This window comes from Camelus dromedarius, chromosome 1 (genome assembly GCF_036321535.1).
Source record: "Camelus dromedarius isolate mCamDro1 chromosome 1, mCamDro1.pat, whole genome shotgun sequence".
Lineage (NCBI taxonomy): Eukaryota > Metazoa > Chordata > Mammalia > Artiodactyla > Camelidae > Camelus > Camelus dromedarius.
Genome location: NC_087436.1, coordinates 14,505,548 through 14,793,905, shown reverse-complemented (window position 1 = coordinate 14,793,905; position 288,358 = coordinate 14,505,548). Strand labels below are relative to the sequence as shown.

The following is a 288,358-nucleotide window of genomic DNA, read 5'->3' as shown; positions in this document are numbered from 1 at the left end:
TAGAGCTACAATAATAGTGCACAGTTTAAAGATTTTTTTAAAAAGCAGTCAACAATAATGTATGTTAGGGGGTGATCAGATTTAAATGTGCTAAAAATCTAAGAAAAAGAGTAAGAGATACTGTGTCACTTTAGGCTTTGTTGAGTTGACCCTTGAACGTTGAAGGGGTTAATATGCATATAATTTGTAGTCTTCTGTATCCGTGGTTCCTCTGCATCAGTGAATTCGACCAACCACAGACCATATAGTATTTACTACTGAAAAATATCCATATGTAGGTGGACCGATGTAGTTCAAACCCATTATTCAAAGGTCAGCTGTACAATTAAACTTTCAAGAGTAACCATGAAAATAATGAAAAGAGAGTTCATAATTTCCAAAAAGTAATAGAAAAATATTTTATTAAAAAATTCTCAATCAAAAAAGGAACAAAATAAAGAAAAAGGATATCCAAAAAAATTAAACAAATAGCCAGGATGGTTAAAAAAATTTTTTTAAATATAAACAATCACAATAAGTGTAAATGGGCTAAAGTTGCTAATTAAAGATAAAGATTGTCAGATTATATTTTTAATATTCAGCTGTATGCTGTCTATAAAAGATATATCTAAAATGAAAGGAATGGAAAGATTGAATTGAAAGTAGTCAATTACTTTGGAATATTATACAGGTATTAGCCAAAAGAAATCATATGTAGTTATATTAACAAAGATAAAATAGACTTTGAGCCTTTTAAATACTAGAGTGCCACTTCATAATGATGATTCACTAGGGAAGATAATAATGAACTAATCATACAGCATCAAATATTCAAATCATATTTGAGAGAATTATAAGGAATAATTAACCAACCCATAAACATGGTGGGAGTCTTTACCATACCTCTCTCTGAAACTGATACACCTAGCAGACCAAACAATTAATAAAAGTACAGAAGATTTGGCAACATAATTAGCAACTTGATTTAACACATATGTAGAGAGTCCTGGATTAAAAATCAGAAAACACATGAATGAAATTTATTTTAGAACATGTATTAAATGAGACACGTGTAAAACTGACCTCATAACAGAGCTCAATATATAAGTCTCAACGTACTTCAAAGAATCTGTTCTGTTTACAGACTGTATTTTAAAACTAAATGCAATTAGCTTAAAAGTGAATAATAAAAAGATAAACATTTAAAAACATTCATTTTAAAACTAAAAACTTACCTCTAGATTATTAGTGCGTCAAAAATGAAATAGTGATGACACTGTAAGAAAGTCATTATGAACTGTAACAATAACACTACGTGTTAAAGCTTACAGAATGCAGACAGGGGTACTTGGAGAGAACTTTGTAGCCTCGGGGTCTAGTGGAGCTTTCCTTCATTTCTCCCATTATGCAGTTCATTGATTTATGTGTTTGTTCAGTAAATGCTCAATCTGGCATGTGGACATATTCAGATGGAGGCTGCAGAGCTCACAGCCCCTAAGTGGAAATCCTGAGCCAGCCTGGTCTGTTCTCCAGTTGCTGATCTCCAAGGGCTGCCCGGAACTCAGCTTCTCTTGTGATCAGGGCATCACAGGATGTCCATTTCCCACGGCTATTCCACTGGCAGTGGAGGGACTGGTCTCTTGCTCAGAGGGACGAGAGACCCCGCAAGTCTTCAGACTAGAAGGTGATACAGCGCACCCCCAGGCTTTCCTCTGGGCTTGTGCTCTGGGCTTTCTATCTCATGCACTGTATTTCCCATTCTCTCTTTTAATGGGAAAGATCTTCTCCACATTCTCTCCAAAGTGAGATGTCTCATAGTGCTAAGGGATCGGTATTTCTTTTTGTCCAAGAGCTATTTCAATGACAGTGTGGGAGACAGAAGACAAAACCAGTAACATCTACGGTTTTCCCAGAAGCAAATTTCACATGGAAATGTCAGCCACCAGAGTTTCCTCAGAACTGCAGCGACGGAACAATAATGACAGTTAGCAACGGCAGTAAGGTTGACTCTAAAGAGCTAAACAAAATATATGTGTTCTTATTGTTGATGTATCATTATTTTTTAAAAAGCCATCATCAGATTCTACAATAGAATCAGGATGGGTTCAATCTCCAATCCATTTCTTTTTATCTTTCCAGGTTGTCCCTAGATTACCAGTTCTTGTCGAGTAAATTGTGCTCTCTGTTTCTCCACAGCAGTTGTCCAAATCCCATGTTGGAAAGCTTGGCCCTAATCTTGTTTTCTCCGCTGTCAAAAGCTGGAACTCATCTCTCAACTGCGGGACAAGTTTTGAGGCTTTCTAGCAGTAGCTGGGTTTTAAGGCGACCTAAATCCCTGCGCTTTTTTGTTCTGATACATAAAGCTTGCTGTGCTTTATGTATTAGATTTCCTCGTTATGCAGGGCATCTTAATTACAGTGCTATCACAGATTACACTAGATACAGCTCCTCTTTTTATAGTTAAAAACAGTGAGCACGATGCAGCCCACTTGATAGATGCTGTATCTGGGCGGATAACACGGAGTGTGTCACTGTAAATGCAAACCGCTGTAAATGCAGATAAATACCGCTGCTGATCATCCCAGCCTGCTGTGGGGCTATTACAGTTTGACTGTTCCAGCTAAAACAGTGGCTGAGTCAGACTCTTCCTCCCCCAGGCTTTAGAAAACTCGTGTCTTTAACCAAGGTGGGTTTACACGTGAGTTTGCACGGGATGAGTTTGCTCAAATGTGCCTGATCTGGAACCAAGTTCCAAGGCAGAGGATTCGAAAACAGGAGGATGGAGGCAAAAGCAGAGTCCACAGTTCTCCTCCTTGAAAACCTTCTCTTGCCAAAGCTTTTCTGCTGTTTATTGAAAGCTGAGATTCCGCAGATTGGTCTTTGTCCCTGGGCAAACTTGATAGACGACCAGCCTCGAGCAACACACAATTTATGGCTGTGGAAAACGCGTGCTCTGCCTCCGCTGGTTCTTTAGAGATGGGCTTTAGGGCAAGTGCGAGATGCCTGGGTAATGTACAAACCAGCATCAGTAAGTATCTGCAGAGGAAACACCTCCTACCTCTTCCTTCTGAGATTAAATTAAAAGCAGCTTTTAATGCCTACTTTGAAGACTATGACTGTACGCTTCCTAGGTTCCCTTTCGTTGTCTTTGTTGGCAGATGCCCTGAGCTAGTCTTTAATAGAAACTTCAGATACAAAACCCCAACCGGAAGCAACCAAAGGGACTAGTCTTCAAAATAATATTTTCTACTAGATACAAAACTAATAAGTGTTCACTATAGAATTCTTGCTAAAAACAGGAAAGCAGGCAGAGAAAATAAAAGTCACCCATGATCTTCCCACTGAGAAATTCTCAGTATATCCTTTCAGGCTTTTTTCCTAGGCCTGTATAATTTTATAAGTGTACATCATGTGTGTGTGTGTGTGTGTATACAGTATGAACTGGAGGTTTTCACTTAACATTATCATAACCATGTTCTCATGTTATTATCATTGTCTTGAAATATTTTTTGATAACTATAGAGTATTATATCATATGAATGTGTGATCATTTTCTAGAAAAGCCCCCTATTGTTTCATATGTAGATTGTTTTCAAGTATTCACTATTATAGATTCTAAAATCGTGAATTTTTTTGTACATGAGAACCATCTCTGCATTCCTGGCTCTGTGTATTAATTATTTAATATACTTTTAAATTACATTTTCCAGCACTGTATTTTATTCAGAAGTTTTGCATCTTCTCATGGACAGTTTCCAAAACTTGTGAAATGCATGCAGGCAACATCGCTGTGTTCCGTGTTTCAGAGAGCATTGTCTTGGGGAAGGGGGTCAAAATGGGTGGCAGCTGATGCTGTCTGGGAATCGTCCTGGTCCCACAGCTCTTGAACACTGTACTTGCTACAGGTCCTCTGAAGAATGCAAAGCCAAAGTGATTCCATTGGCATTGGAATTAGAGCAACTGTTCTATTATTGTGTGCAAACTCCTGCTATAAATAACCTGACAGTACCCATCTGCATGGGATGCAAAAAAACAAGAAACATGCAAAGTAAAGACCAAAATAGACCTGGGGTCCATCTGGTGCACCCTCTCCATGGGGCCCCAAACAGATGGTGCAAATTCCCAAGATATACCTGCCCAATGGCCTTGTCCTCTCTTGGGGAGGAGGGGTGATTCCTTTCAGCAAATGGCCCAGCCAAAAAGGAAAGGGAATTGAGCCGCTGAGATCCATCCTTTTATTCAATAAATAATTTTTTGAATATTTGACATGTTCCAGGCATTGTTCTCAGTCCTAGGAATACAACAATGAACCAGAGAGGCAAGTTCCCTGAGCTCTCGCTCTCTATTTTCCATCCCCATTTTGCCAGCTTTTCCTCCTCTCTCCCTACCTGACCTTCTTCTGTTCTCCGAGTTGGATGATGCAGGCTGGGGGTCCTCTTTCCACTGAGTTTTCTCTCGAGATCAATTTGCAACAGCTGGGAACAGTTCAGTACTTCGCCATTACTTCAGCTTGACTCCCCATCCTCTAGGCTTACTGGCCAGTCCTGGAGGTCAGAGGCTATGACCTGTTCATCTGTGAACCTCTGACCTAGCCACAGTGTTCAGCACCTACACAGTGCTCAGTAAGCAATGAACTTCAGAAGACTTCAGCTTTTCAAAAGAAGAGACCCACCATCTCTGAAGAAGTTCTCCAGAAACGGGCATCACCTTCTCTCCCTGATCTCTCCTCTGAGGACCAGAAAAGATAATAATCGTCTCCTGAGGAGACGTGGCAGAGGGTCCAAGGCTGGTCAGGTCAGGTCCACCCTGAGGCTTGGTTACTGTGCGTTAAACTGGGAGGGGCTCTTTCTTTCTGGGTCTCGCTGGCATTTGTCAACTCTGAGGGTGGAGATGGAGATATAGATAGAAACATACAGGTAGATATATATAGACAGACTGGTAGACAGATAGATGGATGATAGAGGAAGCGGAAACTGGCAGGGAACACCGTGTGTCACAGGCAGGAAAGAGATGAAAGGAGAAAAGTAAGACTGATTATAGCCCAAAGCACCAAAGCGCGGAGTGATCCACACAGAGGTGAGGCTCATCAGGACACGCAGGAATTAGCGCTTTCCAGAGACAGTGGCAGGGCTTTAAAGGTTTTTTAAAAAGCAAGGGCTCCTCACTTCTACTGCTTGTAGCCAGAGGGGAAAAAAGAAAAGAGGATTGTCTATGAACGCCTTCAGCAGAGGGAAATGAAGACACATACTGATATACACACGTATTGGAGTCATATGTCCTAAAAAGTAATGCAATGACTTCAGGGCACCCATTTCTGATGAAATCCAAATCCGGTCGTGTCTCAGGGTATGTTTCTCACAGCAAAGTTGCCTCAGTTCCTGAGGGAGAAAGAGAGAAGATTTGCAGTCCTTCGGAAGGCTGGGTCCTGGGGTTCTGCAAGGAAGGTTTGGAGAATGATGACTTTGCAAACAGGGGGCTCTGCCCTTATTTATTCACTGCCTGCACCCCACACGGCGTTTTCTCACAGTGCGGGGGTGCTACCAGTGGGGGGTGAAGCTACAACACGACCTCCAAAAGGTAAACTAATGAGAAAATGAGGGCAGACCCAACAGGACATATGCTTGGCCCAGTGTCTTTGAGCTTCCTGGCAAGTCATGACTCATGAGAAATCAAGCCAAGTAACTGAGAAAGAACTCAAGTCTGAATGTGGTCCTTAATCCAACCCAACCGTCAGTGCCAGGAGGGATAAAATCAAGTAGAAAATCTTTCCACCTGCCAGAAAAAAAAAGAGAAAAATCACACATTGCAAGAAATGTCCAGTTAGGTGTGCCCTCTAGTAAAACAGCTTGGTGTGGGCTGTCAGCTACGCTACTTCTGCTTCCCCAACCCCCTCTTATGAAGCCCACCTTCGAATATTCTGTGTTGCTTGTGGTGGGATTAAGAGTCAGGGGCATGTGGAATGGATTCCATTCCAAACACCCACCTGGTCCTCTTTATTGCTAGCAAACACTCTGACCAACCACTGGATCCATGGAAATCTCAAGCCAAAGTGAAAACCTCGCTTTGGAGGCTGAGTTTCCCCTAGATCTCCCCCATCTTTTCTCCCTGAGATTAATAGGAGCTGTGTCCTGATATCAAGAGAAGAATAAGCCATGAAACGAGCCCAGAGAGACAGGCATAAAATGCTTATTAAATGTGATCCATCATCACTGTGTACAGAAGACATCAGAACCATTTCCATCACCCTTCCATGAACACACCGTTTCAACAGCCTTATTGTGGGGAATCACCACAAGTGTCAGTCCTGCTAGTTCACCTCCAAAATTAACAAGGCTTTCTGGAGGCGGCCTCGCCTCACCTGTCAAAACCATAACTCTGCCGAGCGTGGAACCTGAAGGCATCGAGGAGGATGAGCCCTTCACAGGTGGGAAAGCGATGGTGTCAGACCCAAGCCCCTTCTCTCGGCAAATACTGGGACTTGCTGTCAGGTCTAAATATATCCTTTTAAGAAAATAGCTTAGTCCTTTCATTAGCAGGTAGATACTGGCCTATAATTGCAATCTGGGGGTGGGGGTAGATCCTCTTTATGCAGCTGTTTTCTGGCTGCAGGTTGAGGCTGCTGGCAGTGTGACTGTGTGTGTGCACAAGTGTGAACGCAGAATCCGCTAAGTCTGGTAGCCCGTTCCCCAGCGGTATTGGAGGGAGCTCTCACACGGGCAGCATGGCTGGGCTCCCATGGAATATGTGGTCCTAAACTAGGAATCTTTGACATTGACTTTGTGGGTTTCAATAAATTTCTCACCTACTCATAGAGAATGGGGAAAAGAGATACTGTCACTGGCCACAGGGTTAAACTAGGATGACTTTTCTGGAGGGGATGATAAATTGTGCTCTGTCCTACAAGATTCCTGAATGTGATTAAAGATTTATTGATCGAATGCTAGCTGCATTCATGTACAGCATCTCCTTTATTCCTCACACGTCAGCCCCAGGAGGTACGAATGACAAGTTCCATCTTTGTGGATGGGAGAGCTCAAGCTCAGAGAGGCTACATGCCTCGCTCAAAGTCACCCGGAGAGTAGATGGCAGAGCTGGGATTTAAACCCAGCATTCTAGGGCTCCTAGTCCCGTTCTTACCACTGCTGGTCATTGATTTATGCACGGCCCCCACCACGCAGTGTTCTGAGAACTTCAGTTGGGGAAAAGAAAGCAAGTTGAGGTCAGGCATGGGGCTAGCAATGGCTGGAGGAAACCGACTAGGGCAGCTGGCAAACCCCCTTTCCTTAGGGAGGAACCCACGGTCCCCTACGATGATGCAATTCAGGTACCCAACGTCCAAGGTAAACAGCCCAGAGCCCAGTGTGAGGACTTCCGGACAGAGTGGGACATGAACAATGGGATCCTGGGTCTGCAAGGTGGAGTCTATCCAAGCTGAACTCAAAGATAGATGTCAGAGCCAGCTCTGGGGAACGCAGTGCACAGGAGCAAGGAGAGAAGATGTGCTTCTAAGTCCATGGCTGGAGCTCACCCTGGTTCGGCTCCCCGAGGGAAGATGGAGGGAGACAAGGCTCCATGGAACTGAACCCTGGGGTCTTGTTTATTCCTTCCCAGGTGCACCCAAGCCCACCTGTGACTGGTGCCTGGAGGAGGAGCCGTACAGTAACACCAGATTCAGGCAACGCTCCTGACCGCTTCCCAGACGCACCCTGCCTGTTTCTCCTGGCATTTTCCTCCTCAGTTCCCCACCCCAGCAGCCTCCTTGGGGCCCTGTGCCTCAGAACCCACTAGACTCCCCTCTTCTGCCTCTTAGATCTTCGATCCCCGACCTGATTTCTTGCTCCCTGCAACTCCCAACTTCAGTCTCCTGTTGTAATCATCCATTCCGAGCTAAAGTCATTTAGAAGCAAAAATGGGAAAATGAAATCATTTTCCTGGCCTAGTGCACAAATATTACTAAAATTGCAGCCAGTGGGAATATTTGTGATCCCGTGCCCGGTGGGAAATTCACTGGAATTGTCTGATGGGACTTCATAATAATTACGAGAGTTCTTCCAGTGGGTTTAAATGTTTGAGAGGATAGAGTTAGATTTTATAACTTATGATGTAGGTTTCAATTTCAGAGACAAAGTAAAGTGACATGGTGAGTGTATTTTTATAAGGAGGTAAATCGAATTTGATTTGATGAGGTTTGAGGTGAGGGAGCATGGTATGAAACATTGCTTGACAGTTTGGTTCAAGAATGGAATAGTTAAATGCTTGATTGCCTAAGGCTTCACATTGTTCTTGTTGAGTCTTTGTGCTGAGAACCACAGCTAAGTCGGCTGAGCCAGACTATCAAAGGGAAACAGGATGTCCTGCTTCACAGTGATGTGGTCTTTATTTACAGACACTCCCGCAAGAAGCCTAGGAGAGCCGCAGCAGGCAGCAGGACCCTCCTGGAGACACCCCGGGAGCAAGGCACAGAGTCCCCCTCTTCCCGAGGGGTGCTGCTCCAGCTCGTTCTGTAAGGAGACAAGGATCAAGCCAACAATGAGCAGAGGCAGGACAATGGGGGACTGATACGGCCGGAGCAGCCTTTGGGGAGGAGTCTTTTCGGGGGAGGGACATGGCAGGGGACATAATTGCTTTACAGAACCTTGTGAGTTCCAGTGTCATCCTGTCCGGTCCCAGACTGTGAATGCCCACATCAGTGCCAAACTCCGGAGGTGCCTTCATGAATCTGCCCTGCCCTGTCTGCCCTGAGCACCCACTGCTTTCTGGGATGAAAGACCAGAGAGAGGTTCTGTTGCCCTGGGACTTGCCGTTTGGATTCTCCTGCTGTCTTGGAGGACCTGCCCCTTGACAGGGCCCAGGAGACGGGGGTGGGGGGGGTGGTTTCTGTGCTGTGCTGTGTATAAAAGACTACCTGACCATAAAGGGGAAAGGTATGGGAAGCTATACACAGGAAGCTCATCGTTTAGTTTTCTAGAACTTTCTTCTATGGTCATTTTCTTCCAGAATCATTTTATAATTATTCCCCAATAACTCTGTGAGGACTTTACCTGACATTACATTAAGTCTAAACATCATTCTGGGCAGAAGGGACAACTGCACGACACCTGCTTGTCCCTCCAAGAGCAACGTGACTGGCCACTCTCCCTCGAGTTTTCTTTGACCTTTTATAAAGTTTGTCATTTTCCTTCACACAGGGCACACACATTTCTCTAAAGAGAGCTGTTTCTAAGTAATGTTCTGTCTTGTTAATGTTTTTATTCTTTCAACAATATTGTGCAAGGCACTAGGAATTTAGCAGTAAGCAAGTCACCCTCTACTCTACCTTCAGGATTCGGTCTGGTGGAGAAGCTTGCAGCCTAGAAAGAAAGAGAGACGCTCAAGCAATAATTGGTAATTTCAACAGACAAGATAAGAACGGGGTTCTCAGAAAGCACACGACGTGGGGCGCCTGGCCAGTCTAAGGGATCTAAGGAACCCTTTCTGTGAGCTTAATGTCTACAGTTCCATCTGATTCACAGCCTGAAAAAGCCCCGCAGAGAGGAGAGGTAGTTCCGGCCACTTTGTTCTGTGTATTTTTCTGCTAGAACATTCCAAGTATACAGGAACATTATTGAATAGTATTGACTTGTGTATCCTCTGCTTTTACCTGACCTTTATACGAAATCATTTTATTAATTCTAATATCTTTTTAGTTAATTTCTTTGGGTGGTCCTGGTAAATAATCTCACTGTTTGCAAATTTAATCTTTTCAAAGGCTATTTATAATTTTAATTTTCCCACCTCTTGAAGCAAGAGGTGGCGAGTTGATTTTCTGGTAGACTGCATAGCATTTCCATCTATTTGTCCTAACATACAAATGGCAAGTGTTACCTCCTACCTGGTATCCCATAATATGATGAACAAGCCCACGGTCACCCCATTTCTACCTTCTGTGGGAAACAGTGCATTCACAGACTAAGAGCGAAAATGCATGGAGTGGAACAAACAGGTAACCACCCCCTCTTGTTGTTTCATCAGGAAAGTCCAAAAGAATATCCATCCTGGGGACCACAGAGAGGGCCATTTGATTGACAGTGTGAGGCTCTTGTGACGTCACACAATAGCAGATCCCAGAAAAAGCCAGGTGCTTCTCAGTACCATAATGGCAGGGGCTAATGTTATGGAAGGGGCAGGAACAAAGCTTTTCTATTAGGAACAATGCTATTTCCTTCATGTAAGTTAAGATCGTGTCCTCTCCAAGACAAGGCAAACCTTACCTAGGTGAGCTGTGCTTACCTCTTAGGGGAGCTGCTGGGGAAGCAGCCGCTGCAGACTGAGTTAGCATCAGCACACCCTCCATCACTCTCACTGCTGCTGCTGGAATCCATCGTCTCCCCAGGGTGAGTCGGCAAGACATGGGAAGGGATGGGGGTGGAACTTCTTGCTCCTGTGAGGAAGCCTGGGGCCTCCCAGGGAAGAGGACGAAGATGACGGACCAAGCGACTTGAAAAAGGAGACTTCATGGGCATGGGGCATCAGAGAGAGAGTTGGATGGGAAGGAGCATCCGTGGTGGATACCCTTCTCCCGTGACTCAGGTCTGGAAGGGCCTTTCCTTATGTTGAGCAAAGGTGCTGATTGCACTGAGGAAGTTTCCTACCTCTGGTCCGCCATACTGGTTACTAATCTGAGAACTTCCTGACAGATCAGGAGAGAACTTCTTTTATCTCCCTGGGGTTCCTGCCTGTCTGGTTCGGGGGATGAAGAGGTGGAGTGACTCCAAGAAGGCCTGGGCTTCCCCTGCCTCACTCTTCCTAAGGATCATAACGCTGACTCAACACGGGAGTCAAAGATGAGCAAAGTTCCATTGTTAGTGGAAGTCTGATTCCCTGGCCCTCTTGGGACTGAATGAGAAGCCAACCCATCCCTACCAACAAGCCTCTTCTGGAGAAGTTGGCCAACCCCACATCAGTTCTGTATCCTGCTAACACTCTGTCTATGACAGAAAGGCTTATATATTATTCATTTCTTTGAATCCTCACAACAGGATTATTAAGGTAGGTATTTGTGATCCCAGTTTTACAGACGAAGAAACAGAGTCAAAGAGGTTGTAGCAGATACCGTCAGTTGCTGACCCAACAGCTGCTCACCTCTCATCTCCCTTTCTGATAGAACCCTGGCTTTACTTAGGTACCCGTTCTTCCCCGCATGGCCAGGCACTTCAGAGGTCCCATTGCCGGCCTGGCAGGGAGGAGGAGGAGACTCTGATTTATCTGAGCCAATCATGATGAGTCCTTTCCTTCCCTTTGCCAGCAGTTGGTTTAGAGGTGGCATGAGACACACTTCTGGCCAATAGGATGTGATGCTGTATCTCCAGGAGAGCTTCCAGGAAATGTTTTCTTGCTGGTAAAAAAGATAAGCCCTCTGCTGCCATTGCACACTGTTGGGTATGAGTGGGATTCCTGGAAATGAGGCGGCCATCTGGCCATCACAGGGCTCTGCTAGGAGCCCAGGCCAGTCCCTGGAGGATGGCAGAGAAAAACGCTGGACAGAATCTGGGCTCTTCAGTTTCAGTGATGAGCTACTGAATCCAACATCCCTGCAGTTACCTTAAATCAGAACTTCTTATTAGAGGATATTAAACATTATTCAGTCATTCTGGGTTGGAATTTTTCTTATTTGCAGCCAAAAGCAGGTTGACAGATAGAGAAGGTGAGTGACTTGCCTGAGGTCACACAGCTTGTAAGCCCTCAAGCTTAGATAAAACTCCAGGTCCGTAGGATTTACCAAAACCATCCTCTTTCTACTTGGCTGGGGTGGACCACAAAGGAAAGAACAATTTTACAGGATCCACTAAGCTGTTTCTCTACACAGGAGTTCGCTGTTAGTCAGGCATCTGTTGACTAGTTGGACTAAAAAAAGACTCCGTGAAAATGATTTTTTTTTTAAATATGAAACAAATCTCCTTCTCTCTCCCCATTGTGCTTTTCTGCTGTGAAGCATCACAACTGCTTCTTCCTCTGCCCATCATGTCAAGATAACAGGATTTAATTACCAAATTTATACACCACCAGCATGGCATCAGTGCATTGGCCAGGGTGCAACTGAACGCAGCTATTAGGAAAAGAGATGCCACGTCCACACAGTGACAGCAGACGCAGAGACGACGGTTTTATTTACTTTATCACCTTGCAGGAAGCAGTTAAGCCATTGCAAAGTGATTATTGGGTTTTAATGATCCAGGACATTAAAAGATATTTCTCCCAGCGACATTGACATTGTACCTCAGGTAAAGGAGGCAATAAATTCAAGAAATAATGGCCTATTTTTGGTAACCCCTCCCCACTCATTCGTGATGGGCCCCAGGGTGGCTGTTCTCCTGTCAGCCTGGACCACTGGCTGCTCCCAGATCCCTCCAGATGGGATACGGACGGCCCCTGAATGGGCGATTTTTGAACTTCTAACTTCTCCACCAGCAACCTCGCTGGCTGGTAGCTACGGTCCAGGTAAATAAGAGTGTGAATAGTGCCCCCTCTTCCCAGGGGCGATCTCCTGGATTTACAGAGGACAACTCGGTCGGCCATTCACTGGAGCCTCCTGATATGGTCAGAATCAGCCCAGCCTCCTAATACTTCACCGGCCCCCGATGTTTGGGGTAAGAACTGTACTCTAGAGCTGTTTCCTTGGAGCTGTGAAGAAAATAACAACTTTGGTCACCATTTTCCGAATGATGCGTCCCCCTCCACCCCCAAACGTGTTGGTGCACAGCTGAGTTTTGCAGACATTTCGGGGCTTTTCTGCTGAGCTTGGTGAGAGTATCACATTTGGATGCCGTTATAATAAGGTCACAGTATCAGAGGTGATTTTATGACTTAAGTGAGGCCTTGGTTCTTTATCCTGGGGGAAAAAAACTCCTGGACAGCCTAGCCCAGAGTGCTCTCCGGAAATTGCATTTTTCTGGGAGGTCAGGGCCCCAACGTCTGGGCTGCTGGAAGGGGGCCTGGGGTGCAGCAGGTTTGAGTAGTTGTTATGATGCTGATGTGGGAGGAGGAGGAGAAATCTGGGTTGGAGCTTGTAAGAGGGAAGACGTTGGTGCCCTTGTCACAGAGGTGCTAAGACACCAGGGGGACAAAGGGTATTGAGGGTGTCCCTGAGGACAAGAGAGGCCAGCATGGCCATCCGATGGGTAAGGGCTCCCCAAGGTCAACTCAGGGCCTCAGAAATAAAGACCATTGCTTACTACACACCCTAGTAGTGCTTACAAACACAGATACGGAGACAGGCAGATTCTAGAAGGATTCATCTCCTAAGCCCTTCACATCTTCCAGAAGAAAAAGAAAAGAAAGCTCAGCTGTGAGAAAAATGCCTTTGGAGAAGTAGGCCAGCAGCAGGTCACAGCCAGGGGCTGGAGCCAGCCTGTCTAGGTTGTAGCCCGTCTCCCTGCATGAAAGCTGAGCCATTGGAGACAAATTCCTGTGCTTCTCTAAGCCTCAGTTCCCACAGCTGTGAAATGGGTGTAATATTAGCACTCACCTCTTAGAACAGCTATGAGGATCGAAAGAGCACGTATTTAAAACAGAGTGCCTGACACCCTTGACGATGGTCAGCCAGCCTTAGGCATTTCCCAGGGGGACTCTATGGACCCAGTCCAGTGCCGAAGGAGGAAACCCCAGAGAGTCGCATCAGGGGCTCACAGAGACCACTCTGGTGGCCCTACCATGTTCTGGTTGGTCTGAGTGGCTTGGGAAGAGAAGGCGCAGGAGGGGAGCACATCCAGAAATCTTTCCAGGCTCTCAGAGAGCAGGGAGCTTCAGGCTGCACCACCCCAGAGATCAGACTTGAGTCCGCCTGCAGGGAGACACTGGCAGCAGCCCAGGGAAGTCCTTTCCCCTGATGAGGGCCGAGCAAGGGCAGGTGCTGCCCGGAAAAGCTCTGAGCTCTCTTCTTTAAAGTGGTTTTCAAGTAAATAACCCTCAGGAGAACAGAAGGAGTGAACCTTTGCCTCAGGGAAGGTTGGAGCCGAAGTGGGAAGCAATGGTGCAGTGCCGGCATTGGATGCCCTGCACGGAGCCAGGCTGGAGCCAGGTGACCCACACCTGGAGCACAACGTCTGCAGCTCAACTGCGTGCAGCACAGCCTGAGTGCCAGGCAGGCCCAGGGCCGAGGACTCCACACACAGTCACTGGCTCTGTTCCCACTACACCGACAGGCACTCTGGAGAGGACACAGGCGCAAGGGTGGTAAGTCACTTGCCCAGAGTTGCAGTTACTAGAATACAGAGCCAGGATCCAAATCCAGCATGGTCAGCTTCAGAGCCTGTGAGCTGACCACCACTCCGCACGGCTCCAACCGAGGAGGGGCTGGCCATTCCCCATCTCCGTGCTACCTGTGGCCAGGGTTTCTGGTGACAGAGTGGACAGGAGCCAGCAGACCTGAGGAGCAGGCGGTGGCCGGGGTGGGCAGGTTGGCAGGTAGTTGAGGACCACATGTCCCTCCATCACAGCGAAAGAAGACCCTGCCGGGCCCAGGAGGGCTCTGGGAAGTTTCTCTAGCATCACTGGCTGGTTGTTGCTTTGTGTGCCTACTGCTTTCTGCAGGTGGTAGATACCTTATCCGCCACACCAGGTTGGGTGAACCTTCCCCCGCAGCCCTCCCCCAACTTGGCGGCTCCCTCCCCTCCCCCTACTTTACCACATGGAAGTCGGAGTCATTGACAGCAAGTGGGTGAGAAGAAACAGAGAAAGCAGAATCACGAAATGAAACCCTCAGGGCAGCAACAATTAATATTTAACTTGAAAATTGCCTGGGAACAGAAAGTGCAGGCTATTCATATGCAAATCATATGCAAATCATATGCAAACAGCCCCACACCTCCACACCCAGCCGCTGTAATTATTCTGTAAACCTGTCTGGCCAGCTCTAAGGGCAGCTGGAGCCCCCTTCTGGTCCTGCCCCCACTGCAGGAGGGCTCCCACGCCAGGACCAGGTGGCAGGCTCAGGTGACACCAGCTTGCCCCAGGACTCCTCAGGTCAAAGCCCCTTCTGAGTCTGAGCTCGTGCTCCTCCCACCAGGGAGAGTTCCTGGCTGTGCATCGCAGCGCCCATCACCCCGCCCCAGCAGTGTCTTCAAATGCGAGGCCTCTGCTCCACCCTCCCTGTCCAGGCAAGACCCAGCACAGCTGCAGGGTCAGGGCGAGCCCGCTCTGATGCGGGGGTGGGGCTCTCCTGAGCATGTGCCAGGGCCCCACCTGAGCTTCCCGTTGTACCATTCAGATCACCCAGGGCCAGCCTCCAGTGGGGGTAACCAGGAGCCTAGGGTTCTCCTGCAGGGTTGGACGACCTGGGCCTTCCAGGCCTGAGACCACAGACTTGGGGTGAGGGGCAAGAAGTGGCCCTTGAAGCCTGCGCTCACACTGCCCCCAGGGCCCACAGCCGAGAAGGGAGAGGAGGAGCATCTCAGACAAAGTCCCCAGGGGCAGTTCCCAGCCAGCCCGGTCCTGCAGTCGGCCCTTCAGTCCACCCACTAGCCTTCATCTCTGCCTGCATCCCTCACTCCCATGCTTCAAGGTCTAGGAAGACAGGGACCTGATATTATAGATTCTGTGCCTGAGCCTCCAGCATGGCAGGGCCTGCCTCATATGCTGGAGAGAAGTGCCTTTGAAGAGTTCAGCCCACGTTCAGTACCTAATCAGTAATAACTGCCCTTGACAGTAAATGTTGAAATGTTGTATCCTTCCTGGGTCCCCAGAGCCCGGAGCAGTGTGTTGGGAGGCAGAGGCCACTCTGGGCCATCCCCACCATCCCCGTGCCTAGAGACAGACAGGACAGGCTGATGGTGAGGGAGTGAGCAGGCCTGTGTGCCCTGCCAGACAGCCCAGACAAGTCCTGCTGCTGCCCCCAAAGACACCGATGGTCTAGCTGACAAGATACACCAGGACCGGCCTTGCCTGGTTTTGTGATACCGTGGCTGCAGGGTGAGGGCAATGAGGCAGCAGAGATATTTATGCATCGAAGAGTGGGTCTCTTTAAGAACGCCCCTGGAGGAGGGAGAGTGGAGTGGAGATTTACACGTTGGAGTGGGAGTTAAAGGAAGAGAGAAGAGAGAACAGCTCAGGGTTTGGAATGAGCTTGGGCTGAAACACCCATGTGGCCGGAGGCAGTGTGAGCTCAGGTCCGGAGGAGAATAAGCTGGGCTTGGAAGCTGTGTCCTGGGCAGCTCATCCCGTGACAATTATCCGATGTGATAATTCCTGATTCAGCAACAGCCGGGACAACCGGGTCACTCATTCCACCAAACAGTTACTGAGCATCTGTGCGTCCAGCTCGGTCCTGGCCCTAAAACAAAGCCTTTCTCCGGGGCAGCTTCCATACCCTTGGAAGAGAGTGGTCCCCAGATGAAGCCCTCACTGACCACCCACTTTGAGAGGAAAATTAAGACATTTACTGCACCAAACATACATAAGGAAGTAAAAAGTGAGGGAAAAGTGCATCCCATTTTCAGAAATATTAAATTTTGGGGGGAAATGTGCATCTGAGATCTGAAGAACTATAATATAATTTACAGTAATATATTATTACTATGTAATATAAATATATAATATAATATATAATATATACTATATATAATATATGTGATATACCACATATAATAATATATAATAGTATACATAATGATATGTAGTATATAACAACAATATATATTATATATTATATATAGTGTATAACATACAATAATATATAATATAAAGTAACAGAGATAGTAATATAATAATAAAGGGCACTTTATTTTTATTACAACCTCCTGGTTGCAAAGAAGAAAAACACGGTCACAGAGGCTCAAGGGCAAGGCCATGCAGCAGTTTTATGACAGTGAACGGCCAGATACACCTCTGGACCCTGTGGGAACTGTGCTGGGACTAGGGTGCCGTTGAGGGCGGCAGCATATCCCCCTCCCCAGGATCTGCCTTCTCAGCATCCTTCTCACTGCACTTGGCTCCACACTCCTCTCTTTAGTTTCCTCTTCTTCCCCGGGGTCTGCATTTGGGCTGGCCAGGGCTTGGACTGTGGCCATGACCTTTGGGCCCTCCCACAGCTAGTTCCCAAGGTCTCCATTCCAAATTCCTGGGAAAGAACGTTGGTGGGCTCCGGGCATTTGTTTGGCTATCAATTGGAAGACTTCAGCGAGGGGACCCCAAATAAGGGTTGGCTTAAAGAAGAGCGTTTGTTTCTCTCTTGGGAGATGGGAGAGTCTGTCTGCCGCAGCAGCTCTGCTCTGCAAAGTTGTCTGAGATCTAGGCTCCTCCCATCTTGCTGCTCTGTTGGCCAAGGGTGGCGACTTTGCCTAAATGGTCCAAGATCGCTCACCACCACTTCTGCACTGCAGGAGCCCTGAAATGGCACGCATCACCTCCACTCCCATGGCCAGAATTTATCCACGTAACTGAGCCTGGCTTCAAAGTTGCCCAGAAAATGTCTCTTTGCTAGGCAGTCAGTGGGAGGGAAGCAGCTGTCTTGGGTGCACGCAGGTCAGTCATGGTGATGGGAAGCAGGGAGAACCCAGAGGGCCTGCGTGGTGGAACATGGTGGCCTGGGCCCTCCCTGCAGCAGAGCCAGTGAGGAGACTGGGACCCAGTGCTCACCCAGTACAAGCCCACCCTCTGCTGAATCCACACTCGGCCCTGCACTATACACAGTACAGTTATGCAGCCGGACCTCCCACTTGCAAAAGCATGGAGGGTAAACATTTAGGGACCGGACCTGGGAGAGAGGACACCCCCCGGGGCCAGCGGCATGGGAGAGCCTTGGGAGTTTCATCTCAGAGAAAACACTTTATCTATTTGAGCCAAGGAGAGTGTATTAGGTTTCAGTTTGGGGGAAGGAGAAAAGAGAAAACAGGAGAGACAGACAAGGGGCAATTTACAGGGGTCACATTCAAATAAAAGGACTTTTCTATGAGTGTCAGTAAACTCTCTTACTCTCAGTTTCCTCCTCTAGATAAAAAGCGTTCATGAGAAAACTGGCTCCCGTTTGAGAAGCATCTCTGGGACCAGAATGTGCAGACCAGTTGGAGACATGGAAAGACTATTAATAGTGCGGCTGGGCAAAGCCAAGCTCAAGAAGTGTGAAATGCTTCTTCGGGGAGCTGACAGATCCTTTGAGAGCCCAGGGCCTCTCTGACTGGAACTGAGTCATCTTGGCCAACACCTCAGATGTGACCTCTGGGGCCCTGTGTAAGGTGGGGCACAGATGGCCCAAGTGCAGCCCTCCCTGACGTCCCTCCTTCTCCTGCACTGGACACAGGGCAGGTCCTTGGTTCTCTGTATATCATATTTATTGGATTTTTTTCCCGAGTACAGAAGAAATAGACAATTGTCATAAAAAGTGTTTTTTGAAGATAGAGAATGGCACAAAAGAAGACTGAAAGCCACCTGTAATCCTATCATCCTGAAATAACCATTAACATTTTACAGTAACACACTATTGGTTTTACCTATGCATGTATTTGCATATATTTGCATATATCAAATTCGGATTTTACCAAATCCTTACTCTGTAACCTGCTTGCTTCACTTAATGACACCTTATAATTTCCCACATCGTCAGAGGGCCTTTGATCATCTCATTTTTAATAGCTCAGCACATTTTCATGTAAGGATGCACAACAATTTAACTTGGACGTTTAGGTTAGTTCTATTTTTTGTTTATTTATTTTATTTTGCTACTATAAATATTGTTGCACTTCCATTATGATTACGGGAAGTTAAATTCTTAGGTCAAAGTTGTTGTTTTGTAAGTTTTAGACACACATCACCAGAGTGTGAATATTCAAGTAGTGCTCGAAGAAGGCAGATGAAGGCCAGAGATCCACACCAGGCATCAGGGGGTGGAGAAGGCGGTGTAGACTGAGGACACTGACTCAATTTCTGATACCACAAAGGGGCAGTTCCTCAAGCTTGGAATTAGGTGGACCCCATCTCCCTCAGCAACCCCTGCTCCAGATCCGAAGAGTCCCATAATGATCTATAGAAGATTTCTCTTTTGTGACTATACTGGACCCATCTTAGGGATTCTGGCAAATCTTGATCTGGCCTACAGCCATTATTTCTGAAAGCCAGACTTTTGACAGAAGTACATTAAACCTTGTTAAAAAAATAGCATTTTTAGTTCATGCTATCATCATCGTTACTTATTCACATGTGTTGACGGGGGAGTGGGCGGAAGGGTGATGTTGGTGTTGGCATGGCAACCGGCGACTCACTGAACTTCCTTCACAGTCCATGGTGGCTTCTCTGACTTACCAGGGCCAGAAATGGATGTTTTTCCCTATGTGTCGTTGGCTTAATGGTAGAGAACAGATTACCCACTCATGATCTAACCCTTTTCTATTCTGTTGATATTTTCAGTTTGTGCCGCCTTCGGGGACAGTGAGTTTTGCGAGTTTACTTCCCACCTGTGAAGTCAGCTTTCTTTTCATCTACAGTTACCTCTTTTAGACTGTACAACATGCTCCCTAATTATTAGAATAGCTAATACCATGGTACTATGGTACCAGGCACCCTACAAAGTGCTTTGTATATGTTACCTCTTTTAATCCTTAAAGACTGGATGTGGATACTGTCATTACCATCTTTTCTTAAACGGATGAGGAAACTGAAGCAGAGGTCAAGGGGCTTGCTGTAGCATACAGAGTTCACAAGATGAGGATGTGAGCTTGAGCGGTTGGACTCCTGGGGCTGAGGGACCACCCACTCCCGACCCTGGAGTCCAGGGCATACGGGGTCTTCCCCTTCTGTTGTGGGATCTGGATCTGGATCTGGGGTTGAATGGACCAGTCCATGGTCAAGCATGAGTTTCTGTCTCATGCTATAGTCCTTGAATCTATTCTTTCTCAGACATTCTAGGATGGAAGGTATGCACATATCCACCTGTCTTCATGTAAAGGTTTATTCCTTTACTTGCCTGGTTTAACAAATCCCGGAAATTTAAACAAAATTTTCCTCTCCTTTCTTTTAGTCACACAAATAGTACACGAACCTCATCAGCTCTCAGTTCCTTCACCTACAAAATGTAAGATCTAAAAGCTGGCTCATATGAGGACAGTGAAGATGGTATGGGAAGAGCCTGGCAGGACCCAGGACTTTTTACTAAGAATCTATTAAAATGGACAGTCTCCTTTCACTGGAATGGCTAAGCTGGTAAGTTATCAGCTTGGATCTTCCAGGGCCACCAGATAAAGAAAGTCTGGCTAAGAATGAAATCAACACCAAAAGACAGAGAAAGGAGCCCAAGCCTTGATGACACTGTATGATTATGAGTCCCTGGATCCAGCCACACCTGAAGCTCCTCTACTTTTAGACTGTCCAACTAAATGAGCTAAAGAAATCTAACCTTTGCTTTTCATTATTATTTAAACTGGTCTGAATTGGGTTTCCCAACATGTGTTCCTAAAGTCTTCAAGTCCTGATTTACCTTAATTCCCAACGCCAGACCAAAGGAGGGTGGAGTCCGTCTCCTCTTCCCAAGAGTTTAAATGAAAATAAGTACATAGGGAAGGACACACACACACGCACGCGCGCGCACACATGTGCGTATGTACGTATATGTTTTTCCCATCTATGTAAGTCCTGTTCAGAAACTGTCTACCTAAAAAAGTCAGACAACAAACCCAAGAAAATGGAATAAATACTCTTCTTGCCCTTTTCTTTGATTGAGTTTCCTCAAACCTAGGAGAGAATTTTCAGAACCAAAAAAAAGACTGTGTAGAGGGCCTCTTCATTGCTGGATGCTTATGATAAGAAGATTGATTTTACTGGGGAAATTTTGAGTCCAAGGACTAGGAAGGCTGTCGAGAAGGCTATATATAAAACAAACACTACTCTCCGAGTCTCGCAGTGTTACTTGGCCTCCCAGGGGTTTCCAAACCAGTCTAAGTGTTTACAGTGAGGCAGGTAAGTGCCACTGGGTGGACGCATTCTTGAAAGAAAACCACGTGTGTGAGAGAATCAATAAAATATGCAAACGAAGCCTCAGACTGGAGCACGTGGATGGGGGTATGTTAACTCCCCTTGATGAGGACAGTTACAGCTCTGAGAGTTTCTTTGGGGCTTTGGTTCTGAGTTGTTTGCAGAGAGTGTGAACTTGGGCAGCAATTAGCCAAGGAAGGGGAAGCATTAGCCCCCGCCCTTCCTCACTGTCCTAGGGGGCTGTAAATTACCAGAAGAACATATCAGCACCAGGCACCCCAAAAATGCACAGATCCTCCCACAAAGCTACTCCAGGGATGCGCGAAGTGAGGTCTAAATGATGAAATGACGTTTTGTTCTTCCGCCGGCTCCAGAGAGCTGCTGTTTGGCTACTACTGTGTCTTTGAAACTCACCGTAAGGAGCGTTGATGCCACTGGAAACTTAGTTGTGCCCTGTTTTAAAGACGTACCCTTTGGTGGGAGATTGCAGCTGGGTTTTCCAAGCCCCGTTTTTGGTAGTCTATCACTTCAGCAAGGTCTTCCTCCTCAGGTGAGCCGACGGAGCTGAGGCCGCGGGGCTGTATTAGCAGCCGTGTGGGGCCCGTGGACTGAGGATGCCTGTGGCCAGCTCAGCCCTGTCACTTACAGCTGTGATCATGGCACCTTGACGATCCTTTTTTGAGCCTTGGTTTTTCTTCTGTGTAAAATATACTGCTAATACCTACTTCATAGCTTTGTGGTCGAGATTAAAAGTAGGTAATAGATTCATGATCCCTTTGTAAACAGAAAAGCACCAAAGACACAAGAGATGTTATTTTGCGGACCCCTAAGGTTGTGTTTCAGAAGCCACATAGTAAATATTCACACACAAACACACCAAAAAACCAGCTATATGTGGGGAGAATGTGATTTTCTATTATGCAATAAGTTTATTAAAAATGTAGCAGGTAAACTTTTACACCCTAGGGCTTATCCATGGAAAAGAATCAGAAGGGACCCAGTTCTGAAGTAGATAAGGATGCAAAAGTTTTGAATCCCTCTAAATGCTGAAAAGGACCAGAGGAAGTTTTGGAACTTGCCCTTGTGTTCCTTGTGGTTGGACGGCTGTAGACTAGTTGTGAGCGCACAGGTTTTGGAACCAGAACAGCCAATGTTTGAATCCTTGCCAATTTGGTCTTCTGCATATTTCTTTCCTCCGAGCGGTTTCCTCATCTGTAACACTGAAATTCAAACACATACCAGGGAGCGTTAGTGTGAGGGTTCAACGAGAGGATGCAGGGAAAGCTGTTAGCCAAAAATAGCTATCTTTGGAGGAAACTTGAGCTTTCAGACTAGTTAAAGAAAAGTCATTTTTTTTAAGGCAATGGAGAAAACAGACACATAAAAACTATCTGAAATTTGTCAGTAGATTCGGCTCTCTCTGTCTTTTCTGCTTTCCAGCCACTGATGATTTTCTCTCTCCTCTCTCCTTATTGTCATCTCAACTGCGTGTTGCTCTGATTTCCTATAAACCCTGTGGAAATGAAACACTTAATGACATGTCCAACTTTTAGAAGGATTTCAGTAAGGGCAGCTCTGCTGTGGGTGCTGCTCCGCATTAATCCGCTGGATGAAGAATCTATCCCCCGCATCCAGACTGTTGGAGGAGAGGTTCGAACAGAGGGGCAGGCTAGCAGAACTGGACGGGTTCCCAGATCCAATCGCGTCAAATCCTTCCAGTTCTGCTTCATTGTGTTGTTTGAAATAAATTCCCAGAACATAAGATTTTGCCACATGAAAATAAAAAAGCCCCAAATCCCCATATAAATTTTATTTGGCTGATCAGCTTCTTGAAGACAGTCAAAGCTGTTTTCTTCGCCATCAGGGAGAAAAGAATCGAGTTGATGCTGGTAAAATGGGGAATAGCTTAGAAACACCAGAAACTGTATGTTTAGCATTCGATCATACCTCGTCTTAGGATGACCAGATACCACCTGCTTTCTTTCTCAGTCCAAGCATGAGTACAAATCACATTTATATAGTAAAATGACAAATCTCCCCACAGGTTTGACAGAGGAATGAGGACTGTGTCTTATTCCACACTACATGCATAGCCCAGCACAGTTGCTGGAACAGATAATAATCTATATAAGTGGATAAACATAAGATTTATCCAAAGAACAGTTTTGCCTTCAACAAAGTAACTAACTAGTTAGAAAGAGTTGTAGAGGGGAAAGCACTTCCATAACATGCATTGAAAGCCTTACAGCTGTGCTAAGTGCTAGGGATTCAAAAACAAGCATGGCAGGGTTCCTGCTTCACGAGGCTCAGTCCGGCAGGAATAAGGTCCAGGTTCTTGGTTGCAGACAATATGATCCACTGTAGCTAGTTTAAGCCGAAAGGGATTAATTGAGGTTTATAAATATCTCACAAAATCATGGGAAGAAACAAGCTTCAGGCTGGGCTTCCAAGACTCCACCAGGATAGCTTGCCAAAAGACAAGCTGTCGTTGCTACAGACAGGAACCTCTGAGTTAGGAAGCCATCGCCACCACGGCTGGCTGGCGCCGGAACCACATCACATCTGCCATTATCCGAGCCAGCAGAATGAATGGCCTACTTCTTGCTTCTTTTCCCGTGAAAGTTAGATCTGACTCAAGTCCTGCAGGAGCGTATCTGACTGGCAAACTATAAATCAATATCTGACTCAAGGGCAAGAGGCTGGGAAATGTAAGGCATTCTTCGAAGGGAATCTGAGATTTGTACCATGGGGAGCCATCAGAACATGGAGAAGCTGTTCCAAAGATCTGAGGTTGCTGTGAATGACAATAGTTCACTACAATAATTAAATAAACCACTCCGGTAGCAGGTGCGAACCATGTGGCTGATGTGTACCCAGAATGCTTTGGGACTACAGAGACGTTTAAATAACCATGCATGACAGGGGCAGCATGGAAGTTAATCTGCTGAATTGGGCCTCGACTGAGGAGGACTCAGCCAAGCAAAGAAGTGCAGGGAAAAAACCTTCCAGTGACATTCAACATCCCAAAAACTATGCCAGTAAATGTGAACCAGCTGGCCTCGTGCTCTGAGTGAGGAGCAGCTGTGACCAGCGGGCCCGTGCCTGGTCCTGAGGGACCCCGGGCCAGGGCAGCAAGAGGAAATCTACAAGCATCTCTAGGAGGCCAAGTGTCCCTGACGTGGACAGGACATCACGGCGCTGTGCTGGGGGAGATGCCAGAGATGGCCTTGCTGTCTTCTCCCCTCCCCTAGCTGTGGAGTGGCACTGGCCTGAGGACAGCTAATCCACATGCTGGCCAGTGACCTCCGAGTCGGCACGGAGCCACACTGGGCCTGGGCAGAGACAATAGTGATCAGCTGCTGAAATCTGATTCTCTCTTTCCAAGGACTCAACTGAGGGGAAAGTGAGATAATTTATCAGTGGATTCACAGAACCAGAAGCAGAAAAGACTCACCTGCACATCAGACAGCAGAGACCAAGGGGCCCAGAGAGAACCCAAGTTAGGCATAAAGAGAAGACATGCAATCAACAAGATATAGGACGAATGCCCTGGCCAGAGGGTGGGGGACTTCATTGGGAAGGCCGGAACAAAGCCCGGGCAGAGGGGGCTGAGTCAGTAAGGGCAGAGAATCAAGAAACTCCTACTAAGGAGGCACTGAGAGGACCCTGTCTCAAGAGCTGTGCTGGATCCTTCCATGTCCTACACTCTGTCCCAAGCTCTGCAAGGCCTGGCCTGTGCTCCTGGGAGGTCCTGTCTTTTTAATTCCCCCCTGCAGCCTTCCCCAGCCACCCTGGGAGGTAGCTTTCCAGCATCTCTGTTCCTTGCATCAACTCACACAGAGGAAGCTGAAAGGCCTGGAACCTGGCCCGACCAACACGAAGGGTGAAAATATTTTTCTTAAAATGAAAAAGGAAACCAGAGTTAAAGTGACAACAGCTTAAATTTAGATTGAACTGTATTGAACTTGTACCTATATGTTTGTTATTTACCCAAATGCCGTGTCATGTTTATTGACTTGAGTTGCTAAGAAAATGTTGCTCAGAGTAGAACAATGTGTGCTCTGATCACACCCTCCCACTCCAATACCCTTTGACCCCCTGGCTTCCTTCCTGGAGATGAAGTTCAAGTGTATAAGGGAGCTGAGGTCACCGGTAAAGCAGGGAGCAGACATGCATGTTTTATTTTAAAATTGTAAAGGAAACAGCCTTGATATTCACAATGATACTGTCCAACTTTCTTACACATATCTGGTGCTTTTAAAAGCACATTGATTGATAATGTTTAAAAATCAAAGCTCTTTCAAATAAAAGTGTTTGCTTCTGTGTGAGGTTAGATTGGAGAAAGAAGGGCTCTGGGTTACTGCCCTTCTTTCTCCAGTCTAAACAGAGCAGCCGTCTCCCATTACAGGAACACCCCCTGCCATCACTAAGCTCAGCCCGTCCATCCACCTGGCTTCCACTGGTCCTTCCCACTGCATGGGGCCCAGTGGGAAGCTGAGAGGTGCAGTGGGCGAGCAGGAGAGGAGAGCACCCCTCTCCCAGGAGGAGCCAGAGCCCTGGGAGGGCAGAGTGAGCAGTGACCCAGCAGGAGTTAGAGAGGATGTGGAAGTACACCCGGACCTGGGGCAGGGTCATTTTTGCATTCATTCATTCCTTCATTCCTTCCTTCAGCAAGAACTAAAAGGCATTGTCTCTGTTCTGAGTTGTTGAAAGCCAGGGAGTCTGGCCATCAGGCTGATTCTACATGAGGTGACACAGAGGAAGTGTCTGGCCTCATGAAATAGACGTGAATTGTGTGATGGGGTGACTCCCAAGTGGGCCAGCTGGGATCCTGGTTGGGCTCCAGCACCATCCCACAGGAGCAGGTCAGAGAGAGGTGACCGGCAAACAACATCAACAAACAGGTACCAGGGACCCCAGGCAGCATGTCGGTTAGGACATCTGCTTTTATCATTAGAATTATTAGCTAAAAGCTATCTTTTATCGAGCCCTTACTAGGTATTGGACACTGTGCCAAGCACTCCCTGTGCTCTTCTCGTTTAATCCTCACAACCACCCCAGGAGGGAGGTAAAGCTGCAAGTCAGTGGCCCACAGCCCGCAAATGCTCAGGTGGGACCCACCCAGGTCAGGGAGGCGCTCGTGGACCGCCTAGGTCCACGGGCATCTAGAAGCATAGCTGTTCTGGTCCCCACCTGCTCCGGTGGGAGGAACTACGATTTGAATGCATGGTTCTCACAGAGCCTGGGATCCAGGGCAGCTGAGATCGGGCTGGACCGGAAGGATGGAACCATCCAGCATCTGCTCATTGAGCACTGAACCAGCTCTCTGAGGTCGTGCCTCCCGACAAGTCTGCGTGAGACATTGTGGATGTTCTGGCGTTGAACTAAGTTCAGCAGATCGGGGGAGACAAAACAGGGGAGTGAGGCAGAGCCTACAAGAAGGAAGGTTGTTCTAGATTTGTGGGGTTCAGGGGCTGTCTTTCAACAGTTACTTTCCTGAAATGAAATGTAAAAGTGTCCAAGAAGGCTGGGGAAATAAGGACGCACAAGGTCAGGCGGCAGAAAATTAAAGGACTCGCTGTTAATCAATCACACAAAGGAGCCACCTGCACCAGTAGCAGAGAAAAATACCAATAAAACAAAAAAGCACAGGGATGAGCGTTGGAGACGAGGGACGTGAGCCTTGAAGAGGGATTTGCACGGATGCAGTTGGGAGGGTTCACCGTTAGCGATGCCCCTCTTCACTGAGACTCTGTTCTTTTCTCCTAACGTGCTGGTCCGGAGGGGTATTTTATTGAATACCCACTGTGAAGAAATAGGCTCATTTAAATAAAAATTTAACATTAAGGTGATAATCAGTCTTTAAACTGGAAACTAGGGGGCCGATTTGTCTTGGTCAGTCACGTCACCATTTAGATGCTGATTGATTTTTGTTCTTTTTCTTTCTCCCTCCCTGAGAGTCCTCCCCAACCCTCTTCGCTGTGATTTCTTATTCGCTGCTCCAGTAATCAAGGCACTGCTCACGGGGGCTGTCCATTCCATGCAGGCACCACGGGGCAGGCGGCAAGGGTGACTCCCAACCAGATCTCCTTTCCTGGTGCCCCAGGGGCTTGGAACAGGAATTGGACAGAATGTCGTGGGAGTTGAGCCAAGGGAACGGGTCTTCCTGCTGGGAAGGTTCAGGGATGGCCTCCTGGAGGGGGAGCCGGTCCCGAAAGGGGGCATTTTTAAGTTGTGACAGGGAACTCCAGGACAAGAGAAGAAAATGTCAGGGCGGGAGGAGAGGGATGGGAGAAGAACGGGGAACTGGGAGAGAGAGGGAGGCGGGACCAAGAGTCTGGGCAAGGACGTGTTTTGCAAGATAAACCTATTAAAGCTGCCACTTGCTCTGGCCTTTGTACCCTGTGCGCTTGGGTCTCTGGGGACGGGAGGGGTCAGCAGAGTTCTTCTCCCAAGTCTTCCCCAAATGGAGTGCCATCAGAAAGCTTTTTGTGATGAACAGATACACACTACTATACATAAAATAGATAACCGACAAGGACCTACTGTACAGCACAGGGAACTAGATTCAATACCTTGTAATAGCCTGTAATGAAAAAAAAAATGAAAACAAAGTATATATATGTATATGAATAAGTGAATCACTTTGCTATATACACCTGAAACTAGCATTATAAATCAACTACACTTCAATAAAAAATAAAATTAAAAAAAAGAATGCTTTTTGCTTTCAGTCACTCTTAGTCACATCCACCTGTGTGTGTATTTTCTGAGCAATGGTTCTCAGTCCTTAACAGACACCAGAGTCGCAGGCTGCTGGCCACCCAGCACACTCTGATTTTCAGACTCAGAAGGTCTGAGGGGCCAGGATTTGTCCGTCTGGCAATTTGATGCTGCTAGTCTGGGACCACACTTTGAGAAACACCGCTCTGAAGTCTTCTTAAAGAGGCCACTAAAGCATCTGAGTAAAAACTACGTTTGTTTTGTCAGGATAACAGCTTTATTGTTCTTTTTAAAGAAATCTCATCAAATGAGATGAGCCAACTGAAGTTCCAGGACTCCACCTCTCCCAAATTCCCAGGCTTCAAATGACCGAGTTGGACCCAGAGCTCGTCTACTAAGTAGAGAATACCTTTGGGCAGGAGCCTGTGAGCCACCCGGGGCAGGAGGTGGGGTGCCCTGAGACAGAGCGGTTCTCACGGCCACTCTAGCTGGGATGAGGCCCTCCATCCTCAGGGCGTCACTAGTAAACTTGCACTTAAACACCTCTCGCACCCAGGAGGCTAGAGGGCGCCAAAGAAGTTACCAGAACCAGTCCTGGGTCTGGACTACAAAGTTGCGCCTGGTGGAGACCCCCTGAGCCTGTCCGGAAACCGCCCTGCTCGCTGCTGGCGGAGGGGAGACCACCTGGCTCTCTGCGCCTGTGAGCATCTCATTCTCCCAGGGAGGGCTTGGCCTCTGGACTCCCCAGCTTGGGTCTTATTTTCCACTTATTAAAGAAAGATAAAAAATCTTTCACAAAAACCTCCCAGAAGCTTAAGAAGCAGGGGCCATCAGACAGGTCGTATTTGTACAAAAGAAATGTCTATGTTAAGGTGATCATTTCCTTCCGGTTTATCACAGAGAATTTCTAAAGCAATCGTGTTCTCTCTTTCTCCAATAAGCTCATGAATCTGCTGCGCACATTTTATTTGGAGCAAATGGGTAAAGGACGGGGAAGGGAAGAGGGAGGGCTTGGGAAGAAGTTTTCTTTAGAAATGGCATTTGAGAAGATTGTGTATGTATGTAGCCAAAGCAAGCCACCAAGCATGTGGAATATCATGTTGTTGCCATTTCTGGTGGTGGAATTAGGTGTGGTCTTTATTTATTCCTTGCTCTTGTGTGTATTTTGCAGTTAAAAAAAAAAGCATGTTTTTAAAACCAATCTTAGGTCCCAATGTCTCTGGGGTGCAGTGTGTGTACAGCAGCCCAAATCCACAGGCAAATGGTGACAAGAGAGAAAAATTCAAATAGGGAAGAGGGGCTGCCATCCAGGGAAGTCTGAGGAAATGGGTGTCGGCTGATTCGAAGAAAAATGCATACAATTTTATTTCTGAAATCAGAACTGATCTTTAATCCAGGAGAAAGAAGAGGCAGGTGCGGAGCGTTCAATTAACGGAGGGCAGGGGTGCAGTGGGCGAGAGACACCTTCTGTACTCCAGGATCGCCCTGTGTCCTCACCCCGGGGCCACAGGGCCCTCACCTTCCTCCAGGGACATGGGATGAGGAGCCTGGCGACTGGATTCCCACGACTGCTGAAGCAAGCCCTGGCTCTCTCCTCTCCGGAAAGGACTGAGTTTCTTTTCCTCTTCTTTCTCTCCTCCTCTCCTGTCCTCTCCGCAGCTCCCTGTAAAGAGGAATTATTCCCAATGCTGTGAAGTCTCCCCTTCCTCCGGGTCCTGCCCTTCTCTCTTTGGCTCTTCCCTTGCACGTCCAGGCCCGGCTCCAGACCCCTGGGAGACGATGCTGCTACGTGACTCACCTCTTCAGCCCGCAGGTGCCTCTCACACACTGCAGGCTTCACGGTTGGGCTCACCTTCCCCCGGGTATTGTCAGCATTCTTTGTGACCTTTCCTAATTCTTGGACTAGAGATCACCTATACAAGTCAATGATGGCCATCAAAACTGACAGCGCATTAGAACAGTAGGAGCTTATCTCCAATCTATCAATTGACAAAGATTTTTAAAGGACCACATGTGGAGTCTTGGGCATCCATCCTCTCATGTACTGGTATGGGGTGTGTAAATTAATGAAATGTTCCAGGAGGGCAATTGGCAAAGTTATAAAAAGTTTTCAGACCACAGCGTACCACTTGACCTAGCAATTCCACTTCCGGTGATTAACTTAAGAGAATAAATCAGAGATGGACATGAACAATTATGCTCAGGATGTTTGTTATTATAGCTTTATTTATATTATTTTTAAAGGAATGACAATAGGGGATTGATTAAGTAAATGGGTAATAAATGTATATAACGGAATACTGTGCAGTGATTATAAATTGTGTTACAGACGTCTATTTGGTTACATAGGAAATCGTTCGTGGTAAATTGTCAAATAAATTACTGAGTACAGCCAGCCTGCTGGGACCACAGCCCTCTCCTGAGCAAGTCGTCATCAACAGCCGCTTGCATTCGTGACATGTGACACCTCCTTCTGCCCTGGTCCAGAGGTCTGTGGTCTAGAAAACTAAGACAAAAATCACTTTTCCCCTGCTGGCCTTTTTAAAAACTGTTGGTGAAAGAGAACCCAAACCAAACAAGTTTAGGAACAAAGGTATTTAATTGGCTAATAACCCAAGTCAGGGCTGGATTCAGCTGAGAAAACATCAGTAGTTCAATGATGTCACCTGGTTTCTTTCTAGGGCCGTATTTATCTCTCTCCCCAGTCTCCCTCATGAATGGCCTCTGAGTTGGTCACTGACAAGGGTAATTGGTGTGTTTCAGTCTCTGCTGGGAGGCGGCTGGAGTTGCCCCCTCATTTCATTACCCCTTAGATTGAGCAGGACACAGAGGCTTTCTTCTCTACCTTCCAGGGAGCTGATGGCATAGGTTTATCTTCACTTTATGGCTGCAGGAGTTTCATCTTTACCTCCTAACTTCCAGAGGAGGAGAGAGAAAACCTTCGGTAGCTTCTGTGCAAGTTCTGGGATCAAGGCCTTCATTTGCCCAAGTTTTATCACATGACCATCCCTGACCCAATCACTGAATTCAAGGGGATGAGATGGGATGCCCCAGTTGGCTAGAGCCAGGTCACCAGAGGTAAAAGGAAGAATCCACACTGAAATGGAGTCCACCAAACACAAATTACATAAAGAAAAGTAATCAAATAAACATGGAAAATGTTAATCTGACTTCTTTTCAGCCTTTAATACTCCTTTTTTTTTTTAATAGAGGTACTGGGGATTGAACCCTGGACCTTGACGCATGCGAAGCACACGCTCTACCACTGAGCTGTACCCTCCCCCACCGGCCTTTAATATTCTAATGCACACCATAAACCACCAAGAAAGAGGTGGAAAGAGGGAGGATATGTTACGTAGTGTTTCACACACAGCACATCTGGAAAATGCTAGAGCAAATCTAAGGCAGATCAGTAGCCTATAAGTAGAGTGACCATACGTCCCAGTCTGCCCGGCACAGTCTTAGTTTGTACCTGCGGCTCCAGCTCAATTATGATCAGCCCTCGTGTTCACTCTCAAGAGGGTCCCAACCTGAATGACAAATTATATGGTCCCCTCCAGTGACCTAGACTGAGGATTCCATATTTCTCCATGTTGAACTGTGAAACACCAACTAGATCCTCTCTTGGAGGGTTGTGAATCTGAGACCTAGGAAAAGAGAGACGTTAAGAAGAAATCAAAACAGAGGCAGAAGCAGTAGTGGTGCAGACAGAGGGAGGCTGAATCCCGAGTCTGGTGGGTCACCCGAGTAGCAGCAGCATGGATATGCTTTCCTAAGATTGACAGGAGCTGGAGGGTATGCATGCGGGTGAAGGGGACCCAACACTTCACACACCCTGGCTCCCCTAACAGCTGGGCTGCTGGGCTGCCCTCCCCGGTGGCTTACTCCCCCGGATGCTTACACAGCCCTTATCTCCAGAGCTCACCTGAGCACCTCTGCACAGCCCTTTATCAGCATGGGTCTCAATTCTGGCTGCACATCAGAATCAACCATGGAGCTTTTAGGATGTACAGCCGGTCTCAACACCTCTACCCACTGACCCAGGTTTTTCATTTACAAGAAAAAATTCTTCAAAAGTATTTTGAAATCAGGCTTCAAAAATCTGATTTGCTCTAGATGATGAGATAACAGCATGTTTTAAATATATTCTCTTTTGTTGTTTGTCATATTTTCCAAAACTTTTGCAATAAACAGGTATTTCTTTTATAGCAAGAAAGTAATAGTTATTTTAAAAAAAGAAGGAAGTAAGAATGAAATAATGCCATCTGTCGCAACACGGATGGACCTAGAGATTATCATAGTGAAGTAAGTCAGACAGAGAAAGACAAAAGTCATATGGTATCACTTATATGCGGAATTTAAAAAGTAATACAAATGACCTTAGTTACAAAACAGAAATAAACTTGCAGACATAGAAAACAAATTTACGGTTACCAAAGGGGAAATGGGGGAAGGGATAAATTAGGAGTTTGGGATTAACAGATACATACTACTACATAGAAAATAAACAACAAGGACCTACTATATGGCCCAGGGAACTATACTCAGTATCTTGTAATAACCTATAATGAGAAAGAATCTGAGAAAGAATATATGTGTGTGTATGTGTGTATATATATGTACATATATATATACACACACACACACACATATATATATAAAAAAACTGAATCACTATGCTGTACACCTGAAATTAACACAACACTATAAATCAACTATACTTCAATATTTTAAAAAACCCAAGGAAGTAGAAATAAACCTTCACATTTATAGTCAGTTGATCATCAACACTGGCAAGATAATTCAATAGGAAAAAGAATAGTCCTTTTAATAAATTCTGCTGGGGGCAACTTGATAGCCACACGCAAAAGAATGAAGTTGGATTCCTAACTCACACCATACATAAAAATGTATTTAACTTAAAATAGATCATAGACCTAAATGTAAGAACCAAAACTATAAAATGCTGAGTAGAACACATAAGCATAACTTCATGACCTTGGGTTAAGCAATGATTTCTTAGATAACACATAGACAGCAAAAGAGACTGAATAAATAAATAAGTAAATTGAACCTCATCAAAATTAAAACTTCTGTGCTTGAAAGGACACCATTAAAATAGTAAAAAGACAACCCATGGAATTGGAGAAAATATTTGCAAATTGTGTATCTGATAAAGGATTTATATCCAGCATATATAAAGAACTCTTATCATTCGTCAATAAAAAAACAATAATACAATCTTTAAATGTGCAAAGGATTTGAGTAGACATCTTTATAAAGAAGATGAACATGAAAAAGTACTCAACATCTACTATGATGGATATGCTCATCAGCTTGATTGTGGCTATTATTTCACAATGTACACATACACCAAAACATCAAGTTGTACATGTTACAAACATAAAAATTTTATTTATCAATTATACCACAATAAAGCTGGAAAAAAAGAGGAAAGGTATTCAATATCAACAGTTATTAAGGAAATGCAAATCAGAATCACAATTTGATTCATACCCACTAGGATGGCTAAAATAAAAAAGACAGACAATACAAGTGTGGGTGAGGAGACACTTGATCCCTGATACGTTCCTGGTGGGCTGATAAAATAAGGCAAGCACTTTGGAAAACAGTTTGGCAGTTTCTCAAAAAGTTAAACTTAGAGTTACCATATGGACGAGTAATTCCATACTTAGGTATATACCCAAGAGAAAAGAAAACATATGTTTATACGTAACTCGCACACAAATGCTCATAGTAACATTATTCACAATAGCCCAACATCCCAAACATCCAACAGCTGATGAATGGATACACAGAATGTGGTCTATCCATACAATGGCTATTATTCAGCCATAAAGGAACGGAGTGCTGATACCTACATATGACAACATGCATGGACTTTGAAAACTTTATGCTAGGTAAAAGAAGCCAGTCAAGGAAGATCATATATTGTATGAGTCCGTGTTTATGAAATGTTCGGGACAGTCAAATCCATGGAGACAGAAAGTGGCTTAGTAGTTGCCAAGGGGTGAGGGCTGGAGGGAGTGACTGCTAATGGGTATGGGATTTCTTTTCGGAGTGAGAAAATGTTTTAAAATTAGACAGTGGTGATGGTTGTGTAACTCTGTGAATGCATTAAGAACAACTGAATTGTACATTTTAAAAGGATGAACTTCTTTGTGTATGAATTATATGGTGATAAAAAACAAATCAACAATAAAGAAATCAGTGGTAAAAGAATGTAGGAGTGAACAGAGGGCATTTCCAGAGATGCTGAGGTTGCAAGTGTAGGAGGGGCTGGGAATAGATAAAATTGAGTGGAGGTGAGAAGATGGGGGTCCCATCCTGCTTCAGTTGGTCCACTGGTCCACTGGTCTGAATCCCTTTAACTGTCCTAGTGCTTTGGGACATTTTTTAAAATCAAAATATAATTAAGGGACCAATTATATCTTACTAATTCATCTGCCCCTATTTTTAAAAGTAAACTATTTTTTAGAACAGTTTTTGATTTATAGAATAATTGTGAAGATAGTAGAGTTCCCATCTACCCTGCACATCTTAATCACGTCTTAAATCAGTATGGTATATTTGTCACAGTTAATGAACCCATATGGATACAGTCTTACTAACTCAAGTCTGTCCTTGGTGCAGGTTTCCCTATCTACTTCCCTTTCCAGGAGCCCACAGTTCATTTAGTCATCGAGTCTCTTAGGCTAAGTTTCTTCGACTTTCCTTGCTTTTGGTGACCTGGACAGTTTTGAAGAGTACTGGTCAGGGGTCTTGTAGAATGTCCCTCTACAGGGATTCGTGCAATGTTTTTCTCATGTTTAGGCTGTGGTTATAGGATTTTGGAGGAAGATCACAGAGGGAAAGTGCCATTTTTTAACCGTTTATCAAGGGCATACATTATCCACATGACTTACAGTGATAGGTCTGCGTCACTACCAGGCTGCGGCACTGTGTGTGTCAAGGTTTCTCCTTTTGGAAATTACTCCGTTCCCCCTTTCTGGGCCGCACTCTTTGGAAGGAAGTCACTCTGTGCAGCTCACACTAAGGAGGGGGGGTTATGCTCCACTTCCTGGAGGACAGAGTCTACATAAGAACAAGAATTATCTCGAATTCTTCCACACAGAAGATTTGCCTTTCCTCGCCCATTTATTTATTTATAGATCATTTTTAAAATATCGATATGGACTTATAGACACTCATTTTAAACTTTCAATTATATACTTTCAGTTACAATGCTACTTTTTTTTTGTGTGTGTGTCTCAAATTTTTCCAATTTCGGCCACAGGCAGCTCTTTCGGTTGGCCTGTTCCCATAATTAATAGTGTTGTGTTGTGTTTTGTTTGTCTGAGCCCTTCCATACTTTCTGGCAGTACAAGATGAGAAACTGTTTTTTTATTACAAAAAAAATCTCAATCAAACAGAAAAAAGAAGAGAACAGTATAAAAAAAACTTCACACATTTATCTTTTAGATTTAACAACTGTTAACATTTGTGACATATCTACCTTACCTGTTTTGTTTTTATTTTTATATCTAACAGATTAGGATTTTAAAAACATAACCAAAATATCACGATCGCACCCAACAAAGTGAATACTAATCCCTAAATATCCCCTCTTACGAGTCAGTGTTTATTTTTCTCTATTTAAAAAAAAAAGAAAAACAATTTTTACAGTTGGTTCAAATCAGGTTTACACTGGATTTGGCTAATTGTATCTTCATGTATTTAAGATGACCATCTATCTTCAATGTTTCTTAAAAACTAGAGTTAGATTTAGGAGCTGGATTATATTTTCCCCTAAAGGCACTAATAAGGACTTCTTCACCCTGAATCAGATTTTTAACTTTGATGGAACTGATCTCCAGTGGAAGTGAGCACCCTGCAGGACCCGCAGTTAGAGGACGGAATGGAGAGCCCTGGGGGTGGGCTTGAAGGCTGAGAGGAATTCACAGCCAGTGATGCTGAGAGCAAACGCCAGGAGACACACACCCAGGCTCGTGTTTTATTAGGGCTGTGATTGTTTTTGCTAGTGCTCTGGGTACCAACTTCCAGAGATTTTTATGGACTGCCCCAACTCTATTTTTCCCATATGACCTATTATTTTTTAGTGTGCCATTTTGTGAAGCTCAGGGTTTTTAGCAATGTATATATGAGGACCGAGCAGAAATGCTGGTACATCCTTACTGAAAAAAATAATAGGAATCAGATCAGTCCTGGAAATCTCTGAATGTCTGGCGTCTGTATGTCCAAGGCACATCCTATCTCTGCTCAACCACTGCTGCAGGACTGATTTCTTTTACAAAATATTATGGACCAGCTGCCTGACTGATGCCCAGGACAGCAAACGGAGCATCCTCATCAGCCACACTGTGCGGCCTTTCAGAAATATTAATTGAGGAATCTGGGCGTTGACAGACCAGCCCGGGAAACAGCTCGTTTGTGCCGGGTACCGCTGTTCCCACGCCAACCGGCAGATCTATTACTGCTTTGGGAATTTTTTTAAATGATTCATTTATAGAACTGGGAGAAAGGACTTTTAGTCTCATCTCTTTCTATTTCATTCCCCTGCCTCCACCCCCATCAGTGTTTCAACAAGTGATTCTTGGTTCAAATGTCTTAAAAGCCACTGAGAAAATTAATTTTTTTTCCAGTATTTTACTGCAATCTATTTTTTTTAATTGAAGTACAGTCGGTTTACAATGTTGTGTTAATTTCTGGTGTACAGCACAGTGGTTCAGTTATACACACATATATTTCTTTTCATATTCTTTTCATTATTGGCTACTACAAGGTATTGAATATACTTCCCTGTGCTATACAGTAGGACCTTGTGGTTTATCTATTATATATATATATATATAATATATATGTAGTAGTTAGTATCTGCAACTCCCAAACTCCCAATTTATCCCTCCACCCTCCCCTTCCCCTGGTAACCATAAGTTTGTTTCCTACATCTGTGAGTCTATTTCTGTTTTGTAAATAAGTTCATTTGTGTCATTTTTTTAGATTTCCACATACAAGTGATAACATATGGTATGATATGATATCTTTCTCTTTCTGGCTTTGTTTAGTACGACAATCTCCAGATCCATTCATGTTACTGCAAATGGCATTTTTTATATAGCTGAGTAGTATTCCAGTGTGTGTGTGTGTGTGTGTGTGTGTGTGTGTGTGTGTGTGTGTGTGTGTAATATATACCACATCTTCTTTATCTAGTCATCTGTCAATGGACACTTAGGTTGTTTCCATGTCTTAGCTATTGTAAATAGTGCTGCTGTGAATATTTGGGTGCATGTATCTTTTTGAATTAGCGTTTCCTCCAGATATATGCCCAGGAGTGGAATTATTGGATCATATGGTAAGTCTATTTTCAGTTTTTAAAGGAATCTCCATGCTGTTTTCCATAGTGGCAGCACCAAACTACATTCCCACCAACAGCATAAGAGGGTTCCTTTTCTCCACACCCTCTCCAGCATTTATCGTTTGTGGACTTTTGAATAATGGCCATTCTGACTGGTGTGAGGGGATATCTCATTGTAGTTTTGATTTGCATTTCTCTGATAATTAGCAATACTGAGCATTTTTCATGTACCTATTGGCCATTTGTATGCCTTCACTGGAGAAGCGTTTGTTTAGGTCTTCTGTCCATTTTTCAATTGGGTTGTTTGTTTTTTTTTGTTATTGAGTTGTATGAGCTGTTTGTATATTCTGGAAATTAAACCCTTGTCAGTCACATCATTTGCAAATATTTTCTCCCATTCCATAGGTTGTCTTTTTGTTTTGTTTATAGCTTCCCTTGCTGTGCAAAAATTTTTAAGTTTAATTAGGTCCCATTTGTTTTTACCTTTATTTATATTGCCTTGGTAGACTGCCCTAGGAGAACACTGCTAAGGTTTATATCAAGAAATATTTTGCCTGTGTTTTCTTCTAGGAGGTTTACAGTGTCTTGTATTATGTTTAAGACTTAAAGCGATTTTGAGTTTATTTTTGTGTGTGGTGTGAGGGGGTGCTCTAGCTTCACTGATTTACATGCAGCTGTTCAGCTTTTCCAACACCTGTTTGCTGAAGAAACTGTCTTTTCTCTATTGTATATTCTTACCTCTGTCTCTCAGATTAATTGACCATAGGTGTGTGGGTTTATTTCTGGGCTCTCCATTCTGCTCCATTGAGCCATAAGTGTCTGATTTTGTGCCAACACCATGCTGTTTGGATTACTGTAGCTCTGTAGTATTGTCTGAAGTCTGCAAGGGTTATGCCTCCAGCTTCTTCTTCTTCTTCTTTTTTTTTTTTTTTTTTTTGAAACTGCTTTGGGAATTCTGGGTCTTCTGTGATTCCATATAAATTTTAGGATTATTTGTTCTAGTTGTGAAAAATGTCCTGAGTAATTTGATAGAGGTCACATTAAAATCTATAGATTGCTTTGGGTAGTAGAGACTTTTTAGCAACATTAATTCTTCCAATCCAAGAGTAAGGGATATCTTTCCTCTTTAAATCATCTTTAATTTCCTTAATCAATGTTCTATAGTTCTCCATGTGTAAGTCTTTCACCTCCTTGGTAAGGTTTATTCCTCTGTATTTTATAGAAAATTAAGTTGAAAATACACAATTTATAAAACAAACAAAAAACACTAAACACATGGTGCTTTTAGGAAGAGGGACATCACCATCAAAGGGAAAGCAAACCACCTTAGACTGACAGAGCTCCGGGAAAAAACTGCTTCCTGTGACCTGGCCCTGGCATCACACCCCCATCTCCTCTCTGTTCCGAAGGCCAGTGTGGCACCTCCTCCTCACCTCCCCGAGCCCTGCCATCCCCAGCGGCCTCCAGGGAGTCATGGAAACAGAGACTGGGTATCAGGACTGCTTCCTACTACTTGGGGAGAGTCTCCCCAGGGAGTGGCCTCCTGACCCCAAGCAGGGACAGTTTGGGGGAAGGGTCTCCAGCTCCAGCTGGGGTTCAGTTGCCAGGCCAGTGGCTGCCCTACTGCCCCATGTTCCATGATGGAGGCGTTTCTGGAGTGGTCTGTGCCATGTCCCTCCAGGTGCCGTCCTGGCCATGGTCCCCACACTCAAGGCTCTGGGAAGTTTCCAACGTTCTTGACTCAAGCAAGATGGGGAGCAGAAGCCTCGCTCCTCATCCCCCAGAACCTGGGACCATGAAGTTCCTTCCATTCCCAGCACCCTGCTCTCTCTTGGGATCCTTCGTTCTTTGCATTCCTCCCCTCCTTTCCTGAACCTTCACTTCCTCCATTTTCCAATTCTATGCCCTCCCTCAAAAATCACATCTCAAGTTTCATCTTATGTCTGACACCTTTCCCAGCTTTCAGAACTTTCTAGAACTGGGAGGGGGTGGGGGTGGGGTAGCTTTAGTTTCCTAACTGGAGGCTAATCTCTGATCCCTACCACCCTCTGTTTGTGTAACTTTAGGCAAAGGGCAGGTGTGCACTTAGCTTCTGTTTGCTCATTGATAAAACAGAGATAAAACTCACCCATTTCTAGGACTCACTGTAAAAAGAGCTCTCTGAGAGGTGGCTGTGATGGCTGTCATGATTTTAGTTTCCAAAGCAGTGTTCCCGTTCCCAGCCCATTCAGTCCCAGCAGCATCTTTCCTGCAAAGTCAGACCTCGAGGCTACAGGTGGGGGTGGGGGGGTGGGGCAGCAGCCTGGATGCGAGGCCCCCGCAGGGCCCCCAACTTCCCAAAAGCTCAGGTTCCGGTCTGAGCCCTTCCAGGCAGCGGTGTGCTGCTGCTTCTCTTTCAAGGACTTATCTGATTGTTGCCTCCATAGTTTCCCTCTCCATCCAGTCGCTCCGCAGACCCAGGGAGTAGGGGACCCAGTCCATGGCCTGCCCCCCTGGCCTTGCTGGTCTCCCGCTGCCTTCCAGATCCAGGGGGAGCGCCCTTCCCGAGCCCTGTCAACTCCCAACGCCGGGGTGGGGGTGGGGGGTTGGTGTGCAGAGGGGACAAGTGGCAGTTCTACAAACTCAGGGGACTCCAGGATTTCTAGTTCAGCTGCCTGAGAATAAAGTTTTCCTTCCCTCCTTACACAGCTCCTCTTGGAGCCGCAGGGTAGCTGCTCCAGTATGTCTGATGGGATTTCTCTTCCTCTGGAAGCTCAATTCCTTTGTCTGCTTCCCTCCAGTTGTGCCTGGCCCCCCAGGCCTGCTCGGGCAGCCCCCAGGGTGTGTCAGGAGTCCTTGAGAACCGTGCTGCTTCCGGGCAGCCCGATTCGGGGAACAGGGAGCACTGTGTTTTCTCCAAATCAGTTCTGCTGAAGGATGGCGCGCCCTCTCATCCCCAGACTCCCAGGAAGCTTCTGCAGTGTGCCTGCCGCCACAATTCAGCATCCACTTGGTTAAAATAGCTTTTTTACTTACTGACTGGTAAAATCCTCTATTTGTCAACCCATTCCGGGTTCCTCTAAAGATAAAATGGAGGGAAAAACCCAAAAGGAGAATTAAGGATTGAATGCAGTCTTGCCAACTTTTGCTTCATTTCATTGTAAATTGAGTGCGATAAAACAGTGTCGGCAGCCTGTACGAAGCAGCTGTATAATCTTCTTTTGTGCAAGGAACTCAATTCCGGAGCAGGGGATTCGCACCTAAGAGAAGTCTAACGATGGTGGATGGCTTCCCTACACTAATTACATCTTCCTTTATATCTTTGGCTTGAACTCTAATTTGCTTACAGTTTAATGAACATCAGTTCCTGCAGCGAGATATCTAAGTCCCAGGGAGACTGAATACTTGGGCAGTCAAATGCTCTCACTGCTGGCACTAATCTTCAAACCCTCTGCCTTCTCAACAGACTTCTGAAGGAGAGGGGCTCTTTAAAGGCTGGCGACTCACTTTTGAGCAGTGACTGTACACTTGAATTACCAGCCATGATTGGGCAGGAGATTTGGGTTGTGCTGAAAAATAAATAATAATTTTGACAAAAGGCTCTCCTGGTTTAGGTGCCAACAGGAGTGGTCAGCTTCCATCACTGACTGATGCAAAAGCTGCACATTTTATATTTGTTTGTTTCCCCGACTTTGGTTTCCCCAGAAAATGTCTGTTACTTTCTTCAGGGGTTTTCTCTTCAACTCTGAGAATTTGGAAAATGAGGAACAGTAGAGGCAGGGCAGGGGCTCCAATCTGACCCTGTGGCTCATTTCCAAGGTCTCACCTTTGTCACACTTCCCCACTGGGAGGGAGACACTGAGGTTGCGTTGATGGCAGATGACATCACTTTATATAATTACAACTAGCAACGATCATCAGTTACTTTACTGATTTTGATTTCAATATCTGCGATGAAGGACCGTGCAGGTGAATGACCCAGAGGTCATGCAGATGGTGATTCGGCAGGTCTGGGAGGGGACCCGAGAGTCTGTATCTCTGAGAAGCTCATTGATCATTCTGCCACTTCTGGTCTGCAGACCCCACTTTGAGTCTCTTTACCACGATGATCTGGTTTCATCTTCATGGCAACCTGTGAGTTAGAGAGTCCTTCACAGATGAGGCTGTTGAGGTGCAAGATGATTAGGTAACACACCTGAGGTCACCTGGCTTGGATCTGATTGACGCTGGTCTGACGCTGCAGCCTGAACTCACACTGCTGTACATAGTGCCTCTCTTTTTCAGTAGGTGCGCTCGTGAAAAGAGATGCAATGAATTTGGTGCAGTGACCTTCACCCAGAGAATTCTGTAGGGAGCCCTTGTTAAATTAACCAATAAGCCATCTCTCCATCATCCACCCTGTCAATCAGGGTCTGCATCTGTCCAGCCCTGGGCCCTGACCTGGACCAGCCCAGAGCTCCTGGCAAGGCAGGAGGAATCAGCCAGACATCAGACACCTCTGGTCACATTGCAGTAACACTTTCAGCAGCCCCCCAAAAACCAATGTCCTTTCTGATATCTTTGGGTCAGATTGCTCAGAAGTGATTGCAGGCAGAAGAGGTTAACTTTTGCACCTCATCTAAGAATTACAAACAGCACAATATACCTTCCTGGGGTTGCGTCTCCATTTTGTTGAAATAACCCATTATCCTCCAAAACCGCACACCAGAGTCGGGGTCCAAAGGGAGAAGCAACAGTGTGTGGTGGGTAAGCGTGGAGGCTCTGGGTTCAAATCCTGACTTAACTAGCTGTTACGGGCTTGGCCAATTTGCATAATCTTTCAGTGCCTCTGTTTTTTCACCTGCAGAGGAGAGACAATGATCATGATAATACTGACCGTCTGGGAGGAAGACATTTCTCTCTAGATTCTTCTGGCGGGTCTAAGAATTAAGTTGACATGAGACAGATTAACTGAAGAAAATCACACAAAATTTGAATAACACGTATCGATGGGAGAGGACCAGGAAAACTGAGTGACCCACTAAATGGCCAAAGCCCTCAATTGAAATAGCGCCCTCAGCAAAAGACGAAAGAGAAGTTTGAGACTTCAAAGGAGAGGAAGACAATTCACACGGAGATGGAAAAGCAAATGTCTGAGAAATAAATGTTGTCTGGGCCCCCGGAGAGACAGTGGGACACAGAGTGGACTCTGGCCCCTAGGCTCTGCCCAAGCTCCCCCACCACGCCAGCCTGTATTCTCTGCAGACATCTCTGGAGATAACTATATTCTGGGAACAGGGGCTCTGTGTTCATTCTTTTGGACAATTAGGGAGAAGGTCAAAGTTTTTCCCTGAGCCTTTTGGACATTGGTTATTTTTAGCTTGAAATAATCCACATGCCAGAGACATTTTGGGGTGGCAAGTTTTGTTCCCCTCCACTACCTGATGGATTTTTTGTAAAAATTACATGAGTTAATTCATGTGAGGTGCCTGCTGTGAGCTAATCCCTCAAAAAATGTATGCTACCATTATCAACAGGGACCTGGAACAGCCTTGCTGAGATTGTCTCCCAAAAATGTAGGTGATGTTTCTTTTTTCTGTACATACATTTAAGGCCAAGTAGCTAACTTTACTGATTCTTCCCAGTAGGGAGTAATGGGAAGAGGCCTGCCACCAAAGCAGGGAGAGAGGAAAACAGACAAGTGGATTTCAGTACTTGTATGAATTATGCTTCTGTTTACACACGGAGTCTTGAGGCTAAGATCCTGTTAAAAAAACAAAATTCAGCTGAGTAAATTTTAAAGATCTTATTGACTTTTGGCTTTATTCAACAATTCATAAATTGGGCAGTACCCCAGCTAGCAAGTAGAAAGGAGCTCCAAAGAGCTATACAAAATGAAAGACTTTCATAGGCAGATGGAGGCAGGATGAGAAAGTTATTCTAGCAAAGAGTGGATTGTTCCAGGCAAGGTCCCCTTCCTTTGGGGAATGTCAGGGGTCTAATCAGGTGAGTTACCTCACTAGGGCTGATCAGGAAATTCCAGACTGACTGGTTAAGATGACTTTGCAGAGAGAGGCTGAAACTGCGATCACATTCAGTATTAAGTCTCAGTTTGGTGTTGTGGGCTTAGCACAAGTGACTCCATTTGGGCCTGTTGTCTCTTTTCACAGCCCTCTCCTTTGACTACAGCTGTGTGTATAGATGACACTTGCCAAGCTCAGATCCTGTGCTTTCAATGCAGGACTGAAATGCAAACATACTTGTAACGTGGAAACACACTTTTATTTCCTAAGGGCCCTGTAATCAAGGCAAAAGCTATTACTTGATCACATAATTAACCTTAGGAATAGAAGTGTAAACAGCACAATTCATGAATTTGTTAATTGGCCTTCCCTGCTACTGATATTAGCCCAGGTTGATCTGTTGTTCTCCTCTGTTGATTATCTGAAATAGGAAGTTTGCTAATTTGGATTTCTCCAGGGTAAGCAAGGGAAAAGAGTGAAGTAAGGGCTTTTGAACAATTTGTGTATATTCCGTAGGTAAGTGACTATTTTTTTTTTCTCTTAGAGATGGACACACTTAGAAGGAAGCCATTCCCCATCTAGCAGCTCTGGACCGCTCTCCAGATTTCCGTTCTGTGCACTGATTAGCCAGATTGCTGGTTACTGATGTGGGAGGCCACCGCCCCGGGCAGCAGAGACATAAAACAACCAGTAATGCTCATCGGCAGTCATGCTTTCAGGACTCTGAATCTCAGCCTAATTTAGTTCTAATTTATTTTCCCCATTGCAATGACTCCTTAGCTGAGTGGAAATAAACAGAAACACTAGGGTGTGTGTACGCTCAGGCCCTGCGAATGGAGGGCGCACGCGCGCGCGTGTGTGTGTGTGTGTGTGTGTGTGTGTGGTCAGAGGTGGGGAGGCACAGTACCACGATTCCTCTCTTAGGAGTTTTAAAGAATTATACTCACCAAAGCAGAAGTCTTGGATTCTGAGAGAAGGGAAATGTCATGGCATTCCTCTCCTTGGTGTTTCTTTTCCAACAAGACACACCTGTGGGCCAATTTCCAGAAGCAGCCAATCAATACTGAAGAGATCCTTTCATTGGAGCCCTGGTTATGAAGCAGAGTTGCTTAATTAAGTTGGACCCTGGGCCTCTGATGGCTTCTTTAATTAAAAAGAAAAAAAAAAAAAAAAACCAAACCCAAAATTTCACTGAGGGTAGTGATACCAGGCCCGATTTGTTCACACATACTTATCATTCAAGGATCCATCTTGTGAAGTCACTGATGACCTCAGAAAATTAACAAGCTGCCCCCTTCAACAAACAGCTTATTTCCATTGTCAAGTGATGGTTAAATAGCTCTCGAAAAAGAAAAGCTTGCTAATGGCCCCTGAAGTTGCTTTGAAACCTTTAGGTCTCTTGCTAGTTAAGAGCCAACCAGGAGGCCACAGTGAAACATACACAGATGAACAGCCTGGGGCCACGGGGCCTGAGCACCACAAACCGCCAAGTGCAGACAGGGCGTGTCTGTGGTTTGGGGGCTTCTGGCAATCTGGGATGTGTTCAAAAGGATCAGGTGACCGCAGTCTGTCACCGGGATCTTAGGACTCAGCCTGGGGCGCTGAGCTGACGGCAGCAAGCCCCACCCCCGGACTCTGGCCCCGCCCTGCAAGCCTGTAGGCCTCTGAGGCTTACCGATTCCAGCGCCTTTCCTGAGCACGGTCAGGGCCGATGAAGAACTCAAGGCACTGCTGCTGTCTGTTAGGCAGGTTTGGAAGGTCAGGAGTAACTCACAGTGACAGCGCCCCAGTCACGTCTGTTCTGGGGACCAACATGCACCCAGACTCATTCGCGCTGCACACTTGGGAGTAACCGTGCGCACACCCTCAACGCTGAGTTTCAGCAGGACCTCACACAGACACAAGGGAAGTCTTCCAGCGCATGGCTTCTGCTCTCCTACTGGCCCCTCTCTGGCCTGTTTGAAATTTTGATCTCAAATTTCAAGGGAAAAACAACATTTCCAAAAGAGATGACTCTGGACTTCCCTTTTCAAAAAGGTTAGTCATTTTCACTTGGCTGCGGAGATGTATTTCCAAGCGGAGAAAATGCTTAAGATACCTGGTGGGAGAGTTTGGAAGTGCAACCCAATGCTAGTTCAAAGGAGGTCGTGGAAAAGCAGGTCAGGGAGAGGATGGCGGCCGTACCCCTGGGGCTCCAGAAGCAGCCAGTCCTCTTGATGTAGGACACATGGGCTACAACTCGGGTTCCCCATCCGTCCCTGCTCAGATCAGAACCTGATCAAAAGTGCGGATTCTTCTCTTCCAGATCTTAATGGAATGTAATTTTCACCTTGAGACTGAGCGATAAAATAAAGCACTTTTTATTTTATCTTTTATTTTAACTCATAAACCAGAGACCACACTGAGCACATCACAGGCATCGTCTACTCAGACCTCCAACGGCTTACTGAGGGGGCTTATTTTGGGGCCCCCTTTACGGATGAAAAATGGGGACAGAGCACCCAGGTCATTTGCCCCTATACAGCTCTCACACTGTGGAACTCCTCCAGGGGGAGCCTCCCGAGACCCCTTTTGTGCCATTAGACCAGGTGACATGGTGACTAGCTTGATCAGTGCCTTGTTAATGGACGCTGACTGGCTGGGTAAGAATGCCATTATTTCTGAAATCTGCTCTACTGATTTTTTTTTTTTTTTGGCCTTGCTTTATTTATTTATTTATTTATTTTTTTTTTTTTGGCCTTGCTTTAAAATGTATACTTTTAGCAAAGTCACGCAAAAAAAGGAAAGCATATCAAAATGCTGTACCCCTTTTCCATCCCCTCCAAGCTCAAAGGCAAACATTTGTAACTTTTTCAGCTAATTCTTCTGAGGGATACCTTCTCTCTTTTCAGAATACGCTGATCCTCTTATTTCTTAGGTTTTTTTTTTTTCATTTTCAACATTAATAATTTAATTTTCGATTATGGTAGATGAAGATTTAACTCCTTCCCCCATCCCACTTCCCTCCCCTCCCCCACAGACATTTTAGCACAATCGTTGATCAGTATTTACATTTTTATAGCTGCATGAATGTGCTTTACTTCAGGGCTACATAGTGCACTAACGATGCTTAAGTTTTTTTTTTTTACATTCTGAGTTAATACTTCCTTCACTTTCATGTGTTGTACAGCTTTTGATATATTGAAACCTTCAGATTTTTTTCTGAATTTATTATCAGTTGTCCTGATACTGAGATTTCTTTTCTCTAAATGCTCTATCACGATAGTGAGATAATTTATCATTTCCTTTGTATTCTAAGGCCCTCCCTACTCACATATCATGTCATCTCGTTGACTGGTAGGTTTTGAGTCCAAATTCCTATCATCCTTGAACTCCCCTGACCCGCTCCTGTGTTGAAATTTCCTATTTGCTGTATGCCAGGTTGTCCTCTTTTGTGATTTAATTCATTGTTCTGTTGGACCATATTGTCCACATCTTTTTAAGAAAGAGTTTGTAAGAGGTAGTCTGTCCCTCAATTCTGCTAATTTTTCTTGTATGAATTTTTAAATAAGTTATTCTGTCTTTTGTTTCTTGAAACTGTCATTTAGATGTCACATGTCTCAGACTGATCCTCTAAGTGGTTTATGTTTCCTCTGCTAATTTCTGCCTCTTCTTTTTAACTTGTTTGATTTGCTCAATTTTTATTTTCCACTGACAGTTTTTCTTTTAAAATTTCTACCACATTTTAGCTTCCAAGAGGCCTTTTAAAAGTTGCATCCTGTTCCTGTATTATAAGATACAGTATTTTATCTTTCTGAGGGTATTAATGATAGTTCTTTTTCAAAGTTTATTTCATGGCATTCTGGGAAAGGGTGGGAGAGAACTGCAGACTGTAACTTAATATCCATTGTCATTTCTGAGCCACACCCTCTGCTGCCTCTGCCTAAGGCTGGGAACTCACTTTGGGCTACATGCTCTTTATAGTTCTTGTAAACGGTGTGTATGTTGGTGGGGGTGGTGGGGGGGGAGGGTTATACAGGTGGTCTCCTGGCTGCAAGAAGATGCTACTTGGCTCTCCTCTTCTGTTGCCCTTTTGGGATTATGCCTGTTTAATTTCTCTACTATGATTTAAATGGGTCTTTGGAGAGAAAAAGATAATTTTCATTTTGAACAGGATTACTTCCTAACAGGGGGAGACTGCTCTCTTAGGTTCCTGGCACAGTTTGGAAGGTAGTTTGGGCATTGTGTTCTGGAAGTCCCAGATCAAGCCGGAAATGGTGGCCTTAAACCCGGTCACCACTGTCTGTATTGTTAGCGGCAGTGATAATACTACAGGGACCACCACTCACTGAGTACACGATTGGCCAAGCCTGTACCAGGTGCTTTATGTGTTACCACCTGTAACATTCACAACTTTCTCCTTTATAGATGAAGAAAGAGGTTCAGAAAGATTTAAAAAAAAAAATCTTCCAGAGTCACACAAGTGGCTGAGATGGAATTTGAATATAACTCTTGGTAACAACGGGAGCTAACACGTACTGAGGATTTACCATGTAACAGTCATGAGAGGACAAAAACGTGCTCCTCGATTGCCCAGTTGTTTGGGGGACACAGTGCATCAACGGTGATTTATTTAAAAAAATTCTTGTACAACTAATGTGTCCATCCTTTGTAGAACTGGCGTATTTTTTTTTTCCCTAAATGATCTGGAAACAACCTTTCTTGGATAATATGCTATTTTCCTCACTTTGCCTATATTCTCATTGCTGTGCGAATCTCTTACAGGAAGTCTTTTTAGGCAACTCACTCTCTTTTGACTCTGCAATTAGAAAAACTGATTCCAATATTCCAATAAAAGGGGATTTATTACAGTCAAATCACACCAGAAATGACTCCATACTGTTCTTCAGGCCTCCCTTGTTGAAATCCAGGCCCTTGCCTGCTTCTGTGGCTTTATGTTGGCCCCCAGGTCCGCAAGCTGGAACCGAGGCGGCATCATTTTCCCCTACGACCTATGACCTGCTACACGTTCCCATATTTGCAAGGCAGTTGTGAATCACACATAATAAAGTAGTTAAGGGTTTGGGCTCTTGAGTCACAAGTCCAGGTTTGAATCCCAGTTTCTCCAAGTCTTTTTTTTTCCCCTTTGTGGCCTCGAGCAAGTCACTTGACATCTCTGTACCTGTTCCTTCATCTGTAAAACAGGACTAATAATAATAACACATCCTGGGACAGTTGAGAAAATTAAATGAATAAATGATTTTAAAATACTCGTAACCATGCTAAGTTACAAGTGCACGAGAGCAGCCAGCTACGTTATTACTGGTAGTATCTACAAGCCTTTAGCGGATACTTACCAGGCATGCGCACCAGGTGCTATGCTAACTGCCTGACGTACAGCGTTTCCTGTAATCCCCACAACGCGTCACTTACAGATGAGGGGATTAGAGTTGGGAGAGGCAGAGGCGGATTTTCCTTGACGCTGATGAGGCTGAGCTTCGGGGCCCCTCCTTTAACGGATCCCTGTGGGAGCTGGGGGTGCTGGGAGGGGCAGGCGGGCTGGGGTCAGAAGCGCTTTTATTAAGCATGTCTGGTAATTGCCTGAAGATATCTCAGAAAAAAAGGGATCTGCATTACCAAGGCTTCAGTAAATTGCTATCTTTATCATTCTAAATATTCACTTTGGGATCTAATTTTGCAAGTTCTTTTATTTTCTGTAAGAGGATCCTTAAGTTTACAAACTTCAGGTCCCCCATGCCCGATCTGACCCTTCCCAGAGGTGCATGCAGTTTCACTTGTAATCTCTACACCTTGCTGTGTCCTTGCTAGATTGATTTGAGCTCTCAAAGTCACTCATAGGAATCGAGAGAAGCCTCAAGTTGAAAGGCTCAGGGTAGCAGCGGACTAGCCTGTCTTGCTGCCTGTCTTGCTGACTGCATTTAGTGAGGCACAAGGGTTTGCTGAAGTCTAAACAGGCTTCATCAGTATAACTTTAAAAAGTCTTGCGAGTAGCCTTCCTCTTATGGTGCGTAGTGGTATGATGTCTCTTTTATAATCTATGAATCTCCTAGAAAAATAGCAAATCGGCAATATATTTCTGTGGCCTATTATATATGAGCCTTTGACTTGCAAGGGTGATTTCAACATCATTTTCCTTTTGCAGAGCATGACTGCTGGAGCAAAACAAAACCCAAAGATAAACAGCCATCGTAGGTTTTGCCATGATAGATTTTCCAAAGCAAAGAATGAAACATCAAAATGTCCACTCAGTGCTTCCTTGTCCTTAAGAATCCTGGGGAGAATCAGATCACCTGAAATAGAAACTCTGCTATTTTTATACCCAATTGCAAACTGGGAAGTCACCAGGCTTTTGTCTCAGCAATGAGTCTTCCTAGGAACTGGATCTAGAATTTATTTATACTTTACACTTTGGAGAAGGGTGCATTCTGAGTCCTTGCAGCTTTTGGGGCTTCTCCTTTTTTTGATGAACCTTTGAAATTACCTTTTGATATTTCTGGTCTCTTCCACCTAGAAAAAGAAGGTAGCAGAGGAAAGAAGTTGGCAAGAACCTCCCTCATTTGGACATAACTAGTATTAACCGGGTGGACAATGTGTTGCTGGTGAACAATGCCATGCTATGTTTGTCTGCAATTTAAATCAACGGCTGGCACTCTCCAGAACGGGGGTGGGGGGGTGGGGTGTTGGGTGCAGCCAAAGTGGATCTAACTTAAAATCCATCTCCTGGGCAGTAGACAATGCCAAAATAAAAAACTGTGCACCAGCTTTTCAAATTACCACATAGTAGCTTAATGCAGGACTCCAGGAACATTGTGTAAACACACCCCCACCCCCGCTTTCACACAGAGGCCATATCATGGAAAAGAATTAGCAATCTCCCCTTGGCCACCAACACCTTCCCTTTATATGGTCCATTTCTTTATTTTCATGGATGAAGAAGGGAAAGGCTTAATGGAAATATTATGCCTCACTGAGAACAAGAAGCTTATTCCCAGGTGCCCATATATTCCTGTGTATGTGTTATGTATACACGCACACATAATCTATCTCCAAAATGCAGTGAGGCACGGAACCTTAAAACAACCTGCGTCAGAAGCATTTATTCAAATTCATTCATCAGCAACACTAAACCACTCACACGATCGGTAGAATTACCAATGGCTTTACAAAACAGGAGGTTCGCCTAGGACTGCTGTAAGAGACAAGAAGGTCGAATCTTTCATTGCTGATGAATCTGACAGAGGACAGTTTACCATCCTGACTAATTTTAAGGGGGTGGTGGATGACTAATGGAAGGAAAGTGAATAAGGCCACGCCTGAGGGAAGGAGTCAGAAACAATGTCACGTGAATCCACTCGTGCTATGCACAGTGGCTTGTTTCTAGTTTCTATTAATGTGGGATGTCAGGGGTCACAGGAGCCAGGACAGAGCTGGGCAGCCTCTGCCAGGCATCTCTCTCCACCTCAGTCTTTGTTGCACAAAACGCAATGAGCGCATCAGGGAAAACAGTGTGGAAAACAAGGCACAGCCTGGGTCTGGGGAAGCTGCCCTCCATCCCGGCTCACTTCAGGGAAGAGAAAGGCACAGAGGTCTTGACTGTTGTTGTTATTTGATCGTAGCCTTCAACCAATTCAGAGTAGAAAGGAGACCCTGTAACAGACTAGCTCACAAGGCATAGAGAAAATGGCTTAAAAACAGTTCACATTAATTCAATTAACTAAATGTCAATTACTTTTTGAAATTAAACAAATAGGTTGAAACACTTACTTAAACATTGGGGTGTACTAGCTGTTGCAAATGAATTAAATAGCTCTGGTGTCTTATATAGCAGTAAGGGAGTTTCCAGTTGTCAAAATTATAAACAATTCCAATTTAAAAAAGAGATAGTAAACCCTCTTTGCTCAGTTCAGTAAGTATTTACTGAGCACCTGTTCCAGGCTTTCATGGGTTACTACGTGTCCTAATTTTAGTTTTAGTTCCAGGCAATGTTTGATCTTTGGGAACTTGTAACACCTGAATGTGAGGACTGCCTTTTATCTGTGAAGAGTGGAAAATTCACAGTTATATAAGGTGGTGAATTTCTTCATTAAGGAGGCCACAAAGCAGGGTTCCCTTTGTGTCCTTTCTTACTTCAATGATGATACTTTAATTCCTTCAGGAGGAGGTTAATACTTTCCCTTTCAGGAACAGATCCCCTGTAATGAAGAGTATTCATTTATTCATAAATAATATTTAATGAACACCTAAGTATATTCAAAATCACTGCTAGGTGCTCCATACCTGTCTATCTCCCAAGACTTCTGTAAGACTCAAATGAGAAATCTATGTGACTCCACTTAAAAAATGTCAATTGCTATATATAGAGAAATGCTATTTTTATTACATACCTGAATGAGTCACAAATACATTCAACTGTGCCTAAATAGAGCAAGTTATCTGGGCCTATTTTCTTTAATAGTGGCTACCACTTAATTGAGCTACAAATGCCGTCAGTATGCTTGGTGCTTTATAGCATTTCATTTAATCCCCACAAGAGCCTAAGGAGGTGGGCATTCTCTGCACGCTAGATCTGATGACTAGACAGATAAGCAGACAGAGGTGGACCTGGGTTCAGGCTTGTCTGTCTGTGAACTCATGCTCTTCTATAAGGTACATTTATTTTTATAGATGACGTCGTTCTTCGGTAGCATTGTAGTTAAGCCACAATTACATTATGAAAAATCAAGCAGTTTCAAGACTGCCAGGTAGAATGACAACTTCCGGATCAATCCGCGGCGTCAGTGTGAACAGGAGTGACCGCTCTGGGCTACGCCCTGTTGACCCTAAAGCAGGCGGGGCCGCTGGCCGGCACTTTACCGCCTGATGAGATTTTTGCCCCGTGCTTATTAGCCTTGCGGTCTTTCTGTCTTTTCCTCTAACCCGTCGCTTCTCTCTTAAGTTCCTGTGCTTGTAACAGGCTGTGGCCTAATAAACCAAACCACCAAAGGCACGGCGACGGTCTCCAGGGCAGCGCTTCTCCGAGCTGTGCCCTGTGCCCGTGACCAGCCCGGTGAGCTCCCTTACACGCAGGCTCCTGCGTCCTCGTCCCTGACGTTCTGATTTAGCAGCTTTAGGGGAGCGAGGCCCCGGAACCGCTGCCCTAGGAGTGAAGAACACGGACTCGGGATTGCATCCGTATTTAAGTTTTCGATGTTCACCTCTGGCCTGGAGAGTTGGGATTCCTGGAGACAGCTGGGGGTCGGGGGAAACCGCTATTTGAGAGGCTACCTAATTTGAATAACTGAACTTCAGTTTTTTCCCACTTAATTTATAAAAGACTAGACTGATTTAATACAACGGTGACAAAAGTGCCCGGAAGTACCACAAAAATGCCTTTTTCCCTTCAAAGCCTTGCTTTAGTCTGTCAAAACGCTCGGCTTCTTCCTTCTTACAGGGCACGAGTCCTGGTGCTCGGCTGGTTATCTGACTTCTGACAAACACCCAACCCGCACGGGCCGCCGTCTTGCCCTCCTCTTTAAAGTGGAGATAACAGTGCGTGCTTCTCAGGGGCGGTGGGAGCTTCAGAGAGAATGCATAGAAAGTTCCTGGTAAGTACTTGATATGTGGTCAAATTGGAAAAATTAATTTTTTTTATCAGAATTCTAGTTGTAACTTCCACAAAAGCTTGATAGCTCGCTGAGGGACCAGATTTCATAGGTAACACAACCCGACGGGAACAGGGGAAGCCCAGTGCGGTGTTTCCCTCTGGACAGCCTGTGAGATAAACGCAGTTTGCATTTTCAGCTCCCTGTTCTCACTTCAGCTGCAGGAAACAGGCCTGGAAGCATCGATTTCTATGCCACACTACAGGGGATGCAAAGGAGCCAGGGCTTTGCTCTTTTAAATGTCAGAGACAAACCCTAAATATTTATAACGAAGTGTTATCACCTCAGTGGAAGAAACAGGCATACTAACATGAAAAAACACATTTTATTGCACTTAAGTTATAAGAAAATAAAATTTCTAAGTGAATCAAACCATAGACACAATCCCTTTAAAGGTTGTTTTCCTCCATCATGTCAGGTTGTTACATAACTAAAATTAACCAAGTTGAATCTGATTGTTTTAAATCAGACTATAAATAAAACAAACAAAAAAAATAAACAGGAGGAGGAAAAAAAAAGATCACCTACGATACAGTGTTAAACCACTTTCACAGTTCAGCTTGAGTTGTGGCTCTTGGAGAATGAGGCAAACCATTTGACTTTTTCATTCATTTCGCTTGTTTGCATGTGACGCCTTTACTACAAAAACTGGATCGTTTCTGCTTTGTCAGTTACTCAGAGCAATAAAACTGTAACAGTTGTTTTCCCAAATACTGTAAAACACTAAGACTGACCAGCAACTTTAATTTTGTGTTTTATGGATTTTTAAAATATTTTGTCAGTTTTCTGATGTACGTTCATCCATTCACCACAGCCCTCAAAAAGAAAGGTCTCTCCGCAGAACAGGCGGCAACAGCTCTGTTCCAAGGAATGTGTTTTAATTTTTGCCCAGATAAAAGAAAATAAGCTTTGCACACACTCTCAATTCTTTACTTGCAGGCAAACTTCACTCTTTATTTTCTGAAACTCTCCCATTCTCAGCCTCTTAGAGGCACAGATGGTTCAAGTTTCAGTGGCAAAAAGTCTTTTTTTTTTTCCGTAACCAAACTAGAGCAAATTTGGAATTCAGTCTGGGACTAAAACGTCACAGCAGAAAAAAAATAAAAAAAAATAATTTGCTTTTTTTTTTCTTTCTTTCATTTAGCAGCATAAATAAGTTTGGCCACTGGGAGTACAGTACAGGGGTGGGACAACGATCCCAGATGTGAAGACCTACTTCTAGCACCAGCATCAAGAATTACATCCATCTCGGGACTCACAGAACCCAGGACAACTTGCCACCTTTGAGCAACGTATGCACTGAAGAGTGTATGTGGAAGCGACAGTAATAGATTAACAGAGACTAATACTGTGATTGATTGACATTGGCAATGGTTGGCAAAAAAAAAAAAAAAAAAAAAAAAAAAAAAAAAAAAAAGCTTTTCATGATAACTGTACAAAAACAATTCACAGTAATTGTTTCTTTTTCAGCTTTTCCACTCCAGAAAAATGACTTTTTGTTGCAGATGCTCTCTGATTAGAAAGTCAGCGGGTACTGTTTGGACGTTACTGCAGCTTCCTTCCAGGTCTCAGTGGTAAAAGAACAGGCGAGTGGAATCTGGAAGGACGCTCCAGCGTGGACACTGCCCGGCGACCACTGGAGAAGAAAATAAAAGAAATAATTGCACCTGGTTTGATTTATAAAGTCTCCTTCTGCAAAGCTGCCCTCCGTCAAAGTGGAGCCCCTTCAGTGACGACGGCGGTGCCTCTCCTGTCAGCTGCGGTTTGTCCTCTCTTCCTTCTGAGTCCGTAGGTCTTTTCACTCTGTTGCCCCAAGCCAACATCCTGCACCACTGAGAACAAGGGATTTTTTTTTTCTTTTTCTTTTCTTTTTTCTTTTTTTTTTTTCTTTTGCAGGGGGAAGGGCTGGGGGTACGTCGTCTGCACGTCCAGACGGGCTGTCTTTCCCGCTCCTCACTTCATGTCCACATCAAAGTCCAGCACCAGCAGCTTGGTTTCCTCCGTCCCATTGCGACTCCCGACTGCACACACTAGCTTTGTGTTTGAGGCTCTGATCCGCCACACGACTCCCCCGCTCCCCCCACTCTCCAATGTGACTAGGTTGCGAATAAATTCACCCGTTTTCAAGTCCCAGAGTTTTACAGTTCCGTCATCTGAGCTGGTAATGACAAAGTTCTTGTTGAACTGTAAACAGGTCACAGCACTCTGATGCTTGTTGGGACCTAGGCCAAACCAAAGGAATTTAATTACTGGCTAGAAACCACGGCTATGGGTTAGTGACATTGTACTTTGCAGGCTTCTACATTGGAACACACAATAAATGAAATATTTAAAATGCTGCACATTTAGAAACCACGTTCTGAGTATTTTGGGATCTGCGGGGATGTAAGAAAATCTGGTAGCTATTTGTAACTGAAACATTCATTTTTGAGGGTTCTGTCTTCCAGGAAGTGTGGTTTAGCTACCAGGCCCACATTCTGTTTTCTGGCTGTGTGACTGAGCACTTTTCTTGGTGGTGATGTAGAGAGTCCAGTTTCATGTGTTCTGCTCATGGACAAGTGAGCATAAGAGATCTATGACCCTACTTCTTTGGACTGATTAGTCAGAGGCTGAATGGACACTATTCCAAAACACTAAGTGACACAGTCAAGGAGTAAAAAGACTGCAATACAGCCCACCAGATGGCCTGACTGAAAACAACCCGCTTTCTAAGGGCTATGACCAATAAAAAGAAGTCAGTCATGATACAAGCAGTTAACACTGCTGTGCCTCAATTGACTTCAGTGGCTTTCATGTGTTTCTTCCTCTAGTTTATTAGTGGGCACTGTTCCTCCTTCCCATCCTAGTTAAGCAGATGGTTAAGGGTTGAAGTTGAGGCCAAAGCAATTTTCTATCAGATGAGAGATGCCTTTTGTTTTTGTTCTTCTTTTTTTTTTCAGTAAGGCAGCACTTTAATTTCTTTAATTTAAAATTGGACTATAAATTCAAAATTAAATGATCACTCAAAAAATAAAATGAGTGTGCTGCTTCTGTAATACAGCCAAGATCTCTCTTCACATTGTTCTTTAAGGTTAGGGAGAGCTAACTGGACATGCAGGAAGTGATTAAACAATTTCGTATTAAAAACACAATTTAAAACACTTTCTCAGGGGTCACCTAGTTCTGTCAAGTCCAAGTGAAAACGCTCATAAACTTGCCCAAAAGAAGCACTTGCATTTCGTAGGAGGTTAATTCTTTTCGTGACCCACAAGCTCCACATTCCTCTTTTGACCCACAATCTCACTTTTAAGGAACACGACTAAAGGTGGGTAGCCAATATTTACCTTGCAATGTTTGTAAACACTGTCCTGTTTTGATATCCCAGATTTTAACTGTCGAATCTGCATTCCCAGAGACAAGAATATTGTCTTTGAGTTCCATTCCACTTGTTAACGACTGGTGTCCTGTTAACGTGTGAATGCAATTCCCTGTCTCCACATCCCAAACGCGGATTGATGTATCAAGAGATCCACTCACCACATGGATGCCATCAAACTACAACAGACACAGTTTGTTAGACCAGAAGTGTAGATATTCTTGATGTTATTTCTCCCTAATCCTAAAGGGGGAGGGAGCGCAGCATGAGAAACGGGTCACGACAGGCACAGAACGAGGTGCTGGGAGAAAGCGTGTGCTGACAAGCAACTCTACACTCATGTTCTCGGGAGCTTTTATCAGAAATGCTAATTTTTTATGGCCAGTGGCTTCAAACTAGATGCAGAAACAATTTAAAAAAAAACACCTGCAATGAATATATTATTTTCAGATCAGGCCCCATAGGCTACATGTGAATGATCTGATACAGACTGCCATTTGAGGTTTACTTCACCACTGATGTGGTCTGTGATAAAGAGGGTGCTTGTCAACTCCTAGAGCATGAAAAGGGCTAGACATAACTTTTATGATGTTTAAAAGTAAGTCCCATTAAAAACTGTATATAAAATAAAAATTTCATTTACAAGAACCTAATGCTATTTAGGAAATGTGCCAACAGATCATTATACCTGGAAATAGCTAAAGTGGCATTTTGATAACAAAGCAAACTGTAACTAGCACCTCTTCTCCAGCTTTCCAGCTACACCGAAGTCAATAAATATCCATCAATTCCCAGATCTGTCATAATGCCGCTACCTCTTTTCTCAATCTAATGGTTTATTTAAATGAGATCATTATATGCATTAATGTTCTGAACATACTGCAAAACACAAAAACAACTGCAGCCAATTCCCTCTCCTCCGAATATCAGACACCTTTGCTGTATGTCGGTACTTCATGACAGACACTGTTCTATCCGTTAAGACACCAATACCCCAAACACAGAACTGTGAGCACTGGGACTATGTACTAATTTGCTGATCACTAATAGGCAGTAACTGGTACCAACTATATAAATAACAGGAAATACAGCTGACCCTTGAACAACATGGGTTTGAACGGTGAGGGTCCACACTTACACTTCATTTCCTTCACTAAGGAAAGAAAGTCCAAGGTTGGCTGGATTCTTGGATGTGAAACTGCAGACAGCGAGGGCCGACTGTAAAGTTAGGTGAGGATTTTCAGCTGAAGTAGGTGGGGCTTGGGGCCCTTGACTCCTTTGTTGTTCAAGGGTCAGCTGTATTTTTTGAATTGAAAACGCTGTCTTTCAGGAAAGGAAACAAGACCCATTTTCTAAACCTGCTATTAATGTAGTTATTTATGTCAAAATATGGCAATCTATTCAAAGGTATCAGGTTCAAATGAAAACCAACCAACCAAGGGTCAGTTTGGTCAGATTTACTTCTTTGTGGCTACAAACCAGCAGCCCTGTGCGGCCGAGCAGCTCTGTGCAGAAAGCTCCACGCCCCACTTTGAAGGGGCCAGAATCACAATTACATGGTCCATCAACCTTCAGCTATCAAGGCAAAGGGGGAGCTTTTGGCCAATTACTTCTCTGCTGAGGAGTTTTTTTAAAATCCAGGTTATTCTCCTATGAGACTATCTACCTGCTAACTGATACAGCAAAATTTAGGGCTCCTGAGTCTCAGGTTCCCAGACACATATTTGCATTTTAGGGGGATGTCAATCACCAAAAAATTGAAACAAATCATTTAGATAATTTCAAAACTTATGCATTCTTCATGCCAATTTTAAAGTATATGTAAACAGCAGAATAATTTGATTTGTCTTTTTTGGACTGTATCGGATCAGCAATTGACAGTGATCGTCTGAGGAAGACAGTCCTCTGGCTCGTCAGCCGAGCCCCCTAAGGAGCCACGGAGACCGACCTCTTACCTGTAAGGAGTAGACTCTGTTAGTGTGCCCCTGCAGCGTGTGCAGACAGGTCTCCGTCTCTGGGTCCCACACCTTTACCATGAAGTCATACGCTCCACTCACGACCCTCCTGCCATCATACTGAACACAGCGGACCGCGGCTACGTGACCCATCAAAACATGTAAACACTGGCCTGTCTCAATATCCCAAACCCTAAGAGTGGCATCTCGAGAACCGCTAACAACCCTGTGGTGGGGGGGAACAGAAAAAAAGTGCATGAGAATTTTAACAACATGAGAAAACATGATATATACAGTCAGTGGTCAAATACAATTTTTTTTTCCTTTTCTTAAGCAGGAATGCCTGTTTTCAAAAGAAATACATAATATGTAAAACCTTGTTATATAAATATACAAAGTGAGTTACTCCGACTGGATTAGGAAGCTGGAAAGCCTACAATTCTGCCTGTTTGCTTCCCCCGCCTAGAAGGGGTCCAGGAGCACCCAAGTTTTCAGCTTGAAAACTACTGGATTTTAATTAGAAAAGATGAAGATAAAGAAGAGGTTCAAGCAGCAGGAGCAGCTCTAAATAAATACAGTAAGATTGATTTTAGAAATAAAATGCTAATGTGGGCAATGTGTATAAAAATGTTAACAGACGGTAGTATTTTGAAAAATTTAAATTTTCTTCTTTCTCTCATTTCCCCAAATTTTAATTATGAACATATACTTCGTGACTAGGGAGAAAATTCAATAAAGGTTTTCAACAAAACAAATCAGAATTTGGAATTTAAACAGCTAAAAATCTCCACTTATACCATGCCTTCCGGTAAAATGAACCAGTTTTAAATATGTCTTCAAACAAAGGCTGCTTAAGTTTGTATTTACAAATATTCAATAGGCTATTGGGGCATTAAGATATACAGATTTTAGAAGACACACATGTAGGGGAAACAGAAATCCCTTACAAATTTGGCTCAACGTTATTCAAGTGAAACTCTTCTGAAGACCGGAGTGACACAAACACTAAAATCAGCTTTGAATTACAAAGGAGAGCTGGAAACTCGGGTATCTTTATGTCATTCCTAAGAGATAAAGAAAGGCCAGAGTTTTTACACCTGGAAAAGTAGAAAATGAAAGCATTGAGAGATTTAAGTCAGAACATACTGGAAACTGAAATGCAAGGTCTCCTGATACTAATTCCCCAAATTTTAATAGTAGGGCACACTGTTCAAAGCAGATACAAATTACAAGTGAGAAGGTACTTTTCTCCACATAATCTAGAGTGAAATCTGCCTAATGTAACGGTCCTTAATGAAAGAAGATGCTATGGGCAGAACTGACGGTTAAGTCTGGAGCAGATTCCCTCTAAGGACCCTTCCGAGAGACCTTTCCTGATAAACGAGGCAGAAATCACACTGTTTAACGGGAGCCACGGAGACACGCCGGGGGACGACAGGAAGGACTTTAACAGGAAGGCTTAGTAGGAGGAGGTAAAAGCAACAGAAAAGGTGCTGAGAAGAAATGGCAAGCAGTCTGGTTTGGCTGAAACTATTTTGAAAACTGGATCGAAGGTTTCTTCCTTATCTGGTAAGCAACAGAAGGCTCTCCGAGGGCAGAAGCACTATCATCATGGAGGTGTCCCGCCAACTGTGTGAAAGGCGAGCATGTCTGAAGGCGATGTCAACAGTTCAGGTGACAGGTAACGAGAGAACAGGTCACAGCCCAGACACAGGGGCCATGATGGAGTGGGGGCAGGGTGCGCGACTAGGTAAACAGATCCAGAGGCTTGAAGCCTGAATAACTGAATTTGTCCCACTACCAGTAACATATCCAAAAAAATTTTTTTGAGGATGGTGAGTCATCAAAGATGTAGAACAATAAAGTAAGGCACTATTCAAGATTAGAGAATGGAAAGTTTCAAGGTGGAAGCCAATAACGGTTAAATGAGGAAGGAAATTTGAAGACAACTGCCCAATTTTAAGGCAATACACTACCACTTTCCTCGTATAAAAACATCTGAAGTTGAATAATTAAAGTCTAGTTTAAGAGCACATTATCACTATCTCTCTATCAGACACAGTAAGTACTGTACAACCGAACTCTACACAAAAGGGCCCAAATTCACAGGTCACAGAGGAGGAATCCCCACCCACAACCGGCCCTGCCCTCACCTCTTCTCATGGAGATGCATGCAGCGCACAGTGGAGGTGTGCCCGTACAAGGTGTGTATGCACTCCCCAGTCTCCGCGTTCCACACTTTGAGAGTCCGGTCTGTAGACCCACTAATGATGATATTGTCCCTCATCTGTGATGACCATACTCCACCTGTGTGTCCCACTAATGTCCTCAGACACTGGAAAAACACTTAAGATGATTACTTTCGGGTAGAAAGAAAAACAATTTAAATAACATTTCAGTAGTTCATTAAAATTTGCAGTGAAGCTATTTACTCAATTTATATGTTTGGCATATTTGAAAATAATTTCTCATATCAATATGACACGACCCCATCACTGTTCACTACTTTGTTTATCCAGTAGTATTACACATATCATATACACACAGTTGAGGAACACGTATGTGGAAAGGAAACCTTTCTCACTGAAGTATGATAGCTCCAGCCTGGCCTCTTTGATAAAATGATACTAAAATTGCAACTTGGTTTCCTCCATGGGAATGGATGCAATTAAAGCAGGCCAACAGCGTAGGGTGTGGCTACATACCACATTTCATCTGAATCTGCCCCAAGGCAGTAGTTAGGAGCCAGGCAAGGTACTTCTAGACAAGTAAAGACAGACATTAAAACCCTGAAATAAATCCAAAACTAATATTACACTATGGAAATATGAAGCTGCTTTAAAAAATTTTAACATCTGACTTGGAATATTTAGAAGATTCTTGCCTGAGTCAACATGCTATAAGACATTTTAAAAGAGATTTCGCGCTCCCCCCCCAACCACTTTCTTCTATTATTTTTTAGGTGATCAATTACTTAACTCAAAATATTTTCCACTGGACAGATAAAAATAGGTATTCAGCAGAGAACCATTAAAGTATAACATTGTATGCAGTGAAATTGATCGCCTGACTGCTTTTTTCCTTCAAACTCCTATTTAACTAACTAGTCTGCTTAACTTCTCTTACAAGGTTTGAGATTAAGTCAAAATTAACATGATTGATTTAACTTCTAACCTACAGGTAGGTTATCAACAAAGTAGTTTACAAGGGCAAAAAAAAAAAATCCCTCAATCATATTTTTGAAAAAGATTAAAAAGGAATGAGATATAACTAAGACAGTTAATAAAAGTGAGAAAAATTAAGCAAAAAAAAAAAAAAAAAAAAAAAAAGCACATCTGTAAAATCTTAAAATTAGCCAAGTCACAAAGACAGACAAACTACTTAAACAGGGAAGGAACTAATGACATCCCTATCATGAGAAACACCATTTTCATGCCAAGGGAAAATCTAAATTAGAAGCTCTGATATTTGCTATCAAAATAAGCGAGGGTCAAAAATGAATCCGTGCTCTCCTTTCACTGGTTGGTCCTTGCAAAGATACACACAACATGGGGGTGAACTGGGGAAGTGCAGAAAGGAGTGAACTCACTTTGCCTGTGACGGCTGACCAGACTTTCAGAGTGTTGTCGTCAGAACCACTGACTATTCGGTTCCCACAGAACTGTAAGCATGTGATCACATGATCATCGTGTCCTTTCAGCACCTACGACACAGACGAACAGATTAGAAATATGTTATTAAAATATGTTTTTGTAAATACTGGTGAAAAGAAAAATGAGGCCATCAATAGCAACAGTAATCTGTAGTCTATTTCTAGAACCAAAATGTATATAAAATATGAAGCATCCTTCCTGGCAGATGAATCACATATTAAACGTTCTGTTTCCACATTCTATTATTTACACTGGAGACATCAACTTCTAAAGTTTTACTCAGTCAAGACCTCATGAAGATGGTCTAAACACAAATGTATTTTATAATCATCTATTTTATCTGTTCAAACCAGAAGAATATGCACTTAAGTTGTATAATTTCGACACACAAAAGCAAAAGTACCTACTAACTAGAAAGACAATAACTATCAACTTTTTCAGCTTAAAACAAACAAAAAAGCCTGTCATAACACATACATATCGGGGGGTGGGTATAGCTCAGTGATAGAGTGCGTGCTTAGTGTGCATAAGGTCCCTGGCTGAGATCCCCAGTATCCCCATTAAGAAAGAAAAAAAAAACACATATGAATACAAAGTATCTCCTCAAGTTGCTTTTTTCCAGTTGAAAAAATTTAGCTAAGAATTTCAGGCTTATTTGCTATTCTTTACATACTTAAAATGTTATAAGACAGAAAATCAGAATTATGCTTAAATTTATAAAATTAAAACACACAAAAGCCACCACCGAAAACCCCCCAAACGTGGGCACTCCTGAAAAGATCATGTTTGGATTTTGTGGTCAGAGAGGGAACAATTTCTTGGGTAGTATGGCATATGACCCAAAATTCAACAGGATATTCAGAAATTTTCATTGACATGTAATAGATAGAACAACATACAATTCAATGCATCTTTTATTCAAGTACAGTCAGTCTTCAGACTAGAGAAATTAGCAAAGAGGATATTGTCAGTTACATTTTCAATTATTTTAAAATATATTGTTTTCCTTCTGTAGAAGAGAGGCTGTCAAGTTACACTGCTTGCCAAGATGTGAAAGAACACACTGTGTCCGAACACTGATCATGGGCTGTCACACCACGCAGGAGTTCAGTTACCTTAGGAGACTTGAGTTCTCCTCGCCTCCAGTTAGTATCAATCCTGTGCTGCCTGATGTATGCACTTTTCCATGGACTGTGTATGAAACCTGGTTTTATTACTTTTCTTCTCTTGATGTGCAATGGTTCATCAATACCTAAAATTTTTAAAAAAGAATAATTGCCTTCACCAATAATACAAACTACACATTTTATAATGTAGATACATTCTCCCCTATGCTCAAAATCACTGAAGGGCAGGACACCGCCTAATTTCTAACAGCTATTATAAAACAATAATGTAAAGTTTGCATTCTGTAAGGCATGTTTTATGTTGACTATTTCATGTCTTTCTCAAAGTAATTCTATGAAATGTTGGTGAGGGTGTATAGAAATCAGAACACTTGTACAATGCTGGTGGGAATATAAAATGATGCTGCTGCTATGGAAACAGTATGGCGTTTCCTCAAAATAAACTAAACATAGAATTACCATATGATCCAGCAATTCCACTTCTGGACATACACCCAAAAGAACTGAAAGCAGGGACTTGAACAGATATTTGTGTACCTATGTTCACAGCAGCATTATTTATAACAGCCAAGAGATGGAAGCAACCCAAGTGTCCATAAATGGATAAAAAAATGTGGTATATACAGACAATGGAATGTTAGACTTTAAAAAGGAAGAAATTCTGACACATGCTACCACTTGGATGAACCTTGCAGACATTATGCTAAGTGAAGTAAGACCGTCACAAAAAGACAAATACCGAATGATCCCACCTACATGAGCTACCTAAAAAAGTCAAATTTATAGAGACAGAAAACAAAATGTTAGTTGCCAGGGCTGGCAGGGAGGAGAAATAAGGAGTTATTGTTAAATGGGTACAGAGATTCAGCTGGGGAAGATGATAAAGTTCTGGAGATGGATGGTGGTGACAGTTGTGCAACAATGTGAATGTACTTAATGCCACCAACTGTAAACTTAAAAATGGTTAAAGTGATACATTCTTTGTTACGTATAAATTATCACAATTTTTAAAAAAGTCATTAAAATAAAGATTCTCTGAGAGAAGGCAGGAATAATTACTTCCACTTTATGTATGCTTGAGAAGAGAAGGTTTTCCTGATTAGTCCAAGCCACAGACAGGGCAGAGGCAGGATTAGAAACCAAGTACCTGGGATCTTTGCCTCTGAGCTTTAGTAACCATCAGTGGTCCCCACTAACCATAACCTCCACAAAGGGGAGGACAACATATAGCATATCTGTCTTATGCTCTGATTCTTTCTCAAAAATTCTGTTTGTCAAAGGCAAATAATATTTTTTCAAAAATAATACTTTTCTAGATGCCTGCTGGAAAAGAAAATGTCCTTTCTTAAATTCACATGTTTGATACCTACTCCTTTACTAAGAAAGGGGATTTTTTAAACAGTCTCAGAAGACAAGCTCCATGGGGGGACGAAAATGGAAATTCACTACTATATCCCCAGAATTTAAGAATATCCAGCACATGAGAGGTGTTCAACAAATATTTGTGGAAGAAATGAATAGAATGTAAATATTTCAGTTCTTAATTGCCAGTGAAATTCTGGGGTTCTCTTTAAATCATCTTCATCTTGACCTTCTCATTGTTTATAAATTCCACTGGAGACCGGGAAGCAAATCAGATATATTTACTATTAGCTACATACAGTGCTCTTTATTAAAGGGCTTAGAGGCAGGATTCGGCTCATTTGAACATGAGGAATACCCTGTGGATTTTATATAAGTAAGTGAATGTAAATGAAGATGCATTCTTAATTCTTTCATAAGTTCTTTTTTAAATTTATCTGCCATTTTATTATTCTTGCACATCAAACTTCCTATTTTTTAATTTGTTTTCAGAATCATGTTGCTTTTTTGAGATACCAACATTTTCTCTCTGTGATTTTGAAACTTACCCTCTTCTTTGCATTTCTCTCTCCAGAGAAGGTTGTCTTCAGCCAAAATTCTCCAGTAGCGACACGTCTGAGCCGCTTGTAGCAGGTCTTTGGGTTCCAGGAATGACAGCACATAAAGTGCCAGCTATGGAAAGAAAAAGCAGAGTATATGCATACATCTTGTTTTAATTGTAAAAAATAGTTATCTCTATAGGATGAAGTAGTTGTAGATAAATGTAATATAATTCTACATTCTAGTTTCTAGAATTATGAAAGGCAGTACCTTGATATTCAGTTTTAACACATATATGCCAGACTTAAAACATCCTATTGATTTTTATGACCATCACTAACTCCTCACCTCTTCAAGGATACTTATTAAACCTCTCTGCCTCCTCTCTTGCCTTTGCTCTGTGAGCCTCAACTCAAGAATCCTATTATTTATTTATACATTTTTTACTTTATTAGTTGCTTTAAATTTTGTCTTTTTCTGTTCTCACTATAATTTAATTTCACTTAAGAAATGAGATTTCTATAGATTCTGTGTGACATGACTTCAGATTGCTTCGGACAGTTAGATATAATTAGTGGTTCTTTATCTTAGCAAAGTGTTTATATCACAACAATGAACTTTTCAAATATTTACACCCTTTGCTGTAAATGGCAAAAGGGAACAACTATTAAACCATTCTATAGACGTATAGACGTAATTGGGTTCTAATTCCTTAATATTGCTTATGGGGATTTTCTTGATGGGCCAGATAAGAGTTTTATTCTTGAGCCAGGTCTTTGATGCATCATTGATTTAAAAATTTTATTTCCAATATTTGCAAATCATCAATTTTTTTCCAGTGTGTAAAGTCAATTCAAATAAATGAAAGGAAAGAGAAGGAAAAGGGGAATGACAGCTTCTGATATGCTCATTCAATTAGCCTCACAAATCACATAAAAATTTAAATTATGATATTAGGACAGAATGATCTAAACAGAGTAATAAAGTTTAGTTTTCATATAGACTAAGTTACAAAGATTAAAAACAAACTATCATTAAAGGGCCTAGGGTCATATAGGGAGTAAAAGCATAACCTGAATTATTTTTTGATGCTAACTGGAATTACATGATATAAATTATGCTTTTCCAATGACTTTGTGTATATAGAGTTCATCATTAATCACATATTTATTGAGTACATTCTATACAGAAAGTACTTCCACCAGTGAGAATTCAATTTAATACTACTACTGATAAATGACAGTGAAAAGCTTTTTGTGGAATAATTATTTTTGGTCTATCAGAGAAGACCATTCAGCATCATACATAGAAACTGAGTTACTGAAAATAAAAAGCATAACAATATTCAAATATCTATATATATGTGGGTTCATACCTACATACACATATAGAAATAATACATATACATACATAACTCAACATTATATTTTTTAATGGATATTCCATAAGCCACTTAATTTTGAAATTATCAATCAATCAAAGCCTGCGCAAGTGTGCTTAGTGTCAGTAGGACAGTAAGGTGGTAACACCATACTACCTTCTTAACACCACCCTTAGTCTTCTATGTGAAATTGGTATTTAACGTAGAAATTATCAGGCACAAGGTTGTATTTGCAGAAAAGAGATGCTATTTAATGCCCAAGATATTTAGAATGGTCACATGAAAGTCTATTTTTTGCTTTATATTTCCAGCTGAAGTAGAAATCAGGTAATTTACAGAAACATTCAATGGATCCTAAAGGCTAAGAAAGAAATCCAGAGTGGCTTAGATTTTGAAGGTTTATCCCAAAATCAACAGGTAAAATTTCTGTCATTGCTGGTAGTTAAGAGATCAGCTAGTCCAGTGCCAGCATGCATTAAAAATAAATATAAAGAAACACTCAAGTGCTGAAGAAAGTTGAAGTGCTAACTCCATAGGTAACTGGCACCCATTCCTTAAAAATAGCAAAGGCCTTAACTCAACCATGAACTTCAGCGTATAAATGTCTGTCTATTCCATCAAAACATCTCTGTAATATAGAAAATACACACAACAAAATAGAAAAATATGAACAAGAAAATCAGAACCAGGAAACACGTAAATCAGAAAAGGTGTAAACTGGAGAAAAAGTAGAACACAAATATGCTGACAACAATACCTGACGTGGGTTTTAATGAGGCTGCCAAGCAAAAGTACAACTGCGCTTAGTTACACAGCTCTCGGTGCGTATTACGGGGAAGTGCACCAGCTCCTCAGCGGAAACAAAGGTTTGCCATAGAGAGTTTCTTACAGGGGACAGAGAGTAGGTATTGTCTCAGACTACATCCTACAACACCACAGTAGGGGCTTATAGGTTTCTTGTAGCCAAATCAAATGGTCTAGCGACACTATTTCTATTCACTTGTCTTAAAGGTAAAAAATCTAAATTAGTAATTCTTCCTAAGGACTACTTCCGCAAGACAGAAGCTCTTAAATTGAAAATTTACTTCAGATAATTATCTTTTCCTTGCCCAAATTTGTCATTTCAATGAGGGTTGCTATCTTTTGTTTTTCTCTATAACTTAATAAAAGACTACCATGTTATATTTAAAAAGTAGCTAATACTTTCCCAGAATTGGTGTATTTCAGTGGAATAAACTAATGAAAGAAAAAGAAAAAAGAATAAAGAACATGCTGGCTGATCCTATGTTAGGAATTTAGGTTTTCTCCTGGATCATGTGCATTATATGACTATGCTTTTCTCGGTATTTACTTAACAAATAAGGATAATGCTGTTTATCACAAGTCTCCCACGTGAGACTAGTGAGATTTTTGTCAAGCTTTTTGAGATTAATAAGTAAATATTGGTAAAGAGCTCAGATCTATTGGAAGGAACTATTGAAAAATTATTATAAGTCCATTTCCTGACATGAAGGTAATAACGTTTTAAATAATGAAAGTACTTAGTCTCCAGTAAGACGTTAGTGATCTTAAGGACTTAGATTTATATACTATTATCTCTTGAAATATAAAATAACGCATTTTTCAAAATAGAAAAATTTTTCCCTAGTAATTAAAAACAAAGGGAAACAGGTGACGTATTAAGTCAGGCTCACTCATTCTCCCATCTAGCCTCACTTCTTTCCGTTCAGGCAATCTTTAAAGGAACACTTAATCCACGAAAATCCTTACTGCATTTACCCTAGTTGTCAATAATTTGTGCTTAATTCTTAGATTCTTGAAAATAGTTTCACATTCTTCTGATTTTAAATCACATTTTTGTGTGTGTGTTAAGAAACCACTATGAAAATCCAAAGAAAGCAAAAGCAAAGGAAAACAAGAACCTCACAATCCTTAGAGATAAGAGGACAAACCAAACCAAGAGAAAGTCTGTATTTTAACAAAAATGCTACCTTCTAAAATGAGGAGGATTATCAAGGGAAACTACGAAGAATATATCAAAGGTGAATAAATTCACTCTCAGTCAAATACTTATGAATGTGTTTCCTATTATTAACGTCCTTCTGGAAGCAAAGAGAGCTTATGCCACTTTCATAAGCCAAATCTATTCAAAGGGTTCAGTTTCAGACTGAGCCAGCAAGAATAAATTTTTTTTCTGGGACAATGTCATTTTTAAAAATCACTCCAAAGAAGCTATTGCTTCTTTTTTCAGGAAAAAAAGATGTTTTTTCCACTTTGCTTTTTCCTGGAGTTATGCTGAGTTTCACCCACTAACCATGATGAAACCACTTTATTAATATCCAATATGAAATAATTATTACTGGGACTCTCTTTAATGCTCTTAGAATATTTAGAATGGTTATCTGAAAAAAATCAACTCCTGCTCTCTTCAAATTTGAAGTTTCAGGACCATCTGCATTTATATTTATACTTATGTGAATATAAATGGTATTTTATATTATCTTCTTAGCTGATCTATAATTAGTGGCATATACATAATTAGTGAAAATATAAATCACAGTAACACTGATTGCTTAATGTTATATTATTTCTGTTTGCTGGCAAAAATGAAACCATGAAGACTGAAACATCAATAAAAGAACTATACCTAAACTATGTCTCATTAAAACAGACAAGAATGCTCCTATGATTATAATTCATCTATGATAAAAAAAACCCCAGATCTCTTATATAAAGATATTAAAACAAATGGGCATAAATAAAAGAAATGCTGTAAGAATGTAATTGGTATGGGAAATCTGATCATGTATATGTATGCATGTGTGAGTGATGGGGCGGGAAGGGGGTTGATTAGCAGAAAAAGATATACATGTGAAATTTCATATATTGCAAAAATAATTACATAATATAAGTAACAGAGAACTACAATCCAATAGAATCATAAAACTACCAGTCCTGAAGGAACCTAGGATAAATAAACAACAAAATAAGAAAAAAAATTGCTGTTTTAATAAAATCAGCATTTTAAAAAATCTACTACTATAATGAACATACCAAGATAACTAAAGGTTGGATTTCAAATAACCTGGGAAAAAGTTCTGGTAAAGAAACAATCAAATTAATGACTCTCAATAGCTTAGTGTCATACATGACTTATCTAGGGTGGAAAGAAGACACACAGTCCGTAAGTATACTTCAATCTGAAAATTACATTAAGTCCAGGCAGCTTATCATTTCCAGCCCTCTTTAATACTAATTAAGAGTGTTAAACTGACAATACTGAATACCATAATTAGCATGCAATGTCTAAAGGTGGTAGCTGTTGATTTATATTCTCAAATAGCACCCAATGAAGAATATAATTGATAATCCTTACCTCTTTAGGGAGCAAGGAAATGAAGTCTCGTTGAAACTGGGGTTCTATCACTTGCATCATATGTTTTACTTGGGTTGGTTCACAACTATCAATAAGTTCATCTAAAGCAAGCAATTTCTCTGGTCCACTCCAGCTCTATCAAAGAGGAATTAGAAACTTTTATTATTTTAATAAGTGCCTCAAATTATAAGCTCATAAAGGAAAATCTACATCCACATACAACATAAAAGGTGGCTGCTTGTAGTGACATTTTTTCCAGAAGGCACTGAAGTCATAATCGTTTAGTCTCATCAAGTTTATCAGCTATCTTTATTTTGTAAAAGCTTTAAAAAAGTCATGGTTTTGACTGGAAAATATTTTTGCCTTATATTATTCTAATTGTTATATGTTCACCTGCAACAAAGATACTGGTTGAGAAATCATAATTTTATTAAAACATCAGTTTGGGCAACTGAGTAAATAAGAGAATTTTGACAGATGATTTTCCTTCCTTTCTTTCTAGTAGGCATCAACCATAAAACTTAATAGTTTTAGTAAGGCACTCATCGGAAGGAGACTGGCAACATCAAGTAGAGAAAAATTAACAACTGGATAGATTGCACATCTGACAACTATCTTCCAGAAACTAAGAGGATTTTAATTTGCTATGTGAAAATAATTTCAGATAAAAAAATGGTAAACAACAGAAAATGGTAGCTCTCTTAGTAGTAAAAATAGAATATAAACAAAGGCTGAAATAAAAGAGGGTAAGAAATAAAGTACACATTATGGAAAAACAAAAACACATATTATGCCTTGAAAATATGAGCTCCTTTAAACTATGTTAAGGAGATTGTTTTCATTATTTTTCCCCCATGAGGAACACCTGCACAGAAATGCCATGATTCTTAAAAGGGAAAACCAAAAAGCCATGTGAATCATTTAAAATGTTAGGACCTCCCCTCACAATAATCAAGTAAAACATTTAAATAACCTTGAAACACTTAAACGAAAACACATCCTTGAGCAGGCTGATATAGTACCTTTGTGAATTATGATGTCCATTTTGGAAGTGGGTGAAGAGAGATCAGCAGGTAAGGTTTGGAGCTAGAAAGATCTGGATTTTGACTTTACATTTCTTGCTCAAACTAGGAATCCGGATTTTGTAACATATAAATAACTGAAAACTGAGATATACTGAGGATACTGGAAGCTTTATTTAGAATACTTTTTAAAGTATTTCTTAAGATATTAACCCCTTCAGAACCTCAAGGAATCTCATCTCTTCTTTCCTATCATTAAAGTGTAGACTATGGTAATGCTATCAAACGTTTCAGTGGTACTTCCATAGTACTACAATGTAATAATGTCATAAACATTGTATCTTAGTCCTCATTTAATGAGGAGAATATCCCTGAGGAGATGTGAGGAGAATAACCCTGGAGAATATCCCCATTTTACCATCAAATATGAGGAAACAGAGGTTCTAATAAGCTGTGTTGTTTTCTTTAATTTTGATACATACACGAACCTAGAACATTCTCCTTGAGTACTCACTGTGTATCCTTTTTGGTTAGGGTGAGGATTTACACATAGAAATTAAAAATACTCATATACATGTATACGGACAAGTATGACCAATTAAAAGCAGTTAATTCATACTTTACTTCACTCCATCTCCCTCATATAGCTTCAAACCCTGGTTCAAAACTTACCTCTTTGACAAAACTTACAATGATCAATCTCCACTCATCTCTGACTTAGTAACAATACTATAAACTCTGATTTATTGATTACATTCCTTACAGGATTTGAGGTGAGTTTTTATAATATGCTATACCTCTCTATCTACATTATAAGGATTCATGGACATTAGGTATAAGGACAGGTCCTTCTGGGTGATGAATAACTGTGCTGACCTGATTAACATGCAGCTTTAATTAAGTCACTTGATAGAATAATTTTAATGCAAAATTCTTAATCTCCTTTGCATATATGAATGCTAGCTTCAAAAATATTTTTTGGAAGTATTTATGGTTAAATTTTGATATAAAACTATAAGATGTGATCTTCAAAGGAAGAAAGATAGTAAAAAAATCTTTCAATATACTACTACTCTATAATTTACATATATATTACATTAATGACTACTATGAATATTTCTAATTTAAGGTAATGTACTATGCATGTTTAATGTTCTCTATTTTTTCAGTTAATGTATTATTACTGTTTTTTAAAAAGAAAGTAATAGAAAAACAGTATCAGTACATGGTATATAACTGCTAATAGATAAAAAATGTCTTTTATCAAGGATTTTAGGCACTGGGGTGATTCTAGAATGAAAAAAGCAGAATAGATGATAAATAACTAATTCAGATCTTAGGTATATGTTAGAAAGTATGTCAGAAATTGCTATATATTTAAGGCAAAGTCTATGATGAAAATTACTTCCACATAGCAAAATGCTTTTAAGACTTTAAATAACGCTCTTATGTTGTTTTAAAATAATATTTAGCAAGTTAAATAAAATTTAAATTATATTTCAATTTGAATTATACATACATTCAGCAGATGTTACTTTGTGACATTTTACTGAAAAGTATACCACCGACAAAGATTAGCAGCATAAGCTGTAAACTACAAAGTTGACGAGACTATTTTCACGGACCATACATATTCAACAGTCCAATTACTTAAAATCACGTCTCTTATATGGTTCCAACTAAGGTCTGGACCACATTTCTCTCCAGCCTGGATTTCATCCCTGAACTCCAGACCTGTATATAAAATTGTGTATGTAACAGAAAGCTACTATGTCTACAATCTTTCTCTTCAAATATGCACATCCACAGTCTTTCCTATTTCTGTAAAATGTAACTCTTATTGTATTGCTTTGTTCAGGCCCAAAACTGGAGTCATCCCTAACTCCTCCACTCTCACCATCAGAGAGTTCTGATCCATCAGGGAAATCTAAGGCCTTAAAACTCAAAATATATCTAGAATCTATTAGTAACGGGCCTAAGCTACTATTATCTCTCGCCTGGATTATTCCTATAACCTCTTACAGGGTCTCCCAGCTTCCCACCTTAATCCTCCTAGTTCTCTTCTCCACAAACTAGTCAGAGTGATAGGGCCAGGAGTCACTCCCTCTTCCGCTTGAAACCCTCCAGGGGCTTCCCACTTCACTCCAAGTAAAAGACAAAGCCTTCAGGTTGGCCTACAAGGTTCTAATTTCCTACTCCTCTCCCTTGTTTACTCTACTTTAGCCCCAGATACTTTCTGTGTCTCAAACACAGCCAGCAAGCTCTGCTTCAGAGCATCTTCTCACTTGCTGTTCCCTGGACCATTCTGTCCTGAGATATCCACATGCTTTGCTTCCTTACTTCCGTCTCTGAGATCTTCTCCAGGCGACCATTCTAAGACTGCAAATCCGTGTGAAATCCCCCCACCCAATTCCTCTCCTGACTAGAACTAAGTGCTCCAAAATAAGGGTTTTTTTGGTCTGTTTTGTTTATTACTGTATCCCAGATCCAAATTTAGGGCCTAGCATCTTAAAGATGCTCAGTAAATATTTGCTGAATAAATGAATGAATCCTCAAAGAGCCAGGAAATACTATACTGACACTATCTCAAAACTCCTTCTAGAGAGAGTTTCTATTCTTTATATTTGATGGTATCAACTAGGATCTGCTTGCTTAGTCTGGTTCCAAGACTGATTCCCAGTTTTGCATACATACATGGTTTAGCAGCAAGGGAAGGACGTATTAACTTGAAAACCTTGTAGCTAATGACTATATTAAAATAAAATGACAACAACCCACACCAGTCTTTAATGAGGACTAGTGGAAAGAATACTGAACTGGGGATCAGGAAAGCTAACTTTTGGAGGAGATACTGCCATTAATTAGGTTACAGTTTAATCTCTGCAGGCCTTAGTTTCTTTATCTGAAAAAGTGTTGGAAATTCTGATCCTAATTATTTTATTTCTGCTCTGAAAATAGCTGTTCTGGAAACGAAAAGAGCATTTCCCTTTGGTCTTTCATGGTAAAGTTATGTGGGGATACATGGAAGTGGGTAGGAAAAATATTCCAAATTCAGAAAGGATCCAGATAAACAAAATTTAATTTGTGGACAAAATTGCAAATGCAAACTTGAAAATTCCCCATGAAAGTGCTGTTTTCTTTCAGGTAATTAGAGAATACAGGCAGCAGAGAAGAGCAGGAGGAGGCCTGAGCTGTAATCAGGGGCCTAGGTTCCACCCGTGAACTCAGTGCGCAACTGCATGGAAGCCCCTTATTAGTCTGCATCCCAGAGACCCGACCTGTATAATGAGGGGCTTGGCCAGACCAGCGGTTCTCAAATGCTGGTTGAATGGTGCAAGCATCCTGGAGTCCTATAACCCACCATCAAAGAGTCTGACTCAGTGGTCAAGGTGGGGCTGAGGACACTGTATGTTTTAAATAACCAACTCAGCCAGTACTGACGCAGGTGACTCACAAACCATCAACGGCGTACTAGTCTGAATGATTCTTAGTATTCTGTTCAGATAAATATTTTATGACTTCAGGCAGTATAGCACCTGAATTTCATGTGGTCAAGAACTCACTTCTCTAGTACCTCCAGGACATGGGGAGCCAGTCTGTTTGAACAGCTCCAGGTTTGGAGTACTTACTATCTCCCATTCTACTCTGGGTCAGTTCTCATTGTTAAGTTCAACTTAACAACAAAGTCCAACTCAAAGAATAATATGATCCAAGTTTTGTTTTCTGAAGAAACCAAGAATCAGTCTGACTCTTATAGAGAAGTCTTCAAAATGTCAGGCAGAAACATTTTCCCTTACTTTTCTTTGGCTAAATATATGACTTTCTTCAACTCTTCCTCATACAACAGAGCCTCTTAATCATAGCGTTTCAAATACAATGGCAAAGTAATACTGAATTCATTTTCTTTTGGCACTATCCTATTTTAGTATTTTGTTGACTAGCAAATAAAAGAGATCCAAATATCTTAGAAAACATGTACAATTTCTAAGTGTTACCAGAAAACTTAAGTCTTTCACAAGAGTAGCTTTTACTCCACTTTTAATTTCAAAACACAGTATTTTCTACTTTATCATTTAAAAAATATTATGGGAAAAAATAATAAAAGAATATTGTGAGTATAACAGGTATTTTCAAAATACATTCATTTAATACAATACAAATATGTTTTGATTAAAATAATGCTAATAATATTAATCTGATGACATTTATATGAAGCTCATGTTAATAGCCTTTTTTTTTTACACCTGAGAAAACTGAGGCTCATAAAGGCTATTTCTTGACTAGGAGAGGAAACTAACATTTACTGAGTTTCCACTGTATTTCCAAGAATAGCTTTAAGCACATTTACATGTCTTCTCCCTTTTGACAACTTTTTAGTGTTATATCTATTTTATAGAGGCGAAGAATAAAGGCAAGAGTAGTTACATAATATCAACAAAATCACCCAAGTGTTAAGAGGTAAGGCCAGGATTTGTACTAAAAGCTTTTTCTTCTAAGTCAAAGTGCTTCTCATTATAACAGGATGCCTCTGAATATTAATTTCAACATCAGAGACTGTTAATGTTATTGGTGTCTTTACCTAGTGAAGTGAAAGTTTACTAGTATTTGCAAGTGAAAAACTATTTGCAAGTGAAAAACTATGTATTAATACCCAACGAGACAAAAAAAAAATGACCAATCATCTCCCCCAAAATTAACAAGCTGAAGCATCAAATCTGGTTGCCAAAAAAAGAACCAATGGCAACTGAAAATTCAAACAGTACAAAATTTCCGTTGGGTTTCTTTTTTCAGTTTTGTTTTTAATTTGCACTTCTATTTTGGAGTGGCATTCTGTTTCAATTTCCCTTTATCTAAAATGGTGTATCATTTGTTCTCATTCAATTTATAAATTGAGTACAGAGTACTTTGTCAGAATAGATGGAGCTGGACCAAAACAATGCTGTATCACCGTCTTAGGAGCAATAGCAGAACAGTAAGGGGACAAGCTCTCCCATTTCGCTTGTTATGCAACAGAAAAGTCATCATTAAATGCCCCCACAGCATATCTGCAGAAATCATGCCAGTTTAATTATCCCTCAACTATACCACATAGGTCAACTCACGATTCCCTCACTTTATTATGAAATTATCTCTCTCTACAAGTTAAGTGTTAAAGCATTGTAAGCCTTTAGGCAAGTGATTCATTTCTAGTTACTTTGGCACCAGCTCTGAAAATAAAGGGCGGTGCACCACAATGAGGCCCTGGGTGTGTCGAGGCAGACATGGTACTCAAAAGGATTAAGGTCTCGACCTACCCATATAGTTGGACTTCTGTTGCAAGTAAATTTCTTTGCTACAGAATATTTATGTGAAAAAAAATATATATATAGTACTATACCTGTAGGGATAACTGTACATGGTATTCCTATTAGCTAAGAACACGTTTTCTTCACTGCATCTACTTCTCAAATGAAAAGTGATCAAATGGGCCTTTCTGCAGGACAAAAGCTAGCCTAATATTCTTTAGTTTACTGAATCTCATTAATTCTAAGACACACTTTTTTTTTTTTTTACAATTTACATTCTGAAGTTAGGATGCATCTAGTAATCTACGGTACATGAGACTGATGATACACAGTATGTGTATCATGAGGACATTTCATTAAGGGAAGTGTGAATGAGCTAAACAAGCAAACACTGTACACAGGACCCGCTAAAACACCCTCATGGCAAAATAAAGCACAAATGCCCTCCACTATAGATCAGTATTTGTAAGAGTTCTCCTAAAATGGGTAAAGAACTTAAATGACTAGCAAAGAATATTCTGGAACTCTAAAACATTGGAAAAAATAGACCCATATCACATACTAAATAAATCTCACTCTAGGCTACCTTCCAATAAGAAGCAAAACATTTCATATAACATAAACATTTTGGAGGCTGTCTACAATGATGGTAAGACTACTACTGATAGTGTAATTTTCCATCATGCAGGTACTTGCCTATAAAAATGATATGAAAGTGGCCTCTGCACACTCCCAAGTGCTGTGTTGCTCACACTGTATGCGTGTGTAAACATGACAACACACACCCATACTCCCATCTTCTTGGCTGAATCAGAGATGGTAAAAACTCTTTAAAGCATTTTTTAAGACTGTAAATGTCTGAGTTCTTCTTTCACCTCTTATTGATGGGATACATCTCTTAGATGTGACACAAAACTTAGAATTCTGAGGGCATACACAGGAAAAAATTAAAATGAAAAAAAAAATCATGAACCTGCGATAAAAGAACTAGGGTGAGGAAGGGGAATAATCCTTAAGGAAAGGTAAGTATAATTAACAAATGACTATGAAAACAAAACAAAAAACTCTTTTTAACTGTAGTGGTTCATGACATTATAATTAACAGTAAAGTACAGCTTCCAGGCTTGTACGGTATAGATTCTCAGTCTGAGCACAACTGATATTTTGGGCTGGATAGCTCTGTGTTGTGGGAGGCTGTTCTTCACATCGGCTCTTCTCATCAGATGCCAGCAGTGTCTGGCCCCCACCCCCTCAGCTGTAACAAATAAAAATGTTTCAGCCAAGGGAAAATTTACCCCCTACCAGGAACCACTGCTCTGATCTCTCAATTACCAACTCCTCTCAAAAAAGGTTATCCTAGTTTCTCTGAAGTCACCTGAAGGGTAGAAAACAATTTTAAAAATCCATTTTAAAGAAAGATTGCTCCAAGTGAGTTTTCCAGCCACAGAAGAAAAAAACTGGGACATTCAGTTTTTGCCCAGGTATTTAAAATATTGAGATTTAGACGAATGGACACCTTAAAAATCTGAAATATCAAATAAAATCAATAAAGTATCTTCTTCAACCATTATTCCCTATGTATTCATAAAATACTACCAATGGAGCAGCCAGAGGTAAAGAAATATATTCATTTTACATTAGTACGGTGGCTAGTATCAGAGATACCTTCACTTAACGTAATTTATATTATTTACTTTTTACAAGGAATAAGTAACCAAATGTTTAACCCATGACAACTATTTGCTAAATACTTGATTTCTATGCATTATCTCACTAGAAGAAGTGATAAATCAATTAAATGTCACTATCATGAGTTAAGAAATTTGTAAGAGTCAAGGTTTGGTTGTAGCCAATCTTCCCGGTAAACTTCCAAAAATTTAAATGCTAGTAAAATACAGTCATCAGAATTTGAGCACAATAAGCCACACCCAAGCACAGCACAGATGAAAAGAAGCTGCAATCAACTCTTAGAGGCTACGAGGGTAATAGTGATGGATAAGTTACCACGAGTGACTAGTGTAATTCTTACTACTAAAGAATTTAGCTACTACTAAATGCTTAACTTCCAAACAATGCAGTTTAGGAAACAAGTACATTCAGGAATCCCAGAAACCCAAACACATAGGAGGAAAAGAAGAAAGGTCTTATTATCTAAAAAGCAATAAAAAATGCAAATGCACACTTACACAAAACAAGCACTGGACCCTCTTGATTAATACACCTAAAAATTAAAGTGTGTTCCCTTATTTTTAACAGCATTTTTTATTGAGACATACTTCACATAACATAAAATCCACCGTTTAAATGTTCAACAGTTCCCAGCACACCCATCTTGCTGTGCAACCATCGCCACTATCCAACTCCAAAACACTAACATCACTCCTAAAAGAAACCCCGCACCTACAGGCAGTTAGTCCCAAACAGCCCTCCCAGCATCATCTAGCAATCACTTATCTGCTTCCTGTCTCTATGGATTTGCCTGTTCCGGGTATTTCACATAATCATACATTATGTGGCTTTTTGTGTCTGGCTTCTTTCACTTAGCATAATGTTTTCGAGGTTCATCCATGTGTAGCACATAATAGCTCCTTTTCATGGCTGAATAATCCTTTATTTTTTGCAGCAATTAAGTGAACATTTCAAGTACTGTGTTTAGACATGTCACCTGAAACATTTTCAGCCATTCCTGGAGGCCTGTGGGTGGTTGGACAGACGTAATTCGGCGTCGTTGTTGTCCTTGGCCATTGGCTGCTCTCAGGTCTCCAAAAGTTGTTGGTGTTGCTGAACATGGTACAAGCCCAGTGGTACTACAGAAAATACAAGAGTAGAAGCAAACATAGATATTTATTAAGAATAATGGGCTCTAATACAATAAGAATGGGATGATATAGCATATCTCAAACATCAATCAAATTATTATTTTCATTTGCTTATTCCCAGAGAGCAAGGACACACAAAACCTAATCTGCTATTCTTAGAGCAACTTTCCTCCCTCCTACATAACCACCTGTTTTTATCCGAGCAAAGCTAACTGCAACCAAATGACAAAATCTCTATGGCAAACTGAAAGTTGTTGATAACATACAAATGATGTTAAAACATTTCCTTAGAAGATTTAGATTTTACTTCTCTTATGACTGGTCTCCAGTGACACAATTAAACAAAAGTTTTAATTTTTTCTACGAAAAGGAGTGTGAGACTTATTAATGTTTTAAAAAAATTAATATGTAGAAGTAGTATGGTCAAATGTTTTAGACATTTCACCAGTCTTATCAGTCATTAAGTTGCCTCAGATGCCTTCTAAATAATTTGTAGTATTTGTGTATTTCTGTCCAATTTTCTATTGTTATTTTAAAGCTAGTATAGATAATACTTGATAATATTTGACAGGAAAAAGCTTTGATTAGAAATGTATTTACTCAAACAGGTAAGTAGTGAGAACTTATATTATATGCAAAATTAAATGAGATCATCAAATACTTTTATCCAATAATTTAAACTTTGAGACAGTTAAAAAAAAACAAACCATAAACCTGAAATTCAATTAATTTTGCCACTAGTAAAATAAGAGATGATCTATCTTTAAAATTGTCCAACTCTCCTAAAAATGACTAATAGCAGAAAAAGTAGTTAGAACTATGTTATTAATATATTAAACGTTCTACTTTCTAATCTCAATGCCTAATTTAATTATTTAAACTCAAGGTAAATAATGAACATCTCTATTTTAGTTACGTGGGGGAAAAGGAGCAGGAAGATTCAGTTAACAAAATCACATTTGTAAAATAATTTTCAGTTTATTGAGCTATGATAATAAAGTGCTTTAAATTCAGAGAACATATAAACTGTATCCTAACAGTTGACTATCAAGCTCTGAAAAATTACTAATGAAACAACTCCAATTCTTTTCTATCCAGCGTTTCTCATTATTTTGCTAGAAAATGCATCTCAGTCACCAAATTTTACAGAAAAATCTTCCTATCTACCACCTTTAAATCTTTCAACATTATACATCTAAGATGGTCTGTAACATTCAACAATTAAATCTATTTTTTCTTCTATCAAATTTCAAAAGTAAGCTCTATTTTCTTCTCTAAAATGAAATGTGATTATAACTTACATTTTCTAATAAAAATGATGAAAAAGTCATGGTTTCATCTTATTATTAGAAAATCTTTCAACAAAACTGAAAAATATCAAATATATACTGACAAAGTGTCTAAAAAGACATGGAAATCAATATGCTGTTTGGTTTGCTTTAAGAAAATTGTATTTTAAAAAGCTAAAAATAAAAGTTTCACTTTTGCAGGTGCTTTCTCAATATAAAAAGCGAGCAACTAAAGACAAATTTTACTAAAATGTGTTCTGCTTTAAAAATTCATTTTTCATTAATAAACTACCTTAAGAACAACTGAACCATTTAAGACTTTTGCCCGGGTACTAGCTGCATCAATAGAAGACCAAATTTATATGACTGACTGAAATCTATACAGTAAAAAAAATTTCATTTTAAACATTAAACTCAACTTTCTCATCCAAGAAATAGTTTATCAAGACTAGAAGAAAAAAGCAAAAATGAAGTGAGTAGTTTCACTTGTCTTTCTCTCATTCTACACCCTCTGGTGGCAGTGCCAAAACACAGTGACATTGTTAAAAAGCAAAGGGTAAGTAAGAGGGAGGGGGGCAGTTAACATGGGTAAATCACACAAAAAACATTTCCTGCATAACCGACATAGCTTTATTTTTCTCTTCTGTATCATTTCTGAACTTTTTGTATATAAAACTATTCTAATTATTATGATTTCTGAAGGTCACAAAAGAGCATCTGAAAGAAATATTTTCCACAACTGAATGAACTAAAAATACATACACCGTTTCCCTGGAAAAAAGAGATGCAATCCGTAGCAATGTTCAATCGCAAAAACGTATGTCTGAGCAACGTTAATTTTACTGCATCTTACAGAATAAAAATAACTCTACAGCAAAATATTCAGGGGAAAAAGAGAAATATCACCATGATGAAGTTCTTATGGCTTCTATATCTAACTTTCAATCGGTCATCTGAAGAAGTGACAATTATGTAAAAAGACCCCCCAAAAGCCCTTAAGATGCTTTTGTCATTTAAATTTTAAAATACCACATTCCAAATGACATACAAAGCCATTTTTAATTGGCTGGGTAACAGATATTGTGCTTAAGTTAGCCTAATTAGCGTGAGAGTGGGAAAAGTTTTATACTGATGCAAAATCCAAAAATGATGGAATGGTGCAGGAAACAAGACTACAATTGTAGTTAGTTGTTATGGAAACTATTCTACTGGTGTAGAAATGTATGTGCTAAAAACATAAGACTTACCAAGCAAATAAAAGGGGGTTTCTAACACAGCAATTTCATGAAATAAGATTTAGTTAGTAATCGTGGGGTCTATTTCACTGTTAATAAATGTGTCTTCAGTTTTGCAAATATAACTCTCCATCCTAGAATAGCTGTTGCTATAGTAACAAGATACATTTGCTCATATGCATATTTTAGGATTTACTTTTTAGAATTCCTTAAAAATTGGGATTTAAAAATTTTGCTGATAGGAGGACTTCTGCCTATATCTTACTTCGATGTATCAGCAACAAAATATAAAGCCATGGTGGTAGTCATTCTTCTCTATTTAGGTTGATAATGTTTCCCAATTTTCAGTGATCGCAAAATGTGTTAAGCAGTCAACAGTACTAGAGACATTATAACTCTATGAGAATAAACTGAAAGAAAGGCTTTTAGAATCATCAACTCTTTTAAGAGACATGAGAATCATGAGAGAATCAATCATTATACTTAGTATTACCTTGTATATTCTGAGACTTTGCATGGTTTCTTTCCCAAAGAAAAAGAGCGGACCTCAGAACCATGGTCCAACTTTCTTTTCATCTATAAGGTAAAACAAATGAGATATATTTAAAAAGAATCACCTGTCCAACTATCAAATTTTAGCATTAGCATCAGTAATACTGAAAAAATTCTTAAATTTTTATATGCCTCTAATGTTAATTAGGCATAGTTAATTCATATAGAAAATAAATGTTTCATAGTTTCTTCTATTAGTTTTACTTTGTTTTACTCTTTATAAGACTATAAAGGTGAATCCACCCCCAGTCCCAACATTTGGTCCAGAAGAACAGCATATGGTGATTTAAAAGTTGACAGACATCATATACATTCTTTGAGAGTAATGTACCTTCCCCATTTTCTTTCTAGTTTACGAACCAACATAGGGAAACATGTCATGTTAACCTACACAGAAGAGAACCATATTTAACGTGCCTTAGTGATTTTCATTTTCCTTTAAAAACATATTTTAAGAAGGATAAAAGAAACAACAAATTAAAAATTTCAAAATCAGAATGGAAGCAACTTAAAACACATTATTATATAAGGGTAAAAAGAACAATGTAAACAAAATGCTCTTGAGAAGTAATTATGATAAGGCATAAAGCAATGAATATGGGCAATGAGGAAAGTTAAAAAAAAGTAAATCCATAATAAGAGGGAAATGTGGAGATGATACAATAAACGTAGAAAAAAAGTCATCAACTGATATTTAGACAGAATATAGTTCTACTGACAGATACTAACTTAAGACAAAATATTCTAACTTGAAAAGCAACAACAAAAAAGATAGAAAAAGAATGAGTTATGCATCTTTGTAAGGTATACCTAATATCTGTAGTTTTAAAGTATTTCATTATGCTGCATAGATATGTAATATGTAAATATATTCAGAATTGTATTTTGTCATCTTCAATATTAAAATATTTATTCTTTATATTTCACTATTGGTTAATAGAGGTCATCCAACTACATGTATGTTACAAAACTATAAAATCAGATCTGGTAAGATTCAACTTTTTCTATCTCAGCATCCCCTCTCAGGTTTGTATCTGCTAGTTAATTACTGTATCACTGAAAATGACAGCAGTGGTGGGGCGGAGGGGAGGGAATCCCAGGGTGAAAGACAGTTCTCCTCATTTTTATAAAAAGGTGAAAACCCTAGCTTTGCAGCAGCCTTATTTTCTTACCTACTGCCTCACATGGAACATCATAACTAGCATGCTACACTGTAAATACTAAAGAGAACCAACCCGACTCTAAAAATCTTTTTGAACCACATTCTGGATAATAAAGATTGTGCTTTTATCATCATGAAGAAAGTCTTCTAAAACACAGGGATTATCTTCCAACGTTAGAGGCAAGAGGTGAGGGTAGGACAAGCTCCTCCACAATTAATACCTTGGCTCATGAAGTACCTACTGAAAGAGATGGAACTAGTCTTATTTCAACCCTTCAGAAGTTTCTGTACTCATTACATTATTTTAAAGTGATTCCTCTCAAAATCCCTTATTTTCTTTCTCCAAATAATTTTATTAAAAAGCAAAAATAAATACTTTAATACATAGGTAACCACGTGCTTGAATGTGTATAAATTATAGGCACACATGTACATCCACAGAAAGGTATCCATCAGGAAGGTCGGTCAGTATATATTACTCTAAAAATCTATTTTTTATAACTTCCACAGATTCTCATTTTCAAAACTATTATAAGAAACTTTGATATTCATTGCAATTAAGTTTGTAATACCGGCTTTCAGAACTTCTCTGGATAGCTTGTAAATACATTGGTGCAAATGCCATTTGCCACTAAAAGCAAACTTTATTTCCATCTTAGAAATCCTTCAGCATATAAAAATGCCCAAAATACATATCAAGGGAACCACCGAGAAAGGATTTTTATCTTTAGAATATTTTATAAAATAAAGCACTTTCTGTATGACTATGTAAATCTTTTAAATATTACATTGTTTACTGCAAATACTGACTTTAGAAACAAAAATTAATTCTGCAATTTTTAAGGGGTGCAGAAAGTAAATATAATCTCTTTAAATATAAATCCCCAATATTCTAGTGACTGTACGCTTTAAAAGAGTCTACGAAAGAAAAAAAGAAAAACATTTATATAAGGTACAGAAAAATAAAAGGCAAAGGTTCACTAAAAGCTAACTAAGGGTAAAGTATTTCCAGGTCAGCATTTAACGGAGCCACGTTTCTGAAGTCTGAATATATTTTTAGAGAAAAATTCTCAGATTAAAATGTACATTTTATTTTCAATGTAAAGCTTCTTACAGCTCACGTTGTCTTTTCCATTATTTCCTCACATTCACGATCTAAAACAGAATACCAGACATCCAGCCACCCACCAAAATTAGAGGATACTGCAGCCATCTCTGATGATACAGATTTTCCTTCTCAGGCAGGCATACACACACACACACACACACACACACACACACACACACAATCATACAATACAGGAAGAAAACAGATTACTTACTTTGTAAAAAATCATTTTTAGTGTGCCGTAGAAACCCATATTTTCTGGATTTTTCCCCTTCAGTGATTCTGTGCCCCCGTGTGTCCGGCTGCTTGGCAGTCTCTGACAATATAAACCTTTTTCAGGTAGGTATGTCACAGATTCTAATGTGGACATGCTCAGGCACGTCAGAAAAGGAAGATTAGGGAGCAGAACCGGCAACAAAACTCCACAGCAAAGGCAAATGCAGCTCAGTATCAAGCCGCTTCTCGGGACGCACATACATGCATGCAGCCTGACTGAGGAGAACTCGAGGGAATAATGAGAGAGAGCGGAGAAGATTATTGGAGGAGACTGTGCCCTGTCAAAGCCTTGACTGAACAGATTCCTCCCTCAGCAGCAGAGGGATCAGATTACATCTTCCCTTGAACACAGAATGGTGCAGTCCAGGATTCAGCAATGCAGACTGCACATCAATTATATGGTGATCCGCTCCAGGGAGCCCTTAAGCACACAAGGCGCTGAACAGAGGGAGGATGTGGGCAGCAAATGAGACCGCCCCCACACGACAGCCCCCTCTCTCCCCTTTCAAACTTTCAGGAGGTTATTTTTGCATTTTGTAAAACCTGCATTTTTGAAGACTTTCACATGGCCAGCGTCATTTCCACAAGTAAGTCCTTTCAGAAGCATTTTGAAAATGGAATATATTTTCATATGGTCCTCCCAACAGAAGCAAAGCAGTCTATTTCCCCTAACTGTTACCCTACTGCAGTCCTGGCACAGACTGATCAGATTTTTCAAGTAGCTTGGATGGTACAAAACGGGCAATTCCAAAGGGAGAAATTCAATATTCTTTGGGGCGATTTACAAGAAAGTAAACCAGTTTGGAGCATACAGCATTTGCAGAAATTATGTAATAAGTTATATTTCAACCTGTACATTTCTTATATTAAGATTTAATGTAAATATTCCCTATGCTTTTCCATTCTATTCGTTTAAAACGTAATTTTCAAGAAAATTACCACACACTTCATCAATCCTTACTAATCAAGAGAATATCTTTTTATGATTAACAAACCAACACTGAGTATAGAAAGTTTGGCTGAAAGGTTCTATTTCTCCAAAAACTGCTCATTGGAGAGTCTTACAATTATTTGTTAATTTAATCTTAGGTAAACAAGAGGCACTGGACTTCTACTTCCAAAATTATTTTCACAATGTGTACTGCTTATCATTAAAAAGGTATTTTATATAATAATAAAGGCTCCAAAGTTGGCCTGAAGGCAACCTTTTTCTTAGAATGACTACTACACAAATCTAGGTACTTCACCTTGCAACTTGCTTGCTACAGAACTAGCTTCAGAGGCAATTATAAGATTCTTTGGACTAGAAAGGCCCATTATTAAGGGTCTAGTTAATTAACTCCCACCCTCCCCATTAACATTCTTTATCACAAGTAAACTGTGTGCCTATAGTTATTTAAGTACTAAGAAAGTTTCTTCAGGAAAAAAAGCAATACTATTTAGACTTATTACATTTTAATATTCTCTGACTTTTGTTAGGGAAATGATCCTAAACACTGTATAAAGCAGTATCATAATTTTAAAAATAAATGTTTACCTTTTTAATTAAGACATTAAGTCAGCACAATGTCTTTTAACTTAAAACATAAGCAAAATAAGATAATCTAAAATTTTATGAAAAGGTACATCTTGGGTCTTCTGGAAATTATATTCTACAGTCTATTATCTTTTTAAAAATTCTCCTACCTGGCTCTTAAATTAATCCTTACCCTCAGAAACAGTATGTACAGGTACCAGCAAAAGTTACTTAGTTTTCTAACTTAAAAGACATATTACTAAATGAAAGAAGCTAGTCTGAAAAGGCTACAAACTGTATGATTTCAACCAAATGACATTCTGGAAAAGGCACAGCTACAGGAACAATAAAAAGATCATGGTTTCTAGGGGTTTGGGGAGAGGGAAGGAGGGAGGAATGAAAAGATGGAGCACAAGGGATTTTTAGGGCAATGAAATTATTCTGTATGATACTATAGTGGTGGCTACATATCATTATGCATTTGTCAAAATCCATAGAATGTACAACATCAAGAGTGAACCTTAATGTAAACTATGGACTTTAGTTGATTAAAAAAAATTAGTTTTCTACATAAACAATTAGCTTACTTCAAAGGAAAGTTCCTTTTAAAAAGATCTCTTACTCTTAGCAAAAAAAAATCCAACTCAGTTGTGGGCTATCTGAAGAAATTAATTGTAAAATGAACACCTGAAATTTCCTGTAAGGCCTGTTGGAGGACAAAGAGACTGCCCACCTAGCAGTCATAGAACAGTAAACACCTTGACTTCAGCTGAAACCATGTCCTATCTCTGGCTGAACTAACCTTTCCAAATTAATTCTACTCAGTTGAGGACACAGGCCAATTTTAATAAACCACGAGCACTGTCTCAAAATCTAGGATGTTTAAAGAAGAAACTATCTTAACTTTGTGTATTCAAAGAATGCTCTTCTGGTGACACGGCTCCTATGCATGGCTAGGAAGCCACAGGAAAACATGATTGTCACAAATGTATGTTTATATGTAGGTATGTATATTCATATTTTATCTTTGAGTAGGCAAAATATCTACATGGCTCAAAAATCAAAATGATACACAAAAACTAAACACTGAGAAGACTTTCCAACACCCCCAACCACCTATCTACCATGGTTCCCACTTGGTAATGATTTTTATTAGTTTGTTTATCCTTTAAGTGAGAATGTATATGTTTATAAGTACTCATGAAGACTTTATTTTCCCAAGTATTTAAACAATTCTCCTTAATACCTTGTTTACAATGTTAATTTGAACTGTGAAGAATTTGTCAAGCAAAGCTAGTCAACCAAATCTCTAACTAGACTTCAAATTAATAGAATAAAAATGAATGATTTGTAATATTCTTTGAAGTACCAGTAATGAAAACTGTGATCTATTAGACTACTTTCATCATAATCTATATATGAACAAAGCAAATGATTTCTCATATTCCTATTTCTGGGAGTCTTGGCTAAAATACAGATGTTTAAAACTTTATACAGAGATTTAAGGTTTTTAGTAATATTACTGATAAAGACTTTATATGTGAATCTATGTCTGTCTTATCCCTGTGGTAGACAGAAATACTGTAAAATTGAAATCAGTCCAAAATCTGTTAAATAAATGTAACAAAAACAAAAGTATTTTATGCTTTAGGCTGCAATGTTAACTAGTAAGTTCACTGAAAAGGCTAGAGAGTTAACCATCATAGCTAAAAAAAAAATACTTGTGTTTGTCATCAATTTTTAGAATTAATATCTCAATGTATTTAATATATTTTCACTACAATAAAGTAAATCTTCATGTAATATCAGCTAAACAATAAATTTCCCATTCTATAAAAAATTATTTCTTCTGATGACAAGCTATAAGCCTTACTGAAAATCTACGAGCAAGGGCAGGGACTATCATTGAAGTCCTGGACCATAGACTGTCTGCTAATTCAGACCCAATGCTCATCCCATCACAACTCCATTGAGCTGGGTGTATGAGGAATGCATGAGAGCAGTAGCTCGAAAAATAAAAAAAACCACACAAAGATATGAAGATGTGCTGCCCCAGAGTGTAAGAGTCTGGGAAATACTGACAGAGGAATGATTAGCCTGTGAGCTAGTACAGAGAAATGGCTCTTTCTGAGCAACTGGTTGGGATGACTAAGTTTTCAGAAGGGCAAGCTGTGGTTACGGGCAGAAACAAAAACTAACCTACATATAAATAGTGAGGAAAATACAAACAGTAAGACAGTCTCCACTTGATCATGTTATCTTCAGGGAAGTACCTATCTTTATATATGGTGTCAACAGAGGAAGGAACCGTTAACAGAGTACTTTTCCTCACCTTGACTCAGAGTTCAGTATTTCGATTTCAAACATATTCTTCTATTACTGCACTTATCACACCTCCTTGTACTTATTTTTGTACATCTTTCTCCCCTACCATTTGAAGGTTCACATCTCACATAGTAGAAAAATGATACATAACAAATAATTAATAGTTTTGAATAACTGGCCACATAAGCAAATAGTAGCAAACATAACATCATTTTTCTAAAGCATAAATGTATGCCTAGTACTAAATTATACTTAGTACTAAAAAGCTCAACTATTGTATTATAATTAGTTGATACTATAAATTCTATTGTTTCTTTTCATTACTTTGCCAACATTTAAAAATCTACTTCCATTTTATAATAGTAGGAGAATGTGTTTATATCTGTATGTCAGTGACTTTCTTTATTACTATATGACAACATTCTTTACACTGATATTATACTAGGAAAACCACCTACACAGTTAGCTATCTTGCCCTGAGTACAGAACTTAGATTAGAGACAGTTTGGGATTTCAACATCAAAGAAAGGAATGCCGAGCATGTTAAGGTTGAAATAAATTTTCTGAAATCTCACTAACCCACCGTCATTAAGTTCTTCTTAAAAGATTCACAACTAAAACTGGCAAGTTAATAAACCGTTCTATCACAGGTATTATCTGTTAAAATAGTATGTATGCCCAGCACCTACATTTTCCTTAAAACAAGTAGGTGGCATTATTGATCAATAAGCTATTTTCATATTTATGCACTCATAATGCATTTATTTATACCTACTATGTGTCAGGATAGTATATAATCAAAAAACCTTTTTTTTTCACTGAATTTATGGTCAATTTAAGACAGAAAATAATGTATCTGATTCTTAGAACTTACACTGAAATTAGTTCAAAAATTTTTTGAGACTATGTATAATGAAACAAGTTGTCAGATTTAGATTGAAATTACCATCCAAGTAAACAAATATTAAAATACTACAGCATTTAAAAAATACCTAAACATTAAATATTGTCCTATATAACAACTTTTTTTAAAACACACTTGTTGGGAAATGAAAGGGATGCTTATAATAATATACAGAACCCTAACCTCAATAAAGCAAAATGCAAATTAAAATATCATAGCTTAGACTGGTTTCAACATTTTAAAAAACAACTATGATTGTAGAGTGGTACTTTTATACATTTTTCTTTATCCTTAAGTTCAAAATATTTATAACTTTCTTTACAAAATGCAACCCCTGAGGATTTGACACAAATAACCTGCAATGTTGATTCAAGAGTAAAAGTTTTTTTCATCTCTTAGATGGGGCCAAATTAGTCACCTGCTAATCATACACACAAATGTATGTGTCTACCAATATACAAACATACGCACCTACAGAGTTTCACACAATGATGCAAATTAAGAGTTCTATTTACCACAGCCACAGAGAAAACAATGAAGACGGGTTGTTTGCAATTCTGAAATTTGTAGTTACGGAGCTGTCAGAGACTTAACACACATACCAAAACATTACTTACGATACTTCTTTACAGACAGGCAACATCTGCAGTAATTTGACAAAGTTGGTAAGTCACTCTGGAGTTTATCCTGATTTATCTAGAAAGCAGTTAATCTTTATATCTCATGCTTCAAATCCAAAATAAACTACCAGTAAGCATTTTGAATTCACATCTAAGAGTTTACTCTCAAATTTTTATTACAAATTTTTGGGTAGTAATCCCTTCAGTAAAGTAAGAAAAATATCATGGAAAACTATTTTTAAAAAGTTAATTTCAAGAAAAATAAAACAGCAAATATGAGCCAGGAAGGACTTAAATTGACATGGAGAAAGAATGAAATCAGTTTCTCTCCGTGTATGGTTTAGAACCATATTCACTCTTCTTTCTCTATCGAATTTGATATTTACTGCTGTTGTTTGTGATGTTCAAATATATTCACATGACTTGAGAAAAATTTTCTACAGACATGGCATACCAATCTTGTATCTTAATATTAAAATAACCTTTCATTTTAAGAACTGTTTAAAATTCTGAAATTAATTTCTTATTTTAGCTATTAGTCATGACCAAAAAGCTTAGAGAAAAGAGCTACAGGCTAGGAAGTAAAAAGGTTACACCCACTGAATCAATAAAAAAACACTAATAGCAGTTAAGTCATAGAGTTTAGAAATAGAAGGGATCCTGGAAATCATCTAATCTAATTCCCCATTGTTTGTGGAATGAACATAAGTTTTGGAATTGGAGAAATCTGAGTTTAAACACCGGCTATGCCATTATTAGCGTGTAACCTTCATAGGGGTTATTTGCCCTTCATGAGTTCCAGTTTCTCTTTTTTTGTGAAAATGTAATGGTAATACCATTTACCTTACGAAAGAACCTAAGCCACAGAGTCATTGTGAGGACACAGAGATGCCCAGCATATAACAGATATCCTATAAACACCCTATAAAACAGTAACTGTTATTAACAGGTAAGAAAGGCAAAGAAGAGAATAAAGTGTCTTGCTCAGGGTTATATAGTTATTTGAGAACATTAGACTCCGGTCCCAGGTTTGTTACTTTTAACCAATTTCCATTAGATATGTGATGGCTCAAGTTGAACTTAAAAAGAAAAAAAAATCAGACATTACTGAAGAAGGAAAAAAGTGTTACATTTTGCAAATAGCAATTAAATATGCAAACTACTACTAAATCTTAATTATTGAGTTCATGGAGTGATTATTTGGGTCCACAGTTCTGCTACATGTGGGAAATGTGAGGCAAAGATACAGTAACCGGGGAGAAAGTCACAGAAAATGAAAGATTTAGGTTAAATGAAATCAATCAAGAAATAATCACCCACTATATCCCAATATCTGCAAAATGCTACTGAAGTCAATTAAAAACATCATAATAACCTCCACCCCCCAAGAGACTTAAAATTCAACTGGCAAGACAAGAAACTAATAGAGGACAATATTTGACTAGATATTAAGTGCCAACCTGGGTAGTTTAGGAGGTCAAAAAATGGAATAGTCATTTAAATAGTCTGAGATTTCACAAAACATACAGTCTTGTTTCTAAGTTTAAAAGACAGAAATTTGGTAGATGTTGAGGAAATAGAAGGAAATTATCATCTGTGGACCTAAGATATATGTGGAAAGGCCACATTGTTAACTTGAAGGATTAACAACATCTATAAAACATCTACCAGCCACTAGTCATAGTAAGGTTCATTAGGGAATAACCTACTTAGTATTATTTCCTAATTCAAACATTTAATACTACAGTTAAAATAGTCTTTAACTTACTAGTAATGGTTTCTTCAAAAGTACTTCCTGCCATGACTCATTCTTCCATTTTAGGGCTAATATGTGTCTTTCTGTACAAGGAGAACTTGGCTGTGTGGGTGTGAAGACTGTAGACTTTTTATTTCAGTTACAAACGCTGACTAAGAAGGGGTCTTTCTGTTTCCATGGGCACTTATACCAGAAATCATACATACAAGCAGACTGTGCTCTTGAATACAGGGGGGAATGGTGCAGAAATAAGAGATTTCTTAAATAAACATTCATTCAAATCATATACTTAACCATAAAACTTGATGAAAAGACAATAAAAAATGTAACTCAGGGCAAAGGTGGATAACTGACTCATTGACTCTCACCAACACGTGGCCAAAAGCACCTCTGCTATTCCAAAATGCAGCTTGCCTGGAAAATGAACTACTTTGTCCTGTTCTACTCCCAGCCCCTTCTCCCCATGCCCTGCCCCTCCAGCCTCCAGACTCAAAGCCTTCTTCTAAGGAACAGACTTCACTATAGAGCATTTTGAAAGCCTAGAAACTGTTCATCACGTGCAGAACGACAGGAAGAATTACTGGTAAGTAGGAGGCATGTGAGGCTCAAACATGATACAAAGTAGGGTCCTTTTCAAAATATATATGCATATGTGTATGTGCATGTGTACGCATGGAGAAAAGCCTACATAAATATATAAAAATGTACACAGCGGTCAGCTAAGTGGCTTAAGAAGAGATTTTCCTTATTTTTTTTAAGCTGTCAATAAACAAGTATTCCTTACTATGTGCTAACAACTATTCTAAGCAAACAGTGCAGATGAGCGCTCTAGTCGCATATGGCTTACATTCTGCAGTGGGGGAAAACACATAATAAGTAAACTAATAAATGAACAAGCTAACTTCATACAATGCTAAGCTGTAAGAGAGAAATAAAATGGGTACTGTGAAAGAAGTAGGTAGTTAACAGAGAGTAGTAGAGAATTGTGGCTAATTTTGAACTATATCACTCAGGAAACAATTTTTAAGTCAAAATGATAGGGTCGAGCCTAGATCAACAAGAACCAGGCCAGTCTGGCCAAGAGGAAGGGACTGGTACAGGATGAAGTCAGAGAGGTAACCAAGGGCCAGATCACGTAGGATCTTGTAGACTACGGTCAAGAGTTTGGATTTAATTAATTCCAAGTGCAGTGTGAAGTCAGTAGAGGATTTCTAGAATAAACAACTTCTGTAGATATGTCTTTATATTACTTTTCATGTTTTCAAAAATGTATATAAAATTGAAGACTACTCATAAAGTAATTCTCACTTGTTGAAATTAGAGATAACAGAGAAAATGCATAGCTGTATTTGAAATCTTCAACTCTTTCATGTAGCAATTACTCTTCCATTTCCCTCATCACTTGTCACCTCATACTAATTCTCAAACTTAGCACCTGTCCCAGAAGATTCCTAAACTTGGAAAAGGGAGAGCATAGTAGGTAATATTTAATTATTCTGTACCATGTGCCAAGCAATAGTCTAAAGTCCTTCCATCTAGTGACTCAAATCTGTAAGAATGAAGGGGTATCTACCATACCATCTCTCTATTTCTTTGTTCTTCCATTTTCTATGTTCCGATTTTATCTTTCCATTTGATAATTTACTCTTTTCAAGAAAGAGATTGGGCTCAGATCTCTGTAGATACTGTTAACGTATCTGCCAGCCTTACTTTAGCAAATGTCTACAATGGTGAAAGATATGGTCACCCTTAGTTACTGGAGGTGAAATGATTTTATCCATGATAAACTTTTAAAAACTGCTTCTCTGTGATCATAAAGGAATTCAGAAGATAATTATGGAAACTCAAGGTTGGAAAAAGCCTTGAAAGTTTAGTACAGCCTCAGCTACAACCCTCAGGTACACTCACTGGCATGTAGCCATCTGGGATCTGTTTAATCTAAAATACAAATGTTATTCTCAACTCTGTGGCTTTCTTACTGATTTTGATAATTATGTTCAATTATAAATAATTGACTAGCATGTCATGCAGTTCAGATCCAAACTTACTACACTTTTTAAAACATAACATTTCTTCTTAAGTATCTTAAAAATTTTCCAGAAGAATTCAAAATGAGAAGGGATAACTTAAATCAATCTTTAAAAATGCTAGTTCTGAATCAAAATCTGGGAACTTAAGAACTTATTTCACTTATTTAAAAACATTTATTAAGTACTTATTCCATACTGCTGTTAGCTAGTAAGAAACATAAATCATACCTGGCTCTTCCTCTAGAAAGTGCACATCATAGTGATTTTTAATCAATTCTTTACTTATTAGAGTAGCCTACCTGCTTTTTAAGTATTCAAGTGTTTGAGTAGTTGTCAAATGAGTAGGGAAAAACCCAGTAATCATGCCCCCACCACATTTAAAAAGGAGGATTCTAAATGTTTATCCTAGAAACATCAATTTACATTTTAAAGCAATTACTGCATATATAATTTAACAAAATGCATTCTTTGCTTTGAAAGTATCAAGAATCATATGACTAGCATAATGCTTACACGATCCCCTACCTTTTCAGGAGATTCCAAAAGACTGAAGATTCAGTGAATAAAATCTGAGTACAAAGAAATATTGCTGGAAATAGTCATGAATAGGGTTTGACATAATTTTGCCTGTTGTAGAAACATTTTCAAAATAATTATTAATTTGAAAAGGTATTTGATCTATAGTAGTTTTTTATTTGCAATGAACTGCAAAATTGATGGTTAGGAGGACTTTGATATCTTGGCAAAACTATCATAACAGAAATATTTTATAAGTTTATTTTCTTTATTAAAAAATTCTTTAATATTCAGCTCATAACTTAAAAAATATTTACCTATAAATACTTAAGGCCTCTAAATGTACACAAATTAACTTTGAAAGTTTGTCACACTTGATACATAATTCTAAAAAGTTCCTTCTGTGGGATGGACATCATGAGTTTCCTACCAGTTGCATGAAAGTATAGTATATAATGATGGCCTGATGACTATTAAACAAATTTGCATACAACTTAATTAAGAACTGTTCTATACACACAGCTGGTCTGATGAAAACCACTGCATAGTGATCTGAAAACAGTTCAAAACACTAGATCTTAAATTGCTTTTTTGAGTCAATGCATGTTCAAACTTCTACAACATGAAAAAAAATTCTGGGAGGAATAGCTTGAATCTACCAAAGAATATAAAATTAAGGCTGCCAAAAAGATGTTGAACTCGAGAATATTTTTAAAATTGTAGTATTTTGTTAGCTCTTGGGATAAACACACACACACACACACACACACACACACACACACACACACACACACCCTTCTTCATTTTAAGCCTTTCCTTTAAAGTTATTTTATCAAGAGACAAAATAGCATATTAAGAACTTAGAATATTTTTCAAGAGATGTTAAATGAAGACATATTAATCACGATCACAATGTAAATAGCAAAGAGTAAAACTAAACACGAGTTTCTAAGATATCTTTACTCAACTAGCTTTTATTAAACAATTATAATAAACAGATTTTGTTAGGACAAAGTAATTTACTCCCTACCAATTCATTTATTTTCAAAGACTTTAACTTTGTGAAATTCACTGTATTTGCTTACATACAGGTAGCATAGGAAAAGGAAATTACTGTGAGAAAAATTTATGGTGAGCCTCTAACCCCTAATTTCATTATAATATCATCAGTCTCACCCAACAGAATCCTGAGTCATATAATGGTTCTCTATTTTCTAAACAATGAAACAAGAAGGGGAAAAAACTAAACATTTAATTCAAACATTTTATTTGTATAGATCTAGACCTATCACATCCTAGAAATACTTAGCCAGGTTAACCTGAAAGCCAGACTCTAAGCAAAAAGGGTGCAAAATTGAGCAAGACATAGTCTCTCTCCTGGAAGAACACCCCCAATTCAGATGGAAGGATAGACAAGTCAATAAAAAAACTGACAAATCAATAAAAATGATAAATAAAATTGCCCAAGTTATATGACAATGCATGGACCTCAAAAGAGAAAGAGAGAATTGTTTTCACACATGACAATATTTTAAACCAAAAGAATAAAGGAAAAATAAACACTAGATTTTAATCTGCTTTGAGTGCTCCTTCAGTGCCTACTGCCAAAGATACTGTAAACTATTCAAGTTTGAATTAGCAACTCTTTTTTTTTTTTAAGATGTTCTCTTAAGAAAATGAAGTATACAGGGAAGAGAACTCACTATATGCCAGGCACCCTTCTAGATGCTTTACATATACTAACTCATTGAAACTGTATAATAACCCTATGCAGTAGGTACTATTATTATCTCATTTTACAGGCAAGAAACAGGCAGTGAGTTTAAGTAACTTTCCCAAGGTCACAAAACTATTCAGTAGGTAGGTGGGATTTGAACACAAGCAGATCTTGGTGTCCAGTTTATAGAAAATGAAATAGGATTTTCACATACATAGCAAGAAGTATTGGTAGTTAAGAAATCTCCAAGATGCTTCGTGAGCTAATTCAGCATGTAAATGTGTGATGTGTGGATGAAATTCATGTTAGACTCACAATAGACACAGGGAAGGAAAAGACAAACTAGGCAGCTAACAGTGTACTCTGATCCACTTTACTTCCGGGAATTTACTAAGAGCAGCTCGAAAGCAAGTTAACACGCTACTGCCAACGGGTCCTCGATGAACAGCTCCCACCCTCTCTGACACTGTACAGATGCTAGGCAGCCATCAGTAGGCACAGTGGAAGGAAGACTGATGAAAGCGGGTCCACAGCAACACTTGGATTTAGGTTCCTTTTCCCAAATCCCCTAAGAACGTCTATCTTCTACCCTTAATTCTTCATGTTCTGTTTTATTTCTCTAAAAAGTGAAATAATGAAAAAGACCTGAGAGCAGAATACACCAAAGTATCTCCATTGGAAGGTCCTTTCAAAGAGGCTACTAGGTCTTTCAACATTACTAAAATGATCTGAATGTTGCAGAAAACTGGCAAAAGTTACAAACACTTACTGAAGACACTACTTCGTGTTATCTTTATTGGTTACTCTAACCCAAATGCACTTAACAGGGAACTATGACTTCTACTTGATTTTGAATTTTTTAGTTTCGTAGACAGCCTAAAACTACGTACTAACCAAATAATACGTATGTGTGTATGTGTATACACACACTGAGGGCTTTTCTATCTGAGTACATAAAGAACATGCTCTTTGATATGTGGTGACCATGTTGGCCCTGTTTCTTAATTTCATCACGTATGATCTTTTTCTAAGAGCCAGCCCATCTTGAGTATATGTCAACTTGATCCATGTGTGGTTATCACCTCCTAGCAGTAAACATCATTGCTGATACTTGCATATCTCTAGGCTTCTATCCTACACTTCATTGTTTTAGGTACCTCTAATTATCTTTATTTTACCTAGGATACATAATTATAACAAATTTAGATTTATATGGTTATTTTAATCTCCCACAGACACTCATTCATTCAACATTTACTTGATTGCCTATTATACATAAGCTAAATTAAGTATGGTCTCAGCTTCACGATTGGAGTTTATAGTGTAGTAGGGGAGAAACATAATGAAACATTAAAACAGAGCAAAACTGAAACCATGGTAAATGCTACAGTGTCAGAAAAATGCATAATGTTAAGGTTTTGATACAGTTTTGGGGTTCAGAGAAGGCTTCTCTTCTCTGAAGGACTAAGCTGTGTTGCGGTGGGGGAGGGGCACCCCGAGGGCTGCAGTGCATAGAATAAAGGTATTATGACAGGTGCAAGATGAGGCTAGAGAAGTAGACATGGGTCAGATTATACAAGACCTCAACAAAGGATTTTGTCTTTACCATAAGAGTAATGAAAAGTAAAGTTAGTCAAGGGAGGGACATAATCCAGACATACCTTTTGAAATACCATTCAGAAAGTAAAGTTAAAAACAAAACGGGGGTGGGGAGGGAGGATATAGCTCAGTGGTGGAGTGTGTGCCTAGCATACATGAGGTCCTGGGTTTTATCCCCAGTACCTCCATCAAATAAATAAACAAATAAGAATAAACTTAATTGCCCCCCCCCCCCAAAATGGGGAAGAAAGTGAGAGTGGATGTGGACAGACCGTGGAGGAAGATTTTCCATTAGACCATGCAAGAGGTAATGTCGGTGTGGGCTAGCTAAGAGCATTAGAGATGGACAGAAGTGGTATTTAGGACATAAAACTCATAGGATTTGGTGACAGACTGGTCACGGGAAGTAAGGCAGAGGGAGTTATTAACGATAATACCAAGGTTTCTTACTTATGCAACTGGATGGAAAATAACAGAGCAGACTGAACAAGGGTCAGTGTTTGTTTTGTTTTCTAGGGTAGGAAGGACCAGAAGTTTAGTCTTATTGGTTTGAGGTGTCTCTGAGACATCCAGGTGAGGATATCATGCTCCACCTGGCTCTGGAGCTCAGAAAAAAGGTCTAGATCAAAGATAAAAACATGGGAATTATCTGTGTATAGGTCATCTACAATTTCCTTCACAGAGCCACCTCCTCCCACTCTAAAGCTGTTAACCACAGTGCTTGACAAACCCAACACCTTGTCACAGTGTGGGCACATTAAGTCCTTGTCTATCCTCCCCGTTAGACTGTAAGTTCCATAAGAGCAGTGACCACGTCTATTTTGATTCTTGTTGTACCTCAGCTCCTCACCAGTTCCTGCACATATCAGGGTATCAATAAAAAATACTTACATGAGCTAATTAACGATGTGAGATATACTCTAATCTACAATGACAGAACTACAGAAATAATAAGTGAAAAGTACTCATTTTCAGCATAATTTAAAAACTCACAATTTTCACAAGGAAAGATGATTAATATCACCTTTCCTTATTCTGTGAACAATACATTTTATATATTTGTAACTTATTTAGTATTATATTATACATAGTACTATCTATAATATTTTATATGTTTTCCCCCTTAGGGAAAAGTAATAAAATGTTCTAGATATTTAATGGTTACACAATTCAAGTATAAATTACATTGGAAGAAAATATACACTTTGATATGCAATGAAAATACAATTATCTTTGTTATTAAAAGCCAATCTGGTTTAGGACTTCTTGTACCTTAAAAAAAGCCCAACAGAATATAAACTTTTACTATTAAAGAGAATTCACAATTTTAACAACTTAATGTACACCATTTCCTACAGATCTCACTTATCAACTGTTTTATTGGTTCATAGGTCTTAACCTAATAGATAGCATTTTTTGTCTCTGTTTTACTGACAGGAAATATACAGCATGAAAGTTTTTGAGAGTTATCAAAAGCATTATAACTAATATTAGCTTTAAAAATTTGGCAATATATCTTTTAATCTCTGTGAACAGAATAACAGGGTGAGTTCCATTTCCATTAAAATTAAACTGAAAACTGGGTACTTTACATATAATTGCCTAGCTTTATTTTGCTTTATCTGCTTTTTATCACCAGCTCCCACTGAGATAGATTAAGAAACACTACACTTAATGAAAAGGGTCAAAAGGACTAGGTCCAACTGAAATATCTTTAAAAAAAATATTGATATTTAAATTACTACTTTATTCATTTTGGTTTTTTGAGTAATAAATTTAACAATAGATACATGTAGGGGCATATCATTCAATTCTAACTCTGAATGCAGTTGGAACACATCTCATCTTAATCTTCAATGTAGTCAACACTATACTATGGATTTCCAAATCCTCTTTGGTTTTCATCTCCTAATAAATATTCTTATATATATATATCAAAACTGAAGAATGTTATTACATTGCTCAAAGCATGTATACATGTTCAAAGCATGTATACAAAACACTTTTGTATATAAACATACTCTGAGAATGTTAAGTAAATATATTTGAAGACTACAAAATACAGTGCAAGATGATGAGAAACACTAGCCAAAAGTTATTCATGCTTTTTAAATGAAAAAGAAACAAAGTATACTAAAATAAAAAAAAAAAGCTGATAAAAATTTTTTGGAAGAGGCTGTGGTTGACCATTACTTTTTTGCATTAGAGTTAATTAATATTCTAAAAAGGTCTACAAAAAGCTGAACAACCTCTCAAGCTCTGAATTCATGGCACTGACCTTAGACTTTCTCGGAATGATTTTTAATGCACTCTGTTATTAGTAAAACCTGTTCAAACACATGCCCCATCTGCCAGCACCCCATCTGCAAGAGAGCTTCTTATTCTTGTAGACAGTACAACTTCTGCTTGCTTCCTTCCCTTCTCTACATACCAGCTGTATGGTAATGAGTATGAGCAGCTGAAAATCCTGCATGATAACAAAGCTAATATGAAAACGGCAGAACAACACTTCCCCTCAGTGAAGCAGTTGCCGCATGAACACAGCAGATAAGCTATTAAACACGGGTGTGGTGGTGATGAGAATTTTATTTGTGTATATTTGGGGGTGTGCGGGCTTGTGCCTGTGTTCGCACGTGTGTGTTAAACAAGGGGTTTCCACGTAAGCAAAAAATAAAAAACAAGAGCAGCACAGGGTACCAAAGATCTAAATTTCTAAGCACTGTTGTTAAGACTTGAGAATCAGATTCTTTAAATGTTCTAAGCCTCGGTTCTTATATAGTAATAATATATCAGGTGCCATTTTGATGAGCTGGTTTTCAAAGATACTAACAAGTTTGTTCTATTTCATAATTAACTTATTTTGGGAACTTCAGGGGCAAAAAATGAAGTCAGAACTTAAAAAGCATAATGGAAAACTATTTGCTAGATATTTTAGCTGCTAACATAATATGTGAATCAATAAACTATGTTTTTAATTCTTACACAGCAATTTAATTTTTTAAATTTATTGGTATTTGAGGCCAACACATTTATTCTGAACAGAGAATCTCCAAACAAAATACTAAGATGGCAATGTTATCTCCTTAATTTAGGAAGATATATTGGGGTTAATTTATATATATGTGATAGTCATACTAAATGAATCTATATAATGCAAGTAGATTCAAATCACATTAATTTTTTATGTGCAGTATCTTTCCATTTAGAGATTAACACTCACTCAGGAAATTGTTTAAGAAAAATGACTACTCAAAATCGGTCTTATGCACTTCTCTCACAATCTGAAGAAACTAAAAATGAAAAAATACTCAAAATACTAACTGAAAGTGAAAGAAACAAGTACTATTATATGAGGAGAATTACTTTTAATTTTTACCAATACATCTAAGTAAGTCTTATGTGGACTTCATGACAGTTATTAAGTTCTTATTACATAACCATGCTTTCTACACCTTGTCTCATTTTACCCTTAAAACAACCCTATGAAGTAGGTACTATATTATCTCCATCTTACAGAGGCGGCTTGGTAAGCGGTGGGGCTGAAAACTTAACCCCAGGTCTAAATGACTGTATCATTTCTGCTCCTAAGCCGTCTGCTGTCCTGCTAGAAACTCCACAAGGGCAAGGATTTGGGCCTGTTTCATCCTCTGTCATACTCCAAACGCCTGAAGTCATCCTTGGCTCCTAAGAGTTGTTGAACAGACTGAATGAATAGATAGAATGCACAGAAGAGATAACTACTCAGTTGTTTTCTGTTAAGTGAAAAAAAAAAAAAAAAGCTACTATAAATTTTGTGATAACCCTAATCATTTTGACACTGAAAACTTATTTACTAGTTAAAGAATCTTAAGCTTGTTTAGGAATCTAAGTTTTATTTACTTGTCAGGTTGAAAAATTAAGACTTCATTTAAAAAATTCTCATGATTAAACATTCATTTTGAAAGGCTGGTACAGAATGAATAAGAGGAAAATTGCACTGATGTTAGCATTTCCGTGAATCCACTTGTCCTCGTTTTTATTGTCTAACTATAAAAATGCATTTTCCCTGTTAACTAGCTTAACATATTCCTTGACTTCAAATATAAATCAAAGCTATGTGCTTCTTTAATATAATAGCTTTTGTATAATATATATAAGAACCTGAACTGAAGGAATAGTTCCAACTTAACAAAACACTACCAATCATCCTTTAAAAAGTAAGACATAAAGTTGCATTTCCTCAAAGTACAAACTTTTAAGAACACTTACAGATTTATAACACCCACAAATTCAGACAAGATTTACAAAAACAGTACTATACTGCCCCTACATGTTCAAACTAGTAGTAACAATGACATTTTAAAATCTAAAGTGATATGGTAGAGATTTTTGTGGATTAGTGAAAAGCTGTTTAAGCTTAAATTATTCCCAAGTGAACTATATGAAATCACCCACACAGAAAAGTGTAATTAAATATAGGAATAACTGACAAGTTTCCATTTTCATTTTCAATATTAGCAAGGAGAAGAAATTTAACAGAAATTCATCCAACATCATCATATTTTTTTTCTCTCAAAACAGATTTTCCCAACATTACATGAAGATATCATAAAATAATCATAAACAAATGGCTAACCAGCTATGTGCTTCAGGGTCAATATTAATACATTAATGTTTGAGAAAAACTAACTGCTGACTGTTACCCCAGACCTAGAAAACATTTTAATACAGCTCATATATATACACACAAACACATAGACACTACCAAAATCATAAGAGAAACTTTTATTAATCTCATATCAGATTTACTTAAAAAAAAACTACTGTAATTATTTTACCTTCTACACATTGTAGGAATAAAGCAATATATTATGTATAAGTAAAGAAATGAGTTGCACATGGGTACTCATAAAATCAATAGGAAATAAGAGTGTCGGCTTTACCACAAATGGTAGTCCTTGCTGGTATTATTTCTATAGTAAAATTTACATCACAATTAAAAAATCCTAAATTTTATCTATCATTATTTGTATCTACCATTATTATATCTACCATTATTTAACTGATTTATATGTGAGACACACATTAATTTATGCAACTTTCCACAGCAAGTTAGGGGTCAACAAGAACTCTAATTTTGACCCCGGTACAACCCAGAAAAAAATCACTATATCCAGATCACTATCACCTGATAGGATATTAAAGACTACTGTTTTCTGGCAAGAACATGAAAAATGAAATAATATGGAATCATATCTAATCTTTCAGAGCCTCAAAATATTCTACACTGGATACTACCTAATAGAATTTGAAAACTCATAGATTATACATTTCAATTAAGTAATCAACATAATCCTACCAAGTCAGGTAGAGTGTGTCTGCATATGCATGCATGTGTATGGAGGTAACCTTAGATACACATGAAGAAACTATAACACAAATTATCACCAGTTAATTTAGAAATGAAAAGTGTACAACTGAATAAAGGAGTCCGGTGACACACGGTATAACTGCAGCAGACCAAACATGAGATCCACGTTGAAATGGAATTCTCAGGGTCACTAAAATGTTAAATTATAAAAAAGGTAAGATTTTTTTTCTGCTTTGTTCAATGATGTATCTCAAGTGCCTGGAACTGTGTCTGGCAACTAGTAGCTGCTCATTTGTTGAATGGACTAATTAATCCATGTTCCTCTGATTGTGATATGTGATGGTGGGACACAGACAATGAAACAAAACTCGCAAAGACCAAAAAGCATCGGTGGCCTCCTTAAGGGAAGGGCTCTGCCTTATTCATCTTTGTTATACTAGCATCACACACAGGGAGTTATGTATATGCCTAAACATATTAGCAGAACTAAAATTAATTTAGTAGTGTTAATATTCCATGGAAATACTGAGGAAAATAAAAAAAGCGGTTAGGGCTCTCATCCTTCATTTTAAAGTATATAGCCTGCTAGCATGAGTTGCATTTAGTCACTGAAGAAAAATAATATATACGCTCCAAACTATATATATATACAATATATTTCATTGTATTATATGGAGCTGCCTGTAACCAGGTTAATAAAATTTAGGTATTCATTTATATAATGTATGTTTTAAAGCATTTAAATATGAATGTACTCAGAGACTTAAGATTACTTCGACATTTCAAAGTGTATTCTATTTTTCATGTATGGATGACAGCTGTAAAACTCAAGGTCTGTGCAGTCAGTTCCACAATTTTGGAGAAATCCCAACTTTAAAACTTTTTGGAGTTTAGAAGGGCAATGTGGTATATGTAACAGTATACGACAGAACACTTTCAGTACATTACAACAAACATTTCTGCAACAAAATATATGAATGTTCAGATAAACAATAAAAGCGACTGTCATGTTAGTTAGGGTTAGGTTTGGCTAATTTGTTGAAATATTTTTTTAGTCTTCAGGGCTTACTGGATTTCTGGTCTGCAGACAAGAAACCATGGATTTATTGCCTACTTGTTTACTCTGCCAGGAGCTTCGTAACAAGTTTATTTTTAGCATATTTTTTCATCTGTCTCCCATATTGCAAGTCTTAATTAATGTTGAGTTAGTTTCTATAAAACACAACTTACAAATTTAAATAGCCTTGCTCTGTGATGTTCAAATTACTAAACTATTTTGTTCAGATTGTTATCTATCAACAAAACGGATAACAATTCGTGGCAGTTATTTCTATGATGTCGTAGATTTATAAACCATGTTATAATTTGCTTTGCATTAATATCTGACAACTGAGGCACACTTCATGACAAAAACACCTAGAAAGCAACGTTATCAGCAATTAGATATTGAGGTCATCATAAATTGTGAAAACAAAGTATGAACTACGTATCTAAAACTCCAGGATTACATGGCCAAAGTTAACCCTTGAAACATTTGGAAGCTAAGGATCCACTCACTCAACAAATCCTTCCCCAGGTCAGCGCACCACAGTGCTGATGCTGGTGCCAGAAGCCCAGGTTAGAATCTTAGCTCCGGCACTTACCACCTCTAGGGCGAGTTAGTTAGCCTTCCTATATCTCTGATTCCTCATCTGTAAAATTGGGATAATACAATACAGTCTACTTCATGAGGCTATTTTAAGGATTAAATGAATTCATATATGGGAAGTACTTAGAACAGTGTCTCCCGTGTACCCCAACTTAGATTCCATTATACTATTATCCTATTTTATCATCATCAAAACATTCGCATTAACAGTTACTTTTCTGTTTCCCTAAATTAGAATCCAAGCTCCATGAGGGCATGATCTTTATCCACCTACTTCACTGTTATATCTACAGGTTCTAGAAAAGTTGTCCCAACTCTGTTCTAAGTTCTTAATATATATATTTTTGGCTGATATTACTATTAATAAATTTCATATACAGCTATAAAATGAATAATTTGCAGCAGTATAATTAATGTGAAAAAAACAAGATGTGGATCCAAGCAATAATACATGTTCCTTCTATCCATAACTTCTTTGATTATCTTCTCCGCAAGCATCCTTCATGTTTTAATTTAAAGTTACTGTGAAGCCTTCATGAGCTACTTGCATTGAGACTTGGGTGATCCTCTTATGCTCCCACAGTACTCTGTATATGGGTCCATTTAAGCAATTATCTTTTTTACTATAAAGGTTTATTTATGGTTTTACCACTAACTATAAGATTCTTAAAGGACTTTCATTTTTCACTTCTGCATATCCACAGGCGGAGGGGAAGAATCATCACCTTTTTGTTTACAGCCACTGCCTCGCACAGTACAGAAATGCCACAAGAAAATTTATGATTCATATTCTGTTTACTCATGTTTATGCATGATGCATGAAGCATTCTTAAGAAGAAACTGATAGGATCTAAAATAGAATGACCTAATTTGTGGTAACTAATTAATACTGATAAAATAAGTAGTGGCAATACATCTATTGATCTGAAAATGTCATTTTTTTTCTCAAGTTCCAATGGAATGTATGTGTGGAAAGACGGTTTAGAAAGCCACATTTTAGAGTACTCACTTAGAAAAATTCAGGTACCCTATTAAAATCACTCTCCAAACTTGATGCTCATAGCATCACCCTGTTCTTCCTTCTCTCCAAAGTACTATAATAATTTTCATTTCAGCATCTTCTGACTTTTTTGGCTACAGTAGACTCTAAAAAGTGCTATCTAAATGACTGTACCCTATGTTTGTTTCTCCTTCATTTTCAAAACTGCTAAGTAGTAATTACTTTTAAAATTAAGTGTCAAACTATATCTAAGTTTAGTTATATTTAGAAAATGAAATATTCAAAATCACAGCTGCACATTCATTTAAAAACATTTAGTAAACAAAAAATGCCATATTCTAACAGTACAAAAACTCCTGAAAGAATTTTCCACGCTTAACAAAAACTTCAACGGATTGGTCATACAAATATTTATACTTTCTCTTGCCTGTCACTGGGAATATAAAAAGATATTAAAGACAATTTCTGAAGTCTAAGAGTTTATAGCTTAATTGAGGAGACAAGACAACTACATGAAGCTGTCAAATAACACCACTGAGCGCTACGTATATGTCTAAGGGCCAAAGGTAACGGCAAAAATTACAATATGTTCCACTACTGGATGAGGACAGTAGTAGATACAGTCGGTGCCAGGAGGAAGGTTCCAACCAGAGAGATAAGCTAGACTGTGAGGTCATGGAAAGGATTTGGAGAAAGAGGCACAAATATAACCGGCAGATAACGAACACGCTGGTAAGGGGGAGGGGGACACAATGCTGGCTTTTTAAAGGCTTCGTATTTCTGTATGTTAAGGAAATATCCTTATTTCCTCCTGGCTAAGTGTTCCATAAAACAAATGCTGGGCTTCATGAAATGCTCTTTCAGGCATCAAGACATTTTGGAAAAGCAGTCTTGCTACAATTACCTTAAATGAGACTTAATCATGTCTAGACTAAAATGTAAAAATAAAAATAAAAGGTAAACCTGGATTGGAGCTAAAGGCAAAGTTATGTCAGAAATTTAAGACTAAGTCGTAGTGCTTTAAGAAATGTGCAAGTGCTTCTGGCAGCTAATTTTGCTAACGTGAAAAGTACTCCTGTAGTAGAGATTATTAATAGCAATATACTTTGGGAGAGGCTATCATTTAAACTGTACAAATATCATACGAAAACTCAGAAATGTAAAAGTATATACTAAAATGACAAAAACTGAGATAACCATAATATGCAATAAAAATTGTTCACTCAATGATAAACTATAAAACTATACTCATGGATCATTTATTTAGATAAAAACATAGACAATACTTTTAAAACTATGGGAAGACAAGAAAATTGTAGTTGAAAGTAGTACAGGTGACAGATCTATGGCAAATATTATTTTCCAGAAAGAATAAAAAAGGATCACCATGAGCAACAAATAATTTCTGGACCTATTTATATATTTTTCTAATGTTTTAAGTCTAAACATATACCATTATTTTCTCAAAGTGAAAAAAATTCCTTCAAGAAAAAATCTAGAATAATAAACATAGAAATATAATAACATAGTATCAACCAAGTAAAATCCATAGAACTTTGCCATGGTAGGAATAAATCTGCTTAGAATAAGATTTCTTTCTCTTAAAACATTAGAAGTCCCTCATGCTGGTTTTCATTTGGTACAATCTTCCTGGAAAATAATTTAGCAGCATTTCTCAAGAATCTAAAAAAAATGCATACTTCCTGACCCAATAAAATTCTATTTCTAGAAAGATATGTACAGAGATGTTAAAGATTCATGTATAAAAAAGTTCAAAGCAGGTCACTGGCCAAATCAACGAGAGGAAAATGATGATACGTTCATTTGGCAGATTATACACTTTTGAGTAACTACAGCCATGGCACACCACAATGTATTAAAAATGAATTAAAGTAACAATTTTGTTAAAAAAATCATTCACTTAAAAATTTTATTGTGGTTATTTCTGAGCAGTGGAATTACTGATAATTTAGGAAAATGTAAAGAAACATTTTTTTCTAAATCTTACATACTGAGATGTCTAATTTTTATAAAGAGAAGCAAAAGATATTAATTATTGAAAAAAATTAAAATTCTCTGTATCATCATTGAACTCAGAGAATTTAGGGGATTACCAAATTATTAAATTCAGGACGGTAATAACCCACAAATTTGCTTTACCAAGAAAAGTTTATGATGGTTTACTTTCTGAGTATATACAAAATCTTTATACAAGTGAAAATTTTATGGCTGTTGTTTTCTGATTCAAAGTCAATACAACTGTTTGGTAAAACTGGCAGACCTTTCTGAAAAGATCCCAATGGACTCATCAACAATCTACTAAAGGAGCATAATAAGATTAAAATGATATATATCTTAAACTAACTGAAGATTATACATACAAAAACAAATTACATTATTCTTGATGAGATCAACATTCTGAATATAGGATTTTAGAAATTAGTATCATTAATAATTCAACAATGAAGGAAGGACTTGAATCCAAGAAGAGTATTGAGGTAAGAGAGGTATAATGCTATTTTTAATTTTTGTCACCAAGTTCAAAAGTACTAATTGAACAAACTGATGCAGTTTGAGGATGGTTAATCTGCCAGACACCTTGTTCTGAGTTGCTGTCTGCAAACACAGACCCTGATGTGTGACAAAGATTCTCTCCTTGACCAAACTTTAGTCAGGATCCTCTGAGCTCTTTTTCAACTAGACCCTGTCCTTGGGCATGCTCTCATGAACCAAATTTTAGCAAGAATCCTGCTGAATCAGTCATGCTTGGTATCTCCCTCTCCATATCTGTTGGGTTCACTATCCTTTATCATCCCCCAGGTGACATCTGACCACCTTGGTTAAGTTCATTTAACCAGAATCTCCTCTCTACCCCAGAAGTTACCTCTTAGTAATTTTCTACCCATTGACCCCCCACTGTTCTTTGGCTATAAAGTTTCACTTTTCTTTGTTATATTAAGAGTTAAGCCCAATCTGTCTCTCCTACTGTGAACCCCCCATGTAGAGGTCCCTGTACCTATCATGACAGTCCCCCTCAATAAAGTCTGTCTTACGATTTTAACAAGGGTCATATTTTTTCTTTAGCAGGTATCATCCCTCAGCTTACAAAAAGACAACAAACATGCATACTGTCTGAATATTTCCAGTTTTTTATGACTGTAATCATTACATAATCTATGGGGTAACTTAACAAATAAAACATCTTAAAGAGATTACACAAAAAGTCCTAAATTTATAAATGTACCATGCTACCAAAAGTTATTTGTAGAATCTTCAAATGTATTTTCTCAAAGAAACAATGTCAAAAGTGATAGGCACCCAGGCTTAACCTCCACAATACTAATGTAATAGTAGTTGAAAAAAAGCTCATAAAAAAAAATACAATGGTCACAAAACATAGTAGAAAGAGAATGGCTACTATCTGCAACATTAGAGTCCTGAGGTTAAATACCAGCCTTACTATTTACCAAGAAAACTGGGGAGAGGTAACTTGTTTGAATGTTAGTTTTCTAGTCTAGTGAGTGGAGATAATACCTAACTTATAGTACTTAACAAACATTTAAATCATTTAAGAATGAATTAAAATAGACAAAATAGCTGAACAATGCCTAGAAGAGACAGCAGGTTCTTTTAAAATGACAGCAATTATTAACAGCATTATTATACTACTACTGTACATCAAGGAGGGAAATTAATAAACAGTATGTTAAAATGCTAGGGATTAGACACAAATTTTTTTCTCTACATCACTACAAAATAATTAGGAGAGAGAATGAGGGTTTTTAAAGGAAATGAAAGGCATATATGGCTCTCACAATCTATAAAACTTTACTATTAGCTGAAACTTATATTCAAGCAAAATGATACAGGCACAAGATTTACTATAGTATCATTGTAATCATAAAAGCCTATATATCACTGTTTCATAAATAAAGTTTTATTGAAATACAACCACATCCACCCACTTATTCAAGTACTGCCTACAGCTGTTTCATGCTACAATGGCAGAACTGAGTGGTTCTAACAGTGACTAGGACTAGCTGGTCTGCAAGGCCTAAAATAGTTGCTGGCCCTTTGCAGAAAACATTTGTGGACCCCTGATTTAAGCCAACCCTCAATGATAACAATACACAGGAGTAATATTAACTCAAATATTTTCTCAAATGACACAAATACTCTATTTTAATTTAATTTTCACTTTAAAGAAAAATTATTTTAAGTATGGTATTTTAAACAAAACTTGATATGAAATACAATCGCTACAAAGTTACTTCAACTATCCCAGTCATATACTTCATTACTGCCTGAGCTCTTAGGTTTCAGGTAAGTCCTTGTACCACGATGGCCCCACCTCACCTCCCTGCTACTCCCACCAGCAGTTCTACCCTGTTCTCCTAGTCAGCTGTGTTGCTGATGCTTATGCTACACAATCAGTACATGGTTCAAACCCAAGAAATATATAAGGTGCCCTAAAAAACATTATCTGTCTATAAACCAGCACAATCAAGCAGACATCTTTAAAAGCCCTATATAAACCACTAGTTGTATGTCATTTGGAAATTTCTACCAAAATATGAACATTGAAGGATAACTTTGTGAGAATATTTTAAATGTTTAAAAGTCTCCAAACAAAACCAAAATGACTTAATAAATGAGGTTTAAGCATTGAAGTAAATTCTTTAACACACTACTATTAATCATAAAGTACATTCCTTCTCTTATTACTAGAAAGAAAAAATGCTGTAGGATAAGCTATGAAATTCCATCAAGATGTACCCTTACTTATGTGTTTAAAATGTAGAATAATGACGTACCTTAGGATTTAGGAAATACAGTATTATCCTAATTAGCTATTTCAACTTCAAAGAAAAATAAAACAATTTTCCAGTGATTTTATGTAAGTGAGTTCCTATAAATCTTCTCTTCCTCTAAAGGACAATCAGTTCTTTTAGAATAAAGTTATATACTCAACAAGTATTCTCAAATATTCCTGAAACTAAGAATTACCTATAGGACTTATATATCTCTGATGAGAAACCAAAATAATCCACATGCTAATAACATAGACTACCAGGACTAATATTATACTTAACAGTGAAGTAAATAAATTTCCTGAAAACATTTGAAGAGCTACAAACTGAAGTTGTAGTTATAACAACCATTTTACAGAATTTTTCAAAATTTTCAAAATTATTTCATTGTGTAACATTAAATGGATCAACCCCTATGATGGATGGAGAGGCAATAACACGTTTTTCAAATTTTAATAGGTCAAGACTACATACAGTCTTGTGAGAGATCACTATATATTAGCTCACTACTTGGTAGGGAAAAAATGGCCTAAAAAATAGAGAAGTCTGTATACTTCGTTGTCAGTGTGTAACAGTCTGACTCAAACAAGCTAAACATGCCTAATGTGAAAGGCATATTAGATATTAGATACAAAATATGATTAACTACATATCACACAAAAAAAGTCTTCTTTAAATCTTTGATAAAAATGCACTAAAAATGTCTAACTAACATTACCAAAGGAAGGTTAGTAAATTAAATAACAAAGAGCATGTGAATCAATTTAAAGCTACCTAAATTAACCAGCTGCAAAAAGGAGGGGAGAGGATATAATTACACTATCCCTCTAACATTTCTAGTAGTCAGAGTCAATGAGTTATGCAATAGTAAAGTATTGGCAGGCAGTCTAAAACTCAATGTGTTAATTTTATTTTTTAACTATCTTCCCACAAACGTTCTAGTTTGAATTTTATTTTTTCAAATATTATTACATTGCATTAATATATTATTATATTACATTATTATCAATGCAAGGCTATAATTTAATATAACAGTAACTTAGAAAAGTCAAACTGAACAGTGACCCTAGGAAGCCCTGAGGGAAAGCCTTGAAGTTCTCTATTAATTTTTCTCATAGAATCTGCTCCTGAGCCTTTTAAGTTTCATGTAGTTGTTAAAAAGATGAAGACAGAAAACATACATAATCTACCATGTACTGTACTTAAGGCCATCAGAGATATTCAATAAGAAAGAACAAAATTATCTTGAGTGTTAGTATCTTAACTCTTTAATTAAAAAAAATCTACATTTCTTTTCCTTAATTCAAAAATTTACTTCTATTGGTATTTTCTTTCATAGAAGTATTAAAACAATAAATTAGTTTAGTAATGACTTTAAAGCTACTAGAGGCCTCTGTGTAAATGCTTAAATCAGAGCACAGACCTCATTCAGAAGTTAGAAAAGTGACAAAGTGAAAGAAGACAAAATAAAAGAAACACTTATTGAAAACATAGTAAAGAAGAAAATAGGAGTGTGACAGAGATACTTATATTCTATTTTCAATGTTGAAACTGTATTACATTTAAAACTCACTCAAAATGTATTCAACATGGCCACCACTCATTTAGAGTAGAAGCAGAAACAATTCAAAAAGAACTAAGGTAACTAGAAAACATATTTTCACAAAAGCTATTTAAGTCCCAGCAAATAGAAGATTCTCTTTACTAAGGAGGAGGAAGATTTCTTAGGAGTTAGAGAGTTAGGAGTTAACCTACTTGATTAATAGAATGTTTCCCTTTTAGTTAAAAAAAAAAAAAAAGCAAGGGGGTGGGGAATTAAAAAGGGAACTAAAACACTAATAGCACTGATATATGCAAATACTCAGTCTCCAACAGGTTTTTTATTTTATATTTTTTTGGTTTAGTGTGTTCAGGATACTAAACACATTTAAGATCTAAAAATATATCGCTTTAGCTAGTAATTCAAAATGGCAATACCAAGTAACTCAGAAAATATAACAAAACTGTTAATATTAACAAGGTCAAAACTTGGTGGGGAGTAGGAGAATGTCATCCTGAAAAACATTCAATAGATCATAACCTGATTACAGATAAGCACGAGTTCTCCAAAATGTTTGTTAGTTCAGGATTGTCTATATATAAACTGATTCGTAACTGCCACACAATAGCATGCTATTTTTATTTTGTATAACAGCAAAAGTAATATCTCTATTAAGTCTGAATTTAAGAAATAGTGATTTGAAAATATTACAGTTTAAAGTACCAGATAAACTCTTGAAAAAAGAGCTAAATGTTGCAATTCCCACGCATAAGGACAGTACCATCAGCTTTTTTGCTTTTACCACAAAATAAAAACCACGAATTTGGGTGTTTAGTATTTGCCAACATATTTCAAAACCTACTTTTTACATTTGCCAACTTTAAGTAAGTTTAAAGAATTCTAATATCATAAAAATAAATGAAAGAGACAAAAAGGTGAATTGGGTAACCTTGCCCTCAAGGTTCTCTGTCATATTATTAAAACTATCATTTAGATAAGTTTTCACTGGCTATATAATGCACTGATAGTTTCTGTTGTAAGCAGCAATTGAAAGTTGAAGCATTTCTCCACCAAAGGAGGCAGAAGCAGTTCATTTAAATAAAGATTTCCATTTTTCAAACGTGTGAGACTTACCCGTCTTCGACAAAAAGGGAGGCCTTGGGCAATGATGCTAATGCTAAATATCTTCATCACAGTTTGATGTGGTAGAGGCTCTTTTGCACTTTTAAGATCAACAGGAACCAAGCCATGGTTTAGAGTAGCTTTTCCCGGTTTTGACATTTTAAAATTCCTCTTGGCTGATGATTACTCTCTACATGTAATACAGGCACATTACTAAAAACTCTAACCACCAAAATAAAATACAACTTCCGAATTAAAAAAAAAAAAAAAGGCTGAGAACCCAAGGCCTGCTGCTTTTGTCTTTCAACCTTCTCCTACCAAGTGTCCTGACCTGTCTGAGGCTTGGTGAAGTGCAAACTATCCTAGAATAGCCAGGAATTATAAACTACTGAAGTGAAGCTCCTGCTCCTGCCAGTCAGACAGCTGGTGAGCCTCCCATGCACAGTCAGTAATGTGAATACAACCACAGCAGGGCTGGGCTGTAGGGTCCCTCTGAAAACTTCTCCAGTGACTAACCTAGGTACTCCCTAGAAAGTGAAAGTAAAGTTTTCTTTAGCAAATTACAAAAGATAAATATTGTATTTTCTCTTGAATATCTTATTAAGTTTTGCTTACCCAAATATCAGCATTAACATTTTAGGTAAGTTTTGAATTGTACTTTAAATTTAAGGGCAGTGTTTATGCATGTCCTCCAAATATACATATGTATTTATTCTATCTCAGATATATTCAGAATGAGCACTGTATCTTCCAGTGTTTGTCTTAAGCATGCTCTTTCCCTCTTCGATACATATCATTCTTTATCTTATACTAAGACATAATCTACTCTAGCTCTTTATAGCTGTTAATACACACTTCAGATTAATTTTACCAGGAGACATTTTAGTTGTCTGCAAATTCCAGTTCAATCTCTATAATTCTGAAACACTTAGTAATTCCACTTAAAAGTATTAACTGTCATGTGACCGACTAAATATATTTAAAAACCCAAGTATTTATAAAGACAACCTGTGATGGAAAGTAATTATAATAAAATGAGTAATAAGTAATCAGTTCCTCACAAATCTGTAGGGCCTGATTTCTCTTAACAGTCAGGTACCTCTTCCTAAAACATGCAGAGGGAATGTGGTGTACAATCCACTCCTCAAGAACTTTCAATGGTTCCCCGATGCCTAAGACAAAGTTTGGAGATGAAGACACTCCTCAAAGTGGCCCTAACCTCAACTTGTCAGTATTATCTCAAATATTTCCTTAAATTAACTACTTATGCCAGTGTTAACTCATCTTTATGCTACATTTCATATTCAAATCCAAGAAGTGGACTGTTATAAAGGTAAGAAAAAAAGCCTAGTGTGAGAATTGACAGAAGTTTTAACAGATGATAGATAATAGATGTGAACTATCCATTCACAATGTTCAGGTAGTTGATTCTCCTTCCATTCTATTTTCTTCTTCCAATAGGTAGTCACTTCACTTATCTCTTCTTCCAATAGCTTTTATGGACTGTTATAGTGGGAATTTAGAATGTGATATGAAGAGAATTACAAAGAAGAATGTCAGAAATGGGCGTACTTTTTTGACTTTGGAGAGATATGTCTTACTAAAGTGGGTTACTAGGAAATCAATCCACACAGAAGAAATACCCCAAGTCCTACCATAATGCTACTTTTTAAAAGTTCACCTCTCTCTGATACCACAATTTAAAATGTAGTCAAAAATGCAGTTATTAGCAGAGGTGACATTTTTAGTTACACAAAAGTAAACAACTGAATTTCTCCAAAGAAGATATATAAATGATCAATATGCACACATAAAGATGCTCAGTATCACTACTCATTAGGGAAATGCAAATCAAAACCAGAACCACAATGCATACCTATTAATATGGCTATTATTTAAACACACACACAGAGAAAAATAAGCATTGGCAGAGATGGAGAGAAACTAGAACCCTTGTGCACTGTTGGTGGGAATGCAAAATGGATGTAGCTACTATGGAAAATATAGTTCCCTCAAAAAAATTACTACATGATCCAGCAATTCCACTTTTGGGTATACAACCAAAAGAACTGAAAGAAGGGCTCACACACACAGATATTTGTATAACCATGTTCAAAGCAGCATTATTCACAATAGTCAAGAAATGGAAACAACCTAAGTAACCAGTGATGGAAAAAAATGTGGTACATACATACAGTGGGATATTATTCAGCCTAAAAAGGAAGGAAATTCTGACACAACGTGGATGAACCTTAAAGACATAATGCTAAGTGTAATAAGTTAGTCAAAAAAGGATAAATTTTGTATGATTTCACCTATATGAGGTACCTAGAGTAGTTAAATTTATAGACAGAAAGTAGAATGATGGTTGCCAGGAGCTAGAGGGAGAAAGGAATGAGGAGTTAGTGCTTAATGGGTACAGAATTTCTGCTGGAAAAGAAAAAATTTCTGGAGACAGTGGTAATGGTTGCACAACATTGTGAATATACTTAACATCACTGAATTATACACTTAAACATGATTAAAATAGTAAATTTTATGTTATAGGTATTTAATTATAATAAAAATTGTTTCAATAAAAAAAATAAACAACTAAGAATACAACCATAACCACTGAAAAAAAATAAATAACAGAGATCTAGGCATAGAAGAGAGGGTACCAGAAATCTTGTAAGCAAAAGGTGAGACTGGTCTAAGATAAGCACATCTATGGCCCCACTAGACTACTTACTACCTGGCAGAATTAATGTCTCTAGCCTCATTCTAGTCTCAGCATCTCCTCTGATGCTCATTTTCTTTCTTTTCTTTTTTCTTCCTTCCTTCCTTCCCTCCCTCCCTTCCTTCCTTCCTTCTTCCTTTCCTTTCCTTTCCTCCCCTCCCCTCCCCTCCTCTCCTTTCTTTTTTTTTTTGGGGGGGGTGGGGTGGGATATTTAGGCTTACTTATTTATTTAATGGAGGTACTGGGGATTGAACCCAGGACCTGGTGCATGCTAAGCATGTACTTTACCACTTGAGCAATACCTCCCCACCTCACTTTATTTCTTAACACAAGTCTAATCTTTTTTTGTGTGTATAACATAACCTTCAGTCATACTGTGTCTTTTTCTCCTTATTAGAAAAATCCCTTTGTTGAAGTAGCTCCTGTGGAATGCCCCCTCCCCAAATTACTATCAGTGCCTACCTACCTTGTTAATATTTCATATAGTGTTATATAGCCTGACATTCTTTGTTCTCAAAAAATTTGTCTCAGTGATATTCATTAACCCCCCAAAATTCATTTCTTGGAACAACACAGAAGATCTAATTTAAACTAAGTGTTATTCCAACACGGAAAAATTAGAAGAGTGTACTACATTCCGCAAGTTTAACATACTCATTCTGCAGAGAAAAATGAATCAAACAGATCAACTCCAAATTTAACTTTCACTTAATTCATTGATTAATAAAGATAATCATACTGAAAATTATAATTTTTCACTTTTATATTTAAAAGCCCTCAGAGAACTTTATTATCACATGTATTTACATGCAGATAGTTTAAAGATAGGGAAGATATGAATCTCTCTAATCTTCTTGGAGTCTGATCCTAAAAGGGACTCGTGGAGGGGAGCTGGAATTAATAAAAAATTTGGACTGGGAAAACCAGAACTAAAATAAACAGTGTTCATTTTACTGTTTCTAAGAGGGCAGAAATTATTATGAAGTAAAACTAGTTTTTCATTTTCAAGAAATTACTTACAATAATAACAGGAGTAAAGATTAAGGCTATTTTATCTATCAAACGTTGTGCTTTACACTTAGATACCAAGGTTTAATAAACACAAGCAGTGATAGTCTAATCCAACTCTTTTTAAATCGGTAAATAGCTGCCCTCAACTGGATAGTACAGAGCACTGCACCTCAAGCAAACACAATATTGAAATTACGCGTCTACAAAAATACACTTTGGTAAAAATAAGACATTGTTAAGTCATTGAGCAGAGTACTAATTTCCAAACTATTAAGTTTCATCTTTTTTTTCTGAGGATTCAAGTTAACAATAATTCTAAAGCAATGTTCTTAATCAACATGGAAACATTCAAAATACAAAATCTTCAAATACAGAAGAAAACCCTAGTAAATGAGGGAAATTATAGTCAATGTGTAGGAGAATCCCCACTGTTAATATTTTAAAATGCAGCTAGCTCCTTGTGTTTAGGAAAAAAAACAAAGTCTTAGTCTTATTTATCCTTTTAAAAATACGTAAGATAGTCTCAATTATTAACTCCCTTCCCAAACTGAGACTTTTCAAAACAGACAAGCTCTTTTAAGATGGTATCAGTAAGTATTAAGGAAGTATGATACAGTAGGTTGGAATATTGACGCTGGAGTCGAACTGCCATAGTCCAAAGCTGGTTCTAGCACTTATTAGTTGTATGATGTTAAATTAATGCCTCTGTGCCTCAATTTCCTCTATATAGAACTTACCTCACAAGATTGTTATGAAGATCAAATTGGTTAATGTAAGTGAAACACATAGAACAATATTTCACATCTAGTAAGTGCTCAATATTGCTAGCTGCCATTACTAACACTGTAAAAAAAAAAAAAAGTCACGTAGAGCTTTGTAGATTACATTTCAATTAAAAAAAAAAGTCCCTAAGAAAGCAAGCAAAGCTTCTAAAATCTACCTGTCATAACTTTGGAGTAGAACATTATAAAACATAATCACAAGTTTTAGAAGTTTAGACTTCCACAATTCTGTCAAAATTCTATCTAAAAATTAAGCAGTAGCAACTCAGTTGTTGTGTCTTGGCATTTTAAGATTCCAGACATCACTGATTATCCACCCAAGAAGAACTCAGCATTAGGGAATTTGTGGTAAAGAGAAGATCTCAATACAAGATATTTTGCCTACTTATCACTTTCTGTATCAGAAGTTTTCAAAGTCTAACATAAAAACTTTTGAAAGTGAGAGTACTAGCATATGCCATTTAAATTCAGTATCATGCACTACTTCTGTGAATTTAAGCAATAAATGACTTACTCTTCTATAGAAACAGAAAAATTATAGATGCTAAAAATTATACCACTACGTAAGTGACATAAATCAGAATCAATATCTTTTTGAGATGAGAATATGGTATTACAAAGCATACTCATTTATTCAGGGACATTGAGTGAGACAGATTATTCTCTGTATCTAAATCACTGTTTTCAGTCTTTCCTTACACCTTAGATACCAGAATGTTATTTTTAGGAGACACTTAAATGCTCGAAGTGTTCACTAAGAAAAGATTACAAATTCCAATTACAGTGTACTTAAGATATTATATCCACATAAACATTTAGTGGGTCACAACTTATTACTGTACTGCTTGCTAATTTTCTTTATCCAGGGACCTAGGGTAGCCCCTAACTACTTAAAAGAAATTAGTTTGGGTTCTGAAACAGAACATACAGTTTACACAAGCGCTATAAAAATGTGACCTGGTAACTAGACATTTGCAAAATAAAAGCATTACATATATCTATATATATGCAACATTTTCGAAAGTAAAATGCTGCCAATATCAGGTTACATAAAGTATTGTACCTGCTTTGATTTATATAATCAAAGTCTGACTGCTAGACATTTAGGTTATTTCCAAATTCTGCTGGAAAATTCCAGTTATTTTAAAATAACTAGCTGAAAATAAAGTCATAAGTTAAAAAGTAAACTATATAAAAGCCAACCAAAAAAGCCTTTAAAAATGATAATGAAACAGTACACTAGAAACACTATGACTCAAAACCCCCAACTATTTATTAACTTATTTACAACTAAATTTATTTACAATTAAATTATTCTTGACTAAACTGTTAGCTCAATCAACTTTCAGCCAGATTACCTGGAGTTAATACTCCACGTAAGCTTACTGGTATACAAAAAATACTAGGTGAATTTTAAGTTCTAGTTTCAGCTCTACCACTAACCAGTGACCTTAGGTAAGTCTCTTAAGTTGTCTCAGATTTTGGATTTCTAGAATGAGGAATGAGGATGTTGGATCAAATGAAAAAGAATGAAGTTCCTTGCAGCTTTAAGAATACAGCACAGTTCTAATAGCACCAAGTACACCGCCAGAATTCTTGTAATGTGGTGGGTTGTCAATTTGGTGAGCCTTTCTTTATTATAGTTTAGTAAGTAGCTACAGTTTTACAAAATATATCTATAAATAAAATTCACTGATTCCATTCTCTTATGTGTTTATCTTCTAAAAACAGGCATCTAACCTTGTATTGTGAATACGTATTTGTGTTATATAATAAGAAAAGATTTTCAATGACACAAGTTACAGGCATAATTTTTTAAAATATGATATTAAATATGAAATTCAAGAAAAAATATCAGAATTTTTCTGATTACATATTATTCTATAATATTTTTAATGTATTTCTCCTTTCCTACTTACTATAAGTGGCATAAACAGTGACATAGAGAGTATATTTGATTTTGTTTTTAATGAGTAAACTTTGGGTTTTATTTCCATATTTGTGTCTCAGGATTTTAATTGTTAATATTAAAAATGATACTTTTCCTCATTCTTTCATTAAGCATTTAAAGAAATATTTGTGATAAAACAAAAATCCAACTATTGCATTGAGTTTTTTAAGTATTTCAAAAATGCCCAGTATGAAGTCCTCAATAACTATAACATAACTTGTCTCAAGATTAAGTTTAACTCTTACAGTCTGTGCTGGGTTACCCCAGCTGTTAAATTGGTCTTTCACAGCTGCTCCTCAAGAATTTAGCAGATGATTATTATAGTTACACCTTTAAGTCAACTATGACAAAAATGACATAGTAATTACAGGTATTTCAGTCATGCAAAAGCCTCATGTGATGACAGAGTGATTTAAAAGCAACTTAATTTCCCACAATTCTCCAAATAAAATTTAAGTGTAAGAAAGAAGACAAAAATTTTTTTAATATCAGTTGTTTAAGGTCCATGATTTAAATTACTTTTATGAAGAAACTTAAGCATAAAAGTGTCATTAACCTTTCAGTTAAACTAAATATAATTTATCATTTATTTTTCCTATAAAAATTCTGAAGAGTGTTGTAGGCCAGGGAGTAATAAATAAGGACATAATACTAATAATTATTTTAAAGCACAGTAAGTAATGTAGGTGGTTTTTTCTAAGTTTAAAAAAACTAAGCTATAATGCAGGAAGGTCACCAAATTGATGGCTTAATACTTTGTAGGAATTTATCCTATGAAAAATAAAATGGAAATATAAGATATTTGACAGTGTTAACAATTAAAGAAGCAAAATAGTAAGGAGGGGGGAGATAATCATGTTTCCCCACTGTTGAGAGTTTCTGATGCAATTTTAAGTAAAAATTAATTATTTTGAGTGAGATGAATTCCACAACTTCAATTATATAATTTTCAGTAACATGCTATTAAAACGTGTGAGACTTAACAGTATTCACTGAATAAATTATACATTATAAATATTCACTTGTCAGTACTCACCTCAGCATCAAATTTAAGAACAGAATTAACTTTATGCATAGAAAATACTTTAATATGGAATTTAGCTATAGAAAATACATATTTAGGGTCTCACTCTTGGATGAGCTGACAATTGATAGCCCTGGCCTTTTTACACTGTGAAAAGTACATAATTCAACAAAATACATCATCTGATATGTATCATTATTAATTTCATAGCTGAAGTTTAAATTAAACTGACAGTCTAAGTTTTTATTCTTCCAATAAATAAAACACTATTTATCAAGAAAGATTAAAAACAAAGACAAACAAAACTCAATCCCTATAACCCTTGATTATGCCTGAAACAGAAAGATCTAGGGATGGAAGGAGAAAGCCAGGGATGCTAGGAGACTGACTACCAGAGATCAACAGGAGATGTAAAGAGATATAAAGGACGTCTGCAGCTACAGAGCTCAGAAAAAATACACATTATTTCAGATTGGTACAATGACGTGAGGGAAGGATTAAACACGGACAGAGTTCCTAGTAGATCATGCTTTTTATTTCACTTAAATGTCATGACAAGGCTGTGAAGTATCACTATCCAACATTTTATAGACAAGGAAACTGAGGTTCAGAAAGGTTTAAAAATTTGCCCAAGGTAACACAGCTGCCAGGCAGTGGAGCTGATTTTTTTACCCTAGTATATCTAATTCCTGATTTGTAATAGAACATATATTCTATTCTATAGAATGTTAGGCCTAACCTAGTTGTATTACTTTCTAAATCTAGTTGTTTGGAGATTCACTTTTTATTACGTATGTTTCAGATATGTAAGTTTGCTAGGATAACAGAAATAAAGTACTACATAAGGGGTGTGTGTGTGTGTGTGTGTGTGTGTGTGTGTGTGTGTGTTTGTGTGTGTGTAAATGGGATCTGTTTTAATGAGCTTGATTTTCCTCTACAAATGAAAACAAAAACAGTTCTAAGAGCAAAGATGTCATGACCTCCTATAGTGAGCTGTATTTCTCAAAGATGGTCACAGCAATATCCCCCATCTTCGCATGCTCTTCTTACAATGTACTACGACACTCCTTTCAACCAAGACAGAAGGTGATTTCCTAGGCTAAGTCATAAAAAGGAGATTCCGTTTCCACCTTGCCTGCTGGAATACTTACAAGGTAGCTCTGTTGTAAGTAGTGTGATTGCCCTGAGGCCATTATGCTGTGAAGAAGCCCAAACTAGCCCAGGTTAAAAAAAGACCTTATCTGGATGAGTCCTGAGACTCTATTAAGAGTGAGATTCTTGGCTAGCCCTCAGCTGTTCTAGACCCCTGCTGTTCCACCTCCAATCACCATCTGACTGCAACCCTGAATCAAAAATGCCCAAAGTGATCCCTTCCTAAACTCATAACCTACAAGAACAATGAGAAATAATAAATAATTGTTTGTTACAATCATAAAGCTTTGGGGTGATGGTTAGGTGACAGCAGATAACTGAAACATCTTACAAAACAAGGAGCACCAAAAACATGGGTTTACTGTTGCAATATGATACTACATCCTACTAGAATTTTAACTTCAAAATTTAATAAGAACGGCAAAGATAACAGGAAAACAATGGAAAAGATAATTTCTAGAATGAAAATTTAAATGAATAGGTATCTGGAGGGGCAAAAGCTTTGGTGTCAAATTCTCACCTTGATAATACCCATTAGAAATGAGGTGTTTAGCAAATCTCTAGCTATATTAATAGTAAACTTGACAAACTGCTATGTATTTCTTTGACTTGGATTTACATCCAAACTAGTTTGATATGTGACAAATAAAAGAAAAATCAACTTACTTTTGCATTTCCTACAATTATGCTTTTGTCTTTATTCTAAGCAAACTCAAAATAACTAGAGGAGCAGGCAGGTTAAACAAAAAACAGAGAGAGAGAGAGAGATCAGTTGTTTAAGGCCTGGAAAGCCCATTTAAAAGGTGCGATTGATTGTTGTCATATAAGCACATGGATGCAAGTAAGGCCACACAGTCCATCCACAATTGCAAAAGAAAGTGAAAAATCAGTATTTTATATGAACTCTCCAGATTTTTAAACCTTGGCAACAAATTTAAATGTGTTTTAAAAAATACTATGTAAGACACTAGTTTGCAATCTCTGCTCTGTTATTTTCTGGAGTAAAGAGGCATAAAAATGTAATAAAGATTAAATATAAGATTACTGATATCTGAATGATATAGAATAATAATTTTATCTTAAAAGTGTTAAACTTCTTTTTCTATACCAGTTAACAGAGTGAAATAATAAATAAGAAATAAACCAGAAAACCGAAACTGTAAGTGGTAAACATTACAGACGTACCTCAGCATATCTAATTTTGTCACTTATTAGACCCTAAGACAGATGGCAGCACACTGGTGAAGTACAAACAATTCACTCTTGACAATTAAATTCATAATGCAGACATACAAAACCAACATCTATAAAGCAAATGAGTACTCTTGGCACTTAGTTCCCAAATTCACCAGTATTTTCTTCGTACTTCCATTTTTCATTTGCACCTGATTTCAATAACTGGAAATTGCCATTTCAGACCAGAAACACAGGGGAAAAAAAGCATTTTCCACTTTGAAAGTAAAGCATCTGCTAAAGGCAATTGTTATTCTAAAGTACAGAAGCTACCTTTAATAGCATCAGAAAAGACCAAATGAACAGAAGGACATGGTACATTTCAATGAAATAAATCTTTTGGGGACCTCCCCCAACTAATCTTATACATTATTTTTAGCCCTGGTGATCTATGAAAATTGTCAGCATTCTTCTATTTACATTTCAGGTAATTAGAGGTTAAAGTTTACATGCAAGGTGCCACCCTGACAATTCTACATTAGATATATCTAGTAGCTTATACTAACATTTTACAAAATTTATTCACTAAAATACATCCCAAATAGAGATTATTTTAACCTGACTGAAACTATTCTTCTATTTGTAATGACTGCTTTTGTTTATTTATAATAATCTCTAAACTGTGAAAAACGTAGGCATTTTCTATAGTATCAAGTAGTAATTCTAGAATGTCTACAAAAGTACCAAAGAGAATCTGGTTCCAGCTATTCAAGAACACCCAAGTATCATTATAGAATAAACTAGCATAATAGAACAGAATTAGTCCTTCTGTGAGGACTCAAAGCCCCAAGACTACCAAATACACTTTTACGTTTTCTTTCAAATTCCTTCTACGCTCAATATTAACAACCAAAGGAAGAAAACAAAATAAAAACACTTGTCAGACAGCAAAAGCGCTTCACTGTTAGTACTAACAAAATTTATAATATCAAAGAGTTGGACTGCACGTTAAAAGTCACAGTAATTTAAACAAAAATCAGTGGATCGGTTTCAACTCACCTAAGAGAGATCATATCTCTGAAACTAAAAGTATTTTGCATAGCATTATTTAGCCTGGACTAGTTTGTTAAGCTAGCTTTAGCACAGTCTTGTGGCATTACAATAAAGCTTAAGAAATACAATAGCTAATACTTATTAAGGACTTACTATCTGCCAGTTACTTTCTAAGTACTTTACAAACACTATCTTATTGAATCCTCTCAATAACACTATATTATTATGATACTACTACCATCTTTAAAATAACTCTACAAGAGGGGTTAACAGTTTACCCAAGATTAAAGTGCCATGAAGTAACAGAGCTAGTATTTGAAAACTCCAGTCTGACTTCAGAGATCACAATCTCTACTTACCACAACTGATAAGCACTGGTGCGTTTGTTAGATGTTACCTTATTGAGGGCACAGTCTACTTCATCATGAAGCCCCATGTGAGAAATTCCTTTTATATTGTATTAGGAAAAGGTGTGTGTGTGTGTGTGTGTGTGTGTGTGTGTGTGTGTGTGTGCGTGTGCGTGCGTGTGTGTGACTGACACGTTTTCTCTTGAGAGGACTCAGCACTCTCTCCTCTTAATTTTATCACAAGGAAGCACAGAGACAAACTAATAGGCTACTGTTGTGCAAACTTTAGCCTCCATTAGAATCATGTGGGAGCGTGTTAAAAATATCCTGCCCTTAGAGATTTGGCTAAGTACTTCTGGAGTGTAACCCAGCAGCTTGCATTTTTAGTATGCATTCCAGATGGTTCTGATGGGTCACACTTTGAAGAATACTGGTGCAGGCCCTTATGAGTCGCTAACCAGTAACCTATTAACAGCTTACTCCAACTCATAATTCATTCCTTAACTCTTCTCATGGTCTTGTCTTCATAGTCTACTCCAGTATTTTTCCTGGTTCTGATTTCCATGTACACTTGATCGCTTTATTATATGTATTTCTCCCATATACAGCCCATCTCAAATTCCTTGTGAAAATTAGGATACAAATTTCTTTTAAATGCGGCTAATTCATCTGGCAGCTCAATGCCTAAAACCAGTATATAAATTCATAAAGAAAAAGTCCTTAGGTCCCTGCTAAGACACTTGATACGCTATGTATGTTGCACTTCCACTCCAACCGCCTCAACGCCCTTAATGGATGTGCACCGGGTGCAAACTGTTTTAATTCTGCAATGAGTGATGAACAGCTCACTCTTCTTCCATATATAGTGTCCACTGAAAATAGGTGGTCCATAGGTCAAACCAACCCACAGAAATGCTTTTGAAAAATGTATATGCCAACATGTAAAAAATTGAGAAATTATCACAGAAAAATATGGAACTCCAGTGAATTTTGAAAAATTGGAAAATACGGCAATGTCAGAATCACAGTTTTCACAGTCATCCCCTTTAGAGATGCTTTGGCTCCCTGGGTCTTATATTTAGTCTGTTTCACTCATTTAAATTACCTTTCTGGCCCCTATGCCTCTTGAATTTGTGTCTCCTATGAACTATGATGGGGGAATAAGTGAGGTTAAGAAGATTTTCTGGTTGAAAATCAGTTCAGCATAGTCAAGGAATCTCTGATGGAAATTAGTTATAATACAAGTACAGGTAAATGGTATTGTAGAAACACTTCTAGTATTCATACTAACCTGTTTTTCCCAAACCTTCTGACCTTTTAGGCAATCAAAGTGATCTTTTACCTTTGTAAATTACCACATACCATCAGTTCTCACTTGCCCTTCCCCCATTAACCTCTCTAAAATGCAATGCCCTTATAGTGGATGTATGCATGCATTCAACACAGCAATGTGCCTTAACACCTCACTCTCCTCACTCCCATAAAAGCTAGTATGAAACTGGCACATCTTAGAAGAAAAATGGCAATTCTTTCAGAGCTTAATAATATTGCTAAATTGAACCAAATTTTAACTTACAGTAAAGCTAATGTTTTCTCCAGATACATGTTAAAAATGCAAAACTTTAATGTCTTCAATCCATCGACTGCATCTAATATTTCTTCTTCTCAAGTAGGAAGAGGTTAGGTGTTTCTCACCATATCCAGATACCAATCTGTTTTTTTCCCCTTGTTTACGTTACTGACTAATTAACATTCACCAAATAAATTATGCTATTAATAGCTAATTTTACTACCTGAGCAAAAAGAACAGAATTTAAGCTCTGTATTTAATGACTTAAGCTAATGTTAATCTTTTAAAATACAGCAATAAGTATGGTTTTCAGAAAATGGTAGTGATCCAAAGGCTATACTTAAGCTGCTGAACTTCTTTTTAGAAGCCATCAAAGATAAATAGTAGCCCATAGGTCAAGTGTCGCTCAAAGTCAGTTTTTTTGGAGGCTGCACAATGTTTTTCTATTTCCTTTCTACTGAATGTTAGCACCTTTTAGGGAAGGCATGTGCCTTGTAGTTCATAAGAGCCTGAGCAATCTTACTGGCTCAATCATGACTTTGTTCACTCATTCACAGCACCTGTTTGGGACCTGTAGATTGTATTTCTCATTTTGTCATCCCAAGCAAGCAAAAGAAATTGAGGAAGAAGAGGTGTTTGCTCAAATATTCTTTAGTTCAGGATGTTCAGGCTATGCCCTGAAATATTACCTTCAATGTTAACAAAAGAGAAAATGTGAACAAGGGAGAGAGCCTCTTGGAGGGATCATTCTCTTCTCACATCTACGCTGAGGATGCCCAGAGCAACGAACAATGACAAGAGTTTTGTTTTTAATGCACTGATGTGCAGATACTTGAGAAATTTTCAAAAAGCTTACACATATTCCCAAAATACAGTAAGTTTGGGCGCATATGTACTTTTACCACAGGGCTCACTCTTTCTTCACCTTTTGTTGTTACTGCCGTTTAAAAATAGCAAAACAAATATATGCTAGTTGAGGGTTAAAAAAAAGACAATCCTAGGTATCTCACGTATTACATGACACTGTACATAACTACTCCAAATATTAATTTCTAATTCTAAACAAGAAATAGTGTACTAGAACACAAAGTAGAAGAGAGAACAGTACTTACTAAACATATTTAAATACATTAAAAGCAGCTCTTTCATCAACAGCAATAAGGTGCTGTATGGCCCTCTAGTGTTCAATAAAGAAACAGATGAATTCTTAATGGTGTTTCATATTAAAAAAAAAAAAAACTTCCTCTGATTTACTAAGTACGCTAAACATATTCATGTATGACTTCCACACAGACCCAAATGTGTTGTATCATCTCTGGATTTACTTCTGTGTTTTCTTTTGAACTGCTATCCATGTTTAGAGTATCCACTGAAAGAATTATGAAATGTCCTTAAAGACTTACCATTAAAAAGAAAATCTCAATCCTAAATGGAAAAGAAATAGCATTTCTCAGTTAAAACTAAACAGTATTGAATTTTCAAATAATAAACAAAAATAATAGTGCCATGATACAAATTAGGTAGGCATTTAAAATGCAACTAATCTAAATTCGCAAATCATATTTTCTTTTATCTGTGTTCTATTTCTATAATTCATCCAACTTGGTTTTTCCCTTTATCATAATTTATAGATAATAGACATTCATTACAGCAACCAAAGCAATGAAATACATGAAAATTGTATCCCCCAGAAGAAAGGTCAAAGATGAGACTGAGATTTTTGGGACAAGAGTCAAAGTAAAAAAGTAGACTCACAAGCAAATTAAGATTGTAATCACTGGTGAAAAGGTTTAAAAATTGATCATTACTTTTTATTCCATAAAAGTTGATTATCACTGTCTAAATAAACTTGATGAAACACTAATTTCAAAATGGACCTAAGTTTATTACAGGTTTTTAAAACATGTATTTATATTTATTGTTTATATATTGGAGCTTTGGAGAGGGAAGGCAAGGACTGGTATAAGCAAGATCTAAAGTATATCCCCCGGCCCTGTCATTCACTTCCTATAACCTTAAGCATATAATATTTCTGAGTTAAAACTTCAGAAACCACAGGGAAGATCTGAAGCTTTTGTACTTGGCATCAAGATCAGTCCCCCAAATGTCAAGGTAGTAAGTTGACTCCAGCATGGAAACTCTACAAATGAACCCTCAAAGTACCATTTAGCCGTCAGTAAATTATTAGAAACAGGTAGGATAAAAAGAAAATTTAAACAAATTTGCCCAATATAAACCCATATAGATATCTGGAATAAATTCAGTCAGTCACCTAGAAAGGCTCTATACTTACTTCTAAAAATTCTGCCACTATTCAAAAAAGTTATGACTCCTCATTTTCATTTCTTTACAGCCTCCCAAAATCTTATCTATCCTTTAGGTCCCAGCCTAGTTTTCACTTCCTCACTGAAGATACCACTGATTTAATTATTTGAATGTGGATATAAATGCCTTGAGAACTACAAACTGGGAATGACTGTGAATCTGCTGGAAGATAGAATTTTGATACAAAACAATCTTAGTAAAGAAGAACTTGGTAAAGAAGGAGCCAAAAGGTAAACTTAGCGAGGATGGAGGCACAATGGCAAGTAACAACAGAAAATCTAATAGGGACCAATTAAAAATCTTGTACTTAGGTTCAAAAATCTATAAGCATTTACATTAAGTGGAACAGGAATTAAGCCAGGCTGTGTTTGTAAAAAATACATAAGATTTTGTTTTCTGGAAATCGAATTCAATTTTTTAAGCATTTTCTGCACGCAAAGTACAAGGTCCTGTAAGACACAGCACAATCTTAGAGAATCTACAATCTAATGAATCAATAATCTAGAGAATCAGCAATCTAAATATACATGAATTAAAAAAAAAAAAACCAAAGCTGTCTATAACTATCACAAAATACATCAAAAACTAAGACCTAGTGGAGATACAGAATTTTGCTCAGAGTTCTATGAAATATCCTTAAAGCAGGTGAGATTTGAAAAAGATCTTAGAAAGAAACATAGAAATCTGAAGGAGGCTATAGGATGAGGAAGACATTTAAAAGATAAGGAAAAAGGTATCAAAGATAAGGTACAAAGGTATCAAAGTAGCCTGAATTCCTCTATGCTCAGAAATGTCAAACAAATTGCTGCTGCTGAGGTACAGAGTAGGACAGAAACAAGCTGAAGGAAATAAGATCAGGAACAAGGCAAGGATGTCTTGTCTCACTAATTTCAATATTGTACTGGGAATCCTAGCTAACGCAGTAAGGCAAGAAAAGAAAATAAAGAACATGTACATTAGGAAGAAATAATTTAGTCACATATGACACGATCATCTATGAAGAAAATCAGAAAGAATCAACAACAAAAACAACAAAAAAAAATTCTGGAACTAATAAGCGACTATAGCAAGGATACAGGATAAAAGGTTAATACACAAAGGTCAACCACCTTCCTATATATCAGCAATGAACGAGTGAATTTGAAATTAAAAACATGTTATCCTTTACAATAGCACCCCCTCAAATGAAACACCTAGGCATAAATCTAACAAAATAAGCACAAGATCTGTATGAGGAAAACTGCAAGACTCTGATGAAAGATAAAGAACTAACTAAATGGAGAGATAGAGAGTCCATGTTCTTAGATATGAAGACTTATTATTGTCAAGATGTCAGTTTTTCACCATCTGATGTGATTCAATGCAATCCCAACTAAAATCCAAGAAAGTAATTTTGTGGATACTGATAAGCTGATTCTAAAGTTTATATGGAGAGACAAAAGACCCAGAATACTCAATTCAATATTGAAAGAAAAGACCAAAGTCAGAGGACTGACACCATTCAACTTCAAGGATTAATATAAAGCTACCATAATCAAGACAGTGTGGTACTGGTAAACAAATAGACAAATGGATCAAAAGAACAAAATGTCCTCATTTTCCTTTCCAAACTTGTTTTATTGATAATGTGCAAGCATTTCTCAGCAATAAGTAGGTCTTGTAGCTTGTAATAATGAGCTTATCACCATTTAGGTTTACCTCATCACGTTGGAAGGAATCTCTCACTGATCACAAGAACAAAGATGCAAATCTTGACACGGGAAAAAGAAACCCAGTAAAGTAAATGAATAAGAAAAAATATGCAAGAGCAACACTGGATAAATCCCTGCCTTGCTGATGACCATGTCATCTTACATGGACATAACGAGGTCAATAAAAATGATCACATCATATGTTTGCACAGCCTTTTAAAACTTGCAAAGCATTTCACATTCATTACCTCATTTAAACTCTACACAACCATTTGCAATAAGAACAGGTACCATATTCCTAGTTTAATGATGAAGAAATGAGCTCAAGGAGATGGTGAGAGAGAGCAGATAGGACTTCTTACCTCCTATTCTTTTCAGCACACAACTCTGCCTAATGTTACATACCCAACCTATACACCAGGGTTGTAATCAACAGAGAAAAGCTATCCAACAATGAATTTCATAGGTTACCCTATAAAAGTAGAGAAAGATGTTGTGGATACAAAAAAAAAAAAAAAATTTACAAAATAAAGGGCCCAGAAACAGACCTACATAAATATCTTTGACAAAGGAGCAAAGGCAATACAATGAAACAGTCTGTCTATTCAACAAATGGAGCTGAACAACCAGACATGCACATGCCAAAATTAACTCAAAATGTATCATAGACCTAAATGTAAAACACAAAACTATAAAACTCCTAGAAGATAATATAGAAGAAAACGTAGATGACCTTGGACATGCTGAAGACTTACAACAATGAAATGCCACTACACGTCTATTAGAATTGCCAAAATCCAAAACATTAACAATATCAAATGCTGGCAACAGAACTCTCTCATTCATTGCTGGTGGGAATGCAAATGGTACAGTCACTCTGGAAGACAGTTTGGCAATTTCTTACAAAATTAAAATATCCTTACCATACGACCCAGCAATCATGCTCATTGGTATTTAACCAAAGGAGTTGAAAATGCCTACAACAAAACCTGCACATGGATGTTACAAGAAGCAGGAATGCAAAACAGTCTACACACTGACCCTAGCTATGCAAACTATGTCTCCATGTGGTCAAGGTCTGGCAAGTCGTATGTAAAAATTTATTCAGTAATTATTTACTGACAAATTATTAGGTATTGGGATGTCTTATACATGATAAGCACTATCAGGCAAGATAAATAAGAAATCAAAGGGTGTGAATAGGAGGGAGACAGAAAAACAATTTTAATACAATATGAGTCATAATAAAGATACTATGGGAGTAGAGATTAAGATGGGGCAACTTTTGGAGAGGGGGCACAAAAACAGGTGTTAGGTGGCTTTACGGATAATTCTATTGCCCACTTCCTCCCCAAATTACTGTTTCACTGAATTTTCAAATTTTAACAAATTTTAACTTGGACCCAGGACAAGTTCTAGGTTCACATTCCTAGCCCCACTACTTACCGGATGACTGACCACTCATGAATTACTTAACTTCTCTCCACTTGTTTCTCATCTCTGACATGGAGATAAAAATTAGAACCTACATAACAGGACTGTTAAGATTAAATGAGGTTATATATGTAAATTATTTAGCACAGTGTTCTAGCACATAGTAAATAGTGCTCAATAAATGGTTTAGTAGTAGTAGTAGCATTATTATTAATGCTGTTCTCCACTGCACTGATGAGATTCAGAGTAAGAACAGGTAATAGTCTGGCTCTACTGCACCAAGCAGCACCACCGTTGACTACAGGACACAACACTTCAAGATCAATTTGTCCAGAGAAGGGCAACCAGGATGGTGATCCTGGAAAACACACTGAAGGCATGAAGTCTGGAGAAAAGATTACGGATGAACATGACAGCAGTCTTCTCCTGTAAGGAAAGGCTATCACTGCTCTACATGGAAGAGCAAGGACCAAAGAAGAATAATAGATGTCAACATGAAGAACTGTCTAAAAATATAATGCTGCTTCACACTGTAGTATGCCCTAGTGATGACTTCATTTTCAAGCTTGAGTCTCTTGATAAAGCAGGTTTGGACTTGGTGATCTCAAAGGTCCCCTTCGGAGTCTATCTCAGGAGACTTAAAATTAGGATGGAAAACCTAAGCAGTTTAAATATATTAATTAGTTTGAAGAAATGAGAGGTTGGGAATAGGGAAGGGGAGGGAGAGCACTGGTGACTTCCTGGTAAAGCACTTTAGAATTATACTTTAAAAGACAGACTCTGAAATTGCTCACAGAATGATTTTTAAATGAAAGACACTCGTGTTTTAGGGAGAGCCAAAAGTGCTGTCAAGGCTACTCTTAAGTAACTCTCTAAAGAAACCACATATTAAATAAATGTCTTAAAAACAAAGACACCACCATGCTAACTACTGCTCTTCTAATAATGTGGTTAAGTTGACCTTAGAGAATTGCTAGGATGGCACCTGAGTCATGGAGATGTGAGGAATTGGCTACACATTGAACTGTTAAAGGCTGCATTGCTTTCTTCCACTATGCTCAGCTGCATGTTCACGAAGAGATCATTATATAATGCCCTTCCTTGTGAAAGGTGTCTTTTTATCCAGTCTTCCACTGAGTATTATACATTGTGAAAGTTATCAAAAGACTAAGTATGTCAGAATTAGTTTCTAGTAGATACAGTTTTTTTTTTTCTAATAAGTAACAGTAATATATACCTGTTGTAACAAGCTTGGGAAATTGTGAAAAGCATGTAAGAAAAAAATAAAAATAATTCAACCACATTCAGAGGTAACTCCTAACATTTGGTTTCTTTCTGATCTTTTCTCATGCATATATATGGGGGAGGGAATTATTGTAAGTTTATTTCATAGTCAGGATCACATTTATATTTTTAGTAAATATTGTATTTGTAAGCTTTACCTATTATTAAATTTCCTTTAAAATATGATTTTTAATGACTGTATGAGTTGCCTTCAATTGATTTCTGTATCTTAGCAACATGGTTCTTAAATTGTGGTTTTTAACTTCTCCTCAGGGGAATTTTACTCTCAAACTGCTATGTTATTATAATATTCCTCAATGTAATCATCTTTATATTGAAAATCTGAGTTTTAAACTGAACTTAAATGGCATGCCTATTTATAATTTATAGTCCAGCTTGGGTACATCTTATAAGGTGAAATGAGAATCGCTCACACTACAATTTGTGAAATTTCAACTTTCAACCTGAATCAGCACTAGAGACAAATATATCAAATTTCTACTGTTCAGAAAAGGTAAAAGAATTAAACGTCAACAAGACAAAACTTACCCCCAAAGTCACAAGATAATACCAAATGAACTGCACAACGTAGAGAACCAACAATGGGTTCAAGGAATTGAATCTTCTAATTCTAGGAAGCTGTAAAGATAGAGATGGAATTTGGCCTGGATTTTGAAGGATCTGCCTGGCGGGGGGAGGATTTATTAAAAGGAAGTGGAGGAATGGAGATAGAATCAGCTAAAACGAAACTGGTAAGACAATAACAGACTTCAAATGTCCACCTATGGAATTTGGCTTCATCAGTGGGAAATGGGGCACTCGATATTTATATTGAGGTTACTGAACTAAAAATTCAGTTTAAAAAATTCATCCAATCATTCATACTGCCAACACACTGTCCAGGACATGGCATTACAGCCTATTGAAACAGAAACCTAAGCAAAGATGCCCTTTAATTTTTAAACACTGACTCTCCAATTTTTATCTCACAAGTGCCTGAGGGTAAGAAAACTGAAGATCAAGAGTTCTCATCTGTTAAACTCTTTCAGCAGACCCATAGGCTTGGATAAAGAAAAGGTCAAACCATTTTCCCACCAAATGACGAGAAGACCAGAATACTAAGAGACTAGAAAATCTAAAAGGAAAATAAAAAATTGGTAGGAAGAAAGGAAAGGTAGTTTTAGTTTTCAGTGGACTGCTCAGGTGACAATGTCCAATAGATAGACAGAAATGCAGGACTGAGGTTTGGGTGAATGACAGGAGCTGGATACATAATTTTGGAGTCACCTACCAAAGTGAAAAGAGAACCCACCATGATATCTCCTTTATCTTCTCCATAGCATCTTCTCTATCACCAGCAAAAACAACATTAATAAAGAGCAGTTCATTTTAATTATCTACATATGAAGCGACTGCCTCAGGAACATTTTGAGTATAACTATTTGTGGTATTTGTGGGTATTTCAGAGAAGTTTATCATCTGTGTAAAGTACAAATCAATGGAACACTATAAAACATTTTGAAATCCAACATTCTATGGGAAGATTTTTTTTGGTCTATAATTAAAATCCATAATTAAAATAATTTTTAATTATTTGCAGTGAATAGGATATAGATTTAAACATGACCAACATTTAGAGCTATTATGGTTTAAAATAATGTTAGTAAGTATTTTTTAAACTGCACTAATAGGAATTAATTAGAAATTGACCATATACTAAAGTTCATTTTGACATCCAATTATAAAATTCACAAAGCATTTAAGTATACAGATGTTTCTGAAGAAGAAAATTTAAAGAAACTGACAAAATCTAATGGAAGGAAATGGTACATACATATCAAGTAGGAAGATCTGTACATAGCATCCCCTTGGAGATGTGTTATATTTTAATTTTTATTAGAAATGGGCCCAGCTTATTACCATATGTCCCGATCCTCCTGCACACTCTTTTAAAAGTATTTATCTATTTCTCCATTAATATCTTTTTCCACTAGAGGGAGATATGACTGAACATTAACAGTCATAAAAAGTATATACACTGATATCTTCTGTGGGAAATGAAGTGTATTGCGTGAGATGAGGGATGAGGGACAGGAGACAGACAGACAAAATGAGGTCACAGGCTTACACCTGTAAACTACCCACGTGTCCCAGGCACAACACTACTTGCTTTACATACATTATTTTACTTAGTCCTTACAAAAACCCAGTGAAGTAGGTATTACAGTCTTATTTTACAGATAGAACAGATCAATTAGATTACATATGTATGGTCATAAAATGAGTGGCAAAATCAGAACTCAAGCTCAAGTTTGAAAAGCTCTTCACTCTGTTAGCGGAGAATTCATCTCCTCCAGTGTGTCCTCTTCCCTCCACTTTCACTCTCCTCTCTCCACATGCTTAAAATTGAGTTAAACTGGGCTGAGTGAATTTTCTAGTTTGTCCTCCTTCACAAATGTAGGGGACACGGCTACCTGTTGGGTTATGTGTCCTAGTGGATTTAATTCAAGATGACTGATGCCTTATACAGCACTTTATGCTCTCTGGACATCTCTACACTGAACAGAGTTCAAATCTAAATTCTTTCTCTTACAGGAACAAGACAAGGCCAGGGGCTTCCTGACATGGCCATCACTCTCTAGAACTTAAACTAAATACAACAGAATTTAGAGCCTGATTAGATTGCAGATGTTACCCGCATGGTCCTGAAGAGTTTCCCAGTAGCTCTGGCTCAAGAGAGTAGTTGGTGGATGGTGGACTAGAAACAAAACTGTAATTTTGATTCCCTGATTGGCAAGTGATTCTTGTACCTACTTCCTCTATTGTTTGGAAGCGAGAGACAAGAAGAAGTTTCAGGCCTCTAGACACTAGACACTAGACATACTGCTTCTTTGACTATGTATTTGTATATGTATATTTTTTTTCTAAATATATTTCTTATTTGAGGCAAAAAAGATTTTTTAAAAACTGCTTAGTTACCAAGAGATATCTAACAATCAGGATGGGAAAAAATACACTAATTTGAAGTAAAGAATGAAGTTATGTGAGAACAAATAGAAGACACTAATGACTGATATGGAAGAAACAGAGATCAGTGCTCAAATGTGGTTCTCTTCAGGAGAAGATCAGGAGGATACAAGACCTGGCCTAATGGTAATCTCATCTGCTTTTCATTTTAGTAGAAAATGAGCTGATATTCTACATTAAACATGGAAAAGGAGCCTTTAGCATGGGCTGGGCATCTCTTCAGAAAACAAGATATTTTTGTCCTTAATTATGATAAGACTGTTGACATAGGGTGTAAAAACTGAAGAGATGGGCATTCCTATCTGGGGAAGCAAGTTGACTTTAGAATTTGCAAAGATTGAGCCAAATTTACAGAAATAGCTAGCACACAATTCCTAATTAAGAAACACATTTGATGGACTCCAGAGAGAGCGGTATCTGTTATCCTGTCTCAAATTTCATTGTCATTTCTTCCTGTTACAACTTTAGCCTTGAGTCCTTGTAACTTCAGTATTCATTAAATACTACAAAGGAAAGCACTTAACTGAGCTCTCTGCACTTTCTAAAGGATAGCTCTGTTGATTTCAAACGTGGTATGGTATTAGAAAGTCACCACACTCCAGAGTCTAGAACGTAAATAGACTTGCATTTCTATTGAAAATCTTGTTTGGTGATGTTTCTACTATAGGGGGCAGCATAGCACATGGAAAGAAGAGGGCTGTTTTGAAATTAGGCAGATCTGGCTTAAAATCTCTTCCCACTTACAGTGTGATATTGGGGTGAATCATTTGGCCTGTCTGCAACCTCTGCTTACTTAACCGTCATGGGAACTTGCAAAGAGTATGGACTTAATAAACACCAATTCTTGACCGGCATGACCCTTGACTTTTAACATTAAGAAAGTCTGGAATTTCTACTGTATATTATTGCCATAGGCTCCCATTAGAATAAATCTTTGGTGACTATAGGGAAAAAAGATTGTCCTAAGAGTTTTGATAGTCTCCAATATGCTTTCAAAAAAAAAAAGACCAATGCAATGAAGGACCAAAAATGGTTTTTCTCCTTAATACCATAGTTTCATAAACAGCATGTTCAGTAATGACAAATAAGTAAGTCTAGCTGTCCAAAGGGTATGTTTAAGAAACTACCAAAAAAATTTTTTTTGAAAGGTGTGCTGGGTAAGATGTAGAAGGTTAACCCTACATTAATATAAAAAAATGGGATTCTGAAAATAAATTATTATACCTCTACTCTTCTCAAAAGTCACAGTTTAAGAGGACTTGAAAGAAATTGTGGCTTAGGGTAATGTCTGTAGAAGTGTCTTATGTATTAAGAATTTAAAGTGTCTTATGTTTATGATAATCAATAATTTAAAGCTGCTCCAAAATAAACTTTGAAATAGTGAAAGCTTTCCCCCTATTTACTGTATTTAAAAGATTCATAAACATGGGTGACTAACATTTTCTTTTAAAGTAACACAGTAATATGTGATGCTTTCAAAATGTTGTTGAAAAATAAAGTATTAGAATAATCTAGAAGAAGCGTTTCAAGAATGGACAAAAAGGAAAATGGGCCAACTTCATATTGACATTCTACTTTGCAGAAGGGCATCTCTGCCTTGGCAATCAAATAGTTTTATATTCGTCTTGCCATATTTATAAAAGCAAATGACCTCCAAATAAAGAGCATAGCAACAGCACGTACACGTGTACACACACACATACACACCACACACACACACACACACACACACACACACACACACACAAATGTATCTATCCCTGCTGTTGTTAGTACTCAGTCCACTCCTGTGGCCTTGTATACAGAGAGCTATAATTTATATCCACAACTTAAGAGTGACTAGGGAAAACAGATTTAAATTCAATACACTTTGTTTTTAAGGAGGTAGCTATCCACACAGACATACCTAAAAGTACTATTTATGATTTCATCTTGAAGGGAAGGGAAAGATAAAGCACCCATCAAATCTGTATACTGGAAGTTTTCCTCCTGAACATTATGATGGCTTCTCCTTTGGGAAAATGATATGATTCGTCTAGCTGGCTTTCTTGTTTTTAATTTAAAATGCAGCAAAACTCACTGATAGATTTGCATTCTTCAGAAAAGCTGAGATCTGATTAATCTTCTTTCTTAAATAAGATAATGCAATTAAATCCTAAACCCCTATTCCTCCAACTGAACCCTCAGAAAAAAGAGGACAGACATAAACTCACTCTTCCGATACAACCTTGAGGGAGAGGGATCAAGAGATCAGAAGGCAGGAGCTGGGCACACTGCACTGTAATTGCTCTGAGCCTCATCCCCAAAGCAGGGCTGCAGCTGCCAGTGTTAGTCATTCCGACTCTGGCTGAGGGCCAAAGCACCACTTCCACACCTTGAGACAAGGGTGGTAAAAGGGATGAAAACCACTGCTTGAGGCCAATTCCTTCTTAGACCAACCAACTAAATAAAATCTGAACTTGCAGACAGGCTAGGGAAATTAGGGATAAGTATGTTTTAGAAAAAGTTTAAGTTTCATAAGCTGAAGCAAAAGTGACATAGCACTGCAAGTATTAAGCCAAGCGTCTAAGATACTTCATTCTAGGTCAAGTTAGGTTACAGAGGATGATGTTAAATCTGTTTTTATGCTTTCTATGGGCTAAACAAATGATTCACTGTAAAATTTAAAAATAAGCAAATAAGAGTAAGAGTATAAACCACCACAGATTATTATTTATTTGAATGTCTGTAAAATAAGTAAGATATTACTTGAGTTAAAATGCTCCTTCCCAAAGAATTGTTTAACTCATAGTCTACTCTACACGGATATTCATGATTTTTATCTAATTTTTAAATGATAAAGAACCAGAAAGCACACAAACATAAAGATCTATGAGCATAGAAGCCTGAGGGGGAAAAAGGGACAGAAATTGTGCTACATACCTCATTCATTCTGAGTATAATTCTTTTTACTTTCTCTCCTCTTTAGACAGAACATTAGACAGCAATGCTGCCCAAAATATTGATTAAGATAAATTCTAACTCCAGCAAAATGCACATGATGGTCTTATTGAATTTCCTGTAACTTCAATAGCACCAAAAACAGAGAAAATAAAATTCAATGCAGAGAAGTCAGCACTTACTTAAGAGCTAGTCAACAAGACCAAGGTATGTAAAGAAAAAACTCTTTGTGTATTTATGTGTGTGTGTGTGTTCATATTCTTTACAACTTAATTTTTTTTATTGTGGAAAACTTTAAACATTAAAAACTACACAGATTATACCCATGAACCCCCATGATCCTACAACCCAGCTTCAACAATTAGCAACTCATGGCCAATCTATACCCTACTTCCTTTTTCCCCGTTCAGTATTATTTTGAAGCAAAGCCCAGACACTGTATTACTTCATTTGGACTATACTTTGATGAGGGAAAGGGAATACAATAAAAGACTGGGTAGTGAGAGAAATGCTACTTCCTTCTCTCCACAATCCCTGCCCCTTATCATGACCACAATTTTAAGTAACATATCCAGGAACGCTCCAAGGAAAGAAGCCCATACGCCTCCCCAAAGAATTAGCACTGCAATTCCAAATTTACTGCAGCTTCCCAGTCACTCCGCCTTCCAGCTCAGACAGCACCTCCCTCCCTAACCAGCAAAGATAATTCAGGGAAGCAGTGATAGTATGTGATAGTGACAGTGTACCCAGTCCTTAACTCCGGCATGGCCTCCAAGGACTGCACAAAATGGAATTGCTTTTCTCAGCAACAGGCTAGTCACCACGTCTCTGAATTGATAGGCCTCCTCCAGTTCAGACAGGAGTCTAACTGTCTACCTTTTAAATCATATCTATGGCTAACTCATGGGCTACCACTAGCTAAATGAGACAAGGAGGCAGACACAACAGAGCTGTTTCCCAGGATGGGAAAGGGAAAGGAACACTGCAGGCGAGGGAAGCAGTGGCAGAAACCCGACAGAAAGCTGGGACTCTTTGATAATGTAAAGTGCATCTTTACATTATCTCCTACTTCTCACAGTCAAATACCAACCAAAATGGTGTGGTTACCCTACAGTAAATACTCCGATCGCCTGGAGAAGTAAATGGAGTGTTCCAGTAAAATGGAGTCAGAAAAGAACCCCAATTCCTCCAATGCTCCTAAATGTTTTAATTTTAATAACATAACTAGAAGAAAACAAGCAGTGAAGATAGCACCATACATTTCTGCTGTTTTATAATGTAGGAAAAGTGTTTCACAATCTTAAATATGTCACCATCTAGTGCTTTAACTTTTAAAAATACCTACTTAGATTTCTCCAACAACCAAATACTAATATTCAGGCTGTAATTTCTTCTTGTTTACATAACAAAGAGAAAACTGCTCACGAAGGATACACGTTAATCATCATAAGAAAACTAATTCGAGGTAACTCCCAGTAACCTGTACCTTGGAGTAACACCTGTGAATACAAAGCCCACCAGACCAGCTGCACTTTGTAAATAAGAAAAGATTCTTCACTACTTGATTCACACAAATCATGTTTCACTCCAACCCCTTCCACTGCACACAACCTACTAACCCCGCTGCAGGGACAAAATTTACAATGAAATTTGACATTAATGATTTTTCATAGCAATAGAATCAAATACCTTCTCTCCATTTGTAATAACATCCCATTATTGGTATTTCTATTTCTAATTTTTTCTAATACTCCCTATAAAACAAAAATCAGTTCATTTTATTACTACACATCTGAAGATTAATTCTGCAGTAATACAAAGATTGTGAGGAAAGTTTCACTACAATTAATATAGATACGTCAAATTTCTCAGGTGAACAGCAGACTAAATGTACTCACTTTTGTTGTCTTTGTATAGAACGGGGAGGAGAGTTGGTGAATAGGCAGGTCCACGATACTACTAGAGTTTGTGACACTGTTACTATGTGTATGTTCATCTTCCCTGCTACTGTCATCAGACTGATCAAAGTCATCACTCTCCTGGTCCATTTCCTCCTCCTCTTCATCCTCCTCATCTTGTTCGCCAGCATGCTCCTCATCCTCCTCTTGTTCTTCTTGGTTTCCCGAGGAGTCCTCGTCTATGGAAATAAACCGATTGTTGTTTTCTTCCAATTGTCCTTGCTGGGAATCATTTTGGTCACCAGGTCTAGGTTCTGCTCCAACGACTTCACCATTCCTCGCAGTGTGCTCCTCGTCCTGTTGTCTTAGCTGCTGCTGCTGTTCCTCCTCTACCACACGATTCATCTGTTCCTCATCTGCCTGGCTTGAGGAAGGGTTCCCTCTCAGAGAGCCTCCAGTTCGTCGTCTTTTGCTGCCCACAGAGAGCAGTTCCTGATTCATTTCCAAAAGCCAGCTTGCTACTTCTTGAACCTTGGCTAGACTATCAGAAGATGCAAAGGTTTTCACATTCTGCAGGGGGAAAAGGGGGGCGAGAAAAAGGTTTATACAATCTACATTATCTTTTACTTTTATGTTATATGTCTATATTCCAAATTTCATTAAAGATTATAAAAAGTATCTGATGCCCCTGAGGCATTAAGATGTTCTTTAGGAAATCAATACAGAACATTTACATTATAAAAGTTATGAGACTTTATAAAGATATACACAAAATCATATAGTAAACAGCTTTATTTTAATCTCCTTTTTAAAATAATTTTAGAACAAAGGTTACAGTTTAATTTAGTTGCTTTGACCAATAAAACATAATCTACCCTGTAAAACAATTTTAAATTTTAGATCAGTAGTTCATAAACTATAACCTTTGTAAAACTTCCACAAAATGTTAAAAAGGGTACTTCCACAAAATGCTAAAAAGTGTATCACAAAAAACTATTCACTGCTCAGTTAAGTTCAGGAAATGCTGAGATAAACCAAGATAAAAAGGCTTTTTTTTTTTAAATTTTAGGAATTTCCCAAACTTATCACAGAAGCTTGTCTTTAGACAGTTTTTTGACAGGTATCAAATATAATCATTATAATTTTCACTTTTCACAATGAATATAAATCAACTGAACATCAAATAAATAAAAATTTTATTTCAAAAAAAAAAAAGAAAAGAAAAAAGTTCGTAAGTTCATACCCTCTGACCCAGTAACTCCACTTCTGGCAATCTATCCTAAGGAAGTAATCCTAAAACAGAAAAAAAATTATGCAGAGAATGCTCACTGCTGCTTTATTCACAAACGCAAAAAATAAAAATAAACATAAATTCAAATAATCAAAACCCAAATGTTCAAGACAAAGAAACCCATGAAATTAAATACATTTATGGTGCAATCCCTAAACATGATGTTCATTTAAAAAATCTGTGAATCAAAACATGGATGATTATATTACACTACCCTAAGGGCAAAATGCAGGAAATTATATAATCATAGCATGACTTTCAAGCTGTATAAGGACTAGATAGAAGACAACAATTCAAAATATACACTGCATTTGGGCAGTTGTAAGATAGGTGCTTTAATTTATTTTTTACCATATTTCTCAAATTTTATATATCAAGCATGTTTACTTTAGTGTTTTTTAACACTGGCTCTAAAATTTGACTTGATATAGAATCTTTTCATAACATTCTTAAATTTCATCCTTTGCAGGTATCTATATGTACAGGTTTGAGGTACATTAAAAAAAATGCCAACACACTACACAAGTTCATATAAAATTCCTTTTAAAAATGTCTTTAAGGTTTATAAGATATAAGAAATATAAGAAATATAATACCCTTTTTTTAATCATGCCCTAAGAGAAACTACATCATTATCATAATGATCTTATCCACTTCTCCACACCTTGCCACTAGATGATCACCCCCTAGACGTCTATAGTTCTCACTGCAAGCTCTAAGGTGAGGTCAGCAAGTCCCAAAGATAGTTTTAAAATAGCAATATTTCATTTTCTTTTCTATAATGTATAATTTCTAAGAAATAAGCTGTAGTGTGGGGGAAAATTCTTAAATTCTAATTACACTAGAAGTGTAAATGTAGAAAGAGAAGAGTTCTAAAGATGGACCCACCCCTGAGGCACTCCAACATTCTAAAAGAAGAGGAGTAGCCAGCAAAGATGACTCAGAAGGAAAATCAAGAATGAGTGGTATTCATGCAGCCAAGCTAAGAAAGCATACCCAGGAGGAGAAAGTAAATAATGACAGCTATTGCTGTAACTCAGGTAGGATGAAGGCAAAAAAACTGACCATTAGATTCAGTAACCTGGACATCACCAGTAATGGGAGCAATTCTTGTTAGTAAAGTCTGATAAAAGTAGATTTAAGAGACTGGGATAAAGGGAATAGGGATGATGAGTATGGACAAGTCTGGAGTTTGATGCAAAAAGGAACAAAAGAAAGGGAGTGGTAACTGGTAGGGAAAACGGGGTCAAGAGAAGATTTTTGATTCTTTAAGACTGGAGAACTAGCAGCAGATCTATAACTGACAAGAATAATCCAGCACAAAACAAAAAAAGTTTATAATGTAATCAAGAAAGAGACGAGATGGTGAAGTGATATCCTTAAGTAATTAAAAAGGGATGACGAAAAAGCATTCTAAAGTAGAAGAACTAGTTTTAGTTAGAAAAATGGATACTTCATTTATGGTAATAGGTGGAAAAGCAAAGTGATATTATATAAATACTTTAAATTTACTTCTTTTCACCATATTTCTCAATGTGGGAACAATTCTAAGTAGGTGGGTTTTTATAGTGGTAGGAGTCTTTGGAAGTCCCCGACTCATTCCTTCAATTATTTCTTCCTTTGGTTTTTGTTTTTGTTTTGTAAAATAGGAAGAAGCAAGGTTATCAGCTGTGAATGATGTTTGAAATTTGAAGAGAAAGGAATGAAATAAGTCTTCTAGGGGAAGAGGAGGGAAACTTTCCTTGGTGCAAGAGATTCTGATGATCAAATGTAATCAATAAACTGCTATAATATATGCTTCATGTGGCTTTAAAAGTCTAGTGGTTCTTATGTACAACTATGGCAAGCACAATATAAAATTTATCTTCAAGGCAAAAGGTAGAGTTTCTTAGAAAATGGAATATATATATATCCATTGTTTTCAGAAGATAAACTACAGGAAATAAAGATCATCAAAACTTGCTAGCTAGTACATGTCAAAGACAAACTATGAAAATATCACAGGAAATCAATTTAAAAATAACATGCAAATTGCCCTTTGTGTGCCCAACCTAACAGGCATATTTTTGTAAGAATGAAACGGGTTCAATGACATATTAAGAGCAGCTTACAAAATGAAAAGATGAGAGAACAAAGGTCATAAATCACAGAGAATGGGTGTAAAGAAATAAGGAGACTGTTGGTAAGCGGCCAGCCTACAAACAGAAAGTTTATATCCAGCATTTCTAAATAGTACTGATACTGGTTATCAGTGAACACTTCTGTTAACCAATTATGAATAATAAATTCAAATCATTATCATTGTGTAATGTTAGTGTTATATTGAGGGGAACAGAGAAGAAATGTCTTAAGTCAATAAAGATAACTGACTCATATTTACAGTGTGGCATGTAAATAGCTTTCAGAGTAATACAGATTCTCATAGACAGACCTGGTCAAAAGTGATTAAATACAAGTAGAAGAATCAGATTTAAAGCACAGCCAATATAAAACATACAATGACACAGCTAAAAGTCAGATTATAGGAAATCCAGATTTGAAGAGGCTTAAAATACCTACTGACAGACTTACATAAAAATTTTTCCAAGTAGCATATTTTATTGGGTTGGATTTCTCTGACCGATTTCAGGAATGGAATATGATAATATATAGAAACTAAGAGAAAAAAAATTCATTTTCTGTTGGTATTAAATTTAAACAAAAAATAGTATTTTTAGAAAATAAGTTTTCTAATAATATTCTAAATAAGCTAATGACCTAATTAAATTAATAAATATTTATCTAGTAATTAATAGGAAATCAGAATCAACTACTAAATACTTTTAAGGGAGGAAAGACCCTTTAAAAAATAGCTTATAAAGTCCCAGATTAAAAAAATCAAGCACCCATAATCTAAAACTTGAAAATGCCATACAGGAGAAGTTAATAAATGAGGTATTAATAAAAGCACAATTTTACTTTTTATAATCCTAATTTTAAACTTTTTAAGAGAAAACTTTTTGTATGATTTAGGACACTGTCATACGAAAATCAAACATAAACAAGCAGAAGCCTATATCCTTTAAAAAACTATGTAAAATTTGAGGATTCTCTTTTATTTCTTCTTACCAGTATATAATGTCAAACTATATCAGATACACGACTTACGTTTTTATCAATAACCAGTGAAATGGAACTTGAAATCAGTAAAATAAAATCTGATGGCTAATATATTTTGACATTAAATTCTATGATTTCCTGACAACTGGGCATGATGAGAATGAAAATGATTTAAAGTTCAGGAATAATACTGATAAAAGAAAACCAAAGAAATTTTAAATTGAAAATGTTCCTCACTTCACAGATAAAGCAATCTTGGTTCAAAGAGATTAAGTATTCTTCAAGCTTGCTAGCTTCAAGATAGCTTAGAGCAAAGCAGGGACCAGAAATTGACACTCAACTGAGATTTCTTTCATGTGCCTCAATCTACATAACTGCATATGATAAAGTCCTAAAAGAATACTATTCTCTAACATTGCTATTGCCTTCTTTTCCAAAACCAGAATCACTACAGCCCTCAAAGATTATTACTCTAAAACAAATACTCACTGGGCACTCAATATGCTTCAGGCACATACTAATTTTCTAGAGGATAATGTTTAGAAATGTTTCTTTACAAGTTAATGACTCTTAACCTGACCAGAACCCACAGTAAAATCAGATTTTACATTACAACTCTGTGTGTGTATACATATATATATACAAATCTAAAACAACGGTTTCAGAGAGAGGGGATAATGAAATGTTTCAGACGCCTAAAGTCTCCCTAAATCACTCCTCTTAATTAAACACCATCCCTCTCATTGTTCTCAGTCTAAGAGTGTTCTAGAAGAGCTTCCCTCATCACCTGGAGTTCCCTTTTGCCACACCACGTAATAATTCTCCAGCTTCACAGTATGAACTCTCCAGATGTCAAATTAATAATTTATTAATCACTATGTTCAAAGTGATTAAAAGTAAGTATCTGGAATACACACTTTAGTCATATCATATCACTCTGCTATTCAAAATCCACCAGGAGCTTCCCATCTTCACTCCAAATAAAAGTCAATTTTTTCAATGGCTGTCTGTTAGGCCCTGCATAATCTATGCAAATCCCACCACTCTGAGCTCCTATTATACTGTTCTCCCTTTTTCACATTGCTCCACCCTTTCTGTCCTTGTTCTTTCTTGAAGAGGGAAATACACTGCTACCTCAGAGACTCTGTGCTGGGCACACCCTGTGCCGGATGCTCTCCCTCATGTATCTGCATGGTTCTTCCCACATTTCCTTCAGGAATATTCAAACATCCTCCAAATGACACTTTCCCTAATAATCCTATTGAAAATAATCACTCCCTTGCATCTCATTACTCCCTTCCTCCATTGGACTCCTCTACAGCACTGAGAGTGTCTGTTACATAATGAGTGCCTATCTGCCCATCCACCCGTTTCTTCATGTATTATCTGCCTCTTTCCACTAGAGTTTAAGTTCATAAGGAAAGAGATTTTCCTTTTTCACCACTATCTTCGGCACCTACAAAAATGCTCGGTTCAAGAGGTCCTCAAAACACTTATTTAGTGAGTAAATAATTATCCAGTCTTTTAAAGCTGGTCTTGTGCTGAGCATACTTTCCTCACCAAAGAAGAGCTATAAACCAGATCACAAAAACAGTATCAATTATTTTAAACCCATTTTTTTAAGTTGTAGTCTGTACTGAACAAAGTCCCTTATAAGACTCCTGAAATTGATAGGGTATAAATCTAGTATCTTAACATTTATTTATAAATTATATTCTAAGTCATAAAAATAATTTTTCCTTTTATCAAGTTTCTTGTTATTTTTAGCACATGCTATGAAAGATGTGACTAAGAAGATTAATACTTCAAAAGCACATTATCTGTTGAGTAATTCTAGTGCCACATCCCCTATACTGCAGCAAACTGGGAAATCCTATGCAGAGCTTAAGGTGAAAATCTTCCAGGGGCTGCAAAATTGGCTGAACAGATCCCTAGTAATGCAGATAAACAAAAATCCACACAAAATGAACAACATGGGGAGCATCACACAAGTGTTCACACAAGCAGCAAGTATTCATTAAGTTTTGGTTCTGAACTGAATATTTTAAATCCGCATGCCTCATCAATCCTGTATATTTTTACCAGAAAGGATGCAAAACACTGTTTCTCAGTCCACCTGACAATATGTATTTTTTATGTTATTAAATATATATTTTTGTTTTGACCAAATTTAATTCCTTGTTGCCATTCAACTCCACTGCCTTTGCCATCTCAGTTTACTTCCATTGTAACTAAATTTTAAACTGGTTGCTAAATCCCACTGGATCTTTTACTATTTTTGTAGCTTTTAACATTATTGAACAAGCATTCATCGCTTCTTTACAACTCTCACGTCCCTTGGTTTCCCCTGGTATCACCCCTTTTCTTGGTATTGTCCCTCAGGCAGCACTGTTGTTCTCCACTGCCAGCTCCTTCCTTCTCTGCAGTTTCTTTGAAACCTCAGGTTTTAATTATCACACAGACACTAATGACAACCAATTCTAGCATCTCCAGCCAAACTCCTCCAATGAGCCTATTAGTTTTACCAAGGTATCCTACAGTTGCCCCAAATTCATTATTTTAAAACCCAACTCCTGTCTTCTCCCTCTCTCTCACACACATATATGCCCACATTGTTCACAGGTCCTCTTAACTATTTCTCTCTCAGTGAATGGAGCCGTATCCTAGGCAGTTGCAGACTTAAGAAACGCAGAGGGCTCTTCCTCTTCTACCTCCTTCTACTATCCCCTCCCCTCAGCAATTCAGTCCTAAAGCCCATAAGTGGAGCCAAGCAAGTGAGATACGTGAGTGGGAGGCAGGATGGCAGTCCAGCAGAGGGCGGACAGTGCAGCAGAGTGAGGAGGGCCTCCAGTACGTGAGGGACTGTGGGAGGAAGGAGCCTGACTATGAGAACAGTGACGAGGGATCCGCACTGTGAAGCCCAGCAGGTAAAGGCAGGGCAGAATGAGAACTTCTGTTTCGGTGGGGGTGTCAAATGGGAGCAGGGTAAGAAAGGTGTCTGCACCGCAGGATGGTGTTGGAGCCCAGTGGGATGTGGAGGGTGTGGTGGTCATAGTGAGGACTTGCTCTGATATCTGAACCTGCTATGACGAGCAGAGCTGCCAGACCACCTCCAGCAGCCTCACCCGGAAATCTACCATGGCAGTCACACCAGCCGTGCCTCCTCAGGCTCCACCCAGCAAACGACTGAGCTTGGTGGGAATGCTCTGACAGCCAGCTCTGGATGGGGGGCTCCCTGCACCTCAAAACTTGTCTTGACATCTGTTTCTCTGGGGACCTGAACTAACACTGAAGGCATCCATGGACTGGTGTCAAACACACTTGGGATGAAATAAAAATGTTTTGAAAAACACTGCAAAATGGTTAACTTCATTGAACAAAGGTCATTTCATTCTGGAATACTTAAAGAATATCTCCCACTACATAAAGAAATCCAGTGGCTCAGCAGAGGAAAAGTTCTCAGCAGGGTATTTGAGCTGAAAGGGGTCCTTTTAAGACAACAGAAGAAAGATTTTGTTGAATACTTTGAAGATGAAGAATGGCTAGAAACTAGCCAATTTAACACTCTCCAGTCTCCATAAGGTACGAAGAAAATACTTTTGACTTCAAGGAAGAAGATTCTTGGATTTAAAAGGAAAATACACTTTTGGAAAACATCATGTTACAAAAAAGAAATGTTGAAATGTTTCCACTGCTGCTCGGGCGTGAGTGCAGAAGACAGCAGCAAGTTTCAAGTCTTATTGGAAACCACCTGGAGAAGCTGCAGAACAAAACCAAACTGATTTTCCTTCTCTTTCAACACACGTGTATCACTGGGCAGGAACTCCTTCTCTGAATCTTCTGACTGTGGGAAGGTGACTTAAGAAAAAAAGGAAGAACCTGTAGTCTTATACATTCAAGATGAGTTTCATTGATCTGCCCAGGCAAGCTCTGGACTTCTGTGAAGAAAAGAATATTCTACTATTTACAAAAAGCAATGAACATTATGCTGCAGTTTTCAACTTCTCACACATCTGAACAATCTTCTTCTATGAACATCAAGAGTAGACTAAGAAAGGTCTCATTTCAGTTGAAAAGGAAATTTGTATGTACTTGCTTATCTCGTGTTTGATCTTGAATTAATATTTCTGATGCAAAAAACAAGACGAATGTAATTTTTACATTAAAAAGGTAAATTAAAGAGGTAAACTCACAGTAAAGAGGAAAATATAATTCCTATTTCTACGATTCAAAATGAACGCTTTTATGCACATTTGAGCCTATAAAAGCAGTAATTTTCTAACTGCTAGGACTACATTTGAGCCTGATCATGTCACTGAATAAGGAACTGTTTTTTCAAAGTCTTAAATAAATTTGTGTCTTAGGCAATATTTTTATATTCATATTGCTTTGGCTTATGGTTTTAGTTGCTTTACTATTCAACAACGTCAAGAAATTTTCATGTTGTAAATAACATTAATTAAAATCAATTTACAACCTTCATTTAAATTAAATCTGCTGAGCCTACATTAAGAAAAATTAAGTCCCATTTTGGTTTAAGCTAGTTATATGAGATTTATTACGTTTCTTAAGAGTTGGCAAAATTTATGAAATGATAAAAGAGATTAATTTCAAGGAAAGTAAGCTAAGCTTAATTACCAAGGGGTTACATTTCCCCCCAAGAAAAGCTGGCTAAAAAGGTATTTTTAGTTTTAAATATTGGGGGAGGGGAACTACTCTTGCACACACTGTATCTCATTTGGAACTCAAACAGTAAAAATTTGTGGTAAGGCCTATTTAGACAAGGTAAAAAAGGTAAAGTAGTAAAGTTTAAAAAAAAAGAAAAAACTGGAGTTTCCTCAATCTGCTCTATTAACTTGTATTGCAGCGGATACCCTCTGTGGGAAGGGGGGACCATAGAAAAAGAAGAGGCTAATAAATTTGCCAATATAAACATATCCACAGAAAAAGGGCATTCTGTACTCAAAAGAGCACTGATAATTATCAACGAATCATATCTACAATTTACCGGTCAAGCGAATGTACTATGAGCTGCAGATACAACAATTTTTACGTGGAGGTTCCCAAGATCAGAAAACTATTTGAAGTGTCTTCCCAGTGTAAGAAGACTGAGAAAGCCTGAAAGTGAGCATCAGTAATGGGACAAACTGAAATCATGTTTTCCTAATAAGAAGCAATGAGAGTGACACAGCATAACTTCTGGGGTGTTCCTGTCAACAATGCATAACCTGCATCCACTAACGAGGAAACACGAAACAAACAAATGAAGGGTCCCTGTTCAAAACAACTGACCTGCAATCTGCAAAAGTATTAAAGGAATGAAAATAAACAAAATATCAAGGGACTGTTCCAGATACATGATAAATAAATGCAACCCATTATTCTGAATGGAATCTTATCCGTATATGAGATACTATTTGAACAACTGGTGAAACTCAAATGGGGTCTGAGGAATAGACAATCTAATATACCAATGCTAATGTCTTGATTGTAATGGTTATATTGTGATTATGCAGAAGAATGTCCTTGTTTATAAAAAAAAACGGATATTCAAATGTTTGGGGGTGACGGTGCATCATTTTGGCAACTTATCAAATGGTTCTGGGGTAAAGTAAGTTCTTAGTACTGTACCTGGAACTTTTCTGAAAGTTAACAAAGTGGGGAAGGAGAAATCTAGATATCATTCTGGTTCCCATCATCCCAACCACCACCTTTGCCTGTTCCCACATTCTTCTCACCCAATCTTATCATCACTAAGTCCTCCTACGTCTACCTCCTAAGTAGCTCTACAATCAACCCCACTTTTCTAGTTTTGTTTAATAAGCATGTATCATCTGTCTCTTGCCCAAGCTATCTGAATAACACCTCTAGTAATTTCCCTATCTTTTGTCTCCCACCCCACCCCATCTACCCTCTGTGCTGCTGCCAGAAAGTGAAATGTCAACAGCTCAGTGGCAATTTCTGAACTTTTTACATGCTAAACCCTTTGCTCAAAAGAGGGCAAAATATTAAACAGGTGAAGAGAGAACTTGTGAGAGAAGGGGCGGGGGGATAGTGTGCAAAGACAGAATTAGCAACACGAGAGTGATTCTGCAAAACTTACAAATACTATTCTGGAGGATAAATCTAAACCCCTAAGCACAGTGCACAAGATGTTCCTAAATTGATCTCACCTCTATCCATCTTCAATACGTCTTGGTTTGTCTTTATACTCTTTTCTCATAGACTGTAAACTAAAAACCTTGGTGATTACAGATTTTTAAAATATAAAAATGGAAGTGTCCATCTTAAGCTGTCACCAGGTATTTCTATTTCTTTGTAGTAGTCCAAGAATGAAGTTCCACTGAAAAAAATTCTATTGAGCTAACAGATCCCTCCTACAAGTCTTTTAGGTGGAGCGGTGCTGTCATCATGGCTCAGAGCAGGGGGGTTGTCGGCTCTGGATATGAAAGCTGAAATCTGGATGAGAAAGGTAAATGATAACAGAATTCAGTCATGGAGTAATTCGGTCATTTACCATTCAAATACTGAGTGGAAAAAACAGGTGAATGACAAATAGTTGAGTAAAGAAGATATAAAAGGGTTGATAAACATATGAAAAGGTGCTCAATAACATTAGCCATCAAGGAAATGTAAATTAAAACCACAATTTCCCATCACAAGAATTACAAACACCACCAAATGGTGAAAACTGGAAACAACTGAAAACTCTCTCATACACGGCTACTGGCCACTGCAGTAAACCATTTGGCAATTTCTCATAAAAACACACACTCTATGAGCTAGCACATACACTCTCAGGTACTTAACCAAGAGAAATGTCTACAAATAGGTTTGTACAAGAATGCTTATAAAAGCAGCTTTATTCAGAATAGCCAAAACTGAAAACAACCCAAATACTCATCAAGAGAAGAATGGATAAATTGAGATGTATTCATACAATGGAATAGTACACAGAAATAAAAAAGAATGCACTTCTGATGCATGCAACAACAAAGATGTCAAAAACAGAACGTTAAATAAAGGAGGCCAGATACAAAAAAGCAACACTATATGATTCTACTTATATGATGTTTACAAATACACAAAACTAATCTACAGTGATAGTAATCAGAAAAGTAGTAGTTGCCTAAGTGTGGACTGAATGGGATGGAGTGTGAGAGAAATGTGGGGAGTGATAGAAATTCTGTATCTTGATTGAGGTGTGTTGGTTATGGTTATATAAACATACGTTTGTCATAATTCATCTGTGCATTTCACTTTATATAAAAGCACCTCAATTAAAAATGTGTAATTAATTGAAGACAATGCAAACACTTCTCTTCCTTCCTTGACTCTCCCACTGCTACATGCTGAAGAAGGTTTAGGTCTTCTTTGCTCTGGGCCTGGAACTGGGACTTCCCTACACCCATACCAGATACTATCACATCAGGGTGCCAAGACGAAGGCCAGAACACTGATTTTCCCACTCCAACAGGCAAGGAGGCAGCTTCCCCAGGGCCCACAACTCCTGGCACTGACGAGTAAGCAGCACACCGTTCACTGTGAACTGTGCTGTAGGGAGACTTTGGAATGAAGAATATAATAGGGTCACATGAGCAACTGGACTTGAAGGAACAACATCTGAAGCCACTACACAAAGAGCTGGTGATCACAGGACCAAAGAAAACCAGAATTTGCTAAATTTCAGAAATAACTCAGGATCTTTAAGGAAAGCCTCAACACCATCACAATGAGCAAGTAGTGACTCAAATTTTTTAGCTCTGGCCTCTCTGCTGCCTCACTATTATTTTACAAATCTAGTGACTGTTTTTTAAATAGTGTTCACAAACTAGTGAGCATAACTTTAGGTTGGCAACTATTGTAGAGCACAAGGGGAGAAAATGTTCTCTTGTTATTTACTTCTTAAATTTAGGAATCCTAATGAAAAGATGCTCAACATCACTGATTGTTAGAGAAATGCAAACTAAAACTACAATGAGGTATCTATCACCTTACACCAGGCAGAATGGCCATTATTAAAAAGTCACAAATGATAAATGCTGGACAGGGTGTGGAGAAAAGGGAGCCCTCCTACACTGCTGGTGGGAATGTAAAGTGGTGCAGCCACTGTGGAGGACAGTATGGAGATTCCTCAAAAAACTAAAAACAGACTTATCATATGACCCAGCAATCCCACTCCTGGGCATATACCCAGAGAAAAACATAATTCGAAAAGACATACGCACCCCAATGTTCATATCAGCACTATTTATAATAGCCAAGACATGGAAACAACCCAAATGTCCATCAACAGATGACTGGATAAAGAAGATGTGGTGTGTGTACACACACACACACACACACACACACACACACACACACACACACACACACACAGTGGAATACTACTTAGCCATAAAAAAGAAAATAATGCCATCTGCAGCAACATGGATGAACCTGGAGATCGTCATTCTAAGTAAAGTAAGTGAGAAAGAGAAAGAAAAACACCATATGATATCAATCATATGTGGAATCTTGAAAAAAAAAAAAAAGCCAGAAAGAACTTATCTACAAAACAGAAACAAACTCACAGACATAGAGAACAAACTTATGGTTACCAGTAAGTAAAGAGGGTGGGAAGGGATAAACTGAGAATTCGAAAATTGCACCCCTTGGGGAGTGATGGAAATGTTAGCTATCTTGATTGTGGTGGTGATTTCATTGGTGTATACATCTATCAAAATTCATCAAATTGTACATCTGAAATATGTGTGGTTTGCTGTACAGGAATCATATCACAATATAGGTGTTAAAATAAATTTAGGAATCCCAGTCTCATTTGCTATTGCTTGATCCCCCCATGCCTGGGTCCCTGGGACGTTTTAGTCAATATGTGTGCAATTAGGACTCAGGTAACTCTTGCCTGGTTTTCCTTTCTTGGTCTCTGAGGCCAAACGAGTACCTCATTTAGATGAATATGCCAGAGAATCACTATTCACAGGTTGACTCTCAGAAACAAGCATTCCATCTTCCTCTTCAAATTCTTGGCAGGAAGGCTGAGTGGACATATTGGGGGAAGATACTGCCTGACTGCACTGCACCCAGTGCACCTTCCGAAAATGTGTATCTGAATTGAAAAAGAAACAATATTTAAATTCTAACATGTGCCAGGCACTGGGGATACAATGCTGACCAAAGATATAAGCCCTGTAACCCAAAAAGCAGAGTACAGTGGCTATAAAGATACTATTTTTTTTTTAAATATGAGACAACCATCTACCCTAATCAGACCTTTGTAAGATATATAGATGAGAAAAACTTCTAGAAGTTATATAATCATAGTAGGAACCGGGTAAAACAAACTTCACTGTAGTCCATTTCCATCACTGCATACCAATGTCTACAGTGACTGAAAAAGCATCCGAAAAATAAATAAATAAATAAAAGCAAATCCATCACCATCACTAACAAAATAATCAAACATGTAAAATACTCATTTTAATACCAAGAAACAATTACAATACACTTAAAACTATTCTTTCTTTTTTAGTGAAGACTAAGAGCTATTATTTTTTAAATAGTAATAACTACCATGATTTCCTTACAAAGATCTTTTCTAGTTATAATGAAATAAAGCAACACTGTCATGATGATTCAATCAGTAAACTAGATCCCTTATGTAATGATCTGTAATTTTTCAGACAAGAAATTTTTAAAATTTTTCAGGTTATAGAACAGTATTTCTGGACAAACCTAACAAGGCAGTGGTTGTAAAACACTCTCGAACTTCCAAACACCCTCAATTTCAGTACAAACAATGCTGTGTTGTACACTCAATCTAAAACTAAGAAGAAGCATTGTGGGTCGGTCACAACTCGAATTCCTTATCACAATGACGACGGCCTAAGGATTTTACCACTAAACTCAGCCATTCAAATAACCGGGAAGACAATAATGGTGGTCACTGCTCTCCAAAACTGCTGATTTTCAGATCTGTTTGAAGGAATATCTCTTAGAACTTCCAAGTTTCTGGAAGGGATTCCTTCATTCTGAAGTTATTCCTCTCACCCAAGCAAAAGTAGGTTAACTCAAAAGAATAATAATAATTAATTGAAAGTCATAAAAAACATGCCTTAATTTTTCTACTACAGCAGTTTGATTACTGCAGACACAGAAACTAAAATATTAATACGGAATCTCACAGGTGAAGAAGCCTGTTTTATATTCAAACTAGTAAAGATATTCCCACCACATTTATGTAATCAGCAAACATTACAGAGTGCCCACTAGGGACCAACTCTGTGCTAGGTACAGCACATTCATTTAATCTACAACCCTGACATCGTCACTTCCATTTTACAAAACAGGAAATAGCCTTGGATTAAGGTCACTTAGATTACAAAGATTTACAGTTAGTAAGATTTAGTAACATGTTTGAAATTCAGACATGTCTGAGCCAAGGTTTATGTTCATTCCACTAGACCGACCTGTCTTCCAACGTGGCATAATAAAAATCTCGAAGCACCACGAGAAAGGGCACAGGTGACAGTAACATGACATCGCTGCAACTCTTTCATATAAAAGCTCCTCCTAAGATAGGGACCATTCTCCTTTCTCAGAGCCCTAAACATCACCTTTCTTCCAATCAGGTCCTTAATACTTCTTAAGAGTGAAAGAGGTTCTCAGACCAAAAATCTGAACACTGCTGGTCTGGGTGGGCAGGTACGTTATAAGCCATACAAAGACGAATAAATTCTTGAGCTGGAAAGCTTAAGACTATTCTTATTTAACCCCCTGATTTTACAGCTGTAGAAATTGAATCTAGAGATTTAAAGGCCCTGCCCAAGATCGCAACAGCTGAGGAAGGGAAGAGCTGAATTAGAAGGCCTCAGGTCTGCTTGCTAGTAGGTCATAAGCATGGTATGTGAAAAATGGACCTCAAAGGGTATGGTATGTAAGAACTAACACAGATCAAGTGCTTATATCAGCAGGTGTTCAACAAATGCCAGTGTTCTGATGAAAGAGGACCAAATCTCTGCTTAAATCCTTTCCATGATCGGCAGCCTCCACGACCTGAGCCACACATTGTACTTTTTGATCAACTTTACACTTACTTCTTCCTTTACCAAAGCTGAAATCTCTGTCCTTGAATTTCTACTTGGCATGGCCTCCCTGGTTGCCACAAAAATCAAATTTAATCCTATATGCTATCTAGCTTATTCTTCAAACATAACCACTCTAATTTCACTACATCATTCTTGACGTGGCAAGATTTTAACTCCCCCACCACCCTATTTGTCTTTCTCAAAGAGCTCCAACTGACTGCTTCCCTCCAAGAGAAGAGATATCTGCACTCCCAGGTTCACTGTAGCATGATTCACTGCGGCTATGATACAGAATCAACCTAAGAGTCCACTAATGGATGAATGGATAAAAAAGATGTGGTGCATATACACATACATACATATACATAGAAACAGAGAAGAAAAGTGACTGCTGGGGGCTGGGGAAAATATGGCAAGGTTGGTAAGAGGGTACAAGCTTTCGGCTATAAGATTAACAATGTCTGAGGATTTAGTGTAAAGCAGGGTGACTATAGTTGATAACACTGTATTATAAAATTGAAATTGGTAAGGGAGTAGAATTTAAATGTTCACACCAAAAGAAAGAGAGAGAAATATGTGAAGTGAGGTAATGAATGTGTTAATTAACTAGATGGGAAAATTCTTTCACAATGTATACGTATATAAAATCACCACAATGTACACTTTACATATCTTAAAATTTTAGGTCAATTATACCTCAATAAAGCTAAAATTAATTTTAAAAAAGAACATTCTGATAACCCAGAACCCCCCTAGTGACTTAACAGAAACTAGCCTGTTTCACCCACAAGGATAGCCACTGTCATGACTTTTAACACCCAGATTAATTTTTCCTGTTTCTGAAATCTATATAAATAAAATAATACATTTATACTCTTGTATAACTTGTGCCTTTTTTAAGGTTTATTTCTGTTTGTTTTTTGCTCAGCATTATGCACTCTCATTGCTGTATATAGTTTCTATAGTGTAAAAATACCAATGGTAAAAATACCATTTAAAAGTTCTACCTCTGATGGGCATTTGTATAAGATAATCAAGTTTGATAATTGCTGTTATTTGGAAAAATCTGTATTCTTCATATGTTTGACAAATTTTTATTTCTCCAATTAAATTTTTTTAATTACAGTTGGTTAATCATCATCGACAATTTATATAATTTTGGCTTTCAAATATGATCCGAACAGATAAACTAGCATACTCTGGTATAATACACCATTACTACCTTTCCTAAGTGAACTATGATATAGCACTAAGGAATCAAATAGCAAATAAGGGAAAGCATCTCTTTATAAAATTATTTATGTTAGTAAATGAAAAAGAAATGAGAGAATTCAAAGACTAACACTCTGCAATCTCCAATAAATTAATGGATGAAGGCATCGAATATTAACAGCTACTAACATCATAGAAGGAAGGACACCAGACACTAGGTGACTGACTTTTAATGAAGTAACACCACGCCCTGACAGAGGGATCAAACCAAGCCCAATCAAGCCTCTGGATCCAGCTGCCAGTTTGAGGAAGCAAAAAGGATGGATGAATGTGCTAAACTGTACTATGTGTATGCAATCAGTCAAATCCAGACTGAAAAACAGATCAAACAGGTAAATTTCAAGAAAGGTATGAAAAATGAATCTGTAGACTAAAACAGACTTAAAAGAAACAGCTAGTCTTTTTTTAAATGGTCAAGATTAAACACTAATACCTAGGGAGACATACTTCAGTAAGAGAATCATAAACAAAAGGAAGTGATTTCTGTAAGAGTAACTTCGAGGAAAGGACTTAATTAAAGGAAGGGAAGGGGCTATGATTGAGTCAGGGCACATGGAGGATCTTCTGGGATAGTTGGCAAACTTCTATGTATTGAGCTTTGTGGTAGCTATAAGAATGTATTATCTAGCAATATATTAAAAAAAAAAGAAGCTAATAAACGGGCAGAATATCTGAGTAAACATTTTTCCAAAGAAGACATACAGATGGCTAACAGGCTTCTAAAAAAGATGCTCAACATTGCTAATCATCAGAAAACACAACTCAAACCACAATGAGATATCACCTCACACCTGTCAAAATGGCCATCATCAAAAAGTCTACAAATAATGTAAACTGGCAAGGATGTAGAGAAAAGGGAACCCTAGTACACTGTTGATGGGAATGCAAACTGGTACAGCTACTATGGAAAACAGTATGGAAGTTCTTCAAAAAAACTAAAAATAGAACTACCGTATGACTCAGCAATTCCACTCCTACATATATATCTGAAAAAAAAACAAAAATCAAAAAAAAACCCATTAATTCGAAAAGATATATGCACCCCAACGTTCACAGCAGTATTATTTACAATTGCCGAGATACGGAAGCAACCTAAGTGTCCATCAATAGATGAACGCATAAAAAAAGATGTGGGGGGTGTGTGTGTGTGCGTGTGCGCGTGCATGTGCACGTGCACACACACACAGGGAGAGGAATATTATTCAGCCATAAAAAAGAATGAATTTCTGAAAAGAATATGAAAACAGATATATGTATATGCATGACTGGGACACCGTGCTGCTGTACATCAGAAATTGACACACTGTAATTGACTCACTTCAATTGAAAAAAAAAAGGAAAAAGGAAGAATGAAATTCTGCCATTTCCAACAACATGGATCAACCTAGAGGGTATTATGCTTAGTGAAATAAGACAGAGAAAGACAAATACTGTCTGTTATTTATATGTGGAATCTAAAAAATAAAATGAATGAATATAACAAAACAGAAACAGACTCACAGATACAGAAAACAAAGTAGTAGCTATCAAGGGGGAGAAAGAAGGGAGTAGAGGCAAGATGGGGTAGGGGATTAAGAGATACAAACTAGTATGTATAAGGTAAGTTAACAGTGATGTATTATATAGCACAGGGAAATATAGCTGTTATTTTACAGTAACTTTAAATGAAACAATCTATAAAAATACTGAATCACTATGTTGTAGACTAGGAACTATTGTAAATCCACTACAGTATGATTAGAATCTTAATGATTCTAATAGAAACTATTTAGGACAATATTCACTCACTGCTCCTACAGCAGTATAACAGCTGCCAAATTTGCCAAAAATTTAACAAACTTGGGAATGCAACATACAGCTTGAAGCCAGTTAATTTACTTCTAGACACCTCTTCATTCCATGATTCCACAAGCAATGTTCAGAACAGTAATTCACTTTTGCAGCTGGGTAATAAGCCACAGCTGCCAGAGCACTGGGCTTTTCTGGATTTCTTCTAATGTCAAAGAAATCCAGAAAAGTCACTTAATTTTGAAGAAATCTTTAGTATCTCATTTTAGAGTCACAAAGTTTGATTCTATTTTTCTAAAATTCAAAACTCCTGATTATATTAAAGCATAATCATAGACACTCTTTTCAGGTGTATGCTCTACTCCTTTTCCTTACCATTCTAAACAAAGTTTAATTAATCAAGAAATTATAACAAATTACCAAGTATGTGCCAGGAAATGAAGTAGATCTGTAACATATAAAAAACAACAATCTTGCCCTTAAGATAGCTCGAAATCTAGTTGGAGATATAAGTAAGTACTACTTGTGCTATCAAACAATTACTTGGTTTTGTGTTATGCTCTGGATATATAAAAGAAGTTCTAAGAAGGAAGAAATCCTGTGTGACCAGAAACATGACCCAGCTCTACACATGAAAGACACTCAATAAATACTAAAAGAAGGAACAAATGAATGAAAAAACTGGTGCAGTTGTGCATACACATAGAATTGAGTAGGGTCCTCAACAACCAGCAACACAAAATTTGTTCCTCGCCAAAGAAGAGCCCTAAAATATATATACACACCTGCAGTATTTCGTCGATTCTAAAAGACACATATTTGTTGTCATATCTCACTTCTCAGAAATTGATGGCATGCCGTAATTTAAACAGCAGCATTTTTTCTTTTCTAATAGTTAAAATAAATGTGTACCTCAAGCTTCTTATATTTGATCAAACACATCAATCGATTCTAAACAAATGTTAGCATATGTAATACGATTTCAAAATCAATCACTTCTACATCCGTAATTATAGCTTTTATTGTAACAGCTCAAAAACTTAATGAAAGCCAATGAAACACTGCAATGTCAAATCCTATGAGTTCTGAATCTTACAGTCAAAACATAAAAGAACATAATTACAACCACTACAAACTCATATAGCACATCTTCCATAAAATGTAGAGCATGCATATTCTCCAACGTTACTGCAAATGGTACTGTGGGGTAAATAACTGCACATAATGTAAACAAATCTCAGTTACAGAAATACTGAAGATAGTCTTTCTTTTTTACACTAAAAGGTAGCAGTCTGGGGAAAAGAAAATAATCTTTGTTGTTGTATTTTTATCTATAAATAGAAAAATAAAATGATGACCATCTTAACAGGTAGAAATTTTACTGAAAAAACAAATAGAAAAGTGTTAACTTCATATTAACCAAATTAATTTCATATTCATTTATAATTACTCTAAAGGAAAACTCTTATAATAAACATAATGCAGTAACATAAAACAAGCAACCTGGCAATATTTTATTTTGACCGAAGGAGATGCCATGTTTTTTCAAAAAATAAACAATGAATTTGCCGATGCCTATTATCAGGTAGCTAGGGAAACATTTTATAGTCTTGGAAAAGTGCAAACAGGCATGAATTAAACTGCTGACACAGCATCCTTCCCTTGAAAGCAGCGCTAGTCTAATTAGAATAGGAACTTACATCAAGGAAAGAGCTTCCCTGCCAATCTTTGGTCATTATCAGCCTCAATATCTGAATAGAACAGAATATGAACTAGTGAAACATTAATCAATTAAGGAAAGAATAAACCTTAAATCAGTAGGAGAACCTGCATGTATTTATGCACCTACAGGTATGTATGTGCGTGTGTAGGAATTATGATAGTCAGGACAGGAATTAAGATAAGAATTACACAGTCAGTGAATCTGACTTTTGCTACATACAGGGATAGTCATTTAATCTTTGCAGTCTCAAGATTCATCACTAGAAAAGGAAGTAACGTTTGTTGAACATCTGCTATATACCAACCACTGTGCTAGATGTTTTACGTAAATTATCTCAATCTCCAAAAGAATCCTACCAGATAGTATTATCCTCACATAACCAAAGCTCAGTCACCTAAATTTGATTCACTTGGCCAGGCCAAACTCCAAAGCCCTTTTCCTTTACTACACAGTACTATATAAATATAAGCACGAACGTGCACAAATACAGTCCAATACATGACTGATGACACAGCAATGGGACAGCTAGAGACAACTGTCTATTTTTCTACATAACATGTTTCTGTACTGAGAATTAGTCCATTCTTTCATCATTAAGGGATGAGATCAGTAAAATGTGAAAGTCACATTGGTCCAGAAAGAATTTTCTCCAGCATAGTAATGTTTTAAAGCCATCAGGGATGAGCTTTCTCACAGAAAGAGCCTTAGCAATATATGATGACCTTAAGGAAAAAAAACCCCTGAAAATCCTGCGGAAGAGAGCAAGCAGAGGCTGGTTAACGGCTTCAAGAACTGCTAGGATTTCTACAATGTCAGACTATCTGGCCAAGCTGTGAGTATAAATAAGCCATGAAAATATTTCCGCATGTTTACCGTAAAAAAGGAGGGGGGGGGCGGGGTGGTGAAGAGGACAGATAAAGAAGGCTACATCCTGGATAAGAATTTTTAATTTTGATGATTTATCTTAAACAGAATTGAATGCCCTTGTGGACCTACATTTCAAAGGAGAAGACTAACTGACGTTGGGTGCAAATGGTTAGTTATATCAAAATTTTATGAGAATTGTTACCAGTTTTGTTAGTACAGAGATTACAAAGCTGCATAGGCCTGAGTGGCTTGTCCCTATTTTTAGGGTATGATTTTGCAGAACTTTAGGTTTTTTCCAGAGACACATATATTGCTTTACAAGAGAACTGCCAGTATTATGGTATTTAACAAAATCCGGTGTCACCACCTGCTTTATTCAGACCCAGTCTAAGTTCTTCAGTATTTGCTGTTACGGGGGGAAAACCAACGTATACTGAGAGGTTAAGTAAACTTTATTGCTGTTAAACACTTAAGAATTACTTCGTCAAACCAAATCATTGTCCATTTTTATCTTTGCTTTGAGAAATAATAGTTAAGAGTGAAATACTTGGAATAAACAAAAACCAGAAATTAACATTTAAAAATACAGATTATATTAACAGAATTAAAACATATGATCTCAAAATTATGCTAAATTATTAATTCTACTATATACTATGTACTAAAAAAACAAATATTTTGAGTCAGTTTTTAAATTTTTTTTTAAAATGCCACAAGGAGGATGACATTCCTTACAATAATCATCCAGGTTTTCCCCTTAGGAGTGATCTTTTTATTAGTCCACAGACAGCACACTTGAGATTATTTCCCTTATGAAAATGTCAAATTATTAAAGAGAAAACAGTATTTACCAATATTGGTCACAGAGAATACACTTTACTAAGCTGACTTCCTCATTTAAATCTCTCTCTGCAACATGTGTCTAAGATAACATTAATACTTTAAGAATGTCAAATCCTAATCAAATTTTAACTCTGGTAACATAAGTTACTAAAAGTTATCAAAAACGGAAAGTTATTAAATTTCCACTGTGATAAAACAGAAAACAGGAACCAAAACTAAAGAGTCTTACATAAAATAAAGTATTTAACAACTCGAACTTACACTGCTAAGTATTTTACTCTCCTCATTGAGATGACTGAAGATTTCAGACCTAGGCTCCTGTCAATCTTCTACCTCTCAATCTCAAAAAGTTTTGTTTCTTGACTCCTCCTTCCTTCTCTCCTCTCTGTGAAGAAAAAAGTGATCCCTATCATTTCCAAGACTAGTATCAGCCCTTTTGATTTTGTCTACACCATACTTCCTCCAGAAAAGTGCTCTATTAATCATCTCCCTCCTGCTTAAAGGTTCAACTGCTTTAATCTCACTGGTCTCTCTTTTGTGAAGATTCTCAAGTACGTGACATTGATTCTTGAATGGAAAACAATGTAAATGAATGAAGCCTTACAAATAGGAAGCTGCCCTAATCCAACTCTATGGATTCAAGAAATAATAGAATTCAGTTTTCTTTTCAATTCACTCTTTAATAAAGCTCTAGTCACAGAATAAAGATAAAGGAGAAAGCAAAAGTCAGTATCAAAATGTGTAATAAGCAAAGGCCATATAGCAATGATTTCTATCTTTATTTTTCAGTAACCAAGGACTTCTTGGCTACTCCAAGATATATCTAAAAATTATCCCAGATATGATTTTAAGAAATGAATTTTAAAAGATACTTTAGAGAATGGACTGCCTATGACTTTCAACAACCAGTCAACACTCCGAAATTTAGGAATTAACTGCCTATAACAGTAGAGACAATATGTTATAAACCTTTGCCCTTATGCTTACTTATTTTTTCTTTTAAAAAATTAAACCAATCTATTTCTGAAACATTATCTTTAAAAGGGTAACACTGTGATTTTTATTTACTATTAATCACAACTTTCGGTGTAAAGAGTAAGATTACAACCCTACCCCCACCCCCCACCCCCAAGTACTGTAATGTAACCTCAATCAGAATTCTGAGACTTTTCCTTCAAAGTTTGTAATTTTACACGTTTACAACTTACATGGATTGGGGGAAAAAATTAGAAAATTAGGAAAACTTTTAAGTGTGGAAGCAAAAGAGAAACAAAAAGGATACACTCGAAATTTCTCTATCACTATCACGCCCTTTTCCAGCCTCAAATAACTTCTTCCTCAGTTACTTTCTTGATTATTCCCAACTTATACAAAATCTAAATCATATCCAATCCTATTCCTAGACACTAAAGGAGATCACTTATTATATATTAATTATAACTGTCACACAAATCTAATCTAACAGCATCCTGATCCAACAACAAGACAAAGCTGTAACACAGTAAACTACTTTCTATAAACCTCTATAGGACTAAACCACAATTACTCATGTCATTTTCTGCCTGATACACATAGTTCTGATTTAAAGGGACAGGATACAATGTACTGTAAAGCCTAGAGTAATGGTTTTGCTTGGCAAAGAACACAGGGATAACATCTAGTAAATCCAAGACTAAAATCTATGGCCTTTAGACCCAACTCACTATGACAACCTGCTTCTCCTTAGATGCATTCTCTTTCCAGCTCCTATAGGATCTCCCGTTACCTAATTCATGTAAGCAATTCAGTAACTATGAAACGCTCCTCCTTCTTGCAGGCCTTTCCTTCTCTTCCCTAAAATACAGTTGCTTTTAGGTTTCTGACTTTTCCTTTCTCATTCTACACACCTCCTCAGACTATTATATCCACCCTCATAGCTTCAACTACCACCTACGGTGAGAGTTCTCAGTGTCATTGGAGTTAAAGATCACTGGAAGGGGCAGGAATGCTTGTTAAAATGCAGATTCCTAGGACCTATGACAAGAATAAAATCTACAACTCCTTCTAAATTCACGTCTTTTAAAACAGCTTCCCAAGGACTTCTCGCCAATACTCCCCAAAAGAATTAACTAACAACTTAAGGTTCCAACAGCTTCTATTCCATACCTATGTTCTGAAATACCTTAACTTTCTTGTTGTCTGTCTTTCCCAATTAGGACGGTAAACTCCCAGAAGGCCATTTTTCACTTCTCCATTTTATGATTTCCAGTGGTTTGCATAAGAAGTTAGCTATTAGCAGACTCTCAATAAATACCAGAATCACACATGTACGTCCAGATTAGAAGATAACAAATGACTAAACAAAAACCATAAATAATTACTTATTATCTACTTTGCTCCACTCTTTGATAGTCTGAATTAGGAAGGCTTATACTAGTCTTTCTTGTTTCCCAAATTATGAACGCATATCCAAATTTCAGATGGTCCCAGATAAGACGAAGGATAAGAACATGGGCTTTGAAGTTAGACACTCGTGAAGTAAAAACCTAGATCCACCACTTACCATGATCTCAGGGAAGCTTGTAATGGCTGCAACTCTAAAACGAATTTTATAGTTAATAAACAGGTTTTAGGTGAGGATTAAAAGAGATAACATATATAAAGTACCCAATATCTGGCGTTTGGTGATAATTAGAACATGGTAGATGTTATTCTTATTAAGCCATAATTTTTAAAGGAAACAAGGCATATGAAGGTGGGAAGATAAAACTTCCTTTCAGATATATTTTGGTAACTTTTTTAACTAAGATAATACACAGATTCTATTTTTTAAAAATCTACTTAGCATTATAAATTAATTAAATTGCATTATTTATAATTAATTTAACTATAAAAATTTAATGATTTTTAATCAACTTAAAATTTTAAGCAACAACCTAAACCAGAGCTTTTTAGCTTAAAGTATCTACCCAACCAACTCTTACATACAGTAGTCGCTGGTCTTTAGGAGCCCAGTGATAAAGAAAAACATAAAATTGATGTTTTTCTTTCTTTTCTTAAAGCGTATTTTCCATTGCAGATTTCAATCCAATCAAAATTTGGTAGGTGGGTACAGGTATAAATGCACATTTGCATAAATATACTCAATAGCAAATAAAAGAGGTAAGAACTGGTATAGACAGGTCCTTTTAAGATTTACAAAAATAATACTTGCTGCTTGCCACAGAAGCTTAACAGTTATTTCCAATAACTGGGTTTGTTAGCAACTTTTGACCTTACTATAAAGGTCAAATCTAAGACCTAGTAGAAAATTTGAAAAATCTAGATGTGTAAAAAGAAATACTTTAAATTATCTATAAATCCCATCATCCAAAGATAATCACTTTATACATTTGTTATATTTGCTTCCAGTCTCCCCCTCTACAATGTGTAACAAACACATATTTTCAAAACTGATGTCATAGTAGGTTAAACTCCATGAAAATGCTGGTATTCAACCACTCGAACTACAAAAATGGCAATTTCATATGGTTCAATCTAATACCATATGCACCACATGTGTATGGACGTGTAAGTATAATTTTATATTCTTCTTCTGAGAATTTATACTAAATCATGAGCATTCTTCTACATCTTCAAGATTCTTCCCAAATATGACATTTTGGGGCTGCACAGCAGCCCGAATAAATGAATATAATAAACTCATTTGACCATTTCTCTGATGTTTGAAACTGAATTATTTCGGATTTTTCACAATTACAAATGACGCTGGTATGAACATTCTTGTGCCTGAATCTTTCTATAAGTATCTGACTTATTTCTGGTAGGACAAATTCCTAGAAGTAGGCTTACTGAGTCAAGTTCATGAACAATTTAAATATTACTTAAAGATATTCTTAAAATGCCTACCATTAAAAATTTTACATTCCCACTTTATATTTCACCATTAGTGTATGAGATTGCTCATTCCATATCAAAACTGTTTTTAAGAGTCTGAGAGATGATTTTACAAATCACCTATGGTTTTGTAAACCAATTCTCTGAGAAAGGAAAGCTGACAGAAAAGGTAAAACAGGAGCACATTCTCAACGCCAGCAGTTCTTAAAATTTGGTGTGCGTGTGAATCACCTAAGTGGAGTGTTCAAAAGTGAAAATCCCGAGATCCCATTTTAGTGATTCTGTCTGAGGGTTGTGATGTCTATCTGTGCTTTTAACTACCGTCCTGAAAGACAGAGAAGCACGTGATCTCTGAACCACACTTTGAGAAACATCACTGTGAACAGAATACAAATGCTTTAAATGAATAATTACTGCAGCAATGAAAAGTATATTCCAAATAGCTGAGGAACAAGTGAGTACATCACCTTTTTATTCAAGATACAAAAATTAGATAGTCACATAATGCCTTTGTTTCTGTAGTCACTATTTAGTTCAAAGTGCAAATACTTTTAAAGTATACTAAAGTACAGTACTTTATCACAATTTAAAAACAAATATATATGCATGTATGTATATGTGTATATACATATGTATTTAAGGAGAAGTTTTAACATTGGTTCTGCTGTTTCCTAGCTGTGTGATTTAGGCTATATAACCTCTCGGACACTCAATTTCCTCATCTTTAAAAATGACAATAAAAATACCTATCTCACAAATGATATAATTAAGACAGAAGTGCTTAGTACAGCACCTGGTCCAAATTAAGGGTTCAACAAATGTTTGTTATAATTATTATGACATGATCATTACTTTGAGCACATCTAATTAAATCGACCCACAAACCACTTTGTCCAGCCACAAACAGGACCATGTTCAACTTAGCTGATAAGCCACACATGGAAAGAGCAATAGCAAGATAAAGGATGCCTTAAAAAAGAAAAAAAAGATTACTAAAAAATAGGCTAGGTACTGAAACAAACTCTTTAACAAATTTTTTTTTGGTTGGAGAGCATAGGAAAAAGTGGGAGTTCTAGAATTCAATCCCAAATTTTTTTTAACATTTTTATTGATTTATAATCATTTTACAATGTTGTGTCAAATTCCAGTGTTCAGCACAATTTTTCAGTCATACATGGACATCCAAATTTGTTCTTTTAAAAACTAGAATAATTATCTAGAATAACCATCCTATTTAGACAATACTGGATACAAAAATAGATAAGCATTCTTAGCAAAAACACGCACCTCTTCCCAAGCCTCAAAAAAAAAAAAAAAGACATGAAAAATGAAAGAAGACATTTCAATATTACCTAGAACCTGATTCTTGAGGAAATTTCATCCTTCCTCCTACTTTCAACTTGCTTCCAAGTTAAGTATTGTAACACCTCACACTGGTATGAGTAAGTTGACTTCTTTTTAACGGACACTTTAGATGCAAGTTTAAGGAAACTTAAAAATGTTCAGACATAAACTGATCAAGGTCATCAAGCAGAGTAGAGGTAGAGTCTGATTAAATCCAGGTTGCTTAATGCTTGATCTAGGGCTCTTAAGAAAAGGCAGTTCCACTAGAACTTCACAAAGTATACTGACTATTTTACATGAAATACTGTCAAATTACAGATCATAGTATCTTCTACCTTTTATAACTAATCTTTTTTATAAAGTAGTAACACTTCTGGTATTCACTTCCCTCCCTCCTATTTGCTCACCCCCCCCTTCAAAAAAGCTTTAATGTACACCATCCAGAGAAACTTATATCAGTGATTAATTTGTTGGCAATCCACTATTTAATATTTCAATATATATGAAATTTAAACACACCCTTGACCAAATCTCATATGATACTAAAATCCTTATGTTCATGTTATCAGTGTTCATAGAGGTTTTTTTTTGAGGGGGTGGGGGTTAATAAACATTACCTATTGAATAATAAAGGATTACAAACACTAGAGTTTAAATTATATTATAGTCTTCCATACTTAGTGTTTTAAGTATCAGAATTTAGGGTAGATATGAATGTAGCACGGAATGATACTGGTGACATTCGCATCTTTCAAGAAACAACAAAGGATTCAAACACTAAGGGCAAGCATTTCAATTCATCACATAGAAAAGCTGTCTTCACAGGTTTGACCATCATACACAATGGCAATGTTACGTTCAATTTCTTCTATAGCAAATTACTAACATAATTAATGTACATGTTTTTAGATGTGGTTGAAAGAACTAGCATCTCTATCCTATTAAGAACATAAACATGGTTAAAAAACATAAATTAGGAAAGGACAGAGAACTCAGTATTTTTATAAATCAGGTTCTGCACAAAACATTTTACGTACTAGATAGAGAGGCAGAGGAGTTGATGAGGAACATAGAAAGGGGAGATAATTTTCTTTCCTAATGCACAGCCCTAAGCAGAACTTTACAGCAGGCAAAATCTTGGGCACCCAAGTCTGATGGTTCGCTATACAATACTAGTTCTATTTTATTTTAAGCTTTGGTCTTAAATTTTTATACTTACAATCAATTATTTGTTTAAAAAAGAAAAGCAAAAATAAATATTGAAATATAATCACTGAAAATTCATAATCTTGGCCATTAAGTTTTTAAATTGCAATGTCCTTAAATATTGCTTTAAAATAGCTAGTATGTTTTCAATAGTATTTCTTAGAATTGGTCCAACTCAAGACTTCCTAAATGTTATTATTACCTATGAAACCAGTAATAAAGCAAAAAATCAAAAAGGCTACAAAATAACTCTAATGCAACTCATTAGGACAAGATTTACCATAATTCCATGATCATAATTACAGTTAGGGTTTAAAACTGATAAAGTTTACAAATGTTAAGAATATTCTGTGTCACTGAGATGACACAGGATAATTAACATAAGCTGTTATGTTCTAGAGAGATGCTCTCGTGATCAGTACAAAAGTATGTTGATACATATGTTGATGCTAAGCTAGGAGGAGGGAACAGAGATTATACTTCATTACATTGAAGGCTACTGGTACCAATGAATTTTTAATGAAATAATACATAATCTCTAAAATTTTCATGGGGCACACAAATTAACTATAAAATTATTGAGGTTACCCAAAACTTAAAGCAAAGAAAACAAAAAAGAAAAACGTACTATTCTAATTTTAAAAATACACGCTGCTGCTTTAAGTGGCCAGCAGTCTCACAGCAACTCCGGGCGGCAATCATAACATCCATTAGAGAGCTCCACAGCTCAGAGCAAGCAAGCAAGTGGTTGTCAGTGCAGCTAGTAAATCACCTGATCCTATTACAAAATCAATTACTGCAGTGCATTTCCATTGCTACACAATCTGATGATGACAAAATGATATTGGATAGCTACTGCAAGGTCAAGAAAACTGCTAAGAACATCTTTAATTGGTCTTTTATTTTTAATCATTTGGTCCTAGTTATAATGCACCCATTTTAATTGTATATTTTTATCTGAAATAAATCTATGTAGTTACCTTTAGTTGCCTGGGACATTCGATGGACAATCTCTGTAACTGGTCTGATGTATTGCTACAAGAGAACAGATCGGAGCAGCAGGTCGAACGGCTCAACCTCTTCATTAAAGAAGAAATAACGCTGCAGCTACAGCCACACATTGATTTGCTCATTAGATAAGAATTTAACTTAAAAAATCAGAAATGGTAACATCCCTTATATACTCAAAACTGGCTAACTGCTTCATTCTGCAGCTCTCTGGCTGAAAGAAACACTGTTAAAAAAGAATAAAACAACAGCTTCCCTACAGAAGATACCAGCCACAAACTCATTGCTAAGGAAAAACTCGATATTGAAAGCAGAAGTCTCCCGGCTACTCTTTAGAAAGAAGGTAAGGTGCTTTAATATTTCGAACTGTTTTATATTAAAGCCCAAGTACTTAATAAAGGAGCAGACTCAAGATAATATACCCCCAAATTATACTAACCACTCTTTCTGTCCTCCATCAGTTTAGATCTGTTTGCCTACTCCTTCAGCTCAGCCTATCCAACCTGTTCCCTCTGTAAATGCACACAATTCCAACAACCAACAGGAATGAGCCCCACCCCTCCCTGTCCCCATACACACTGTTCAAGAACCGCTCAATATCTGGAAAAGAACTGCTGCTGCATTGCTTTGAGAAACAACAGGGAGCAAATTACTGGACGGATTCTTTAACTTACCAATCAGAACTGCTGACCTTTTATGACTCTACGATTCAAGAAGCCCTGCCAAACGCTCACAGTAAGAATAATCAACTGATTTTACTTTTATATTATAGATTAATTTATAGGATCGTTTTCAATCTTATTATTCAATCTAAAATACAAAAACATAGGCATAATTATTTTTTAATCAAAATTTACAGTAGCTAATAAAAATCTGAGTATTGCTGGGAGAGGGCAGGGCAGTGGTTGATATACAAAGTAACAAATTCCCTCTGAATATTGTACTTAAACTTCAGAAATTTGGAGCAATAAAATTCTATGGCAAAAACTATGGTGCAGATAATGATGGAGTAAGTAAAAAAGATAATCCAAGGAGGCACCTGCTATTACAAACGTTAGAAGAGCTAAAATGAGAAGGGCTATGTGACCATATAAATAAGTATTGACGATAGGTGAAAAGCCACCAAAAACCTGCCTTTTTGATACTAAATCTTCTCCTACCTGATTATCTGCATCTCATTAAAAAGATTCAAAAAACACAAGCCACCTTGAAAATATAAACAGTATTAAGTCTGTTAGCCATATTCTAGTATCTTTTTTTACTTAAGCATCCACTTTTGCCAATAATGTATAAAGATATTTATGTACACCATATAATTACAATCCACATTATAATTTCCAGGACAAGAGAGGATCACATTAATGCAAATACTTTATAGTCTTCCTAAATAATCAGACTTCAAATAATTGTAACTTAATGAACATTCATAGACCAACAATTAGCAGTTTTTCTTAACAGCACCTTTTTTGAGGAAGATAGTCTAAAAACTAAAAAGAAATGCCTTGAATTAAAATGTGTATTTTAAAACTTCCTGTTTTCTGTGGCATTGAAAGGTTATTTGTGTATGCCTCATGCTCAATTTTTTCTTTGGTTTAAATTTAAAAAGAGCCAGTATTGCCTCTTCCTTCACCTTGCACTGCCCTTTTGATAGTCATGTTATACTTAAATCAATTTCCAGAATATCTATAAACAGGCATGCACTTCACATTGAATTTTTTAAAAACCTTTTGTAGATAAAGCCTATGGAAACAAACAAGCAAAATAATGCAGTAACCTTTTACTCGCCTGCTGGAGGTACTGTCTGCTGCACAGAATTTTAAATCCTCATCTGCAGATGCAATTGAGCTGGTATTGCCAAGAACTCTGCTTTTCCTGTGCTGCTGCTACACAGCTATTCATCGAAAGAGCACCTTATGTGGAAAATGTGAAGTACTCTCGATTTAAGTTTCTTATATGATTTAACAAAAGAACTTCTAAAATCTAGCTGTAGCTCTGTTGTGTCAGATTTTCAGAGGCATGTCAGACACGTTGGGGGAAAAGGTTTTATTGCTACTGATGCACTCCTCCTAGCAAATATGCAAGACTGGGAAGCTTAGCAAGGTAATGGAAAATTAATACATTATCCTAATGTAAGAACAATGTACTGAGCATTAAAAACCTCATGCAGTTTATATTGTCAACAAATGTATAGTGTGCCCATAATAATCTGAAGTTCTTATTAGCTTCATAATTAACAAAGCCTTTAAATAAATCATTGTGTCTAATATTACAGAAATCCATCAATAAAAATCCCCACCAAATGCATACTGCTGTTAATGAAAATCAGTTATTTTACTAGCTACTCAGCATCAATGTCAATTCTAAATAAAACCATGAAATAAAGAATCCAAAAGTGTAGATTACTACTCGTGAAATAACTTCATTTCCCTAATTCCTTACCAATACCCTCTGGATCTTCTATTAGTTATAACTGAAATAGAATCTAAGTAATAAATGCTATTTTCGCTATTTATTATTTTTCCTTCCATGTCAGCTAATTCAATGTACTATTGATTCTTAGGTTGTATACAGATGGAGGCAGAAGGCAAATCAACAAAGATAAAGCTTTAAGAACTAACTGACAAAGAAACATACTACTATTTAGGGGGGAAAAAGTTAATAGTTACATTCGTCTAGCTAAAGAAATGTTTATAAAGAGGTAAATACAATATTGCTCACAAATGACATTAAGCATCATGATTTTTTTAATAAATTAACTCCTTTTCAGAGTTGTGCTTTCCCTCTTAATTGCATGCAACTCTATCAAAAACTTGTTTTAAAAAATTTAACAATCTATTACTACTGAATTAATTTCTACTTCTCTAAGAAATAAGGTGACCATTCTGTTACACAGTATTCTAAAAGATGTGAAATCTACAAACACAACCCTGCAGGTCAGGGCATCCTTCTTCAATGCCCAAATTTATACAAATAAGTAAACACACGCTAACTTCAATAGTTCCCTTAAAGTAAAATCTATCAAATAGAAGCTTATCTAATTAACACTATTATATTTTTTAAACTTTTATTTAAAACACTACATTGCCACTTACAGTATCCTGTGAGAAATTATTCCAGCAGTTCTCAAAATTTGGACCTTGGGGGTCCATGAGACCTCTATAAGCCATCTATGAGATCAAAATTATTTTCATAATACTAAGATGTTATTTGTGTTTTCACTCTCAATCTCTCATAAGTATACAATAAAGTTTTCTTGGCTTCTAATACTACATGGCTTATAACATCCTAACAGACTGAATGCAGAAGCAGATATGAGAATCCAATTGTCTTCCATTAAGCCAGACTTTAAATAGATTTGCAGAAATGTAAAGTAATGTCATCTTTCTCATTTGTTTTGGGAAAATATGGCTATTTCTCCATTGCGTGAATATGTAATTACCTGTTATTTTTAAGTAAATTTAATAAATGAATACTTTTTAAATTTCTCAGTTTTACTTTCTAAGGGTAAACACTGAGAAATACAGCCCAAATAAATCAAAGATCTTTGGGGTACTAAATAATTTCTAAGAGTGTAATGGGGTCCTGAAACCCAAAAATGTTGAGACTCACTAGAAATTTTTGTTTACCTTTCTCCTTCAGTCAAAGCTTACAGTTTTGGTTATAAAAATGACTTCAGTAATTTTAAAAGCAGTGATTCTAAAACCTTTCATTTTAGAATATCAAATATAAAATGTTTCTGAATTTTCACTGATGTCATTTTTAATACTCAACTTGCAGCCACGTTAATTATTGAATACGATTATCAGCTATGTCTCACAGTACTGTTTAAAACTAACATCTATTGTCTAAAAGTAGTAGATAACTGATAATTATGATGTTCATGCAGCAAGATATTAAAATCTATCTTGTGAACACATACATGTTGAAAAAGAGAAAATCAGCTATTAGGAAAAATGTGAGATTATGTATTTTTTAACATAAAAACAAATCATTAAGAACAGTTTCTAAAATTCACCTTGCCTGTATAAAATTACTAGTTTTAAATAATTTTTTTCCTGAGAAGAAATACATAACCTTTAAGTAAAATAGAGTGTGCCCTCCATACAGACAGATGTGGAATCCACAGAGACAGAGGGTCAACTGTGCTACATCATTTACGTGAGGGACTTGAGCATCCACAAATTCTGGTATCTGTGGGGTCTTGTAAACAACCCCCCATGCCCATCCCCCCAGACACCAAGGGACAGCTGTACATCTCAAGAAGGGACTGCTTTTTAGTAATAAATAGATAACTGGAGGGAGGGAAAACCTTCATGACTACATGAAAGACAGAGAAATTACAGTAAAATAACAATTATTTTATAGCAATTCCTACTGCTGAAAATATGTTGACTATTTGTTATATTAAGGCTTTACAGTCAAAGGCGGGAAAGACGGCTTCTTAGTCCTCTGAATTTTAATCTACTAGCCCGCATTTTCCCGTTAAGTTCCACAGGGTTAATTTTCAAAGTGGTTCTCCTTGGTTCTGTCTTTGGCCAAACCCCATGCCCTCAATGTTCAAGAGCTTTAGTTCCCATTCAGCCATTCAGTCATTAAACTATTTACCAGGCAACTACCATGTGCTAAGCAGGTAGAGGTAATGAAGTAGCAATGCACAAAACAGAAAGAAACCCCTCCTACCTTCATTCAACTTACATTCCAGGAGGAGAAGACACATAACAAACAAAACAAATATTTACTATAGCAGATGGTGATAATTCAGAAGGAGACCAAAAAAAAAAAAAAAAAAAAAAAGAAGGAAGAATGAAGTGGCCACAAAAAGCCTCATTTTTCTTATTAGAAACATAAATAATATTTTTAAAGATTTAAGTTTTTTTTTTAATGTTGGGAGAAGCAGTAGCAGCAAAAACATGTATTCAGTAGACAAAAAATTGAATTTTTAAAATAAAATTTTCCATTATATATAAAAGTACAGAGAAGACTATAATGAATCTCTATGACCTATCTGTCACCCCTAGTCAACAATTATTCAAGATATTGTCAACATTGCTCTATTTGCCTTTTATTCTTTTGTTTTTATAAGCTATTTTAAAGTAAATCCCAGACATGATGTCACTCCCTTCCACCCACACACATCACGCGTATCTTTAATTCTGCCATTGCCCTATATAATCACAAAATGACTATATCACACTTGTCAAATTAAGTTTCCATGGTATTAACTAATACCAGTCAATATTCAAAATTTCCAAGACTACCTCAAAAATGTCTATTCTAGGTAATGTGATCAAAACAGAACCTAAAAAGAACTACTCTTTGTATGTCCTGCTTATGTTTCTGACATCTCTTTCATTTAAGAGCAACTCCCCAGGCCCCTTTTTCATGCCACTGACTCGCAGAAACCATGTCAGCTGTCTCGTATCCTGAAATTATATGCTTCTTCATTATGTCACTTTCTTTGTACTCCCATCTTTCCTATTTTCCACAAATAATTTTGGCTAATGACTATTTCAAATCCAAACTCAACAGAAATACTAGAGATTTAGGTGGCAAACACAGGAGTCCTTCTAACTCCAGAGAATCAAACAGCAATTTAAGTCTACTGGTAATTTTTGACCACTTGTTGAAATTAATTTGAAACATTTAACATGGTGCAATAGCTCTGAGAAGACAGAAGAGGGAACTATAATATTTAGAAATTCCACGTTTAAACAGCTCTAACTTTTGTTTTAAATTTAAAGACTGATTTTCAGCTTGGCAATGGTTAAAAATATAGAAATGATTACTGCCTTATGTATCCTCCTCCCAAAAACAAAACAAAATAAACAAAAAACCCTAGAATCCAGAAGGAAAAGATCTGGAAGAACAGGGTGAATGCACAATCTTCATTTATTTATAAGTTGTATCACACTAATAAATGATAACCATTAACAAAAGTTACCATTTAAAAGTATTCTATGAAACAATGCACTTCCACTTTCTAAATAATTTTCTTCAATAATAAATAAGCATATATATATATAACCAATATATGTGCTTTACAATAACCATTTTAGTCCAAAATATAAGTTCAAAATCAGTTTTTAAAAATAGTTTCCTTGAAGCCATTAGGAAAATCCAGAAATTAAAGGTTTTAAAGCAAGTTATTTTTATGTGTCTATGTATTCAAAGGGGAACTGCAAAAAGACTTCAGTAATAATGACATCTTGAGAACAAGTGCATATATATATATTTTTCTAAGATGTTTGCTCTGAAGAATACTGATACTTTATTAAAACGCAAATTTTATTTATATAAAAATACAAATCTGTCACTTTAATTAAAACCAAAGTACTTTATGCAAGCACACAAAAGAAGAGTAAAGTGTACACATAAATGACTGCTACCATACCAAGGCAAGAGAGAATAGAGGCAGCTATGTAATTACAGGGCAGAATTCCGGTCAGCTTTCTGTTACCAGCTGACAAAGAGCCCCTTTACTCCAGTTTCCAATAACGTGTTCCTTTCCTTTTGCACCATCAAAGTTCGTATTTCCACCGAAATTCTGTTTATAATGATTTAGGCATTTCTTTAAGAAGCTATAGGCTTTCTTTACCATGTTCCTTACTTTCTTCTGAGTCCTCATCTTCAACATCTTTAATGTCCATATTTATACCAACAGTACCTTCAAGACAATCTAGGCTTTTTCTATCATGCTCCTCAAAATTCTACCAATTACCCAAGTTTCAAAGCCACTTCCATACTTTTAGGTACTTGTTCCAGATGCACCCCCACCCCTGTATTAGCTTCCTATGGCTGCTATAACACGTGACTGCAAACTTGGCAGCGCATAACAACATGAATTTATTATACACAGTTCTTGAGGTCAGAAGTCCATAATTGGTTTCACTGGGCTAAAAATCAAGGTGTTAGCAGGCCAGTGTTCTTTCTAAAAGCTCTAGCAGAAAACCTGTTTCCTGGCCTTTTCTAACTTCAGAAAGCTGTGTGAATTCCTTAGCTCCTGGTCCTTTCCTCAGTCTTCAAAGTCCACCACTCTAATCTCTACTTCAGTCTCCCATCTCTTTCTTCTGCCCTGACCTTCTCATCTCCCTCTTTAAGGAGTCTGATTAAACTAGGCCCACCTGGATAATTCCAGATAAACACCCCATCTCAAGACCCTTAACTTAATAACATATGAAAAGTTTCTTCAGCCACATAAACGAATACATTCGCAGGTTTTAGAAATTAGGACATGACATCTTTGAGGAATGGGAATACCATTCAACCCCCCACAATATATCACAAAAAGCATGAAATACAAAAGAAAAAATATAAACTCATCTTCATCAAAATAAAAAACTTTTGAACTTCAATAGATACAGTTAAAATATGAAAAGGCAAAGCCACAAACTGGGAAAAATCTCCAAACAGTTATCCAAAGGACTCGTATCTCGTTTCTTATAAAGATAATCATATACCCACTATATGACTCCGCTACTTCACTCAGAGGGAAAATGAAGGCCCATGTTTACATAAAAAACTTCACACAAATGTCTGTAGCCAATCTGTAATAGCCAAAAACTGCTAACAATCCAATGCGGCAACAGGTAAATGGAAAACAAATTGTGATATATCCAAAAAATGGAACAGCATTCCCTAGTAAAAAGGGGCAAAGTATTGATAGTTCATACAACAATATGGATAAATCTTAAATTTATTAAGATGGGGGAAAGAAGCCAAACAAAAGAGGAGACACATATCATTTTACTTATACATAATGTTCCAAAAAACACAAACTAGCCTGTATTGATAGAAAGTAAAATCTTTTTTAAAATGATTGCCTGGAAGGTTGGGGAGGAGAGAGAGGAATTGGAGAGTTATAAATAGGTTTTTGTATATACTCATTATCTTGAATGTGGTGATGGTTTCATGAGTATATACATGTGTCAAAATTCATCAAATTACACATTAACTATATCAAAACAAAATTAAAGTTTTTAAAGTTTAAAAGTTAGAACACGGAAAAGAAGCAGAGAAATTAAAATCTGAAACCTATTTTTCCGGCAGAATCTTAATAAACAGTCTGGAGACAAAATAAAGAATCCCAAAGACAATTCTGGGATGTTACACTGACACGATAAAAGATGTTACACCGATACTATAGTATAATTTAAAATACATATAATATATACACTAACTATGGGGAGTCAGTGTTCAAACTGAATTAAACTGAATTATAGGACACCAGCTGATATCAGAGAATTAGTATTGGAACACAGATATTAACTGTGGAATTTAGGAAAGATTTCCAGCTAGAAAGTAAAAGAAAAGGGTAGTGGTACTGTCTCCTGGACTTCTCCACCACTCCTATCCGTCCCAACAACATAAAAAGGAGAAAGTTCAGGAAACTTTTGTAACTTGATGTTTAAAATAAACTTTCTAAGCAGACTGATGGAGGGGTCAAAAACAAGCTTTACTAAGCAGGGAGGGTACAGCTCAAGTGGTAGAGCACATGCTTAGCATGCACATAAATAAGTAAATCTAATTACCTCCCCCCTAAAAATATAAATAAATAAATATGCTTTACTAGTGATGAGGCACATTTATTTTCACCTTCCAAGAGAGTGTCTAATAAATATTTGACTTGTCTTTTAACATGTTTAGCTCTCAAAAGGCAAAAGATATGTACCCACCAAGTCAACTAAAAAGAATGATCCAGATATGCATGATCCAGCAAAACAGAGACACTAGCAGGGAATCAACACGTCTGGGCTCCAAGTCAGACAAATCTCAGTAGGCAATATTCGTTTAGGCAGATCACCATCTCATAAACATCCATTTGCTCATTTAAAAATGATAGACAATAATAATCTCACAATAGATTGTTACCATAGTCCCATCTCTGTGTAAACCAGCTCCATTGGAAATGTAAGCTATCTTGATTGTGGTGGCGGTTTTGTACATCTGAAATATGTGTAGTTCACTGTACAGGAATCATATCATAATAGAGGTGTTAAAAAACACACAAAGAGAGTCAACTGACTTCTAAAGGGAACGAACTGCTTACTGTGTGGATATGAAAGGAAACCAGGCTGAAAATCAAACGGACAAAGAAGAAGGGAGGGAGGGAGGGCAGGAGGAAAAAGAAGGAGAAAGGGAGACAGAGAGAGACACAGAAAGAGACAGGGTGGGGGGGGGGTCAGCAGGTGGGAGCTAGTAATTGGGAAAGCTATGTTCAGTTTGCTATGTCTCTTTCATGGGTCACAGTAAAGTTTCAGCATGTGATGAGAGACATAAGAGCAATTCAATCTTTTCCACTTTGTAGCATAGCTGAAAGCAAAACCAATACAGCCCTAACATAGCTAAACAACTACAATTAAAATGTTCCCCAAGTGGTGTGATCAACTTCCGGAAACTAGGACGTAGGTACTTTTCTGCATATCCACACCAAGGTGCAGTGAAATAGCCCCAGATGAGAGGTGAGAAGCCCTTTCCAGGGAAGCGGAATTCTCCACTAAGTTAATAGCCAAAATAGTACACCTAGTTCAGACTACAACATAACTTTACTACCTAAAATAGCATTCAACCTATCACTAATGCTGTAAGAAAAACAGTCAAGCCAGAAAGATAACTTCCATATTGTCATAGTTTCAAAACCATCAGCACATGGACTTTTTCCAATCAAGCTTTGGGGCAAATCTCTTTGAGGCAAATAAGCTACTGCAGTACCACAGCCAAATTAACTTCAAGAGCAGCCAAAACATGCAAAGAGCAAACTCAAAAGTCATTCCTAAAATTCTCTTTCTAGACGGAAGTTAATTCAGTTAACCCTGGTGATCAATGAGGAGTCACACCACAGACAGACTGCCCTTATATTCCTACAGCAGTGATTCTAAACCAAGGGGAGGGGCAGGGCAGGAAGCACAGTCTGAAAAAGTACAGCCAATACTATAATAAAACACCAAATTTCTTTGTGCTACAAAGTACAGAAAGTAATGCTTTATAAATCCCTAATAAGACCTTCTAACTGCCTGTGGATAACAGGTGCAGGTATGGGGAGGGCAGAGCCTCCTTCCATATCTGTAAAATGGAGCAGACTAATGGTTTTAACAGGCATTAAGGGAGGGGGAAAGGAAAGAATATGGAAAGAGAAATGGCCTAGGGCACTGACATGTCTATTTCTAAAAGACAGGGATGAGTTAAACTGTAAATTCTCACCAATGGCATCCCTGTTTACTAACTGAGATTCAAATGGAGAACCCTAAGTTATCTAAAAGTAAACTATGGTTATGGCATGCTACTTTTCAAAGAGCAAAGTATATTGATATATTATCAAAATAGTCACATCAAAAATATTTTATTTATTTATTTTTTTTACTATCTGGAACATATTCTGTGGAATTTTATTTTATCATAAGGTTTTTAATCATACTAGAGCTAAAATTGCTGATTTGTAGAACAAACGGATTTGGAGAGGTCAGAAATCCTCAAAAGCAAGATCTGGGGATATATATAAATATACATTATTATATAAATAAATATGTACTACACCCATTCTGAGTTAAAGAAGTAACAATACTAAACAAACAGAAAATGGTTTCTTTACGCTATTCATAGTATGAGTGATATTCAACCATTTTCCCCTAACAGAACCTTCTGCAAATGAAATCTTACATAAAATCCAATATTTAAAAGATATGAACAATATTAATGTGAAATTATTTTGTGAGTTATATTTACTTCCATAAAGAGAATGAATAAAACAATGTGGCTGTCCAACAAATATAAAAATATGTAGTCATGAGTTTTTATTAGTTTCAGCAATTTATTTCGGTATTGTTTCAATTAGACTATATCAAGAAGATCCTGATACATAAAGACAGGTACCTGAATAAGAAATTTCTGTAAGATATTTTGAAACATTTCAATTCAAAGCTAAATCAATAAGTTTCCAACAACTGTCAGCTCCTTATAAATGTGTAAAACTAAAAATACCCCTAAATTTTAAATGAGGCTAATATTACCTGTAGAACAATATGCTTGAGATATTTACTGATCTGTTAACTTAAACAGTGACTATTTACACTACTGACAAAGCACAAAAAGAACACAAGAGCTGTATATGTATCTGAGTCTTACCCACATTTAGCTGAGCCCATTCCTCCCCTTGCCTATGCAGTAGAGTCATCATTCTTACGACTCTACCTACAGAATACATCCAGTGGGAAAACATCTTTTAAAAAAAACTTTGCGAGTTAAAACTTTCTTTCAAATGACACTGAGAAAGGGAAAAGCAGCTTCTGATATACAGGAACTTGCCTGGTACTAGCAGCCAAGTCTTGGTATTCTTCTGTTGAACATAAACTATTTCACAGAACATCAGCATTAGACACGGCCATTCTGACCAGCAAAACAAGACCGCTTGGTAATCACATCTAAACACTGTCCAAGCCACAAAAATACCAAACGTCCTCCTCTCGCAGAAAGTATGAGTGAATGCTGCTGCTTTAACAATTATAACTTTAATCTCACTATATTCTACCCTCCCTACAGATAAGACTTATTGAGATACCAAAGCATAAAATTGTTCCTGCTTTTTGATAGCACCCAATCCAGAGTGGACCTCTGCTACCTTGGACCAGTCCCTCAATCACCCAACCAAAGCCCAAACCCTTTAAGTCCTTTCCAACACCCTCTTACTGGGACATCACATGGTTTCCCACAGCGTGTTCTCCCTTGCTGCAATAAGTAATAAATCCAGCTTGTCCAACCACAGGTGTGTTCCTGGTGCTCTTTGCTGGAGGGCATTGACAACACATTTATTTATAAGGAACAGCAGGAAATGCTTATTTAAAAGCTACTTTCACAGCACAAGTTAACATACTAGTAGTGTCTAACATTTTAAATTTGATATTCCACAACTGTTTTTTAAATTTGTGTTTTTAAATACCATAAGCATTAAAATTCAGAGCAATAAGCTGATTCAAGCAAGAATCATCAATAGTTGATAAAACCATTGGATGAAAACTTGGCAGGAAATATATTCACATGGCCTCAAAGTACCAGCCTCAGATTACTTATAAATAAGGGAGAAGTAGCTTTACAATAAAAAAATCTGGCCAACACCTCCTTGAGATAATGACCAAACTCACCATGAACAATAATGAACCAAACTAGTATGTGTGGTACACTGAAAAGCATATACTATCACCTATGCTGTAGTAGTGCCAAAAATGTTTTAACCCGAATCCAATCATAAGGAAAGAGTCAGAAAATTTTGAGAATGTGCAATCTTCTACAAGGCAACTAGTTGGACTCTCTAAAAAGTCAGTGTCATAAAATACAAAATGAAGGCAAGAGAGTGTTTCAGATTAAGAGAAAAAAAACCACGATAACCAAATACAATGAGTCATCTTGGATTAGATCCTGGATAGGGCAGGCAGCAGTCTGGGGTGGCGATTATAAAAAATTTAAGGCAGTAATCAGGAAAATTCAAAAATGGGCAGTATTATTATATTTTATCAAATCAAGGCTAGTTTTCATGGGTGTAATAATGGTATAGTGGTTATACATTTTTAAAAATCATATTTTTACATCACACATGTTTAGTATTTGGCAGTTAAGTGCTAAAATGTAAAAAACTTCTTTCTTTCACTTTTATTGGGATATAATTTACATCCAGCACTGTATAAATTTAAGGTGTACAGCATGATGATTTAACTTATGTACACAATGAAACGTTTACCACAATAAGTTTAGTGAACTTCCATCATCTCCTTAATTATAAATTAAAGAAATAGAAAAAAAATTTTCTTCCTTCTGATGAGAACTCTTAGGATTTACTTTCTTAACAATTTTCAGATATAATATACAGCAGTATCAAGTATATTTATCATGTTGTATATTATATCCCTAGTACTTACTTATAACTGAAAGTTTGTACCTTTTGACTACCTTCATCCAGTTACCCTCCCCACACACCCTACCTCTGGTAACCACAAATCTGATCTCTTTTTCCATGTTGGTTTGTTTGTTTGTTTGCTTTTGAAATATAACCGACCTACAACACTGTTCCTATTAACTTCCTATTAACATAGTAAATCAATATTTTCATACATTTCAAAATGACCACCATGATAAGTCTAGTTGTCAACTGTCACCATACAAAGATATTACACAGTTACTGACTACATTCCCCACACTGTACCCTTCATACCTATGACTCATTTACTTGGCAATTGGGAGTTTGTACCTCTTAATCTCCCTCACCTAGTTCTTTCCTTCACCCACCTCCTCCCCTCTGGTAACCTGTTTGTTCAAAACTTACTTTCTAAATGTATATCAAAAGCAGATTATGTGTGTATATGGAAATGAAGATATGGATATGAATAGAAACAGAGATACACAGAGTGAAAACACTGTGGCAAAATAGTAACAAAATATTAACAACTGATTGAGTCTAAGTAAAGAGTATACAGGTATTCATTGTACTATTTTCTCAACTATAGACCTGAAAAGTTTTAAACAAAAAGGAGAAAATAAACTTTTTTTAAATCAAAAAGCTTTTAATCTATAGAATCTATATATTATTTGCTTCCACAGAGTAGTTTGGAACCAGTATTACAATTTATCGAAATTTTCCATTCCTATATTGAAACAATATAGAAAACACTGTATACAAAATAAAACACCATTTAAAAAAATGTTTAACTGGCAACAAATTTGGAAAATGTTTTTCAAACAGATGTAACATCCAAAGGATTAAAATAATAACCAGATTATATTTTTGAAAAAATAATTTTAATAGAAAAAATGGGAATATATAGATAATTCACAGTAGAAACAATTATCAAAAGCTTACACAAAGATGTTTAGCCTCAGTGATAATTAAGAAAATGCAAATCAAAACAATGAGAAAATATTTTTGAGTTAAGATTATCAAAAACAACATCAAGTATTACTGGAGAGGTAGATACACTCGTCCACTGATGAGATAACACTTGAAGGATAATTTCACAGTATCTATTATATTTGTTTACTGCTTATTATACAGCAATTATACTCTTTTTGTTAGCTACCCTAATGTTCAAGGAGACATAAGAAGGTTGCTTGTTACAGGCTTGCCTATGATATCAAGAATCTCAAAATTATGTTAATCTAGAGACTGGTTAAACATTAAACTATAGTATAACCTTAACATGGAATACTAAGTAAAAGTTAGATTAGGTCAGATCAGGGTCCTAATACCTAAGTATTAATGTAGCAATGGCACCAAATTTTCTAACCAAAATTCATTCTTACCTTTCACAATAACAGCAGTGTAACAGGGCACATGGCTCCCTTACAATTACACCTCAGTTCTCATCAAAGGAAAATGATTTTTAGAAACAATGACTACCCTTCTGCATTGGGTATTTTAAGAGAGCAAGTATGCAGGTTATTTCTCCTTCCCAATATAGTTGGAACATGAGAACTAAGCTCAACAGAATAATGGACCTAAAAGATGAAAAGAAAGGAGACTGCGTCCTCAAATGAGCACTTGAAAAAGTTTCACTGCCAGTCTGAAAATGTGAAAAATTCGCCAATGGTAACCCTATTATAACTAGAATCAAAATCTAAATTGCTTAAATTTTTATCCAGGCCATATATAATTGCTTTAAGTATATAATTGCTCTCCTTTTCAACCTCATCTCCAACCCCTGGGCTCCAACCTCATTGCCTCCTTTTAATAAGCATAGCAGACTTATTTCCAACAAGGCATTTAAACCCACAGTGCTCCTACTTGAATTGCTCTTTCCGACAAACCCTCAGAAGTTCTCTCCATGACTTTAATCACATCTTTGTTCAAGTGTCACCTCTTCAGAAAGACAGTCTCTCTAAACCATCCTCCACCAATCAAGTCAGACACCACTTGCATCTGTGCTCTGTCCCCTTAACAGGGGCACACTTAAGTTTTGAGGGGCCTGAAGTTTCTAAAAACTGAAGGATTTAAAAGAAAGAATACAAAATTACAAATGAAAGTTGATACATATTTGAATTAAGGAAAAGATAAAATACTAATTTTAAAAGATTGACAAATGCCATATATAAATCCATTTTATGGATAACATTTATCAAATAAAATTTGTGTTAATTAAATATCTGACACAATTCTGTTATTCCATAGCTCCTATATATTTTTGTTGGGTGCGTTCTTTGTTCAACTTTCAAGTGACAAGCTTTTATAATGTTTCTTATACAGAAATTAGGTGGATAATTTAGTCCTTCCTCTAGCATAGCTGATCAAAATTTATTTCTTATTATTCAAAGTTTAGAAACTTTTCATTTCACAATCTGTTATGGTAATGTCATGTAAATTTTTGAGAGTGTTGACAAATATGAGGATTCTCTGTCAAGCCTCTTTCATGTATAAACTTGAGATTTCAATTCAAGTTTTTCTTACACAATAACTAATCTTATACACCCTAAATTTATGACATTCGTTAACCAATCATCAATGTCATTCTTTCTGTGTTGTAAGTTTTATGCTGTGTTCACTGATAAGAGAATTTGGTTTCAAATAAGTAAGTCATTTAAATATTTTTCCACTATTTTCATGATTCAATATTTTTCATAAATGGGATTATCAAAAAACCAAGAGCTTATTCATTACTTCTGTTTATAATTTATTTTTTCTTCCTTAATGAATTACTGCTTTTGCATGATCAGAACATTTTTATGTCACAATTCACTTTGCAATGTCAGAATAATTTCTAATTACTCATAGCACATCTGTAATCATTTTTGTTTCATACTCCATTAATTTTAATCTGATTTTTTCTTAATTTTTAAATGTAACTATGACAAAAGAAAACACCTTTAACATACTTCCAAATTCTGTCTATCATTTCATATTTCTTTCACTAAAGTGTACCGATAAGCAGATGAAATCACATATTTTAATTTTTTATAAAATATACTATTTCCACTAAAATAGAAAAAAACATTTGGTGCATGTACAATTATATACATTACATTATCAATTTTTTTTATATAGGAGTACCAATATTTTGAATGAGTAGGATGAAAACCCAATCTTACAGTATTAGATACGTATCTGAAAATGTTTCCACAGACTTGATTCTGATTCTGTACATTTCAAAGTAGTTTATCCTTTGCTACCAATAGCAGTGCACTCACACTTCTAGAAATGGCCATCAGAGGATACATTCATACTATACATGGCCTCTAGCCTTATACATTCCTGTCATGATGTCTAGAGCCACTGGACATTACTGGAACACATTCCTACAATGGGACAGCTAGCAATAATTTAACTATACGTGGTCATGAATGATCTCCATGTAAGTATATACCACTACACCCAAATTAAATGAAATATATCCCCAACTCAGATTATTTTAGCCAAAACCAAACAAATTACCTGCTAATTATACCTACAAAAACCTTCAAATTTATGTTAAAACATCTTTTCAGATATCTGCAGGGCAATAATTACATAACTGAGTACAAGAAAGAAGTGGTAAATTAAAAGAATTACCCACTATTACCAGAGTTTTGTCCTAGGAATTCAAATCTTATGTAGCATTAGGGGAAGAAAGAAAAATTACAAATTTCAAGAAGCTTAACAGAACATAAGGAATGGATTTGTAAGAAAGTACAGAGAATATAATCAAAGTGTTACTAAATCCACGGTGAGAAAGATAAGTGAGAGAAGCAGGATTAGAACCTGCCTGACTTTAAAATTAAAGTTCCAGTCACACTAGTAGGCTCAAAACCTGATTGGTGACTTAGGAAAGAAATTTGTTCTTGTTATATACAAGGTTGTGCTGGGGTAGCAGTAAATGTATAGGGGGGGAATGACATCCACCAGATCTTAAATCAAACAAAATCAAGTTTTCCCTGGCAAGAATATAAAACAGGACTACACACACACAAACAGCTATTATAAGAACTCCAAAGTACAAAACTACAGTGAATTACAATCATCTTTAGTACCCAAAAAATATTAAAACAAAGAAGAAAAAAGTTCAAAACCTACATGACATATGGATGAACAGAAGACAATTTTTATATACATATATATACATTTTTAATCACTATATACACAAATGGAACTCTCTTCATTAGCATAACTAACCCAAAGAAACCAAATGAATAAAACTACTATTTGTAAACAGAGAAGAAACCCAGTCTAATAATCAGATTACATAAGAGAAAAATGGATTAACCATGTAAGCATCAGTTACTAAAATAACTGACCTACCCATAAAAAATAAACCCAGGAAGAATAAAAAAATCCTAAGTCCAAAACCTTCCTTCAAAAAAACCTCTTGACCCAGATGATTTCACTGGTGAATTCTATCACATAGTTAAGGAAAACATATGTCAGACCTATACAAACTATGTGTCTGGTATACAAACATATGTCGGTATTACACAAAATAGAGGAAAAGAAGACCGTTTCTAGTTTTGACAAAACTTTTTAGCGAATCAAATCCAGTGATATATAAAAATAATAATACATCCTAACAAAGTTTATCTAGGAATGCAGGGTTGAGTTAACATGAAAAATAATTAATGTAATTCAACCACATTAATAGTTTAACAGAAAACCTACGCGATCATGGCAACAGATGCAAAAGTCAGTGACAAAATCAAATACCATTAATGATTAAAAATAGACAAACAAAATCATTCAGCGAAGAACTTTTTTCAACCAGATAAAGAGTATCTATGAATGTCCTATGGCTAAAAACATATTTAATAATGAAATACCAAATATGTTCTCCCTACGTTTGGGAATATGGCAAGAATGTCTGCTCTCATTACTTATATTCAATATTATACTATAGAAATCCAACATAAAAAGGTAAAAGAAAGCGAAGAGATCAAAACGGAAGTATAACTGTCTCTGTTCACATGACTGTTTATAAGAAAATCCTAAGAAATCTGCCCCCAAAAGTTACTACAGACAGGAAATAACAAATACTGATGTTCAATCTCCAGTGCCTCTATTAAGGGGTTAAAAAAGGGTGGGTGGTTGTAGGGGAAACAAACAAGTATTGATGAAGATGGGGAGAAACTATAACCTTGGCCCTTGTAAATTGCTGTAATGTAAAACGGTGAAGCCACTATGAAAAACAGTTTGGCAGCTTCTCAAAAAGCTAAACAGAATTACCATGTCACCAAGCAATTCCACTCCTAGGTATACACCTGAGAACTGAAAAGAAGACTCAGACATTTGTACGCCCATATTCACTGCAGCATTATTCACAATAACCAAAAGGTGGAAACAACCCAAGTGTCCACCAACAGACAAACAGATAAACAAACTGTGGAATATGGCCACGGAATATTATTCAGCCATAAAAAGGAATGAAATCCTGATGCATGCTCCAACTTAGATGTACTTTGAAAACATACCCAGTGAAATAAGCCAGACACAAAAGGGCAAGTACTACATGATTGCACTTATATAAAATATCTAGAAAAGGCAAATTCATACAGACAGAAAGTAGATCAGATATTACAAGAGCCAGGGAGAGAGGGAAATGAGAAATTATTGCTTAATCAGTAGAGTTGTTTTTTTATTACCTTAAAAAAAAAACTCTCACACATTACTCAGAGAAATTTAAAAAACAACCTAAAGATATACCATGTTCATAAATTAGAAGACTAAATATTGTTTAGTATGTCAATTTATCTTATTATGACATGTTATATTAAATACAGTGTAATATGTTAATTCTTAAAATCTTGATGAAATACTTCACTGAAGAAGATATCCAAGTGGTCAAAAACGCATGAAAAGATGCTCAACATTGACATCAGAGAAACACAAATTATGCCTGGGATATCACCAACTTTGTGCTGTTGTTTTCATATATACATTATAAACCTAACAATACAGTATTATAATTTTTGCTTTAATCATCAGTAATTCTTTAATTAATAAAAATATACAGTGGACACTTGAACAACATGGATTTGAACCGCATGGATCCACTTACGGATTTTTCTCTCTAAATATGTACTACACAATCCACGGTTGGTTGAATCCTCACATGAGGAACCTGAGCCTCTTCAATGGTCCACTTGCTTCTAGGTTTTCCCTCAATAAATGTACAGCTGCGTGGCTCGCCTAACTTTTGTCTGGTGCCACTGGAACTACAGGAGGCAGGAATGCACCCAAAGGCAAGAGAGCCACAAACATACAATTCTTACACATTGTAGTTGCAAGCTTTAAAGGATAACTTCTCATCTGGCTTCTGCCTCCTTTTGGTCATTTTCTGCTGCTTTTAAATAGAGTTTTCCTTTCAATATTTTATCCAGGTTTTATTACTGTTAGCTGAGGGATGGTTTACACAACTGCTTTAGTGGCATCACTGCATCATTACTGGATGTCAAAATTCTATGAATGGTCAGTGACAAACTTCTCACATCCTTGATTTTCATTCCTTCCACCAAATTAAGGACTTCATCTCATTATGCAAGATTTTAAAGTACTCCCACCTTTCAGTTTTCTCTACCTTAACTCACATAGTACACTGAGAATAACTTCTTGTCCATCATAGTGCTTTTATCATTAGAAAGAATGTTTTCTGTGAAAACCAGAAAACATGTGGTAAGAAACCTAATTTTAATTTTCAACTCCACCACTACCTGTGAAGCCATAAGCAAATCACAATCTCTGTGATCCTTATTTTTACCATCTGCAAATGGGAATATCACCTGCCTCACTACTTAAGTGTAGGATCAAAATATGGTAACTGATATTAACAAGTGTAGACAAGAGTTGGTCAAAGATGCTATAGGGCTGTGATATGAGAATAGATGAAGGGTTAAAATCATTACCTGAAAAAAGAACAAAAGAAACAGACTGGGAGATGCAGGTGAGTTCATTCACTGATTCAGCAAGTATTTACTGAGTTCCATGCATCTATTAAGCATTGTGCAAGACAAATTTTTCAGCTTGAGAGATAATTTTGGTGTGCTTAAGACATAATGACTGAGGTAAAATAGGTAATGAAGGAAAATGTGGCATTTGTGAATCATCACAAATTTGTGGTAATTTACATAATGAAGCAGAGACCACCTCCTAGAAATGATACATAATGAGGAGGAGCAAAGCTTCAACCCCGTTAATACATAAAGGGTATATAAAGGAAAAAAAGCAAGAACAAAGAGAACATTTAGTTGGAGAAGTAGTAGAAAAACCATTGAAGTAGACTACCACAGAAAACATGGGAGAAGTGAATGTTAAAGAGAAGCAAAACACCAAATGCTGAAAAAGGTAGGATAGGAGGAGAAAAGAAAAGACACAGATTAGCAACTGGAACTCAGTCTTATCTTAGAGATGATACAGAGCATTCATTCTATCATCAGCCTAACCAATGTCTTATCTACCTGGGTAGGTGAGAAAAAGTGGTTTACTTTCATTTGAGGAAGCAGAACACCAGTATTAACTGCAGAAGGTAGCTGAATAAGAGTTGAGAAACTGGACACCTAGAGTCGACTATAAAGCAAACAAGCTCGCTGGTTAATAGGAGGACAGGGAAAGAGCAGAAGGTATCTTTCCAGATGAAGTGTGATAAGACAGAGAACCCAGCATGGAGCATAAAAGGGAGAATAAATGAAAACAACAAGGTTCCAGAGAAGGAAAGGGGGATTGAGATTAAGGATACAGATGTTAGCTTTCAAAAGAAATAAAAATACTATATTCTTTGAGTAAAGTTAGACTGAAGAAAGAAAGAGTTTAAATATGAAACGAAAAAAGAATAAGAGAAATAGGGACAGGACTGGTCATGGAGGAGAGTGGAAAGGTTCCAAATAATTAGTAATGTGGAATGAAATAGAAGATCAAAACGAGATAAAGATGACCAAGAAACACTGAAGCTAAACTAGGAGGGGAAACGTGAATTCATACTAGGAACCTCTTGAGACAGAAAATTGATATAACTCTAGCAACGCTAGGCAGTCCACAAGCAGGGAATAAAACAGAAGAAATACACAGTTGTAGTTCTTTAGATGAATAGACTGGGAAATCTCTGAAGAAAGATCAGGAGAATGGAAATCTTGGATAATAAGAATAAAATTGAGATGGCTACCAGAATGAATGTGAGTTAATCTGAATTAAGTTTTTCACTTAAAAAGGGAGTTCTGAAGGAAAAAGCCTTTAGGAAAACTTCTCTGCATGAGGTGGTTACTGCAGTAACTGTACTGGGAGAAACAAGAATCAATACTACTGTGCAATAGCTTTCAGACACTTGTACAAAAAATAGCGTGATATTCAGAATAATTCAAGTCCAGCTGAGCTTTCCCAAGTAAGATTAGAAAGTAATGTGAAAGACTCTTCAATGAAAAACAGTTTCACTGTTCTATCCCTACCACCCCGACCAATATCTCCAAGGTGCAAGACGGATCAGCGGAGTGGCAAACTCTAGTCCATGTGCTGAGAAGCTGCCACCTAGAGAATAAGCCGGCCGCTACTGTCTTTAAGGACAAACTACTTTAACTAAAGGGTAATCCTTCTTTACCCTTGTAAGAAAAAGAGGTCTCTCCTAATCTTAAACTCCCATTTCAAATATAAATACTCAAAGAGAACTAATATATATTCAATGATTGTGTTAGGAGGCACACAGAACAAGAGAAGGGAAAGGAGACAGAAGAGTGCACAAAAGCCATTTTGCCTTAATTCAGCCATAAACAGGTCATCAAAATCCTCTTAATTACCACATTTGACATACAACCATAGGAGGAGGTAACTCAGCTAAATCTTTTCCTTAATTTTTTTTATCACAATTGAAAATTTAACACCACCATGAATGAGATGTCAGTTTTTATCTTCTTTTCCATTGCAAAACGTCCACGGATAATATAAGACAAACTATAAAAACATCAATGTGAAGAACAATTTCACTCATCCAATGGGCACTTAAGTGACTGTTAACCAATGGACACTGGATTTAAAATCAGTGAGAAAAATATCAAAGATCTTAACTCTATAAAATTTCATTAAAATAGATTTTTGGTTACTTGAAATTTATACAGAATACTGTTAGATAACATGAAAGATAAAAAAATAAACTTCTCCAATAAAAATGTATTTATTACACTGTATTACAACCCCTTACCCTTACACAGAAAGCCGATGCTACTAAAAGTAGTAACATCCCACTGTTACATGCCATTTCTCTAAAAAACTAAATTAGGCATTATAGGCCAATACATTCTGAAATATGCCTTCAATTGATAAAAAGCCACATAATGTAAAAAATAAGAATCTAAAATGGTCCCATAAAAACTAAAAAGACACATACCTAATAAAGTAAAAGAAAAATAGACATATTCCATATGCAGGTTTACAAAAACATCAACAGGTCACTGCCTACAAATAACCTGTACAAGATTAAAATCAATAAGATTAATCAAATCTATTTTCTCTTCATAAGAAAAATAAAAAAGAACTCTGATAATATTCTTAGCCTAAAATGCAATGGCTTATTAAGGTATGAAGTCAAATATGCAATGAATGCCATGATAACTAAAGTATTAAGTTCTTCTCCAGTCCAAAAAATTAAGCATGAATTTGTAAGACTAATGTCAATAAACATATCACACACATCTGATGTTTTCATGGCAACACATGGGATCAAAACATAATGTTTTGCTTAAAACAATTAGCTGAGGAATTGAAGCACAAATACAAGGATAATTGCTTCCTTTGGGGTTTGGCTGTCAAACACAGGAAATGTCAATGCTTTACAGTCCTGTGGTCATTAAAACCTTGTCACAAACCTAGACTATCAATGAATGTGTATTTTAAAATAAATCTGCAATGACACCAAAAGTACAAGCAACAAAAAAGAGATAAATCAGACTTCATCAAAATTTAAAACTTTTGTGCCTCAAAGGACACCAGAAAATGAAAAGACAATGCACAGAATGGGAGAAAGTATTTGCAAATTGTATTATCTCATAAAGGGCTAGTTTCCAGAACACATAAAGAATGCTTACAATTTAACAATAAAAAGACAACCTAATTTAAAAATGGGCAAAAGATCCGAACAGACATTTCTCAAAAAAAATGTAAATGGTCAATAAGCATATGAAATAATGCTCATCATTAGTCATTGTGGAAATGAAAACCAAAGCCACAATGAAATACCACTTCACATCTATCAGGATGGCTAAAATACAAAAAAAACCCACCAATAATAACAATCAATGTCTGTGAGAGAGGGGAGAATTGGAACCCTCATATACTGCGGTGAGATTATAACATAGTGCATACATTTTGATAGTTCCTTGAGCTAAACACAGTTACTATACTAACCGCCCCTTATAAATTTACCCCCTATAAATATACACTCAAAGGAAATGAACATATAAGTACACATAAAAACGTCTGCAAGAATGTTCATTGCAGAAACATTCCTAATAGCCAAAACATAGATACAATCCATCAACTGATGAATGAATAAACAAAATGTGGTATACAATGGAAGATTTTTTGGCCATAAAATTGAATGATACATCATGCTACTATGTGAGTAAATCTTGAAAATATTATGCTAAGTGAAAGAAGCCGGATGCAAAAAAAAAAAAACAAATATTGTATGATTGCATTTGTAAGAAATGTCCAGAAGAGGCAATTCTTAGGAAAAGTGTATTAGTGGTTGCCTAGGGTGCTGGTGGGGTTGAGGGTGGGGAGAGGTGTTGGGGGAAGGGGTGCCTGAAACCAGATAGTAGTGATGATTGTACAACTCTGAATATAATAAAAACCACTTAAATGTACACTTAGGGATGAATCTTCTGGTATGTGAGCTATATATCTCAAAGGAGTCATTAAAAATGAGTATATTTGCAAAAATAAAATATATGTCACAAACATATGTAATGCAAAGATGTTTGCTTCCCTCAAACTAACTCAAGTATCTGTATCAATGAGGGAAAAATATGGCAGTAAGTTACTGTTTCTACTTAATGTATCTCCAGAAATCAGTCACTGCATTTTAAAGTAGTAAAAATTTGTTTAAGAGATTTCTGTAACATCATTTGCTCCTAAAAACGTTACATTTATTATAAGTATATAGTAAACAGTGTAATATAATTGTTGAATACTTACATCATCTATGATTATTATAGAATTTTAGAATTATCATTTGGTTGAATATTTATTGCTTCAAACACATTAAAAAGCATAATAAAAGACATCAAGACTTATTAATATTTCTTCATGTATCTAGGAGATTTCCTTTAGGTAATCAAATAAATGTATTCATCCTTAAAAATATTTTATTGACTATATTAATCAAAAAACTACATTAATGCAACTTGGTTAACAGTCAATGCATCAGTACTTTCCCCTCATTGTTGAGGTATATTTAATAATTTTTAAATCTATTATTATTAACTGAAACCTTGTTATACCTATGTAATCACCCCAGTACACAAGTTCTAAAATATTATATAGTGAAGAAAAACACATTCTGAGATTAATTCTCCTACTTTCACTCAAAAATAAAACAGTAAAAGCATTACCTAAGTGAAATCAAAAGTTTATGAAACTCTTAAGTACAGGCATGTATCAAATTTTCATATTATAATGTTATTACAAAGAAAGCGGAGTAGCTCAGAAAGGAAACAGCACAGAGTCTGATCAGTCTTTACAGGGGCTTACTGTGACAAACTGGACCTCACATAAGGATTAAAGTAAAAAAAGTATGTGTATTAGTATCGACAGCTAATCAAAACTGTTAAAAAACAAAACTCTCCTGTAGGGAAAATCCTGTTTCATCCACAAAGTATTAGCATTTCTGTCCCCCAAGACTATTTCTTTCTCTGAACACTTTTAGTACTTAGGCTGCACACTAGAATTTTCTTGACATAATATGTAGGAAGAACCAGAAGAAGATCAGAATGAGTATGAAGAGAAGAAAATTCCAGACTAGGTAAAACTTAAAAGAAATATAAATAATTGTAATTTACACTGGCTATTATTGTAAATATCATTAATATAACATACATGTAAACTTAAGTAACATGCAAGGGGTTTAGCATGGAGAATATGTACTTACCAAATACTTAGATATCCTTCTAAAAATCCCACTGATGGTTGAGACTCCCTAAATAATAAAAAAATAAATACATAAGGAATAATTTTTCAACTTCAGAAGTTACCCCTGATATGTAAAATCTATCCAAGAATCTCAATAACATGACAATTTGTTTTTTTCACACTACTTTAAAATCCAAAGTATGTGCTGAACTTTGGCAAATGATTAACAAAATCTTTCCTAATCCTACAAATTATTGAAGTTTTATATGCCACATATGGAAAAGCTAATAAATTATCAAGATATTGGCAGTTTACTAGACTACAAAAAGAGTGAACTCTGTAACAAATCAGATCTCAAAATTACAGACCAAGACAATAGCATGCTTACAGGGTCTTAGAAAAGCATTCATATGTTAAATTATTCCTAACCATCAACATACATTGTCATATTCTACATTCTGGTATCTGGTTACCATCTTTTAAGTAGCAGTCAGACAACGTAACTGTAGCATCTACAGAGTTAAAGTAGAGCCAATGAAATAGAAAGATATTTTACAAAATAGTTACTCTATTTTATTAAAAATTAACATAAGGAAATACTTTAAAATCCACCCTGGTGATACTAGAATTAAAAATTAATTAAAATTAAAATATTTTACCTATAATAAAAAGAAATGCATAAACAAATTAATTTTACTACTTAGAAAATTAACTGTAAATAATTTTGTAATAAACGGAGTACACATCCTTTTAGTCAAGTTTCAAGTCAAAATAACCTTCAAAACAAAGTTCAAAAATTCAAGAATAAAGCATATATAGAGCTCTTATGGTTTGCCAGGCACATTGCTCCAGATTTGAAAAAACTTATATACACTTAAAAATCACCTTATTTACTCTCCATTCTGTAAATTACAAAACGAAGCCTTATAGAGATTCATTCATCTGCTTATATATAGCTGCCACTGACTGCACAACCCAATGTCTTTAAGGCATCATACTATGACTCCCCAAAAACAAAACAAGACAGAGCATGACATAGTATATATAGTAAAACTGATTGCCACTTTTTATAGAGTCAGAAAAAAAAAGTTTTTAAATTTCTTTAAAAGAATCAACAGAATAAAAAAATCATCTATTTTAACTAGCAGAAGACGTTGCCATGCAGAAGTTACAATACCATATATAAAAATAAAATAAAAACTTTTTTTGGTTAAGTCATACCGATAGATTTTCTATCTCTACTACTATTAAAATCAAAATCAAATGAATCACAGCCATCCACAGGCCATGGAAAAGGAGGGAAGAAAAAAAGTATGTTAAGAGACCCAAACAATAAAGTTTAAAACAATAAAGCTGTGAGATGACAGGAAAATACCATCATGACTTTGAGGTAGGCAACAGTTTCTCAAACAAGACAAAGATAAACATAGCAAACTGGACTTCATTAAAAATTGTGTTCTTGAAATGAAAATGCCAGCTACAAAGTAAGAGAAGATATTCACAATGCACATGTCCAAAAGACTCATATATAAAATATTTTTTAAAAAAACAACTTTAAATCACCAAGAAAAAAGACAACTCAATTTTTAAGATACGCTAAAGACCAAATAAAACTTCACAAAAGATAATTTCAAAAACGAATAGACATATTGGAAAGGTTTTCAACATCACTAATCCTCAGGAAAATACAGATAAACAACACAGTAAGATTCTTTACCCATCAAAATGATTAGTTTTTCATCAAAAAAAGAGAATACCAAGTGTAATAGAACATATGCAGCAAATGGCACTCTCGTAACTGCAGGTAGAAATGTAAATTGATATAACCAGTATGGAAAACTGAAAGTATCTATTTAGTATAAGGTGAAAATACACTTACCCAACGACTAAACAGTACCACTCCTGGGTACACAATCGATAGAAAGAAATGTGTACGTATGTGGAGGGAACGTTATGTGTAAGATTTACCATAGCAGCGTTATTTAAAGAGCCCCAAAGTGCACATAACCCAAATGTCCATGAGCAGTAGAACAGAGAAACTGCAGTATATTCTTATGATAGTATCCTAAACCTCAGTGAAAATGAGAAAACTAATGCCACACACAAAATAGGATACATCTCACAAACAGAATGCTGTATGAAAGCACCAGGGGTACGGGGGGGAGCATGTATATAATTCTGTTTCTATTAAATTCAAAAACAAGCCAAACTAATCTCTGACCACAAAGTCAGAACAGTAGTTAACCCTGAGGTGAGTGGGTTATTTGACTGGGACAGGACACAGGGAGGCTTCAGAGGAGTTGATATCTTGATCTAGGTTACGGTCGCAAAGTTGTGTTCACTTTGTAAAAGTTCATCAATATAGAAAAGTTTATCTACACTTTCCTGTATATAAATTATACCTCAATTATTTCAGAAGTTAATTAAAAAAAAATAAAATAGATGAAAAATCACTTCTCTTCAGTTATTCTTAAATAACTCCAGGACACTGTACTAATAATCTGTAACACAGTAATCTGAAAATCTGAATCTCCTAACAATGTATTTCAATTTATTTCTATAGACTGCATAAAGATTAATTAAATATGTCTGGCTATTTTGCATTAGTAAGTTTAAGAACAGTTTCAATGTAAATATAAATTTTACCAAGAAGGGATTCCTTATGATTTTCTCTTTTCTCTTATTTAAAAAGCAGTTTTATTGAGATACAATTCATATATGATACAATTCACCTCTGTTTCTTAATTTAAGTATAGTCAGTTTACAATGTTGTATTAGTTTCTTGGGTATAGCATAGTGGTTATATACATGTATGTATATTCCTTTTCATATTCTTTTTCATTACAAGCTATTACAAGGTATTGAATATAGTTCCCTATGCTATATATACAATAGGACTTGTTGCTTATCTATTTATATATATAGTAGTTAGTATCTGCATATATGATTTTCTCTTAATAGCAGAAAAGGTTTTGCAGAAAGTCTTGCGAATGCCTGTTCTACACAGGCTCAAGTTAGGTTTACAAATGTGTTATCTCGCAGATACTAAAAGTGTTAATAGCTAACACAGAAATTGATTTTAAAAGCAATCAGATAGACAAGCCAGGCATTCATAAAAACTTTAAGGCACAATACTTCACCCTGCTGCTTAGAAAATCTTAAGACTTTAAAATATCAATAACCCTTTGAAGAAAAGGCTCCCAAATAAACATTCTTACATATCTAAAAAATTTTAGGTTAATACTGCCTTCTTTATTCAAAATAGAAACAGTTCTATCTGCATATCCTTTTATCTGTTTTTTCCATTATATTTATCTAATAACTACTTTAAATCTAACTTCCTCTCTCTAAATTAAATAACGTCATTATTTGATCAGATTTGAAAACTTTTATCCTTGATGGAAACCAGTCTTATTACTCACGACAGCCTATTTGTCCTGAGCTGTGGGATGTTTCTGTCATTTAAGCCTCTGAGACCATGTTCAGAGGAACAGAATGGCACAGGCCCCAACAGGTCAATTCCCTGAACAATTCCCAGAGGCTGAGCATCCTTTGGACAAACTTTACACAACTCATGAAAATCTCACCATAACTTTCCTCAGTCTTGGGTTGTTTTACTTATGAGTCTGACCTGGTAGAGATCTCTCCAAACTTCCAACCAGCCAGACATTTGTCAAGCTTCTACTTGAAAGTAGCCAATCATTTGGTTGCAGTTCTGAGACATAAGGTACTAAAGACACATTTTCATAAAACTGATTTTTTTCATCAGTCAACCCACTCTCAAGCAGCTGCTTATTCTAATTCAGGTAATTATCTTTCTAAATTGCATATTTTCACTAAGAACAACTTAAGACTTTCAGTTTCCACTTTGGACAACTTTTGAAATGAACAAAATTGTTAACTTGAAGGGCACTTTAGAACATATGGCGGGGAGGGGACTCTCCCTTCAGAGAAGTTTGTCTTACCTTACCTAAAAGAAAAAGATCAACTGACTGAATGTGAGGGAGACCACCCCAAAAGTCACACATCTCACCAAAACAAGGCATATACTTAAGAGAAGGACCAGGATCACAATTTAGATTCTATTTTGAAGAGTCAACAGAGTCAACAGATCCCATCCCAAATCTAAAGAACTAGACACAGGTTTGCTAGGCAACTTACCTAACTATGGTTTCTAGTAATACACTAAAGATTTAAAAAGAACGATTAGGATGCAAGCAGGTAAGGAAGTAACCGAAAACAAAAGATGCACATGAATTCAGGGACTACACACTGTTTACTCAGCAATAAATCGTCAGCAATAAATCTGATAATGATTGTTCATGAATGGTAACCACGTGAATACTGATATTGGAAAAACTAGCATCTTTAAATAGAGCTAGTGATTTATTTCCTCAATATTGTTTTCTTTTTATTGTTTTCTATTTTAATTTTGAAGGTGGAAAAGTTACAGCCAGACTGGCGAAGAATATTTAAAAAGCAGGGTCTCAGCTAGTCAAGAGATGTGAGTTGTGATAAACAACAAGGTCCTACATATAGCACAGGGAACTATATTCAACACCTTGTAATGACCTATAATGAAAAAGAATAGAAAAAGGAAGACATAGTATGTATAAATGAATCACTAAGCTATATACCAGAAATTAACACAATATTATAAATCAAGTATACTCCAATTAAAAAAAAAAAAAGAGTTGTCAGCTGTTACACCAATATCAGATCTTGAATTATCTGGAACAAAGCATTGGAAATCACTTCTCAAACTGCCCATCACCCATTCAATTTAGCCTAATTACAATATTCCACAAATCAACCCACTCCAAATGAACAGTTTACCCTACCTTATAGGGAACTGAATCCTATTTTATACTTCACATGTCTTCGAAAAACTTCACACTAACAGAATTTTTTATAAAAGATGTAAATTTTTACTTTAAAAATCTCATGCTGCATTTCTATTTCTTTAACAAAGAAGGCACAGCACTCAGTATTCACCCTCTCAAGCTTCTTGCCTCATTCCTACAAAACTGCAAATGAATGCTTACACAGTACCTCAAACATTTTGAAAGGAATCCCTCAATGTTCTGATGACAGTCTCATAAACACTACCAACAAATTAAAAAAGAAACTCATGGTACTTTTAAAATATCTTATTTGCCCTAGTTACCAAAACACTACAGAACATAAGTTTCAGTACAACTTATCTGCATTCTTATAATCCTTTTCACTACACAATTACACCTTTATAAAGTATGCTCTCATCATTTTTCTTCAATATTTCCACAAACCTTAAAAATATTTCTAAATTCCTCAAAATTCTTGTTAATTACCAATTTTTACAACATACTTCTCAGTAAGCCTGTGTCATATATTTCACTACCGCCTTCATACTCCTTAAATCAACACAAGCCCCAGCTGATCATCTTACTGCAGTGACATACAACCACTGTGAGAATTCTAAATCCCTTAAAACAAAACACTTTACCTAGAAAAACATAAACTACTGCCCACCTTGGTATCTGCAACTGGCAAATTCTGCAATAAATTAAAACCTTATGGAGTCCTAACATCTCACATAATCCCTAAGACTATACTGTTCAAACTGAGTTTAAAAAAAAAAATAAGTAAAAGAATGTTACAATAACTGAGGGGAAAAAAAGAAAGGTTCTACAAAATCAAATCTATCAACACTATTTAACAAATGGGGAAAACAAAAGCCCCAAAGGATTTATTTGAAATAATATACGTAGTTAGTAAAAGGCAGGGATCTAGAACCAAGTATTCTGAATCCCAGTATCCTTTCCTATTACCCCACTGGCTACAAAGTATTTAGGATTTAAGGGCCAATCTTATAAAAAGTTAAAATATTTTCTTTCATTTCTTTTGTCCAACTCTTTAAGTAAAACTGATGCTCTGATAAACAGTGTCTATCCTATTAGTACGTGACTCTCCCTTTAACAGACTAGACCATACTAGACCACACCACTAAATGCAACAAAAAGCAAGACCTTAGAAAATCAAGACAATATAAACAAAATAGACTTTACTATGTCCCCTAATGGACAAATACTTTAAACAGCCAAATATTTAAAGTTCCTATTTAAATTAAATCAGGACCTCACAAATTTCTTTAAAAATTCAAGAAACTAACAAAGTGGGAAGTAAAATCAATTAATACTAGTTCATAAGGTATATTTTTCCTTCAATGTTAAGTTCATAATGACAGAAAATATAAGTTCATAATGACTGAATATAAACATATATAGAGGGGTGTGTGTGTGTGTTTGTGTGTGTGTGTATTTCTAATACTTTTAACAAAAGTTGTCAAAATAATAGCTTTTCAATTAGGAAATAATTAAAAGTAGTGTCTGGTCTTCCTTTAAATATGACCACAATGGACATTTATGATAATTACTAAACAATTATGTAGTTTTCATTCATAACTGATAGAACTGTAGCAATGATCTTTTTAACCCATCATTTAAGCTGTCTTTAATGGCCACTTTACAAAAGTTCTGAATATCTAACAGGATCAGAGATGGCAATCCCAGGAAGGCAACACTTCTGGGAGACAGTGAGATAATCTGGATGGGGTATCCCTTAGAAGCTTGCTGGTGAAGGGAAAAAAAGGAAGCAAAGGGTGGACACTAAATGTTCTGCAAAAACAAAAAAGAATTTCAAAATTTGTACAATATACATCCCCTTCCCTCTAACCCCTCTCAGACCAAAACACCAAAAACAAGAAAACAAAACAACTTGTAGGTTAAAGAAAGTGTACTTCACCATGCCAACAAAAAAGAAAGTTCTTGAACAGGAAACATTATAAACCAAGCAAATCTCTCACCCTTCCTACACACAACTTATAATGCTGAGCCAGGAAATGAACAGAGATAGCAGATAACACTAATTTTTTTTTAAAGCTACTATAAGAACATAGACACTCCACGTCCAAATACTTCAGTTAACAAAAATTCTCATCGAAGGAAAAAATTCCACAAAACAGAAAAAAACTGTAAAATCATACTCTAAAATAAACTAAATATCCATAACAGGAGATAGATAGACAGATATACATACATATATATATATCTGTATCTAGAACCAAATCTAGAACCAAAAATCCAAAGTAGAAATGGACAAAACACAACAAGATATGAAACAAAAATTGACTGCACTCAGGCAGGGGGAAAAATGGAGAAAAAGATAAACCACTTTTAAAATAAGTAATAAAAAGGAAGGCTGGATTCTCATGAAAATACAAGGGAAAGTAAGGAACAAGAGAAGGACAGCCAAGAGAATAAAAATATACAAGAAAAAATGATCACAGAAAAAAATTATTAACATAGATCTGTATAGAAGCTGTAACATATGTATAACTGAAAGCTCTGAAGAACAAAAAAAAAAATAAAGGAACTAATATTTAAAACTATAACTTAAAGTATTTCCCAAACAAAAATAAATGTTTATTTGTATGTGGTGGCCAGGAAGAAGCACAAGATACGTGAATTTTAGCAACAACCTACTGTATACTTGGAAAAACCCAGAATAAAAAACTCCAAAACGTAAGCCTAGTAAAACTTCAAAAGGAAGTAGAAAAAAAACTTATAGGGCCTCCAGACAAAAATACCAAGCCTCTTACAAAGGACAGAAAGAAAGCCTGGCAACAGATTTCTAAACAGCAACATTCAAACTGAGGCAACAGTGCAGCATCTTTTTCAAGAAACCCAAGGAATGAAAGCATAAACCAAGGATTTTATATCCAGTCAGGTATCTTATTAACTACCAAGACTTACAGAAATACAGATTTAGACATGCAAGAACTCAGGGAATATATTATTCATAGCCCAATTCTGAGCAACCTACAAAAGAATGAGCTTCAGTCCATCCAAAAAAGACAGAAAACTTTGGCAAAATCTTTACTGAACAGTGGGATATATTTAATATATTTAATTTTAGATATATTACTAAAACAAAGGTATGAACAAGGACAGAAGAATAGTATTTAAATATTATATTCTCTAACAAATTGTAACGGAATTTATTTTTAATGTGAAGAAAACAGAGATTAAAAAAAACAGAAGAATCAGCTCATTGGTGTTGAATATGTAATGAGCGAGTGTCAAAAGATATTTATTTAATGCAGACAAAGCAATTATTGGCAGTCTATTACAAAAAGTATTAGTATAAAGTTAGTCATTAAAACAAAAATGTCAACCTTCCTAAATAAGAAAGTAATTTTCAAAAAGAGTAAGGAAATAAATAGCCCAGAAAGGAAAACGTACACATAGCATAAAACAACAGTAAATACAATGTATCAATTAGAAGAAATACTGTCATATCAAGATATTATAAATAGGCTTAACTTTCCTACTAAAAGGAAAATGTTTCAAATTGCTTATTTAACTGAAGAGAAAACAGTATTTACAAAAACAACAAAAAAGATAAAAATATTTAGGAATAAACATAAAAGTGTAAAACTTCTATAAGGAAAACTTTAAAACACTTCTGAAAGATACAAAAGTAAACAAATGAAAAAACATCCCCTATTCTTTTGGAAAGGATGGCTTACCATCATGAAGATATTTGCTTTCCCCAAGTTAATGAATAACAACACTAAATACCAACATAAAAATATCAACAAATGTTTTCCTACAGCTCAATAAGCTGATGTTCAACTTCACCCAGAGAATATGTACATATACTATACTGTTTGTATAAAATAAGAATATTAATCATATATACAACAGAAATGCATGAACACATAACATGCTTATTTTTATAAAAGGAAATACAAGGATAAACCAGAAACTAATGAAACCGGTTACCTACACAGTGAATGAAAAGAGAAAAAAGGGATAGAGAAGAGAATAAGATTTTTAAAGAATGCCTTTTTATATAGCTTTGCCTTTTAGCCATTTTACTATTTTACTAGTCTAAAAAAAATAAGTTGAATCAATAATGGGAAGGGGCTAAAACTGAATATAAACAAAAACAAATGAACTTGAGTATTTAAATTGGTGACATAAAAAACATAATTAACTAAAATAACTTACGAGCATAGTACTCTGATACAAACCTTCACTGGGATATATCATATGAACAAAAAAGTGCACTGAAATCTTACTTTCTTTACAAACTGGGTTTATTGCTGACAGTGGTATTGGTATGGCAATTTCAACATTATATCATGTATATTATAGGACAGAGCAAATGAATAAATGTATATTGGTATTATTGTTAACGAAGATCCTCACTGTGGGAGTAGAGATACAAATATGACCAGGAGGAGAAGAACCCTGGGGTATTGGATTGGAATCACAAATATTAGCAGTCTTTTTAAGTATAATTCCTTGCTCCGTGTCCAGTGAAAGAGCCTCTAGAAGCAACCGACGCCCAGTAGTAAAGAACACAGCCAGTAATCACAAGGTTGCTTGTAAATACCCAACAAGAGAAACAGGGATCCCTGAAGAAACAGGTGTTTCCAGGTCTGGAGTATGGAAAGCATAAGGTAAGAACAGAACATTTTATTGTGCCAGGAAGTAAATAAGAGCTCTAAAATGATAGGACATTCCAAAAAGACACAAAAACCAGATTGAATGAGTTCCTATTGGCTAAATTTTTAACAATTTGAGCCTTCAAAAGAAATATAACAATAATGGATTGTAGCCCAATGAATAAAAAGAAGAATCCATGAGCCCACATGTGACAGCGAAAAAAAGGCAAAAGCTCTGCCAGCTAATAAATGTGGGAAGAAGCATAAACTAGAAAATTACCATTTTTCAAGCACCAATGTAATCAATGATTCAGGCAAAAATCAACAAAAGATGTTAAAATCATTGGGTGAAAGGTTATTGAGAAATAATATTAACTCAGCCTCAAAGGATGGATTAATTATCAAAGGGAAAAGGATATCTTTATGATAAAGAAATCTGGCAGCACCAGCTAAACCAAATAATCTGGCTTAACATCACAAATAATGGAAAAAACTAAAATAAGCAAACTTTAAATACATACATATATCAACATGGAAAAATCTTGAAATGAACACTAAGTGAAAAAAAGCAAGCTATAAACATTTGCAAACAATATGATACTATTTATTTACAGTTTCCAAACCAAATCAATCCTATTTATCCTTCTATATAAATGTGTGCATAAAAGTATAAAAAACTTAAAAGATACCTTCAGATTAGTAATTACCTCTTGGCAGCAAAAGAATGAGATCAGTAATTTTCAGTTATATTTTTAATTTATTTTAAAAGTTCTGAAACAGTTACAGCAAAATGTTAGTATTTGTCAATCTGGTTAGTATGAATGCATGAGTATTTTATATTCATCCTTGTATTCTTTATATTTTTAAATAGTCCATCATTCAGAAATTTATAATTTTAAATTGCTGCTATACAAAATCTGAATTCTGTTATATACCTATTCAATACTTAGTTCCATAATTCCTGCTTATACACCTATGCAATACTTAAGTTCCATTATTCCAGGTGACTTCTCCTACTTTAATCTCTGATGTAAATTAACAGAAGCAAATGGACACTTTCAAAATGATTCTAAAAAGCAAAATGCAATTCATTTACCTAAACAAAAAATAACTTGGAAGGTTTGCCACCGTCTCTAAAGTCTAATACTACGTATATCTCATATTGCTCTTAATATGCATCACCATTTGGAGAATTGAAAGTTTATCCATTCTAATAATTCATAGATTTTTTTCAATCATTTTGACCTACTTCTACATAACCATCCTATTGTTAAAGTTATTATTTTAAGTACTAATTAATAAGTCTATAAAAATCTACTACTGTTGTAAAATTGGTACATAAAAAGATTTTGAAAACTCAAATTTTAAGTGATTTGATAAGTTACTGCTTCATTACATTTCTTATAAGGCTTTAATCTATTTGTAAAAACTTTCTATTTTCTGCTTAAGAGAAGGTCAACGGCTTTCACTTCACTACTCTAACATAATCATGAATTGAAATAAGAACTCTTAGCTCTTTGGACCGACAAAGCTACCAGTATGCCTAAGCCAATAAAGCAATTCGTTCATTAATGCTGCTAATAAAGCAACCTTTTGTTAGTCTATGAAACATCAGAAACCTCAGAGACTCTAACTTTGCAATTTTTCTCTGTTTTTGCCATATGAACTTAAAGTTCTCTTACATGCCATTTACTTTAACAACTAAAACAAAATCATTCTAGAAATTTGACCTTTCACTCGAGGTAATTTAGTAACATACTAGTTCCAACTTCAGAAAACTGTTCCTGCATGAAACTACTTATATTTTATTTAATTACTCTCTTCTGTTTTCTCATAGAGCCAATTTGTGTTGAAATCTGTGACATCTTATAATAAACAACTAAAGGAACAACCCCTCTAATATTCTCAAAATGAAGAACAAAAATGTTCATTTACTCAATCAGCATTAATTGATCAACTACAATAAAGTAAGGCATGGAAGATACTGCAAAGATTAAAACACAACCTCTGCCCTTGAGTAACTCAATTTAAGGAATGTAACAGGTATCTAAAAAAATTACTATAAGGCAGCTTATAACAGTGTCAACTACTAAATATAATAGTTAGTATGAAGGATGTAATTAATTGAGCTTAAACAAAATAAAAAGCCTTCAATGAGGAGACTCTAAATAAAGGAAAGTGATCTTAGGCTTAGTGAATAACTCATATACAAAAACAGACACAGAAAACACTACAGTAAATTCAGAAATTTTTAACTAATTTCCTAAGGCTAGAATGGATCATGTATGTAGGGAATTAATAAGAAATGCCTGTCAGTTCTTGAAGGGCCATGTTTGTGTTGTTCTAGACTTTGGACTTTATATGATGAGTAGTCATTAAAAGATTGTAAGGAAAGGTATATGGTGCTCAGGTCTGATTTTTTAGAAAGGTTACTCCTGAGATGCCTGAATGCCCAAAGCTTCTACTTTCAATAACTTCAGACCACATAATGCTTTTGGGTATTTGGGTTATATATCCCAGGAGTACATGAATGCCAGATTTTCAAGTGTGATTCATGTTCAGCATAATTATATAACTACCATGTTCTGCTAATTTAACTTGAGCACTCTCTAAAACTAATTGCCAATCAAAGAGAAGTATCAATAAATAAAATATTGGTTCCAATAATAGTCAGGCATTTTCAACTCCTTCAAAGTATTAGAAAGACATCAGTTTTCACGTACTGTAAAGTCATATTGCTGGTAAATTTTAACAGTTTCACTTAACGTCAACAGACTGTGTTTAGAATTTGTAAAATAAGTCCTAAAATTCAGCCCACTGTAATCCTTAGTGTCAACATCCATGGTACTGTCTGCCTGGCACCCTTGCCTTCTTCCAAACACTCTCTCTTATTCTAACTACCCTCCTTTCACAGACATCCCAACAGCTACCTTGGGAGCTCAACATTCTTACATGACCCTGGACTACAGTGAATTAGTCCAACTTGACCAAGTCATACCAGTGAGTCTATTAATGCTTTAATCTGGGGCTCAAAAATTAGTCACAACCTCTCCAGAGGCCAACAGTCTAAGAAAAAATTCTAAGATAAGGATTCTCATCACGTGGAAAAGCCAGTCTACACTGAAAAACATGAAGGAAAAAAGTTTATTATACAATTCTATTTATATCGTGTGTATCTGAAATTTTCCACATACAAAGGTTTTAGTCTGAAAGCTACGAAGACACGTAACAGTACATATGTTCTCACCATCAGCTTAATAAATAAAACTCTACCAACATAATTCTCTTCCCTGTGAACCACACCCTGATTCTACATCCTATCCCCCACAAAACACTATCTTGAATCCCTCTTCACTGTTAAACATTCTCCAAATATCAATCTAAATGCCGCTTCCTTGGGGAAAGGTCTTTCCCAGCTCAAAACACTCATTAGGTTAAGCACCCATGTTATGTGATTTCATGGCTTTTATCACAGTTGTGATTTATTTGAGTACTTCATAACAACCACTCTAGTAGACCTACTGCTTCCATGAATTCAAGAAATTCTATTCAATTCTTAGCTGACTACTAAACTAACTCAGCAGAGACTTCAGTGGCTTGACAACAAAGAACTCAGGCTTTACAAAATTAGTTGAGAAAGATCACTTTAAAACAAACAATAGCAAAAACAAATCTTGAGAGGGGGAAGAAACTGATTTCCAGAGTTGCCACAATTTAAAATGGCCAGTTTCCAACAAAAAATTACAAGACATGCAAAGAAATTTGAAAGTATGGCTCTTTGACACAGAGAAAAAAGCAGTCAATAGAAACTCCCTATGGAAGTCCAGACACTGGACTTACTAAACAACGACTTTCAACCAGCTATTTTAAATATGTCCAAAGAACTAAAGGAAAACATGCCAAAAGAACAGTATCTGAGCAAATAGAGAACATCAATAAAGAGAAATAAATTTTTAAAAAGAACCAAACAGAAATTCTGGAATTAAAAAGTACAACAGCTGAAATGAAAAACTCACTAGAAGAATTCAACAGCAGAACTAAGCAGGCAGAAGAAATAATCAGCAAATCTGAAGACAAGGCAATTGAGATTAATCCATCTAAGGATAGAAAGAAGAATGAAGAAACATAAACAGAGTCTCAGAGAGTCTCTGGGACACCATCAAGCTTATCTACATACACAAAACGAAAATTCCAGAAGATTACAAGACATTATAATCAAAAACTTCCAAATTTTGATTAAAAACACTAATCTACACAAAAGCTCAATGAATTTCAACTAGAATAAACTCAGAGAACTACACCTCACTACATGATAATCAAACTGTCAAAAGCCAGAGAGAGAATCTTGAAAGCAGCAAGAAGTAACACATCATGTGTAAGAGATTTTGAATAGAGTCAACAGAAAATTTCTCATCAGAAACCAAGGAGGCCAGCATGCCAGAAAAAAAAAACACTGTCAACCAAGAATATCCAGCAAAACAAAAAAAGATACTAAGAAATTCCTAGATAAACAAAAACTGCAGGAATTCATCTCTAGCAGACTTGCTCTGTAAGAAATACCAAAGGGAGTCCTTCAGGTTGAAATAAAAAGTAATGGTTCTCCTCATTTCTTCATGTGAATTCAAGTTGCTGTCTAAGTGTCTTTTCTTGTCGACCTTAAGTTATCTAACAGTTATCTACAGAACACTCCACCCAATAGCAGCAGAATATACATTCTTCTCAAGGGTACATTCTACAGGAAGACCGTATGTTAGGCCAAAAAACAAGTCCCAAAAAATTCAAAGAGAATGAAATCATACAAAGTATCTTCTCCAATTACAAGAGAATAAAAATAAAAATTAACAGCTACAATATATGCTAGGATATGGATGAACCTTGAAACCATTATGCCAAATGAAATATACAGTATCAGTATAAAAAACAAGAAAACAACAAGCCCTTAAAGATCATTATCCCTGATAAATGCCAAAACTAATAAGCAAAAGAGGACACACATTAGATAAGAGAAAAAGGAAAGATATTTAGAAATAATCTTTGTAAACCGCAAAGGGGTCTTCCACTCACATGGCTTTCAAGTAAGAAAAAAGTAACGTAATAAAGCTCAGGAACGTTTGGGAACCAAATGGCAGACCTCTCGGACATGGTGTCACATTTAAGGACACATTATTATTACTTCTTTTTTATCAGATGCCAGTAAAATCAGAAAGAATTACTACCTATCAATCATTCTCTCACATTCATAACTTTTTAAAACATACTGACCTGACAATCAAAGTATGTAATAGCAAACAGCCCCCCAATTTTTAAGAGATCTTCATTACAAAAAGAAAAAGTACGCCAACACAATTATTTAATTTACTATGTTAGGCACTAACACACCAAACACAGATACACACTGCCCTCTGAAAACTTCATCTACTGGAGAGATTAATATGAAGTACTCAAACAAAAGACAATTGTGATAAAAGCCATGAAAGCATACAACAGGGGCACTTAACCTAGTGAGTGCTCTGAATCAGGAAAGACCTTTCCCCAAGGAAGCAACGTTTAGACTGATAAATTTGGAGAATGTTTAAAAGTGAAGAGGGATTCAAGATAGTCATTGGTGGGGGGTGGGGCATGGAATCGGGGTGACTCACAGGGAAGAGAATTACAGTGGTAAGGTTTTTATATATTAAGCTGGTGGTGAGAACATGTGTTATTTGTGTCCTCATAACTTCCAGATTAAAAAAAAAAAAACTTTTATATGGAAAATTTCAAACATATACAAAATAAACAGAATAGCATAATAAATTCCTATGTCCTCATTATCCAACTCCAGCAGCCATCAACATTCTGCCATTCTTGTTTCATCTATACCCTTCATACCCTGCCACCAGCTCGATTGCTGTTTTTATATTATTAGGTAAAATTTACATACATTGACATATACACTTCTTAACTATGCAACTCTTGACAAGCAGATAAACTTGTGTAACTCACAACTCTATTAGACACAACATTTTCATCACTTCAGAAAAACACCCGCATATCCCTTCCCAGTTAAGCACCAGCATTCCACACAATCAAAAGAACTGAACCACTGTTCAATATTATTTTATTTTTTACCAAAGATTAGCTTTGCCTGTTCTAGAGCCTAATAGAAACAGAATGCCCTACTGTGGCCAGCATCTTTCTCTGAGTGTGTTTGTGAAGTTCATCCATGTCATTTGCATGCATGGTCCTTTCTTTTTATTACTGGTAGTATTCCAATGCATGAATATACCAAAACTTTTTATCCCATTGATTGACATTTGGGTTGTTTCCAATTGTTAGCTATAATGAATAAATCTACTATAAACATTCTTGAAAAGGCTTTTTGTGGACATATGTTTTCGTTTCTCTTGGGAAAGCACCCAGGAGCATAACTGCTAGATTCAAAAGTCGCTGCATGCTTAAATTGATAAGAAATGCCAAATGGTTTTCCAAAGTTGTTCTCCCATTTTATATTCACACTAGCAACTTTTGGGAGTTCTGGGAGTGTTACTAGAAAATTTGTTGTTGCAGTCGTTTTAATTTTAGCCCTTCTAGTTGGTTTTAGTGGCCATCTCGTGGTTTCTATTTGCATTTCCTTAATGACTAATGTTCATAACTTTGACATACATTAAAAATGGGTAATTTCTTCCATGAAAAGTGAGGAGTATATTAACACAGAAAATAACAAGAGCAAAGAAAAGATATCACATTTGGATCAAGAGGCTGACATGGCTACAGCAAGCAAGGAGTAGTAGACTAGGTTAAAACACATGGATGGAGATTATCATGAGTTCAGATTTAGACTCTTGTCTGAGGTGCCTCTGGGATAGCTAAGTAGAGTTATAAAGTAAGTCTGGAACCTAGATAAGGAAGGCCTAGAGCAACAGACATGTAATTCTCTTCATTAGTGAAAAGCAAAGTGGTGAGACTACCTAGGGAGAAGGAACAAGGAAGCAAGAGAAAGAAGCCTAGGACCAATACACAAGAAATTACAATTTTTGTGAACCAAGCAGAAGAGAAGCTTATTAAAAAAAAAAAAAAGCTAAAGAGTAACAGACCCAAAAGATATGAAGGAGTTGTCAATAATGCCAAAAGCTGCTAGGAGGTTGTTTTACACTGAATTGTGTTCCCCTAAATTCCGTATGTTGAAGCTCTAACCTGCAGCACCTCAGAACATGACTGTATTTGGGAACGGGGCCTTTAAAGAGGTGATTTTTTTTTTTAAATCACCTACACCCTAATCCAAACTGACTTGTGTCCTTATGAGAGGAAATGCAGAGACACCAAGGATGTGCATCCACAGAGGAAAGACCATGTGAAAAAGACATAGCAAGAAGGTGGCCATTTGCAAGCCAAGGAGAAACGCCTCAGAAGAAACCAAACCTGTAGACACTTTGACTTTGGACTTCTGGCCTCCAGAACTGGGAGAAGAGACATTTTTTGTTGCCACCTAGTCTGTGGTATTTCATCATGGCAGCCCTAGCAAACTAACACAGAGGTCAAAAGAGAGTAAGTCTAAAAATATCCACTTAATTTATTTAACACAGAGGTTACTAGTATCATTAGCAAATACTATTTGGTGGCGTGAATAAACTGAAGAGGTGAGTCAAAGGCGAGAAATGGAAACAAACGTACGTAATGATTTCAAGCATCTGGCTAGGAAAGAGAAAAAAAATCAGTAATCTGGTACTCAGGAAGATACATAGTTTTGTTTAGTTTTGCTTTGTTTTTAAAGGGAGGTACTGGGGATTGAACCTAGGATCTCATGCATGCTAAGCATGCGCTCTACCACTGAGCTATTCCACTGTTTTGTTTTTTAAATAGTAAGAATTGGTTGTGTTTAAACACTGATGAGAAGAATCCAGTGTAAAAAAAATGAAGCTGAATATACAAAAGGAGGAGATAATAGTGCTAAGTACTCCATAGGGAGGGTAGGAAACAGAGAAAGCCTTAGACAAAAAGCAGTACTGCCTCTATATTACATTAAGGAGGAAGAAAAAGTAGTAAAGATAGTGGGCAACTAAGGGCTGCCATGTGGTACTCCTATTTCACTGTAAAGTAACAGGAAATGCCTTCTGTAGAAAGAGAAGGGCCATGCTGGAGGAGGTGTGAGGAGACTGGAAGACAAACAGTTATGGTGATTATGAAACCAGTTGACAAGAGTAACATTAACAAGAGGGTCTAGCTCAGTGGTAGAGTGCATGCACATGAGGTCCTGGGTTCAATCCCCAGTATCTCCATCAAAAATAAAAAATAAAAAAGGAAACCTAATTACCTCCCTCTGCAAAACAAAAACAAGCAAACCAGTAACTCAACAGCAGTAGGGTACACCTGTGGTTGATGATCATAGAATGTTTTTTGTTTTTTTAACTGAAGTATAGTTGACTTACAATATTATATAAGTTACAGGTACACAACAGTGATTCACAAGTCTTAAAGGTTATACTCCATTTATAGTTATTATAAAATATTGGCCATATTCCCTGTGTTGTACAACATATCCTCATAGCCAATTTATTTTATACATAATAGTTTATACTTCTTAATCCCTTACCCCTATGTTGCCCCTTCCTCATTCCCTCTCCCCACTGGTAACCACTAGTCCATCCACGTTGCTGCAGATGGCAAGACTTCATTCCTTTTTATGGCTAAGTAATGTAACATTGTACACACACACACACACACACACACACACACACACACACACACACAACATCTTCTTCATCCAGTCATCTGTTGTTGATGGACATTTAGGTTGCTTCCATATTTTGGCAATTGTAAATACTGCTGCTATGAACATTGGGGTACACATATCTTTTCAAATTCGTTTTCTTTTTTTTCAGATTCCAGGAGTGGAACTGCTGAGTCATATGGTAACTCTATTTTTAGTTTTTTGAGAAACCTCCGTACTGTTTTCCACAGTGGCTGTACCAGTTTACATTCCCACCAACAGTCTATGAAGGTTTTCTTTCTCCACATCCTCACCAACAATTGTTAGTTGTGGTCTTTTTGATGACAGCCATTCTGACAGGTGTGAGGTGACATCTCACTGTGGTTTTAATGATGGTCATGAATTGATAATGAAAGAAATATGTCCTTTCAGGTGATTTTTGACTACAACATTCATATGGTTTACAAATGGAGGAAGCAGATAATTCTGAATTGAGATTTTGCCAGACAGTTGGGACAAATATATGCAAGTAAAACAAATTTAGGATATGGACAAGAAGTAGACAAGACTCTCAGTTAATAAGAAATGTGAAAAATGGAGACATACAATGACTGGAAAAATGAGAAGCCAAAAGACTAGAAGTAGAAAAGAGTTGGCAGAATAGGTACAATGGCTAATCAACAGTTACACAGCTAATCAAGCAACCCTAAGAGATATAAAGTGCTTATTAGTGATTTACTAAATGGGACTCCCATGAGAGTGAGGAATAGGGTAGACTGGAGAAGAAAGTCACTGGGGTTTGGTGAGGTCAGGGAAATGAGACTCAGGATGTTGGTACATCATCCATGTGGATGCTGAAATTACCCAGAATCACCGTATGACCTGGAAGGTACAAGGAGATAAGGAGCAATGTGCCACTGTCTTACAGGAATAAGAACCTACCAGGAAGGCAGTAGATGATAGCTAAAAGGCAGCTAAGAACAATAACTGACACTGTTCTAAATGCTTTTTATGTATTAACTTATTTTAATTCTTAAAATAATCTATAAGGTAAGAAAAGATGCTACTTCTATTACTACTACTATTACTACTACTATTACTACTTCTACTACTACTTCTACTACTACTACTACTACTACTACTACTACTACTACTACTACTACTACTACTACTACTACTACTACTACTACTACTACAGATAAAGAAACAAACTCAAAGCAGTTTCAAGAGATTTAACAAAGGTTGCTCTCCTAAACCACAATGCTACAGGATACTGCAAGACATTAAAAACCAAAGTGAGAGGGGTACAGGGCACAAAGAATCTCCAGATAGAGTGAAATTTCAATTAAGGAAATTTATAAAACATAGGCTATACTTTTAAGTCCCCAAAATGTATCAGATTAAATAACCTGAAAAGCCTTCCCACAGAAACTTTATCCAGAAAGGATAAATCAAAATCATTCATTTAAATAAATCTTTTAGCTACCACGAAAGAAAAATCTTTTAAGTGCCAGTAACACAAGAAAAACTAATAATAAGTTGACAATGCATCTGCCCTAGGATGGGTTGCTTGTCTTAATCTATATATTTGGCCTTTAACTCTTATGTAGGGATTGTAGGTGAGAATTTTGGCCCTTGGTGAGAGACTTTGGAATTCAGATCCCTCTTCCTCTTCCATACACTAACACATATATAGAGCCAAGACTCAGAGAGGACTATAATTTTAGTAAATGGGTCCTGGACAGCTCAATAAGACAAGAAAAACAAAGAGGCTTAAGCTTGGAGAGCAAGAAAAACATCATTATTCCTTGATAATCTGGTTAACTACATAGGGCACCCAAGAGAATCTATCATGAGAATTAGAGCTCAGCAAAGTTGCTGAACACAAAGTCAGTGTACCAATAGCAATTTGTTTCCCATACTAACTGGTTATTGGTGGTTGCTAGTTTGTAACCACCATTTACAAAATGTATTTTTGTAAAAATTTATAGTTCACAATAGTAACAAAAACCATAAGAACCTAAGAATAAATCTAATAGAAAATTTCTGTGAAAACACAACTGTACTGAAAAATATTGAAGAACATCTAAATAGAGATACATACCACAGTCATCCAATAAGACGACAGTTATCCTTATTGTACACCTGTAAATTCAATGAAATTCCAATCACAGTACCAAACAAGGTTTGGGATTTGTTTTCTGTTGGATTTTCTTTGAGGTGAGGTGAAATCTGACAAACTGGCCTAAAATTCACTGAGAGAGATTTACCTTACCAGACATCAAGACATATCAAAACTGTTGTAATTAATACAGTGTGATGATGACATTAAAGTAGACAAAACAAATAAAACTACAATACAGAATAGACTCTAGAAAATAAACCCATGTAGTAAATGTACAACTTTTAAACAAAGTTAAACCTATAACTAGGAAGATATTTGCAATGCATGTTACCAAAAACATTAATATCCAGATTTTAAAAAGAATTTCCACTAATCAATAAAAGCCAATTCCTAAAAGAAATTTAAAAAACTGCAAAGGACACTGAGAAAAGATTCACAGAATAGGAGACAATCATGCAAAGATGTTCAACTTTACCAGAAATCAAAGTAACAGAAATGAAAACTATGAAATTCCACTTCTTATCTTTCAGAAAGGCAAAAATAAGAAGCTAAATTAAATAAAATGTCGGTAAGATGTGGGAAAACATGCTGGCAGGTACAAAGCAGTACCTCATCTTTGGACTGGATTTGGCAATACTTGGTAAGATAAAGTAGTACCTACATCTTGTGATCCAGCAGTTCTACTCCTGGGTATCTATCCTAGATAAAGTTACACAGTGACCAGGTATCCATGTACAAGTCTATTCATTACAATATCATTTGCCAAAAAGTAGGACTTGGTTATCTTTCAGTATGAAACTGAGTTTTATTCAACAACAGTTAAAAAGAATGAATTAGACCTACACGTGTCAATACGAATGCACCTAGAAATCAATGTTATATAAAAATTGTTTAGATCATCTTTTATATAAATGTTTTATATGTACTATAGAACAGAGGAATGGTGCAGCAGACTTCAGGATAATGGGCCCCTCTGCAGGAGGAAGGAAAGGATGAGGAGGGGAGAATTTTAAAAGAGAAAACGCAAACAATGGAAAAAGTTAACATGCTTGACCTTGAGGCTGAGTGCACAGGTGTTTGCTGTATTACTTTCTGTAAGTTTTTCTATGTTTGAATTATTTCATAATTTAAACAAAATGTTAAGAGACTGAAAATAATAAGCGTGTTGATTATGAACAGCAATCCCAGAGACTACAATGGAAGTAACTAGGAAACAGGAGAGAAATACACAAAAGGCTTTTGTCAAGGCAAAAAAATTATAAAACATTTTGAAGATGGTAATTAAGAAGATATGGCCACCTACTGATGAAAACAGGGATGATAGGTAAGTCTCAGACCTCTTGAGGAAGACAGAAATTGGGCCTCATGGCCAAACTACTTTGCCTCAGTAGGACCAAGATAAAATAAGTCTAACTAGTTTACTATCTCAGCTCACTCAGCCTGGCATCATTGTGATTCTCAGCCACTCTAATCACTACACATTATGAAAGTGACGGTGTTAAACCCTGAATCTAATAGGTACAAGGCATTCTGCTAGATAATGCAAGAGACAGAAAGAGGTGTTTTACCAGTTCTGAGGAAGCTTTTCATTTAGTGTAAGAGCTAAGATGCACATAGAAAGAAAAAGAAGAAAAAAAAAAACTAGCACTTAACACCTAAACAAGCGTTACTGGAATTCAGAGGAAGAAAAGGATCCATCAGGCTGCTAGGATGTACAAGGAAGGTTTTACCACAGCACTGGAGCTCAAGCTGAGTAGTGAAAGACAGAAAGCAATTCAAAAGGTACAAAAATTGGCATTCTAGATAGAAAAAGATGGTAGATCTCTAGGGAGATCTTATTTTCTAGGGAAAAATAAGAGTGTAAGTGCATGGTAATTTTTGGATCTTAATTAAAAAAATAAAATACTTTGATAATAAAGTGTTTACAATCAGTAGATCAGGGTTTTTACCTGCAAACAACAGAACTTATTTCCAGTGGTTTCATCAGAAAAGGAATTTATTACAACATTACTACGTAATTCAAAGTATTCCCTGCAAAGAGCCAAAGAATCAGCTTGGAGGTACACAGCCAGGAGAAATACCTAAGTCTCTCCACCAAATGACTCCCACTCTTTGAGCCATTGGTGCATGACAGGGGGGCCTAGACCGCAGGGCTCATTGGAACATCTGCCATGCTACCTGTGATCGCACAACGTCTCAACACCCAACAGCTGCATTAAGAAGCAATGCAAGCAAGAGCCGTTACCTTGCAATTCTCTCTTCTGAATTCCTTACAGAGGCATCTGATCAACAGAATCTAGGTCACATGTCCCTGTCCTAGATGCAAGGGACATTAGGAAATTGAGCTCTGCCTCCCCCAGAACTCCTAACATCAATTTCTCCAAAAATTTGAAATTAAGACCAAATCCTGGCTATCGAACAACATGTACGTTTACTCCAAACTTTGAGCTCCAAAGAAGATTTTCAAGCCTGAAAGATTATAACTAAGCCTTGCAACGAATAAAACTCTCTCTGTTCCTCAAAGGGAAAAAAGAATCAGTGTCATCAGTTACTGCATACAGCTCCAATATCAGAATTTCTGGGTGGTGTCCCCCTCCCTTCTGGTTTCCTCCATAACCTATGGACTGAACTGCAAAGGGGGTGGAAATGGAAAAACAAGTGAAAATATTTTTTAAATGCATAAACACACAAAGAAGGAAAATTCAACAGGTTCTACAGACCTGACCTGGGTCTAGGAACTGTGTGAAGAACTACAACTCACCCTGAGACCTTCACTTGTGAAACCAAAAATTTTTGTTATACAGATCAAGTTGGATCTTAATGGTCTGCCCATGATCTCATGATCATTCAGCCACGGCCAAAAAGAAGCATTCAGGTCATTCACTGCATCTCTGATCATCATGCAGGTCATGCGACCTTATGGAAATAATGCCCACCTTGCCTATGAAAGTTAGAGGCATCTCAGACTCCATCTGAAATCAGAAAGATAATTTCAATAGAATTAAACGTAAGTAGGTCTCCTACCTACAGACAACAACAATTATACTACTTTACATAGATGCGGGCACTGTTCTCAAAGTATTTTTCATTACCTTGCTGAGTAAAGTGTCTTCTGGACCTCTTAGTGGATAACAGTGGAGAGAGAATAAAGGAGGTGAGTGAATGGTCACAATGAAAAATCCACTCCATCAGTCCTATGTCCCTTAATCTTTTGACTTCTTCCTCTATATTATACATGAGTTTGTAGGTATTCAACTTGATTGAGCGTAGGCCAATGCTGAGACAAATCACAGCAGCAATTACCTCTCTTAGTTTCCTTGAGCTAGAATACCGAATTCAGAATCTCTGGTAATTGCACCAGGCCAATACACTGACCAAATGTAAGAGCATGTTACCCTCTCATCATCAGAATCCACGAGTACAAGGACTCCTGAAGTTTTTTGGCTGACATGTTAGCAAAAAAATTTTTAAGTTGATACATAATCCTTTTCTTCCCATTTTAACTACCCAAAAGCACAGCAGGCTACAATCTGACTCTAGTTTCAGATCTGGAAACAATGAGGATTACAGGGGTATGAGGAAACTGGCTTCCCCCTGGATGGTAACTGTCATAAGCAAGATTGTTATAGGTCTTCAAAGAAGACAGGGAAAGACAACTTCTGCCATCAAGAGAGACTTCGTGGTGTCTGGAGACCTGACTTGCACCTTTAATTCCATATATAAAGAAAATGTATTCAAAGATTATTAGCGGCCATAAATACAGCATATGTCCAAAAAAAGGGGAGGCCACTTATTACACTGCTATTACATTCCCCCAAATTTTCTTAAAATTAGACAATATAAGATCTTTCTATCTTTATTTTATGTATTTATTAGTATTTATCGTTACAGCTTTTACACACTAAAATGAGCAGCATTATGGTATTCAAATTCAAGAGCAATAAAGTTTATGCCTCTAGAGGGCAGCATTTCTCATAAGACAGGTATGACAAATAAAAAAGGAATCCTATTGTCCAAGAAGTTTAAGAAACACAAGATAAACAAGCTTTCGCTAGTTTCTTTCTTTTAAGATGCCTCAGAGTCTTTAATACACCATTGCGCATTATGAATTGTCAACAGGCCACTATTATGGTATACAGTGTTTCTTCAAACTTAATCACAGAAACCTTTCTTCAAGGACCGTCTCCAGTGACTACTTCTACAGAATGCATTTTGGAAAACAATCTAGTGGATGAATTCTCTTAAGACAAGTTTCACTTCCTTTTTGATTCATAGGCTTCCTCCTCTTATTTTTAAAACAGGTCCTTAGACATCCCCCTGTATTCACAGATCATGACCAAGAATGAATAAACACTGACATTTATTTATTTTGGGGAAATGAGAAACATGGAGAACTTACCGCTTGGCTTGCTCAAAGGACAACAGTGAAAGAAAGAAAAGAAAGAAAAGAAAAGAAAAAAAAGGAAGGAAGGAGAAAGAAAAGAAGAGAAAAAAGAAAAGAAACTTGGTGTTATAACTAGTTGAGATATGGCCCCTCCTAGCTTTAAAAACTACAAAGGAGTTGAGGTGTACATAATAAAACATTTTCATATTTACCCAAACTCAGAATATTAAATACTTGAGCTCTATTATCATCTTTCCACAGTCCATGTCAACAGAAATTAAACTGCCTAATTTAAAGAACTGTTGTAAATCTGATGAGACCTCTATAGATCTCAAAAAAAAAAAAAGTCCTTAAATTTTTGTGAGACAGCACTTAAACAAATTCCCCCTTTTTTGTTGTCATTTGGTCTTTCACTGAAATTATGAAATCAGTTTTAGAATACAGACATGTCCCCACTCCCCAAGTACTCCTGCAGAATACTTGGAAGAATAATGGGGGGCAAGTCATGACTTCAAATATAATACATGTGTCCAAATGTTTGATTACTACAAATCCTTTTATCCATAAACAATGTTTGAAATGTTTTTCTTTTTAATTCTGCATGACTATGAGGAATGCCACAAAGAAAATGCAAGTGCAGGCATACCTCGGAAATAATGCAGGCTCAATTCTAGCTACTGCAATAAAGCAAATATCACAATAAAGCAAGTCACATGAATTTGGTTTCCTAGTACACATAAAGTTATAGTTACACTATACTATACTCTATTAAGTGTGCAATAGCATTATGTCTAAAAAAAAATACATACCTTAATCAAAAAATACTTTATCACTAAAAAATGCTAATCATCCACTGAGCTGACAGTGAGCTGTAATCTTTTCGCTGGTGGAGGGTCTTGCCTCCATGTTGATGGCTGCTGACGGACCAGGGTGGTATTTGCTGAAGGCTGGGATGGCTGTGGCAATTTCTTAAAATAAAACAGTGAAGTTTGCTGTATCAACTGACTCTTCCTTTTACAAATGATTTCTCTGTAACATGTAATGCTGTTTGACAGCACTTTATCCAAAGTAAAATTTCTCTCAAAACTGAAGTCAGTCCTCTCAAACCCTACTGCTACTTTATCAACTAAGTTTATGTAATATTCTAAATCCTTTGTTGTCATTTCAACAATCTTCATAGCATCTTCACCAGGAGTAGATTCCATCTCAAGAAATCCCTTTGTTCATCCATCAGGAGCAACTCTTCATCCATTCAAGTTTTATCATGAGATTGCAGCTAATTCAGTCACATCTTCAGGCTCCACTTCTAACTCTAGTTCTCTTACTATTTCCACCACATCTGCGGTTCCTTCCTCCAATGAAGGTTTGAACCCCTCAAAGTCATCCATGAGGGTTGAAATCAACTTCCTTCAAACTCCTGTTAATGTTGATACTTTGACCTCTTCCCATGAATCACAAATGTTCTTAATGGCATCTAGAATAGGGAATCCTTTCCAGGAGGTTTTCACTTTACTTGGCCCAGATCCATCAGAGTAATCACTATTTATGGCAGTTGTAGCCTTGCAAAATGTATCTGAAATAATAAGACTTGGAAGCTGTAATCACTCTGTCCATGGGCTGCAGAACGGATGCTGTGTTAGCAGACACATAACATTCATCTCCATCAGAGCTCCTGGGTGTCCAGATGCATTGTCAACAAGCAAAAATATTTTGAAAGGAATCTTTTTTTTCTGAGCAGTAGGTCTCAACAGTGAGCTTAAAATAGTCAACGAACCATGCTGTAAATAGTTGTACTCTCATCTAGGCTTTGTTGTTCCATTAATGGAGCACAGGAGAGCAGATTGAACATAATTCTTAAGGGCCTGATGATTTTCAGAATGGTAAGTACTGGCTTCAACTTAAGCGTCACAAGCTTTATTAGATCCTGATGAAAGTCCTAGATGGCATCTTCCAATATAAGGCTGTTTCATCAACATTGAAAATTTGTTACTTAGTGTAGACGCCTTCATTCATTCTCTTAGCTGGATACTGAGGCTAACTTGCTGCACTTTCTACACCAGCACTTATTGATTCTCCTTGTACTTTTGTGTTATGGAGACGGTGTCTTTCCTTAAACCTCATCAGCCAATCTCTGCTGGCTTCAAATTTTTCTTCTGCAGCTTCTCCACCTCTCTCAGCCTTCAGGGACTTAAAGAGAACTAGGGTCTTTCTCTAGATTAGGCTTTGGCTTAAATGAAAACTGTGGCTTATTAGATCTTCTATCTAGACCACTAAAACTTCCTCCATATCAGCAATAAGCCTGTTTCATTTTCTTACTTTTTGTGTATTCACTAGAGTAGCACTTTTAATTTCCTTCAAGAACTTTTCCTTTGCTCACAATTTGGCTAACTTGCACAAAAGGCCTAGTTCTCAGCCTATCTCAGCTTTAGCTTGTCTTCCTCACTACCCTTTACTGTTTCTAGCTTTTGATTTAAAGTAAGAGACATGTAACTCTTCCTCTCACTTCAACACTGGGACCACTGCAGGGTTATTAATTGCCCTGATTATAATGTTGTTGTGTCTCAAGGAATAGGGAAGTCTGAGGAGAGGGAGAGAGATAGGGGAATAACCAGTTGGTGGAGCAGTCAGAGCACAGAGCATTTACCAATTAAGTTTGCCATCTTATATGGGTATGGTTTGCAGTGTCCCAAAACAATTGCAAAAGTAACATCAACGATTACTAATCACAGATTATCATAACAAGTATAATAATAATGAAAAAGTTTGAAATATTCCAAGAATTACTAAAATGTGACACAAAGACATGAAGTGAGCAAATGCTGTTGGAAAAAGGCACCAACAGATTTAATGCAGGGTTGCCACAAACCTTCTATTTGTTAAAAAATAAAATAACAAAAACAAAAACCACAGTATCTGTAAAGCACAATAAAGAAAAATGCAAAACAAAAATACAGTATTTCTACAGTTCTAAGCAGCTCTGTCCAGGGTTCATGATTCATACATAAGTCCTCTTAGAGCAGCTCCTGTGACATTAGCATTATCAAAAAAAAAAAGGCTATAATCTTTGGTCTCAAGTCACCAAAATATTTTAAGCAAGTATATAACCAACTCTCAAAGTTTTAATTTCCAGACCTGGAAGTACATAGTATATAACCAACTATCAAAGTTTAATTTCCAATACATTAGCTATTGGCTGCATGTGACTAGTGAACACTTGAAATGTGACTACCATTACTGAGGAATTGAATTTTTATTTAATTACAATTAATTTTATCTAAAGTTAAAAGCTGAAGCAATGTAAAATAGCTTTATACAAAAGAAAAATGTATTGTTTTGGTCTAGTCAGCATCAACTATTCAACTAGAATGACTTTTTTCTATACACCAATATAATAATAGTGTAAAGCATTTACTGAACCTTTTTTTGCAAAGAACACAAATTGCAGTGATATCTATGTAAATCATAATTGATAACCAAATGGAGATACTCTTTCATTTTAATTTTTACTTTAATTTTTAAATTGTAATACATTTTGAATTAAGTTGTTTTAACTTTTTGGGCAGGACAAAAGGGGAGGGTGTTTCAACAAAATTTCTAAATTAAAACAAAGGCATTCTATGCATGCAGAATCAAGTGGAGTTACAGTGAAATTAGTACTACCACCAGGACAGTAAAGTAAGACTGGAAGAAGGTAATGCACAAATTTTAACATGAACAATCATCACAATCAGCTGTGGTACAGCAAAATAAAAAAGCTGTTTCTTACATTAAAAATATTTTAAATAAAAGTAGACAATATTAAGAGACATTTTCAACACATAGTAAGTTTTCGTAAGTTTCCTAAGTCAAAAGGGAAGCAACAAAGTTATCCACCTGATATCAGAATTAAATGTCCAACAAACATTTTTAAAAGATTTTTAAAGGATCTGAGCATATTACTCTGGTCAGCTATAAAATGGCCAGGATTCCTGCAAAAAGAAAGGGAGGGAGGGAGGGAGAGAGCAGGAGGAAAGGAGGGAGGGAGGGAGGGAGGGAGGAACGAACCATATTTAAATGGAGAAATGATAAAGAAATTATTTCAATTATAGATATTCTGTTAGAAAATTATGGGGAATACTAAAAAGGATATTTTACAAAAAGTAAAAGGCCTTCAATTAAGCCACCAAACAACTGTCCATCATATAGAAGACCTTTCCAACAATATAAAAATCAATAGATTCAAAATTTGAGACATTAACTTTTCTTTTAGCTTTAGATAAGCCATGTGATACAAGAGATAGTACCAAATTACAACTTGAGACACGTTTTGTTTGAAAAAACTTGCAAATTTAAGGAGAAATGTCAATATGTACCTTTAAAAATCAAAATTGTGGCACAGGTATTTTTTCCATCTTTTACACTTGTCAAAGAATTTCAGCTATATATTAAAAAATCAGTTTCTTTCTCAACAGACAGCTCCAGCCATGATAGGTCAAAAATCCACTTACTAAAATTTTTAAATAAGAAATTGGTATTTCTCTTATTGTTCTGTTCCACTGTATGATATACACTGAAAATATCTGTGCTCAGCTTTTTAAAGCTATGAAAAGTGGCATGGATTAAGTTGTTAAAATTGATAAGCATGTATATGCAAATAATATGAAACCTAGCTAGTTTACACAACTGTTAAACAAATAGAAGATAATACATTTAAGAATCTTGTGTTCTTTACTCAGTGGTTGAATAGAGGAAGAATTCCACAAAGATTTGCTGTATTACTAACTCTGATTCAAGAAAAAGTGTTGTTTTCAACATTCAATAATCAAAGACAAAAATGGCAGTACTCTGTTTTTTCACTGGTACCTCACTACATTTAAACAAGCATAACCTGAAGTATCAAAGAAAGAAAAAGTTTATTTATGACCTAGTTACACAGGTATAGAAATTTATGTTGAAATTGAAAGTTTCCATAATACCAATCAATAATAAAGATTTTATACTTTTCCCTAATGTGAATCAATATACAGGCTATTTTAATTATGATGGACAGTGTTATGAAAACTGGCTGCAAAAATGACCAGAAATAGCTGAACACTTTGTTGCTTTGATTGAATTTAGAGTTGTTTTTCAACTTATACAATATCCGTAGGAAAATGATGTTAATAATACTAAGCTGACACAAGAGTTAGTAAATTTGCTTAATTTAAGTAGCACAGATTTGAAACTGTTAAGATTTTGCTTCAAATTCTACTAAAAAACATGAACAAGTTTTATCACATTAGATTAAAATACTGAAAGAAATTTATTTTGGGCACTTAATTCAGACATTAAAAAGCATAAATTTGTTTGGAAAAACTTAGGCATGTGAATCTACTTTTTCAACCATAAACTTTATGAGGTCTAAATGAAGATCAAGTATTTCTGATGAAAATTTGGTGCTCAAATCAAGCGGTTAAAAATATCTACTAGGTTTAAAAAAATTAGTCTAAAAAAGAAATGTAAAATATCTCAATACTTTTATATTGTATAAATGTTAGAATGATATATTCTGGATATGTCAGATTAAGTAAAATATATTAAAATTACATCTAGCCTTATTTTTACTCTTATAAATGAGGCTACTAGAAATGTTTAAATTACATATATGGCTCAAATTATATTTCTATCACACAGTGCCATTCTAGGCAAGATTAACTAAAGATGAACATAATTAAGTTCTTGCAAGAGGAGCTCATTCTTTAGAACAACACTATCAACTACTAAAAACTTACCCTGGAAGTTCACATTACAATAACCCATCACACTACATGCACAACACACAGTGAACAAGTCTCAGCAGCAGGATATAAATTTGCCCAAGAAAGATTCAGTATTTGCAGATGGATGGGAAAAAAAAATACAAAAGGAGGCAAACTTCAGTATTATAACAGCTATATAGTCTTTTGTAAAAACTGAAACAGGAGAGAATCATTCTCTAGGAAACTAGCTGCAGAATATAACAGAAGTGAAATATAAAAAGATAAGGAGAGTAATAAAATTAGGTGCTTAAGGTAAACACAAACTATACAACAGCAAAAAAAAAAAAAAGTAATACTATAATAGCTAAATGTTTCAATTTTGCTGCAACAGGGATAAGCATCTCATATCCTGTATTAAGGATATCATAAGGGTAGACCCACATGAAAAAACAGAAAGACAAAGAAAAAGTATAGTACTTTCTAAGTTAGTGAATTGAATTGCAAGTTATTAGAGAAGAGAAACAAACCTTGTGCATCCTCACATGATACTAAATTTACTTCTTTATAATTTACTAAGTGTAGTATTTTAAATGTTTAAGGTTACTCATAATTTTAGTTCTATCCAGAATAAAAAGTTAAAATAGCACTTAAAAGTGCCTAAAGAGGTCTTTTTAAGTAAATTAAACAGCATGAGAAATTTACATTCAAAACAACACAATACGTAAGAATGGATGTATATACCAATGGAACAAAACTGAAAATCCAGACATTAAACCATAAATCTACAGCCAAGTGATTTTCAATAAGGGTTCCAAGTTCATTCAATGGAGAAAGAATGGTCTCTTCAACAAATTGTGCTGGAACAACTAGATTTCCACATGTGAAAGAATGAAGTTGACCCCTGCCTCACGCCATATACAAAAGTTAACTCCACATGGATCAACAATCTAAATATAAAAGCTAAAATCACAAAACTGTTACATGAAAACATAGGGTTAAGTCTTCGTGATCTTGGACTGCCATGATCCTGGCAATAAACTCTTAGATGTGACATCAAAGTACGAGCAACAAAAGAAAAATAGATAAACTGGACATCATCAAACTTAAAATTTTCGTACATCAAGATATTATCAATAAAGTAAAAATATAACCTACCAAATGGGTGAAAATATTTGTAAGCCATATATCTGATAAGGGTTTAATATCCAGAATATATAAAGAATTCTTATAACACAATAACAAAAAGACAAACAATTCAATTTTAAAATGGGCAAAGGACTTGAATAGACATTTCTTCAAAGGAGATACACATATGGACAAAAAGCACATGAAAAAAATGCTTAACATCATTAGTTATTAAACAGATGCAAATGAAAATCACAATGAGACACCACACCTACTAGAATAGCTATAATTATTTTAAATTTTAATACATTTTTAAAAAAATAATAAGCACTGGCAAGAACATAGATAAACTGTAGCTTGTTGGTGCAATATACAACAGTACATACACTGTGGAAAATAGTCTGGCAGTTTCTAAGAAAGACAAATATAGAATTACAATGAGACCCTGAAATTCCATTCCTAGGTATACATCCAAGGGTTGAAAAGAAAGGGCTCTAACAAATACTTACACACCAACATTCATTGCAAGTCTTCCTGACAACAGCCAAAAGGTGAAAATAACCCAAATATACATCAAGAAATGAACGGATGAACAAAATATGATATATACATACAACTGACTATTATTCAACTATAAAAAGGAATGAAGTTCTGACATACATGCTACAACATGGATGAAACAGGAAAACACTACGTTAAGTGAAATAAGCCAGACAAAGGGGACACATATTGTATGAGTCTCCACTTCTATGAAATATCTAGAATGAACAAATTCATAGAGACAGAAAGTAAATTTGAGGCCTACCAGGTTCAAGGAGAGGAGAGAATGTAGAGTTAATCTTCAAAATATCTCAATACCCCTCAATACAAGGTAGGTAAAACAGGTAACACAGCAGATGGATAAACTGGCACTCTATACCTTCACCAGTAATTTGAAACAATTTATAGGAAATATATGGAGCAATGTTTCTCCTGCATCAGGATCACCTGGAGGGCCTGTTAACACAAACTACTTCCTCTGAGTGGCTCCTGAGAAGGTTAAATTTCTAACTAGTTCCAACATGACGGTGACACTACTAATGGTAGGGGATCCAGTTTAAGACCCACTGGTAAAGACAGGTTACAGATAAATTCAAGATAAATTAATGAAGAGTATGACTGAAGTCTGTGGTGCCAAAACAACTCAGTCTAAGAACATGGGGCTCTAATGCCTCCCTTAGTTAAAAGTTCTAGGAACTAATGGCTTGTAAATAATGCTTCACAATTTTTCTTTTCCAGTATTCTAGAGACTGCAAATTGGAAGTTACGGTCTGTGACAGGTATCTAATGTATATTGTGTACTAAGAACAAACACGTGTTTCAGAAGTTAAATGAGCAGAAGAGACTGAAATCTTTTGTAGACATTGTAAAGCCTAATCAAAAATGTACTCTGGACAGACGGCCAACCCACCTACTTGGAAGTGAACCAAGAGAAAACTTAAGGCAAAGTCAAGATTTTTCTTAAGCAAAAAAAAAAAAAATTGAAATCACTATACTAGAAAGATGAAGGATATAAACATTTCTATACCATAAGCATTGGAAGGAAACTCTTGGAAAAGTTCTTTTAACTGTTTTTATCAAATACCCAATGAAACCAAAGAAAATTTTCAACCATGTTTCCATGAAGTAACATATTTGACACAATGCAACCTGTGCAGAAATCCTCCAATTTTATTTAGTGCAAGATCAATCTGCTGCAAACTAAACAAAGTCTGCTACAAAGAGAATTACTGAACATAAACTAACTTCTGTACAGCAGGGTTACCTGTCCACATCACAAAGTGGTTTAAAGTCAGGAAGTTTTTTAAAAGACAGTGAGATACAGCATCAGGGAAAGGGCATGGAATAATTCCAATCGTCGAAAAAGGAACCAATGTTCCTTGGTGAAATGGCTGATTCCAGGGCTAGTGCAGGGAATGCACAAGATGAGCCTGGAACATTCTGTGATACTAGAAAGTCAGTCAACTCTCAAAAAATGATGGTCCAGGAGCCTCCATGAAGGGGTTCCCTAGGGCCAAACCTAGAATAATTCGAGCACCAAAATACGTAATGATGGCAATAGATTAAATCCATAGAATAAGAATCTGTAAATCCATTTGATATAAGTAGAATAAAAAATCCTTTAGCCTATCCCAATATAAACAAAAAACTGAACACGTACGTTAAGAAGGGAAAGCTTTTCTTTAAAAGAGATCCAACCAATAAATGTTGATGGAATGATGGAAACAGAAAAGCACCATTTGGCAAACACCACAGTAATAATACCATTTCAGGTTAAGAATCATCAATGAAAGTAAAAACTAGAGAGCATAATGAAAAATAAGATAATTACCTGGTCACAAAGTATTTTCCTACAGAACACTTATTAATTACAAAGGAAAAGCGAACTACAGCAGACAAACCCAACTGTATCACCTTAATCAGCTGAACAAAATTAACATCACTGGTCATTGTACAAATCAGTATCATGTACCTCCTATTAAGCTTAATAACATCACTTTTATAGTATTCTTAACCAAAAATGTTTAACATTCATTGAATTATGGGGAAACCACACAAATTCAAATTGTGCGACATTCTACAAAATTACTGACCAGTACTCTTTAAAGTATAATAGTCATGAAAGACAAAGAAAGATTTTGGAATTGTTTCAGATTAAAGAAAACTAAGGGGAGACATGACAACTAAAATGTAACTACATCAGACCCTGGAAAGAGAAAGCACATTAGTGAGACAACTGGTGAAACCTGAATACAGCTTTAAGATTAGATAACAGTATTATATCCATGTTTAGTTTCCTGATTTTGATTAACTACACTGTCACTGTGTAAGATGTTAACATTTGGGGAACCTAGATGAAGACTACATGGGAATTCTTTGTAATATTTTTGCAGTTTTTTTCTGAGTTTGACCAAAAACAGTAAAACCACCAATAAAACAAAGCTAATAAGTCAGAATACAGTCTTGTTTTTATACCATATCAAATTAATTCTGTATCTGTGAAGAAACTATTACTTTTGACCCAGACTTTCATGGGGATAGTAAGACATGTTTTAGGGTAGATATTGAGGTTAAATAATTTAAACTACCACTGTTTCTTGCTAAAGGAATGAGAAGATAAAGAGAAGCCAACAAAATCAGAAATAATCTTATATAATTCCTGGCAAAATTTTCATAATAGTAGTTTTCAACTGGGTGCAATACTATCCCCTTAATAACTGTTGACGATGCTTTCTGAATCAGTAATTATACACAATTGTAGCACAATGGCATCATAATGGGGGAGGGGACCAGAAAAGCATGGGACTGTCTCAAGTCTTATCCAAAAAAAAAATACTAATGGCACCCTTACTGTCACATACTCCCTAGAGGATGGTGGAAAAGGTGATTGTGGGCAACAATGAAGAGTGCATTTGTTACCACTGTTAAATGTCAGTTTGAGAGGCCCAGATCTGCAGAACCTCCTGCTCAGGAAGGTGCAAGTGCTTATTATAAGTCAAACACCCATGCAGGCAGTCAGCTGCGATTTTAAACTGAGGTCTCCTGTGCTCCCTGAAGTATGAGGAAGGAAAAATGCAAAGCAGAAGACTTTCCTAGATATAGCAGGTAAGAAATTTTCTCAATACTCATGAATGGGAAGTATATACACCAAGATATTCACTGCAGCATTTTTTTATACTAATAAACACTGGGAACAAGTTAAACATCCAGTAGTTAAATTATAACATACTTCACCATCTTGCGGGAAGAGTTAGAGATAAGTTTAACAGCTCTCTTGTTAATAAACACTAAGTTACACACTACAGTTTTGCAGAATTATCAGAACAAAGAATTTTCATCTCTAAAGAATTCACCTTTCAAATAAAGTTGTATGAGTATACCCGTAGTACTAAATTCCTGGAAGTACATACAACTCCTGAGTCAAAGGCATATGCACCTTGTTTCTACAGATAATGTCAAATTGCTCTCCAAAAAGGCTGCATACATTTACACTCCCAACAACGGGGGAAGGAGCATGAAAGAGTAATACAGATCTCTCCAATCACAGGTCAAGCCCAATAAGGTGCAAAAGCAGAACTAGACCTTTTGTAACTAAAAATACTTTACGAAAGCTATGAGCTTGACCCAAGATGATGTTAAGGAGCAATTAAAGAAAATTCAAAAAAACAGTGATTGGGGAAAAAAATGACACTTTCATGACTATACTCACTCAGTTCAGTCTATTTAGTAAAAAGGCTAACCTCACAAAATCCTTTTATATTATCTTTTGTTTAATTTTTAAATTATTTTTATATAAAGAGTGACGCAATGAACATTTGTTCTTTGGTTTTTTGGGGTTTTTTTGGTTAATTAGAAAGTTGTTGCAACATAATTATCCATCTTTCCCCTCACCAATATGAAATGCTGCCTGCGATAAATACCTATGTATATCAGGGTCTCTTTTTCAATACTTTTTATTTCATCCTAGAGTGTTTTATCTACTATCATTTCATGATACTTCTCAATAAGCACACCTACAGGCTTCAGAATGCAAAGCTTCTCAAAGGACTGATCCAGAAAATAAAGTCTGGAATTCTATTATTTCTCTCAAAAAAGAAGCTGGCATGATTTCTCTCCCCTTCTGTTCACCAAATGCAATATGAATATAACAGAGTCCAAGAGCTTAGAAACACCTAGATTAGCATCCTGACCCTGCACTGGTTGCATGACCATGAGCAATTACTTAAAACTTCTTATCTTCCATTTCTTCATTTATAAACAAAGTCCAAACATCTACACATTGTTTCCTTTTTCCCATTTATATTCCCTTATCTCTTTTTCTAAGTATAGCTAATCAAATTTCAAGTGGATATACCTTTTAGAGAAATTACCCTGCAGGAAAAAAAAAATGAGAACATTCTCAATATACTATTATGAAAAGATTTCTAGGGCAAACTGAAATTTTCTTAAAAAAATCTATATACTATGCTCTCTTTTCTATGTAATGGGAGAGAATACCATTGTGTGTTTGTATTTGTCTGCTTGTGTATATGCATAAAGACATTCTTGAAATTATTTTTAAGTAGATGTAAAAATATTTCCTTTTTAACTATTTCAGACATATCAAAAGGAGAAGAAGATTAACTTCATCTGGATTAAAAAAAAAAAAAAAACCTGAGGCCTCAGGAAAAAAAACAGCATTAAACAGAAAATGAATGATTTGAATGAGTTCCATGTATCAAATACTGATTCAAATGAGGTTTTTTTCCACATTATATGAAAATGAATGTCTCTGTTTGACATTATGGACAAATCCAGAAAAAAATTCTTTATTTTACAATAATGCTTCTCTTTACTCTAATAGTTGCCTTTCTAAAATTCTCCAGACTATCTATCTACTTATCTATCTCTTTGGTTCGTAAACGAAGTTTTCATTAAAAATTTAAATCATTGTAAAATGAATTCAACTGATGAATATATTGTCTGCATAATCTATCATTTATATGTAGCACATACTTTAGACATAGTAAAACATAACAATGGAAAAGAAGGGTGGATAGGAAAGTAGCTAAGACTTTTAATGAAAACTAAGTATCTTCTAATATGCTGTATAAGCAACAGGGAGCCATTGAAAGTTTGGACAAGAATAAGGAATGACATGAAGAAAGTAATGTTTTTGGAGAATGAATGTAATCACAATAACTGGGGGATTATTCATAATAGCCAAAAATTGGAGACAACCTAAATGTCCGCCAACTGAAGAATGAATAAACAAACATAGTATCACCATACAGTGGAATATTATTCAGTCATAAAAAGAGTGAAGTGTTGATGCATGGTTCAACACAGAAGAACCTTGAACACTATGCTAAGTGAAAAAGGCCAAACACAAAGGGCGATATACTATATAATTCCACTTACATGAAATGTCCAAAATAGGCAAATCCACAGAAATAGAAAGTAGATTTGTGGTTGCCAGGGAACTGGGGAGAGGGGAAATGGGAAGGGATTGTTAACGGGCATGGGGCTTCTTTTCGAGGTGATGAGAATGCTATAGCATTCGATAGTAGTGATGGGTGCAAAACTTCATGGATACACTAAAACCCACTAAACTGTATACTCCAAAAGGGTACATTTTCTGGTATGTGAATTATATCCCAATAACACAAAAAAGCTGGGTGTGCATTGTGTAAAACACTGCCAGCAAAAATAGAAAGTAAGTATAATGGTTTAGCAATGAGTACGTAAAAGCCATCAAGGCTTCTACTGTTAACCCTGTCTAGGGAGCACCATTCAGATACCTGGACTCCACAGAGAAGCCCTCACAGAGAGCCTATGGTAAAATACAGCCTCAGACTCTGAATGAATAAATTTAAGCAAAGAGGCAAAAAGACTGTCAATAACTCTTAACAAATATATGAATATGAGGAGGAAGGAATTAAGACAAAAAGGAATCTACTTTCTCTTTGATTTAAAATGAAATTCATGAAGAGGAAATTCAACAATTTATCATCTTTGGATTGAGGAATAAAGGCAATTTGTAGTCTCTTATCCAGACTTCTCCAAATTTTCAACAATAAGATTACCTGTATGAGGAAAATGTATAAAAATGTATTTGCTTTTTTGAACGAAATACTTTATATCTCAATCATAGAAACCATTCTGAAACACTCAATAGGTTAGGTCAACCTATTAGAGTCAAGCATTGTTAAAGCCAGTGTCTTGTGGAGTCCACACACTATTGTCTTAATGGGAAAAAGAAGTTCATAATCTACATCTTCACTGTCCAACATGCCAGCCAAAAGCTAGTGAGCACTTGAAATGTGGCTAAGTCTACATTGAGACGTGGTCTAAGTATAAAATAAACTCCAGATCTCAAAGAGTTAGCACTAAAAAAAAATCTAAAAGATCTCATTAATAAGTTTTCATAGTTTCATATTGATTATATGTTGAAATGACAATATTCTTGATATATTAAATAAAATGTATTATTAAAATTAATGTCACCTGTTTCTCTTTAGTTTTTTAATATAGCTACTAGATATACGGCTTGCATTATATTTCTATTGGACAACGCTGTATTAAATGGCAGCTAAATGAGCTTTCTAGAGCTTCATAAGTCCTCCCTTGGTTCCCTTTTTCCTATGCTCCAGGAAGTAAGACTTCTCCCAGAGTGTTTCCTGCACTAGAAAACACTGCACACATCAAGCAACATGAAACAAGCAATAATCCTAAGAAGTGACTAGCAGGGAAGTCTCTTATGCGTCCTAAAATTCAAATTGTACTATGAATCTTAAGAAAAAACTGAGATGAGTACATTCTGGGATTCTCTTGGGGGTTAAGACTATCTTAAGTTAACAGGTGAAAAGCTTCAGACCGTAACAATGTGAAATTGTTTAGAAGCCTGGAACTTCTAGCTGAAAACTGCTTCTGTTGATGGGCCTTACAAAGACAGTGGACTTGGAAGCTGTACACGCACACATATGGGGTAGGAGAGCCAACTCTGAGTAAGTGGCAAAAAAATACCTAGGCAAAGCAGAAGTCAAGAACATCCCAGAACAGTATTCAGAAAGCTTCAAGGACAATCATTTTACTCCCACACTGAAAGAAAAAGCCTAAGACCTAATAAGGAAACAATTTCTCTTAAGAATAAGGGGGTCTAAAGAAAACACAAAAATTAAGAATACTGTCTCCATATCCTTTTTTTCTCACTTAAATACCAGAAAATACTAACTAATCTACAATAACAAAAAAACCAAATCAGTGATTGCCCAGGGATAAGGGACTGACTCTTTTGAGGCTGATGGAAATGTCTTCATTGTGGTAGTGGTTTCATGTATACACTTGTCAAAACTCATCAAATGAAAACACTACATGAATGCAGTTTACTGTATATATTATATCTCAATAAAGCCGATTGAAAAGAAGTAGGAAATGGAAAAAAGCAATCACCATTTGCCCTGTGGCAGTCACAACGTCGCTGTCATTCCCTGGGCATGTGTGAATTTGGTTATTGGCAGTTTATATAACCATAACTTTTACTGAACTCTGTGTACTTTTGGTACACATGTCATGTTTACATCCCAATTTTAAATATCCTCTAAAAGACTACACTATGGTTCAGTGTTAAAACAAAAAATGATGCTTTCAAAAAAGCACAGAAAGGCAGCAGTGGGGACTAAGTTTGATATACGTGAAACAAATATTTGTGGTTAGAAGAATGACCACAATTTCAATTTTTTTTGACGAGGCAATATCCAAGTACCAATAATGCACTACATCATAGTTTATGCCAGCATTTTTCTTCCTTAGTGATATAAAAAAAATAAGAATTTGTCTTATAATTGATCATGTGGTGGACAAAATTCTAAGACAATCCCCAAGATTTTATAACACCTTGGTGTACACATCTTCTCAGAGTTATTCAACAAAATATTAATCTAAATGCTGTTGTGAAGGGATTTTACCAATGTAATTAAAACCCCTAGAAAGCTGACTTTAAATTAGTGAGATTATTATAGGTAGGTCTGACCAAAAGAGATCAGTTCCTATGAGAAGGCTGTCCTTAAAGTAGCAAACAACCATGCTGTGAACTGCGCATAAAGAAGACAATGGACAAGAACCTAAGAGTGGCCTCCAGAAGCCTCTAGTGGAGTGGTCCGTGACTCCCAGCCAGTGAACCACAAACTGAGCCTGGGAGAGGACAGTGAGCCTCAGCTGAGATCACAGCTCTGGTTGACACCCTGATTTCAGTCTGGTAAGACTTGGAGGACAGGACCCAGCTAAACCATGCCCAGACTCCTGACCAACAGAAACTGTGAGATAAGCTGCTAAAGCAGCAATGGAACACTAATACAGACAACTTCTCAGATTTGAGGAAACATGGTTTATATTATTTCTCTAAAAGGCTGCTAATCTGCTCTATCATCAAAACAATTTCTCATACTTCACATTATTATGAGTGATACGATTCAATTTCACAAGTCAGCAGGATGAGGTAATACTACTTTCAAAACATTACAGGTGAAAAAAACTTTATAACATCTAAGAATTTACTTCCTCCATCAACTGGACACACAAGTTAGTATATTTGCCTTTGTCTTTCTAAACCAATAACATACCAAAAATAAATAACTAAAAATCTCAGTCCTTATCCATTTCAAAAGGAATGAAAGTAAAGTTGAATCTGTGGTGAGAAAAGCTAATTTTGAGATCTAGCAAGGCCATATAATTTGGGGCAATCATCTAGTTTCTAAGAACCTCAGGGAACTCAGCTATTAAAAAAAAAAAAAGGACTAATAGAAATCTGAATCAAGTCTGGAGCCTAAGTAATAGAAGAAAAATATACATACATACAGACATACACACATAAATGGATAATAACATATGCTCTGCCAACCTTGTGGAGTATACAATTAAATGCCACTGAAAATAGCCTGCACTTCTATAGATCTTGTGTGCCAGGCACTGTTCTGTAAATAATATATGAAATAAATATATAGAAAACAACTGTAGTATAGAATAGTGACTAGGATCTCAGGCTACAGAACCAGACTGCCTGGATACAATCCCAGGTCCATTACTAAGAAAAGGTGAGATCTCGAGCATGTTTAACTCCTCTATGCCAAATTTTCAACTATAAAACAGGGGCATTAACAATGCTTACCTCAGAGGGCTACAGTGAGGACTGAATGAGTTAAGACATTCAAAAGACACAGAAGAGTGTCTGGCATATATTAAGCACTCACATGTTGATATCAATATTGTTTCTATAATAGTATCATATTAACATTCACTTCTAAGAAAGTCAACCTGTGTATTTGCAGAGGATACTGCTGGACTGTCCCCCGGGGTGGCTTTTACTTTTATTTAATTGTATGAATTTGCCAGGGTGTGGTTAAAATTTGTTACTGTATTTTTTACCTTAGTGAAATATTTATGGATTCAAGTACTGTATCTGCTTCTCTGTTAGAAAAAAAAAATTGAAACTTATATGGAAACATTAAAAACTGACATTCTAGGGCTTTGCTATGCAAAATACAGTTTTAAGGATCACCAATTCCACATCCCCCAGATGCTTGTTAAAAATGCACAATCCCAGAAGACACAGTGCATTTGGCCAATATAGTTGAGGTTTCTTTTCCATGGGATGGATAATATTTCAAGCTTTTTTTCTTCCTTTTTCTTCCTTTTCTGTGCCTATAAGGCTCCTGGATGCTATTCAGTCTTTTTACAGCAGGTGCAACACTATTTTTCAAGATCTTTTAAGGAGAAAATAGCATTATTTAGACCATAGAAGTCTTTCAGAAATATATTTTTATGCAAATCAGATACTAGGAGGCAATATTCAAATCCAAATAAATGTTGCTTTAAAGCTAATGTTGCTTTATAACCCCAAAATGGTACAAGTCAAGAAGTTAACAAATGCAACATGAAAAACTGATGTCTAAGACTGGGTATTGCTAATTAAGGTTACAAGTTAAGGCCTTAATGCAAGTACTTGAACTTCTGAAATAAACGGTTTGGTATCACCTCATTAGTACAGCACATTGGTTCTCAAAGTTTGGTCCCTCAGTCAACAGTATCACTTGTGAATGTGTAAGAAATACGCTCCTGGGTCTCACCCCAGATCTACTGAATCAAATACTAGGTTTGGGGACCAGCATCTATGGTTCAACAAGCCCTCCAGGTGATCCTGATGCTTGCTAAAGTGTGGGAACTACCAGAATAATGGTTCTGGCATAGTACATTTATACTGAGTTCTTCATCACTAGTTTGAATGTAATTCTGCCTGGTCAAGAATGAAAATATATGAATATTGGAAATAGGACACTAAAATAATGAAACCTAACCTTCATGCCTAGAAATAAGTGCACCTATGACCAATTATAAATAATTACATGATTTACAGCTGATGTAATTCAAGGTACTGCACACTTAATTGATTATCTACTATGTATGTTTGCAGGATTATTTATAAACCTTGTAAAACCTTAGACTTCTTACAAAACTATGTTTTTTATAAGTATGCAAGCTTACAGGGTAGAAATAAAACCTGTTTGCCTGGAGAGAGAAAAAAAGAAAAGAAAGGCAACCTGTGGTAGATAATGTGAAAGAACAGTAAGGAGCCTAAGACTTAGAATCCTAAAGTCTTGACATAATTATTAGACTCCCTGTACCCCAACCCTGAATTCTTATTTACCAGAATTCATTTCATTTAGGCATTTTTAAAATTTACTAGAACATCATTCAGCACAGTGCTCTTAGTGTTTGCATGTAGCTTTAGCACTGAATTATAATTCTGGAAGGAGCAAAGTTCAAATGTATAAAACTAGGGTTACAAATACAGTATTTAAAACACAACCAAGAGGAAAAAGAAAATCTTCTAGGAACATTTTCAAAGACCAATATCCAGGTTTAGCTCTTTTGAAGGTAACAAAATAAAATTTAAAACTATTTAAATCTCTTAAGGAACAAATAAAAATAACAGTGCACAGATGTCTAAACTATGTTCTCACTATATTTATTAAATGTAAAACACCTATAAATAAACTAATTGAGTAAGAAACAGTCCTGTAAAAAGTATGGGAAGGAAGGAGAAAGGAATTTTTTTTCAAATGACAAACACCATCTCAGCAAACAAAAATAGTTTAAAAAATCATATAAGAAAAACACTCTGCAGATACCCACTGACTTAACTTATATCTTAGAGACTAAAAAGTGTTGCTTCCAAAACTTTCTGCTATACCTTCCCAGCATGTCAAATCATACCTTTTCAAATCTAAACAATGTAATTCTGAGGCTCATACCCTAAACAAGAATCTCTTTCAAAAGATTTAACTCTAACTACAAAACACATTTTACACATAGAAAAAAATTATTTATAAAAAATCACCTTGCTCCATGATGTTTTAGATTTTACCTAGATAGATTTCTTTTACTGCTAAAGATGTATCTGGGACACCTGTCCTGATGGTAGTACCAAGGGCAAGACTAAATTTAATAAAAATGCAGGTTAGTGCAAGTTAGTTAAATTACAGGTTTAAATTTCATAATTATTTTGTATAAGGACATAAACCTGGGAACTGCTTCTCCATGAACCTGTTAATCTTCTTCCTTCTAACATCTGTATAGAATGAAATCCTATTATTTTCCCCTACTATTTCAGCACCAGAATTTTCAATACAAAACTCCTCCACGGAAGGGGGAGGGTATAGCACAGTGATAGTGTGTGCTTAACATGCACAAGGTCTTGGATTCAATCCCCAGTACCTCCATTAAGTAACAAACAAACAAACTTAATTACCCTCTCCCAAAAATAAATAAATAAAAACACAAATTTCAAAAAAACCCAAAAACTCCTTCACTGAAACTTAAGAGGCAGCAGCATGGTGATTAAAAGCATAACCAAAGTCAGATGAATCTGGATTTGAATCCCAGTTCTGTGAGTTCAAATTCCTAGCTATGCAATCTTAGAAAATTCTCTGAATCTGTTTCTTCTGCCATAAAACAGGCTTATTAGTACCTCTTTCATAGGAACTGCTGTGAGGAATAATGTATGTAAATATCCTTAGCACAGTACCTGATGTATAGCAAACATTCAGTAAGTGGTAACAATGATAATCAAAACAAATGATTGTCAACTTACTAATTTATCAAACTATCAAATCTGTATTTTTACCCTCTAGATTCACAGCCCTCTCCTAGCTAATTCTTTATAAATAATTGGGGGCAGCTCTGAGGTTAAAAAAAAATCAATCATCAACAAAAGAAAAAGAGACCTAATAGGCAACTTTGCCACCCTCGTCTCCTGCTTCAACAGCCTCAGTCATTATCCATATTTGAGAGTAAATATATACTCACTCTGCTTGGGCCCAAATGCAGAGGAGATCAGAGGCCTTATCAACACTTGTACTTAATGATAGTTCATCCATGACGTAGACTGATACCACACATTCATCTTTCCAACAAGCTCAACATGAGAATGGACACTTAGGTGAACAAGAAATCAACCAAAAGCATCTTTCAGGAAGTACCTGTTGGATCAAGTCTCATTCCTGAGTCAAGAAAAAGAAGGTCAATTTAATGCATCGCATGTGCCAAATGAATAGGCTGTTTTATGCTTTCCAGAAATGAAGAAAAAAGTTCACATGAAATCTCTATCAACTTTGGCGACTGGCTTCTAATTCATTCAATAAATATTTCTTGAACACCCATGGACAGGCACTACACTAAGCACTTGGACACAAAAGTGACAAGATCATAATTCTCCTCTTATAGAACCTATTAGAAAATCTTCCCAATTTTTTCTTTTCTTTCTCTTCCGTTCATTTGTTAACTTACTATAAGCCACTATGTGGCAGCAAATGTTAGGCATTTGGGGGAGGAGATATTTACTGAAAAGATAAATAAGGTAGAAACTTTGTCCTCAAAGAACTGACAGACCAGTAGCAGAGAAAAATACAAATACCTATGTTAAGTGCTATAAAACCCACATAGATACCGTGGGTAGCCAGAAGAAAAAACAACTCACATTAACCAGGACAGGCTTCCTAAAGGAGATGACATTTAACTACAGTCTTAAGAGATAAATGTTTCACAGATGAAAGGAAAAAGAGTACTCCAGGCAGAGGAAACAGCAAGGTACAGACACATACACGTACCTGAAAGTATACACACACACACACACACACACACACACACAAAATGCATCAAATATATACATGTTACATCAAATGGATATATAGTCAGTCTTTAGATACAAGCAAAGATAGTCATCTGAACTAGAACACAGAAAATGACGTAACTGACTACTTTTTCAATTCTCCCAAAGAATTGGAAACTAACACTATACATAAGAGAAAAGCTGGTTCATTCCAATTCCAGCCTTAGAGCCTTGGCACTTACACCTTTCCCCAAAATAAAGGGATAGTGCAAGGAGGTTTGAATGCTAGATTGAACCTGGACTAGGAAAGGCTCTCCCTTAAGCAAAGTATCAATTCAGGTAAGAATATAAAGGACAGTAGCAAAGAAATCAATTTAGAAACTCCTGAAATGGACAGGGTTCAATTTTAAACAGTAGGGAAAAAAAAAAGTTATTACTTAGTGGGTAATAAAACATGAAGGAAGAGAGGGAAATCAGACATGATGCAAGGTTTCTCCCAATTATCATTCCATTAACATTAATACTTGCTTTTTCCCTTAGTGTATATTTGACTTTATGAATATTTACATATTATGGCACTCACATTTCATAAGCCCCCTAACTCTTGATATACTTTCACATAAACAGTTTGCCATTTTAAAAAATTAAGTCAGGTGGGTGGGGTAAATAAAAAATAAAAAATAAAAAAATTTGAAAAAATTAAAAATTAAAGATCAGTAAAATCTATCTAGAAATCCTTCCTAGCTACTGAATAAGTATAAATACTTTTACTTTTTCAGTACTTGCCCTAGCATCTAAAACAAATCATGAAATCTGTTAATTTTCCTTTGTGTCTGTCTTTTAAATTGAATGTTAAAGAAGGCTTATCCATGTCTATGACTTACTTTATCAATAATCAGTATTTATACAGAATCTAACTGGCAAAGTACCTTATACTACAAAGGAAGTAATCAAATGAGAAACAGAGAGCCTAATGGTGGAGCAAGGTTTCTCAACCAGATGACACTTCATAGTGGGGCGCTGTCCTGTGCAAGGTTTACACCCGGCCTCTATCCACTAGATACCAGCAGCACCCTCACACATACCTCTCCCCTGGCTGTGACCATCAAAAACATCTCCGGATGTTTCCAAATGTTCCCTGGAGCCACTGCTGTGTGCCAGGCAATGTTCTGTGCTTCTCATTTATTATCTCATTTAATCTAACAATACAGTATCCATGAGATAGTTATTATTTTCCCCACCTTAACAAATAAAGAAACTGAGGCCAAACGAGTTAAACAACTTGCCAAAAGTCACATAACCAACAAGTGTGGCAGCCTGTACTGAACCCACACAATGGGGCTTCAGTCCCTGCTCTAATCACTGTTCTGTTGTCTCTTATTAATGCCTCAGCCTTTTTCATCTGATACTTGAAAAGTAATATTTTGAATCTTATCTGGAAGTAAAAACTAAAATTATCCACATAAGAGGAAGTTAAATTAAAAGACTCCCAACCTCAATTCAGGATAAATTAACAAGTATTTTTAAACACTGACTGTATGTATGCCCAGTACCAACTTTAGGAATTAGAGTGGTTCAAAGAAAAGAAAACTACATTTATTAAGGATTTGGCTCAGGACTTTTTCCACACATTATCTTTCTGAAATCTCAGAACATCCTTGTGAGGTAGGTATTACCTTTTTTTTCAAGTGAGGAAGCTAAGGCTCAGAATAGAAGGTAATCCCTGACCTAAGAAGGCTTACAATTTAATTGAAGAGACAAGAAAAATATATATTTTTTAAAGACAGAGAATAAGTAAGTTAAATATTTCAGTTAACAACACACAGAGGGTGAGAAATACAACACAGCAGAAAGAAAGAATACAGTTAGATTAGAGAGGGAATACTTCTTAAAAGAAGTTGCTACTATTGCCTCTTAGGAAAGGAAACAAATGAGCAAAAGTGATAAGCTGGGGAGGAGCAACACATCTGAAAACAACATGAAACAGAAGCATGGGGACTGAAAGGAAAGTTTTGTGACAGCCAACGTAAGCAGTAAGTCCAGGAAATAATGAGGAGTAATACGTGCCTTAAAATTAAGATGGAGCAGTGGCTGGAGACCATGAGACTAGCTCTGTGTTTTTAAGGCACTCCTGCCACAAACACTGTCAAGCATAACTACAGGAACGAACACAAAAGATCTAAAGGTGAAAGCTTACTAGGCTGGTTAATGGAGGCTTAGACATATGGAGTCAAATACCAAATTTCATAAGATGAGCAGTGGGTCATCTACTTGGCTTTAGGTATTTTGTCTCCCCCAGCCAGAATGAATGTAAGTTTTAAGAGGGCAGGGATTTTTATGTTCTGTTCACTTAGATCAATGCCTGGCACAGTAGGTGTTCAGTTGTTGCTGAGTAAAGGCAGTTTTCAAAACAGTTAACACATTCAGAAACAAAGGTACAAATGTGTTCAGCATTTAAAAAATAAAAAAACCAGCAACCACACAGAAATAACAATAGTATTGTACTATTTATTATTATTGCAACAACTAACATTTATTGAGCACTAACTCTGAGCCAGACACTGTGATCCATTATCTCAATCCTCTTAACTACCCTATAAGAGAGGTAGGTACTATTATTATCATCCCAGTTTTACAGGTTCACACACAGAATAAATAACTTGCCCAAGGTCACAAAGCAGCACAGCTGGAAACTGGGTCTATCAACTCCAAGCCTTGCCTCTCAACTACTATGTCATATACACAGAACTACAAGTATCCTTCTTAGGCAAAGTTAGGGAAAAGTGGCCAACGAGGAAAGAAGACAACAAAACGAAATCAAAAGGAAACTCCAATGTAGTCAAAAACCATTGATCTGACCCCTCTCCTAGCAGGTACTGTGGAAATCTTCCCAGCCCGGGATACACTGACTATCCCATAGCGAGTACAACTTCAATAGTTTAAAGAATCCAGATGTTGAAAACTAGGAACTAGAGTCAATCATCTAATCAACATTTCAAAGGGTGGTAGACAACAACTGGTAACACCCCAGGTGCACAACCCAAAGAAATAACAGGGTGTGACCTCTGACTAAGGCTGACCTCAAAACTTCCTGAGCCCTTCTCCCCGTATCTGCCTCTTCCCTCTCTCCAGTGCCCTGTGTGTCTCTCCCCACCTCTGTACAACCCTTCTCTCCTCTCCTACTAAATGCTCTTTCAAAAATTCTGACATTTTGTGTTTCCTGCTCTAAATTCTTCATCTAGTAAGTTAGAATTTTAATATTTCTCTAACAAAAAAAGTCTACCTCTGTAATAGGTACAAAAAAGTTCCCCATTCATTACAGCAGCATCCCAAAGGTGACATTATCAAATTCACACAGCAGTCAATAAAGAGACCACCAATCATGCAAAAGAAAACGATGTCCCACATATTTATCTATATAGCCTTCCGGTATTACATACATAATAAAAAAAGCTGGAAGAAATTTAAACTGACTAGAGAACCTATGCTCTTCTCCCATCAGGCTAGTAACCCATTCATGACTGTAAAGTTCTTTTTGAAAATTTCTAAAATGAAAAGAAGCATAACCCCTGAAGCATGACTCCAATCGCTACCAACAAAGAAAAATATTTAAAATACTGAATTTGCTTAAAAACTAGGATATTCATTAAATTAACTACTTAGAGATCCACTAATAAGCTAATCTAATTTCCACATTTACATCAAAATCTAAAGCAAACGTGTCTTAAAAGAAATTAGAGAATGAGGACAAGAGTTGGCAAGATAAACAGTACTAAGAAACAATCTCAATCTTTTCTTTCTGCCTTTGGATTTCTTTCATACACTTATCTTAAATATACAATTCTGTTAAATAAACAGACTATGAAGGCAAAGCCAAATTGTTCTCAAAATAGAAATATTTTCCAAATACAAAAAACAATCAAGAAGCATTTATTTCTTGAATTGGCCAACAGAACACTGATGATGCCAAGCCTGAAGGAAAGGTTATTTCTGAAAATTGATCCTGTATTTAATAAATATTAAGCATGAAAAGGGAACATCCACCACCCTCCCCTTCTCCCTCCCATCATTTTAGGAAAACGAGAAAACCAAAATTCAGTTAAAACAATATCACCTCAATAAAATTCCTTCAATCTTAATTTGAGATGTAATGACATGAATTAAATTTACTAAACTTCTTCATGATTTTTTTAAAGCTTTTTATTCCCAAGCATTAAAGCAATTGACATTAAAAGACTTGATAACCCAACTACATCCTGATATTTCTATATGGACAATTTAAACAACAGTCACTTTCAGAGATAATCAATGAATTAGTCAAAAAGAGTCCTTTCAGATGAGGTCTTTGGAGATGAATTCAAATTTCAGCTCTGTTTAAACGAACAGAGCTGTAAATAATGGCAGTTCTGCCATTTCTCTACTTTTTAAGATTTTTTTAAATAAAATGTTAATGAATCATACACTGGTTCAGATGCTTTTGAAAACATTGCAGAATTATTTCAATTTTATTTGTCAAACTCAAGGGCTGAATTTAAGTGTTGGGCAATATGAAGCCTGACTTTAGCCTTCTGTCTATGTCACACTTTAGAAGATCTTTAACTCAAGTTAACAGTGATGGGTCACATTACCATATGCCAGGCACTGGACAAGCTTTGCATAGACTTTATATTATCTCATTTAATCCTAACAACAGCCCTGTTAAGGACATAGTTTTCCACAGACAGCTGATGAGGCTGATAGTAAAAGGAAAAGTAGCTTGTCCCAGGCCACACAGCTAAAAAGGTACTCTGCCTAACTAATGGATCTTTTGCCTCCATAGAATTGAATGTATTTTATAAGGGAAATGAGAAATGAACTAGCAACATGTTGCTGGCTCCAGGTATGCATAACACTTTCAACAATGAGATAGTTACAAATTACCCACTATTATTAGTAAGGCAAGTCCTTCTCAGACCTAGAGGATGTCATGCAAAGGTCTATTATTAGACCCTTTAACTGATCTGAAAAGCATGCCATCCTAAAAGTCTCATAAGATATATACATTCTTCCAAAAACAAACCAGCAATTTGTCTTGACATTTCACATTTGGCCCAACATACTGATGGGTTCGGTGTCTTATCCTAAGGTGATTCGCTCAGAGGAAAGGCTAAGTGACACGAAAATATTTTACACCATATCTTTTAATATTTCCTAAATTTCACAGCAGTCATGCAGAAAGGAACATCCAGCAAGATACATGTACCCACAGACACAAGCACAGCACATGCTGCCTCCTGCCTAAAGTCACCCAGATCTCCAGTAGCAAACCTTCAGCTGGGAACAAAAAAAAAAAAAAAAGAAAAAAAGGGCAGAGGCAACACCACAAAGCAACAGAAACTTCACAGTATCTGACTGATCTACCAGCTATCCCTCAGGTGATGGGGAAAAAGCAAAAGATAAGATACTCAAGCAATAAGGTCTCTTGCGCATTTTTATTATTTCTCAAATACCTGCACTGCAGAGTAATACGACACAAACATAGGCTCTTGTATTTTCTTGTATTAGCTTACAGTTTTAGAGAAATCAATTGTTACTCAAAACTTTTTAAGGGAACATTTTAGAAAAACCGTCATACATTGGTTTGTCACTCAACATCCAGATCAAGTACAGATGTTCCCTCAAATATTTCACAATTCTGAAGGTAGAATAGGAGGAAATTTTAAATATACTTGTGTGTAAAAGTATAATTATTAGAAAATATATATCCCATAGTGTTCAGGAAAGGTCACATTGATTTAGAAAATACACTTTAAACACACTGTGAAAGGGATCATGAGAAAGTACCAATGAGGTATCATGAGAAAGCGAAAATCTACAACTACATTAAGGCATAAGACAGACTGGTTTTATACTTAGTGGGAAAAAGTCTCAAAGTAGAAAGGTTTAACAGCAAGAGTTCATTATTTGGAAACAACTTTACTCATTTGTTTGTAATGACAATTCAGTTACACTAAAAAGAAAAAAAAGTAATACACCACTCTTTTCCCTGATCCACTGAAAGTGTCACCAATATAGAATAATTTTATTTGGAATATTTGCAGATATGAGAGGAATACCTTGCGTCTTTTAAATTGCCACCCATCCTTAAGCCTGAGAATGACAAATTACCTGAAAAGGCAAAAAATAAAAGATTTTTTAAAAGAGCATGGAAAAGAATCCTCTCCTAATGAATAAAAAAGTAACTTTACAGTGACCTTCTTTCTCAAAGGTATACTAAAATTGTCAGATACCTTTTTTAAAGGAAGAGGAATTGAAGTATCAATTATATGTATAGAAATACTATGTAAAGTAAAAGCAGGTTTGAAACTAAAAAGTGTCACTATTGGAAAAGTAACCCTTTCCCCTGACAGAAATAGGGGAACCCTGAGGTAAATAAGATTTATGAAACCAGGTTAAAATGCACCATCATCCAACGTAGCTATCTGTTGACACATGAAACAAATGTTTCGGTATTAGCTATGATGTAAAATTGCACATAAAACTGAATTATCCTTTCTAAACCACACATTTGAGGCAGATTCACTTAAGAAATACATTAACCCATGTTACATTTACCTCTAAGAACACAGCAAAGCTTTTTAATGTACACATTTAAATAACTTAAGTGATCTGTTCAGAAATAATACTTGAAATTAACAAAACCAAAATGGTGGAGCAATAATTCCACACACTGAGTTAGTCACTACAAAAGATCAAGACTTGAAGAAACCGAAGTATAAACCCTTAGTGTTCTTACAGTTTGACAAATATTTTTACCTGATTGAAACAAACCATAAATACTTCTAATTTACATCTAAAGCAAATGCTTTACAACTTATTTGCAGAACTTTTCAAAATTATACCCAGAAGTTTCTTCAAAGATACTCAAAGATACTTTTGGCCGTGATGCACAGCTATTATACCACTATACAGTATCTTACATGGTATGGTATCTTTGAATAAGAAATGCAAGCAGTCCCTGCTTTTTGGCCGCATCCCTTCATAGATGGCATTGCCCCTGCTCTTCAGTCCATAGTTTTCATCACTATGGAGGCAAAAGTAACTTGTTTAACAGTAGACTCTATGCTTTACGCAAAATCATTTTAAGACATCTCAGGAACACATCCCAAGGAACACATCTCGTTTAGAAAACAGAGACCACCTAAAATAGGCAGTCTCAGCTTTGTAGTAGTGAAGCTCAGACTGCAAGTAGCTGGACTTGGCAGTTGTCTACACAGGGGTCCATAAACTACAAGCCAAACCCAACCTGCCTCCAGTTTTTATGTATAAGGTTTTATTAGAACACAGTCATTCATTCATTTACATATTGTCTGTGGCTGCATTCGCACTACTAGAGCAGAACTGAATCACTGTGACAGAGACCATATGGTCTACAAAATCTAAAATATTTACTAACTGGCCCTTCACCAAAAAGAAGTTTGCCAACCCCTCCTCTACACAATGAGATGTCAGAGGCAACACAAGACTTCTCCAAGAACCATCTCTAACGTAAGTGAATTGGGCCGCTGCTAGCCTAGGTGTGGGCTATGGGGTCATCTGGTGTCAACACACACAAACACAAATGCACACCCTTAAAGCTCTTTAATCATCCCACATCAATCCCAAAGTTGTCAAGGAAAAGTGCATGAGGTTACCACTCCCAACTACCAGAGTCCCACCTTCCCCACTGTCTTTACTAGTAAATTACATTAATCCAAAAAGGCTGCCCTTCAAGGTTCACTGGAACATGACTTCACCTGCATGAAAAATGTTGTGGAAAATAGAGGGTGAGGAGAGAAGGCACCCATATGGCATCTGTTCCAGAACCACCTTAGATCTAGCTCCCTGTCTAAATAGCTCTTCCCCCAGAAGGTCCTGCCATTTGAATTATCACTCCTAAGAAGAGGTCAAAGAAGCTACTAGGGAGATAATGAATTCGAACACAAAACAGTGTGGATATATAGATTCCTTACCTCACAATCCTTAATTCTTGTTTGAATCAACACTAAATTCTAGGCTTCACCACAGAAATTTAAAAATTGTTTTAAATTTTTTAAAATCAGTCTTCCAGTGTCTCATGCTTCCAAGATGTCAGGATTTTTTCTCATGCCAAGTTGGTTTTTGTTTGTTTGTTTTTTAATAAAAAGATTTTTTAAAAGGTATTTTCAGCACTGCTGTGCCAACACAGGGATATCCCCTCCATTGTATGGGACACAAAGACACACACCAACTGCGGAGCAGGGGAAGCAGCCTTCTTTGCCAGCTATTTTTAGCCCTACTTCGTCATGTTAAAGACCAAACTTAGTATGATAATGAAGGGCAAAGTTTAAAAACATGAATTTGGTGAAACAGATCTGTCCTTTTATCTATAAGCTCCTTAACAGTGAAATCCTATATATTCTTCTGAACTTAACCTCAAGGGACCTATATACCCTACAAAAAGCTTGTTGGTAGTTTCAAAAATAATCATATGCCCTAAGACTGGCTGTTCCTCCCTTTTCAACTTCAACTCTTACTCACTTTTAAAACATCTATTTTAGGGAGAGTCCATCCATTCTCTGTTCTTACAAGATTTTTGCTAACTTTAATAGATTCCCCTCCCCCCAAGTAAAAATACCCATTTTTCAGCTGTTTACTCTCCATCAGTACTCTCAAGAAACCTTAATACTTTGTAGCTCACGGTGAAAAAGAATGCAACAATGAATATATGTATGTTCATGTATGGCTGAAAAATTGCGCCCTACACTGGAAATTGACACAACATTGTAAACTGACTATAACTCAATAAAATAAAATTTAAAAAAAAAAGAAACCTTAATACTTTGATAATGACTCCCAACTCTACATTTTCAGGGTATTATTCATTATTTTACCATCTTGAGATTACACTGGTATCCAACGTTAATCCTAAAATTTAATGTCCAAAACAAAGTCCACTGCCTCATTTCTGAATTAGTTTTTATAAGAAGCCACTAGCACCATACTAATATATTGGAAGCACCTTCTTTTTCACCCTTCCATCTGTATCACTCTTCAATGACCATGGTATAAAAATGTAAGTTCACTAGAAAAACAAAATCCTAATCCAGGTATTATGTCTCTTGGCTTAAAATACAATTTCTCCTCAGTGGTCTAAAACTACCCTCTCAGGAACATTGTTCTCAACTGATTCTTTGAGCTGAAACATGTACCCACACAAACACAAACTGACCCTAAGCCTACTCAACTTCCTTTTGAATTCCCACCAAGCTAACTTCCTAATTACATCTGCTCCTCACATCCTCCAGTTCCAAAAGTCTTAAACACTTTATCTCTACCTGCTATTTTCTTCCTAAAAGACACCTTCCGCTGGCTCAAACACTCCAATATGTTCTATATAGTCGAATATCAACATTTCCCCAATGAAAAATGTACAAACACATTCACATCTATAAGGTACCAAACAATATCTCCAATATAGTGGTCATAGAAAACCGGTCCATTCCCCTTTTCCCACAGTTTTGTGCAGTTTGGGTATCATTGCCTCTGCCACTCGTAAGGAAAAGTACCTCAAAGGTAGGGACCCCCAAATACTTTGTTATTTCTTTGCTACCCAAATATACAATAAAACATTGTCATGATTTTTGACCAATCTATAGCCAAAGCAATAAAAGTCTTAAAGTTACTAAGCAACTCCGATGGAATATAATTTACACTTAAACTCGCTGGTAGTCTGTCCACCCTTCCTCCCCCAAAAAACAGCCTATGCAAGACTAGATTTGTCTTTCTATCTTTGTGAAGCATGGGATACGTGACTTCCTCAAGATTACAAAATATCAGATCCATCCAGCAGCATTTGTCTTTGATTCCACATCCAACATTACATCCACTACTCAAAAGTTTAATGTCAGTACCTACGTAAAATAGACAGAATTTAAGATTCCTAACAAAAGCATAACAAGAACAAAGCATATAAAGAAAAAACAAAACAGCTGGAGAAGTTCCACAGGAGGGCAAAGTGATCAAAGGGATGGAAGAAATTATTCTCAAACAGACAAAAAAGTCAGGAAAGATGATGGTAAAGAGGAACAATGAAAATCTACAAAACCAAGAAAAGACGAACTCCAGCCTGTTCTAGCATTTCTCAAAACACAAGCTCAGGATGTTTCCTGGAACTTTAAAGAGACAGGTTTGGGACAAATAAATGAATTGTTAATAAACAAATGGGCTAATAAACTTGTAGAATTCATTACTTCAAAAGAAAACAGTACAGGATAAAAAGTGTTCGAGAAAGTTTTAAATGAGTTTAATCAAGATCCTGAATGGAAAAGTTAGCATAGATAACCCCAGGCTTACATTCATTCCACAGAGCCTCCCTCAGCATTGGGTTCAGAATGTAAGCCCACACAGTTGTCTCCAGGGACCGCAATTCTCAGTATAGTGCTGTCTGTGTTGTTATATAAAATTCCACCCTATGCTTAACCCTTAAGGTCTGTATAAATATATGAAATGTTAATTATTTTCCTGCACCTTAATTTAGCACTCTGAGAGGATACCTAAAACACAAATCAAAGATTCTATAGACTTCTCCTTAAAAATAACAGAAGGGGAAAAAGTCATCCTTATTTGATAGAAAAGACAATCCAAATAAGCAAAGTCACAAGTTATTCCACCAATAAAAAAGTGCTATCGATTAGGACATATGCTATTAAAAAAAAAAAAGCATTTGGGTAAGGAAAAATGTAATACCATTTTAATAAACTGGTTAAAGTACTGAATGCTCTCCCCCAAATCAGGTGTGATTCCTAAGAATTCCGAATTTCCTGAGTAATTGATACTTGTTACCGTGTCCTTCTGATACACAGGAACTGCACCCAGGAAATGAGAAGGTAAAAAAAAAAAAAAAAACCCAAAAAACACTCCTGTACTAAAATGAAAACTCTCAAGGAAGACTGCAGGAAAACAAAGGAATTTTAATTTCAGAGGCTCCCATTTGGGAACCCAAATAGGAGTTGCCCAGAAACAAAAACTACAGCGCTGTTTCCCACCCGGTGTACCAGGAAAAGCTACATACACTGAGATGTCCTCTGTGCGCACATATGCTCTGGTTTCCTCAATTTCCTTTTGCCAATTACTGGCCAGAAATGTACAACTCTGGGGAAAGACAGAACTCCTCGAAAAGAAACCTGCAGGCTTGCATATCACACGCAGAGAGGTAAAAGGTTACAAAACACAGGACTGCCTGATGCCTTCTCCCCGCAGTGAGGACTCAGGTACCCCGCACATCTATACACTCCCAGCACTCCGGAGAAACATCGGCAAAACTGTGGAGAACGCACCAGCATCCTCCCCCTCTCTACCCCTCAATTCCCTTTCCCGGGGCCACTCACACTTCAGAGAAGAGCTGGAGCGCTGAAAGTGGGTTGGTTCCCTTCCTCCTCGGGACGGAGGCGGTAGCTGCGGCAGGCTCCGGAGCGTTACTGAGGAAGAAGCGGGTCTGGTATCGCTAAGCCGGGCGGCCACCCGGGTCTCTTCCGCGCCGCCGGAGCACAGGAGGCGGCGGTCCCGCTTACCTCCTCTTTTCCTCTTCCTGGGTCTCTTCAGGCTGAGTGTTCGGCCCGTCCCGGGCCACTTGTCCCCGGACAGTCACGTTTGGGAGGCTCCGGATTTTGTTTTTATAAAGTTTCCTCTGGGCGGAGGCTGCGGCCGGCCCCCCGGGTCCCCCCCGGCCCCGCCGCCCTCGGGGCTGGGGCGGGGGAGGGGGCTCTAAGAACTCCTCCCGGAGTCCTGCCGAGGAGCCGGGGGGCCGGCGACCGCCCAAGGGAGAAGACCCCCCCGAGGGGGTAGAGGGGAGGGGGGAGGGAAGGAAAAGACGGCGGCGCCGGTCCTGCTGTCCCCGCCGCCCCGGCCGCCGCTTCACATCGGGGTCCCCGCCCCCCCGACTGGGGGGTGGTGGCCGAGCCTGGGGTCTCGGCTCATACACTCCGGGGCGAGATGCTACGGCCCCGGGCGGGTGGCCGAGGCGGCGGCAAGGTGGGGGACCCGGCCGGCTCCGCTCGGCGCCGCCCCCGCTCCCGGCTCCCGCATGTGTCGCTGCGGCTGGGACCCCCTCCCTCCACCTTGGGGGTCCCTCGCCCCTCGCCCCGGGACGAGACAGAAGCTCCGGCCCCTCCTCAGCGTCCTCTCACCGCGGAGCCGCTGACTAGTCCCGGCCCGAGGTAGCCGCCTCCCTGCCCCCAAGCCGCCGGCTCCGGCTCGGGCTCGGGCTCCGGCGTGTGCAGCCGCCGCTGCCGGCCGGGAAGGTGAGGGGGGGAGAAAAGGGGTGGCCGCGGCTCCCGGTGGCCTGGGTTAGGGCGGAGGTCTCGGCGGCGTCCAGTGCACGGGGGCTGGGTCTCTCGGATGCTCCCTCGCTCTCACGCTCTCGGCGGCGGAGATAGCAGCGCCCGGAGCTCAGCTCGCTGACTCGCTCGCTCAGTGCGGGGCTCTCGCCTCACTCCAGAGAGAGGGGCGGGAGGAAAGCGGCGCGGACCGATGACGTAAGTCACCTAGCAACCGCTCTCTTCCCCCCTCCCTTTTCTTTCCGCTCGGAGGCTTCCTCCGCTGGCCTTTTTTCCTCTTTCCAACCACCCCGCCCTGGGCGCCTCTGGCGCGCACTGATGACGCTCGGAGGGAAGAGGAAGTTGGGCTCGGCGAGCGGGTGGGTGCGCCTCGGGCCGCGGGACTCGCCGCGGCTGCTGCCGACGCCTCTACGGCCGCGTCAGAACTGAAGAGAGGAAGGGGAGGAGCCGAGTGGAGCCTAAGCTGCCGCCTCATCTTACCCCTGACCCGAGGGCGGCGGAGAGAGCTTGCTCCGTAGCGGTTTCCTTCAGAGCAGGTGGTGACTGCTCCTTGGCGAGCAAGGAGGAGGCCCAGGCCGGGCAGCCCGCTCGGGCGCGCACCACCCGAAGGTAAGGCATTTGGCCCCAAACAGGCCTTTCAAAAGCCCGACTGAGCGAGAAGTTATCTTTCAGCTTGATCCCCGGCACCTGCTCCGGGGAGCGAGAGCCCCACCCTTTCCCTGGTGTGAGGCGAGACCCAGCGGCCAATAACTTGTGGTCGGACGGAGCAAATGTTTGATGAATGAATGAATGCCTCCTTCACTCCCGGAGCTCAGAGGAGTTTGATGGAAGTGCAAGCGCTTTGTAAACTGCGTAGCATTGTACAGATGAGAGTTGTAATACATCCCTCTTCCCCCTGTTCTCCACTCCAAAGAAAACAGGGGATGAAGCTTCCGTGAGAAGTCACAACCTGAGTCTTTAGTGAAAGAGGCAGATTGCTGGGACGAGGGAAGGGAGTCATCCTCCCGGAGAGTGGAAGGATTTTTGACTTTTGCAGGAAGAGAATTTAGTAGTGCCTCCCTTTGAGAAGGCATTCTTGCTTGTGGTTTGGAGCTTTGGAGAACTGATAGATTGTTAATCAGTGTCCATTACCGTCAAGAAAAAAATTTTGGCCTATGTTTCAGATAAATGTTATTACTCTTTACGCAGCTTTTCCTACAGATGTTATCCTGGAAAGTAAATTCAAGTAAAAACTCATGAAGTTGAAAGCGTGGTTTTCTAGGAAAAGAAATTTTAAGATAAAAGGACCAGATTCCTCAGAAATCTGTCTAGAACCTGTCCTGGTAAATAATGTGAGACTGAGATCAAAGCAGCAGTGATGAAAGGAAGCAGATTCCACAATTCTGTCTCTGGACCCCGGCACGCCATACGTCCTCTGGAAGCGGCAGTAGCGGATATTGCAAGTCTTTCCAACTCGGAATAAGCAGCAAGTTTTTGCAGACAGATCTGGGGAGTTCAAGGTTTCTGCCACTACTGCCACCACATATGCAAATAGTAGACCAAGGAAACCTCTAACTGGATAATTCCAAGGGCTCATTTTTACTGAAATGCTGCAGAAAAAGTGATGGGAGGGGGGAGACGGATGTTGCAGAAGCAAGAAGAGACTCAGAAAGTATAACCTGCCCAGCTGCCCTTCATCCAGAGTTCTAAGAGCCAAGTTAGCTGTCCTACTTAAGCTACCCTTAATTTGATTTGACTTTTCACGACCAATCCCTACCATGTCCTTCCAAATAAGACTCACAGGGAATCAGACCAGCAAGCAATGGCCTCACATGGCTACAAAATAAATCGTTTTTGATTTTGCCCCTCTTCCTAATTTTTTTATGGAAATTGAAGGAGTAAAATACACAGATTTAGAGGATTCTGTAAAGCTGAGCACCTCAGCTTTTAAGTTCTGTGGGCTTTGGTGGAAAAGATTGCAAACATCAGAGCTCTGCAGCCCAGCAGAGGATGCCTCCAGAAAAGTGTGACCACTTGGGGCTCTTCTGCATACTGGTCTGTTTCATTGTCAGTGGCTCCACCCTAGAACCTGGGTGCTGAGAGCCCCTCAGCCACCTACTTAACAAAGCTACAGCTGTGCTAGTTTACTAGGCAAGATCCACCCACTTCACCACCCAGTATGATAACTGGAGGAAACAGCTGGAACTGATGACTGCAGAGAAGGAAGTTCATACATTTCCAACTTGGTCAGCATCTCTTTAGTTCTTTTACTTATTAATCCAGAGAAGAAAACAGCTAGTTCATTCAAAATTCAAAAAAATCTGAGGTTTTAGGTAACAGTTCTCTCCCTGGATCATCATTTTATGATAAAGATCCACATACCTACATTAGAACATAACAAAAGGATGTTTGTGTAGGATTTTCTCCTACACCAAAAAATGAGCTCTTACGAGAAACTATTTAATCCGTTTTTTTATCCCACATCAGTTTTTACTGTCAAAGATTTCATAAGCTGAATTTTCTAGCAAAATTTCTTTCCAGATATTCCATCTACAATATTCAACTACTTTTTATTTTTAATTGTGCATTTTTATTGTGAAATAAACCTCAAAATGCATAAGGCAGTTATTCCATATAATGAATAATTATAAAAGAAACCTCCGTGTGACCAACCAGATCAAGAAATGGAACACTGCCAGCACCCCAGAAGTCCCCCGGTGACCTTCCTGAACACAATTCTTTCCCTCCCTTTTAGAGGTAACCATTATTCTAACTTTTGTGATAACCATTTCCTTGTTTTTTTCTCTATTGTTTTATCACAAGCATGCATCCCTAAATCATATATTGTTTGGTTTTGCCCTTTCTTTTGGAACAACATAATATGTAACCTGTTGTGCTTACTACTTTTGCTCAACATCATTTTTAATCCATATGTTGTTTGGGTTGTTCATATAACTGTAATTTGTTCATTTTAATTGCTGCATATTACAGTGTTTCATTGTAGCAATATGCCATAATTTATTTAGCCATTCTATTGTTGATGGATATCTGGGTTGTTTCCAGTCTGGGACTCTTACGAACGCTGTTTTAAATATTCTTTATATATGTATTCCATCACATCTATATGAGTTTCTGTATGGTATATACCTGGGAGTGGTTATGTGTACTATAAATTTGAATGAATCATGCCAAGCTGCTTTCTGAAGTGTTATACTCACACCAGCTGTGTATGAGCCTCATTGCTTCACACCCTCAGCCACATTGGTATAGTCAGTCCTTTCAGCTTTGCCAATCTGGTGGGTGTGTAGTAGTAAATCACTGTGGTTTTAACTTGCATTTCCTTGATTACTGATGCTGTTGAGGACCTTCTCATATGTCAGCTAGCCATTTGGGCTGCTTCTTTTGTGAAGTGGGTTATCGTTTTCATGCCTAACCTCTAAGATGCCCGATTCTCCAATATCCTTTTATAGTCCACATTTGAATAATATATTTCAGGTAAGGTAATGCTACCAGATGAGTTATATTTAAGACACGGTCTTTCCAAAATAAGAACAATTATCCTGCCTAATTATCTCTTTATCAATTTGATAATAAGCTTCTTAAAAGTAGAACTATGAGACTATATTTTTTACATTCCAAAATAATGCTATGCTTTCAATTATTAAATTGTTGCTGGAATCCCTCATGGTGGTTTGGGGTTTGTGACTTGGTTTCCCTCAAAAATGTAAAGTCGATATTTCTTCTCTTGGAATCTGTGTAACTGAACTCTGTTATTGCTTTGTATTTTATAGGCAACTATGTAACAAACTATTTCACCAGCACAAATTTTTTTTTCATTTCCAAGTTTCATTCATTTTGTAAATATCATGGTGGCTTTTTCTTTCCCCCTAAAGTTCCTGCTAAAATACATGGTTGGTTGGTTTTTTAATTTCACTCATTAATATTAAATATATACCATTCCTGTCACTACCTGGCACATTTTCTCAACATATTCTATTTGATTGTTTTTATCATTTTATCATTCTTATCTCTCAGTTCTTTGTTTAAAGTCAGTGATATTTTAAGACTGGAGGAAGATGAGACCCAGAGAAATTAAATGACTTACCCAGAGTCAGAAGAGCAAGTAAAAAGGAAACTTGGAGTGGGCCCCAAGTCTTCAAATAGAGTACACTTAGCATTATATCACACTGACCTCAGTCTCTGGAGCAGTAAGGTAAATTCATTCCCCTGGGCTATTGAATATTGTTCACTTCAACATGGCAAACCTCTTATTCCACCACTGGATATGGTTACTTTATTTTAAGCCTAACAGCTTTAGGAGCAGATTAGGACTGATATAAATAAAAATAAAAGAATAAAATTTTTGAAGACTAATATAAATAATAGTGCTTAAAAGAGGTTACATGGAACCTGGCTTTTAAAAAAGAAGGTTCCCCCCGCCCCCTTTCATCCCTTATAGCTAGTCTGTCACTAGGCCCCATGGCCTCTTCAGACAATTATCATACTTCTTCAATATCTGAAAAAAAGAGTTACACAAAAGAAAGCAGTGATTGGTAGTGTCAAATGATGCAGAAAAGGCCTTTGGATTTGATCAGCTCCCTAATAATTCCATAATGCTGTTAAAAATGCTAGAGAATATCAGAACTTAATGACATTTTCATATACAGGAACAAATCAGTCTAGAAACTTAGCAACCGTGTCATGAGATTGTCCCTTTGTGGCCTTTATCATCATCTAGGTTTGCAAAAGGAGTGATTCTAAAACTGAATGACAGATGACTACTACTTTTAATAGAAAATAAATTAGTAAGGTAACTTTGAATTTCTTGTAATATTTGATAATTTAACTGTATAAAGTTTCAGAAGAAGCCTTGATTTGGTTTTATCATTAATAGTCACTAAATATTTTTATCTAATAAAATCTAGCAGTTATTTTTAAAATAAAATACTGAGTGAAAACCACCTTAAAGAAAAGAACTTCATAAAAACATTAAGGTAGGTTTAGATATAACTTAGCTTTGAAAAGCAAAGTTTTCTAAATGTTTTGGCTTGAAATTCAAAGTTGAGTTATTGAATTAACAGTCAGTAGTTGCCAGAGGTACTAGATACATAAACATTATTTGTATTTTTTTGTCTTCCAAAAAGCAGTGATACGTAGAAAACATAAGGATTTTCACAGTTACTTCACCATTCAGTGAAAAGAAATTTACTTATCACCCACTATTTCTTAGCACTGAACTAAGTGCTGGACATATAATGGTGAAAAGAATGATGTCCCTGGCTTCATGGAGTTTACAGTCTAGTCCAGTATGTCCCAGGCTTAATACTTGACCCCAGCTACTACCATCTACTATTCGATCTATATTCTGCATAATCATCTGGTGAATAAATGGGTGGCTGCTTTGTTCTGTTGATAAGCAAATAAATGATCACATGCTGGAAACCATCGATCCGATTGTCATTTTTCAGATTTTCATTATGACAATTTTTAAAAATACAGAAAAATTGAAAGAATAATTTGTGTTCATACACTTTTCATCTAGATTTGGTCATTGTTAACATTTTGCTGTTTGCTTTATGTATTTTTCTGAACCATTTGAAACTAAGTTGCAGGCATCATGATGCTTCATCTTTTTTCTTAGGTGATACTTTAGCAGGGATCACTTAAGAAGAAGGATATACCTAACTCCAACCTTTAGTAGACCTGAAAAAATTAACAAAAATCTATATCTGAATTTAATTCACATTTAAATTCCCCTATACAAAATAAACAGCAGGGTCCTACTGTATACACAGGGTACTATATTCAGTAGCTTATAATAACCTGTAATGAAAAAGAATATATATGTATAGTTGAATCACTGTGCTATACCCTAGAAACTAAAACAACATTGTAAATCAACTGTACGTCAATTTAAAAAATAAAAATAAATTTCCCTAATTGTCTCAACATTCTTTTTACAGCTTTAGAGGGATATAATTGACAAATAACATTGTGTAAGTTTAAGGTGTACCACATGATGATTTGATATGCCTATGTATTGTGAAATGATTACGACAATAAGGTTAGTTGGCAAACCCATCACCTCACATAGTTACCTTTGTGTGTGTGTTTTCGGCGTGGTAAGAGGGCAGGCGAAACATCATTTAAGATCTACTCTCTTAGCAATTTTCATGCGTAAAATCCCAACAATATTTTTGATAGCTTGTGTCCTCCCCCAACCTGGATCCAATCAAGGTTCACAGATTGCATTCTTCAATCATATTAGGAGAGGGGAGGGTATAGCTTAGTGGTAGAGCATATGCTCAGCATGCACAAGGTCCTAGATTCAATCCTCAGTACCTCCATTTTAAAAAAAATTAGTAAATAAACCTAATTACCTCTCCCCTAAAAAAATTTTAATATAAATATTTTTAGGGAAACTAAAAACTGGACTCTTCAATACTGTTTGGAAATAATTCCTTTACATTATATCATTTCTTTTTTTTTCTTATAAGTCTAAGAGCATTATGTATTTTTAGTAAGGGATGATCTTTTCTCCAGTAGCTTTTTCTCAGCCTTTGACTCAATGCAGCTTTAATAGTTGGGGGAATCACTCACTGAGGTACTGAGCACTCCCTTATTTTCCAAAAGGAACCTATAAATTTTCTTCACCTTTGCCCCACCATGCTTCCCCTAGAAGGCTCTGATCTTTCTCCCAGCCAAACTGTTATTACCTCTTTGTCCTTTCTAGGAACCCTTTCAAGAGCATCTAACTCACAATTCTTATTTTCTTTTATTCTCCACCCATCTTTCAGGCTACCACCTCTGCTTAACTCTACCGGAATCTGCACCTGATTTCCTTTACTGAAACTCTGTCGCTAGGAGTCCTTCGCACCAGAACCCACCACCACTGCAACCTGCCACCACTAATGTGTACTTAGCTGATTCCAAAGGAAGGAAAGGACATACTTCAAGAATCTAGAATATAAAGTTATTTCATTTAATCTTCACAAAACCTTGCAAAGTAGGTGCAAGATGCCCACGTTCTTTTTTCCTCTTCCTGGCCACAAAGGAAGACTTTATTTCCCAGCCTCCCTCGTACTTAGGCTAGAGCCATGTGATTAGTCTGGCCAGCAGAATGTGGGCAGAAGTACGTCATGGCCAGGCTTGATCCCTAAAGTTTCCCATGAGATAATCAGCTCCCCTATCTACAAGGCTTAGAAGCAAACGATGTTCAGATATTGGATCACATGCTAGGAGTCCAGATTCCTTAGTTGCTACTTGGAGAAATGCTATCTGACCTAAATCGGTGAACAGAGCAAAACATACAAAGTTAAGCTGCTAAGTTTAATACCAATTTTTCATTTAGAAACATAAAGTATAGCAAGTCATTATGTTAGTATTCTAGTCGAGTGAGGTTGAGTTACATAAGCTTTTGTGACCTGTCCATGAGAATGCAACCCCTTTTTGTTATATTGTCTTTATAGAAATGAGAGTTCTGAATTCTAATCCAAACTATAAAAGAACTTTTAGGGAAAAGAAAACCCCTAGGGCTTGACCCTTCTGTGAAAGTACCACATATTAGAACATTGGCACCCTGCAGATATTTGTCCAAGGTTTCCATTTCAACAAATCGGCTTCCATTTCAGGGATGAAGATATCCTCATGTTCTCCAGCCTTTCATTCCAGCATGGATGTTTCTTATAATAACCGAATAAAATCTTATGACCTACCATCTTACATGCTATGAAAAGTTCAGAGCCAGCTCCCTCCACTGTGGGTGGCATCTTCAAATTATTTTAAAGCCTGCCCCACACTGGACACTACTATTTCATTTCATCAACATAAGGCTGTTCTACATAGCGGACTTTTAGGTTGAAGGGTAACAAATGATTATTCTAGTTTAAGAACCAACTTATAACGCAGGAAACAACTTCAAAATCAACATCAGTTACAACTTTTCCTAGAGCTATTGGCCAGTTGGGACCTTAGAGCATTTCTCACGTATTACGTCTTTCCTTAGGTCTCTTCCAATCACACTGTATTTGCTACTCTAGCCCCCACAGCCTGTTCACATCTCTCCAGAGAAGTCTCCTTAAATACAAGATTATTTTTACTTAACTAAACAAACAATTCAACTGTCTTGGGTCTCCAAGCCACCTCTGACAAAAGCCCATCAAACTCGCCATTAATACTGTATACAGATGCAAATAACAGAAAACCCAACTGGCATAAACATGTAGAGGGTTTACTGTTTCTCTTAATTAAAAACTCCACTAGCAGGGAGTCCAAAGTTGGCGCAGCAGCTCAGTAAGGCCATCAAGTACCCGGGCTGTTTTTCTTCCCTTGCCACCATTGCCATCCATGTCGTGTTGATTTTTATCATCAAGCCTGTTGCCTAATGAGGCAGCATTTCCTCCAGAATCACATCCAGACTGCAGACCGGGAAGAAGGGGAAAGGGTGATGCCCATGGGAGGAAAAGCTGATCCCCATGTTTCCAGCACACTTCTCTTTAGGTCTCGTTGATAGAGGTGTCTGAGGGCCACAGCTAGATCTAAAGAAGGCTGAGGACTGTTCTAGCTGGGCATTGTTGCCCAAAGTGAGGTTGGCGTTCTGTAACTAAGGAAGGCAGGAAGAATAGACAAGGAGTAGAAAATTAACAGGGTCTGACACGCTTTGTGTTAGTCTGTTCTGACTGCTGTAACAATTTACCATAGACTAGGTGGCTTACAAACAACAGAAATTTATTCCCCACAGTTCTGGAGGCTGGAAGTCTGAGATCAGGGTGGCAGCATGGCCAGGTAGAGCCTTTGTCCAGGTTGCAGACTGCTGACTTCTCACTGTGTCCTCATGTGATGGAGAGCAGAGGGCAGCAATCTCTCTCCTAACTCTTATAAGGTCACTAATCCCATTCAGGAGAGCTCCATCTTCATGACCTCATCCAATTTTGATCACCTCCCAAAGGCCTCACCTCTTAATACCATTTAGCACCTTACAAGAGGGAAAAGGCAGAGGAGGGGCAGAATAGGATTTCAACATGTGAACATTCAGTCCATAACACCCTGAAAAAAATGTTTTTCTTAAGAAGCACATCTACCCGAGATGAAATGCCAGTGTTATAAACCACAGAAATTGCTACCATAGTTTTTGTTTTAAATAGCAATTTCCCCAATGCTTGGCATGCAAATATCAGTAATACGTAGAACTTTCTTTTTGGCTTCTTGCAGTTTAGAAATTCTAGCAATGTAATTTCAGGATCATTTTTAATAAATTAATTTGTGATCTCCATATGGATGGCTTTTAATCTCTTACATCTTCTTCGCAAAACACATCTTATTAGTGACATTTTAAGCTCTTTTTTTAGACCCATGTGTAAGAATGATTATTCATTTCCCTTTTAAAACCACAAATAAGTATTATTTTTATTTAGTTTAAAACAATCTGAAACTTACAGAAGATTAGTACAGTATAAAGAACTTTTTTATCTTGAACCCTTATTTGGGAATGTGTTACTAACCTGATGCCCCGACACCCCCAAATACTTAACAGGGTGCTTCGGTCACTCTCCCGCATACATAATCACAACACAGCCATCAAAATCAGGAAGTAAACATGGATCATTCATATTACCCAATCCTGAGACCTTTATTAAATTTCATCAGTTGTCCCAGTAATATCCTTTATAGCAAAAAAAAAAAAAAAAAAAAAAAAGATACCCTTCAGAATGTGTATTGCATTTAATTGTCACATCTCTTTAGTGTCCTTTAGTCAGAAATGCTTCTTTAGTCTTTCTTTGATTTTCATGACCTTGATACTTTTGAAGATTGCAGCTAGTTGTTTTATGGAATATCCTTCCAAAAAACGCTGTTTCAAATTGTCCCATTACTGATGTTGTACACTTTAATCTCTTGATTAAAATGGTGCCTGCCAGGCTTCTCCACAGTGAAAGAACTCCAAAATAAAGTTACTATTTTTTCCATTTGGAATTAACAGGTATTACTTTTGTAATGAAATACTTTAGATCTAAATAAATATCTTATTCCTTTTCAAGCTTTCGTTTTACTCTTATTTATATCAATATGGGCTCATGGTTTCCTATTTTGCTCAGGGGGTTATAATCTGTTATGTTATTATTTATTTTGATGCTTACATTGTCCCTTTTTTGGCCATTGGGAACCCCTTCAAATTGGCTCTTGTGTCGTTCTGTCCCATCAGTCGATGAGTATTTTCTTTTTTTCTAGCACAACAGAATGTTCCAGGCTCATGTTGTCCTTCCCTGCCCCAGTGTTGCAAGTGGTCATTTCTCCCAGGAATAGGGTTACCAAATAAAGTAGAGGTTAATCAGTTAAATATGAATTTCAGGTAAATAATGAATAAATATTTAGTGGAGTCATGTCCCATGCAATAATTTCTTGTCTACTAAATATTTGCTGTATTTTTATATGCTTAATTTTGCACCCTACCAAAAGCCCTGGTTCCTTTACATGGCACATGGTATATAGAATCCACAACTTGAGGAGGTCTGCTGGTTGGAGTTTGAATTCACAGCTCTCAGGCTTCCCTTGACGGATGGAGCTAGGGAACACATAACACACACACACATACACATTTACGTCTGTATGTCAATATTGATGCCATATAGATATAGATACATTGCAATCTATGAGTTCACACTGGTAACTTCTAATTCTAATCCTGAAGGTATACTCCAGTTTTCCCTTTCCATGTTTATGGCTTCATTCTCCAACGGTGAGAATCCTGGCTCTCATTACCCTTAATATATTTACTTATTTTGGGTAGGGGTGGGTAATTAGGTTTATTTATTTGTTTGTTTATTTTTAAACTGTTTTTTTTAGCAGAGATACTGGGGATTGAACCCAGGATCTCGTTCATGCTAAACACAAACTCTACCACTGATCTACACCCTCCCCCCCTTATTATATTTACTTACCTGATCAGTCCCTTAGCATATAATCAAACCTGCACCACTGTCCCTGCCCCCTTCCCATGAGGATGCCCTGCCTGTACTCAGACCCCGGTGCCCTGACATCCACACAGGTCAACACTCTCTCACCCGCCTCAACACAGGCCACCCCACACCCTTCACCTTGTTTGGGATCTGTGTTGTTCCCCACCCCGCCCTGCACAGATCCTTGCCTCTCCCTGCACAGGCTTTGTACCACATGCGGGGCCATCCTCCGTGTGACTCCACATATGTCCTTCACCCGTGTGTACACCCTCCTCACCTTGCTCTAAGCACAAACGTCTTCAGATGTGATACTTAAGTAAGAAATGTTTTATTACTCTTCTTATTCATAACATTCATAACATTTTACTCATAAGGTTTTCAATGTAAAAGAGGCTTTGACAGAGGCAACTAGAAAAATAGGGATATTTTTATTCATTTGCATTGAGCTGATACTAACCATTACTTATTGACTAATAATAAAAACCCAAGAGAAATCAAAATTAGAAATGTAAAAATAAAAAAGACTCAATGTCCCCACCCAAAAATGAGAATGTTAACAACCACTTACATAAATTAAAAATAAATGAAAATAAATGTTCCTTTAAAAAAAAGTGTAGACTATGGTTTAAAAACCTGTGTTTGTCTCCACTTCCTCTCAAAAGCCCCGAAAATAATAGTAAAGGAATAAAAAAAAAGCATAAAAAGTACGAAGAGAACAGGAGACAAAATGACAGCAGAGAGGAGATGTCAGGAAATTCTAGAAGATAGAAAGTAGATAGACAAAGAGTAACTAAGGAAAAATGGAGCGAAACCTAAGTTCCTGCAGCAGAGTGTCCAGCAATAACCAGCTAATCCCTCATGTGAAACCCTAGAAAATGTCAAAAATGGAAGTCACTAGTCACCCCTGAAGGCATGGGCGCAGGGTAAAGTGGAAAAAGGCTTTTTCTTATGAATGGACAGCCAAGGATCACCAGACATTTGAGGAAAGTCTAATATGAAAGCAAAAAAGAAATGAACCTGGAGAAAACTGAGACAATACGGAAAAAAGAAAATTATCACAGATTGTGATAAAATTGTAAAAGGAAAGGTGTGGGATAGTGCTGTGTGTGTGTGTGTGTGTGTGTGTGTATGTGTGTGTATGTGTGCACATAGATAATTAAACCTCATCTTTAATAACAGAAACTTCATAGATGATGTCTTGGTTTGAAAAATCATGACATCTATATCAGCATGTTATTTAGATGCAAATATGAAGGGGAAAAACACCTAAAGACTTGAAAATGGTTGCCTCTCAGGAAGCCACATTAGATGAGGGAAAGGCAGGTGAATTTCTCTCTCTCTCTCACACGCACACACACACACACTTTCCCTCTCTCTCTCTCTCTCTCTCTCTCTCTCTCTCTCCTACATTTTCACTTCACATGTTTTAAAAATCTGAATAACATGAGTTCTTCTAGGACCCACTTCCCACCCCCATCTTAGGTCCCTAAGATTTATTCAGGTTGATGTATGTGACCATAAGTGCATCCCTGTTGCCTCTGAGGGTCTAGTACTGCCAACCTGGCCCCTTGAATCCTGCTATTCCCATTGACTATGGGGCAACAATCTTAATCTAGAGGACAAGCAATTCTGAGTTCTCAGAATGTACTAGCACATTCCTTATTTTAGTGAAGACAGTGCCCTCCGAACCCTCCCAGGGAACATGGTGACATGGTAGTGTTTGGTGGATTCTCTGGTATTACAAAATAAATGCATTCTTAAATCTCCCCTGTTTGAATATTTTTACCCCTTTCTCATCTTTCTTCTAAGAAATTCCAGCATCTCCATCTCATCATTGTTTTCAAGTTTCAAGGAGCTATTCCTGCAATGCACTAGGTATAGTTCCAGGCATTCTACCAAGATATTAAGTCTTCAGTCACTGACTTACAGTCTGCCCTCCCTGATCCAGCACCTTTCATTCCATTTCCAAGCAAATTCTCCCAGTTCCTGCTGGTGCATTAACACTGCCAGGTCCTGCAGTGCTTTGGGTGAATAATCTCTTTCATCACACAGGACTATTTCTCTACTTGGCTCATAATAAGTCTTCTAATTATTGGTCTAGGAGCAATAAAAAGAGGCAAGGAAAGATCTTACAGACAAGCATCATCTTGCAAGGAATCTGCCCTAGGTGAGCCCTTTGCACAATCTCCAGGCAATTGGAGACCGGTTTCCTCCAGTAAGAGGTAGAGCTGCTGAGAATTCTGGCTCAGATTCTTCAGAGAAAGCTAGGGAATTAAGTCCTGAGTCCTATCTACCCAAATATCCCCACCTGAGGTGCCAGTGCCCCTCTCCTTTCCTTTCACATCCCTGACTTCAGCATAAGAAACCTCTGGGCTGTGAACTCAACCTCCTCTTTAGTTCTGCTGTACTTAAGATCAAATCTGAGGTCTTATTTTTCAGTTCAGCCCACCCTCTGTCTGCAGGAGATGAGATCCCCTTTAAAAGAGGCCATGGAAGATTTCTGGCTTCCTTTCAACCCAGGTTCTAAATTAATCATTACCTGATCTGAGCCTGTTTTTCCCTTTTCTCATGGCTCCTCCAGTGGTTGACAACAACAAACCAACTCCGGAATCCTAATCATTGCCTTCGCCCCAATTTGGGTCAAGAGCTATTCTATTGGCCAAACTTTCCTTACACCTGCGCACCGGCCCAGTTCAGCCCAGGTAAGACTCGTAACAGTGATGCTACACCACGCCGGACATGACTGTGACCTCCCTTACCAACAGTAACAGGGTCTCAGTTGCCATCTGATCAGCAAGTGATCCAATTCTAGAATCCTATTCTGAGGGTCTCCTTCCTGGCATCACTTCTAGGACCTACTGGCTTAGGCTGTGTCCCTCCAAAACCTAAGGACCTGAGTGCAGTTGGTATGCTGGAAGAGTAAAATGCGGTGCCAGGAAGCAGTGGTAGAGGAGTGGAGAAGTCAGAGCGCAGAGGGAAGGAAACAATACAGAGCACTTTAGTGAGCAGCGTACTGCTGAGGACAGCAGGGGCTCAACCTGCAGGGACCCTCTGGGAAGCAGGGATCTCGCATCAGAGCTGTCCCACCCAAGGGGCCAGGGAAGCGGGATGTTTGTCCTTCAACTCCTGTTGGCCATTGGCTGAGGGCTTTTCCTCAAGCATGGGCCTGTCACAAAAACAGATAGAGAGAAGCCCTCAGGCCACAGGCAGTGAGTTACAGGTGCATCCAGTAAGGTTAGCTTGGACTGGATCGTTCCAGAGTGCTTAGGGAATGCGGGCAGGGTGTTAATGGCTGTCAGCTATACCTTCCTGGACTTCCTACCTAAAATAACACATGCCCCATCATTACCCTTCCTTCTTCCATTGCTTTTTTCCCCCCTTTACACTAGTATTTCTACCTGGCATTCTCTTATGCTTATATTTATTTATTTATAGCCTCCCCCCAACATATACACTACAATATAAGCCAGAGACTTCATCTGATTTATTCACTACTATGTGCCCCATTCCTAGAACAGTGCCTAGAACATGGCATGGAAACAGTAAGTATTTTTGAATGAGTGAGTGAATGAAAAAAAATGTAATATTTGCAACATGGCTTGAAAACACTTAGCATCTGTAGTTAGGAAGTTAGGAAGGAGAAGGAGGTTAGGATTTCAAAGAGGGGCTCACTGAGCAGAACCATGAAGGATGAGCATGATTTGTCAAGGGAAATAAACATGGGAAAGTTGTTCCATTCAAAAACTTTTCAGTCTCAGTTGATTAGGAAGGAAGCCAGCTAATTCACTGAGAAATAATAATAGAATTTTAAAATTAATGCTTTAAAATAAGTTTTTTAAAATAAAATAATCAGTTCAGGCAAGGATTATCAGTGGACACAAATGTTAGGAGACGATTAGTGCAGACGAGATACTCACTTGTTGCTAATGTACAGCCCATAGATCACTTGCTAATTGCAAAGGAAAAAATATACCTTCCTGGAGGAGAGATCTGGCAATCACCACCTTAACCAAATGATCACATGTAGTATTACGCAGTGGAACAATCTATTTACCTCCTCATGTGATGCAATATGAATTACACAGCACGATCTATGAAGTATTCTTGCCAAAAATAAATCAAGCTTTTAGACTTAACTTCCAAAGCATTGAGATCTAAGTTAAACACCACCATAGGGAAATAATCAAAGAAGTTTTTTTTGTCTGGCTGCTTTCACTTGGCATGTTTTTTTTAATTCAACTTTATTTTTAGAGCAGTTCTAGGTTCACAGCACAATCAAGAGAAAGATACAGAGATTCCTTCATACATCCCCTGCCCTCACACATGCATAGCCTCCCCCATTATCAACATCCCCCACCAGGGTCCAGAGATGATGTTAGGTCCACTCTTAGTGTCATACATTCTATAGGTTTGGACAAATGTATAACGACACATATGCACTATTATAGTATCATACAGAATTATTTCACTGCCCTAAAATCTTCTGTTCTTCACCTATTCATTCTGCTCTCTCTGCTACATCCTGACAACCACCAATCTTTTTACTGTCTCCACAGTTTTACCTTTTCCAGAATGTCATATAGTTGGAATCAGACAGCATATAGCCTTTTCAAAGTGGCTGCTTTCACTTAGTAATACTCATTTAAGATTCCTCCATGTCTTTTCATGGTGAGATAGGTCATTTCTTTTTAGCCCTGAGTAATACTCCATTCTCTGGATGTTCAGCAGTTTACTTAACCACTCACTTACTGAAGGACATCTTGGTTGCTTTCAGATTTTGACAATTATGGATGAAGCTATTATAAATATCTTTGTGCAGGTTTTTGTGTGAAGATAAATTTACAACTCCTGTGGGTAAATACCATGGAATACAATGGCTAGAGCATATGGTAAAGAAACCATCAAACTGTCCTCCAAAGTAGCTATGCCATTTTGCGTTCCCACAAGCAATGAATGAGAGTTCCTGTTGCTCCACATCCTTGCCAGCACATGGTGTTGTCAGTGTTCCAGATTTTGGCCATTCTAAATACATGTGTAGTGGTATCTCGTTGTTTCAACTAGCAATTCCCTGATGACATATGATGTTGAACATCTTTTCATATGCATATTTGCTATCTGTGTATCTCTTTAGGTGAGGTGTCTATTAAGGTCTTCAGATCATTTTTTTAACCTGGTTGTTTTTCTTATTGTTGAAATTTATTAGTCCTTTGTATGTTTTGGATAAGAGTCCTTTATGAGATGTGTCTTTTGCAAATATTTTGTTACAGTCTGTGCCTTGTCTTCTCATTCTCTTGACGTTGTCTTTGACAGACATTTTTTATTTTGATGAACTAAAGTTTATTATTTATTTCATTGATCATGCTTTTGGTGTTATAGCTAAAAAGTCATTGCCATACGCAAGGTTATGTAGGTTTTCTCCTGCATAATTATTTAGAGGATATTTTTTCCTTCTCCTGTATCAACAATTCATTCTTTTTTGTTGCTGAATTCCATTGTGTAGTATACTACAATTTGTTTATCTGTTCACCGGTTGATGGATATTGGAGTTACTCTCTGTTTTGGCTATTACAAATAAAGCTAATATGAACATTTGTGAACAAGTTTTTATTTGGGCAAGTGCTTTCATTTCTCTTGGGTCAACATCTAAGTATTGAATGGCTGAGTCATTTGGTTGGTACATGTCTAACTTTTTAAGAGGTTGTTTAATTGTTTTCCAAAGTGGTTTTACCATTTAGCATTCCACAGCAGTACATTGAGAGTTCCAGTTGCTCCACATCCTTCCCAACACTTGTTGTCATCAGTCTCTCTAATTTTATCCATTCTATCAGGTGTGTAGTGAGTGGTATCTCGTTGTGATTTTAATTTATATTTTAATTTTTATGAAATCCAACTTATTGATTTTTTTCTTTTATAGTTTAAGCTTTTTATGTTATATTTAAGAAATCTTTGTGAAACTCAAGGTCACTATGTTACACTTCTCTGTTTTCTTTTAGAAATTTTATAGTTTTAGCTTATACATTTAGGTCTATGGTCATTAAATTAATTTTTATATATGATGTGAAGTGAAGGTCAAGATTCACTGTTGCTCTTGGTTGAGATATATGTTAATTTCAAATCAGGGGTGGGGTGATGAGATTGAGTATACAGAGGATATCAGTGAGAGATTTGGAAGTAGGAAAAAAAAAACATGGTGATTGATTATAGCCTAGATTTTCCAGGAGAATCTCAGTATTTAATTTTCTGTCCTTCCCCTCCTCCTCAACTTTTATTATTAAAAAAGTTCAAACATGCTAAGAAATTGAAAAGAACTTTTATAAACACCTCTGTACCCACAATGTAGATTTATTCAACAGTTGTTAAGATATTGACATATGGCTTTATTTAATTATCTTCCTGAATTATTAGCATGTAAATTGCAGAAACCATGACAGTTTACACTTAAATGCAATGTTAGGATATTCCTCTACAAAAAGATACAAGTTTCACACCCAAGAGAACTGATAGTTATTCCCTAGTGTCATGTAGTATCCAGTCCAATTCAGATTTTCCCTAGTTGTCTTTAGTATTTTCATACCAGCATCCAATCAAATTTCACCCATTGCGTTTCATTGTTATGGCTCTTTAGTCTCTTTTAGTCTAGAACATTCCTCCACCTTTTAAAAATGCATCTTGCAGAATGTATTATATTCAATACATATTGCATAATTTCATATACGTAAAATTCTGAAAAATGCAAACTAATTTATGGTGATGGAAAGGCAATCAGTGGTTCCCTGGGAAAGAGGGCAGAGGTGAGAGGAAGGAGGGCTGGATTGCAAAGGATTCTGAGGAAACTTTTGGGGTGAAGATATGTGCATTATTTGATTGCAGTGATGGTTTTACAGTTGTGTGCATATGTCAGACTGATAAACTGTACATTTTAAATATGAGCCATTTATTGTATATCAATTGCAACCTAACAAAGCTGTTAAAAAGCTGGTGGGGGAGACAGAATGTACTAATGAAAATAATAGGACAGAAAATTTTGGATTGCAACTATCATGGAAAAATCAGGCTGCACAGGAATTGTGCTCACTATCAGTCACCAAGGCTTTGTCCTACTTGCTTCTAAATTTCTCTGATATCCTGTTTTCACTCCTATCATTTCACACAGCATTTAGGAGAGGCATATATCTTGAACAATAGCAAAAATGCATTTTAAGTTTTAAACTACTTCTATGAAAGTGCCTGAAAATCATTTAAGGAAACATTGAAAATGCATTTTAATTTAAAAACCAAAAGAAAAAATTCTCAGTAGCTCCCCATTGCCTCCTGAATTAAACGTAGAAGCAGTTCACAGAAGGATCTAAATTTCTCTTTTCAGCTTTTTCTCTAGTTACTACCTGATACACAGCCCACTCCCAGATTGACTGGCCAGCCTGTGATTTGCAGACCTCATGCCTGCACTGCTGGTGCCCACGTCCTTCACGTTCTTTCTGCTTAAGATGCCTGCTGTTCACATGTGCTCCCCTCTCCCTTCACCTGTCCCTGGTGGGGCAGAAATTCCACTCACCTCTTAAGGCTTCTTCTGAAAACTTTGCTGATGACTCTCAGCAAAGGTGTGTCTTCCTCCCCTTGAGACCGTCCAGCCTGTGGTTTGCACCACCCCTGTTGTCAGTTTCCAGGCTGGGAAGAGGAGGAGGCAAAGGAGGCCCTCACCTGAGATACAAATTTTAAGAGAGCACCAAAAAACTCAGTAATCAAGTATTTTCAGATCAGTACCCAAACAATTTTCACTTTTGCATTTGGTTATCTCTTTAGTCTTTTTTAACCTAGAATATTCCAACCACCTTTTAAAATACATGTCTTACAGCATGTACATGTCTAGTACAGATTGAATAGTTTTTCTCTGTACAATATTTATATTATATAATAGTTTAGGTAAACATATTAAAAATCAAAATGAATGCAAAACATGGATAATGATATTTGACGATATCAGAATTTTAAATACAGACAGGATCTGTATGACTGATTTTCCCTGAGCCTTGGGCTCCAGTGATGACCCCAGGTGGCACTGGCTCATTTCCCCTCTGCCTAAAGGAAAAGACTCAGCACCCCACATCCCTGCAGCACCTCTCCCAGCGCTGGGCAGGTCCTAGGCACCCTCTCATCTGACCACAGATTTCTCTCCTTCCGTGTATTATTTCCCTCATTAAAGGAGGGAAAGAAAACAGCAGCCATGATTAAGACATCTAAGGATAGAAGACTAATGAGGGAAAAATATATATATAACAGGTCTGTAAGCAAAAAGAATACAGATTGTCTCCAAGACAAAGAACTTCAGCTGCATCCTGCATGTGACAATAGACCACAAGGGAAAAAACAAGCTATTATCTTAAATATGTATCATTTTAAAATGTTCTTTTTTATACTAATAATAATCAACCTGAATAATTGAAATCGTGTCCCCTTCTTATCCTCGGTATAGATTTTTTTTGGTCATAAACAGATGCACATTCTTGATATAAAATTAATATATCATATAAAGCCCCTTTCCAGGGTTTCCTATCTTTCAGTTAAAGATTTCTTCCTTGCAGTAGGGATGAAAAGAACTGTCTGTTTGTGGGCGTTCATGTTCTTTGTGATTTAATAACCACTTTGACAGTCCTCTTTTGTGGGCCTCAGAATTTAAAATAAAATCCATGAAAGTATTTAGTGACGAGTAGGGTATCTCAGTATTACCATTGTGTTCGTGCGTTAATCAGAGATTTAATTATCCAGTTCATTTCTTCAGGCATCATGATATCATCATATGTAGTCTATTATCTAATCTGGTTAAAACCGGTTTGGTTCTCATGACTCGGTAAATATACCTTATAGGACAGAAAACCTCAAGGCTTAAAGAGAAAAAAAGAAACCTAACATAACCCATTGATCTGCTTGTTACACATTTTCATGTTCTTAGCAGTATTGTTTCTAATGGTATACGTAATGCTGCTTTGTTTGGTAGCATATTCTATTTTTAGCATTATCTGGTCTTTCAGAAGATAAATACCTTCAATTAGGGTAAATTATGCCCTGCATTCACTGAAAACTTAAAACTATTATGAATTATAATGGAGATCCCTCTCTTTAGTTCCATCTAAAGTGAAAAATAATAAATAAATAAATAACTTACAGCATGAAATTTTAAAAAATTTTTGGGAGGGATGGTAATTCAATCTTTATTTATTGGTTTATTTTTAATGGAGGTCCTGGGGATTGAACCCCGAACCTTGTGCATGCTAAGCACGCACTGTACCACTGAGCTATACCCTCCCCTGTTAAAACATGAAATATTTTTAAATGAAATAGAACTGACTTGAGCCTGGAATTAGATTCCTTATTTTGTGAATCCAATGAAATCTAGCACATGCGAGATGCATCTTGCCTATCTCAGGGGAAGAAACCAGCTGATGACTCAGAGGATCCTTGTATTTTCATTCGCATCAATATTATTGGTGATTCATATATTATTTTTTGGAAGTTTAACTACAATTGTAGGTTTTATTACTGACTATAGGCAAAATAAATTTATATAGATTAGCCATTTGGTAGGAAGAAAGATCCAAATGTGCTAAGTAAATAGGTGGAGATCACCTTTGGGGGCAGTTTCCTGTCAATGCTTCATCAAATTCTGTAGTCAAGAATTAGAACGGATCTACATTGTGAACCAGGACTCATGCCTGTTACACTAACCAGAGGGAACTGGTCAGTTGGGAGCATGGTAAATCATTTGTGGGTACCATTGCTCTCCTCATAGTTGATGATGTAAACAAATGATTTTCTCAGGGAAGAAAGAGAAGGCCTTCAGCATAACAGGGACAGTACTTGTCGCCTTGGAAACTCTGCTGTTGCTGGGTACTGGATATCTGACAGTTCCACAGCTTACGTCAAGGACAGCAGTCTTGCTTGTCTTGTGTGCTGTAGTGTACTTAGCACTTAGCACTCTGCCTGGCACGTAGTAGGTGTTTAATACGGATTATTGGTTGAATTTTAAAATCTTGAAGATACATAGAGGAACCTTAAATTCATATTGCTAAGTGAAAGAAGCCAGCTTGAAAAGCGTACATATTGTGATTCCAACACTACGATCTTCCGGAAAAGGGAAAACTAGAGAGAGACAGTAAAAGATCACTGGTTTGTCAAGGGCCTGAGGGAAGGCAGGAGGGAGGGATAAATGGGTGGAACACCGAGGATTTTTAGGGCAGAGAAACTATTCCTTATGATATTCTAACAGTGGATATAAGTCATATATTTGCCAAAACCCACAGAACATGCAGTACAAAGATTGAAGCCTAATGTAAACTATGGACTTCAGTTAATAAGAATGTAGTACTATTGGCTCATGCATTATAACAAATGCATCACACTAATGAAAGATGTTAATAATAGGGGAAACTGGGGAGAGGGAAGAGGATATACGAGAACTCTCTGTACTTTAGGCTCATTTTACTGTAAATCTAAAGCTGCTTTAAAAGAATGAAATCTATTAATTAAAAAAAAAGTCCGTGAAGCTTTATTGTGTCCCTGACTTGCACTCCAGCATAGTATTAAAGGAGCTGCAGCAAGTAGATGAATGAATGAATGTGATATTTGAGGTAACATTCTTTAGAATCTATTTTAGGTTGAGTAAATAAATATCCACTGAGTGCCAACTAAAGCCCTGCTGGGCAGTGTGCAGTGCAGCAAGAAAAGAAACTGCTCCTTATTCTGAGAACTACAAAGAAGACTTTTTTATTCTCTTGACCACAACATTCTTCAGGAGAGAAAATGTTTACCTGCCAAAGAAAGAAAAAGAAAAAGAAAAACTTTGGGAGTATGACAATTAAGTAGGAATCCAAATAAAGTTGATTGGGACACAAACAGAAGTTCAAAGACTAGGTATAAAGACAGAGAAAGCACCTCAATAAAAGTGAAGGTGAAACAGTCCATATTGCATATAAGTGGACGGTGGATGCAAAATTAAGATCTCCTGTAGCAGCCAGACAGCTTGTGTATAATTTTGTGAATCATCGGAGGAGACAAGATGTAGTCACCCAGACACACACACACACACGTGCACGCTATATTTTTTCTAAAGATCTGCAAGTTATAGTCAATTGAATACAGCCATGGGAGGGAGGGGAGAAAAAGGTGTCTTATTTGATGCTTAAAACAAAACAAAGCAAAACACAGACTTACACAATTAGGACATCTTCCTCATCACCAAAAAAGCAGACATAGTACTGCCCCTTCCTACTTCCACACCCACTCCTCTGGCTGACCTTTTGTTACTTCCTTTATTCTTCAAATCTGGCCTGAGTGTATATTTTAAGCCGGTTTTATTTGTCCACCAATTGCAATTCATCAAGTGATAAAGAAAGTTGACGCCAAGGAAAGCAATACAATTTTCCCTAAATCCTACCCTACACAAGGAGAGCCCAAACTTGAATATAGCATTTGGGAGCTATAACCTACTCAAGGTGGATTTTAAAAGAAACCCACACACAATTTCCCAAGATTCCAAATGTGGAAAAAATGTCTTAAAGTTTTAGACTACAACAGATGGGGGGCATTCTTTGAATATCTCTATACAAGGAAATAATGTGGAGATGGGGCGTTACAGTCAGAAGGCTCAGTTCTATTACTTAATAGCCTGGAAGGTCACACAGTCCACCTGAACCTCATTTTCCACGTATCTAATGTAGGGGCTTAATAATACCTGTCTTTCACAACACACAGTTACAATGAAGATAAAATGAGGTTATGAAAACAGAAGTTACTGGTACATTATCACCATCATTTCTTTCCTCCCTAGAAAAAATACAGGTTGTCTAAGAGGCACCTAGGAAAGTGCCTAAATAATTTTAGGTTATAGTTCAACACTTGGTGTGACCTTGGAAGTCTGGAAATATATACACTTGCTTTCAAGTTCAGCAGATGGTTATCACCAAGGCTTTAACATACGGCCGTGTGAGTTACACACTGCACAACTCTAGGGGGCACCATTCATATAATTTGAGATCTGCAGCTGAAAACTAAGGATTAGTGAGTAAAGATTTCAGATCTTACTCTCTATAATAAACTCATAAATGATTAAGCAAACCAAATGGCTAGCTATACAAACAAGTGACACATGACCCTCATACTTCCAAATAAATTTGAGAAGTACAATAAATTTAATGAATGAAACAGATTTCCATCCTGAACCTCTAAGTCTCTTTTTTTAAGTGCTGAAAAAAATATATAAACACTATAACTTAAAAAAGACCACAATAAGTATAGGAATTTTAGCTTAAAAGCCCACTGATTATTTATGTCCTACCTTGAATTCTGAGATCAGCCACAACAGAAGTGTTTCCTAAAAAGCAGAGTTTAAATAATAACTCCACAAGAACAGGAAGTTTCTTCTTCATGTAAATGAATTTTGTTCTTAAAAAGAGGACGCTAACTGGACAGAGGAGAACAAGATACCAGAGCCCTGATCTACTTGATGGCAGGGAACTCTGACTCTAGCAATTGGATCTTTTCCATAAGTTTCCTCTCTTAAAGTTCATGCAGTTTCAATCAACAGCTCAATAGGATCTTTTTTTTTTTTTTCACTTGGATGTTATCCTAGCCTTCATCTGGAAGAGCAAGCAAACGAAAACAACATGGCTATTCTAAAGAAAAATGAGGTGGAGAGCTAGCCTCATCAGATACTAAACATAAAGCAATAAAAATTAAAACTTTGTGGTGCTGGTATAAGGATTGATTTGACAAATCTCTAAGACAATAGACTGTAAATGGATTCTAATATGTATAAAATACATATTAAATGTTGTATCACAAATCAGTTGGGAAGGAAAGATCATTCCATAAATTGTAATGGACTGAACAGCTAGCAACTGGGAGAAAAATCAACTCATATCTTCATCTCTCATCACAAATAAAAATTAAATTTTTCAATATCTTGTAATAACCTTTAATGGAAAAAATATGAAAACAAATATAGGTATGTATATGCATGACTGGGACATTGTGCTACACACCAGAGATTGACACATTGTAATTGACTGTACTTCAATTAAAAAAAAAAGAGTACATTAAAAAAAAAGGACTGGTTGGCACATGTAGGGTACTTATAAATTATAGTTATTTTTATTGATTTTTTAATATAGTGGAGAGTAAATGAAGTCAATGGATTGACCACTCTTGTAAGACATCTATCATGTACTGTATATTTAATTACCTTTCTGTATGTAAATATTTTATCATCCCAATTAGGTTGCTAAATAGTTTATAGATAGATTCAAAGTCAATTAAAAATGTACATGATTCAAATTAAAAAAGTAACTTTTAGAATATATAAAGAGATAAAAAAGAAAAATCAAGCTTTAGATACACTAAAAGAAAATAGAATTAAAAAATTTTCAAGTCTCTGGAAAAAGGATGAATTTCTAAGTTTGAAAACAATAGAAGAAATGAAAAATTTAACAACACAGAAACAAACATTATTTCGAAAGTTAAAATAAGAAGGCAAACAGCAAACTAGGAAACACAATCACTTATGGGAAGGGACTAAAAACTTTTAAGAGTTCAGATAAATAAATGTAAAAATTGCTAAGACTCTAACAGATAAATTAGAAAAAGGGCATGCGCAAAACATTTACAGAAGAGATGCTACAGCTAGTTTGAAACAAAAAATTTTCACTAGTGGTTGTGATTTTAAAAGCAGCAAATGAAATGAATTTATATCATTTCTACCTATTGGCAATATTAAAAAGTGATGATACTCATTAATGTAGAGGGGACAGAAAAATGGATATGCTTTTGCATTACTAGTGAAATTTCACATGGACACAACCTTTTAGAAAGTAATAAATTTGACAAAATGTATCAAGAGGGAAAAAATGATCTCATGCCCTAACATAGTCCCTTTTCTGGAGATGAAGAAAACAGAAACTATGGAAAAAGCCATATGCACAAGGACAAACATAGAATATTTGTTTACAATTATAAAAGATTGGAAACAACCAAATTATATAAAAAGTAGGAACTGTTTCAGCAAAGTATAGAACTTGGCAAATGATACTTTGAAGGAAAAAAACTGAATGGATGAAATATACATATGGTGGAATATTATTCAACCAAAAAAAAAAAAGATTCACTATGAAGGACCATGCTGGGCAGCTGCTATTTGGGGTTTTGTTCCCCTCTGCTTACCAATCTCCTTCTCATAACAGCATCCCTTTCCTTTGGAGAATTGTCTCAATCTTGTATGATTCTGGTGGGATGTGTGTCAGGATGGCCCAACCTAACATCCCCCTGTGCATGGTAATTGGCCAAAGAAAGGAAACATTTTTCTTGTCTGACCAATTTGAGTCCTTTTCCAGATTTTTCCAAAATGAAGGTAGATCTTCCTTTTGGATGACCTTGGGTTATTGGCAGCTGTAACCCCACTGAAGGGCAGAAGAGAGTGTGAAGACAACATAGAAAGAAAAGCAGAATTAATTGAAGAGAAAAGAAAGATCTGAGGACATCCTCCAGCCCCCTGGATACAGCCCTACCTAAAGCCCCTATAACTCCCACTCATATGAGCATTCTTGACACATGGTTTGGAATGGTGTTGCTGATTTGAGGTGGGATTCAGTCCTAAGCATTTGTGTCCTCATTCATGCAGAAATAATTTCTGTACAGTATCTTTGGTGACCAGAGTACTCTTTAAAATCTAGATCAGACATGTCACTTCCCTGTTGAAAATCTCATCATAGCTTCACATAGCTCCTAGATCAAGAAATAATCTTCTTACCATATCCCATGAGGTCCCACAGGATCTCCTCCTCACTCTTGTTCTCTCTCTCTCTTTCTCTCTCACACCCACACACACACACACACACACAGACAGAGCATCCTTCCCTCAACTCATCTCCCTCCATGCTTCTCTGGCTCATCTACTGTATCCACGCTGGCCACCTTTCTAGTCCTTAAAGTCTATTTCTGTCCCAGGTCCTCTCACTTGCTGTCTCGTGCGTGAGGATTGCTTGGCCCAGACCTTCACAAGGCTGATTCCTTCTTGTCAGTCAGGTCCCATCTCAAATGACACTTCTGTGATACTTTTCCTGACTCTACATTACTCTCTTTTGCTGACTTGACATTATCAATGTCTATCTTAAATTGTCTTATTTATTTGCCTTCTGTTTTAGAATGAAGGAAAATCAGAATAAAAACTTGCATGCACACCAATTACAACTAGAAAACAATAAACACATGAGAAAATCTATCACATTTATAACACTGAAGTGATGGGAATTGATTATCTCTGATTTCTTTCACCTTTTTTTGTATTTTCCAAACTTTCTGTAATGTATTTATATTGTTTGATTGATTAAGACACAGATGGAAAAAAGTCATATGATCTTTAGAACCCACTAACTTCTTGTCATTTTTGTGAATAATTTCAGTCACCCTAGCCTTGATTTTCAGAAATTATAATGACAGGTTTTGCCAACACCTAACCTTAGAAAATCTCTTGGGTGAAAAAAGAAGAAAGAAAAAAGTTACAAGGAGTGTTTGTTATGATAGCGCTCATAATCATAAAGGATAAACTTGCACTGGGTCATTGTTAAAGCTGCCAAAGCAAAAACATAACTGTAATGGGTTTTCTGTACATATGCGTAAGCTTACATCAAGACGTATCAAAAGGGGCAAGGGTAAAGCTCAGTGGTAGAGCACACGCTTAGCATGCACGAGGTCTTGGGTTCAATCCCCAGTACCTCCACTAAAAAGTAAATACACTTATTTACCTCCCCTCCAAGAAAGAAATAAAATAATTTTAAAAAGTGGTTGGAAAGGGATAAATTTGTGAGTTTGAGATTTGCAAATGTTAACCACTATATATAAAAATAGATTAAAAAACAAATATAGGAGCTATATTCAATATCTTGTAATAATCTTTAATGAAAAGGAATATGAAAAATGAATATATGTATATATACGCATGACTGGGACATTATGCTGTATGCCAGAAATTGACACATTGTAACTGACTATTTCAATAAAAAAATTTTAAAGATGTATCAAAGATCAGATGCAATAATAAAAGTTCTTAGAATTATTTGCCCCCATGCCACAGCCAAGCGCATAATGAAAAATGTCCATTATTTATTATGTGTAACATGGGAGTAGTTAATTGAGAATAAAAAGGCTAAGGCCCAGGAATTCTACAATTTTTATTTTTAAGTTGTATTTAAAATTTTTAAAGGTTGAACATACCAAAAAGCCTAAGGTGATCCCATCTATTTCTTAGACACGGAAAAATCATATTTCTCTTTATCTCCAGACATCCCCTGTTTCTTTCATGTGCATGGACCTTGGCATTTCTGCCCTCCCAGGCCTCTCAAGAACAACTTTCATAGTTTAGGTCAAGGCTGATGGGAAATATCTCTAACAGAATCATGAATATTCTGGGAAAGATTTGAAGTGAGATATGAAGTCACTATTTCAAAATGTCAGGGATCTAAATTTTACTTTAAAGATATTGTATAGACAATGTTTCCAGAAATTCCATACACTTAGTAAGTGTTTATGTTACTTTGTGTACTTTCCCAGTCTCTGTTGACTACTAAATCTACAGTTTAAAAGTGGTAAGCAGTATATTCATTCTGCTTTATGGCCTGAATTTTTCCATGTAGATAATCTGAAACCTCCTCACTTTCAAAGATGTTCAATTTTGCTAATGTAGTAATTCATTTAATCATTTTCTTATTTGGGGTTGAGTTGTTTCTGATTTTTTTTTTTATTATTATGCTGTCTCAGTTAAGACTCTGGTTATGACCAACAAAAAGTGATTCAAGTTACTTTAAGTTGAAAGGGTTATCCAGGGGGCCGGAGGGTGGGAAGGGATAGACTGGGATTTCAAAATTGTAGAATAGATAAACAAGATTATACTGTATAGCACAGGGAGATATACACAAAACGTTATGGTAGCTCACAGAGAAAAAAATGTGACAATGAGTGTGTATATGTCCATGTGTGACTGAAAAATTGTGCTAAACACTGGAATTCGACACAACATTGTAAAATGATTATAAATCAATAAAAAATGTTAAAAAAAAAGTTGAAAAGTTTATTAAAAAGGTAGAAGGGTGTGTCATGGAGTCAAAGGGTAAAAATGTAGTTTGAGTGTCTGGAAGAAGCCAGAAAGTTGTCAGTCCATCCTCTGTTTATTTCTGTATTTCTTGGTGAATCTGCTTCATTGTTCTTTCCCTTGCCCTGATTGTCATTCCTTGTAGGGGAACAGAGTTATCCCATAGCTCGAGCTTATTTTACTCCCTGACCATCTGCTATTGAGACTCACCTGGGATTCTGCATTCTAGTTCCACATCCCAGCTTGCATTAAATCCATCCCCGGCTGAGTTGTAGATCAGGAGGTGGAATTATCCAGTACATACAAGGATGCCAGGGCCCATGTGGGGGAGGAGGGGCAGGAATTCCTAGATTAGACAAGTTCATGGGCTGGGCTGACCCCTAAAAGATGTCACTACCATGTGAGTAATGCTGCTATGAACAAGTGTGTGGAAGATAACTTTTTTCTTTGACCTTGAAGTATGTTCTTCAGAGTGGAATTACTGGGTCTCAGAGTGGGGACAGTCCATGACTTATCCTTTGACAACTTGAGCTGGGCCATTCTGAGGCCAGGAGAGGAAATACGGGTGTTGGGAAATACTGGTCTGGAGACTCTCAAGAAACTCTCCCTTATCTCCATGATATGCCTTCTAAGGCACTGCCTGACCCACCCTCAGTGAGCACTAGAATGAATACACTCTTCACAGCCCTTTTTTTGGGGGGCGGGCAGGACTGGTCCACTAGTATTTACTGAACAGAAGAAATAAGAGGACAATCCAATCCAATGCATCTGTTATAGCATCACTTTCCTAAAGGGTGTCAAGAAGCTGCAAATGAGTTTCTTCTCACAAATAAATACCTCCCATCTTTTCATCTTTCCAACCGTTTTTGTATTTTCTGGCCTTTCTCACCTTCTCTCTACTTTCTCATCTCAGACCGAAGATCTGATCACTTTCCCTCTAAAATGCAGTACTAAGAAATTCTCATTGGCTTGAACTATTAGTTCCTCTAAGTAAACGACAACTTTTGAGGATATTGATTACCTAAGTACTTTACATTTTTCACATTTTTAACAAAATTAGTTTTTTTAAAGTTGGGGTCAGAATTTTAATCTCCCTTTGGATTCCTTAACTCCTAAATTTGGGAACTGGAGAGGAGTCAGTACAGGGTTTTAGGAAGTTGGGGGAAGCACAGGCTGGAGAGAACCAGGACTGAGGGTGTCCCATGGTGACACCATCCACGCTGGTCTAGCTTGGGAAACCATGAAAGGGGCCACACTCAGGAGGAAGGAGAGGGAGGCATCTGACTGACATGGAGGGAATGGCAAAGCGTGGCCTCTGGGCAGGCAAACTAGCTACTGAAACTTAGGGTCTTGAGTGGGCAAGAAGGTAAAGCTTGTAGCCCAAGTGTCCAGATGCGTGTTGCAGGAGTGGATGAAAAACATGTCCAGCTCAAGGGGCCAGAAGGATAACCATAGAGGTTTGATTCCATACCTCAGCATCGAAGGAAATTTTTGCCATGTGTTTTCAATACACCATCATGCCCCAAATTGCCTTCTTCCTTCACTCTTTGTAATGCCCCCATGTTGCTTATTTAAAATTACACAATTCACAAAGGCAATGACTCTTGGTCAGAGCATTACTCTTGGTTCCAAGTCAGAGGTCTCATCCTCTGTCTTGTTTATAAATGCAAGTTACTGAGGCTGACATAGCCTGGCAGGTGTGTTCTTAGGACTGCAGGTGCCCTAGGCCGGGGCTGCAGCCCAGGCAGGGGAGGGGGCCCTGGAGGATCCTTTAGTTCTTAAGGAAATGCTTCCATGGGTGCAATGGGAAGGGATGGATCCTGGAGGGGTGGGGCCCTTTCCTTAGATCCTTCATCATTTTATACTCTCCCAGCTAATTTTAAGGGTATAAAGGGAATGGCAGCTGGCTTCTGAGTTTGCAGGGAAAAGTGCTAAAAGCAAATAAGCAGTTGGAAGTTGTCTTGAAGTTCATGGAATGAACTAAGCATCGATGTGTAATAGAGGGGCTAATAACTGTTCTGGGAACACTCTACCAGTATGTTAGAGAGATGGTTGGCCATTTGCTTTTAAAAATTCAAAGAACAGCAATAGCAAAAGCCACTCTAGCAGTTTTAGGGGATTGCTGTGGGCAAAAATCACAAAAGACGAGGGGAAGAGGGAGTGAGTGAGGGCCATTAAGCAGCTGTCTGTTAGGGAAGATTCAATTTAAAAAAAAGATAAACATCCATTGTCCTGTAAAACAAATATTTTTGCAACATTTCCATCCCTGCCTCCTTACTCTGCTTTTTTTCAGACTTTGCTGGAATGTAGGATGGAAAAACAATGTGAAGCTCACATAGAATATGGCTTGATCCCAGCCATCAGTATTGAGGGAAGTATTTGCCATGTGTTTTCAATACATTGTAATTCCCTAAAATTGCCTCCTTTCTTCACTCTATTGTAATTTCCCCCCATGTCGCTTTATTTTAAATTGTACGATTCATAAAAGATTAAGACTCCAATGAACATGCTCAAATTTCTCACTTGACATAGAATTGCTTGTGTTTCTGTCTTTTGTTAGTGACTAACCCTCCTGAATACTTAATTTTTAATAAATAATTAAGTGGTGTATTTCCTTTTATGTTCTTGGTTAGAAATGACATAATCAGGCATACTTTCCAATTATGCAACTTTTTGGATAATGTATTTTTTGTAATGACGAATCAAAATAGATTAAATATTCAAATGCTTCCTTGAATTCAAAACAGAGACAAGGGGATTCTAGGAAAACACTAGGGAAATGTAACTCTGCAATGGAATTGTGTCAAATGAAACCTGGAGAGTAAACTGAGGAATGTCCTTCTTACCATAAACCCCGGAAGTGGAAGGAGAACTTTAAAAAAAAAACAGGAATATCTCAAAGGAGATGTTATTAATGCATGTAACAATCATTTCAATTATTTCAGGTTATGTGTGATAACCTGAATCCAGCAAAATGAACATAATGGACTCTGATTTAACTAGGTGGGAGAACAATTTTTCAAAGCAGTGAACTCCAACTAGTATTTAGTAGAATTTTTTTTTCTCTATGCTATTGACCTACTTTCGGACGTGGACTCACGAATCCCAGGCTCCTAGGAGGGTAGGAGGAAAAGTTACTTGTTTATATTCTGCAATTTATTACATTAATTTATGGTCCTTCAAGTCTGGGCAGGGGCTGGGCTGTTCTTGTTTTATAGAAGAACCTTTTTGTCCTTTGTTGGGGACGTTTCCAGCAATTTAACAATTGACTCTAATAGGATCTTATGAATAAAACTAATGAAAACATGAAGAAATGAACTCTAGAGACCAAACATACAGTAGCTTATTGTTCACTCTCTGGAGAATAGAAATACCTTCCCTAACAAGGTACAATGGTGCAAACAGGAACTAACACTTGGGTTTCAATGAACAAGGCATTCAGGGTCATAAGGAGGCCAATACTGCTGACCTTAACCTGGTCAGTGAGAATGAACTCCGTCAGCAGGTATAAGCAAAGAGATAAACGTGCTTCAGCTTTGGGCTGTGTTCAGATGATTTTTAAGTTGTTTCAAGAGAGAAACAAGTTACAAAGTCTAGTTTTCTGTCTTTTGACCCATCTCAGTGTTGGTTTTTTTTTTTAAAGGATCTATAGATAATACGTAGTGTTTTCTCTTTCACCAAGGCCAATCCTTATTTTGCCTATTCTGTTGGATCTTGGGGAGTATATGGGAAACGTGGAAAGGGGGAGTTCATCCAATTGAAATATCCAGGTGGCTTTTTAAAATTTATTTTTTATTGAAGTACAATCAGTTATAATATGTCAATTTTTGGTGTCCAGCACAGTGTCCCAGTCATGCATATATATACATATATATATTTATTTTAATATTTTTTATTAAAGATTATTATAAGATATTGAACATAGTTCCCTATGCTATACAGAAGAAACTTTTAAAAAAATCTATTTTTATATATAGTGGCTAGCATTTCTAAATCTCAAACTCCCAAATTTATCCCTTCCCACCCCCTTTCCCCGGTAACCATAAGATTGTTTACTATGTCTGGGAGTCTGTTTCTGTTTTGTGGGTGAGTTCACAGTATCCTTTTTTTTTTAGATTCCACATATGAGTGATATCATAGGGTATTTTTCTTTCTCTTTCTGGCTTACTTCACTTAGAATGATGATCTCTAGGTCCATCCATGTTGCTTCAAATGGCAATATTTCATTCTTTTTTTATGGCTGAGTAGTATTCCATTGTATAAATATACCACAGCTTTTTTATCCAGTCATCTGTCAGTGGACATTTAGGTTACTTCCATGTCTTGGCTATTGTATATAGTGCTGCTATGAACATTGGGGTGCATGTATTTTTTCGAATTAGAGTTCCCTTTGGATATACACCCAGAAGTGGGATTGCTGGATCATGTAGTAAGTCTATTTTCAGTCTTTTGAAGAATCTTCATTCTGTTTTCCTTAGTGGCTGTACCAAACTGCATTCCCAGGTGGTTTTTAATTACCAAATTCTTCAATGTTATTAGGCCTATTATTGGAGTTGCAATCAAAGAGAGACTCAAGACACACCCCTTCACACCTCTTGGGACTCAGTGTTTCCATCTATAAAATGAACGCATGGGATCAGTGTTTACCTAAGTATGCTACCCCTAGCACTGGTTGTAGGTGCGATGATTTTAGGGGTATGTGGATAACTGCTCTAAGTTATGTATTTCTTTACTAGCTTATAAAACTGTGATGTTTATGAATATTACAGCTTAGAAGTAAAGCAGGTATTAAGGTTTTTTAAAAGCCAGTCAACATCAAGAAAAATATTAAGTAAATGATATGAGGATATGTCATAAAATAGTGACATGTTATTTTTGAATGAGTAACATCTGGAAAATACTAGACTGGATTATCCCCAAAGTATGTTTTAGCTCTAAGTCTAAAATGTCTACAATTGTTAAGCCCTTGTTCCAAACTTTATTCACATTCACCATATTAGAGAAGCCAAAATTAAATAAAACAGACGAAGGTTAAAGAGCAGACGTGGAAAGGAAGAAAAGCAAAGTGCTTAGATAATACTTAGGCTTGAGAATCACTCAAGAATTAAAATTGGACACATATCCTTTGATTTTGACATGGAATTTTAGCATAACTGTCCAAGCAGCTTCATGCCACACTTTCATAAAAGCCTTTCAAAAGACCCCATCTTGAATGAAAAATTCTGTAAATGTGCCCCCAAATGTTTATAGTCTGATCAACACTGGTGTTCTAAAAGAGTTGCCAATTCTATTGTGGTTGTCCTTTAACTGCTCGTTGGAATGGAAAGATAGTAACATACATACTGCCTTCATTTATTGGGTGCCCAGCAATGGCCTTGAACTTTACAAACTTGATCTTGTGTAATCCTCACAACAACCCTACAAAAGAGGTATTATTTCCCCTATTTTCAGGTTAAGAAACTGCAGCTCTTTGAGTTTCCTAACTTGTTAACTATCTTACCTAAGGGCTTATAGCTAGTCTGTGGTGAGAACTGTTTAAAAAATGCCACTCAGGTCTGTCTCATTTCTAGGCTGACACTTGTTCTACAGCATAAAAGCTTCATGCTAGAGGATTAAAGAAACACCTCTCCCTCTCTTCGTGGGAAATAAAGAGGCCTTTGGACTTGACCCAGAAAAGCTTTAGGAAGAACTCACATTCTTGAAGAGGAGGTCAGAGACTCAGGCTGAAGTCGCAAGTACAGGGTAGGTCATTTCAAAGAAATGTGATCCTTGACCTTTGCCACCTCTGTCCAGATGGTTCATGCCACATTCTGGGTCCCTGATGGAGACTCTCCTTCTCTGAGCCTCTGCAGGGAACCACCCCTGCCCCTTACCCCTGACGCCTGACATGAAAGCTGGCATCTTTCTTCACTTCCCTGGTTTTCCTTCCCCCACAGCTTATCTATCCGTATCCCAGCGGACCAGCCTGTTCTCCCTGCCTCTCCACCAACTGTTAACTCTCAGCAGAAGGTGACCGCACTGTTGGCCAAAGTCGTACAAAGTCACCCCTTGACCTTTCCTTCCCTTTTGTCCTTAAGGAGTCCTCTTCAGAATGCTCTGAGAAGTCTAAGGAAGACCCACTACACATTCCTTTTTCTTTGAGAATTCTCTCTGCTGTCCAGAAGCAACGTGGGAGGATCTGAAGTTAGAGACTGTGTCCCCTTTATCCCTCTGGGAAAAGTTCTCAAACAAATTAACTTCATTTTTTTAACTACAGTCAAAGAAGTATCTTATCAAATCGGGAAATAAAACAGAAAGCATTTATAGGATTTGGAAAGCAGTCTTAGTCATGAAGGTGCTAAGGAGAGAAGGAAGCTCGTCTAAGCCTACTTTGTTTGAAACACAAAGGCTTCAGTTACGGACAGCTGACAGGTGCCCAGCGCAGTTGCTCAAGGGCACAGAGCCCAGCACAGAAAATGTGGATGTCAGCCCTCAGTTTAATCCCACCCCCAATTGTCTGTTATCAGCGCCTTTCCCACTCACCGGTGAAGCCCTAACGGAGGCCCATGTCCTCAGGAGAACTCTCCAAGGCCTGGCCAACCCACCTCGTAGTCTCTGTCTCAGCTTTGCAGGTCAAAAAAATGGCCCAATCTCAGCAATTCCAACCTACGTATTTCCTTCCCATCCCAGGAGGTGACACCTTCGCCTTGTACTTGATCTCTACCTCCTTCACTTTCAAGGGACATCCCTTCTGGATTGTTCCTTGGCGGGCCAGTCCCACATCCAGACACCATCGTTAGCACAGACTGATCCCTGCATTTAGCTGGGCAGGAGCTCTGCTCTGTGGCCCCTTGTCCCCGCCCAGCTTGCTTGTGAGAGGGTTTGAAATGTACAAGGACCATATCCTGAGAAAAGTAGGGGACAGGATGTTCTTCAGGGAATTCCCACCACTGAGCAAGCCCCAGAGCCCACATAGTATATACATACACCCCAAAACATAAGCTGCTTCACCCTTACTACAGAGAAAGTGCACCAAATTTTTCTATGTTAATATTTTAATTAATTTAACATTTTTAAAGTGCTGGTAGGTATCCACTACATTTATTTCATGACACATTAATGGGTTGTGATCTACTGTTAGAAAAATACCTTGCAGAGAAGGCCTTCTGGATAAAGTCTTTGAATACAAATGGAAAGTTATAAAAATGTGTTCCCCCAGAGGCTTGCTTTCCTGGGTGCCCTGACCTGGCCCTTCTTGTCCTGCCCCACTCTGAAGCCTGAGCTCTGAGTCTGAGAAGGAATCTTCTGGTCCTTCTCTTGTTCTGACTCAGGGCTTCCTGATTGAGGGGGCTCGACAGCTGCTTGGGGAACCTTGATCTTCCTTGCTTCTGCCTCCACTCCCCAGCTCCACGCCAGGCATCCTGTCTAGAATTTCTTGCCCCTTGAAAATGTGTGCACAGCCGTGATATGAAATTGTAGCTTTGGAGATTCATCCATTTGCCATTTTAACGATTCCACATTTTAGTTCAATTTTGAAAACTCAAAATGTATTTGGTACACTTTGTCTTTTTTCCTATATATATTTTTATTGAAGTATAGTCAGCTTACAGTGTTACATCAATTTCTGGTGTATAGCACAATACTTCAGTCATATAGGGACATACATATATTTTCATATTCTTTTTCATCATAAGTTACTACAAGATATTGAATATAGTTCCCTGCACTATGCAGTATGAACTTGTTGTTTATCGGATTTTGTGAGTACCCTTCTGTATTTCAAAGCAAAAGACACTCTGCCAGAGTTCAGTAGTTTTCTGTGTGATTCAGTGGGTTTGTAGATATAATTCTTGGTGTATTTGTGGGAAAGGGCGAGCTGTGAATCTCTGCTCTGCCAGCTTGGCACCTCCCCCAGTACAGTTGATCTTAACAGATGACACCACACACAAACAAGGGCACCCAAGTACTAGCATCATCACCATCAGTTATTAAAATGATTGAGATGGAGAAATGGCACAATTATACTGCCCAAGTATATTTTTCAATGTCTATTCTATTCTCCAAGATCAAAAAAGTCAGAATTTTTCTTCAGTGCTTTTATTATAGATTGTGTTATTTATCAGTGGTTATTTGATTAATTGCAATCTCCTCCGTTAGTCCAAATTCAATGAGATCAGAAACTGTTTAGCTAACTCCCCAGCACCTAGCGCAATACTTGGTGTAGAGTGAGTTTCAAGAAATATTTGCTGAATGAATAAATGAATGTTTCCTTCAAGAAGACTTCAGTAAGATTTCTTTTTCCACAAAGGCTTTGAACTTTCTTTCATGTCTTATAAACTAGAATACTGAATGTGAA

At 37.1% G+C, this 288,358-nt stretch overlaps 1 protein-coding gene and 1 long non-coding RNA gene across 9 annotated transcripts; one reads left to right on the top strand and one right to left on the bottom strand.

The window, feature by feature from the left end:
* Nucleotides 1-52,940: 52,940 nt before the first annotated feature.
* On the bottom strand, nucleotides 52,941-251,153 carry FBXW7 (F-box and WD repeat domain containing 7). 8 transcript variants are annotated; one of them, XM_064489981.1, is made up of 15 exons: nucleotides 251,014-251,153; nucleotides 194,432-194,479; nucleotides 162,198-162,321; nucleotides 141,210-141,259; nucleotides 139,967-140,536; nucleotides 81,527-81,609; nucleotides 78,356-78,497; nucleotides 69,384-69,518; nucleotides 64,635-64,758; nucleotides 62,713-62,849; nucleotides 61,534-61,647; nucleotides 60,098-60,279; nucleotides 57,945-58,170; nucleotides 55,958-56,168; nucleotides 52,941-54,856 (listed from the first exon to the last, which is right to left on the bottom strand). In XM_064489981.1, the coding sequence occupies exons 5-15, from the start codon at nucleotides 140,465-140,467 to the stop codon at nucleotides 54,588-54,590; spliced, it is 2,124 nt and encodes a 707-aa protein (XP_064346051.1). In that variant the 5' UTR covers nucleotides 140,468-140,536; nucleotides 141,210-141,259; nucleotides 162,198-162,321; nucleotides 194,432-194,479; nucleotides 251,014-251,153; the 3' UTR covers nucleotides 52,941-54,587. The 8 variants fall into 8 exon arrangements, with proteins under 8 accessions (XP_064346051.1, XP_064346073.1, XP_010990812.2 ...); XM_064490003.1 differs by lacking the exon at nucleotides 162,198-162,321 and adding an exon at nucleotides 153,301-153,465; XM_010992510.3 differs by lacking the exon at nucleotides 162,198-162,321.
* A 1,263-nt stretch (nucleotides 251,154-252,416) lies between these two features.
* LOC116156825 (uncharacterized) lies at nucleotides 252,417-257,387 on the top strand. The gene is made up of 2 exons (XR_004140703.2): nucleotides 252,417-252,570; nucleotides 253,150-257,387. It is a non-coding gene; the product is annotated as an uncharacterized LOC116156825 (long non-coding RNA).
* The last annotated feature ends 30,971 nt before the right edge of the window (nucleotides 257,388-288,358 follow it).

What these genes read in the sequence shown, in the direction of transcription:
- FBXW7 (XM_064489981.1), bottom strand. Translation starts at nt 140,467, where the DNA reads ATGAATCAGGAACTGCTCTCTGTGGGCAGCAAAAGACGACGAACTGGA. An exon ending in AAAGTCTCAGAATATACAAG is followed by an intron (nt 78,498 to 81,526) that starts GTAATACTAAGT and finishes TATTTTCTGTAG; the next exon opens with TACCACTGGGCTTGTACCAT. An exon ending in ATGCATCTCCATGAGAAGAG is followed by an intron (nt 58,171 to 60,097) that starts GTGAGGGCAGGG and finishes CCCCCACCACAG; the next exon opens with GGTTGTTAGCGGTTCTCGAG.